General features: G+C 43.5%; 1 protein-coding gene across 1 annotated transcript; it reads left to right on the top strand.

The window, feature by feature from the left end:
• Positions 1-86,559: 86,559 nt before the first annotated feature.
• Positions 86,560-280,416, top strand: LOC126299103 (uncharacterized). Its single transcript, XM_049990776.1, has 5 exons — positions 86,560-86,837; positions 180,023-180,073; positions 257,174-257,404; positions 265,665-267,023; positions 277,913-280,416. The coding sequence occupies exons 1-5, from the start codon at positions 86,769-86,771 to the stop codon at positions 278,255-278,257; spliced, it is 2,055 nt and encodes a 684-aa protein (XP_049846733.1). The 5' UTR covers positions 86,560-86,768; the 3' UTR covers positions 278,258-280,416.
• Positions 280,417-288,358: the final 7,942 nt, after the last annotated feature.

Below are 288,358 nucleotides of genomic sequence, written 5' to 3'. Positions count from 1 at the left end.
AGATTACCATAAACCAAAATTAACATGTAGGATATAGAAATAAATCAACATCTGTATGCGCAGACTTATGCCAGTGCTCAGTTATAAATATGTGAAAAACTTCTTAATATTTACATTTATAATCGATGTTAACAAATTTACCTTCTTCAGAAATGCTTCTCTTGCAAATGGCGATCTGCATATTGTATCCCCTCTACTTCAGTCATCGTCACTTACTTTGCTGCCCAAATAGCAAAACTCAGCTCCTGCTGTTAGTGTCTCACTTCATAATCCAAATCCCTCCGTATTTTCCGATGTAACTCGCCTGCATTCCATTACACTTGTTTTACCTTTGTTAATGTTTGTCATGTAACCTCTTTTATAGGTGTTATTCATGTCATTCAGCTACTCTTCCAAGTCATTTGCGGTCTCTGACAGTACGACAATGTCGTCCGCTAACCCAACAGTTTTTATTTCTTCTTCTCAAAGTTTAAACCTCTTTCCAAATTTCTCCATGGTTTCCTACTCTGTTCGCTCAATTTATGGCACTGCCTTCTCCACGACTGCATCCCTTTCATGTCCTTCGACCCTCATGAGAGCAGTCTCTTTTCCTTCAAGCTGTAAGTATCCTTTTACCGCCTGTATTTCCCGCTGTCTTCAAAATTTCAAATAGCGTGTAGTTCAGTCCACATTGTTCAAAAACTTTCTGTAAATCTACAAATAATGTAAACGTAGGTTTGCTTTTCTTCAATCTATCTTCTAAGATAAGTCGTTGGGTCAGTGTGGAATCGATAGCAACGATGCCACGGAATAGTTTCTCAAGTTGGCACTACGAGAGACACAGACGACAGCGCCCTCTAGCCGGTGCCGTCGAGGTTTACGAGCTCCGCGACTGCTTCAGCCCATTTGACCAGGTGCAGCCAGCCAGGACACTTCGCTTTAGCATCGCACCTACGTACAAAGTTATGTAATCGCTTATCACCTTGTTTTTGCACCAGTAAATCACATTCTTGCAGTACCGACTTTTATTACCTTTCCCCGTTCCTACCCACGCGCCGCCTCCCAGGCGGGATACAGAAGTCAGTACTGCCTCGCGCTTTCGTACATACCTCCCGAACCCAAACTGATGTCCCCCGAGATTGGCTTCTACCAGCTTTCTCCATTCTTTCGTAAATAATTCGTGTCAGTGTTTTCAGCCATGAATTATAAAACTGACGTTTCGTTACGGTTCATAGCTTTCATCACCGCCTTCATTGTATTAGGAATTATTACATTCTTGTTGAAGTCTGAGGCTACTAGGTGGAATAGCTTTGTTATGTCTGGCACTTCCAAGGATCTCAGTAATTCTGAGGGAATGTTGTCTGCTGCAGGGGCCTTATTTCCACATAGGTATTTTAGTGCTCTGTCACATTCTTCTCGCTGTATCCTGTCTCCCTCCTCATCTTCGTGTACTTCCTCTTTTCTTTCTATAACATTAGATTCAAGTATGTATCACTTCTAAAGAGCCTCCATGTATTCTTTCCACATTGGAGCTTTCCGTTCTTCACTTAGTGCTGGCTTGCTATCTGAGTTCTTAATGTTCACATAGCTCCTTCTCTTTTCTCCAAAAGCCTCTTTCATTTTCCTGGGGCGGCATCTGTCTTCCCTCTTGTCATGCATGTTTCTACAGCATTACATTTCTCGTATAGCCACTCCTGCGTTGCTATTTTGAACTTTCTGTTAATCTCGTTTTTAGATATCTTTGTTCACTTTCTCCTGCTTCATTTGAAGTATTTTTTATACTTCCTGCTTTCACCAATCACATTAAATATATCATGTGTTATTCGAAGGTGTCTGCTGGGCCTTGTCTTTTTACGTATTTGATTCTCTGAGCCTTCACTGTTTCATCTGTCAAAGATACCAATTCATTTTCTGTTTCCTTTCCTCTGCTTCAATCGATCTACACCTAATGATATCCTTGACACTCTCAACACCTTCTGGTTATTCTATTTATCCAGGTACCTCCTTCATTTCTTACGTTTTTGCAATTTATTTAGTTCTATTCTGCTGTCTATAACCAATAAATTATGGTCAGAGTCCACTCCTGCCCATGGAATGGTCTTACAATTTAAAATCTGGTTTCGAAATCTTTATCATGCCGTTGTATAATCAATCTGAAACCATCCAGTGTTTGCAGGTCTCTTCCAAATATACAACCTTCTTCTGTTAGTCGTAATTCAAGTATTGGCAATAGTTAAATTATGCCCTGCGAAAGTTTACAAGTCACTTACTAAACTTTTTGATCTGCAACTTTGTTTCCACCGTTTTGCAATAGATGGCAGTAGCGGCAAGTGGTGGTGCAGATGGTAGGTCTTAAGTGCCACGCAATAAGCTTAGCCATCCGAAAAGATATCGCCATAAAAATATTAGGCGATTTGTGACTGCGTCTTGAAGTTATTCTTGATTGAATATGTCAACTTACGATCCCCATTCTCTTCATTTGCTGGACGTTTTAATTTTCTGCTTTAACATGAAATTTGCGGCTGAGGTTCATAAAATTCTGTGGTAAGTCCTATGGTGAAGCACCTATTAGTGAAAGAACGTTTCAACACTTCAAGAAAGGTGGTTTTAACGTCGGAGACCGGCATGGCGGTTGAAGAGAGGTTTTCGAAGCTATTGAAACCGACGGAAACAATGACAGGAGATCGTTATCGAAATCAGTTGATCCGTCTGAGCCGAGCACTGAAAGACGAACCGCCACAATACAGTGATAGGCTTGGGAAGATGATTTAGCAGCATAACAATGCTCGACGTCCGTCAAAACATACTTGGAAATGTTGAAATGAGAAGTGCTACCCCACCCACCGTATTCTCCAGACATTTCTCCCTCTGACTACCACTATTTTAGATCAACGGCACACGGCCTGGTTGACCAATACTTCCGGTCAAATGAACAAGTGAAAAATGCTCTCGATCCATGGATCACCACAAGACACCCAGTTCTTCCGCTGCGGGATTCCTATGCTGCTCGAAAAATGGGAGAAAGAAGTGGCCAGCGATGCCCAGTTCTTTGAATCGCAAATTTTTTGTAAGTTTTTCACAGTAAAGCCTCGAATTTCGAGAAGAAGCGGTGGAAGCAAAGTTGTAGACGTGATATCTTTGCTCTGCTGCCCTACATCACTTTCCTTGCGAGTTGTATTAGTGATTACTGTGAAATAACATCTAAACCCTATCCAAAGAATCGTCAGTCTTATCTGGCGCAACAGAATTACGTCTTATAACCAAATAGGTTGTGGAAAGTGACCTAACAGAGCGCATACAACATTCAGACCTATTCCATATAATTCTTTCGACGTGGTTAGACACCGAAAGACATCACTATGCAGCCTCTCTTACCCTTTCTTATTCCACAAGTTGTGCTATAGGAAAAATTTATAAGTGCTCGGGATATTTTTACGTATACAGCGAAATGCATCTGTAATTTTTGATGACAATCTTTTATTTGCCCTTTTTAGGACAAGTGAAAGTGGTTCAACACACCTGTACATTAAATATCCCTAGGGAAGCGTCCTGGGACCTTTGCTGTTCCTGATCTATATAAATGACCTGGGTGACAATCTGAGCAGTTCTCTTAGGTTGTTAGCAGATGATGCTGTAATTTACCGTCTAGTAAGGTCATCCGAAGACCAGTATCAGTTGCAAAGCGATTTAGAGAAGAATGCTGTATGGTGTGGCAGGTGGTAGTTGACGCTAAATGACGAAAAGTGTGAGGTGATCCGCATGGTTTCCAAAAGAAATCAGTTGGAATTCGATTACTCGATAAATAGCACAATTATCAAGGCTGTCATTTCAACTAAGTACCTGGGTGTCAAAATTACGAACAACTTCAGTTGGAACGACCACATAGATAATACTGTGGAGAAGGCGAGCCAAAGGTTGCGCTTCATTGGCAGGACACTTAGAAGATGCAACAAGTCCACTAAAGAGACAGCTTGCACTACACTCGTTCGTCCTCTGCTTGAATATTGCTGCGTGGTGTGGGATCCTTACCAGATGGTATTGACGGAGGACATCGAACAGGTGCAAAAAAGGGCAGCTCGTTTTGTATTATCACGTAATACGGGAGAGAGTGTGGCAGATATGATACTCGAGTTGGGATGGAAGTGATTAAAGCAAACACGTTTTTCGTCGCGGCGAGATCTATTTACGAAATTTTAGTCAGCAACTTTCTCTTCCGAATGCGAAAATATTTTGGTGAGCCCAACGTACATAGGTAGGAATGATCATCAAAATAAAATAAGAGAAATCAGAGCTCGAACAGAAAGGTTTAGGTGTTCGTTTTTCCCGCGCGCTGTTCGGGTGTGGAATGGTAGAGAGATAATATGACCGTGGTTCGAAGAACCCTCTGCCAACCACTTAAATGTGAATTGCAGAGTAGTCATGTAGATGTAGATTCACAATAAAAATCAAGCGATCCCCTAACACACAGTGGCTTACATTTAGTGGGAGAGTAATTTAAAAGGACAGGAAATGCACTCTTCGTCGAGGGACTGAGGTAATCGTTTGTGATAATGGAAATAGGTCTTATTCTCTTGCATCCATTTAAAATACATAAACCATGCTGTTCTATTCAAATGGTTCAAATGGCTCTGAGCACTATGGGACTTAACATCTATGGTCATCAGTCCCCTAGAACTTAGAACTACTTAAACCTAACTAACCTAAGGACATCACACAACACCCAGCCATCACGAGGCAGAGAAAATCCCTGACCCCGCCGGGAATCGAAAACGGGAACCCGGGCGTGGGAAGCGAGAACGCTACCGCACGACCACGAGATGCGGGCAGTTCTATGATTTACTGTTGAATATAGTGATGAAAACGACAGAATGGAGAGTAAGCTCTGCCTAGGGGTAAACTGCGATTCCATGAAACTCTTAAAAATTGCGAAAATCATTGTTATACCGAAATTCTCACAGCATATTCATATTCATTTTCATCGATATTCTAAGCTCCATGCACCGCATCGTTACAATAACGAGTAGAACTAGTACTACGAGAATCACCAACAACGCTGGTTACAGAAGCTCGTTACAATGACCAACAGAGAACATACGAAAAGGAAATCAAGCGTTTTCAAACGCAAGATTTGTTAATTTTAGTAGAAGCTGCATTGAGGCATTTCAGACAATAATCAGTTACAAGAAGGTTATCCACTACTGCGACGATCAGTGTTCATCTCACTGGTGGTAAACAATGTTCTTTAAAGTATCATTGACTGGTTTTCTGCGAATGGTCTCACCCTCAATTTTAAAAAGACACAACATTTTCAGTTTTGCGCATCCAGGGGTACTACACCAATGATAAGTGTAAAACATGCTGAGGAAATAATAAATAGGGTGGAAACTTGAAAACTCTTAGGTGCCCACACTGATGAGAATTTAATTTGGAAAAAGCACATTTTGGGACTCATATAACAACTTAGTTCAGCCACATTTGCGTTTAGAATCATTGCAGATAGACAAATAAGTAAGTTGACACATTTTCCATACTTCCATTCAATAATGCCATATTGATTAATGTTCTGGGGTACCTCATCTTTAAGAAAGAAAGTCTTCGCTGTTCGATAACGTGCTGTAGGAATAATATGTAGAGCTCACCCATGAGCATCTTGTAGACAACTGTTTAAGGAGCTGGGCATTCTGAGCACTGCTTCACAGTTTATTTATTCCCTCTTGAAGTTTGTTACAAAAAATCCATTGCAGTTCAAAAGAAACATTGATGTACATACTTACAGTACTAAAAGGAAAAAGACATTCATTACTCCACATTAAGGTTATCTTTAGCACAAAAAGGGGAGCACAAAGCTGCAACCAAAACTTATGATCACTTACCCGGTGATGTATAAAGTCTGACGGACAATAAAGTAGAATTTGAAAATGAACTGAAAAAAATTCTCTTTGACAAATCCTATTCCGTACAAGAATTTCTATTGCTGTAATGTGTAAAAGGTGGTGCATAGGAATTACTAACTCATATCTGCTTTTTCTTTTTTTAAACAATAATAATAAAATAGCCTCAGGCTGCAGCTATAGTTATGTAATTTGAACACACCCTACGTTCGGAACACCATGCAACTTTTGTCTCTTGTCCACCTGTGTACTGTCGTCCTGTACGTTGTTGCGAACGTACGGTGTGTTCACCTGTCTTCCGGTTGACAATCTGCTTTGATCTGAAAAATTAATGCGTAACCGTCATTAGATGTGTACCACAATGAAGATTACACGTGAAGTCTCGAAATCGATCATGAAATAAAATTTATGAAACCACAGCTGCATCTTTAGGCTATTTTCACACCATCAGCTATGTTGGATATTTGAGAGTTCTCAACAGTTATAGTACTGTCTTACCAGGATAAAAATTAGCATAGCAGATTCGTTAAAGGTACAATAATATGACGTACAAGTGACAAAATAAACCAAGTTACATGAAACGAACCGATGGACTCCTTTCATCTGTGCAAAATCGTACCGTGCAGCTTCTTCTTTCATTCTTTTTCTCGAATCCATGTTCTCCAGCTGGGTCAGAATTCGAAGATATACTGAAAAGTAATGCGTGCGAAATTTTTACGTGGAAACTCTTACAGCTTTTAAAATAAAACAAAACTTAGAGCATTTTACATCGTTATTCTTCATGTCTACATACTCGTATTTATTTTTTAACATACACTGGCGACGAACACATTTCTCCCAACGAGAGTGCACTTTGTCAATGCAGCCACTGTAGAATGTTTGACTTTCTTGATGCTGCTTGCACCACATCATCACTGTAGAGTGACATTCTTGAAGATGTTCTTTAAGTTTTGGAAACAGATGGAAATCGGACTGTATGAAACATGATCGACGACAGTGAACCCAAGGCGTCAGATTATTGTAGATGTCGCAGCTCCCGTGTGTGGTGTGGCATTGACAAGCCGAAGAAGAGGGCGCTCCATGTGTGGACGAACTCTCTGAATTCGAAACTCGATTATAGCTGGCTGTTTCTCACGAATCGGCGTTGCCTGTCGCTACAATTCAGAGCTCTCTAGCGGTAGAGGGCTGCAAAAAATGCAGACATGAAGAACAAAGATGTACAATATTAATAATGTTTGTTTTATCTAGAAAGGTTTTAGAGTTCCCACATAAAAATTTGGAGGCATTGCTTTCCAGCGGCCAAGAATTCGACTCGCGAGCCGTGCCCTTGTACGCCTCAACAACATGGATCACAAAAACAAATTTCCAGTACTATTTAGTTATTTTTGGCGCGCTGGAGACATAATATAAATTTTATCTAGTACAAACTGTTGGCATACGGACAGACGCGGACAATTTTACAGATTTTTCGCGCTCACATTCTTACGTGTCTGGACTTACTTGTATTTACTTTCATAAACTTTCATAAAAAAAACTCTCCTTCAAATTCTGAAGGTGGCAGGGGTAAAATACAGGGAGCGAAAGGCTATTTACAATTTGTACAGAAACCAGATGGCAGTCATAAGAGTCGAGGGGCATGAAAGGGAAGCAGTGGTCGGGAAGGGAGTGAGACAGGGTTGTAGTCTCTCTCCGATGTTATTCAATCTGTATATTGAGCAAGCAGTAAAGGAAACAAAAGAAAAATTCGGAGTAGGTATTAAAATCCATGGAGAAGAAATAAAAACTTTGAGGTTCGCCGATGACATCGTAATTCTGTCAGAGACAGCAAAGGACTTGGAAGAGCAGTTGAACGGAATGGATAGTGTCTTGAAAGGAGGATATAAAATGAACATCAACAAAAGCAAACCGAGGATAATGGAATGTAGTCGAATTAAGTCGGGTGATGCTGAAGTAATTAGATTAGGAAATGAGACACTTAAAGTAGTAAAGGAGTTTTGCTATTTGGGGAGCAAAATAACTGATGATGGTAGAAGTAGAAAGGATATAAAATGTTGACTGGCAATGGCAAGGAAAGCGTTTCTGAAAAAGAGAAATTTGTTAACATCAAGTATAGATTTAAGTGTCAGGAAGTCATTTCTGAAAGTATTTGTATGGAGTGTAGCCATGTATGGAAGTGAAACATGGACGATAAATAGTTTGGACAAGAAGAGAATAGAAGCTTTCGAAATGTGGTGGTACAGAAGAATGCTGAAGATTAAATGGGTAGATCGCATAACTAATGAGGAAGTATTGAATAGGATTGGGAAGAAGAGAAGTTTGTGGCACAGCTTGACCAGAAGAAGGGATCGGTTGGTAGGACATGTTCTGAGGCATCAAGGTATCACCAATTTAGTATTGGAGGGCACCGTGGAGGGTAAAAATCGTAGAGGGAGACGAAGAGATGAATACAGTAAGCAGATTCAGAAGGACGTAGGTTGCAGTAGGTACTGGGAGATGAAGAAGCTTGCACAGGATAGAGTAGCATGGAGAGCTGCATCAAACCAGTCTCAGGACTGAAAACCACAACACAACAACAAACGAAAATAGGTATTTCACACACATAGGTCAATCGAAAGATTGTAGCACCTTTGTAACCTCATTATGGAGAAGTGGAAACTCTTCCTGAGGAAAACAATGTAAATATCTTGCAAAATGGTAACGTAAAGGGATTTGTCTTTAAACAGGATTTACATTGCAGATCACACATTTACATCTGCACATGCACAGAGGCACTTCCAACTGAAACGGCAAACGGTCTCGAAAACAGCTCGAAGACATACGTAAGATTGGCAGTGTCGTCAAAACCTTCAGAAAACTATCCTTGTAATTCTTTCAAGGCCACAACGAATTCTTCAAATATCGCGTTTTCTTTAACGCCAGTGAAGTTAGGGAAATGAACATTGATTTCTGTCAGAATTTTTCCCTTCCACAATGCGTTTTTTTATTAAATGCGTCCACATCAAATGAGGAATTAGTTGTTTCTTACTTTGCAGTGTCTTACTGTAGGTAATGTGGAGTCAAGTTCACTTAGAATGCGAAGTCTGCAATTCCTTCCGGAAGTTCTAATTTTCTTTCCTGCACTCCTTTTTCCTTCATAAATTCAACAATAGAGGGTCTGAGTTCCAAAAATCGTTCCAGGAATGTCCCTTGACTAACCAACGTACTTTTCAGTATTATACAGAGTGGAGAAAAACCAAAATTACTAATGTTGTGTAGGTCGACAACGCATCATTTTTAGAGTAGGGAAACTTGGCGCCACGCGCTCCGATTAGCCGCAGGATTGCACTGTTGCCGGATCCTCTGGACAACCCAAGACCGCGAATGTTTTGCCTGCCGGAGATCGCGACGTATCCAAAGCGGCCCGTACACTCGGTTGTAGCACGCCAGCCATCCACTCTGGGGGCGAATCGTCCGGGGTCCCGACACATCCATTTTAGTTTCATGATAAGACGAACCAGGAACAAACCCATCAATAGCTGTTGGTTAACGTACAGAAAGTCTGTTACAAAGTGTGTCGGCCCTGAAAACGGCCTTTTTTGTAGCTAGGACATTGTTTACTCAAAGCAGGCGCTCGAACTGCCGACCCTCTGACGCGATTCAATCTTGGTAACATCAAACGGTGTTTTGCAGAACACTTTCCTAGATTACTGGCATTACCCTGATGTGAGTGGCGGCATGTTGAATGCGATCCATTAATTCCTCTTCGTTTCGAGGTGCTTCGCGTCGGGTGGGTGAACTAGAACCTTGAAGAATGCCCGCAGGTAAAAGTCCGGTGGCGTGAGGCCTTTTGATCGGAGGGTGGGGGGCATGTCTTACGAGCACCTCTCCCAATTACGCGGCCATCGAAGAGTTCATTTAAATATCCACGCACAACACGATTGTTAGGAGTGTGCGCCCCATTATGCTGCAACCACATGAGTAGCCGTATGTCCAGGGGAACATCTTACAGCAGGTTGGGTAGACTTTCTTGCAAAAAGTGAAGGTTATTTGCCCCGGTGAGTCAAGGAGATAGACAGACCGGCCCAATCAGATGATCACACACAATGCCTGCCCAAATGTTGAGCGAATATCGTTCCTGGTGTCCGTGGACATACGTGACATGAGGATTTCCCCTTGCCCAGTAATGAACGTTTCGAGTGCTGTAACACAATGGCGGGGAAGTCGGGATCTCATGCAACACGTCGCAGAAACCACCGGCAAAACCATAGTATGCCACCGGATTTAGGTTCAAAAAAATGGCTCTGAGCACTATGGGACTTAACATCTATGGTCATTAGTTCCCTAGAACTTAGAACTACTTAAACCTAACTAACCTAAGGACAGCCATCACGAGGCAGAGAAAATCCCTGACCCCCCGCCGGGAATCGAACCCGGGAACTCGGGCACGGGAAGCGAGAACGCTACTCCACGACCACGAGCTGCGGACCCGGATTTAGGTCTTGGACAGAGTGGAAACTAAATGGATGCTGGCTATCATCCCTCAAAACCTCCCAGACTAACCCATGAGTGACCCCCACGGCGTGTCCAACCACTCGAGTACTTGTCGTAGGTGCTTCCTCGAAGTGCTAGAGAACAGTCGCTTCAAATGCAGCATCCCGTCGTGTTCGAGGTCTTCCAGCATCGCCATGATATCTCGCTAACGAGCCTACTTCGCCAAGTCACCGGTGAGTTGCTGTAAACGTTTGCGGTTGTGGGTGGCGTCTTGCTGGTTACCGTTCCTCATACAACCGTCGAGCTTCATGCGCATTACCGTATCTCGTTGTTCTTCACATGAATACTATGCCGCCATGCTTACTGTATGACTAAACAGCAGGTTACGTTTGTGTGCTCCGAAGCGAATCTTAAGTGTGAATGCCTCTGAAGTGAGGTGGAAACAAACAACAAGGCCTATTCGACACGTGTATGTATCACAATGGGGCATTGGCGGGACGAGGGACGTTTGTATGTGTGAACCATCAACCACAGCGCTGTCTGTCAACCGACGAACGGCAACAGGGCAATCCCACGGCCAATCGGAGCGCTTGGCGTCAAGTTTCCGTTATTTAAAAATGATGCCTTGTCGACCTACACAACATTAGTAATTTTGGTTCCCACTGGCATCAGCTATCCAGGGTTAAAATATCGTGACACAATTTTTCTCCACCCTGTATATATATAGTCTCCATACTGTTGACTTAGTTCTATCAGAAACTGTTGAGAGTGGAATAAAGCGTGCGACTTCAGAAATATTACTGTTCATACCATCAGTTTCTTCACATGCACCATGCCTGCAAGTTTAGCAAAAAATGCTTCTTGATGTACAGAACAATGAATCCCGTCTAACGATTGTTGCAATGTTTTGCTCTTTCATTGTCAACTAAATTTTTAAATTCTTTCTGTATGGTATTGTAATGTCAATTCTTAGCATATTTGCACTATCCATCGATTATGTGACTGTGTAATAGATATTGAGAATGCTCAACCCTCTCTTGTGTCATTCCTATTCAGTTTTAAAGGCTTGTGCAACCACCCACTAGTGTCCAAGGAATAGAAAAGCAACTGGAATCACTCAACAGAGGAAAGTCCACTGGACCTGACGGGATACCAACTCGATTCTACACAGAGTACGCGAAAGAACTTACTCCCCTTCTAACAGCCGTGTACCGCAAATCTCTAGAGGAACGGAAGGTTCCAATTGATTGGAAAAGAACATAAGTAGTCCCAGTCTTCAAGAAGGGCCGTCGAGCAGAAGCGCAAAACTATAGATCTATATCTCTGACGTCGATCTGTTGTAGAATTTTAGAACATGTGTTTTGCTCGAGTATCATGTCGTTTTTGGAAGCCCAGAATCTACTCTCTAGGATTGAACATGGATTCCAGAAACAGAGATCGTGTGAGACCCAACTCGCTTTATTTGTTCATGAGACCCAGAAAATATGAGATACAGGCTCCCAAGTAGATGCTATTTTCCTTGACTTCCGGAAGGCGTTCGATACAGTTCCGCACTGTCGCCTGATAAACAAAGTAAGAGCCTACGGAATATCAGACCAACTGTGTGGCTGGATTGAAGAGTTTTTAGCAAACAGACACAGCATGTTGTTATCAATGGAGAGACGTCTACAGACGTTAAAGTAACCTCTGGCGTGCCACAGGGGAGTGTTGTGGGACCATTGCTTTTCACAATAAATATAAATGACCTAGTAGATAGTGTCGGAAGTCCCATGCGGCTTTTCGCGGATGATGATGCTGTAGTATACATAGAAGTTGCAGCATTAGAAAATTGTAGCGAAATGTAGGAAGATCTGCAGCGGATAGGCACTTGCTGCAAGGAGTGGCAACTGACCCTTAACATAGACAAATGTAATGTATTGCGAATACATAGATCTGGTTGACGGAGGAGATAGAGAAGATCCAAAGAAGAGCGGCGCGTTTCGTCACAGGGTTATTTGGTAACCGTGATAGCGTTACGGAGATGTTTAGCAAACTCAAGTGCCAGACTCTGCAAGAGAGGCGCTCTCCATAGCGGTGTAGCTTGCTCGCCAGGTTTGGAGAGGGTGCGTTTGTGGATGAGGTATCGAATATATTGCTTTCCCCTAGTTATACCTACCGAGGAGATCACGAATGTAAAATTAGAGACATTCGAGCGCGCACAGAGGCTTTCAGGCAGTCGTTCTTCCCGCGAACCATACGCGACTGGAACAGAAAAGGGAGGTAATGACAGTGGTACGTAAAGTGCCCTCCGCCACACACCGTTGGGTGGCTTGTGGAGTGTAGATGTAGACCTGTGAACGTCGTTCATATCACGAACAAACAGCAAAGGTAAACAGCGCTGACACCATTATTCAGCCAAACTGAAAGGAGTTGTGCTGACTGAAAAGTGTACAGTTCATGGCAAAACTGTGCTATGCAAAACCGGCGCCGAGGGAACTGTGATGCACCACGGGCCATAGATGACAGGGATGAACGATGATGGCTGCGGAGATGTGTAAGGCCGAACAGACGTTCATCTTTTCAACAACTGACCGCCCACATGAACCAAGGGGCTATCAACAGTATCTCCTCAACGAACGTTCAGCGAACGTTGCTGCCTACAGGCCTCCACAGCAGGCGCCTGGTTCATGCACTCATGCTGTGTCTTTTTAATCAGTGACAAAACCAAGAAGTTGCACGTCAGTATTGAAACTGAACGTCTTATGCAGTAGTTCCCAACAGGTGCTCCGCGGAAACCCAGGGGTCAGCGAGCTATGCCAGAGGGGTCCGCAAGATGCTATTAGAATAAGAAATATATTAAATATTTTTGTTTTGGCAGCTTCCTGCATGAGCAGAGCTTTAACGAACGCTAACTTCTGCGTCTAGCGTCTTCCTAGAGCCAACTGTCACTAGGACACTCTAGCGCATTAGCACGCAAGGACTACAAGAAACTTGGAGATAAGGCAATGAAAAAGATCCTTCCATTTGCACTAACATATCGGTGAGAGAAAGCATTTTCTTTCATGTGTTTCATGAAAAACAAATATAGGAATCGGCTCGATTTGCGGTCGGATTTCAGAGTGAAAGTTTCAAGTTTTGAACCTAATATTTCAGAAATAATGGACTCATAGGTCAGATTGAACTCATCTCATTAAGAACTGAAAATTAAAACTAACTGCATACTGATGGAGTACTCTGCTGTAACTGTAATTTTTTTCAAATAAATATTACTTTGTATGAAATTAATGTTTTCTAATTTTTCACACATGTCTACCCAATGTAATCTCAAGTGTAATACACTTGAAAGACCAATACACACAGTTTTAATTTTTTCCTGTCATTTTCAGTTCATATTCAATTTTTATTTTTAAAGGAGTTTGTTATACTAAACACCCGGATTTGAAGACAGACATTTTGAGCAATAATCAAAAATTTAACAATAACAATGATGGCTAAATTGAAAAAAGTTTTAAGCTCAATATTTTTTCAATAATAAATATGTCAATGTTTTTTCTAAGTACCAAAAATAGAAAACGTATAAAAAGACTCTTAATTTGGCTTTTTTGGGTACTTGATACTGTGATATGACAAGGTAGCAATCATGACCGATGAGGGTGTCCTCGAGAAAACTTTGTTGGGAACCCCTGGTCTAATGAGTGGCGCCAGGTGGCCTTTCCAGATGACTCGCGTTTTGTGCTCCTTGGGGCAGATGACCGTTGGCGTATACGGCGTGAAACGTCTGAGAGCAAACACCCTGCATCAACTGTCTGTAGGGTCTAGGCCGGAGGAGAGAGCGTTATGGTCTGGGGACTGTTTTCGTGGTATTGTCTGGGTGATCTCATTATTCGGAAACGCACAATGGATCAACGCAAGTATGCATCTATCCTTGAGGACCATGTCCACCCACACATGGATTTTGCTTCTCCTCAGCACGATGGCATCTACCAGCAGGACAATGCAACGTATCACACAGCTCACAGTGGACGTGCGTGGTTCGAAGAGCACCAGGATGAGTTTTCTGTACTTCCTTGGCTACCAAACTCCCCGGATTTAAACCCAATCGAGAATCTGAGGGACAACCTCGATGGCCTGTACGCGTAAAAAATCCTCAGTCGACAAACTCAGAGCATCTGGCGATGGCACTGGAGTCAGCGTGGGTCCACATCCCTGTCGGTACTTTCCAGAACCTCATTAACTCTCATCCTGCACTTTTTGCAGCTGTCGTGTTGCAGATGGTTGTTAGGCTTTCGACGGATGGTAACATTAATGACTGGACAGTGTAGAAATGGATGTATTCCGAAAAAAAAAACCATAAGGCTCATGTCAAAATGTCTAAGATTCGCGATTTAAAATACACAATGGACAAATATTAGTCATTAAGACAATATCGTGTAACATAGCCTCTGTCTCAGTTCGTGGAGGAAGAGCGCCCACACGTTCCTTCAGGTCTTCCACATCCAGATGAAGCCTTTCACTGATGACTAGATACCAAGTAACGGGGAAGTTTATTGCTAAGTTTATCCGCTGTTTAAATAGACGTTTTCTATGGAATTAAGATCGGGTGATTTAGAGGGCGTCGGTGTTCATCAAATCGGGAACGTATGTATGGAGTTATCTGAACACAGCTGTTGTCAGCTTGAAAGCCAAGAGTGTCCGCAGCATACTCATCATGAAAATGTAGAAGAAAGGGTAACACGTGGTCAGCAAGAAGGTTGTAACAATGGTTCATGTTCACTATAACCTCGATTAGTAGGCCCAAGTCATCTCACAAAACAGCCTAAGTCTGAACTACAACCTCCACCTACTGCGGGCTTAACGCCTCGTTGGGCTGACTGTACAGTTGACGCTCTGCGCCTTTTGAATAGAGACATCATTGAGACTCGTCAAACTACATTATACGCCTCCACCCCACTACTATTGAATACCCGTTTTGTTTGGCCATTGAAGACGTGCAGATCTACAAGGTGGCCACAAAGCCCCGTTATCGCCTATAATAACCAACATAAGACCATAAATTAAAAAAAAATAGCTTGAACAACAGTTTTAGAGGAGATTTTTTGAGATATAAAGCATTACTTATCCGAAGTGTCAGTCTGTACACTGTCATTATTATGGGAGAGGATAATACGCCGCTAGGTTCTGTGCGACATCTTTCGGAGCATTGCTTGTGTAATTTGAATGAACGTTTGTCTCACAAAATCATTCAGATGGTTAGCGTTATCGCAACGATTTTGTGAATTGATGCCGTTTATAAACCCCCTTTGCCTGAGCACAAAGAAGCCTGACTCCGCCACATGTGATATTCGCTATGGGAAGTAATGAAGGGTATCGTATCACAAAATCGTTACGATACCACTTACGTCCTGAAAGATACTGTGAGACGAAATTTCACTTAAGTTACACCATCAATGCTCCGAGAAATGTCGCATAGAATCTTGGCGGCGTATTGTCTTTTGCCATGAGAATGGCGGGGTACTGACTGATCCTTTGGACAACTAATGGTTCATATCTCAAGAAAATTCCTCTAAAGAAGGGTTTTTAATGTTATTTATTTAAGTTTATGGGTTTATGTTGACTGTTATAGTGGAAACGGAACTGTATGTGCCGCCGCAGATCTACACTATCCGGAGCGTTCCGAGACGATCAGTGTGCTCTTTTAAGGGGTGACTAGTATTCTTCCCAGAGAGCTGATAAAACTCTATAGTAAATTAAAGTAACTAGAAAAAAATAACGTTTGCGAACTGCGATAATAATCAGAATATTCACCGCAATAATCACTTTTCTTTTTGCGCTAACAATTGCTCCCTCACCGTGTAAATTTGGATATTTAATACCATTCAGCAGGGTAGAGTTGGGATGTATTTCAGTCAGTGCTTTGTGCCGGCAGGACCGACGTGCTGAGCAGAGGAAGGTAATGCGTTAATTGCCATCATTCAGAGATCAACTTGTATTAGTTTCTTGCCACCACCGCACTATTTCACTTATTTTCGTATGTATCTTGTTCTTTAAATATATGTTGAAGGCAAAATACAGTTTTTTAAAAGCTGCAGTGATTTGCACTTGTTCACTGAGTTTACGCATATATTGTAGTTATCTTGTATCCAATTGTTTTCATGCTGTTTTGTGACTCACGTTCGTCCGACTTTACTTTCCAAGCAAATATCCGACTCGGTCAACAGCATAGTGGAGGTGCTTTGTACTGGGTGTTTTACGACCTTTGAATGTTTAATGTTCTGTGAGCATGACTGTGACCAGGGTGCGTTAAGTGCAATGCTGTGTTAGTGTGTTGTGGGTCGGAATGACGCGGGAGGTGAGGCTGCTCTTGCGCTATTCCCCAAGACAGCGGACAGACGCAGCGGCCAACCAAATAATGCACTCATGGATGCTACATCGCAGGCATCGATTCAGTCCCACATATTAATATTTGACCACTACATTATGTCAACGATTCTTTAGAACAGTTTACAAAATAGGTACACCAGATAGACAATTCATGTAGACAGGCATTTACGTTATTACAGGTAATGTTTGACAAGGATGGGACAGGTAGGGTGCTCTGACCTTTCAGTAGGAAACATCCCGGCATCTGTCTGAAGCAGTTTAGGCACGGGAAACCTAAATCAGCGTGGCTGGATAGAGATTGGAAACTCCATCCTCCCAAATAAAGGGCCAGTCTGTTTAAGACAGCATAACCTCATTTGGTTTATTCGTAGAGTACAATACTGTTTCGCAAATACGTTATTTAGTAATGTAAAAGCTAGTGTTATACTGTTCATTGAAAGATTATATGTTTGAACTCCAACCGTAACTGATATACGTACACACATCTGACTAAAGTTGAATATAAAAACAAACTTGACCGATATTACAAACGCAAATCTGACTATGCTTGATTATTCAAGCACACGTGACTAACGTTGACTATACTAACTCAACGGACTAACAATGAACGTGCGGCTGACTATAATGAATATTTAAACGTAATAGAATTAATTTACTGTTGTTTAAACAAAAACCTACACATAGCTAACGTTTCTGACTGCATTAATGATAACGTTACCGTCTCCTCTATTGTTGTGCGTCGAACCAAGCTTCAAAAGTTATAGCAGCCCTGTGGAGTTAGCGGAAAATTGACTCTTACCTCTGAATTTGATCGGCTTCATACCAGGACACATGTAACCAACAAACATGCAATGGACTGCTGCAAGGTCCTGACCACATGGTTACCAAAAATTTCGCATTTTATAGTAAAAGCAATCTTTGCACTAATTCTCTGGACAGAGTGACGTAATATTCAGACAGAAGGTCAGTTTCAATAAAAAAAAAAAAAAAAGAATTTGAGCTGCAGACATGGAAGGCACGCGATGAACAAGTGAGAAACAAGTCTGCAATACAGTTCAATAAAATACAAGAGGAAAATACAAGCGCATTATTTCTATGTAGCAAAATTTATACTACAAATGACTTCAAACCCAAAGCACACATGTTCATCTGACCGCACCCCAGCAAGGAGAATGACACAACTCAAAGATGCAGTACATGAGGAACATCTACTTCAGGAATTCTATACAACTTATGTTAAAATAGTATAAGCTTCCGTTTACTTTCAAGTAAGTATTTTTGGCAGTAAATTCCATTATGTTCTATACAACCTGTAATATGGCCACATAGTTTTGTTCTCGTAGTCGGTTTGTACCAGGTATTGAGTTGGGTCACTGTTCAAATGGGCGGTATCTCACACACTGTTTATGGTTCAAATGGCTCTGAGCACTATGGGACTCAACTGCTGTGGTCATTAGTCCCCTAGAACTTAGAACTACTTAAACCTAACTAACCTAAGGACATCACACACATCCATGCCCGAGGCAGGATTCGAACCTGCGACCGTAGCAGTCGCATGTCACACACTGTTTACATCAGGACAAAGCACTCAGGACAAAGGGAAATCCCTTGCCTGAACTCATGAAGTCTGTATTCACTTAGATTGCGTATTTAAGAAAATTGAATTAAATACAGAAATTTCACTGTGTGGCGCCACACAGTTACGATCAGTTGCCACCTACACGGCGTATATAACAAGGAACCTATCGATGCTTCTACCTCAGGACTCACAAATAGTCCGTTCCATCCGCCAGTGGTTATGTAAGCCGCCACAGAGGGCACTATTACAAGGAACTACAGTACTTGCTGCATTCGCCGTACAGGTCGCACACGCAACGTTATTCCATCATTCACGGATGAACGCGTCTGCACAGCTTCATTCGGCCAGTTGTTACAGATCAAGAGCTGCGAGCTGTAGCAAATCACCACTTGCTGAGGAGTTATCTACAGTTGCCTCAGTGACAGCCCAGCAGCTATCAATGAGTGATCATCGGACAGTCCACACCGAGTGTCGAAGTGCTATAATTCTTCGAGTCTGAACTATAAACCGCCCTGACAGCAGTCCACACTGAACAGCTATTTGATTAATCAGCCAACATTCACCGAGCTACGTTAGATTACTATTTAGAAATTTTGCTTTAGTACCACACCTAGTCACGAATTAAAGATGAATATTTCTGTAACTTATTTTAATAAACGATTGTTACTTATTACTTAGGGTATTACCACACCTTATGTGCTTTTTAGTTTACTACTGCCGTGTGACGAGTCTAATTGCAACCACACAAACAAGCCACTTGAATACGGCAACTTTTTTTCTGTAGTAGGGGGTTCATTTCCTGCTTAGTTTTATCTTGGATGGCTCATTATCTATGAATACGACACAAATAACGCTATGATACGATCCTTCAGACTCTGTCCCATACTACGCACACTCACCACGAAGGCCTCATTTGCCCACAATAAAAACAAAAACATTTCGAAGCTGACTCAAAAAAAAAAAAAAAACACAACTTCAGATACCATATGAGAGCGCATTCTTGTCTCGTAAAAGACGTATGGATTCTGACCTCATTAATCACCACCTGATGAAATAACGGCATGAGAACTCACACAAAGAAACATGGAAAGGAACTTCAATCAATGTCTTGGCACGCTCACTTACGATGAATTGTATGTACAGTAACGCATACAATATTGCAACGTAAGATTTTAATTATCCAGTTCATGAATTAATTATGGAACTGATTCCAATAATTAAACTGAGAAAAGATAGGTAATAATCAAAGTGATAACATTAATTCTCGCTCTCTCATGCAAGCAACATACACAGAAGAGTCAAAGAACCTAGTACACCTGCCTAATATCGTGAAGGGCCCGGCGAGCACACAGATGTACCGCAACACGACATGGCATGGACTCGACTAATGTCTGAAGTAGTGCTGGAGGGAATTGACACAATGAATCCTGCAGGGCTATCCATAAATCCGTAAGGGTACGAAGGGGTGGAGCACGTTGCAAGGCATCCCAGATATGCTCATGTCTGGGGAGTTTGGTGGCCAGTGGAAATGTTTAAACTCAGAAGAGTGTTCCTGGAGCCACTCTGTAGCATTTCTGGACGTGTGGGGTGTCACATTGTCCTGCTGGAATTGTTCAAGTCCGTCGGAATGCACAATGGACATGAATAGATGCAAGTGATCAGATAGGATGCTTACGTACGTTTTACCTGTCAGAGACGTATCCAGACGTATCAGGGGTGCGACATCACTCCAAGTGCACACGCCCCACACCATTACAGAGCCTCCACCACTTTCAACAGTCCGCTGCTGACATGCAGCGTCCATGGATTCATGAAATTGTCTTTATACCCGTGTACGTCCATTCGCTCGGTACAATTTGAAACGAGAGTCGTGCAACCAGGCAACTCGTTTCCAGTCATCAACAGTCCAATCTCGGTGTTGACGGCCTCAGGTGAGGTGTAAAGCTTTGTGTCGTTCAGTCATTAAGGGTACACGAGTGCGCCTTCGGCTCCGAAAACCCATATCGATGATGTTTCGTTGAATGGTTCGCACGCCGACACTTGTTGATGGCCCAGTATTGAAATCTGCAGCAATTCGCGGAAGGGTTGCACTTCTGTCACGTTGAATGATTCTCTTCAGTTGTCGTTGGTCCCGTTCTTGTAGGATCTTTTTCCAGTCCCAGAGGTGCCGGAAATTTGATGTTTTACCGGATTACTGATATTTACTGTACACTCGTGAAATGTACGTACGGGAAAATCCACACTTCATCGCTATCTCGGAAATGCTGTGTTCCATCGCTCGTGCGCCGGCTATAACACCACGTTCAGACTCACTTAAATCTTGATAACCTACCATCGTAGCAACAGCAACTGATGTAACAAGTGCGCCAGACACTTGTTGTCATACATAGGCGTTGTCGACCAGAGCGCTGTATTCTGCCTATTTATATATCTCTGTATTTGAATACACGTGTCTATATTCTTTAGTGTATTACTACAGGTACTGCGACAGCGGCGGCATCGGCGAAGTTTACCACAGGTAGCGTCCAAGACAAAAGTGGTTCCATCAGTGTCGCAACGAGACTGTGTCAGCGGCCCTTAGTTCTACGTTTCCGCTCAGTTCTTTACCTGAGCCTAAGATATCCCACTTGTCAGAGTTCACAGGTTGTGCTCAGTTCGATAGTCGTTTATCTTAATGGACACAGCTAACGTGACGTCTTTGATTGATACAGGAGTCAGAGTACGCACGAGAAATGTGTTTAAGATTCAAGGAAAGATCTTTCACTGCACGAGTATGCCGAATACACAAGGATCGCTAGAAAGCAATGCTCCCCCTCCCCCCATTATTTTTTCATCAGTTGTTTATTGCCTAGAATGAAAATTACGCACCTGAAAGAAAGATGTTTTAGTTACACACCCTATTTTTTGTACGTAATCTCAACCTTTTAATGCTTCAGATGTTCTACATAAAGTTTAGTCCATTTAGGGATCTACAGACTTAAAAGTTCAGAAATATTTAGGTACAAAACAGCACCTAAGCCAAAATTAAGCATTTTAATTACACAAAATACACAGAAGGTTGTGGTGTCACCGCCAACACCACACTTGCTAGGTGGTAGCCTTTAAATCGGCCGCGGTCCGTTAGCATACGTCGGACCCGAATGTCGCCACTATCAGTGATTGCAGACCGAGCGCCGCCACACGGCAGGTCTAGAGAGACTTCCAAGCACTCGCCCCAGTTGTACAGCCGACTTTGCTAGCGATGGTTTACTGACAAATTACGCTCTCATTTGCCGAGACGATAGTTAGCATAGCCTTCAGCTACGTTATTTGCTACGACCTAGCAAGGCGCCATGATCAGTTTCTATTGATATTGTAAATCATGTACCGTCAAGAGCGACGTTCGTCATTAGTGGATTAAAGTTAAGTATTCCACCAGCTACGTCCGTCTTTCTCACTTCTAATTCCCTTGTCATGTTCCAGATCTCACGCCAGCCTGCGTGAGCTAAAACGCGTGCATTTCGACCTCCTGTAGTAACGGTGTTGGCTCTCCTGCCAACCACAACACAGGTAATTTTCTCTCCATCAAAAGTTGTAGGCTTACTATTCAAGATATTGCACATATGGAAAAAATTAAATGTTGAAAAATTTTAGTGAGGTACTTGACTTTGCATGTCATTGGCAAGTTCATTATAAACTGCTGAATAATTTCTTGTATCCAATCTTACACATTCTAAAAGGTGATGATCAGTCATTTTCTTTCCACACTTAGATTGTGTAAATGATCGTTGAAAACACTGCGTAACGTAGATAAGTTGATCAAAAAAACGATAAAACATGCGACGCCACTTTTATAATCATAGGGTAAGTTTTTACACTCACCAATTTCCGAAAGTTATCTTCATAGTATTCTGACTTTAAGGAAACGTCATTTTTAAATTGAATTATACCCTCTTCAGTTCCGTCTCACTACAAGAGAAGAGAGAACTCATTTTACTTGACATTTCTTCCACATTCACTTTTTGGGAAGGATGACCTATGAAAGCTAGAGTGGGTTCCATTGCCTTTAAATCTGAAAATCGGTTCCCAAACTCTATCTTCTTGGCTGTCAGGCTGGCCGTATACTTCTTTGCACCTTCTTGATCCAATAATATTAGTTGATCCGACAGTTCAAACCGTTTTTGAGGAAAATGTTTCACATTTGATTTCTGTAACTGTGCTATCCAAAGGCCAAATTTCTGCATGAAACTCTTTATAGGAGACACAACATTTATGGCTGTTTGGTTTTTCCCTTGGAGTTCTTTGTATAAATGATTTAGTTTAACCGTCATATCAGTGACAAATGTCAGATTCAACAACAAGCTCAAATCTGAGTAATCTTCCTCTCATTCAGACACAAAAGATATTATCGCTGGCAGAAGTTCTCTAACGTTCAATCTGCTTAGAACCATACCTCTACTCATTCATCCTATACATGTCTCCAGTCTATGTACTTCTTCTAATAGTACTCTAAAATTTTCTTCGCAGTAGAGACTGTGAACGAAATGAATTCGCAATTTTTGCGACATTACTCATAACATGTGCCATTTTCAAAATATATCGACAAAGCATTTGCTGATGCACAATACAATGATACTTAAAGTAAGGCGGGAAAAATTCGTCGTTCGCACACAAGGTAACAAATTCTTTGTGTCTGCCTATCATGCAAGGCGTTCTATCGGTAGTAACAGATACAAGTTTCTGAATTCCCAAATCATATTCAGAAGTTAAGAATCTGAGTGCATTGTAAAAAAATCTTCTCCTAGTGTAGTTTTAGTATCGTTCAAGGTCAAAACTGTAAGAAAATTTACCTCCACGCTGAAATACAGTTACGAAAATATCAAGCTTGCAAAAATGATAACTTCAGTTGAAGTGACTCTATCTATTGACTCGTCTAAGTGCTATGAGAAGCACAAGCAGGATTGCAAATCTGTTATCAGCCGACATTTTATATTTTCCTCCATTAAGTCCACTTTTATTGCCATAGTTGGTCTTGAAAGAGGCATGTGCCTGATGGCTGACATTACGTCTGACTCGTTTTTAAATGTGGAAAACAACGGCTAAGTAGCTGCCAGAAGGCACTCCTTAGCAATTGCACCAGCGTCAAATAGTTTTGTGTGTTTCATCAGTACTTCTGATACATGAAATGACGATGTGTTCGATGAAAGACTTTTTTGTACAGTATTTTATCCATTTTGGCTAGAGAACATCGCAGCTGTTTTCGTAAATTACACAGTAGAATATACTGCAACCAGCCACAAGTTTTTTGAGATGATTTTATTGTACCATTACTAGGTTCGGGTTTGAGCCCCTCAACAGATGGCTACCATCTGACTTCTTAGCAAGTTTTACATTTGTGTCCTAAAATATACTTTGTTATATTTTAGGACACAAATTAAAAATTTGCGAAGAAGTCAACGCTACCGTCTGACGATGGGCTCAGACTCGGAACTAGTAATATGTATCATAAAATCATGTCAAAAAGCTTGTGGCTGGTTGCAATATTTCCTACAGTGTAATTTTCTATACAGCTTTACAAAAACAACTGCTGTGATTGAAATTTACCTGTAATATTAGAAAGTTTCTTCCCGGTCAGCTCACTACTAACAGATATTTCCGATTCGAGGTCCTTATGAACTGTTCTAATATAACGTTCAATATTTCACTTTTTAGGTATAGCTAAAGTAGCATTACATATTATCAGACCCATACAACTATCTTTATGCGCCGGCCGGAGTGGCCGTGCGGTTCTAGGCGCTTCAGTCTGGAACCGCGCGACCGCTACGGTCGCAGGTTCGAATCCTGCCTCGGGCATGGATGTGTGTGATGTCCTTAGGTTAGTTAGGTTTAAGTAGTTCTAAGTTCTAGGGGACTGATGACCTCAGATATTAAGTCCCATAGTGCTCACAGCCATTTGAACCATCTTTATGCATTATAACAAAAAACTGTTCTCCCCCCTCACTATGGAAGTGGTGTGTTTTCCTGTGCTTAGCTCCACTAATTTATCACAAACACGTTATTGAGTGAGAATTATAGGCCAGCCGGGGTGGCCGAGCGGTTCTAGGCGCTACAGTCTGGAACCGTGCGACCGCTACGGTCGCAGGTTCGAATCCTGCCTCGCGCATAGATGAGTGTGACGTCCTTAGGTTAGTTAGGTTTCAGTAGTTCTAAGTTCTAGGGGACTGATGTCCTTAGAAGTTAAGTCCTATAGTGCTAAGAGCCATTTGAACCATTTTGAGAACTATAACTTGGTTCGTGGACTCCTTAGCTCTGCCGGCCGTGGTGGTCTCGCGGTTCTAGGCGCGCAGTCCGGAACCGTGCGACTGCTACGGTCGCAGGTTCGAATCCTGCCTTGGGCATGGATGTGTGTGGTGTCCTTAGGTTAGTTAGGTTTAAGTAGTTCTAAGTTCTAGGGGACTAATGACCACAGCAGTTGAGTCCCATAGTGCTCAGAGCCTTAGCTCTGATGGTAGCACTCGTCAGCGGCCGGGAAACTTCGCTTCATGGTAGTTTGGAGATTTTCGCCGGTGTTAAGTGCATTGTCACTGAGCTGAATTGTCGCTGTAGCGTGTATGATTGCGCTACTTTGATCGCGAGTGTTTCGAAAATGAGTGATGAGGTGGTTATTTGACATGTCAGTACAAACAGCAGTCTCAGTTTCGGTGACACAAGGCATTTAACAGATCACTACCTCCATCGTACAGGGCGCAGCTGTCCCTCTTCCTCCCTTTCTCCCACCCCCTCCCCTTCCCCCGCACCCGCACCGCACAACACACATCCCGCAGCGCGCAGCAAACCCTGAGCGCTCCTCCCGTCCACAGCAGTCACCGTTCACAACGCGCCAAGTTACAGTTCGTGCGTACTAACCTCACCACGCACTTGGAAAGACTGCTTGGGGTGAACATTAAAGACAATGAAATACGGATGGAGAGAAAAGAGGCGAAGACAGTGTTACACCGTCAGAAACACTCATTGTCAACAAACTGGTATTTTAGAAAAACAGGGCACCCTGTCGGTGCCAGTCTCCATCCTTATCATAAAGCCATTTCTTCGCTGTGATTATCACCCTCTCGTCGTTCTCAAAATATGTTCTAGGAATGTTGTCCTTCAGTGGCACAAACACGTAGAAGTCCTATGGAACTAGGTCAAGGCTGTAGGATGGATGGAGTAACACAGTCCAACTCTGTTTTGTGATGTGTTTGTTTGAGGCCGAGGGTTACTGTGTTGCATCAAATCACCCCTTGAGTTGTTACGGCACCGAAGTGGCTGGAAATGCTTCTTGAGTGTGGTTAATGTCTTCCCATATGCCTCTAAATTAACGGTATTTCCCCTTGGCATCATATCGATGAGAATCACACCGTCACAGTCTCAAAACACAATCATGATGATCTTGCCGGTAGAAGCAGTTGCTTCGATTTTTTTTCTTCTGTGAAGAGTGAGGATGACGCCATTCAACAGACTGATTTTTTGTTTTTCGCTCAAAACTGTGAACCCAAGTTTCATCAACTGCAACAACCCCGGACAAGAAGGAGTATCTTTCAGCTTCAACACGTTGGAACAAGTGAGAACCAATTTTTTTTTCAGTGAGGATTGTGCTCCAGCGTAAGACAGCGCGGAACACATCTTTCGCACATTTTACAATATCCCAGAGGGCGGGTTATTGCATCTACATTTGTTTTATTGATTGACGTCAGCGGCGCCAACTGTCAACTCGTAATGCGTCGATCTTCCTGAATGAGAATACAAGCGCGCTGCGACAAGTCAGGTATGATTGCCGTGGATGGTCTCCCCCTTCGCTGCAAATCATGGAGCTTCGCCGAACCACTTCTTATGTCCTCACCCTCTGTGCCCATCGATCAACGGCACTCCTGTCGACGCAGATGCTCCATAGATTTCACACAAACGTTTGTGAATATTCCCCATAGTTGCTTTCTGCCAGTGAGAAATTCAATAGCGATAAGCTGCTTGCAACGTACATCATTTAAGATGCCATTTAGAAAAATTACTGCAAACCACGTTATCTGTCGAAGGAAATGTAAACTTCGCGCGGGCACACTGGAAGCTTCAAAGAATTCATACCTCAAGCTCCGAATTCGCAGCACTGATGTCAGTCAAAAAGAAAAAAGTTGAGCATTACTTTCTGGACGACCCTCGAATATGCGATGTGCATTAAAATAAATACGAACACTAAAGTACGTCATAAAAATCTAATTTTACACTGTCACAGAGTTTCATACTGTAAATAATTTTACAAAACCGATTACCGCGATCACTACGCCCACTATACAGGCATTATTTCATTATGTAACACCACGCACGCTCTCAATTGACATTGGGACGATGCTTCAGTGTTTGCTTTTCATTTTGTGTACCACACCTTCCCCTGCACTTGCTCGAAAAACTGTGTTAGTATCAATCAGTTACTATTCATATACACACATCAAAAAAAGTTTTGCATCACCTCGGTTCCGAGAAATCCGGGACCTGTACAGCAAATTGGAATAGAGATCAACATAGACACCATTTCCGCCCTTTTTATTGCTCATTAAAACCGCACATTGCATATTGTACCACCATACAGCGAGACCTTCAGAGGTTGTGGTCCATATTACTGCACGAACCAGTACCTCTAATACCCAGTAGCACGTCCTCTTGCATTAATGCATGCCTGTATTCGTCGTGGCATACTATCCACAAGTTCATCAAGGCACTGTCGGTCCAGATTGTCCCACTCCTCAACGGCGATTCGGCGTAGATCCCTCAAAGTGGTTTGTGGGTCACATCGTCTATAAACAACCCTTTTCAATCTATCCAAGGCATGTTCGATAGGGTTAATGCCTGGAGAACATGCTGGCCACTCTAGTCGAGCGATGTCGTTATCCTGAAGGAAGTCATTCAGAAGATGCGCACGATGGGGGCGCGAATTGTTGTCAATGGAGACGAATGCCTCTCCAATGTTCTGCCGATATGGTTGCACTGTCGGTCGGACGATGGCATTCACGTATCGTATAGCCGTTATAGCGCCTTCCATAGCACCCAGCGGCGTACCTCGGCCCCACATAATGCCACCCCAAATCAGCAGGGAACCTCCACCTTGGTGCACTCGCTGGACAGTGTGTCTAAGGCGTTCGGCCTGATTGGGTTGCCTCCATACACCTCTCCAACGATTGTCTGGTTGAAGTAATATGCGACACTCATCGGTGAACAGAACATGATGCCAATCCTGAGCGGTCCATTCGGCATGTTGTTGGGCCCATCTGTACCGCGCTGCATGGTGTCGTGGTTACAAAGATGGACCTCGCCATGGACGTCGGGAGGGAAGCTGCGCATCATGCAGCCTATTGCGCACAGTTTGAGTCGTAACACGACGTCCTGTGGCTGCACGAAGAGAAGTATCCAACATGGTGGCGTTGCTCCAGGGTTCCACCGAGCCATAATCCGCAGGTAGCGGTCATCCACTGCAATAGTAGCGTTTGAGCGAGGCATGTCATCGACGGCTCCTGTCTCTCTGTATCTCCTCCATGTCTAAATAACATCGCTTTGGTTCACTCCTAGACGCCTGGACACTTCCCTTGTTGAGAGTCCTTCCTGGCACAAAGTAACAATGCGGACGTGATCGAACGGCGGTACTGACCGTCTAGGTATGGTTGAACTATAGACAACACAAGCCGTGTACCTCCTTCCTGTTGGAATGACTGGAATTGACCGGCTGTCTGACCCCCTCCGTCTGATAGGCGCTGCTCATGGATGGTTGTTTACATCTTTGGGAGGGTTTAGTGACATCTCTGAACAGTCTAGGGGCTGTGTCTGAAACACAATATCGACAGTCAACGTCTGTCTTCAGGAGTTTTGGGAATCGGGATGATGCAAAACTTTTTTTTGATGTGCGTAGCTTAGACGGCGCTGAGTTATCCCCTTTGTAATATCCGGCTATCGACGGCCCGCGAGTGTACGCAATGAACATAGATGACACAAATGTTAGGCGATTCAGACAATTTAAACGAGTTTTTGAGGAGCGAGGTGGCGCAGTTGCTCAGATACTGGGCTCGCGTGCAGGATTGGGGTTCAGATATCTGTCCTTTCGTCCAGATTTACTTTCTCCGTCGTTTCCTTAAATCGATAAAGGCAAATGCCAAAATGGTACTTTTGGAAAGGACTGTCCCTATTCCCTTCTCCATTTCGTGCTTGTATTCCGTGTTTACTAACGTGTCGTCGACGAGAACTGGACCTTTGTATTCCTTCCTCTAAAAGTGCTTTAATTGACAAAAAGACGTTCTAGCTGGATGGTATCATACACGTTTCCACGAATAATTTTTTTTTAAATGGTGCTTATTCAGAGGAGGAGGAGATAAGTGTTTAAAGTCCCGTCGACAACGAGGTCATTAGAGACGGAGCGCAAGCTCCGGTGAGGGAAGTATGGGGAAGGAAATCGGCCGTGCCCTTTCAAAGGAACCACCCCAGCATTTGCCTGAAGCGATTTAGGGAAATCACGGTGCTTATTCAGACATCAAGAAAGTTTTATCAGTCGGCTACGAACAGAGCCAACTTCGTTACAGATTTTTTTTTTTTTTTTCAGGAGAGAGATGTAAGCTTTCTTGTATATATTCCCAGCATCTCTAAAAAATATTTTGAAAAAAAAAATAGAGATGTATGTCTGTCCTTCTCGAGAGCACAGCGTGCGGTCGAGAATCGTTATGTAGAAGAAAAAGCATGACAAAATGGTTAAAATATCTCTGAGCTCTATGGGACTTAACATCTGTGGTCATCAGTCCCCTAGAACGTAGAACTACTTAAACCGAACTAACCTAAGGACACCACACACATCCAAACCCGAGGCAGGATTCGAGCCTGCGACGGCATTAGTTACTCGGTTCCGGACTGAGAAAGCATGACAAACATTACGTGGGCTGCATGAAATCGGGTGAAATCTCTCTGAAGGCAATCATACTTCGCGGGAGACATTAATTTCCAGGCATCTTTACGTGCACATTGTGCGCTCAGAATCGAAAAGAGTGACGTAACGAGTTAACGGCGTACTATAGATACTACCCAACCCTTGGGTGCTAAGCTTCGTCCGATTTTTCTTGTGATTCCCATTTCGCGACCAGTCGGACCTTAATAAAAGACTAGCCCTCTTATAATAGGCGATCAAAAAGTTTCCGTTTGAGGGCGTTGCTGCAGCGTATATTGAACGTAGCGCGACTCCGATGCGGGCATGTAAGCACGGTCCTGCACCCAAGGGATTAGTGTGGCATTCGTGTCTTTCCGACGTGAATGTAAATGCGGAATGTGAACAATGCCGACGTTATTATCGAAATGCGTCCAAACAGGACCAATGTGCTGCTATTCGTTTCTTGCCTGCTGAAGCACAAGCACCGGTTGACATACATCGGAGAATGGAGAATGTGTACGGGGTAGCATGTCTGTTGAAGAAACTGCGACAAGGAGTGCGGCTGCCTCATGATAACGCACGTCTCCGTATCACAAATGTCGTAGCACAAAAGTGGAGACAGTTCAAGTGGGAGACACTTGAGCACCCGCTTTATAGTGATGCCCTGTCCCCATGCGATTACCACGTCTTCGGTCCCTTAAAGAGGCCTTGAAAAGTCGCCAATTCCTGATGGTCGAGGATGTGCAGCAGACACTTCCGAACGTCTTCATGTGGGAGGACGCGGTGTCTTATCAAATGGGTATCTTCAAACTGGAGACTTGGTGGGATGATTGGCATGTGTACTTGTTCATTCAACTTTACCAAGTACAAATGCCAAGCAATTTATTATTTACCTTAATAGATAAAATAATAGAATAACTTTGGCAAAAAGGAATAATATTATAATACTGTCCAATATAATAATAGTAGAACCCAACATATTTACACTCAGTCATCCATTAACCCCTCCACAGAATATTGAAACGAAAAGTCAAATCTGCTGTCACTATAGTTTTCAACCACTCGCTAGCAGCTAGTACACAGCCCTCACCTAAAAAAAAAAAAGAAACAAAAAAAAACACACACACTCGTCGGCTATATCCCCCTCCCACTCTCACTCATACACACACACGGTATAAAAAGCATAAATAGAAGTTAGTCTCGAACATATACTTCGTTAGGTTGGCAACATATAGATAAAAATACGAAAGAGGATGAAACACGTAATGGAGTCGATGTATTTACGTTGTGAAAAACAGTGTCCGACGAAATAGTTGTATCGAGAGACAAAAGAACACCACAAAAAAGAGCGAGAAACATGGTGAACAGTGTGAGGAAGGCAAGAACACAAAGTTGTGACTACATGGCAGTGATAAAAGTGGTAGTGCGACCTCCAGACCAGATGTGAGGAAACGCAGATCAGCAAATCGTAAGTAATTACTTTTTTTACAAAAAATCACGAAGTGAACTGTTTAATAATCTAAAACTAACAAAACTGCATCTTTATAGATCCCACTCATGACGCCTTAGAACAGGAAAAGGCGAAATGCGTATGGGATAAATAAAAATAACTAACAGCAAGAAAATGCAGTTTTATTTACAAAACAAGTACACTCCTGGAAATTGAAATAAGAACACCGTGAATTCATTGTCCCAGGAAGGGGAAACTTTATTGACACATTCCTGGGGTCAGATACATCACATGATCACGCTGACAGAACCACAGGCACATAGACACAGGCAACAGAGCATGCACAATGTCGGCACTAGTACAGTGTATATCCACCTTTCGCAGCAATGCAGGATGCTATTCTACCATGGAGACGATCGTAGAGATGCTGGATGTAGTCCTGTGGAACGGCTTGCCATGCCATTTCCACCTGGCGCCTCAGTTGGACCAGAGTTCGTGCTGGACGTGCAGACCGCGTGAGACGACGCTTCATCCAGTCCCAAACATGCTCAATGGGGGACAGATCCGGAGATCTTGCTGGCCAGGGTAGTTGACTTACACCTTCTAGAGCACGTTGTGTGGCACAGGATACATGAGGACATGCATTGTCCTGTTGGAACAGCAAGTTCCCTTGCCGGTCTAGGAATGGTAGAACGATGGGTTCGATGACGGTTTGGATGTACCGTGCACTATTCAGTGTCCCCTCGACGATCACCAGAGGTGTACGGCCAGTGTAGGACATCGCTCCCCACACCATGATGCCGGGTGTTGGCCCTGTGTGCCTCGGTCGTATGCAGTCCTGATTGTGGCGCTCACCTGCACGGCGCCAAACACGCATACGACCATCATTGGCACCAAGGCAGAAGCGACTCTCATCGCTGAAGACGACACGTCTCCATTCGTCCCTCCATTCACGCCTGTCGCGACACCACTGGAGGCGGGCTGCACGATGTTGGGGCGTGAGCGGAAGACGGCCTAACGGTGAGCGGGACCGTAGCCCAGCTTCATGGAGACGGTTGCGAATGGTCCTCGCCGATACCCCAGGAGCAACAGTGTCCCTAATTTGCTGGGAAGTGGCGGTGCGGTCCCCTACGGCACTGCGTAGGATCCTACGGTCTTGGCGTGCATCCGTGCGTCGCTGCGGTCCGGTCCCAGGTCGACGGGCACGTGCACCTTCCGCCGACCACTGGCGACAACATCGATGTACTGTGGAGACCTCACGCCCCACGTGTTGAGCAATTCGGCGGTACGTCCACCCGGCCTCCCGCATGCCCACTATACGCCCTCGCTCAAAGTCCATCAACTGCACATACGGTTCACGTCCACGCTGTCGCGGCATGCTACCAGTGTTAAAGACTGCGATGGAGCTCCGTATGCCACGGTAAACTGGCTGACACTGACGGCGGCGGTGCACAAATGCTGCGCACCTAGCGCCATTCGACGGCCAACACCGCGGTTCCTGGTGTGTACGCTGTGCCGTGCGTGTGATCATTGCTTGTACAGCCCTCTCGCAGTGTCCGGAGCAAGTATGGTGGGTCTGACACACCGGTGTCAATGTGTTCTTTTTTCCATTTCCAGGAGTGTATTTATGTGTTTGCTGCGGAGGATGGCCACACAAACAAACTTGTGAAACTTGCCCAGTTGCTTCTTTTTCTAGCCGAAACGTGAGGCCGAGCACTATCGTGAAGTAGAACGGCCGGCCGTAGTGGCCGTGCGGTTCTAGGCGCTTCAGTCGGGAACTGCGCGACCGCTACGGTCGCAGGTTCGAATCCTGCCTCGGGCATGGATGTGTGTGATGTCCTTAGGTTAGTTAGGTTTAAGTAGTTCTAGGGGAATGATGATCTCAGCTGTTAAGTCCCATAGTGCTCAGAGCCATTTGAACCATTTGCAGTACAACGACGTCGTTAGAGAGCAGTCCCCGCATACGATTTTGACGAGCGTGCATAAGCTTTAATAATATATCACAATACCTCTCAGTATTAATTGTCATTCCTCTTGACAAAAAGAATAATGCCTTTCCGGTCCCAAAAACCGTGGCCATGATTTTCTGTGTTGAAGATTCTGGTTTTAATTTTCATGGCTTCGCCGGGAAGTTTGAATGCCACTAACTGGATTAATGTTTATTCTCTGGAGTGTAGCGCATAATCCACGTTTCATCACCGGACACAATGTGACTCAAGAACTCGTCACCATCCTTGTGATAGCACTCCGAAACGGACAAAGAATATGCCATTCGCTTTGTTATGTGTTCTGCCGTCAACATTTTCGACACCCATCTCGCACAAAATTTATGTAGCAATTTCTGTCAGTAACAACGTGAAAAACTACTGATCTTGAAACTTGTGGAAATTTCTGATCCAACTTGTCAATAGTGAAGCGCCTGTTTTGGTGCACTGCCTCAACATTTGTGTCAAATCTTCATTAATGACAGTAGGCCGTCCGGGTCGTTCTTCATCATGAACATTTGTCCTTCCTTCCTTCCTTAAACAGCCTACACAATATACACACATTTATATCAGTCATTACACCTGCACCATAAATTTAGACAAGCTGCTGCTGAATTTCGAACTGGTTTTTCAGTTAAGATCCGAATAACCGAATGCATTTCACAATCGGCGGGATTACTGATTGACATGGCGACAAACGTAGCAGCGTAACCGTACAACCAACACCAGCAGACACGTCAACCGTGATCGCGGCGTAATTCTTACTTTAAGAATGACCCTCGTACATTGTTTCCCCTGCTCCTCATATATTTTCAGAAGACAATGGCTTTCAGTTGAGTGAAGAACTGAAGTGTTCCTTTGTCGATCATTTAACTGAACTCAGTGATTTCTTTTTGAAGTGTTTTCCAGAAGAGGCTGATCAACAGAACTGGCTCAAAGATCCTTTAATTACAGAATCTCCGTCAACACTTACCACTGAAGAACAAGAGCAACTTATAGATTCTTTTTCAGACTCCACGTAGAAATGGAAGTACGTTTCCTCATCTCTGTTTGAGCTTTGGAACCTGGTGAAGCAAGCAAGAGTACCCACAAGTCGATCCCAAGGACCTATGAGTTTTGATACATTTTGCAACATTCTACGTACGTGAAGTAGGTTTTCCATCATTGGCACTTATCAACACGAATTACAGAGTGTGAATTATTGGGAAGAAGGAGATGCTATCGCTTGCGCCTGTGTCCCACATGTTGGGCGGGTTTGGCGTGGGTAAATCGGATTTGGCATGTTAATTTTAAGGGGTGACCAGATGCCCTTCCTGCCGCCACCCCATACCCCCGGGACGGAATTAGAATACCCCATCTGTCTGCATCTAGTGTAAATCATGGAAAAGTGCGGATGTGTTTCATATGTCTGTGAGTCATGTAACTGAGGCGGTACGTGGGGACCAGCCCGGTATTCACCTAGAGTGATGTGGAAAACCGCCTAAAAACCACGTCCAGGCTGGCTGGCACAGCGACTGTCGTCGTGAATCCGGCGGGCGGATTCGATCCGGGGCCGGCGCGTCAACCCGAGTCCAGGCGGCAGCGCATTAGCGCTCTCGGCTAACCTGGCGGGCCTGTGAAGAAAGAGATGCGAGTAGCAATAAATAATCTCGTGCCGAGAATTAAAGAACTGATCATGAAGAAGCAAGCTCCTTTCCAAGGATATCGTAGCAAAAATAAGACGTGAAAACATTAAAAGTTGATTAAAATGTGTTATGTCCACAGTTAATAGAGAAATAACTACTCTATTCATTTTTAGTACCTTATTTATTTTACTCCACACGTCGAGTTGAATGTCACGTGCGGAAAGAGCCGCAAGTGTTTATACAAGTATTTACAGCAAGGGAACCGTGGACCCAAAAAGTTTGAAAATCGCTGGCGTGGATTTCTTCGCCTATTTATGTACAAAGCTTTACGTTTATTTATATTGAGGGTCAACGGCAAATTCCTGCATCAGTGGTCGATCCTCTGCAGGCCTTACTTCATTTTGGCGCAGTTTTATGGCGTTCCAGCGTAACAGCATCGTCTGCGAATAAAATCACGGATCCACCAACATTTTAACGTAGATCATTAACATAAATTTCATGTAGTAGCGGTCTTATAACACTCCCTCGGGGTAATCTCGAAATAACCTTTACAGAAGAAAGGGGTCCCAGTTCGAGCCATGACCTTCATGTCTTTGTTTCTACTGTTTTGATGTAGCAGAAGAAAGGGAGGGGAAAGAAAGGTAAAAGTTTAATGTCACGAGTTGTTCTGGGCAAGTATGTGTAAGGAAATCGCTCATGGCATTTTTGAAGTTGCTATTTCGGCATAGGATTTTCAGTTTCAACAAGAAAGAGGAAAGCCTTAAGGTAAACGGATCCTGACTTCCCGTACTGCAGCGAACGACCGTCGCAGGTAGCAAGAGGAGAACCGCACCGGAAATGACCGCGGAAAAGCCCTAAACTGGAATGTCCTGTCAGGAATCCGAACCCTGCTCCTTCCAGGTACGAGTTGAGTGCCTTACTTCCTAGGATACCTCTCACGGTATCTGAAGATGAACATCATGGCAAGAATATGCATAATGGAGATAAACTGCCTATTGGCTTCTGTCTCGGGTTCTTCGGCCGACGTTCATCTAATGATTTTTCTGACGTTTCGCCAGCACGAGTGGCTGGCATTGTCAGAGCTTCACCCTCCATTGCCGGTGGTGAACTGGAGCCGAGCTCGCGGCCGCAGACTATATGTACCTGGCGCGCCAACGTCCGAGGGCTTCTCCGCGGTCATTTACGGTGCGGTTCTCCTCTTGCTACCTGCGACGGTCGTTCGCTGCAGTACGGGAAGCCAGGATCCGTTTACCTTAAGGCTTTCCTCTTTCTTGTTGAAAATGTTCGCGTGTTTTTGTATTTCTACAGCTTCTCTGAATAAGCGCAAGTGATAGTGCTTCTCTACAGCCAGAACTTCCGTGTCGGCGAATTTCAGTACGTGGTCGGACTCATTCAGTGCGTGCTCTGCCACGGCCGATTTCTCCACCTGCCCCAACCTGCAATGTCGCTTATGCTCTTTGATCCTGGTGTTAATTGATCGCCCAGTCATTCCGACATAAACTTTTCTGCATGTGCATGGTATACGGTATATTCCCGACATTACAAGTGGGTCTCTTTTCTCCTTCGCCGATCAAAGACACTCTTTGATCTTCCTTGTCGGTCTGAAAATCGTCTTTACGCCATGTTAGCGCAATATACGGCCGATTCTGTCCGTCACTCTGGGAATGTATGGCACGCGAAAAGTTTCAACAAGAAAGAGGAAAGCCTTAAGGTAAACGTATCCTGGCTTCCCGTACTGCAGCGAACGACCGTCGCAGGTAGCAAGAGGAGAACCGCACCGGAAGTGACCGCGGAGAAGCCCTCGGATTGGCGCGCCAGGTACATATAGTCTGCGGCCGCGAGCTCGACTCCAGATTGTATTTCCATATCCAAACACGAGAGTACTAAAGCAGTGCACAAGACTGACTGACGCAGTCGAATGAACTGTAAGATGCTTCATGACAATTTCTTCGTGATTGCTGCCTTTCGTGCACTTCACTCTTGTTAACGATTATTTTCCATGAGAGACGAACACAACCATCGCTCTATATGCTGTTGCTGTACACACACACACACACACACACACACACAGACGCGCGCTCATACAATCGCATCGACTGGGAAAGATTCAAAACACAAGTTATGGAAGAACTTACTAATACCCCGCTCCCGACAGAGGATACAGAACAAACTCTGAGTACTCTCTCTGACACGGTCCTGCAAGCAGCACAGGGCGCAACACCTGAACCACCTCCGCCCCCTCCCCACACACAGCGACTGCCACCCCAGCTGCTTGCCCAGATTAGGCACAAAAACGGGACCGCGAAGGAGTGGAAACTTACGCGATATCCGGACACCAGGAAGCTGCTTAATAGACTACAGAGAGAACTTAAGGTAGCGCTCCCTGAGCACAGAAACCAGCAATGGTCAAACCGCCTTACAGCTCTCAAAGTGCAGGATAACAGCCTCTGGCAAGCCACCAAGCACTTCACTAAAAGACGCGCAAGAATGCCGCCTCTGCACGGCGAGAGAGGACTAATGTTCAGCGCCCAAGACAAAGCCAACGCACTCGCCGACGTCTTCGAGAAACAGTTCACACCAGCAGAGGCGAAGGATCACGAACATGAAAGAATGGTCCGCAGACAACTAACCACATTTCTGGCAGCGGATGACGACGTCGATGACGATCCACCTGCCTTCTCCACGGAGGAGGTAGCAAAAGCCATCAAATCGTTGCCCAACAAGAAAGCCCCACGCCACGATCTCCTCACAAATGAACTGCTTAAGCACCTGCCCCAGCTAGCGATAGAAAAATTGACAGAAACATTCAACGAAATCACGCGATCCCCAAAATTCCCTAAACAGTGGAAACACGCGGAAGTGGTCGCGATCGCTAAGCCTGGAAAAGATCCCATCTTTCCCCAGCACCATCGCCCCATAAGCCTACTCCCAACACTGAGTAAGCTGTACGAGCGCCTCCTCCTAGTGCATATAGATAGGCACATAAGGAGAGAGAACATGCTCCCCAAATTCCAGTTCGGATTTCGCAACCAACACTCAGCACCCCAACAACTCATGCGAGTGGTCGAAGCCGCCACAGAAGCCTTTAACCGGAAAGGCTACTGTGGACTAGTGCTGCTAGGCGTAGCCAAGGCTTTCGACAGTGTGTGGCACACTGGACTACTGTACAAATTGTACACGTTAGGAGTCCCAGGCCATGTCGTTAGGCTCCTGAAGAGCTACCTAGCCAACCGCACATTTTGCGTCAAAGTGGACACTGCGAGGTCCTCAAAGCGCACCATCAGAGCTGGAGTACCACAGGGCTCGGTGTTAGGCCCAATACTATACAACCTGTACACAGCCGACACATCATCTGCCCCACAGACCCAGACAGCCCAATACGCCGACGACACGGCATTCTTCGCCGTAAGTACAAATAGGAGGATAGTGACGACAAGACTCCAAAATCTACTACAGCAGACGGAAGCCTGGGCCAGGAAATGGCGGATTACAATAAATGGGGAGAAGACACAAGCGATAATGCTTACCCAACGGAGAGGCAAACGCAATCCTGTCCACCGCCCACGACAAAACAGACAACTGCGACTACACAGACGCGACATCCCATGGAGGGCTACGGCCAAATACCTGGGAGTCACCCTTGACAAAAGACTGACATGGCGCGCACACATCGACGACATCAGACGGGAGGCCAGCGCCAGACTCAACGACATTTACCCCCTACTAAACACCGAAAGCAGCTTGGCGGCAACTACAGGAGTGAGGCTGTACTGTACGCTTGTCCGCCCTATCATCGAATATGCCTGCCCAGTCTGCGGCTATGCAGCCAAAACGCACCTGCAAAGGCTGCAGAGAGTCCAAAATCGGGCACTCAGACGGGCAATTCACCTCAGGACGCGCTTCCCCACTGCCGACATCCACGAGGCAACGGAAGTAAAGATGTTGAAAGATAGGTTCAGAGAACTCGCGGTAGCATTCTACCAAACCGCGAGCCACTCTGAAAACCAACTGTTAAACAACTTAGGAAATTAAAACACCGAGAATTTAAAATACAGGAGGCCTAAATGCATCCTCAATTAAAAAGCAAATTAAACATTAACACAAAATAGCGGTTCACAGAAATCAGCATAAAAAGCAAGGGTAAAACAAAACGTAAGGTGCATGTCACATGCAAAACTTTACTTACAAGCTTGGAGGAAATGTCAAAGGACAAAGAACCTCCACAACAAGACTACTCAACGTCCGAGTACGTCAAATATGCGTAGAGAGAGCTCGACTCCAGTTCACCACCGGCAATGGAGGCTGAAGCTTTGACAATGCCAGCCACTCGTGCTGGCGAAACGTCAGAAAAATCATTAGATGTACGTCGGCCGAAGAACCCGAGACAGAAGCCAATAGGCAGTTTGTCAACAAGTGGCCACGAAAGCCTTAACAATTTTGTATAATAGAGATACATAGAAATCAGCATAAAAAGCAAGGGTAAAACAAAACGTAAGGTGCATGTCACATGCAAAACTTTACTTACAAGCTTGGAGGAAATGTCAAAGGACAAAGAACCTCCACAACAAGACTACTCAACGTCCGAGTACGTCAAATATGCGTAGAGAGAGCTCGACTCCAGTTCACCACCGGCAATGGAGGCTGAAGCTTTGACAATGCCAGCCACTCGTGCTGGCGAAACGTCAGAAAAATCATTAGATGTACGTCGGCCGAAGAACCCGAGACAGAAGCCAATAGGCAGTTTGTCAACAAGTGGCCACGAAAGCCTTAACAATTTTGTATAATAGAGATACACGAATACCTGAAGATAACTGTGCAGAAACTTTGGTAGCGTGACGAGGGCGCGGGCAAGGGCAGTCACGGTAGACGGTGGCTGTCATTTTCTGGAGAGTGAGCTCGCGGTACACGGGAACCACCACCAGAACGAGAACCGCCGTTGCTCTGTTCTGCGGTGAGGCGGCTGAAACGTCGGCCGAAGGCACAGCTGCCATGTTCTGGTGGGTCGCACCGAATCCCTGGAAGCAAAAGACACTCAGACCATTTTAAGAAACGTTTTTATATCAGAAGAGATTTTCATGTCAACTGATTCTTCTGTCGCCTCCTAATAGAACAGCTTAATAGGTTTTTAAAGGACGTCGTATTCGCGCTTCATCGTAGAGATTGTTTATTGCAAAACTGCAATTTCGGCCAAGAGGCCATTATCAAGCGGTACTGCAAAAGATTTTTTTTCAACACACGACAAACTTTACAATCGTCCGACATGTAAACATTTTGCAAGAACATCGGAAATGAGAACAGCGAGAAACTTAAAATTAAAAATGATGATCACGAAGTACATGAAGTTAAGGAATTCTGCTACCTAGGCAGTAAGATAACGCAGCGTTGACGGAGAAAGGAGGATAAAAAAGTAGATTAACACAGGCAAAAAGGGCATTCCTGGCCAAGAGAAATCTACTAGTATCAAACGCAGGCCTTAATTTGAGGAAGAAATTACTAAGAATGTACGGTTAAAACACAGCATTGTATGGTAATGAGATATGGATTGTGGGGAAACGGATTTCCGGAGGAGAAGATAATCGAAGCATTTGCGATATGGTGCTACAGAAGAATGTTGAAAATTAGGTGGACTGACGAGGTAAGGTATGAGGAGCTTCTCCGCATAACTGACGAGGAATAGAATATATGGAAAACACCAACAAGAAAACGAAGGGAGAGGATGTTAGAACATGTGTTAAGACATCAGGGACTAACTTCCATGTTACTAGACGGACTGTAATGGGGAAAAACGGTAGACTGAGGGTAAAAACTGTAGAGGGTAAAAACTGTAGAGCGTAAAAACTGTAGAGGGTAGAAACTGCAGAGAAAGAGAGAGACTGGAATACATCCAGCAAATAATTGAGGACGTAAGCTGGAAATACTACTCTGAGATGAAAAGGTTGGCACAGGAGAGGAATTAGTGGCGGATCGCATCAAACCAATCAGAAGACTGATGACAGGGGAAAAAAAACACATTGGTTTATTGCGTACATTCAATGCTGCTGTATTCTTACAGTGAAAAGGCTCAGTTATGACGATGACTTGTATACATGTCGGAGGATTTTGAAGTTTGACATGTGTTGAAGCAAACTATCTTGCAGTATCACTTGATAATGGCCTTAAAGCCGAAGTTCCAATTGTGGATTAAATAATCTCTACAGTCAACGGTGAATACGATGTCATTTAACAGCTTCTATATGACTGTAAGCCCCAACCATGAGAAGTTAACTTCGTAAGTATAAATGAAAAGCGCAATATTATGGTGGTTCTACAGCATAAATTTATTTCATTAACCGGTTCTAGGCTTACAAGGCCATCGTCAGGCTTTACACACACACACACACACACACACACACACACACACACAGGCGCACACACGCACACACACACACACACACACACACACACACACACACACACACACACACTCTTTCTTTGCAGTTTAGAGTTAATATTTTCTGGTTTGTTCCCCTTACCGATTAACACTTTCACTTACGTTAAAGATAACATTATTCTGTGTTTGCACCTCACATTCGATGTGTAACAAATTTTCAATGTTGTTTTTCACCGGTACTCTGCCCTCTTGGACGACGATAGTCTGTTAAAGTCTGGTGCTGGCCTTGTAAGGCGGTTAACGAAGTAGACAAATGTTCTCTGTTACGTTGTGTTCCACGGCAACAGCAGACACCTAAAATTTCTTATAAGTTTGACATGTTAATATTTAATATTTTTATCACAGTATGTGGTCGCATTTGTCTTTGGCATGATTCCCGGTTTCACTCATACTGTGAACATCTTCAGATCTGTTAAAAAACGTACAAGACTGACCGGCCGAAGTGGCCGTGCTGTTCTAGGCTCTACAGTCAGGGACCGCGCGACCGCTACCGTCGCAGGTTCGAATCCTGCCTCGGGCATGGATGTGTGTGATGTCCTTAGGTTAGTTAGGTTTAAGTAGTTCTAAGTTCTAGGGGACTGATTACCTGAGATGCTAAGTCCCATAGTGCTCAGAGCCATTTGAACCATCCAACATAACTACCTCCTAAGATTTCGGTTCCCAAGGAACAATAGGCTACCATTCCTCCATACACATTCAAAGATCGCACAGAAAGTGTCCCCAGAAGAGATCCATTCCTCCTAAAGACGGAATGTGGATGCATCTCACACTGATATCCACCAGTAGGGGTCCGTATACTTTTGGCCACTAGTGTATATATAATTAGACTTCTTAACCCTATTTATCTTTATTGCACCGAAAGGATTTGGTCAACAGTGGAAATGCCAACGGTATGTGCTGTGTGTTTTGTTTGGAAACAAAATTGTTCCATGCACTCATAGTGTACACTATGGTGACTGAAGTCATGGGATACCCTCTAATATCGTGTCGGAGAAGGGGGAAAACGTATGGCAGAAGAAAAATAAATAGTTACAAAATGTAGCAATAGATGGAGCTGTAAGCATCATAATTTAATAGTGGTCGACTACAAATGACAAATGACTCATACAACAATGCGTAAGGTGTACGTTTGACGCTAAACAAACTGTACTACTCAGTGTGCATAGGTGTACAGGTGTGATACTGTTAATTACAAGCCATACCACACCGGATGGGAAAAATCGCTTTTTAATTGTCCTGAATCCAAAAACCGCATAAAAAGCATCACGTCGGTTTTTGCATCACGTCGGTTTTTCAGTTGTCCTTAGGTCAAAACTGCATAATAAGCACAATCACGTCGGTTTTCAATTGTCCTGAGGTCAATAACCGCGTAAGAGCACCAACCACAATCAAATTGGGTTATTAACTTCCGTGTGACTGGCGCAAAACATGTTCAGTATGCTGTCCACCGTTTTTTGTAACAAGTTGAAATCGAGAAACAGCAAGTTCCACAACTGATCGAAGTGTTTCCGTGATCACGTTCAGAATGTATTGCGCATGCGTGCCTTCAATGCAGTTAAGTTTGCAATGGGAACACTGAACGCAACATCTTTCAGATAGCTCCACATCCAGAAGTCACACAGATTAAGATAAGGTGATCAGGACAGACAGGCTGGAGGGAAATGGAGACTGATAATTCTAGCATTTCCGATATGGCTCTTCATAGCATATCTTGCATATAAATGATCCCATCCACACATCCACGCTGTTGGTGAGCAGGAATGACGTGGTTGCGCAAAAGACACTCATAGCGCTTACCAGTAACGGTACAGATAACAGGACCCGAAGCACCTGTCTCCTCGAAAAAATAGGGCCATATGATAAATGATGCCGTAAATCCGCACCACTCAGTGACCTTTTCAGGATGAATTGGTACTGGTTGATTTGCGTGTGGATTTTCTGTTGCCCATATTCGACAATGCTGAGTGCTGACATACCCTTTCAGATGGAAATGGGCTTCGTCTGTCCACAAAATTTTCTACGGCCGATCATTGTCTACTTCCATGTGAGCAAGAAATTCTAAAGCAAACGTCTCTCTTGCTGGCAGGTCAACAGGAAGCAACTCGTGCACATGGGTAATTTTGAATGGGTAGCAGATGTTTCGTAGGATTCACGGGTATGTCCAATGTTCGGGCAATTCTCCGTGCACTACACGTTTGTACACCACCACTCGTCTCCTCCTGCATTGCTGTGGCCACTGCTTCCATTGACGTCGAATCATTTCGTTTCCTTCCTCTACCAGGTTACACACCAAAGGAATCCGTCTTTTCGAATTTTCGAATCATTTTCTCAAGACCCACGGCAGTCATCGGACCAACGCCTTTTTTCAAACCCTTCCGAGTCCGGGACTTCTACAGAGCGAGGTGTGCTCAGTCATCATTCTTGTAATACATCTTTACAAGCAGAGCGCCATTCTGAATCGAGACAGTCATGGCAAACGTCGCAGACGCGATAGCAGGAAAAGCCCTGTACACGGCGTGTTTATACCAACTTCAATGGGTCGTGGTCCGCCCCCGGTAGCTGAGTGGTAAACCATCTCCAACGTGTGCCCTATGTCAACATGTGTGTTGCCCCTAAACTGGTACACGTCGCCCAGATCCTCCCAATGCCTTTATTCGTTGGCCGCCGCATCTAGTCAGCCTTTGGATATTTCGTGTCAGCAGGGGCACTTTTCAAAGTTCGGTAAAAGGTGGCCTCGGACTCGTCAACGTGCGGGCACGATCTTCTGCACTCTTTGTCCATACTATATTGCGGCACTGGCGGTGCCGGTCCCATCCTTAACACGCAATCTCTTAAATATCCTCAGACCAGCTTCTCTCGATCCACCGATCAATGTGGCACCTATTTCTCCATTATTGTACCATGTCGGCAATTGTTTCATAGAACTCATCTACGTTCGGGCCGATCTTCCAGTCACCCGTCCTCGCCGTACAAAAGACTATTAGCGTTTGTTTATGCTGTCCAACCCTTGCGATCCCACGGCGCTACAGCACCCACATATTAACTGGCGAACGGTTTGGGGATGTGTACATGCACACTTTTTACCGTCGTCTGTGTTTGCACTCTGGTATGTTTCAGTCTATGGCAAATTCCCGACTAATAGTCTACTTTATAGCATTGGAATGGCCACCTCCCCATTCTGCCCTGACAGTCAGCTCGAAGACACCGACGAGCACCGTCTTCCCTGCCCCCTAAACCGAAACGTTTGGCCCCTCATCCAACGAATAGTGGGCTTTTATCTCCGTGCCCCGCCAACGACGGTAACCCCAAACTTCTTGTTGTTACCCCAGACATTTCACTACCCTCTTGCTAAGCACCATACACTCATCTGGTTTCGAGGACAGGCTTTAGAATACCTCTTTCAGAGTGATCCGCATACAGTCCTCGACTTCTGGTACAAAGTTGTGACCGCACATAGCACTCTCACCCGAAGACCATCTTGCCGACAAACCTTTGCCGGTTATCTCCGCAGCGTCTTTCTTGACCCCCCTCAAAGTTGGGGTGTACCATGCCTACCCGCCACATGATGCAACACCCCTATCCACGTTCTCATGCATAAAAGAAGAAGACAGAATGTGTTATATTTTGTTGTATTTAATGTTTTTATAATATTTTGTTAAACGAACAATCATTTGTATATGTTTATATTTGTATATGCCAAGCACTTAAATGTGAATTGCAGAGTAGTCATGTAGATGTAGAAATTGTACCTCGACTAACTGTTGCATTGTGTATTTGTTCAATAAAAAAAAGTAGTCAGCACGACAGAATGTCAATCCTAAGGGCCCGGGTTCGATTTCCGGTTGGGTCGGAGATTTTCTCCGCTCAGGGACTGGGTGTTGTGTTGTCCTAATGATCATCATTTCATCTCCATCCACGCGCAAGTTGCCGAAGTGGCGTCAAATCGAAAGACTTGCACCAGGCGAACGGTCTACCCGACGGGAGGCCCTCGTCACACGACATTTCATTTCAATGGATCGTGCGTATGACAGGTGTTTCCATTTACGTATTCTGACAGATACAGCGCCATCTATTGATCAGTTTTCACACCATTTTTTTTTTCTTCTGCCGTACATTTTCCCCCTTCTCCGATGATATTCCGCTGCAATTTGACGTCATTCCGATGAGTGGTGTAATTGCTACAGCGTTATGAAAGTTTAACTTTAATTATGATCACCCTGTATTTCAGGGATGTTATCGTTCAGAAACCATTGTGTCACAGATGCTTCTTTAGGAAAGAGTGCAATGTCAAGCTGATACAGTCATCGTCTCTGAACTGTTTGTCTATAGTACACATTACCACATACTCTAAAACGTATTTATATCCTTCCGCATTTAGCGATTTCTTAAGCGGAAAAGCGGACCACAACCTCACCACGATAAACATCGCCAAACCGTAACACACTTACACCATAGTCCTCTGTTGGCACTATAAGGAATTCGTCAAACCCAAGTTACGGCAGAGGGTATGGCTTGGCTCTGAGCACTATGGGACTCAACTGCTGTGGTCATCAGTCCCCTAGAACTTAGAACTACTTAAACCTAACTAACCTAAGGACATCACACACACCCATGCCCGAGGCAGGATTCGAACCTGCGACCGTAGCAGTCGCACGATTCCGGACTGCGTGCCTAGAACCGCGAGACCACCGCGGCCGGCAGGGTATGGCTTGTTTCGTCTCTCCAAATCGTTCTATTGTCCATTGGAGTCGCTCTTTAAACCACTTCAAGTGTCCCTTGGTACCGACTACAGAAATGGGTGGATTATGAGCGGCTGCTCGACGATTGTACCCAATTCTTTTTAACGCCTTACGCTCAGTCATTCTACTAGCTGGACTGCTGGTAGCACTTTAGAAGTCAAGAATGATTCCTTCCACTGATTTCAGGTGATATTTTTACAACTACCCTCCGCAGTGCATAACGGTACACGAGTACATGAGGTACGCCTTGTCCTGCTTTAGCCGGCCGTGGTGGCCGAGCGGCTCTAGGCGCTACAGTCTGGAAGTGCGCCACCGCCACGGTCGCAGGTTCGAATCCTGCCTAGGGCATGGATGTGTGTGATGTTCTTAGGTTAGTTAGGTTTAAGTAGTTCTAAGATCTAGGGGACTGATGACCTCAGAAGTTAAGTCCCCTAGTGCTCAGATCCATTTGAACCATTTTTGTCCTGGTTTAGCTGAGGTTGTTCTTTGTGTTTCACTTTACAGTCACGTCAACAGCAATTGACCTGGGTAGACTTAGTAGGCTTCAAATGTGTCTGATGGATTTGTCGTTCAAGCGGCATGCAGTGAAGAGTCACGTTCGAAGTCACTGACCTCTCCTGAGCGACACATCCCGCTATTACAGCTTTTCTATTGACAACACAATACTCCCCGCCTCCTTTTATACTTGCGGGCTCGCCTCTCGTGACATATGGTGGTCGGTTTCCAGTTACACAGGGATATCTAGACGCATTTTATGAGATAGTGTAATTACACTGTAAAGCAGCCACTAGAAACCACGGATCCGTTACACCAAAATACTCGGAAAAAATATCTGAATAACCACCGAAACTGCCTCTCTTCTGTTCTGCTTAACGTTGTATACTGTGTGCAATAATTAGTACATCAAAAATCACGCTGGGGTCATAAGAACGTTTTCAGGACTGGGGATTTTACAACAGTTTAGAAATCATCATTCCAACAACACCAAAACATACTGATATGAAAATACCATTTGCCATCGTGTACACCACCGCGAGAAGCAACGTAAGGTTTTCTGTCCCTCTACTGTTCTTGCCCGGGTCACTCGCAAGCGACGGCAGGTGTCCTCGCGCATGATAGCGACCCGCAGCCTGCAGCGCTGGCAGGTAGCGCCCGCTGGCCCCCTCCCGTACACAGCGCACTCAGCGCTTTTTCCGTTGAGTATAATGCGCGACCTTCGTTGCGGCGCGTGCGGCGCCGACCGTTAGCGAACGTCATCACGGCTCTTCTGGCGCGCTCCGCCCACCGACAGCGAGGAGCCTGAGCGCCACAGATCGTCTCTATTCAAGGGAGCTACGAAAGTTTTTGGTGATAAAGCAGAAAGATAAGGAGAAGTACCCAGTGCTTCTCAACGGAGCGAAGAGCCAAACACAAGGGAAAAAAGAACTGTTCTAATTTGGCAGTATAGAGTGTAGGATTTTTTAAATTATTGTTTTCTCTTTTGTTTATTGAGAATTTCGTCAATACTGAGGTTCGTCTCCAATATAAAAGTACACTCGGAAATTATTACAATTAGTACTACGCAAGTGCTTCAGTCTCTCTTCAAAATGTTCTTCCAGGGACTTCGATCTTGTGTATCCTCTTCTCCTGTGCCGGATCTTCTCATTGTCGTCTGTACATTTTGGAGCCAGATACTCATCGATCGTTCTCTTCTTCTTCATCTTGGCAGGCCGCTGTGGCCGAGCGGTTCTAGGCGATTCAGTCTTCAACCGCGCTACTGCTACGGTCGCAGGTTCGCATCCTGCCTCCGGCATGGATGTGTGTGATGTCCTTAGGTTAATTAGGTTTAAGTTGTTCTAAGTCTAGGGGACTGATGACCTCAGATGATAAGTCCCATAGTGCTTAGAGCCATTTGAACCAATCTTCATCTTGCCTCAATTTTCCATCCCAGTATCAGTTTTGGTACGTTCGTTCCTTCCATTCTTCTTTGCCAACCTCACAAAAGCATAAAATACAATATTTGTGTCTAGAAGTTTCTGTATATACGTGACTGAGTAACCAAAGTATAATGTTAACTACTTCGCAAACAGTTCTTATGGATGGAAACGAATACGTAAAACACATTTAAAGGAACTCAAACTGAATATTAAGGAAGCAAAACAAGTAACTGAATATCTCCTCAGTGACAGGTGACTAGGACGTAGCTTAGAATTTCTTCCTTCTTTTTCGACTGCAAGTTTTGAAATTTCTTCATCAATATTGATATGTTTAGCCAGCCCATTTTTTATTGGCCAACTGCTAAATTAGGTAGTTGTGTTTGATTCATAGTAGACCCAAGATAATTCGTATTAACTTGATTTTGGAAACAAATAATTCTCTTACATAACGCTATCGAAACACACAATGTTAAGAAATACCTTAGCGCCAATATGCAGTTGTGTACAGTTTCGGAAAAAATATTCTTTGTCATGAAATTTGTGCAGGAATACCGCCTTCAGGAATATCGTAAAAATTGTCAACTGATTTTTGTATAATCGTGGAAAGCTTTGTTTCTGAAGCTTTAGTCAAATGACAAGGATCTGAAACAGCATCTGATACACGTTCCATGGTTTTTCAAGGTGTATCGATTACTTGTTGAAAGCTGTCAGTGCACTCTTAACATTGAGCTTTTCAGTTCACAGTGTTCCGTATAGTATAGCTTGAAAATGCGTGTTCGGAAACCTCTAGGTAGCGTCGCTTAGCTCTTCTACCTGCGGGAAAGGGGATTAGTGGACCCTTCCTCGACCCTTTCTGGGAGCAAATTTCACTGGGCGCAAATTTCAGTGGGTGCAGTTTTCAATACACCCATCCGAATGCCCTAAAAATATGGATATTGCTCGATCCGACCAGCCGGCCAAATGGAAAACCACAATGATGCCCCTTTCAAACCCTGTCCGGTGCTGATAATGCTGTCTCACACGAGTACGCAACACTTCCATGTCCTTCACAGCGATCACTCCACATCCAACGCTATTCACACCGGGCCTCGTAACAACACTAAACAAGAAAAACGCTAATGCACTCTGGTTATCGTTCTACCTGTCAAGGAGAATTGCAGCTCTAATCATTCACATGTCTGCCCCTGGTGCGTGCGTATACATATTTACATTGACGTCCGACCATGTATTCTAAGTGTTTTTTTATTATTATATTTTTTTATAAGGCATGATAATTTTCCAACGGTAGCAGAGAGTAAATATATGTCAGGAAGAGTGAAAGCCGTTTCATAATTATTTATATTTACATGTGATTCACCCGATTACTTGACAGATGTAGAGATGTTTTTGCTTGAGAATGATAGTAGCTATGTTATTGACGGTTACAGTAAAGCTGATTTACAAAGAAAATCACTACAACAAGGTGAAACACGGGGGAATTACAAGATTGGGGGTGTTGGATGTGGCAGTGCATTGTCAGGCAGTGTATTCACTCTTCATTACGGCATATCTTCCCCATCGATGACTTGGCGGAGGCCTTGGCTGTAGAAGTCTGCACTTCGGCTATTCGGGAAAAGCCCCACTTCGGAAATCATCTCGTCATGATTCTGGAAATGCCTGCCACGCAGTGGTTTCTTCATCTGAAGAAAGAGGATAAAGTCGACTGCGTCCCGTGCTCAGTGAGCTATGGCATTGTCGTGGAGCTAAAATACCACCTTTGGCAGTTTCTCGCGACGTTTCATCTTGACAGGCTCCTGTAATATCGTCAGTATCTTTCAGTAATACGCCCCTGTGACGGTTTGTCCCCTACGAGTATAATCTGTTAGCACCACACCATAGTAGTTCCCAGAAACGCTCATAAGTGCCTTGCTCGATGGTTGTTGGGTCGTAATCTTTTTGAGCGGTTGTGAACCCACACGTTTCCACTACTTGCTTTCCTCCTTTGTTCCGGGATTACAGTAACACATCCAGCACTCATCTATGGTGATGAAATTTAATGTCGTGTGGCTAGGGCCTCCCCTCGGGTAGACCAGAAGCCTGGTGGAAGTCTTTTGAGTTGAGGCAACTTCGGCAACTTGTGTGACAATGGCGATGAGATGATGATGATGAGTACAACACAACACCCAGTCCTTCAGCAGAGAAAATCTTCGTCCCAATCAGGAATCGAACCCGGGCCCCTTTCCACATCATTTCGTCGCGCTGACCACTTAGCTATCGGGGCGGACATCTATGGTGATAAGGCGGCTACAAAAACTATTTGGATTGCCTGACATAGCTGAAACATTTCCGCATTTGTTGCCATGCACTTGGACCAACTCAGTATGGATTGTTACAGCGTTGTTCCCCTTCAGGTTCACAAAACGAATTACAGCCCGATATTCCACTTTATTATTGGACTGAACTGTTCTGTGTTTGGTCCTCTAACGGACTCCTACGGCAATGAGGTGCGGAGATCCCAATAGAATGCTACGACCGCAGACATGCATCTGCAGGCAGACAAGATATTAATTACGTAACTTTATTTTTTCTAGATGATAAGAAGAATTTCAACAAATTATTACATACAGACTTCTTACGTAAGAAAATGAAACTATATTATATTACTACTAAATTTAAGAAATGGTGCATAATTTGTTGGACTTTTCCAGGAATATGTCTTACAGACTCATTAATGAGAATTCTGAGGATAGTAATAAAAACGAGAGCAGAACTAATTTTTGGACCCAAGAAGAACAATGTGGTTTCACATCTAGTAGATCAAGTATAGATTATTTTTTAGCAGTACGACCAACTTTGAATAAGTAGAGAGAATAAGAAAAAACAAACATAGGATTAATGTTCATTGAATTACAAAAGGCATAGGATACCATTCCAAGGAAATTGCTTCGGAAACCATTATATATGGCAGACATCTTAATTAAAGTAAGAGAAGAAATGTATAAAGATAATACACGGTCCATTCATATTAATGTGGCCACCTGTCCAGAAGCCTTAGTATCCACCTTTAGCAGCGCGGACGTGCAAAAAAAGAGCAGATGATGTTCTGCAAGAACATGGAGCCATGTCGACTGCAGTGCCTCGGCAAGCTACGCTAGGTTTCACGGTTGATGATCCGTGACACGAAAAGCCCGATCTACATTGTCCTACAGGTTTTCGGTTAAATTTAAATCCGGGGAGTTTGGTGGCCGCGGGAATACGGTAAACTTATCCCGGCGCTCATCGTACCACCCATACGAGCTGCGTGAAACGTTGCATTGTCCTGTTGGTAGATGCCATCGAGTCGAGGAAAAACAAACTGCATATAGGGATGGACATCGTTCCCAAGGTTAGGTGCATACTGGTGTCGATCCATTTTGCCCTTCAGAATGACAAGATCAGCCAGGAAACGCCACGAAAACATGCCAATAGCCATCTGTCCGATGGAGTGCAGAAAGTGATTCACGTAAAAGGCCACCCGTCGCCTCAGCAGACGTCCATTAGCGGCATTGACGTGCAAATTCCAGTCTTCGCCGCCGATGAACAGCAGTCAGCATGGGTGCGTGAATCAGACGCCTGTTGCGGAGGCCCATACACAGCAACGCTCGCTGAACGGTCTCTGAGGAGACACTATTGACAGCCTGTTGGTTCGTCTGGATAGTCAGTTATTAAACAGTTGCACGTCTGTTCGCTCGTGCACATATCCGCAGCCGTTGTTAATCCCTGTCATCTGCGGCACGTGATGCACCAAAACTGTCTCGGCGCCGGATTTGGATAGCGCCCTTTTGCCATGAACAATATAGTTCGCGCAATCGAAGTTGACACTCGGTGCAGTGGCTGATGGGAGCGACTGTAAATGGGAAATGCCTTTACTGCCACTTCCTTCAGCCACCGCGACGAGTGATAACTTTGTTTGCGCGTGTATTACGGCGGCACGCGAACAGCTTGCAGTCTTAGCCTTCTCGGGACGCTTCCACGCCTGGTTCGCAAGCTAACGACCATGCCGTTTTGGACGTCAGATAAATCACTCCATTTCCGCATTACGACAACGACTGCACTGTTTTTCTGTGTCGTTGATTGTAGGATTTGGTTTAGCAAGTATGTTGTTAATTTTGTGGTGGCATCCTTCTATAGCGTTGGTCGTTCGATAGCGCCGATAATAGCAACTCCCAATGTTGATAGGTTTTTCCTCATTTTCCAACCATCTATCTACAAAGTCTGGGGATATCTGGTGCCCGTGAATGTATCTCGAGCCAGCCACCACATTCATCTTGAGGGCGTACAAATACCAAGGCGGCATCTGTGCGAATTTGTTGTCTCACTTCTGCATTTTCTTCGTTCTCATGAGTAAGTCCTACATCTCGCGCTTTTCACCAGGGAGACTTTTTCATGTGGAAATAACATCTTCACACTTCAGCTGTAGGTAGTCCAGCTTCAATTGCAGGGATCGCTGCTGATTAGATATCTCCGGTCATGTTTGCAGGTTTCCATTCTGCAATATTTTTCACTACATTTCGGAAAAGATGGATGTATGACTCTTTTTTATGTTTGGCAACAATGTAAAGTAAACGGGATAGATTTTTGTATCATTATTTGTGCTCACAAAGTCTGCGTGAATGGTGTATAAAGAGGGGTCCAAAAAAATGTATCCACTGTTTAAAAGTCCATAACTGGCAAACTAACTGACGGAGTTGTCTCATCTTTGGTAGTGTAATCGTTTGTAGTTCCGGCAATCGCCACCCAAGCGTTGTACTGCGTTGTTTTGTTTTGTCAGGTGAAAGTCTCCAGGTAGTCAGTGTTTTGTTCTTAGTTCCACCTAGTTACTCGAGTAAACATGGCTGGCGCAAGGCTTACAGTTGATGAAAGGAAGACAGTTTTGAAGTGGTATTTTAAGTACGAAAACATTAATGAGGTTCAACGGGAATGGCGAAATGAGTATCAAACAGAGCCAACGACACGTTTAACGATACTTCGCATTCGAGACAAATTTGAAGCCGAAGGCTGTGTTAAAGATGTACACAAAAAAAAGATTCAAATGGCTCTGAGCACTATGAGACTTAACATCTGAGGTCATCAGTCCCCTAGAACTTAGAACGACTTAAACCTAACTAACCTAAGGACATCACACACATCCATGCCCGAGTCAGGATTCGAACCTGCGACCGTAGCAGTCGCGCGGTTCCGGACTGTAGCGCCTAGAACCGCTTGGCCATCGTGGCCGGCGATGTACACAAACAACGATCTGGACAACTTGTAACAGTAACAAGTCCAGCTAACTCACGCCGTGTGGTACAACAATTCACTCGCTCACCACACAAGTCTGTGAGACAGTGTGCCCGTGTAAATGGAGTGAGTCGCTCAAGTGTTCGGCGAATTTTGAAGACAGCAAAGGGGAAGAGCTACATCCCACGATTGCTACACGCAATGAACGAGGACGGCCCAGATCGTAGAATGGAGTACTGAGAGCGGTTTACTAACATGGTGCGCAACGATGCAGATTTTGCAAAGATGATTGTGTAGTCTGATGAGGCACAGTTCAAACTCAGTGGTACAATAAATCGCCACAATTGCATCTACTGGGCCGCCGTAAATCCGAATGTCCATGTAGACAAAGCAGTGAATTTGCCAGGAGTAAATGTGTGGTGTGGGTTGTCTTACCGGGGCTTAATTGAGCCATTCTTCTTTGACGGCACAGTTACCGGTGAGGTGTACCTTCAGAAGTTTCAGACATCTATTTTACCTACCATCTGAGACTTGTATGGAGACGGAAGAGTTTGCTTTCAACAAGATGGTGCCCTAGCCCACTACCAAAATCGTGTTCTACATCTACATCTACATCTACATCTACATCCATACTCCGCAAGCCACCTGACAGTGTGTGGCGGAGGGTACCCTGAGTACCTCTATCGGTTCTCCCTTCTATTCCAGTCTCGTATTGTACGTGGAAAGAAGGATTGTCGGTATGCTTCTGTGTGGGCTCTAATCTCTCTGATTTTATCCTCATGGTCTCTTCGCGAGATATACGTAGGAGGGAGCAATATACTGCTTGATTCTTCGGTGAAGGTATGTTCTCGAAACTTTAACAAAAGCCCGTACCGAGCTACTGAGCGTCGCTCCTGCAGAGTCTTTCACTGGAGTTTATCTATCATCTCCGTAACGCTTTCGCGATTACTAAATGATCCTGTAACGAAGCGCGCTGCTCACCGTTGGATCTTCTCTATCTCTTCTATCAACCCTATCTGGTGCGGATCCCACACTGGTGAGCAGTATTCAAGCAGTGGGCGCACAAGCGTAGTGTAACTTACTTCCTTTATTGTCGGATTGCATTTCCTTAGGATTCTTCCAATGAATCTCAGTCTGGCATCTGCTTTACCGACGATCAACTTTATATGTTCATTCCATTTTAAATCACTCCTAATGCGTACTCCCAGATAATTTATGGAATTAACTGCTTCCAGTTGCTGACCTGCTATTTTGTAGCTAAATGATAAGGGACCTATCTTTCTAGGGCGTATCTCGACCAAAATCTACCAGGAAGATGGATAGGCCCTAGAGATGCTGTGGAGTATCCACCACATTTCCCAGACCTAACTCCTCTGGACTTTAACCTGTGAGGAACACTAAAGGACGTCGTTTATCGACCAAAGCCACGCACATTGGATGAACTTCGAGAATCCATCGTACATACATGAACACGTTGCAGTCAGTAGTTCGTGCTGCAGTTCGGCGGCATGGTTTGTGTGTGGATGTTAATGGTGACCATTTCGAACACCTACAGTGATATCTTTAAGTTGGACTTAAAGCTACACTTTCACCAAAAATGAGACAACTCTGACAATTAGTTTGAAAGTTATGGACTTTTAAACAGTGGATACATTTTTTTGGTCCCGTCTGTATTTGCGAAAACTGTTTGCTACAGCACTTGAACGTACCATCCACAAAATGTATTGTTTACTTCTTAGAGCCTCTCTCCCTGCTCTTCCGCTAAAAACTATTATCCTTTCTCCTAATCTGTCGTCGATTAACAGAAAACTAGTAACTCTGCTTTAAGGTCAATTTCTTCTGTTGTCTGTGGATATCACTCATTTCGCTCTGGTTTTGCCCGCTGGTAGTATAAAGTTCTCTTCATTGCTTGCTGCTCTGTCATTTCAGTGACAAAATTATACCCTAGATTATGCAGGCAACTCAACTCTTCTGAATATATTTTGGAAACAGACGTCTCTTCCTATAGTGCCCTTTTCCTTGTCAGGTTCAAAGCCTCCCTTGCTTCCAACCGAACATCATCCGGAGCTCCTCATTGATGTTCGAGTGAAAAAAACACCTTCGAATCCTTGGTTTTAAGCATTCCTCAGCAGTGGTTTGTTTTCTCTGTGGAACAGCGCCACGTCACTCTCCCGTTACCTTCACTATTTAAGACTAACCTTCATGGCTTACTGCGAATGGTCGTTGAAACTTCCATATCTGAAATTTTGTGAGAGAAATACACAAGTCGCGCTATGTCAACTCTGCTATAGCTAGAGCGGTACTGAGGCTGTTTGTTCAGTCGGCTACTGTGGTAGAGGAGGTCTGTCGGGGCGCAGTTCCGCCGGGGAGCAGGTAGGTTAGAGTAATTATGACGGTGCGAGCGCAGGTTAAGCCGTGACACAAAGAGAGCAGGTACTTGACGTAGATTTCATAGATATCTGGTTAGGTGCAAATTTAATTGGGCACAGTTTTCATAGATTGTTCAGATGAGACAGTGGGCCCTATATTGGACTGCAGTGGGAAGGTGAGAACACGTATACTTGTCGTCAAGATTGTAGACGGCCACCAAAACGAAGGTTCGCTGTATTGTACAGCAGGCATGTCGTAACTCCATGACATCTGCGTCTGCCATCCGAGAACAAGTAATGGACTCCCTGGAACACAGCGGTGCTTCTCTCAGCGTCATGATGTGGGGAGCCATAGGACATAGCGTCAGGTCATGGCTTGAAATGATTGAGGGAACGGTACGTCACGTTCATATATGCGACCTCTCATGCGACAGGATTGTACTGCTATTTTTTAACAGTACAATGCTCGTCCACACATGTCACGTGTGTCTATGAACTGTCTGCATGATGATGAGATACTCCGACAGCCAGCAAGCTGCCCAAATCTGTCCCCGATAGAACATGTGTGGGACCAGCTGGGATGCCAGTTCCGTCACCATCTCAGTATCCAGGATAGCAAGGACCAGTTAAAGCGGTTGTGGGCCACCTGGCCTCAGGACGGGGTACAACAGCTTTATGTCACCCTTCCAACAGAATGTATTTTGTAATCAATGAAATAACATCACATACACTCTCAATCTGTGAAGTATCATTTCGTTTCCTTCTCCCTTCTGGATGCTTCACTGTTTCTGTCAGGCTGACAATACAGGGTAAATATTGATAAAGCCGTCAAACTGCAGGGACAGATTCCTGACTGGAAATGAAAAAAAAAGATCTTATGAACGTGTGTCCAGAAATGCATCGTTGCCACCGTAGAGGGCGCTGACGAACGAAAGTTGCTCTGCCCATGTACTGTGCTTTCCTCGTGTGTTGTAGGCCGTGTGATTGACGCTTACTGTAAGCAGCAGAATGGTCCGGTCAAGCAAATGGAAACGGTTGAGAGGTAGTACGGCTATTACAATTCAAGTACTCTGACAGACACGAACAAACACGTGTCCTTTCAGACAGGTGAGGATGCAGGGAGGGGTCGGACTGTGCGTGCACCAGATTTGGAGAACCGGGTTCTACAGGGTGTTGAGATGAACCCTAGTACAACCTCCAGGCAAGTCCCCCACCAATTTGATGTAAGCCAAACTATGATTTTGTGTATCCTGCATGACAGCCGCTACTATCCCTATCACGTGCAACGAGTGTAAGGATTATCTACTGCGAATTTCCATCTACGGGAAGGATTTTGTTAATAGCTTTTGCACCAGACCATCACAATTATGGGATTTGTGTCATCAGTCCTCCTTACCGACGAAGTAACCTTTACCAGAACTGGCATCATCAGTCTGCATAATCTTCATCTGTGGGTTACAGACACTACACGTCGTCAGAGGGACTTTCGTTCGTCAGAACCATCTACCGTGGCAACGATGCATTTCCTGACACATGTTCATAGGACCTATTTTTTCCACTTCCAGTCAGGAATTCGTCCATGCAGTTTGTCGGTTTTATTAACGTTCACCCTGTATAGAGGAGGACCAGCACCATTACCAATAGCCATTGTCGCTGCTCGATTTTCTCGAGGAGATAAATAAAACTTTGTGACTACACCACGTACCGTTCAGTTAGAAAAATCACCTGTACTTCGTCCTGGTCCTCTACTGGGTCAGTATTCTTTTTCCACCACATTTACATAGAGTAGATTCTGTAACTGAAGTGCAAGTATACAAGAAAAAAAATGGCTCTGAGCACTATGGGACTCAATTGCTGTTGTTATTAGTCCCCTAGAACTTAGAACTACTTAAACCTAACTAACCTAAGGACATCACACACATCAATGCCCGAGGCAGGATTCGAACCTGCGACCGTAGCAGTCGCACGGTTCCGGACTGCGCGCCTAGAACCGCGAGACCACCGCGGCCGGCAAGTATACAAGACATCCTTTTCGTAGCCGTAACTTCTTCATTAGACGAAAAAATTTCCTCTCAAAAAATTCTTTGGATTTGGGAATCACCGTAGGTTGCAGTCAAAGGTAAGTAGGGTGGCTCTACTATAGGCGAGTGTCTCAAACATTTGGAAAGGAATTTGATCATATTCCACCTAGTCCGTCCAGTATTGGCGTTTATAGTAGTGAACCTTCAGTATCGCCGACACAGCCCGCACGTTCGTGCACAAGTTCCTCTCGACAATGCGGGCGCTGCTGTAAATAGTTGATGACCCCAAGGAGAAAGAGTCACGTAGACGCACACTACAAAGCCTTTTGTTTTCTGCATTATTTTACAAAGTGGTGCATAAACTATGACGGCAACTATCTCTCTCCCCCTCAAACACACACACACACACACACACACACATATATATATATATATATATATATATATATATATATATATATATATAAACACGCGCACACACACACACACACACACACACACACACACACACACACACACACACATATTTTGTCTAGTATTTACTTCCTCTGTTCAATATACTTGCACTCCTGATCACGTGAAAAAATTCCACTTCCTCAAATTCCTCTATTCCATAACTTCAAACTACCATGCTCTTTAGTGTAACTTGAAAACAAGGCTAAGTTCAAAAATGTTCAAATGTGTGTGAATTTCTAAGGGACCAATCTGCTGAGGTCATCGGACCCTAGACTTACACACTACTTAAACTGACTTACGCTAAGAACAACACACACACCCATGCCCGAGGAAGGACTCGAACCTCCGGCGGGAGGAAAATTGTCACTGCTTTTCTCCTAGCGTCAGGAAATTCAGACGTTTCAGTATCCGTATCAGTCACAGCCAAGGACTCACTAAACATACGCCCATTCGGGACGTCCTCCTCCGTATCTTTATGGTACTCGGCGTAAAACGAGTACAATTTAATATTAGAAAGTCAACGTGGTCCCACACTCAGGAAATGCTCCATCGCCAGGAGTCGAACCATCTTACCTCTGAGTCGAGCTCTAGCGCCCCGGGGTGCACTAGCGACCTCGCCTACGGAGGAGGGTACAATTTAATACACAAAACACATTACCCAGTGAAAATCGTATTCATTCTCCTGGTTTTATACAACCTGTGTAACTGTAAACATTGTCACTGTTTTTAAACCTGCCATAAACGTGGTTAGAGTAACAAAGAAGAGCCAAAAATAGCAGACTGTCTGGTAAAACATTAAAATTTACTCTGATATAATTTAGGAAGCTGAGAAGACAGCTCTCAAGATAATAAATTTCATACCACTTCCGCCTATTCTTTGTACCAAAACGGTGAAGGTCGCTTACTAAAATGGACTCTGAACTCTAATCTGAACAAAACATGCACATGCACATGTCGATAGACGATCTCCTAGGTGGAAGAAGAAGCCATCTGTCGTCATACTGCGACCTGTCTGTAGACGAGAAAGGCTGGCTTCATCTCCTCCACAGTGGTGGGAAGGGAGATACGATATGGCTCAGTACGTCATTAGTCAATTACAGTTAAACTTTTTCTACTGAGTCACGAATGTAATTCAACAACAGGTTGAGTGCGTAGTGGGTAACTGTTAGTTGAGCCTTGTGATTATCTGCTGATATTTTCTCGACTACCACTTCCGTCAACTCGTTTCCCCAAGTGCTCACATGTCCTGAATGCCCTGAATGACCTCTGCTTGTTCAGACACTAAGGGTAGGGAGAGAGGTTCTGGGTAGTCTGGACTTGTTTATTGATGGGTAGGTGCAAAGCATAGTTTAAAGGTGAATAAGGTACTTCACATAACAAATCTGCCACGTCTCCTCCAGTGTCCTCAAGACCACATGTAACTCAGCATCAACTACTGCAGATACTATGTGATTAAAAATATCGAGACATATATTAGTGGACATTAATACGAGGCGTATCCGCTCTTCCCATTTATGACGGCTTGAACTCTTCTGGCGACGCATTCAGTGACGTATGGAGTAATGACAGTCCTCCTTTCTCATGAATTAAAACCAGAATGGGTGCTGATGTAGGCTGCTGGAGTCTGGAGCGAAGTCGACTTTCCAACTAAGCCCAAAGCTGTCCCATTTGACTCAGGTCGGGACTCAGTGTAGGCCAGTCCATTTGAGGATTGTTACTGTCCACAAAATATTGCCTCACAAATGCTACTTTTTGACGGTAGCACTGTCATACTGGTATAAACAATCGTCGTCTCCTAACTATTTCTCTACTGTACGTAGTACAGAATACTGTAAAATGGGGCCATATCCTTCCGCATTTAGCGTTTTCTTAAGCGCAATACGGGGATCACACCTCAATCACGAAAAGCACCCATTTACCGTAACGTCATGTCCTCTGTACCTCACTGTTAACACTACACGTGACGGCAGGTAACCTTCTCCCAGCATTCGCAGAATCCAATCCCTTCCATCGGTTTTCCACAAGGCATAAAGTGATTCATCACTCTAAATCACCCGTTTCCACGCATACACTGTCGAGTGACATTGCTCTTTATACCACCTCAAGTGTTGCTTAATACTGACTGCACAAATGTGTGGCTTATGAGGAGCTGCTCAACTATTTTAGCCCAATCTTTGTATGTCCCTAAGAACATTACTGCGATAGATGTATTGGTGGTAACACTCTGGAACTCACGAGTGATTCCTTCCACTGATTTCATATGTTTGTTTACAACCACCCGTCGCAATGCTCGACGGTCTGTGTCCGTCAGCACATGAGGTCGACCTGCTCCTGGTTTAGCTATGGCCATTCCATCACGTTTCCACTTTACAGTCACATCAGAAACAGTCGACTTGCGCAGCTTTAGAAGGGTGAAATATCCCCGACGGAGATGCTGCTGGGATGACATCAAATGAATAGCTCACGTTGGAAGTCACTGAGCTTTCCGGGCTGACCTATTTTGCTATTACTACCTCTCTACTGGAAACACAATCCTCGCCACGTCCTTTTATATTGGTGGATCGGCGTCTCGCGACTTTAGTGGCCAGTTCCGCATTACATAGGAGTGTGCGAATGCTCACGATCAAGTAATCTGTTTGTTTGATAAGATGATCCAAAGGACGCGTGCAGAGAAATTTATAGAGCAGCTCCGAGAATTTGCTTGCTTGGTTTCTTGCGTGGAAACGGCCATGTAGTTGTGACCCTATAACATTTAATAAAATGATTTCATTCTAATTCTGCTATAATGAGTAAGTTGACTCTACTTTTTCACCTTATGCAGTGAAAAATTCCCCCACAGCTCTAGTATAGACATATTTCTACTGACTGAGATGACACAGAGGTTTAGGCTCTGGACTCGTATTCGAGGTGAGTGGGGCCCAGTTCTCCACCCTGACATCCAGATTTAGGGTTCCCCAAATAGGCTGATGCTAATAACAAGATGATCTCGTTGAGAAGAACGCTGCCAATTTCGTTTCTCATGCTTGCACATCTTATGCTTGCGATCCGTTTCTAATCACCTAGTCGCCGAGCAGGCGTTAAATTCTCTTCCTCTTTCCGTCTTCCAATTTGCTTATTGTCAATATCTTAGACATTTTTATACTGTTCTTCTTCCATGAATGTTAGGGACACGTCAAAGCGATAGCCAAGACGATACCAAATAATATACGAGAATTCTTCTACGTTTAAAAATTGTAAATATCTTGAAAGAATGAAGTCCCAGGTGAGAAGTAATCGAGGCAAGAAGTCCAGAAAGTGACACGATATCAAGAGGAAAAACAGACATGTGTACAAATAACGATAAAAGTCTTTATTCGGCAGCTTCATACGGAAATTAGGCATTCTAGCAGCCGAGTAATTGGAGTTCTAACATCCTCGTGACATCGCATTGCCTACATAATTTCGGACCAGCACTTACGCACTCGAAAGTTTTATAATTAAACGAAAAAAATGGTCAATTACTCCTAAGATCAAACAAGAATAGTGCGCTTATAAGACATAAAATCACTGGTCCTGCACAAAACTTCCACAGAACTATTGTATGTATACCTGACGGGCAAGTAAAGCCCTCAAGCACGGAGAAAATCTACCGCGAGAGATTTGTCACTACGTTGAAAGCAGCAGAAAATACAAGGTAGTACCACCAAGCACGCTTTGGGACCATATGCCAGACTCTTAGAGCGCGCCATGACTGATTCCTGTAGACATGTTCAGGTTGTCTGAAGGTCTGGGCCGCCCATCGATTCATGCAGTAGTTGTCTGGGGTGCTTCCCTAGGTTACAGCCTGATACTGTTCTTCCTGTACCGCCTTCCTCGTGAGCGTCTCTGATTCCTGTTGCCCCTTATGTATCTCCCGTGACCTTATCATCACTGCCTGGAAAGTTATGAGCCATTGATATTCTGCGATCACATCACACACTGTATATACGAGAATTCTTCTACGTATAAAAATTGTAAATATCTCGAAAGAATAAAGTCCCAGGTGAGAAGTAATAGAGGCAAGAAGTCCAGAAAGTGACACGATATCGAGAGGAAAAACAGACACCCAACTCCAGTCCACTCCTAACAACAGATGTGGATTCATTCCCATCCCTCATCTCCACTTACTTTTTTCACATTCTCCGCTTACCCTAACGCGAGTGTTATCTCACCACTCTTTCTCCCACCTTACATACAACCACCATCTTGCTCCCAACGACCAAATTTATCTGTATTTTACATTGCAGATGCCTATAAACCATTCAGTATAAATAAGCATTGCTACTGTCAACACTAATACAACTACACTCCTGGAAATTGAAATACGAACACCGTGAATTCATTGTCCCAGGAAGGGGAAACTTTATTGACACATTCCTGGGGTCAGATACATCACATGATCACACTGACAGAACCACAGGCACACGCATACGACCATCATTGGCACCAAGGCAGAAGCGACTCTCATCGCTGAAGACGACACGTCTCCATTCGTCCCTCCATTCACGCCTGTCGCGACACCACTGGAGGCGGGCTGCACGATGTTGGGGCGTGAGCGGAAGACGGCCTAACGGTGTGCGGGATCGTAACCCAGCTTCATGGAGACGGTTGCGAATGGTCCTCGCCGATACCCCAGGAGCAACAGTGTCCCTAATTTGCTGGGAAGTGGCGGTGCGGTCCCCTACGGCACTGCGTAGGATCCTACGGTCTTGGCGTGCATCCGTGCGTCGCTGCGGTCCGGTCCCAGGTCGACGGGCACGTGCACCTTCCGCCGACCACTGGCGACAACATCGATGTACTGTGGAGACCTCACGCCCCACGTGTTGAGCAATACGGCGGTACGTCCACCCGGCCTCCCGCATGCCCACTATACGCCCTCGCTCAAAGTCCGTCAACTGCACATACGGTTCACGTCCACGCTGTCGCGGCATGCTACCAGTGTTAAAGACTGCGATGGAGCTCCGTATGCCACGGCAAACTGGCTGACACTGACGGCGGCGGTGCACAAATGCTGCGCAGCTAGCGCCATTCGACGGCCAACACAGTCGTTCCTGGTGTGTCCGCTGCGCTGTGCGTGTGATCATTGCTTGTACAGCCCTCTCGCAGTGTCCGGAGCAAGTATGGTGGGTCTGACACACCGGTGTCAATGTGTTCTTTTTTCCATTTCCAGGAGTGTACATTTTTTAACAATAGCATAACCCCCAGTCATACAAGTTTTATCTTCAGAAGACATCACCTTACCAACCTCAGTCATATCAGCCGCAGTCATATCAGCCTCCTCTACTGCTTCGTCATCAACCTCACCACATCAATCAGATCACACTGCAGTCATCAGGCTGCTGGGATGTGTTACAGGACTCATAATATCTACATTCATCTAGACAGCCGAACAGCTCTGAAATCGCTGATAGCCTTTGCAATGAGATCAAAAATCGTCGCCGAATGCCAGGAATCCCTTGTGAGGCTAAAGCAAAGTAACATGATAAATCTGCTGCGGGGCTCTGGTTACCCAGGTATTACTGCTAACTAACAAGCTAATGTGCTTGTCAGTACAGGGGCAACGACCCCGTTTGTTGGACCTGAACCTGTCCTATCTATAATTAAAGTGATGGTGAGAACAAACTAAATAGTCGGGCTAGATGGCAGTATGCAGAACTTTGAACAAGAACCAAAAGCAGAAACATGGCAAGATAGTGATGCCGAAACCATGTTTAAAAGAAGTTCTGTAATCGTGGACTTGAACAGGTGACAGATTAAACTCATGATAAACATAATGACTGGCCATGGGAACTTGTAGACTCATCTATACACGATGGAGTAGAAAAGCCCTAAAGTGCAGACTGTGTGGTGAGGGGTGTGAAACCACCCCACATTTGTCTTAGGCACAAAACATTGGGGCATTAATTCCTGAAGAGACCGTGTCTACCAAAGATCTACTAAAGGCGCTCTTACTACACTTCATAGGTGGTTGTTGGCCTTACTAGAACAGCAGGGAGAAATATCACAAGATGAACTTAATTTTGATATGGGCAATAGGGAGCTAAGTTCAATGTTGTTTTGTGTCCCTTACTAAATCAAATCTCATCATGACATCTAGCCATCACAAATTCTATTCCACGGAACAATCAACTTCTTCAAAAACTTAACTCTAAAAACATTCCTACAAATCAACTAGCATTGACACCCCATTTATCCCAAATTATAAAGGAAGTCCACACAAATCTGGTATAAATGAACCAATCTACAACACTTCCATCAGCCCCAAACCTATAATTCCTCTTGTTTTGATGTTTCTTTAGTGTTTGTGACCGAAGGGGAACAGCATTCTACAACTGAAGTTCCCAGACAACAAAAAACCATTGTATGTACAATAGCGCCCTTTAGAACATGAGTTGCACTACTTGGCTCAGCCTGACAGTCCATATGTGGGCCCTTGATGGGTGACGAATGTAAGATGCCATAAACAATGGAGATCGTAGGTGGTAGTTTGTGTAGGCCGCTCGAGCATGGACGTAGTCCATGAGGCCTTGGCCGACAGTAAGCGGTTAGGTTTTCAAGGCCATGGTCAGTGGTGAGACGTCAGGTGTTCGGATAGGGACATAGTCCTTGTAGATCATAGACAGTGGTGAGTGTAGAGAGCTCGAGGATGAACGTAGGCTATGTGGATCATAGACTGAGGTGTGCAGTGAATTGGACACTGCAATGAGAGATCCGTCGTTGGCTTTGCAGTGAAAATTTGAAACGAAGAACTGCTAAGCGCAGTCATTGTAAGCTAGAAGTGAAGAAGACTGGCTGCAGAAATGTCAGGTGGTGATCTAAATACTCGCCATCCCAGGTATATGACTCACAGATATGAGGAGGTACTGAGATGGCAGTGCTATTTGCCATGCGATGCTTATGCCTCTGACAACGAGGCTGATGCCACTAAGTGCCACCAGTCTGCTAGAGGTTTCATTGTAATCAGTCCAGCATTTGTCTGCAGATGCGAATGGTTTGTGTTCGGTCCCTAAAGGAAAGAGTCATATGCAGACAGGAGATGTTGCAAGATGCAGTACACGACTATATTGTTGGTGGCTGTGGCTTAGGCTATAGCATGGACCATAGCATCCCTTCTCCCCTAAGGGAGAGATGTCTTAGCCATCTCAAACAAAACATGGCTTCCAAAGAAAGGGGGTGCCGTAGTGTTGGGGAGGCAGTCGTTGAGCTTCTTGCACATTACAGCACAGGCACGAACAGTGTGAGTGTTAGCCAAAGGCAGGCAGCTCGGATGTGGCCATGGCGGAGGGGTCTGGCACCGACGACAAATGGTACGAGTGAGCCAGAAAAAGAGAGACGTTCGGTGTAGTCATCTGGGAAGGTCATCTGATCTCCGGAAGAAGTGAGGGAGACGTGACGTTGTCGTCGTTATGGAATGTCGATCTGGCCGTCGAGGGCAGCGACAGAGGCTGGTTCCAATGTGGACTGAATTTTCATCAAAGTTTCCAAGACTGCACAACTAGAGGCTGAGAGAAGTCAAGCTGGTATCCTGAGGAGGATTTGCAGACGAGGAACATCAAGAATCCGGCTGGGACAGTGGCCCTGTAACTGGTGACGTTGGAGCTGGCGTCTTGATAGGCATTAAGGACTGGTAGGGAGCCAAGGAGAGGTGCGGAAAATGACAAGGATTGTATGAACGAGCTCGGAAAATTGGAGAAAATTGCAGGAGGAGGCAGGACGAAGAACAATTCCTGTGCCATCAAAGGAGGTGTCTCGGGAACGGTTTTAAACGCAAGAACATGCCAAATTGGCATAGAGGAAAGTACTTCTAAATGATGAGTGTTTATAGGAACACGAAAAGTGTCGTAAATGGATGTAGGTCAGGGTAGCAAGGATTGTACCAGGATTGAGGATCTGTATGGTGCGACAGGTAGGAGTATCAGAGTAGGCGAGGAGAAAGGCACGCTGTTGAGCGTCGTCGTGAATCGCAGTGGCCCTGAATTACTCTTTCAGCCATCTGAGGAAGTGAGGCCATATCTCCAACTCTTTGCTGAATTTCTGAGATAGCAGGGGCTTCGTCGTTGCTGCGACGGCGAGAGCAGTGTCCAGGTTGGTTAACTTATGTAGGAGAAGCGGAGAAACTCAGAGTTGTGTTGTAGGTGCAGTAAGCAAAGCAGGAGTTGCGCTACTACTTCTGAGGGTTACAATGCCATGCTGAAATAAGTCAGAGGTGTTGAGCACACACATTTGGCGAGAAATAGGCACAGTTCGAAGGAGTGCATGGGCATGGACAGCTACATTGGTTGAGCACGAAAAGTACAAAAGTCTGACAGTTTGTATGCCAGTCACTCGTGGGATGTGGTCCCTAAGACAAATTGTTCTCGTTGCCCTGTTTAGTGTTCATGGCCGGAGAGGAGCAAAACGCTACAATTAAAGTTCTCAGGTAGCAAAGAACAGTTGCATGACTATTAAGATCAAATAACAAAATGCAGTAATACGATTTAGGGAAATGAGGTTCATTACTTCGTTCAGGCTACCAATGTGTGAGTGACACTTAGGTTGGCGACGAGTGTAGGGCGCTTGATGATGGACGTAATCTGCGAATGCCGTAGCGGTGACGATGCTAGGTTGCTCAAGAATGGATACAGTCTGTGGCGCTTTGATCGGCCATAAGGGGCAGGTGCTCAAGGAGAGATGTAGACCGTGGAAGTTATAGTCCGTATTGAGTGATAGGGTGCTCGAAGAGCGACATAGTCCGTAGATGCTGTGGTGAGAGTCTCTCCATCGGCTCGGCGTCGAAAACTCCGAACGAGGAACCGCTAGGCGCGGTCAGCATAAGACCCGACGTAAGAAGACTGGCTGCGGATTTCTCGGATGGCGACCTGAAAACTTGCCTGACCGAGGATATGGGTGGAGGAACGCGAGTCACAGATGCGAGGTAGTGCCGAGATGGCAGCGGCGTTTGTGGGCATGATTATGTCTCTGGCGGTAAGGCTGGTGGCACTGGGTACCGTTGTGGCTGCTGGAGGTCCGGTTGTAAACAACTCGGCTTGTGTCTGCAGATGAGGGTTGTGTTCAGTCTCTGGCTGAATTAGTTGTAGGTGGACAGGAACTGGGGCAACCCACGGTACACGACTGTAATGTTGGTGGCTGTGGCGACGGCGGTAGCTAACGCCCACAGCACATTGTCATTGTAAATCATCTTCTCTGCATCTGTCAGTAACATGGTTAGTATCATCCTCAAACAACATCACTGCCGCTTCTGTCAATTCATCAGACGAATAACTTGCAAATGTAAAGAGTTGTAAAGGAACTTTCTCCCACCTTGGCATATTTTCGCTCACTGCTATCCTTGAGCGAAATATTTCAGCTGCCTTCATCTCCATGACTTCCATAGTAACAAAACTACAAGGACAGCAGATTATTATTGATTACATAGCTTCAGATGGTTTTAGCAACAACTGAAAACTAATTTATCATGATTAGTGGCAGTAGATCAAGCTTTCTGGTGTTTCTTGTCTTTCAGAGTGCCTACGATACAGTTTTGCATACACGTCTTAATGGTGAGACATGGCCGGAAGTTTAAAATCTAGGCCGCAGTCAGAAACTGTAGAATTATGGACACACTGGGAATCATACAGCCAATAAGTTGCACGTCAAAAGTTTGTTGAAACCATTACCTAGGTTTCGACAAATATAAACTTGTCCTCCTCAGAAGAAGTAATAACACATGTCATATATTGCGTGAAAAGTGAAAATAAGTCACTAGACTTAGTCAACAATAAAATGATCCGTATAAATATTATGGCACAGTCATATGGCTTAGTCAGCAGTGAAAATGATCTATGTAAAATCTAAGGCAGACGTGCATCATACACACGAGTTGTATGTTTGTGTGTATGATGTACGTCTATCGTAGATTTTACGTGGCTCATTTTTACTGTTGACCGAGGCATATGGCTATGCCATAGCATTTATATTGTTCATTTTATTGTTAACTAAGCCAGATGACTTCGTTTCACTTTGCTCGTAATATGTGACACGTATTATTACTTCTTCTCAGGAAGCCAGATTTATATCCATCGAAACCTAAAGTAAAGCTTTGAATGGACTTCTGACGTACAACTGGCTGGCTGTATGATTCCCATTGTAAGTCCAGAAGTGATAATCACCTTTGAAGCCTCTTAAGGAAACGTGACGATGTCTGTTAACAACATATACAGTTGTGAGAAAATAAATTAGAGGCAAACACTGTATTAGAGAGAGAGAGTATCCCTGGAACAGATTTGAGTGTCACGTGACTGGCATGCTGTCAGGTCTTGTACAATACCGGCAGTGTCACGTGACTGGCATGCTGTCAGGTCTTGTACAATACTGGCAGTTGTCGCTTGCCGGGTGGGGAAGGTGCACCAATAACACCACCAAGTCGGATCGAACTCTGCGTTTCTGATACAATGCAATATCTGCCGTTTTCACATACCACAGTTAGAAGGTGTACGGAGAGTATCTTGATGCAGGGGAACAGTCGCCACCAGTGCCGACTGCCGTAGACAAAAACGTGTTGTTGGATTATCTACGAATGGAACAGGAAACGCTGAAGATTATAGCAGCGGCGGAGGTACCCTCCGCCATACTGTGTATGGTGGCTTGTGAAGCATAGATCTAGGTGTAGACGTAAATATAGATCTTGATACAGAAGAAGATGAAGAGGAAGGTTAGACTCATGCTCTGGCGGATGGCGATTCAAATTCCCGCGTGCCCATCCAAATCTGGTTTTGCACAGTTTCTCTCCATGACTTAAGCCAAATGCTGGGATGGTTCCACTGAAAGTGACACACTCAATTTCCTTCCCAATCATTCCCTAATCCGAGTTGTACGTCCACCTGTAATGACTTCATGATAAACAGTACATTAGACGCTAATCTTCCGTCGTACTTGGACTGATGAGTTGCGGTACTCGGCGTTACACGTCAAATTCTGTGCACGAATACGTCGATTTAGTCCGAATGCAAGCATACTAGTAATACTTTTGTTTGTATTCTATGAGGGTTGTCCAGAAAGTAAGTTCGATCGGTCGCGAAATGGAAACCACAGTGAAAACCAGAAACGTTTATTTGCAACAGTTAGGTACACCTTCCACCTACTTCTCTACTTAGTCGCCGCTCCAACTCCGAGTTTTGTCGTAGTGTTGTATCAACTTTCCAATATCCTCGTCATAGAAAGAAGCCGCCTGTGCTTTGAGCCAGTTACCGGAGCTGGCCTGCAGCTCGTTGTCTGTGGAAAAGCTTTGTCTTCATAGCCAGGGGTTCTTGTGAGCAGAGATGAGACACAGTGGGAGCTAATTACGGACTGTATAGTGGGTGATGAAACACTTCTCATCGGAAACGCTGCAGGAGCGTCTTCATTGCACCTGCGGCCGAGAATTGGCACGAAGAAGGAACTGCTCGACAGTTGTGTTATGTGGGCTGCATGACACAGGCGAAACCTCTAAGCATGCCCTCATACTTGGCGGAAGACGCTATTCCCTACGCATCCTTATGTGCTCATTTTTCACTCAGAACTAAAAAGAGAGAGGTGACACGATCGACGGGCATACTAGAGACACTGCCCAACACATTTGCGCGAAGCTTTACCGGATTTTCCCAGAGTTTTCCATTTCGCGACCGATCGGAACTTACTTTCTGGACAACTCTCGTATCACGAAATTTGCGCGTAGTTAATCCTTGAAGACTGCGTATCATTATACTTGAGTAGTTAAGCTACCTACAATATCGTCATGGACTTTGATACTTGCCTGAGTAATGAATAGATAAAGCAAGCGATTTACGTAACTTTGGTGTCTCTCTTGCCCACCGTGCGTGCAATGTCGATAGTCCAGTGCGATTTACAGACTTCATCCGAACCTTGATATTTTATAGGGAAACAGTTAAGTCTCTGTGATCTGATCCAACTACACGGAGGTATAGTGCACGTCACATAAACACCCTTTATACATGAAGTCTGTTTAAATGTAATTTTTATTGTGAAAGGATTTGATTTTTTTCTGTTTAGGGGGACAACTATGGGATATGGGAGTTTTCCATGAGGACGAATATTTGGAAAGCAACTCTGATTGTAACTGGTGAGCTATCATAATAATTAATAATCAACAAGAAACATGTGAACTAACATCAAACCAATAGTAAAATTATCCAGTTCCTAACTTGTGTGACAACCATGCTTAAATAAAATTGCAGGGGAAACCAGCACGAATGACTTCATAAGCAAGGACATGAAAACTGGGAGACCACGCAAAGAGAAGAAGAATCCTGTTTTGACTTAAGAATGATCAGACACAAAGCAGTGACCTAAAGAGACAGCCCATCCATAACCATTGAACCATAGAGATGAAAGAAACTGAGCTACGAAGTGACTGAAATCCACGTCAGAGCCTTCCAACTAAATGTAATAAATACCGCAACTAACATTATATATGAAATACTTTATGAAACTAGGATCCATTCTGTGATGTCATCCAGAGATCGCAGTGCCACATCAAAGTCGACAACGCGAATCGATATCGTAGACATTAGCGAGGGCTCATTGCAATCCGCAGAGACGTATGTGAGTCGCTCCAGAAGTTCATCCCTCCCTCTCAGCAATAGTAGTGCCCTCAGGCCGAGGTCAATATAGTGTTGAGCATACAAGAGCTCGTCCCTAATTCGAGACAACAGGTACGGCAGTCAACACCATCGTCTTGAACCAACGAGTATTAAAATTTCAGGTAAACTTGTAGTGTTGTTAATGTTGAGCATTGTACCTCAGGAGAACAGCTTGTTAATTAATGGATCAACTGATGCTTTGATAGTCGATAGCAGTTGTAAATTACCCAGTACTCATATGGCAGGGAAGTGTAACAAAGTTGCGTAAATCTGTTCTTTATTTATGTAATGAGGTAAACTAATTTTCCATGCGTTCTAGATTGATGAGCCTTCTCGCAGAGCAGTCAAAAAAATGGTTCAAATGGCTCTGAGCACTATGGGACTTAACAGTTGTGGGCATCAGTCCCCTAGAACTTAGAACTACTTAAACCTAACTAACCTAAGGACATCACACACATCAATGCCCGAGGCAGGATTCGAACCTGCGACCGTAGCAGTCGCACGGTTCCGGACTGCGCGCCTAGAACCGCGAGACCACCGCGGCCGGCGCAGAGCAGTCAAAGATCACACAAAAAGTGTGGCCGGACGAAAGTGGTTTCGCCTGGTCACAACATATTCCGTGTCGAATCGTTCCTGTACTCAGTAGGAAAGCCTTTTTTTGCAATACCTTTACTTTGTTCACATGTGGCGGACGAGCCACGCACAGGTTCTTAAGCCAGTATCAGGGAAACAACTCTAAATTCCGCAGTCAGTTTCAAGCAAATACACATCAAGACTGTGAGCTGAAGTTTCTGAAAGTGATAACTATGATTAAGCAGTTGTAAACTTTGCCTTATTTCTATATGAGACACATTACACAATATCATCAATCTCGTTATGTTGCAAGAAATTAATTTACATCAACATCATTATGCTCACAAATAGAAGAAAACAATACTTCTAAATAAACGCAGAAAGACTCTCAAATAACGAAACACCAGAACTGTTACTGATATGAACAGAGGGAGAACTGAGGTTCAGACATCACACGTGAAAATTAATGAAAAAACTCCACAACTGGAAATAAGGAACACTCTCATTCATGTAATGAAACTGATGAAGCGATTTCCTATCAACAGACAAGTATCTGCCCTCGCTATCCGAGATAGGAATCGTACCAAAGCGTGTTCCAAGAAACATGCATGCTTACCAGCTCGGTGACGGAGCACAGAGTGCCACCAAGAATACCAGCCAGAGGCGGTTGCCACAAAGACCTGTTTTCTGGAAGGCTGTAGGCGGGGACCTCATATCTAATAGTTTGGAGAAAAAAAAGCGGGAAATGCTCCGACTCGAAAATAAGCAACTTTGCCAGACTTCCCTGGAGAAAATTGTGAAGGTTCCACTACACTAACAGGAAGCACAAGAAAGTCTCTGTTACCGTAAACAGCAGATTTAAGTACATACACCCACATATTGACACTATTAGAGATTATTCTTCGATATGGAGTGGATGAAAAGGGGTTGTTAGTTATTCCACAAAATAATTGATGCATCAAACGTATTCTTTTTCCATGGGACTACAATACAGAGAAAACCATCAGCACCATATAAGCAAGGTTACCAAGCAAAGGCATGTGAGAAACAAAATGAAAGTAGACTTAGATAGCCCCCTTTCAAGAACCGTTAATATGTGAAGAACGATTGAAGCTGGAACGACATGTGGGAAACCATAGTTTAGCCACGTTTGGAATATAGCTAGGCGCTCTGGGACGTTCCCAAAATTGGTCCCGAAGTAAGAGAAAGATATCATTCAGAGAATAGTTGGTAATTTGTGACTAGTTTGTTTTATCGATGCAAGACAGACATGTAACTAGTCAACAAACTCCGACGGAGGATACAATACTTAAGACATCGTAATGTAGTGCCTAAATACAAAAGTACAGGAAGTTGATGTTTCAGATCTAAGTTACTTTTTAAAATGTAATTTGTGTATGAGTACGGCAATAACATTGGAATAATTCGAGTGTAGTGACAATTGTTCATTTGGCGTATCAGCAGGGAATAGAATAAGAAGGGAGGTAAATTATAGTGTACACATCGAAATGCTGCCACGCGTGGTCTTAGGTGCCTTGCCACGGTTCGCGTCGCTCCCCCCTCCCCCCTCCCCTCCCCCCCGTCGGATGAGGTCGAGCCCTACCTCGGGGATGGGTGTGTGTGTTGTCCTTAGCGTAAGTTAGTTTCAGTTAGATTAAGTAGTGTGTAAGCCTAGGGACCGATGACCTCGAAATGCTACTTTCGGAGTACAAATTCAGAGGGAGATTTAGCTACGAAAAACTAAACGAAGGCTGCGGTTTAACGTATCATCGAATTCGAATTTTTATGACAGCTATATACTATATGATCAAAACTATCCAGACACCAATTAGAGGATTCTAATACGAAGTGTGCGCCCATCCAACGTCTTTATAACGACTTGAACTGTGCTGGGGGCACTTTCAATGAGGAGGCTGAACAGCTGTGGAGGAATGAGAGTCCGTTCTTACTAAAGAGCCGAAACGAAGCAAGATAGTGATGTCGGACACTGGAGTCTGGAGCGAAGGAGACTTTCTGACCCATCCCAAAGTTATTCCGTTCAGGACGGACACTGGGCAGCCAGTCCATTTCAGGGATGTCATTGACGAAAAACCATTGCCTCGCAGATGCTGGAAAAACCATTGCCTCGCAGATGGTGCTTTATGACAGGGTGCATTTTCATGCTGTAACGAACAGTCGTTGTCTCCGGATTGTTCTTCTACTAAACGCCGCACACAATGCTGTGAAATGTTTTTACATCCTTCCGCTTTGAGAGTTTTCTTAAGCGCAATACGGGAACCACACCCTAACGACGAATAACATCCCCATACCGTAACATCGTTTCCTCCGTACTTCACTGTGGGCATTACACGTGATGGCAGGTGACGTTGTACAGGTGTTCGCCAAATCGAGCCCTTCCATGGGATTGACACTTTTATAGCGTGATTCGTCACTCCGAATCGCTCTTTTCCAATCATTCACCGTCTAGTGGAGTCGCCCTTTACACTACCTCGAGCGTCGCTTAGCAAAGGATGTGTGGCTTATGAGGAGCTGCGGGAAACTGTACCACATGCTTCTTAACTCCGTAGGCAGGCATTGTGCTAACTGGACTGCACTTTGAGTTGACCAGTGATTCTTTCACTGATTTCATGCCATTTTTTTTTATAACGACCCTTCGCAATGCTCGACGGTCCCAGTCCGTCAGCACATGAGGTCTGTCTGATCTAGGTTTAGCTGTCATGTCACAAACAGTCGAGTTGGGCAGGTTTAGAAGGGTTGAAATGTCCCTGACGGATTTGTTACTCAGGATACATGAATAGTTCACGTTCGAAGTCATTGAGCTTTCTCGACTGGTCCATTCCACTGTCACTGCTTCTCCACTGAACATACAGTACTTACAGCCTCCTTTTCTACTTTCTGATCCGTATCTCGTGACATCTTGTGGTCAATTATGCATTACGTAGGCATTATGTACGCCTAGAAGTCCCGACAACACTTACAATTTCCCTTTATAATGGTGACAGTTCATATAAGGATCTCTCAAGTACTGATTTAATTTTCTATAAAGGAAGCGGTATGGGTTGATCATACATTGCTTTTCTTGAGTAACTCTGACAGTTGGAAAGGGCATAACTTCAAATGTGAAAGTACCAATGTTCAGGGTGATGACTTCAGTAGTCATTTAATTAAGACCTCGGAATGGGAGTATAGCCAAACATAAACTCCCCGACTGCAGGAGAAGCAGACGCAGAATGCATTACCAACAGTGGAAGGAAGGAAAATGATCGTTTCTCACACCGACGTCTAATTTAGAAAACCATGGGAAACCTGTCGCCTTAGTTGGGCAGGGATTTGAAATCGTTCCTGCCGACTGCAAGTCCAGCTTCTCAACCACTGCACCATCGCGCCGTGTTGCGAACTCAAGACATGTCTATTCAGTTCGTCTCACTGTCTGCTCTCAGTAGTTGAGTCGTCAGTGCGACAGAATGTCATTCCTAAGGGCCCGGGATCGATTCCCGGATGGGTCGGAGATTTTCTCCGCTCAGGGACTGGGTGTTGTGTTGTCCTAACCATCATCATTTCCTCCCCATAGACGCACAAGTCGACGAAGTGGCGTCAAATCGAAAGACTTCTACCCAGGAACAGTCTACCCGACGGGAGGTCCTAGTCACACGACATTTACATTTAGTTTATCCCATTGAGTGCATGTTATGCGGCCGCAACATGCGTCCCTGTTCAGTCAGGATGCGCCCCATCGAAAATATCGCACAGAACCGTTACTCAAGGCTGCATGGAAGAAAAAAACGTCTTAGTTGCATGGCTGTCACGTACAGTGTCTCTTTTACTGTTATAGGACAGCAGATGTATACTTTAGCAATTTGCAGCATGTCCAGCAGTAGAACACCATTATGCACACTAAGCAGTATTACGCCTTGAGCCATGGTATGGTGTCGCGGCTGGTGCGATTCGTGATTCAACTTAGGATGCGTTGGTGAATGTTTCATCACATCCCTCAGTGGTGTACTGAGAATATTGCAATGAAAGAAGCAGCGTTATTTTGTACCATCATCCTAGTCTCATACTCCAGGTAGCTGATTCTCAGCTATATGGCGCGAACTGTCCAAGTGATCATCGGTCGACAGCTGGAATCCCAACATTGCGTAGCGTCCACGTCCTTCTGATCTTCTGCTGGGGTTGTTTGCTGATAGAGTTGGCCCTTGAGCGCGATAAACGTTCTACATCGACCGACTACGGACCTACATTCATGCAAAATGGGAGTTCCCTCTCCATGAGAAGATTCAGCAACGTTTCCAACCAAGCACCGTGCCTCAATGTGGAGAACTTCTATCAACCTTAATTCTTGCTTCCTACTGTGTACGAACTTAATTGATTGTCTGTTGTGAATAGCCTGTCTGGTAGATTTTATACCTTCGTTATCATTTTCGTTCTAATTGTCACAAAATTCAAACAGAGTTGTCGATTACAGAAGGAAAGTATGGAAGCTGTAATTCAGTGTCGCTGTGGTAAACTCATGGACGCAACGATCTAGTTGCTCTTATCCCACAATAACGGCTAGATATCAATGGTTCAACATTTTTTTCTCAACCATATCGAATTTTATCACACTGAAGCACCTTCTGCTTCTACGTAAATTGCAATCCACTCCCTCTAGCACAAGAAAAAACTATTGCGACAGTAAAATATAAATGTGGAGGTGGTTCAACAGTATTTTCTAATATGAAGACAAAGGCACACTGACAGAAACGAGAAGTGTGACAGTAAGAATCACCAGGCCAAAATTTATCAAACTTTATGAATCTGTTCATCACATAACGAGTTTTAAATTATGGAGCTCCCATTCAATTCGAAAGTGATGTCCGTCATTAACATCAGTATGAAATGACCACCACGAGTAAAAATACACTCATGTATTCGTTGGGCAAACAGCCTTCGAATGTCATCCTGAGGTATTTCTTGCCATGCTTGAGACACGTGCTGGGTTAAGGCACCTTCCCATTGCCCCTCACTCCTGCTCTAGGGTAAGAAAGCAGGAGACCAGTCAGGCTTGTCAAGGATCAATACATTCCTCAAGGCGTTTGTGCTGTGAACTGCATCGTGTGGACTTGCATTATCCTGCAGGAATATGCCATTCTGGTCATAAAAGGTATGACAATAGGGCTTGCTTCTCTTACCACGTACAGACAAGCATTTAGTTTTCATTCAATATCTACCAAATCCACGCTGTGATTCCCAGAGCTAGACGTTTATGGTTCTGAGAATCATTGCTTGCTGAAACAGTTCACCAAGTGGTCTATTGGTATGTCAGAATTGATCTGCTACCACAAACATAGCAAAACTCATCACTGAACACCATAGAGTGCCTCTCAGTGTTCCAGTTGAGTCTCGTTCTGCATCTTGCAAGTCAGTGTCATCTTGAGGTATACTATTCGTGATGAACGTCGAATAGAAACTCAGGATCCTCACTCAGCTTCCAGTAATCCATTGCCGACAGTTGATGTCGACACTCTGGTAGTAACCTTTGCCCGTATTTCAGCTGTTGCCATTTGTCTGTCCGTCATAGCCAATTGAACAATCCTGGCATGTTGTGGTGTAGTTCCTTAGGAAGTATCCGCGACTAACCTTGCCAAATTGTTGTCACGAGAAACAGAAGGAAGATTGACATTTAACGATGTCATTAGAGATGAAACATAAGTTTGGAATGTTTCAAGGATGGGGAAGAAAATCGGCTATGCCCTTTGAAAGGAACCACGCCTATATTTGCATGGAGCAATTTAGGGACATAATAGAGAACCTAAATCTTGATGGCCAAACTCAGATCATAGCTGTTGTCATCCTAAATGCAAGTCCAGTGTGCTAGTCATTGTGCTACTTCATTCGTATTGAGTCCATCTCATCACCATTCATTCTGCAGTCATTTCACTACAACCAGCTGTCTGTGAAAGCTCTGTTTGATGGTCCCATGTTCCTCATGCTAATGATTCGAACTTCCTCAAAGTCCAAAAGATGGTGATAAACGGCACATGCACATCCTCCTGACATGCTTTGTTGTGATCTTCCCCTGAAAATTGTAGCATTAGAAACATCCAATAGCAATCATGTATTCACATGTGTTCTTCATCTCTGGAATGGCTTTTTTCTGTACTGAAAATACGATCAGTGAGGGATGAATTTTTAATCAACGTATCCCACAGGCATGGACATACTGGAGCATTATGCCACATAGTAGAAATGGGTAAGAAGTTAATTTTTTTAAGCTCATACAAGTCACAGGTGACACCAAGAAGAAATGGTGGCATAGCCATGCAACAGAAAGAAACAGTCAACACTGCAAGTCAGTTATGTGCATGAACACACACAGCTACATCAACATCAATCGCCAAGCACAAATTACACTTGCAGCAAACCAAGAGATATGGACAGAGATGTATTCGTTAGTTCTTGTGATGTGAAGCAACAAATATTACCTCAGACACAATAATACATTTCAGAGATATGACAGTGCAGTTAAGAAACTGTAAAAAAACTGTTAAGCAAACACAGCAGAACGAGGACTGTTAACAACTAGCAAAGAAGTAGACACATCTGGTCACAATGAATTGAGCCTCATGTCTTTACTCCATGTCAGTCTCCATAGATACCTCAGTTCTCCAGCTCTGAACTCAGTTGGTCATTAGGATCGATGGCTTTCATACCAGCAGCACTCAATTCAGTGATTATTGTTATGTAGTGAAATCCGTGTGTTAGATGTTCCAGCACTTCTTGTGAACATGCTGTTTGCCATTCCCGAGATGGCACCATCCAAGAAACTAGGACCTGCCATTCGAGGGATTTTGTGTTGGTCGCTACCTACCTCGTTGCATATGGGGAGACTAAAGGTCTTTCAACACCAGCACATCTCACGCTGATTGTCACACTAACAGCATTGAGCATCGTTACTGCTGGGTGAGTGGGCTTTCCACTGCCTCTGTTCCAAATCATCGCTGCAAGCACTTTTGGGTGCCAGGGTTTACCTCTCTGGTGGGGCCAGGATCATCCAAGTAAAGGACTTCGTCATCTTCCAGAGCAGGATCCAGGACGCTCTAAACGGTGTGTGTGTGGGGGGGGGGGGGGGAGGGAGGTTGGGCACACTCTCTCGCCATGGCTTCCCTTGCACACTGCTAGATGGCAGCCCACAAGACTTCAGTCAAATTGCTTGAAAAGTGGCCTTGGTGACCAGCTGAATCAAACCGACAACAGGAGTAGCAGAATTCAACTACGTCACTGGCGCGAGGTGTCAGCCAAGGCTGACCACAAGCCACTGAACGGTAAATATGAACCAATAAATATTAAAACACTAACCATGTTTTATTAACGCCGAAAAATGCTGTACAGGTCCGCATCACCACCTGACAATGTCATCACTTGGCGAGCCTATAGGAGGTTCTCATCTTCAGTGCGTTAATCAGCTAACGTGTACAATAATCTTAAGCAAGAGGTGAAAGTATGAAAATAAGAATAGTTTCGGAGAGTGGCAAAGATGATCAAATGTCTCCAAGGTTTGTCTCGTTCTCTCAGAGCAATAAATATACTCTATTCGGTCATTCTTAAACATTAGACACTACTTTCTGAGACTGGTCACACCTAAAATCCTGGCCATAAGTTTCGAGAAGCCTCTGATGAATTTCACAGGATTTACAAATGTCTGTCTGGAAAAAAGTTATTCACTTCTAGCATTTCACACACGGCTCGGTTCCAGATCTTTCACTATCGCAATCATTTCACGAACTCCCAACATGCTGGAATAGCAGCAGGTCAGAAAGTTCTGTTAATCAGTACAACGAAAAACCAGTCCAGAATTGAAAATTTTACTTTTTTTATTCACTCGATGACTAGTTTCGGGCAGGGACCCATTTTCAAATCATCATAAGATAGTAAAAATATGGTATTTCTGAAGATGTGAAAACAATGTCAAAGATGTGCAACGAACAGCTACAACGCATACAGATGTTATTTCTATCTGTATGCGCTGTGACTGTTCGATGCACATTTTTGACATGGTTTTCACATCTTCGGAAATACCATTTTTGACTATGTTACGATGATTTGAAAATGGGTCTCGGCCCGAAACTAGTGATCGAGTGAATAAAAAAAGTCAAATTTGCAACTTCGGACGGGTTTATCGTTGCACTGACAATCATTTTAATTCCCCACGCGAATCTGCTGCGATACTGACTGCAATAAACAATTCCCTACTCATTATCGAAAGAGAAGTGCGAATGGCCGATTTCCATGAAACGCCTGTAGAGGTCTATGTGGAAAACGATGTTTACACTTTTGTGTCAGTTCTTGTCCAACACTGCACAGTTCGTAAGTATTACCAACAATAAAAATCAGTAGGGGGATGTAATAAGACAGGAAGGTTGAAGTTTAACGCCTCGATGACACCGAAATCACTAGAAAAATGCACTGGGCCTACCTCGATACTCCGCAATCCGCCATACGGCGCGTGGGGGAGGGTACCTTGTACCACTACTAGTCATTCTCTTTCGTGATCCACTCGTAAATAGAATGAGGGTAAAACGACTATCTATATGCCTCTGTATGAGCCCTAATTTTGTGGTCCTGATGCGCAATGTATGTTGCAGGCAGTAGAATCGTTCTGCAGTCAGCTTCAAATGCCGGTTCTCTGAATTTTCTCAACAGAACTTCGCTTTCTCTCCAGGGATTCCCATTTGAGTTCCCGAAGCTTCTTCGTGTCACTTGCGTGTTATTCCAACCTATCAGTAACAAATCTAGCAGCGCACCTCTGAATTGCTACGATGTCCTTCTCTAATCCGACCTGGTACGGATCCCAAAGAATACGTCACACTAGGGTCCTATATGCGATCTTCTTTGCAGAAACAACCACACGTACCTAGAGTTCTTCCAATAAACCGAAACCCACGATTCGTCTTCTCTACCACAGTCCTCACATGCTCGTTCCAATTCATACCGCTTTGAAACATTACCACCAGATATTTGAACGACAAAACTGTGTGAGGCAGGTTTGTTTTCCCTACTCATCCGCATTACCTTACATTTTACTACATTTTGTCTAAGTCATCTTGTGTCCTCCTAAAGTCATTTAACTTTGACACCTTACCGTACACAACAGCATCATCAGCAAAGAACCGCAGATTACTGCCCACCCTGTCCGCCAAAACATTTATGTGTATTGAAAATAGTAGCGGTTCCATCACACTTCCCTGGGGCGCTCCTGACGATACACTTGTCTCTGATGAACCTCGCCGTCGAGGACAACATACTGGGTTCTATAACTTAATTTGCATCGGATGTAAAAAGTCGGGGCATAGTGGGAGGGAGGAGGGGTAAGGGAGGGGGAGGGGTGGAAGATGCAGCTCAGTTGAGTTCCAGGAGAGGAAACTACTTCGGATTGGCGCAACCCGATCTAAGGAAACATAGGCAATGAAAATCAGGATTTAAGTTGGCAAGATAACATTACAGGAAGTTAACTTTTTTACTTTTTTCCTATCCTTCCTTCTTTCATTGTTTTCTGCTTTCTTTTCTCAATATGTTGGAAGATTTATTACAGGATGGATTGTAAACTTGGTTCTTTGGGCGACTTCATTTCATTGTGAAACTTTGTTTCTGTCTACGTCATGGAATTGCTATACATGGATTTGCTACGAGGGTGAGCTAAAAAGTAATACATGCGAATTTTTTATGTGAAAACTCTTAAAGCCTTTTAAATAAGATAAATGTTATTAACATTCTAAATCCTTATTCTTCATATCTACCTATTTGCAGCCGTCTGTCGTTAGAGGGCTCCGAATTATAGCGAGTAACATGGCGATGTGTAACATATCTGTATCGGTGCGTTAGAAACAGAGTGCTGTAATCGAATTTCGAACTGGAAGAGTTCGTCGATGCATGGAGCACCTTCTCCTTCAGCATGACAACGCCAGACCACACACGAGCGCAGCGACATCTGCAACAATCTGGCGTCTTGGGTTCACGGTAATCGATCATCCTCCATATAGTCCCGACTTGGCTCCATCCAACTTTCATCTGTTTCCAAAATTTAAAGAACGCCTTCGAGGACAGCGCTTTGATACTGAGAAAGCGGTGCAAGCAGAGGTGAGTTTGTGGCTCCGTCAACAAACTCAAACATTCTACAGTGACAGATCAACAAACTGATCTCTTGTTGGGAGAACTGTGTTCGTCGCCAGGGTGACTGTGTTGAGAATTAAGTATGTACACATTAAGAAGAAAGGTGTAGAATGTTAATAAAGGTTGTTTTACTTCAGAATCTTGAAGAGTTCTCACATAAAAAATTCGAAGGCTTTACTTTGCACGTATTTTTGCTCGCTGTATTTGCACGTTTATTAAAATGTTATTTAAAATTATTTTTCCAAAACATGATAATGTCGAGTTCTAGTTAAGTATGAAATTGTAAATCGTTGTAATCAATGTAATGGTGAGCTGTGTTGAGCTGTAGAATATAAGCACAACATGGAGTCTGGAGATCGAGAGCGGCTGAGTGTCATGTCGTGTGAGTGCCAGTGTGCTGTATCCTGGGCCGATGTTAAAATTGCTTTATCCGTGGTACACGTTTATATTTATGTATCATGTACAAAGAACTAACAACGGGACGTATTGCCTTGATTTTCATTGTGAACTGACATTCAAGACATTAATCTTAAAAGTACAATGGGCCAACCCGCGTGAATGCTGTGTGAATGCTGTGTGAGTACGGTACGTAGTGTGAAAGCATGGACTATACAGTGTACCGTGTCATGTTAAACTAGACATACGTAAGGTATCTAGTGCGAAACGCACGGACTGTGTATTGTAACGTTGACTGTCAAATTAAGCTAGAAATTCGTTAATATTGAGTGTACGATATTCCGATCGGCGCATGATTGCTGTGAGCATATGATGACTATTGTGAACAGTAAGGACTGTTTGGCGCATACTGCCCACTGTTAAATCAAAAATGCAATTATAGTAATGTACTTTGTAATTGTGAACTGTGGTTCCGAGTCGCGATCGAAAGGGAAACAGCAAATTCCAAACTGTGACTATCAACGGGTAATAAACGTCATTACGTCGTGATTCATCACGTGTAAATTGAATGAAGTATGTCATAATTGCGTCGCCGATTGCAAATACGCTAACTGAAGGTATTCTATAAACATCGAACGTTCCTGTTGCATCCACGAACGGGCAGCTACAATCAAAAGGATTAGCACCACGACGATAATTACTGGACTGCACGCTCTTTGAATATGGACCGACAGCACGGAAGAGGACGACGGACGATACGCCGACAGCACCAGTTAAGTGGAAAATGACTTTGTGCAGACTCATAAAAATTCAGCTCACGCGCACTATTACTGGAAAGTTTTTCATTTAAGTCATCAATTATGTTAAAGTTGTATTAGTTTTTTTATTGTCACTGTATTCCAAATAATTGAAATTCCACTTAACCGTTCAATAGCATTTTCCAGTTACTTTCAGAATTAAACATTAAAATCAGTTTCATTCATTAAAGAGATTGCTAGTACATTGTTACATTTTTTGCAAGTCCTGTCCGATACCAGCATCAGTATTGTAAATGAGTATTATTATTATTGATACTAAAGCCGATACTATTTTTTTGTTCTCTTTCATTCCATGTATGAATTTTGAGTTGTTTGCTAGTATTATTTTCTGCATTTGCATGTTGCCTTGTGTACTCAGACAATTTTCACTGATTGTCGTCGTATGTTAGAAAAATACGCGCGGTGTGTAGGGCCCGCCATTAAAGTAGCAGGCAGCAGCCAATCACAAATAACAAAACTGTCCCATTGGGAAGTAATCTGATAAGGGGAAGTTTTGAGTTTATTATCAGTACTCGCATGTTAGTGTTTTCTAAGCTTAGCCTGCGCATGCTGTAGGTATTATTAGTCACCTTAAACTGTATAAGTGTAGTATTCAATTAATCCTAGGATAAGTTAAATATTCTTGGTTTCAGTTACCTGCACCCTACGCACATGAGATATCGAGGAGGTGCCTAAGCTTTTATTGCAGGAGTACGGTTATTTCTAATTAGATTAATATTCGAACGAGGTCCTCTTTCGCCGTAGCTGGTTCTTCGTGGCAGGACTAAGTGATACGTCGCACAATCACGACGTTTCAGTTACTAATTGCGTGGTTACTGCATTTTCCTTATTGTGGGAATGAGTGTTGTTCATATGACCCTCTGGCCATCTAGGTTTGGATTTTCCGTGGATTGCCTGCCGGAGTGGCCGTGCGGTTCTAGGCGCTACAGTCTGGAACCGCGCGACCGCTACGGCCGCAGGTTCGAATCCTGCCTCGGGCATGGATGTGTGTGATGTCCTTAGGTTGGTTAGGTTTAATTAGTTCTAAGTTCTAGGCGACTGATGACCTCAGAAGTTAAGTCGCATAGTGCTCCGAGCAATTTTTTTCCGTGGATTCTCTAAAACTATTAATTCGAACTGTGAGATAGGTACTTCGGAAAACATTCTGGTGGCTTTCTTCCCCGTCCTTGTCCAGTCCGAACTTGTGTTCGATCTACTACGATCTACTCGTCAACTCGTTAAAGCCTAAGTTTCCTTCCCGTCTTCTGAAGTCAGGGGAAGGAGTAGTTAACTGCTTTGACGAAACGGAGACCGAAGAATTTTGATCAGAACAGTCAGTTTAGGTCTAGTGAGTGGAGCTGTTGCTTTGCATTTGTGGATAAGTGGATCCGACTTGCCGCAGGGCTTACAAAATGATGTGGATATCTCGTACAGACCCTACCTATCAAAATCAAAGGGGCGTATATTTTTCCGTGATAACAACCAGAAAGTACTCGGAATGAGGGAAACGCCAGCGGGTGCATGTTAGCCTGGACAGTGCGTCATGATGTTTAACTGTGAGAAGCCACGATATTTTGAAGGTAGTGGCAAATTTTAGGGCTATAAACGACAAATAAAATAAACCAAATTACGAGGGTGTGCTGAAAAGCAATAACTGCGAATTTTTTATGTGAAAGATCTTAGAACTTTTTGAATAAAACTAACGTTATTAACATTCTGCATTTTTATTCTTCATGTCCACACATTTGCAACCCTCTGCCGCTAAGGGGCTCCGAATGGTGGAGTGTAATATGGCGGTGTGTGACGTAACTATGCCGGTGCGAGAGAAACAAAGTGCTGTTATCGAGTTTCGAATACGAAGAGTTCGTCCACACATGGAGCTCCCTCTCCTTGGTATGACAATGCCAGGCCACACACGACAGCGGCGACATCTGTAACAATCCGACGCCTTTGCTTTACTGTCATCAATCGTCCTCCATGTCGTCCCCACTTGGTCCCGTCCGATTTTCAGCTGTTTCCGAACCTTAAAGAACACCTTCGAGGACTTCACTTTGATAGTGACGAAGCGGTACAAGCAGAGGTGAGATTGTGGCTCCGTCAACAAAGTCGAACATTCTACAGTCACGGCTTCAACAAACTGGTCTCTCGCTAGAAGAAGTATTCGTTATCAGGCTTTCTATGTTGAGCAATAAATACGCAGACGTGAAGAATAAAGATGTGGAATGTTAATAAGGTTTTTTATTTAAAAATGTTTAACAGTTTTTACATACGGAGGTACTACTTTTCAGCACGCCCTCTAATACTACAGTCATTATTACCATTGATATCTCGTTTAGTACGTTCCATGTCTCATCCGAATAATGGCACCAAAGTAATACAATAGAAGCAGCGCACGTCATTGTACAGATATTGAAACAGACGTTTACTATCGCAAAGGCAGATGGGTGTCAACTGCATTACGTGAAAGATTGACAAAGGAACAGGTCTGGGGATGATGACGTTTGTGGCCAAGTCTTCAATGAGCTGATTTTAACGCTTGGCTTCGCAGATCATTTTTTGTCACACTTTCTCCTAGATACGGTCTGACATACCGTTATATTTAAATAGCCATAATAATTACATTCAGCGGTTTCACTGAAACAATTTGGATTTTTACGTAAAAGGTTACAAAAGTATTCAAATAAATTTAAAGTTTATTTTTACGTGTGAGACGCATTTAAAGAGAAAAATGCACAAAATGAGCATAACATTACATGATAATGCTAATGCTATAAAAACTTAAACACCCTGAAATCTAAATTTTACTTTTTGCTGTATCTTTATTGATTATTATTACATGTAATAGTAAAAGCATAGTAAACTCCCAATACAAATTCAAAAAACTAAAAATTACGCTACTACTTTTTAGGTTTTTAGTTTCCTTCCCAGAAGTTTTTCTTTGCACTCGTTGCAAATTTTTGTCGAGTACTCAAGACCGATTGGCTTCTTATTTTTTGCGTCACTGTTGGTGCATATTTTGCGTTTCTCGATTCGATCTGCAAGGACTTCTGCTCTTGGTTCCGCCGGACGCTGATGGCCCCGCAGTTGAGCGCCCCACAAACCAAACACCATCATCTTGGTTCCGCTATACACAAACCACGGCAATTGGATGCAAGAAAAATGTTTTTGGTTCACATGAATCAGCTTCATACTGAACATCTGGATCATTCTCAGATGTTGGTTTGTTATTTTTACATTAGGCCCTTTCAGTACGATATTCTAACATTGTCAGTAATAAACAAATTCCTAATACTAAGAGGATCTGGATTATTACCTACTTGAGCTGATGGTCGCACTGTTGGCAAATTAATGATATTATGCTACCAAACATGAAACTGGTTAAGAGGAGGCTTCGACGAGCAGCCATATTTGTTTCACCAAATACATATCTAGCAAAACCTTTAACTTCTGTCTTTATCACTTGACCACTTGTTACACTTGAGGAATTCACAGGTTGCAAAACAAATTCGTCTTCACTTCCACACTCTTTCGATTCTGAATTATGATCGCTTTCAAATTCGTTGTCTCCATCTGATAGAAAATCACTTCATGAACTATCTTCCAACCACTTTAAAACAGCACCCTAAAGTCAGGGCTTGTAACACGAATAGTAGACGATGGCCTGGCCACTAAATCCGTATCAAAAGAGTCTCGGGTGCGGTCTCAGAGAGCGCTAGAACGAAAGAAGCAGTAATAGTATCGCTCCACATCACGCTGAAGTGACTACTGACAAAGGAAAACACGGCAGCGTCGAGACAGAACAACTAGACATCGCCGTAATCTCGTACCCCACGCGTACGATTCAGCAACGGAGTAACAATAAACGATAGCGGTCTGTGAGAGCGCACCTGGACGTTAAGGATTAATGTGTCTCCACCAGTGGTGATTCCATAGCTTATATTAAGGTTTTTCCTATTTTTTACCGTAATTACCAATTGGTATTTGAATACCATATACCAATATACGGCTGTCCAGTTCGTAATAGGGGAGATACGCGTACTTTCGACTGGAAACCGACGATCTTCATCTACGTCTACATCTAAATATACGTTTTGCAAACCACTCAGAAGTGTATGACAGAGAGTACCTCCTATTGTGCTATCTATTGAAGTTTCTTTCAGTTTCGCGTATGGAGTGCGGAAAGAATTATTAAATATCTCAGCTCGGGTTGTCTTCGCGGTCCCTAGTTTGCAGTGTATCCCTAGAGTCCTCACGTAATGTGGGTTCTTAAAAATTTGTAAGGAGTCTCTGGTGAGACAGTTTGCATCTATCGGTGACGATGATTGCAAGAAATTAAGAGGATTTAGGTGTTCCGTGCAGTGGAAGGATGTGGGGAGGTTTGGAGCTTAATGATGAGTGTGAAGTATGCTGGAAATACAAGACACGTGAAAGACTCCTACCAAAACGGAAGCTACCGCCAGTTTCGCGTAATGGGGGCGCCGGAATTGAGGACACAATAAGCGGCCGAGGCTCGGCAGCACGAAAACAGGGAGGATGACTAAGAGTTGGAGTTCAGTAACTGGGAAGGGCGCCTACCAGTGTGGCTGTGGAATGTTTTTGTGCCTGCGAGTGGGGAGGCAGGGTCCTCGAGCGCGCGCCTAGTTTGTTCGCGCGGCGCGAGAGCGCGCTGGCGCTGCCGGCTGCCACTGGCGCAGGGCGTCGTTTGGCATTCCGTCAGTTCGGCGCGCGGCCGCGATGTGACCGCAGTTGCCCCTGCTTGTGTTGTGTGAGCTGCTGCCCTGACTCGTGTAACTCGTGTGAAATGAAATTCAGTACAGAAAATACCTCCACCCTCAACATATTCACGGAAGGGGAGTTCTCCGAAAACAAGGTAACGCTCCACTAGAATAATTAATTGTAACTGAAATTCTCTGCGGGGATTTTCTTCAAATTTTGAAAATTTACAGCTACAGAAACTATTATTTTTACTAAGATATTTAATTTACTATTGTTTGGTTTCATTTGCCTACCATAGCGAAGTTTTTCAAGTACACAGCTCTTCATTGTTTTTGCTCTCTTCGAATTAAAAGTAATTCACGAATTTATCTGACTGCGTGGTTCGGTGGCTACAGTGCTCCTAATACCAGAAATAGGGGAATACATTTGTTTTATTCCTACAAGTCGTTTTATTCATAACAATCAGGGCGAGGAGAATTTTTCCCGGAAGGCTATGCAAATCGTACATTCGTGCAGACAAATGAAAGCTCCACAGTTTCATAGGTTTTGGCGTAACGTTTGACAGAAGTAGGTAAGTATCTTAATTTTCAGTACGCACTGGAATTGAACGTAGCTGGCGTACGTCTGAAATGCAATTTGTCATCGAACACTAGCCAAGTGGGCAGCGCTACTGCAGGATTGACTTGGCATCGAGGCGGAGCCGTCGAATGCCACAAAAGTGAGGAGAACTGGTTGAGCGGCTGGCTTTTGCATTCGTTAGACGCCTTGGGTCGGCTCGCCTTCCCCGGGCCAGCTGCCTTCGCTTCCCCCCCTCGTTCCCGCCACGGCTTTGAAAAAGCTGCTTCCAGCAGCCACAGGTTTGTGCTCTCGCTTTTTGGACGCGCCGCGCCTGTTCCGCCTCCCTGGCCCACACCTCTGGTGGCGCCCGCTCGCTGACTCCACTCAGCTTCTTTCCTCTGCCTTGTCACACACTTAAGTCAACTTATACGTACGCGTTCCGATTTATGACGGCAGTAAGGAAACCGAAATTTATTCTGTATTAACGCTGAAGTATCCTGTGGAGGATTTTGCGACCGCTAAACTTGCTCTCTAATTTTATGGCTTCATCGTTGTCTGTGCTACTCATTTCGGCATACTTGTGAGAGGATACTATTTAGAGTGTGATGTTCAGGTGGCTTTCCACAATCGTGGATGTGACTACTCGGGTAGTACCAACGTAATGTTTCACAATAATAGACCCCCAAATCTGTAGAGCTTGAACAGCGATTAATCGCGCTCCACATGTCGTAAATTATTAAGTGGCCTTCATTCACTTCATAGATTTAAGATCTGAACTCAGAGTGAAAAGTGGAATCGGCTCTGAATTATTATTTCTGTTTTTAGTTCAGTGAGTGTTAATCATCTGAAATATTATAGACTGATATAAAGTTTATTATGGGCGGTTACATATGTCAACAAATGGTATTGCAACATCGAATGAAAGAGAAAAGGCTAGGTATATTAGTTAAATGCTGTCTTTACCTAGAGACTCCGCCAGCCACCATATGGTGTGTGGCGGAGAGTAGGCTTGGTACCATTGCGATTTCCCTCCTTTCATACACGTCTACAACAATACCCTGCAAAGAGCCGTTAAGTGCATAGTAGAGGGTACGTCCCAGTTTTTATCGCTTTTACCGTTCAATTCACGAATGGAGCGCGAGAAGAATGACTGTTTAAATGCCTCTGTGCGTGCTGTAATTCTCTAATCTCGTCCTCACGGTACCCACGGGTTGCGATACGTAGAGGATTGTAATATATTCCTAGAGTTTTCATTTAAGCCTATTATTAAAATAATGTAAGTAGGCTTTCTCGTGTTGGTTAGCCTCTGTTTCGAGTGTCTGTTATTTAAATAACATCAGCATCTCTGACTCTCCCACGCGTCAGACAAACCTGTAGCCATTCGTGATGCCCTTACCTGTATTCTTCCAATGTCCCCTGCGAGTCCTATGTGGTATAGCTCACACACACTTCAGCTGTGTTCTTAGTTATAGACTGAATACGTTTCCCTGATATACTACGAATAAACCGAAGTCTTCTATCCGCTTTACCCTATGTGATCGTTCCACTTCGTCCCTGCAGTGACCCAGGTATTTGTATGCGTCAACAGAATCCAACTGCGACTCAGTGATATTAGTCATTTTCGTTTTGTGAAGTGCTCAGTTTTAGATTTATTAACATTTAAAGCAAGTTGCCAATCTTTGCATCACTTTGAAATCTGATCAAGAACTGACTTAATATTTGCGCAACTTCTTTCAGAGGTGTATGTAGTTATAGGTAACTGCATGATCTAGAAAATATCTTAGGTTACAATTATTTCCCGCAATGTCACGCACATAAAACATCAACGGAAACGGACGCAACACTCTCACCTGGGGCACGCCTTTAGTTATTTAATCTGTAGATGATTCTCAGAGATCTTGCTGCGTCCTACCTACCAAAAAATCCTCAATCCAGTCACAAATTTAAGTTTGATACCCCATACGATCGTCTTTGCGATAATAAGCATGGGTGTGGTACCGAGTCAAATAATTTCCTTGAAATCGAGAAATACTGAATCTGCCAGACAGTCTTGATTCACGGCTTGTGAGAAAAGTGCGAGTTGTTTAACATTATCAGTGTTTCACAATCTGTGCTCCTTCATTCGCAAATAGGTCTTGGAACGAACGATTATTTAAACTTCCGTATGAGCTCTAATTTATCTGATTTTCTCGTGGCTATTTCTCGAGAAATATGTGGGAGGAAGTAATACGCTGTTCTGCTCTTCCTAGAGTACACGCTTCCGAAACTCCAATAGCAAACACCTTGTAGCGTCTGCCACTAATATGTTGAGCGTCTCCGCAACGATCACGCGTCGATTAGTTTACAGACTTGTTACGGTTTGAATTCACTGTTGCTTTGTAAGGAACACAGCTCATCTGCCTCATACGAGAGTTTTTCTTATGTTTGTAAATCTTTCAGTTGAAAGTTTTACTGCAGGAACCCCTGTGCTGCTAACGCAGTGTAAGAAGTTTAACAGCTGGTGAAGCGCGTACCTAAATTGGTGTGGTCTTGTTTCATGACGTACATCGTCATTCCTTTGCTCGCTGATGTGACAGCACAGTAGAGTAATTGAGATCTGTGTACAGATGATCGTCTCAGATTGGACATACTTTAGGAAAGTTCAAGTTGTCAGGCCAGGAGGCTCGAAACCGAACACACCTGACGCATCGACTCATTTCATATCACCACGGGGTGCACACACTGACAGACAGATGCGTGTGCTCCTAATAAGAATACAGAGCGGCAAACAGTTATCTCGTCATAAATGATCAACTCAGTGCATAGCTCGCAAATAATATCGTCGCAAAGAAATATTTTAAAGGCTGGCTTTCTATTTTAACTCATTTAGGAGTCATCAATTTTCATTGTTTATAAGGAACAGAGGTACTGCGTGAACTCTAGATACTTTATGGGGACTGCGTTGGTGTTCAATTGATACGGATTAGGCAGCTTAATACTTAAGTCACACAGCTGTATGTTAGGCGTGTGGGAGTATAGAGTTTGCATGTACCATTCTCTGGCATTATGTAAAAAAAATCAGTCTGAAATAACTACACTAACGTAGCCAAAGTATTGTAAAATCATCCAAAATATACTATTCCGTTACCCGTACGAGCACGGTCTTCGTAATACGTTGTGGTTGTTGAATGAAATTGTAATTGATCGAGTTTAATTATTTTATTTCTGTGTACTCTATTCATTTAAGAAATCACCAGCTGTTTCAGAGGATACTTCGGGTGCGTTAAAATTTTACTCCCAGCAGTTTATTACTGATTGCGGAGACGTAAATTTCGTAGTCGACAAGGATTAAGTTTGAATTTCTTATTATCCACGAACAGGTGTTTTCCCAAGGGAGTTTCCTGTCTCTAACGTAACGAGAGGCTGCAAACTCACGTGCAGTGGCAGTAGCTTAACTGAGCACTGTCCGGAGTAAATGCAGTATGATAAAGATAAAGGCAGCGATGATGACTGTTTGAATTTCCGGAAAGGAAATAATCGAGACTAGTACCTCGTGTGCCAGTGTTAAAACTTAGCTGATTTACAAGGCGATCCAACATGCTAGTAACGAAACAGGCAAGAGGAATCCTTCGAGCGGCAGGTAAGAATGACCACATCAACGTTCGCAGCAACCAGCATGTAATGTTTCCACTCAGATATCAGAGTTAGTCAACGCAGGTGAAACGCAAATACCTACTGCGCAGAATTTCTCAGGCTGTGTCGTTATTTTGACATGAAAGAGCTCTTACTCGGCTTGGAATAGTCCTTTGTTTCCATTCATAAAGCTTTTCTGTGAAAACAGACGACAGAGCAGTAAAATGTGATTTTAATGTGCGTACCTCGTGGACTACTACTCGAAGCACTCTTTGTTTAACGTCAAGCAGTGGTTAGTAACGGTTTTTATGAAGAGGGTATGCAATCGTACTGACATTCCGTAGCCGGGCGAAAGAAGAAATAGCTCGCACGACAGTCGACGTGAAAAGGCGTGGATACACGTTAATAAATCTCCTGTAGTTGCCAGCAGAAAATGTCTCAATTATCACTGTTAAGACTACTTCAAATAGTCAAAATGGGTTCCAGCTACTGTACTCGGTTTATGAGCGATAACGGGGAAGACTGTTTCTCTCTATGCTGCGTTCTGTGCCAGCAATTGTAAAAGTATGTATGTTTCTGAAGGATGTTAAAATACTTTCTAACATTTTCAGAAACATCCATACTTTTTCTCTTGTGTCCGCTATGGCTGCAACCGCTAATGTAGTGACAGCACGTTGACATTTCGTAGACCCTGAAGGTATCTCATCGAAAAAGTAAGAGGTTTAATTAGGCGTCCTTACTAAAATTTTTGAAATAATTTCTTCCATTTGTCTCTTTTTACCAATGTTTCTTAGCACGGTGCTTTTTAGCAGCAAGCTGTCATCAGATGTAGTACAGTTGCTTACACATTACATTAATCAGAAGTGTGATGATTGTTTCCTGGGTATGTCAGTGAGGTTACGTACTGAAATTTAACCATCTTTTCTGAAAATTTGTCTGGCACGCTGAGCACAGTAATATACACACCTTCACCACTTACCACGTAAACACTCAGACGTTTACGTCACAAAGACCAGTGGAATGTAAACATCTGAATGTACACTACTGGCCATTAAAATTGCTACACCAAGAAGAAATGCAGATGATAAACGAGTATTCATTGGACAAATATATTATACTAGAACTGACATGTGATTACATTTTCACGCAATTTGGGTGAATAGATACTGAGAAATCAGTACCCAGAATTACCACCCTTGGCCGTAATAACGGCCTTGATACGCCTGGGCATTGAGTCAGACAGAGCTTGGATGGCGTGTACAGGTAAAGCTGCCCATACTGCTTCAACACGATACCACAGTTCATCAAGAGTAGTGACTGGCGTATTGTGACGAGCCAGTTGCTCGGCCACCATTGACCAGACGTTTTCAATTGGTGAGAGATCTGTATAATGTGCTGGCCAGTGCAGCAGTAGAACATTTTCTGTATGCAGAAAGGCCCGTACAGGACCTGCAACATGCGGTCGTGCATTATCCTGCTGAAATGTAGGGTTTCGCAGGGATCGAATAGAGGGTAGAGCCATGGGTCGTAACACATCTGAAATGTAACATCCACTGTTCAAAGTGCCGTCAATGCGAACAAGAGGTGACAGAGACGTGTAACCAACGGCACACCATACCATCACGCTGGGTGATACGCCAGTATGGCGATGACGAATACACGCTTCCATTGTGCGTTCACCGCGATGTCGCCAAACACGGATGCGACCATCATGATGCTGCAGACAGAACCTGGATGCATCCGAAAACATGTTATGCCATTCGTGCACCCACGTTCGTCGTTGAGTACACCATCGCAGGCGCTGCTGTCTGTGATGCAGCGTCAAGGATAACCGCAGCCATGGTATCAGAGATGATATTCCGTGCTGCTGCAAACGTCGTCGAACTGTTCGTGTAGATGGTTGCTGACTTGCAGACGTACCCATCTGTTGACTCAGGGATCGAGACGTGGCTGCACAATCCGTTAGTCATTCGGATAAGATGCCTGTCATCTCGACTGCTAGTGATACGAGGCAGTTTGGATCCAGCAAGGCGTTCCGTATTACCCTCCTGAACCCACCGATTCCATATTCTGCTAACAGTCATTGGATCTCGACCAACGCGAACAGCAATGTCGCGATACGATAAACCGCTATCGCTATAGGCTACAATCCGACCTTTATCAGAGTCGGAAACGTGATGGTACGCATTTCTTCTCCTTACACGAGGCATCACAACGACGTTTCACCAGGCAACGCCGGTCAACTGCTGCTTGTGTATGAGAAATCGGTTGGAAACTTTCCTCATGTCAGCATGTTGTAGGTCTCGCCACCGGCGCCAGCCTTGTGTGAATGCTCTGAAAAGCTAATAATTTGCATATCACAGCATCTTCTTCCTGTCGGTTAAATTTCGCGTCTGTAGCACTTCATCTTCGTGGTGTAGCAGTTTTAATGGCCAGTAGTGTAGAAGTTGTAAGTGACGTTTTGGTCATTACTGTGCTGAGTGTGCCAGACTAAATTCTACCAACATTTGTTAAATTTCGATATGTAACTTAACTGGCACTTCCAGGAAATAATCAACTTCATGCTTCAGATAAACATACGTCTCACTGTAATGCATCTAACAGCATGCTACAATAACGCGCCGTGCTAATAAATTAGTAAAAAGTGACTGAAACAGTAAAAAATATTCCACATATTTATAATACAGTCACCTATCTCAGTTACAAGCAACATGGCTAAATTTATGTGTATTAAAACATAACAAAACCAACACTTGTTTCATCTACGTGGCTAAACGGTGTATGAATATGAGCCATCTGAGTTTTCCGACTACTCTTTCGTTGGTATTTTATGGATAAACCACTCCGGATTTTGAATTAGACATTTTATTTGCTTCAGGACAGCATCAGGGAGACCCCAGCGTTGTTTCCAACGCTCAGATGATAGCAGCAGTCACAGATGGCTCTGCCGTGAAATGGTCCACTTTCGGAGCGTGCTATCTGCCTGCTGTCTCGTATTTCGGAGTCTCCAACCGTACATTTACATTCATACTGCGCTGCAAATGCATTCGTAGGCTGGAGGCAGCAGGGAGCCATCATTATCCCGCCCTTCGCCCTCATCCCGAGGCAGCACAACTCAGATTGTTACATGAGCAAGCAGCAGCGCTAATGAGCAGTTGGTCACGTACCACTTGTACGTTTCCCAGTAGTAAATTGTCACGGAACCGTTTCATGGTCTCGTTTTTATTGTCAGTGGTTATGGATTTTGAAGACGTCCATCAAATTATTTTCCCGAAATTATCAGGTTGTTGAAAATTAAATGAAATTAAGGACACCGAAACTTCTAAAGTGATCTAAAGAAGTATAAAATTCAATAAAGTAGTACCTCTCAGTGAGCTACATTGTTATAAGCTCGGTGCATTAAAACTATTCTTGGAGATAGGCCTAGCTTGAACGAATCCTTCAATTAAATTACTTCGGCTTCCGTGGCCACTTGACATACCACATGTTGGCTTTCGTCTCGGGATCTTCGGCTAGTGTTTAACGATTTATCTGACGTTTTGCCAACACGAGTGTCTGCCATGGAGCATGCAGCGATCGGTGGTGAAAGTTGTCAGCCACTCGTGCAGACGAAACGCCAGAAAAATCGTCAGCCAAACATCGACCGAAGACGCAGAGAAAAAAAGCCAACAGTAAATGCTTCATCAATTATTTTGCTGTGTTACCCCATGAACGTGGTCGCGGAAGTTCGGCACTGGGAGATGGAATCGTTAGAAAATTGTTACGAAATGTATAATTTTTCACGGATCAACGCCTGGTTCGAAGATTGCCAGCTGTATCTAGACATATATGTATTTCAGTGCTTTTAAATAGTAGAGATCATATATATACACTAGGTGATCACTATCACTCACTGCAATCAGTCTCAACCTTGAAGTACCTGAGTATATGCCGGAATAATTTAAGGTGTAACATTCACGGAAACTTAGCAGTGGAGAAGGCAGATATCAGACATGTTGAAAAAATCCGAAGAAAATATAATTAACGTACGAAATATGTTACTTACAAAACGCTCATTCGGCCAGTATTTGAATACTGTTCATCGGTCCGGTACCCTGAAATTAGATAAACGAAAAAAAATTAAGGGAATAGTTGCATGATTCGTCACCAAATTGCTTAGTGTGATAGAAATGCCCAACTGCATTGGGAGTCGGTGCAATACTCCTTCTGAGTCCTCTTGAAGCGATGATTTACTGTCGCACTAAGTAGTTGATATGTTCATGTCTGGAGAGTACAGTAACGCGAATTAACTCATAATTAGTGAACAAAGCACCATCATACGGCAGACTGCTCGTGTGATCATAAGTAGAAACTTAGATGTTCTGATACCCTTAACCCAAATTGTACTAAGACTCTTCGTAGGCATGGGGTTATATTCTTGGAACCTTTCTCTGCCATATGCAGTTGCCAATAACGGTTTACTTTTTCCTGAGCAGTACAGGTGGTGACGGTATCCTAAAATCTGTCGATCGATCACGCCAGCAAGCTACTTCGTTTTGATTCCAGTGAAACATGTCTGGCATTTCCTTGGCAAACATATAGTAACTATGACTAACACGAACCGTGACCGTACTAGAACCGAAAATTGCTTTACCTATTGAATGACATGTGGTCCTTCGGAAAGTATTCTACGCAAATGTGCAGCGGTGTTGGCTATTCGCTGTGAGGCACATCGTATTATAAGACAGCAGTCGATGCTGCGCGCTTAGAAAGTCTGCTACGTGAAGAACTTGTATTAGATCCCTGATGCTGTTAACAAACTTTCGTGAGGTCAATTGTGGAACTACATGCTGGAGTGGTGGCTCTGATTGTGCAACATAAACATTAATGGCTGGGAGAGCACAGTACTGAACCCTTGCCCCTCCGAGCTAACGCCCCATGACGTCTTTGGCAGATGACAGCGGTCGATCGATAGTGTGATCTAGTGTTGGTCGGTTAGACAATGTAACTGTTGAAGCCATGCTGGATTCAAAGCTGTTGCACTGAAATAAATTATCCTCGTCCTCTAAGTAAGAATTGTGGAGCACTTAATAAAGGATATTTTACTGTATGAAGAAGTGTTTTGTCCGATTCCATAGCTGTTCTGAGTAGTATATCCCTCGTTTAGACAATATGTAAGCGCACTCACCTTTATAACTCATCCTTGTCACACGATATTTCGTATCCCTGTTCGCATTAAGATGGAACTACACCAAGGTTCTCTGTCTTGATTTTGCTGCTGCTGCTGCTGCTGCTGCTGCTGCTGCTACGATGTACACACATTTTAATCACGGAGTGAAGAACAATAGCTGCATAATTTGGGTACTCTTTGTGCCACTAGGACAGCAAGGTTTGTTATAGTAAACTGATATATTACTTAGGTACAAATATCGTATACAGAAACCATGGTACCATTTTGAGGTAACGCGTAGAGTCGAAAACATTGAAAGAAGTTAAACTCCGCCCTAGGCTGATTATAACCAAAAACAGCAGAGAGTTAGTGCCTTTCGTGTTACTCCGAACCTAGTGCAAAAATTGTCTAACATGAATGAAACCTAGTCTCTCAACTTTATTTTCAATTGCTTTCCAAATATTTATCCTGTCCTACTTTAAGGGGTAATGCAGATTAAGCCTTTTAAAGCTCTCGTATGTGGTTGTTTCCCATTTATTAGGAAATTTACTTTTGAGTTCAGATGTGGACGTAATATGTAAGGCATCGTGTCTGTTTGCACGTTCACCAACAACATTCACACGTCTGTGTGTCAGGTAAATCATAGCGTGTGATTGCCGAGGTTGTTTTTTGAACATGGCCGTGGCAACGTTCTCAGTCTTGCTGAAAAAAAATCTGCCGTCTTTAATGACGTAGGTGCTGTGGATACCATAAATCCTATCTCGAAAATCGAGAAATCTTAAAGCACAATTTTTGATAAAATGTTTTAACTGTTTGCAAGAACGAATTAAGTTTTCCCTTCAGTCCTTCCATAAAATGTAGGCTATAGGAAATCCAACGCATGATGGTTACGATCAGAGGCCGACAGAGCTGACCTAAGTGAATCGTTGGACTTAATCGGCAACACAAAGGGGAAGCAAAGTTTGCTTAAACACGATTCTGTTCTTGTTTTACGAAAACAGCTTAGAATGTAGCTTTATATTAGATTTTCCTTTTCAGCTATAGTCAGTTTTAATCTAAATGTGTGCAGAGAAATTTCTAGTAAATTTTTCCTGCTCCACCATAAAGTGGAAGCCAGGGAAAAAATACTGGTACCTCATGTATTTTACCGTACTGTGCAGAAGACTGCAGAGTACAAATAGAGACGTTGAAATAGAGTATAAGCTGTCTCAGCTACTTGCACAGTCAGTCCGTAAAGTTTACGCGCCAGGACGCAAGAGTTTACTTATATGTTTATGGGCATGTTGTTTCGTCGCGTGTTTTAATTCCAGGAAGTTACGAGCGGTAAGGGCGCCTGTTAACCGTGCAGTTTCCATTTCAGTGACAGTGTCTCTCGTTGCTCAAACAACACTGAGGGTTAACGAGGCTCTTTTTTCCTAGGTCTTGTTAGGTTTTACTGTCCTAAACACAGAACGACAAACGCCTTCTACTTAAATAACCATGTCATGTCCGTTTGAAACTAGGAGTTGGAAACGACTAACTTCGCAGTGGTAGTTTCGAGGCTACAGGACTTTCGGGAGCATCAGGATACCGAAGCGTGCTATTGGAATGGAATTTCGCTCAGTTCGTAAGCGGGCTGGCTTACTTTTCTTATAGCACACAGCTTGACGTATGTTTTTTAACATATCAACACCTAAATGACTAATATACACTCCTGGAAATTGAAATAAGAACACCGTGAATTCATTGTCCCAGGAAGGGGAAACTTTATTGACACATACCTGGGGTCAGATACATCACATGATCACACTGACAGAACCACAGGCACATACACAGGCAACAGAGCATGCACAATGTCGGCACTAGTACAGTGTATATCCACCTTTAGCAGCAATGCAGGCTGCTATTCTCCCATGGAGGCGATCGTAGAGATGCTGGATGTAGTCCTGTGGAACGGCTTGCCATGCCATTTCCACCTGGCGCCTCAGTTGGACCAGCGTTCGTGCTGGACGTGCAGACCGCGTGAGACGACGCTTCATCCAGTCCGAAACATGCTCAATGGGGGACAGATCCGGAGATCTTGCTGTCCAGGGTAGTTGACTTACACCTTCTAGAGCACGTTGGGTGGCACGGGATACATGCGGACGTGCATTGTCCTGTTGGAACAGCAAGTTCCCTTGCCGGTCTAGAAATGGTAGAACGATGGGTTCGATGACGGTTTGGATGTACCGTGCACTATTCAGTGTCCCCTCGACGATCACCAGAGGCGTACGGCCAGTGTAGGAGATCGCTCCCCACACCATGATGCTGGGTGTTGGCCCTGTGTGCCTCGGTCATATGCAGTCCTGATTGTGGCGCTCACCTGCACGGCGCCAAACACGCATACGACCATCATTGGCACCAAGGCAGAAGCGACTCTCATCGCTGAAGACGCCACGTCTCCATTCGTCCCTCCATTCACGCCTGTCGCGACACCACTGGAGGCGGGCTGCACGATGTTGGGGCGTGAGCGGAAGACGGCCTAACGGTGTGCGGGACCGTAGCCCAGCTTCATGGAGACGGTTGCGAATGGTCCTCGCCGATACCCCAGGAGCAACAGTGTCCCTAATTTGCTGGGAAGTGGCGGTGCGGTCCCCTACGGCACTGCGTAGGATCCTACGGTCTTGGCGTGCATCTGTGCATCTGTGCATCTGTGCGTCGCTGCGGTCCGGTCCCAGGTCGACGGGCACGTGCACCTTCCACCGACCACTGGCGACAACATCGATGTACTGTGGAGACCTCACGCCCCACGTGTTGAGCACATCGGCGGTACGTCCACCCGGCCTCCCGCATGCCCACTATATGCCCTCGCTCAAAGTCCGTCAACTGCACATACGGTTCACGTCCACGCTGTCGTGGCATGCCACCAGTGTTAATGACTGCGATGGAGCTCCGTATGCCACGGCAGACTGGCTGACACTGACGGCGGCGGTGCACAAATGCTGCGCAGCTAGCGCCATTCGACGGCCAACACCGCGGTTCCTGGTGTGTCCGCTGTTCCGTGCGTGTGATCATTGCTTGTACAGCCCTCTCGCAGTGTCCGGAGCAAGTATGGTGGGTCTGACACACCGGTGTCAATGTGTTCTTTTTTTCCATTTCCAGGAGTGTATTTATGTATCGCTGTATATCGGTGACGCCTACGTGACACTGCACTACTGTCTCGGTGTGTGTGTGTGTGTGTGTGTGTGTGTGTGTGTGTGTGTGTGTGTGTGTGTGTGTGTGTGTGTGTGGAGGGGGGGGGGGGAAGCAAGGATGGTAAGGAGGGACTGATTGTTCGTCTTACGCCACCATCCGATTCGCGGTTCTCAGCAGCTTCTCTGTTCAGGATAACACTGCGGAAAGGCTTTGGGCTAAACTCTTTATAGATGCACACAGTAGCACTTAGCGAACAATTTCTGGTGAAGACATACTCCTCTTTGATTCAAATGGTTTAACTTAGGGCAGGGCGCCTCTGCGCCGTCACTCTAATACCAGCCACGATAGCAGATCACAATCAAGGTAAGAACGATGTGTTTTTGCTGGATCATTGTCTGCGATTCAAATCTTGACCATTACTTCAGGTTTTAAAGATACGGAATGCATCTCTCGCCAAATCTAAATACACATCAGCATTCCGCAAGCTACCATGCTGCAGGTGGCTGAGTATTCTTCTGGTACCACTATTCTTATCCCTTTCCAGTTACGTTCGCGAATGCTAGGTGGTAAGGGGAGGATTGTCGGTAAGCATCTGTATTGGCACTCATTTCTCTGACTGATCCGCTGTAATAATTTCTCGAGACGTATACAGTAAGAAGTAAAATGTTGCCAGACTTTTTCTCGGAATGTATCACCTTGAAAATTCGACATTAAACCTCTCGACGAAGCACGACGCCTAGCTTGTAGCGTCTGGCACGGGAATTTATTGAGAATCTCTTCGACACTCTCGCTGCGACTAAACGATTCCGCGCGGAAAGCGCCTCTTTATCGTTGAATCTTGTCTTTCATCTGTCAACCTAACCTGGTAAGCGGGCCAGACAGATGGGAAGTACTCGGGAATTGGTCTAACAATATTTTGTAAATCTCTTCTTTCGTGGCTGAACATTTCCTTAAGATTCTTCTATCACCCTGCCATCTGTTTTTCCTTAAATTTGTTGTAGGGCCATTCCACTGTCACTTCCATGGCTATTCCTAGGTAACTGACAGTTACTGTTTACATTGATTTGTCACCATTAGTGTGATCGTACAGTGGCGGATTTCTTCGTTTATTCATTTGGAATGTATTACGTTAACGTCCATGGTCACCTATCAAGCCGGCCGCGGTGGCCGAGCGGTTTTAGACGCTTCAGTCCGGAACCATGCGGCTGCTACGGTCGCAGGTTCGAATCCTGCCTCGGGCATGGATGTGTGTGATGTCCTTAGGTTAGTTAGGTTTAAGTAGTTCTAAGTTTAGGGGACTGATGACCTCAGCTGTTAAGTCCCATAGTGCTTAGAGCCATTTGAACCATTTTTTCACTCTAATCATCTATCCTCCTTCCTGCAATTAGCTAGTCTTCCGGCGTTGCTACCATCTTATAAACGTAATCATCTGCACACATCCTCATTGAACTAACTCTAGTGGGTGTCTCACTCCTGATTCATGAATACGATCGTGGTGAGCAGGCTATTGCAGCACCTACTTGCTTTCTTCTGCTGCAGCATCTTCTCAGACAATCCTTCACTTTCTTGCTCTTTCTCATGGTGCCAGCCAGCCTTTGATGTCGACCTGGCTATTCCCTACGTTCTGCCTTAATTTCTTGGACTGTTATTTCGTTCACTATCTTTCGGTTGAAGTAATTTGTGGTCCCCTTATGGGTTTCACCTTCATTTCTTAATATTTCCTATAATGTGGACTCACTTAGGAAGAACACCTTAAATAGCGCCTACTATATGCGGTGTTAAAGATCTGTGCACAATACCGGCGTAGGCTCTTGCTTGCGCTTCAAAGCCAACACGGTGGTCTGTCCGTCGTGGTGGGGTCGTTATGTGATCTTTCGGCCGATCCCCCTGACAAAACAGGGATCACACTGATGCAGCCTGAGCTGCAACCTCCCCACACAGGCCAAGGAGTAGATGACTGTCTGCCTGGGGCATCAGGACTAGCAGCAATGGCTGTCGTACTGGATGACTTGCTGCGTCTGGGTGGCGCCCGTGGAGAGAACCCTTGATGGGAGTAGGTAGCATCAGGGTGGACGTTCCGCACAAGAAGTGTATTAAATTGCAGCAGTCTCTTCAGAGAGGAAGCGAAACTTCAATGCTAACAGTTAAAGTCCAACTGATTTATCAACCCTGGCTACCACGTGGGAAACAATTTATTCCGTACTTAATGTTCTCGAACTTTCACTGCGGCTAAACCGTTATTTTTTTGTGTTGAAGGTAAATTTGGAGAAGTCAGAAAAGTGCGATATTGATCGGTAATGATTATATCCTCTTCCGCTTGACCATCTACACCTCTACTGGCGTATGAACGTCAGTGTGATATCCAGTGAACATTGTCCAACACAAGACGCTGAATAAGGTATAAGGAATCATCTTCAAAAATGGCTCTGAGCACTATGGGACTTAACATCTGTGGTCATCAGTCCCTTAGAACTAAGATCTACTTAAACCTAACTAACCTAAGGACATCACACAACACCCAGTCATCACGAGGCAGAGAAAATCCCTGACCCCGCCGGGAATCGAACCCGGGCGTGGGAATCGAGACGCTACCACATGACCACGAACTGCGGACGGAATCATCTTCCACAGAGACCTTACGCCCCAGACGAAGAGCTATGGATTGAAAGCCGCAAGGCGTACATATCGTACATTGTGTTCAACAAGGTTCCAAGGATAATAAGATCGATACAGTCGCCTTTATCCTAGCCTTTGAAGGGAATGTATTCCCAGAAAGGGAAACGTTACGTCCCACTGCACATGAGGCACTCCCGAAGCTTGTACTTTGACAATACGTCTTCCCGCTGCATGGCAAATCCAAAATGTGGTAACTGTGGACGGTTATACCACGAAGGTAGTACTTACGAACACCAACTTCGTGCGTAAATTGCACGGAATACTAGCTTGCACCTTCACCAGTTTGCCCGGTCCTCAAGGAAGAATATAAAATACAGGCATAAAAATCTATTGACTGCCTGTCATACAGATTCACGTGGAACACATGAACGCCTGTATGCTGATCATATGAACACCAACTATGCGAAAGTCACACCAGCTATGCCCTTTCCATAAGGTCACTTCTACCAACGGCCAGTGCGAGGGAAGACCAAAGACTTTGCACTAGCTGGCCAGCGTCGCCAAAGAACCCTACAACACTTAAAGTAACATCCTTTACAGACCAAGCTCATCACCTTTGAGACTTCGTGCTAACGCTTGCTATCTAATGAAAGGCAGTAAAAAGGAGTACAGAGTGTCTCCTCCCAGGGGACGTATGCCTCTTCATCCCAGGTGTTGGCCAAGCTTCGTAGTCTTCTGGGGTACCAATGATCAACAACCCTTCTGGATCTTGTACTTCCGGGCATATGCTTTTACATTCACTGGCGGTCAGCAACACCATTCCTTGCCAGGGACTAGCAATGTTTTTACAGCAGAGCTGATAACTGCTATGAGCTCTAAACTTCATTAAACTGACCTCCCTGGGCCACGTTTTAATATATAGTGATACAAAGACCAGTCTCCTGGCCATTGACTGATGTTACTCTTCTAACACTGTCGTCTCTGCTATCCATGATCTTATCGCTGAACTTAGTCATACTAACTGCTCAGTTGTCTTTCTCTGGGTCCCAAGTTATGTGGGTATCCCAGGGAATGAACTGGCTGATCGTTTGGCTAGAGGTGTGATTATTCACCCCCATTCTCTTTGGCTGTCACAGGTGCAGATTTGCGAGTGCAAATACGATCTCTGCTCACTCGAAGATTGAATGACATCTGCTTGTGTGCTTTCCCCTCTAATAAATTCCGCACTATCGTGGAGAATACTGCTGCATGGAGTTCCTCTTTCCGTTCCTCCCAGAATGAATTCACCGCGCTACGTTGCCTCTGAATTGGCCATACCAAGCTAGCCCATAGTTTCATTTTAGGTAACGAGCAACTCCCTCAGTGTGGTTCTGGAGCCTTAGAGACTGTAGCTCAGATCCTGGTGGAAGGCCCTCTTCTAGCCCTCCATGCTAAGCATGGCGTTCCGAATTCTTTGCTTCTGGTACTGAGAGCAGATAAGAGGAGGGTTGAATTGCTTTTCCGTGAAAGTGCTTTCTATTTTCAGATGTAAGGCTTTAAACTACATTCAGGGAAGGACAGGGCAGGGTGGGGTTTGGGCTGGGGCGTTCCCCAGATCCTCCTTCCTTAACCAGTTCACTCTTTCACCCCGTCTCTAATTCTCTTTTAATTGCTTTTAGATGCAGTTCGTCTGTTTTTCTGCCGTACCATATTTTCTGTTTGAGGTAGCACTCTGTTTTATACTGAGTGCCGTTCAACGTCTTGAGTACACTGGAGCAGGGGTGGGACGGCTGGGGGGAGGAGGAGGAGGAGGACTCCCATCGCATGCAGAGCCTCAGGGATGCCCATCTGTTGCCCTAACTATTCCACCCCTCCTGTTTTTATTATTGGTCCAACTGATGTGTACTACATTTTTAGTCTTCACACTTTTATTGTTCTGAATGTGCCGAATAGAAGACATTCTTCGTTCTGTAACTGATTTTGCCCTTCATCAGGTTGATGAGGCTTGGATGTAGGGTGTGATTTATCTCGCCAGTGGATGAGCCCTGGGACACCCCTCGTCTGTTCTTACGTACGTAGCGGCCCAATTCATACACTTCTCCGTAAATTATTTCTCACCTCTGGAATCAGTATTGCCATCAGTACGTCGGTCTCACCGCGCCTGTATACTTCCATCATCAGAACATATTCTTCGCGGATGTCACTAATTCCGGATGAACTACCACCGGATCGAGGACTGACGACCTTGCTATTCAGTCACTTAAACACCAACCAACGTTTATACGTAATATTTCGATCACCAAAAAGGATTTTCTTCAGGTGCTGCGAACTGTGCTGTTGTCCGCAGCTCGTGGTGGTGCGGTAGCGTTCTAGATTCCCGCGCCCGGGTTCCCGGGTTCGATTCCCGGCGGGGTCAGGGATTTTCTCTGCCTCGTGATGACTGGGTGTTGTGTGATGTCCTTAGGTTAGTTAGGTTTAACTAGTTCTAAGTTCTAGGGGACTGATGACCATAGATGTTAAGTCCCATAGTGCTCGGAGCCATTTGAACCATTTTGAACTGTGCTGTTCTGCATACTTACTGCGTGGTTGGATTCTAGACAGTGTGTAAACATAACAGAGCAGTCGAAACTCGTAGCACCTGAAGAAGATTGATTCGGTCGTCGAAATATTATGCGGAAATAATTATGCTGAACATGACAAAGTGAACCCTAAGCTATTATCTTTACTAAACGACGGTACGGAACTCTATCAAATGCATTCCTGAAGTCCAACAACACGGCATGAACCTGACAGGCCGCAAGTAAGCTCTCTGGGTATCACGGACGAACAGAACAAGCTAACTTTCGCAAGATGTCTGTCTGTGCGACCCATGTTGACATTTATAGATGAGATTTTCTCTCTCCAAAAACGTCTAAATAGAGTATAAAATATGTTCCGTAATTCTAAAACACTGAGTCAGCGATATAGGTCTCTAATTAGAAACATGTCCTACGACCTTTGTTGAAAACAGTAGTGGCTTATACATTTCTCCAATCGCATGGTTATATTTTGCTCCAGCGACCTAAAAGTACTGCCCCCAGAAGGCGGCAAGTTCTTCAGCATATGTTCTGTAGAATCTCACAGGTCTCTCGTACCGCTCAGTGCCTTTCCACTATTAAGCGGCTTTAGCTGCTTTTCCGTTGCTCCATCATTTACATAAATATCTACCATTTCGACATTCGTGCAGTGATTGAACATACGGACAATATTACGATCTTACGCCGTGAAACAGTTTCGGAAGACCGTGTCCAGTATTTCTGTCGTCGGTTATCCTTCGTTTCGGTAGCAGCCTGGTCACTGAGCGACTGAATAAGTGGGTGTGCTGAAAAGGAATATCTGAATTTTTATGATAAAATTCATATAGCTTTCTAAATAAATCAAACGTTATTAACATTCTACATGTTTATTCTTCATGTCTACACAATTGCAACTAGAGGACTCCGAACTGCAGCATGTAAAATGGCGGTGTATAACGTAACTGCATCGGTGCGTGAGAAACAGCGTGCTGTAATAGTTTCAAAGTAAGAGTTCATCTACTCATGGAGCTCCCTGTCCCTCAGCTAGACAACGGCAGACCACACATAAAGGCTGCGACACCTGCAATAATCAGACGCCTTGGGTTCATTGTCATTGATCATCCTCCATACAGTCCCGTATTGGCCCTAACTTATTTCCATGTTTCTAAAACTTAAAGAACACCATATAGAACTTCATTTTGATAGTGATGAAATGGTGCAAGCAGATGAGAGGTTGTGGCTCCGTCAACAAGTCAAACTACTGCAGTGACGGTATCATCAAACTTCTCTCTCGTTGGAAGGAATACGTTCGTCGCTAGGGTGACTATGTTGTTAAATAAATATGTTGATATAAAGAATAAAGATTTAAAATGTTAATAACGTTTGATTTATTAAAAATATTTTCAGAGTTTCCACGTAAATTCTGAGGCATTTCTTTTCTGCTCGCCCTCTATCACTTCAGGACTCTGACTTCATTCGAAACCAGTACCTCGTGGTCCCAGTCAGATCACTTGGCAGAAGTAAGCGTTGTACCTCGTACTTCTGTGTCAAACCTTAACAGCTTGCATAGGTCTTACAATAGCAGTATAAATTTTCCTTTCATTCGTCGACGCAAGACATACGTAAGCTAATGAACACAAAGGTGCAAGACCATACTAAAATTCAGCGGTGATACTTTTAATCTTCAAAACTGAACTGTAGATGTGCAAAGATTTATTCAGATTAGCTGACACAGCCATTGTAATGATATCATTCGCGGTTATCATCAAAGACATGAGCACACGCGAAAATTAGAGAAAATTACGTAATAACGTTAACACTTCAAAAGTTAACCTCATTTCGTATGATTGCCAGACAGTCATGCTTATCATGGCTAGTACGTGTGACACTGATAAAGTACATTGCCACCGTGGATGACGGGAGTGATCAAAGACTTGTTGAAAAGTTTATTTACACCAGTATTAAACTCCGTGTTCAAATAAATGACCTGTTCCTATCGGCAAAAGCCATCATCAGTACAATGTTCATAAGATACGCATCACTGAATGAAAGTAGTAATTATTTATCATGATCTGCGTATAAAAACTAAAATACAGAGTCTTACTTAAACTGAAATTGAGTAGTTTAGCTCGTAACGCCAATAAAAAGTAGTAGAACGTAACACAATTAGTCTGCTATTCTGCGGACAAGTAAAGGAAGTATCACTGTTTTTACGTTAGTCTGAGATACTACAAACTGCACCGGAGCAGCTACCTTTGTAAGTTAATTAGTGCTTTACAAGTAGATCAAAAATAAATCGTACTTTAACTAGTTACTACGTGTATGCTTGTAAATCAAAAACTGTTTTCTTAATGTTCCTAGAAAATTTAGTTGCTAAGGTGGTAGAAAGCATTCGTTTGCGTAAGTAAACAATACTGAAACCTTAAAGGTGATAAAAACGCCCCCTTCCGTGGTTTTTAGACTCAATAGCGTTACGCAGAGGGTACATGTGACAACCTGCTTCAATTACACATTTAGCCAGTACGGTAATGCGCATTTGCATAATTATCGTAAAGCAGTAGTGATTTGTGTCGGAAAGGAAAGTTTTCAACAGACTGTCTTAGTGAACTACATTTAGCAGCAGCAGCTGTGAATCCAGCGAAGTGCAAGTTTTCCACACATAGCATCCTTATTAGTAGGGATTCGGGTTGCTCGACACGAACAGGTGCCCGCTTATACCTTTTTCCGGATTTCGCGGTGAAAAGCTTCTCACTGTCTAACGAGGAGGGCATCCCACATCATAAGGACTCAGTTTAGACACAGTAGCATCTGACGCGACTGTAAGCAGCGTTTATTTCTTAGACGATGAAAAAATTGCGGTTTTAACTTTCATTTTAAACTTCGCAGGGGAGACTGCGAGTGCAATAATGTTATTTCATCACTTCTTTCTCAACTAGTGTCTTCATGCTGACTCTAATTTCTTGGAATGTTCCGAATTTTTGAAATGGTAGTTTAGGTAAGTTGTATCGTATTCATTCATGCAGGTTTTTAACTGCAAACAAGCGCTCCCTTCAATTTTACGGCAGCAGTCGATCCTTTATCTTCCGTAGCGGCCCGTCTCCCAAGGGGCTCACACGCTTTGACTGTAACGGATCGGGGGTGGGGTGGCTGTGTGAGGGTCTGCCTCCGTCGCATACAAACCTCTGCCTCTCCCGACTTGCCCCGCCTTCTTACTGTCTTCATTATTTGCCTCGCCTTAATTTTAATACTTTTTGCTGCCGGTTTAACTGATATTCGTTAGGTATTTAACTACTACTACTACTACGTACATTCATAACACAGATTACTGGCAGACAGCAACTAACGTAAGATCTCTCTCTTAACTTAGGGCCTGGCGACATCGCCGTTTACTACCATAATCTCAAATCAATCAACTAATTAGAACCGATCTGTTTCATGGATTTAAAGTTTGTCATCTGCATGACCTTTCGGAGCCTGTTCCTCTGTTCTTCAGGAGTGCCAGGGTGCTACCGTTATGTACAGTGATGGCTCTAAAACCGTGGATAGGACGGGATATGCCTTTAGCTGTCCCGAAGGTTACGAACATTCGTTGTCAGGAATGTGTACTATGTTCATGGCAGAACTGATCGCCATTGAGAGGTCCCTACGATAAATAAAACAAACTTCCCTCGACAGTATTTTAGTTCTTAGTGATTGTGAGCCGTCTCCAGGCTTACTGATAGATGTTATCCATGTCACCCTTTGTTATCGCCTATTCATGATCTTCTCTCTGATCTTCGTCACACTGCCTGTTCAGCTGTCTTTCTCTGGGTGCCAAGTCAGGTATCTTGGCGAATGAACTGCCTGACGTCCGCAGCTCGTGGTCTTGCGGTAGCATTCTCGCTTCCTGCGCACAGGGTCCCGGGTTCGATTCCCGGTGGCGGTCAGCGATTTTTCTCTGCCCCGTGATGACTGGGTGTTGTGCGTTCATCAGCTACTGTAAGCCAACGATTACCATGATCGAAAGTGTCGTTAATATCAACGCTAAAATTAAGTCTACATCCAACAAATACACAAGGTCCATCCACAAGAGCAGTAGAGGCAACAGATTTAACTGGTATGCGGTTCTTCTTATCACCAGATGTTGTAGCGAACTCAATGTTCTCGATCGTTTTATAGACTGTAGACCGCTGACGACGAATGTCAGTTGTCTACAGTTTTTAAAACGATCGAGAACATTGAGTTCGCTACATCATCTGGTGATAAGAAGAACCGCATACCAGTTAAATCAGTTGCCTCTACTGCTCTTGTGGATGGACCTTGTGTATTTGTTGGATGTAGACTTAATTTTAGCGTTGATATTAACGACACTTTCGATCATGGTAATGGTTGGCTTACAGTAGCTATTGTACGAGGTGGGTCTGGTACTCCATCTGTAACAGGACTAGACGCAAGTCGCCGAAGTGGCGTCTACTAAAAACAACTTGCGATACGGCGGCCGAACTTCCCCGCATGGGGCCTCCCATACGATCATTTCATTTCAACTGCCTGACCATTTCGCTAGAGGAGTGGATTTGCGGGTGCATATATGACCTTTTCTCACTTGGAGATGAAGCATCTGGGGGCTACTGTACACAGTCAAGGAGATTACTACCGCGTGGCGCTCCTCCTTATGTTCCTCTCGGAAGAAATCAACTTTCCTATGTCGTCTTCGCATTGATCGTAGCAGATTAACCCACAGCTTTATTTTATGTAATGCGCCACCTGTACATTGTGGTTGCTGAGCCTTAGAGACATGTTCTGGATTCTTTGCCTCATATCAGCGGACAACACACGGACAGTTGAGCTGCTTCATTTTCTCAGAGTTTTTATTCTCAGGTACGTTTTAACTACTCCCGGATGGGCGGCAGAATGGTTGGGATTAGCGTGTCCCTCACCGCACGCTGGGTCTGGCGGCCCTCGAACCCTGCCTTGATCGCCAACTGCCTTTTACTCTGCTTTAATTGCTTCTAGAAGAAGCGAGTCCTCTTTTCTGCTGCACTCCATTTTCTGTTTTATGGCTGGCACTCCGATAAATATGGGGTGCTGTTCCCCTCATTAGCCCTTAACAGATCGGCTGCGGGACGACAGTGGGAGGGACAGTCCCGTCGCATGCAGAGCCCTGTAAGACTCACCTGGCCCCACACGCTTGCTGACCTGATTAGTTCTCTCACTTTATTTTATTTTGCTGGGCCCAATTATTAATAATTGTTTTTAGCCCCCCTCACTTCTACTGTACGAATTTTCCGGCTTGGATGCAGTCTTTACTTTAACTGCGCCAACTCGATTGAGATAGTTGGCGTGGTGTCAGATATAGGTGGGCTTTTTCTCGCCAGAGATGAGCCCGAGGGAGTCTCGTTTGCGATCTGAGCTACGTACCGGTCCATACTATATACCGGGTGGCTATAACGAAACTTTGCCTATTTAACACGTTATAGCACGGAAACTAATGAATTCTACCAAACTTGATAGCATTAATGTCAAGGACATGGGTAAGAGAAATATTGTAGAATCAGTTCAGTAGAAACACTTTTAATGTGCTGCTACAGTACATCATACCATTGCATACCGGTACCATTACTGCTCCAAAGAGACTCAATTTGGCACCCATCAGTGCCCAGAAGACTCTGAAAGAGCAGGATTGCCTTCTGCATAGCTGAACGAAGTATGTCCGTAGGTATGCTGCCGAAATCTCTTTATATGCTGCGCTGCAGATCAGCCCATGTGTGAATGTTTCCCTGGTAAAGCATCTCCTCCAAGTAGAACCCCTGCGGGTCCGGGATTTAGAACAGGCCTGACGTATTCCTGACTGTCGTAAGAGGCGACTAAATGGAGTCTCTCACGTTTCGGCCTTTATGTGACGGTCCCCTGTAGGGTTTGACCTTCATTTTTCAAAATTTTCCAGTAGAGCGAGCCAATTGGGAAAGGGCGCCTTACATGGTGCATCGTGTCCATCGTGCATTGAGATCTTTAGCCCACTTTCTCGTCGTCGCATTGCAGTTCCGGCCATTCTCCATCTCTTGGGTGAGGACACCTTCCTGGGTACGTTTTCCACCATGCACTATGCAGTGTCACTTTGTGCCGACGATGGCCATGGACTCCTTTGTACCTCATATCCAGCACGGTAGCCAGTCCGTTGTAGTGGGGGCCGCCATTTACCCTGTTGGTAGTAGCCCCCTGACAACACAGGGATCGCTCTGCTGATGCCGAGGCCGTTAATTCCCCACGTATGCCAAGGAGTAGATGCCCGTCGCCCTGGGGCATCGGAGCTCCAGGCAATGGCCATACTGCCAGCTGGCCTTTGCTGAGGCTGGGTGGCGCCCGTGGGGAGGGCCCCTGGTCGGAGTGGATGGCATAAGGGCGGATGACACGCCATGAAGCGTAGTACGTCATCTCTTGCTGGTGGTCCGCCGCCAGTAGTCTCTAAGCGGGCACAGCCTAACTTCAGTCTGGCCACACCAGGGTTGGAACGCCAGGCTAAGAACAGCAGTGAAGCTTATTCGCCCAGTATATCGTATGTACAAGAGTCGATGGGGAATCCTTCATATCCATGAAGCTTCAGTTTTTTGTGGAGCATTTGGAGAACAAGTTTGGATAGCTTGTCCAAAATGACTCTAGGTCGGTCTTAATAAAAACAGCATCCTCTGCCCAGTCACGGGCATTACACGCTTTTGGTAAGTTGCGGGATGTTTCTGTTACCATCACACCTCATAAGAGCTTAAATATGGTCCACGGTATTATATTCCATGAGGACCTTCTTTAGCAGTTTGCTGGCCGTTGTGGCCGAGCGGTTCTAGGCGCTTCAGTCCGGCATCAGGGCGGATTCTAGGCGCTTCAGTCTTGAACCGCGCGACCGCTACGGTCGCAGGTTCGAATCCTGCCTCGGGCATGGGTGTGTGATGTCCTTAGGTTAGTTAGGTTTAAGTAGTTCTAAGTTCTAGGGGACTGATGACCGCAGATAAGTCCCATAGAGCTTAGTCATTTGAACCATTTTTTGAACCCTTCACTACCTTGGCTTCGTAAGCGGCCCATGTTAACCTTGGCCTTCAATCGCTTCTTAAGAACACTACTCCAGCCTCGGTCTGTCTCCTTCAGTTTCACGACCTTCGCATGGAACTTCGTGATAGTACATTTGTATACGCTGATGGCTCTCGGGGTCGGGTGTGCCTTCGTCATTGGCAGGCGTGTCTTTAGATATCGGCTACCGGCACACTGCTCAGTATTTACAGCCCAGTTCTTCGCCCTGTTTCAGGCCACAGAGTACATCCGGTGACAGACTTATCAATCGTGTCCTCTGGTCAGACTCACTCAGTGCCCTACAAAGTCTTTGTGCGCTGTACACCACCCATCCCTTAGTGCAGTGGGTCCAGGAAAACTGTCAGTTGTTCACTCTTGGTGGAGCCAGTGTGATGTTTGTGGGTCCCTGGTCATGTCGGTCTGCCAGGAAACGTGGCTGCTGACGCTGCTGCCAAGCCTGCAGTCCTCGCACCTCAGCCCGCTAGTTCCTACATTCCCTCTGATGATCTCTGTCAGGAGGTGCTGTCCCTTTGGCATGGCCAGTGCTTCTCCTTTCACGGGAATAAGCTCACGCTTATTAAGCCTCTCTCAGCGCCTTGGCCGACCTCGGCTGCGTATTGGGAACTGCCTTTCTAGCCACCGTCATTTGCTAAGTGGCGCTACCCCACCACTTTGTACATAGTGCGACCAAATTTTAACTGTCCGCCACTTCCTGGTGGACTGCCTTTTTTTTTTTTTTTTTACCATTTACGTTCCAGCTTGGCTTTACTGTCTGATTTATCAGCCGTTTCAGCGAATAACAAGCGGGCTGTCTACCGCCTTTTACTTTTTATCCACCGAAGCAATATGGCGAATGCTATTTCATTTTTAGTTTTGGACCTCCGTTTCTGTATGGTGTCTTTTTAGCCCTTTTTCCACATGCCTGTTTTAAGCTATATTCTCTTCTGTCAGTTGGGAATGACGTACAGTCGTTTAACTCCTCTCTGTGTTCATGTTCTATGGTTGCGACTTGGTCACGTATGATCAGTTAGTTTTTGTCCCTAAAGCGAAACAAAACAAAACTGTGTGTCAAACCTTGTCGTCGGTGCGGTGATTGCTACTTGATTGCAAGAGACTGTGACATGTGGCTTTTTAGTCATCATATTGAGACGGTGGCAGTGAAAATAAGTATATCTAACGCTATTGTAACATAAATTTGATTTTGTACTATTACTGGTACGACTGGTTTCGAAATGAAACCACTGGAGCAGTAAATGTAAATGTATTACATTCTAGGCCCGTTTTTGCTTGTTGCTCAGGACTATAATTTTAGGCATTAAGAGTTTATGAAAGTTTCGAAATGTGTGGTTGTGTCTAATAAAAAAAAAAGCGAAAATGCATTTACGATTAAGGTGTATCTCATGAAATCATAGGTCGTTGAAAACTGTCCCTGTGTCTCCAAAGTGAGACCACAATCTTAAAAAAACTAATTTAGTTTTCGCCAATTTATTCTCTTATTCGTTGCCTACTATGATAAGTCAATTTTGTGAAAAATTTTAATTTTCTTACATCGATGGATCTCAAAGGGTTAAACGATGCAGAATATACAATTAAAATTAAAAAGTACGCCTACCTTAAAGAGGATTCACTTTCAACTTAGGAAACGTGCAAACGAACCGATATATATTGCGCTAAGCATTTTATAATGTAGATGAGACACATTGGAAACGTAAAATGCCCTCCGCCGTACACCGTTGGGTGGCTTGCGGAGTATAAATGTAGATGTAGATTTGGTATCCAATCTATACAGAGATCATTAAAGAGAAATTTTCAGGAGTAACGGATTTGAAATTCCCTAGCGGGTGTCACGGTTTGTTCTCCACCGTTTCCCTAAAATATTTTAGACTAATGGCGCGACGCAGTCTGTAAAGATACCACAGTCGATTTACTATTCCATCTTTCTCCAACGCGAGCTCAGCTCGTACTTTTTCTGTTGACTTAGGCGAAAGGTGAACTAAGACTTAGTTCTTTCCTAACCTTAGTGAGGTCTCGTGCCATCATTTTCCGCAATGGCCTGTTAAGATCTTTACGGTGGACATACAGCAGTTAAACTGCTCTCCTCTTATGAACTCACAGCCTTCACAAGTGTATAGCCTAGCTCGTAAGTAAAGCGCCTTCCCTCGTGTACCTCAGAGTGAACATCTTTCTACTGATCATCGTAGCGTTGCATTGCTCCTCTGTATCTGGAAGGAAACGGATCGAATATAATCTACCCAAAATATTCACTGATACATCATGTAAATGTATCTAGTGTAAGATTCTAGAAGATAGCAGAATATCGATGAATCATATGTGAAGAGGTCGGGATGCCATAGTTGAAACGACCGTTCATAATCGCCTGACGACCACCACTCTTTGATGTTGCCTGTGAATGGTGATGTCGTATGCTCTGCAGCTGCATTCTCTTTTTGCGCTATTATGCAGAACTGTTGCGCTTAACAACGACAGCTAAACTGTTCCCAACAGCTGCATATAGTGAAGCAGTTTGTCACAGAAGACGACTATGAGAGAGTGTATTGTGCGTCTGCTGTAGATACTTATCAACTGTCGTACGGTGCGAACTAAATGTTTCATTTGCCATATCACGCTTGGTGATACAGACAGCATAAATATCGACATAAAACCGATCCAGACTGTATATAAGAAGTAGATTTTCTCATAATCAGTGGCACACGGTCATGCCATAGAACTTCTTCCCGCAGGCTACAGCGCTTCTTCCTTCGAAAACAGTGTCGTTGCGTTTTACCTTCTTCATCGTTTTAAGTTTTTTATAGCTTATGCCAGCAGCATCGAATGCTACTACTGTGATAAGTGCAATGTTTCCTTAATGACTTACATCCGTTCACTAATGAATGCTTAGGAGCAAAATAGATAACCAAAATTGTGGATCTGGCATTGCACACACATAATGTATTTTAACGTAGTGTGTTTACTCTAGTGTTTGGTTAGGTGACAAGTTACGTTCAATATTAACTTTCCGAACGTGCGAGTACGCAACGCTGGACAATATTTGTTTGCTGAATTCACTAGAAACCGTCGTGCAACATGAACAGCCTCTGTGAGTTAGAATGGTTCAAATGGCTCTGAGCACTATGGGACTTAACATCTCTGGTCATCAGTCTCCTAGAACTTAGAACTACTTAAACCTAACTAACCTAAGGACATCACAAACATCCATACCCGAGGCAGGATTCGAACCTGCGACCGCAGCAGTCCCGCGGTTCCAGGCGGAGCACCTAGAACCGCGAGACCACCGCGGCCGGCGTCAGCACTGTCTCACTAACGATCAGGGCGTCAAGTTATAATAATGCCAAGTGAGGGACAGAACTTACTTAAAGTCGCTTCCAAAGAGAAACGCTATTACATCATGATTAATTTAATACTGACTTCGCACGATATCCAGCACTATACTTCATTGAACATTGTCGGTCAGTTCATTGCCTGTGTGCTTAGGTGTCAGACTGGAAATACACAGAGGTTCGATCCCTGTTGGTCCGAGAAGTTTGCTTTCGCTCGGAAGCACAAAGTGATGTCTCTTGCACGTTTTCTGTTAAACCGAACTAGGTATTGGGACTAGTATGTGGAAGATAGAGGGATTAAAATACCCGTCTTGCCTCCAGAGCTGACGTTGTACGTGACTATTCTAAATTGCTTAAGAGAAACGTCTGTTTCTTCGAAAAGGACACGTTCGATACCCGTAGCGATACTTGTCCAATCCGAGTCTGTGCTCGAAGATCAACCGGACGGTAAAACCCTTCCTTCCTCTCACGGTCTCGCCTTATCTAATTACAAGAAAGTAGATCTTTTGTTTTCCAAGAAATCAACAGGACACGTCGTACTCCAGTACACGGAAAGGCCCACTGCCCTACGAAAGGATGAAAGCTGATGGGGAAACCTGGCTGCTAATTATTCATGGGGAAACACGCCGATAGCTACAGAAAATTGTTACTCACCAAGAAATAATCTGCAACAGCCGTCAGTGAGTTACAGGCTATAAATGATTTATTGTTGGATTTAGCTGGAAGGTTGTTAAAATGTCGTCTTTCCATTGACAGACGGGTTATTCAGTATAAAGGACCATCTCAGTTATGGGTAATAGAGGATCAAAAAAAAAAAAAAACACTGCAGAGATAGTTGGTGCAAGAGATCACCACACAATGACATGAATAACGGACAACGGATTTGAGACCCACTCGTCCCGAAAATGTTCTCATTGAGGATGGTTGACAGTATGGAAAAGTTCATACTAGGGTTCCACATACGGTTATTGCATTTTATGAGTTGAATTAAACGAAAATTATTTATGTGAAAAAATGATTGCAACAAGAACGTCTATAGAAAGTACAGAGCAGTTTTTTCGTCCTGAAAGAGCAAACGAAACCGGTTGCTGACCCTGTGTATTGTTAACCTGTGGGAACACATACCTGCACTCTCCCTCGACTGGCGTATTCACAATAGCAATGAGCGGAGCAACTGAAGGGCGTGAGATTTGAGCTTCTAAACACACTTCCTTCCGCAGTGTAACTGACAAATAGCCCTCTTCTAGTCAGTGTTCACATATCTGTGTACAAACTTTTCCAGGTTCGTACTTCGGTTCTGATACACTGCCAAACCAAAACGTTAAAACTGCTGTCCGTCGCGGGACTGAATGTCGCCTGTAACGTCGTGGGCACGGCTAGGTAAGTACATAGACGATGGGGAATCGCTGTAGCGACGATACTGATCGCAAATGGGCGAAAATGAACCTACGTAATTAACCAGCATTACGTAAGGCGTGATAGCTTCCTGATACAGCTCTTACATTGCTATTTGGGTAGAACAAATTCTAAATCATCGTGAGGCGATTCCTGGGTTAACAAATTAATAAAATTATATGGAAATGCCGTGTGGCTAACGCCTAAAGTCGTGTACACCATTCGCCTGTGGCAAGTCTTAAGAGTTGACGCCATTTCGGAGACCTGCATGTCGATGGGGATGAAATAAGGACAACACAAAACCCAGTCCTTGAGCGGAGGAAGTCTCCGACCCAGCAGGGGATCGAACCCGGGCCTTTAGGTATGACATTCAGGCGCACTGACCATTCAGCTACCAGGGGCGGACATAAAATTAAATAAGCGAATTTGACAAAGGGCAGATTGCTATTGCCCGGTGACCGGGTACAAATATCTCGGAAAAGGTGGAGCTGGTCGGCTGTTGGCGTGAACATCCATGGAAAGTTCTTAGACGGTGGAACCACGAGAAAGCGACAAGGCTTAGACGTCCATACCTCATCACAGAAGGTGGAGAACAGAGGTTAGTCTGCTCTGTAAAGTAGGATGAGGCGAGGAGGGGGCTGGAGGGGGGACGATCTGTGGCAGATTACATGAGAGAACGGAAATGTGATGCAACTACAGTTGTTTCGGAGCACGCCGTTCATCGCACATTGCTCAGCATTGCGTTCCGCAGCCGACGATTCCAACTTGTTTCCTAGTTGACCAAAGACTTTGTCAGTTAAGATTACAATGGGTTCAGTATCATAGAGACTGGACCGTGGATCAACGAAAACTTGTCGGCTGGTCGAGTGATTGTTTCTCGTTACATCTGGTCCGGTCGATGGTTGTGTCCGCTGGACACGTCGTCCAGTCGAACGGGTGCTCGAAACATGAACCGCACTACGGATGCACGCTGTGTGTATGTGTGTGTGTGTGTGGGGGGGGGGGGGCAGTATTATACTGTGAGAAACATTCTCCTAGGCTAAAATGGATCTGTGATACTAATCGAAGGCGTCATGATAGCTGATGACTACGTGAACATTACCGCGAACTATGAGCATTCTTTCATACTGATTCTCTCCTCCGGCGCCGATTGCATCTTCCAGCAGGATAACTCTTGGTACCTAGAAGTCAGAATCGTGCTGCGGTAGCTTGATAGTGAGCTCACGTTGATGTCTTGGCTACCAAATTCATGCGATTTGAAGCCAGTGGAGCACATGTGGGGCGCTTTTCAACTCTGCGGCCAGAAACACCGGGGAGTTAAGGACGTCTGCTGCCACGTACATCCAGGAACCTTAAAAGGACCTACCGAATCCACGTCGCGCACAATCGCTGCTGCATTGCGTTCCAAAAGTGGACCAACACGTTATTAAACAGCTGATAATTTTGCTTTGACTCGGCAGTATAATCACCTTTTGTTTTATTAGCGATGAAATTACACGACTCGCAAACTTTAGGACATTTTACGAGAACACGTAACTTTAAATGTAGCCACTAATTACAGAGTGAGGTACATGGCAGACATTACCTTAGACATGATACTTTCCTCATACAGCTCTTTCATTGCTATTTGGGCATGCTTTCTAAACTGGGGAATATTGAATACTGCATAACTTCAGTACCACCTAAATATATTAGTCTATATATAAACTGCGTCTTCTTCCTTCACGGGAGAGTGAATTATTTTGTTGTAAGAGTACTCAGATTCAATGAAAATTACATTGGCTTTCGCGGAGTCAGCGGAAGGCATTTGTACGTTAATAGGCAGCACTGCTAGCTTTTAGTAAAACTGGGCTGCGAATGCATAGCAAGTGATACAATGAAGGTACACACACAGTGGTATGAGACACACTGTGTGGTAATGTAGTAAATGCAGAAAATTGTAGTATAGGTTTTTATGTGAAATGATTGCACGAAATTTCTACCTTCATGCAGAACTGTAGCTAGGTCATGATGTACTGAAAATGGATGAGGAAGGTAATAGTTCAGTATGTTGTAAATAAAAGCTACCACTATTACTTAAATTCGTATGCCACACTTGCTGCACTACATCTGTGCTGTTAAAATTGCATTCGCACCACATTGCTGGTCGAAGTTAGCGTAGCAGCGTTTGGCTTAGAATACTCAATTACGTTAGGGGAAAATTTTTTGAACTTGGTGGACGTAATAGACTTGGGGCGGGGGGGAGGGGTAAAACAAAATAATTTTATTTTCTTCTAAATTTTGGTAATTTGTGGTAAGTTCCTATGGAACCAAACTGCTAAGGTCATCGGTCACTAGGCCTACACACTACTTAATCCAACTGAAACTAACTTAGGCTAAGGAAAAAACACACACACACACACACACACACACACAAAAGCACGCGCGCTCCCGCCCGAGGGAGGACTCGAAAATACAACGGGGAGGGGGGGGGGGGGGTCGGGGGGAGCCGCGCGAACCTTTGCAAGGCGCCCAAGACCGCACAGCTAGCCCGCGCGTCCCACAGATGTAGCAGTAATTAGTACCGGAGTTGTAGCACGTTAGTTTTAAATTACTAAACAAAGTGGCCATTTGTATGTACCACCGTGTTAGTATCCGCCAGTGTCCAAAGGTGTAGCATAACCAAAACAGGAGGTTATCCCCTTAAGGCGTGTGTTGGGTTAAAGAAGAGTGAAACTTAATCGAAAGTGATAGCGTATAGAATGATTAAAAATTGGTAATTTAGAATAAGTGGGTAGTAGAAGCCATTATTATTTAAAAATGGATAACAATTCGTTGCTCTCCCACAAGGACAAGTTATGGTTACTCAAGTTATCCTTAGCTTTCACACATGATTGACAGCGTCTTAGGATAATCAAATACCCTATTATACAGTCGGTTATGTCAGATCTCGCGTTTTACACGTTTCAAAAATTGTTTTGCGTTTCAGACTTCCTACTAACTTGTTGCAGACATCGTACACCAGATGTCTTGCGATTAAATTCTGCTTCGCCCCGGAATTACATTATTTCTTCTCAGATTATAGGTGCAGGCTTCAGAGAGATATGTAATAGTGTTTTCGTTGTTGAAACCACGCGCTTGTCCTTGAGCGAAGACTGGTGTTCTTGGGAGAGTGGGCAAGTCTAGGCTGGCAGCAGTATTGGTTACGGTGTTGCTGTGACTGCTGTGTTCAGAACTTGTTGCACTGGTCAAACTGACATCTTCAGATTGTTTACGAACATATCTACAGATTTCAGTTTGAAAGAAACTTGAGTCTGAGCTTACGGTCGCAGGTTCGAATCCTGCCTCGGGCATGGATGTGTGTGATGTCCTTAGATTGGTTAGGTTTAAGTAGTTCTAAGTCTAGGGGACTGATGACTTCAGATGTTAAGTCCCATAGTGCTTAGAGCCATTTGAATTTAAGTCTGAGCTTTCGTTGGACATCATAATACGAAGGCCAGGTTTTGCTGATTGATCATAAACTGTAAGGAAGGCTTTTACTAATTTTCAAGAGTGTATATCGTATAACCTTGAATTGCAGCACTGCATTTACTTAGCAGTTATCTCCTTAAGGACACACAAGAAATAAACCGAAGGCGCTCGCACAATCGTAGGAACTGTGGCTGCAGGAAATTGGAGACGTTCTCTGTCTGGAGGTTAGCTCCCATCATATTCACCGAAGTGATTTAAAACGATCATTACTCAGTACAGGACCAATTCCTTCTAAACACACGTTGTGGTAAGGCATAGTTCACTTTTATCTTTTACCAGTTTGCTAATACTTCTACTGACATAAAGGAGAATAAACGGTATAGTGCCGCCTGCCAGTTACAGTATAGGCTACTACTACTACACTAGAGCTTCCAATAGGGAAGGAGTTTGCGCTGGTACTTCCTGACTACGGAAAACTCAGATTTTTCATTTTGGAAAATATAGTCGGTTATGGCTACCTAGCTTTCTGCCATAAGTACACTGAAGCGCCAAACAAACTAGTATAGCCATGCGTATTCAAATACATAGATACGTAAACAGGCAGAATACGGCGCTGCGGTCGGCAACGCCTATATAAGACAGCAATGGTCTGGCATAGTTTTTAGATTGGTTACTGTTGCTACAATGGCAGATTATCAAGGTTTAAGAGATTTTGAACGTTGTGTTACAGTCAGCGCACGAGCGATGAAACATAGAATCTCCGAGGTAGCGATGAAGAGGGGATTTTCTCGTACGACGATTCCACGAGTGTACAGTGGATATCAGGAATCCGGTAAAACATCAAATCTCAGACATCGCTGCGGCCGAAAGAGGTCCTGCAAGAATGGGACCAACCCGACTGAAGAGAATCGTTCAACGTGACAGAAGTGCAACCCTTCCGCAAATTGCTGCAGATTTCAGTGCTGGGCCATCATAAAGTGTCAGTATGCGAACCATTAAATGAATCATCGATATGGGCTTTCGGAGCCGAACATCCACTCGTGCACCCCTGATGACTGCACGACACAAAGCTTTACGCTTCACTTGGGACCGTCAACACCGACATTGGACTGTTGACGATTGGAAACGTGCGTGGTCGGACGAGTATGGACATGTATGGACATGTACGGATATGGAGACAACCTTCTGAATCCAAGGACACTGCATGTCAATAGGGGACACTTAAAGGTGGAGAAGGCTCTGTAATACTGTGGGTCATGTGCACTTGGAGTGATTCGGGACCCCTAATAAGTCTCTATACGACTCTGCCACGTGATACGTACGTAAGCATCCTGTCCTATCACCTGCATCCATTCATGTCTATTGTGCATTCCGATGGACTTGAGCAATTCCAGTACGACTATGCGACACCCCACACATCTGGAATTGCTACAGAGTGGCTCCAGGAACATTCTTCTGGGTTTAAACACTTCCATTTGCCACCAAACTACCCAGACATGAACATTATTGAGCATATTTGGGATGCCTTGCAACGTGCTGTTCAAAAGAGATGTCCACATCCTCGTACTCTTACGGGTTTATGGACAGCGCTGCAGGATTCATGGTGTCAATTCCATCATCCAGCACTACTTCAGACATTAATCGAGTCCTTGGCACGTTGTGTTGCGGCACTACGCGTTATTTTCGCAGGTATATCAGTTTCTTTGGCTCTTCAGTGTATTTTCCTAGCAGTGAGAGTCCAACAAGGTAACAGAAAAGCCACTGCAGAGCTGGAAAAGTATAAGCACAAACTAGTGATGGGCTGAATGTTTTTACATATGGCGGTGTAATCATCCGGCTAAGACGTTAGAACAGAAGTTCAGTTCGAACACTGGCCCTGTAAGTCTGCCAGGAAGTTTGATGGTAATGCTGTCTAAAAATGCGAGAATTGTATGCGAATGTGCAACTATCGGGACCGAGTAAGGTAGCGCAGTGGTTAGCACACTGGACTCGCATTCGGGAGGACGACGGTCCAATCCCGCGTCCGGCCATCCTGATTTAGGTTTTCCGTGATTTCCCTAAATCGATCCAGGCAAATGCAGGAATGGTTCCTTTGAAAGGGCACGGCCGACTTCCTTCCCTGATCCGATGAGACCGATGACCTCGCTGTTTGGTCTCTTCCCCCAAACAACCCAACCCAATCCAACCCAGTAACTATCGGTGCGTCAAACTGCAGAAGTTTACCGTACTGTAATCAGTGCGGTTATATTCAGTCCGCGTGTGTGTCAGCCGATAATATAGCGTTTAAAGCCTGAATTACGAGCTGCTTTCACGCAGGGACTGGCACGGCCGGAAGGAACGATAAAATGAAGTTCAACATTTTCGTAACAAGATTCATTCTTCGTTCAACAGTCGTGGTGGTCTGCATCTGTGAGGCGGGTTTGACAAAGATGTAGATTTGAGCCTAGGCACGACATAAATGCTAGATAGCAACTACTCAAACCGCGAAAGTCATATTTTAAGTATAGACATCGGTTAATGAAATCGAAATTCTGACTTCACGCAGGCAACAAATGGTGCCCCCCCCCCCCCCCCAAAAAAAAAAAGTGCGCCCACTCAGCAGCGTAAGATGAGCATAATTAACTACCGAAAGCGTCACAGATGTGTCCAACGTACCGTCGACGGTGATGTCCCTAGAGCCGAGACACGGTCCCAATTTAGGAAATGATCAGCCTGGGAGTCGTCCTTACGCTTCACGCAGTGGCCATCCTGGTATTCGCTGTAAACTTTTTAGAGAAAAACGGAAAAACTTCAATCTGAATGGTAAGACAGGGTCTGAATGTCTTACTGAACGCGAATTATCAAGCTAGGTGAAGTGGTGGTAAGAAACGGTATTGATATTCGTCCTGTAATAGAGATTAAAGTTTTGTGTGATCTCCCCAAAATTTTTGAAGTGAATTTCGCGATTATACCATTAAAGGGTACTGCCGATTTCATTCCTGAATCCGAAATTGTGTTAGGTCCCAACAGAACTTGTCGTCGAAAGGGATTTAAACCGTACTTTCCTTCATTATTCATATTTAATTACATACCCAGTGTCGTTCTCGGACCAATGTAACCACCTCACAGCAGAAAGGGCATCGTTCTATCCTCTAACACTACCATTCCCAAATCCAGGTCAACATCCGGACCCCGTGAAGATACTGCATCAGGCCAGGAAAAAGAAGAAAGGAGGCGGCATTAACGTACAACGTGATGAGTACCAGCTGACTCACCCTGAAACAGGCGTGCTAATTGGTCTGATTCACAACACGTAATTTGTTTAGTAACTGCAACCTACCCGTTAATACTATGGTCTTACATTTCCTAATTCAGTTTTTTCTGAGGGTGCTGTGAGTAAAAGTAACCAAGTGATGTTTCAGATCATAGAAATGCTTCAGTTCTGATCTTTTTAAAGATTCTGGTTGCGTTGAACATTTCTGTCGGTGCATGCGTTGGAAGTGCTAAATGTTCGCCTAGAAGACCTGTTTCCGCCGAAATTTGTGTCTGAGTCAGCCGCAAAGGTTGAGAGCTGGAGTGAGCGCAGCAGCGATAGGTGAGGCAGCTTGTGCAACAGCCTGCTGCGGCTGTGGGGCAGACGGGGAAGCGAGCCGTGGCGGGGAAACCAGCTGCCGTAACCCGGACCACAATGGCATTACTTTCTGCACCTTTCGCGTCACACTGAGCCCAGCGGGAGCCGTCGCTGTTGGTAGAACGCTACTCCAACAATTACTACAGTACAGATCTACAGGAGGTAGACAAAAGTATGGAAACGCCGAAAACACATCATTTTACAGACTAGGAAACCCTTTGGCATTCATAACAGCCTACAGCCGTCGCGGAATTGATAAATACAGGACCTGAACGGTTTTCGAAGGAATCTTGCGAAGTTTGTCCTGCAAAATAGTTGCAGTTCAGGTAACGGTGATGGGGGTGGATAGCGACCACATACCCATCTCTCTAAAGTAGACAGCAAAGGCTCAGTAATATTAAGCTCTCGTGGCTGCGGTGGATAGTGGAGGTGCGAAAATTCATCCTCGTGCCCACAAAACCGGTCTTGAGCAATGTGCGCTGAGTAAACAGGGGACCTGACCTCTTGGAACACAGCAACACCATTGGGGTACAAACATTGTATCAGGGGATGGAGCTGGTAAGCCAAAATGGTCACATAATCCTTGGCAGTAATGCGACTTTGCAGAGTAGCCTTGGGGCCCATGGAATACCACGATATGTCTGCGCAAATCAAGGAACCCTCTCGGTGCTTCCCTCTTAGGACGTAGACTCGGTCAGAAGTTGGAAACAGCGTGAAACAGAGATCTGACCAAACTTCTTTCTTCCATTGTCCAAGTTTCATGTCTTCGGCTCCACATTCTCCTGTTACGGGCATTTGCACCACTGATGAGCTGTTTAGGAATTCTAGGTCGCGATACAGTTACGTCTATGGAGCTCCCTTCGTGTTCAGATGCCGACATCGTTCATGAGAACGACGTTCACTTTTGCATTCGCTTTTTCTTATGTCGACCCGATTTTTTTGTCGCAATCCTCTGCAATGACAGTATTTCACGATCGCCCAACACGTTTTCGTCCGCGTTCTGACTTACTGGATATGTTTTTACGCTGTCCCTGTATTCTATATAAGCCCTCGATATGGTTTCTATTAAACCCCCCCCCCCCCCCCCCACACACACACACACACACACACACACACACACACACACACACACACACACATCTCTTCTACGGACTCACCTTCGTTATGGAAACAATCACAATACGGGCACCAACAATTTGCCCATGCTCGAATTCACTTAGCGCACTCGCAGCTACGCAGAACACTGTTCTGACCACTGCTGACACTTGCAACGTCTTGAGTTAATGGACGGATTTGTTACTATGGAAGAGATGTGGGTCGACCAACAGACACCAGAAACTAAACAGCTATTAAAGCTGTGGGAATCGGTGGCCCTGTATCAAGAGACGAAGTCAACTTCACCTCACGGAGAAGATGGTTAGTGTTTATTCGGAAGAAAAAGGACGTATTTTCATGGTTTACCTTGAGAAGGAGAAAACGATAATTGGCGTAAACTATGTGTCTTCTAGACCAACTGCACTGAATATATCTGAAGAGATCCGAACTGCTAAAGAATGTCATCAGGACAAAGAAAAGTTCTTTGGCAATGTGAAACGAAGGAAGACACCCTTCTTAAGAGTTCGATCACCCAACATCTCTCGTGAGTATTCGGCACACATTCCAAAATCTGCAGCTGAGGGATGGAGTCTACACGCTGGATAATTTTTTGACAAAGAGTTGATTTAATGGGAGATCGCATCGTTATTGAAATTAAAACTGTTTCGTAATGCCAGTTTCACAACTCGAACTTTCTTTTGCAAGTAAAATTGTCGACAAGCTCAGAATGAAACTAAAGCACAAATTCTAAGCTGACCTGTATTCGCTGCAAAGTTCTTTGTAGAAATATTTCAGCGAGTTCCTTTTGAGTACAGGGAAGAGCATTCTCAGACCATCTAGTATATCGTACAGATGAAAGCGTTCTCATGATGTCCTACAACAGTCTGTCATGACTTTAAATATTTCCTTGCTTCTCAGCTAATTCCTATAAATGTGCAGTGTGAATGTACAGCATAAAAGATGTTTTTTTGCAAAACGTGTATTCAACTGGAATGCATATTGTTAAATCCCGTATAAATGTACCAGTGATGGCCCTAGACATATGGAGAACAAATAAACAGTGATGTTAGGTCAGTGGAATAGTAATCTGGCTACAATGAGCCATAAAGGGAAAAATCACGTATATACAACCAAAAAAATTGATTCGTTCCACATAGTTTCGATAAACTAGGAAGTGGCTTAACTTAAGAATAATTAACGAAACAAACTGGCTATATGAATAGCTTAAAATTATTACAAGTGAACATATTAATCACGGACATTTATCACGTTTCATGTGAAACAAATTTAACACGAAGTAATTTATTATACTGAGCTGCTGAAGTATCAAACTGTCTCTATTTGGCGACTCTGTGTAAACACACTCCCACGGAATTTGGCGATGAAACACAGATAGCGCATTAATATTCGTGTACTGTAACATTATTTATGTGCATTCTCTTCGTCTATAGTGTTCAGTATTCCATAGAAAAAAACATTTGGACTTGAACCAGATGAGAAATGGATCTTAGTTTTTAAAATCTGTAACATGGATTTAGAGATTTGACGAAACTACGTCCAACTAAACCAAACAGCAAGGGCTTTATTGGAATCCGTTATCTCCATTGAGAGTGCCTCATTCCCGTTTTAATTTCGCCTTTCAGGCTAGCATCTCCTCCTTACTGGCTGCTTAGTTTGCTCGTACAAAGAAAAATTCTAGCCTCACCTGAACTCATTATATAGGGCTATCAGTGGACCGACGACAATAAAAATATGGTACCTCGTTGGCATCAGTCATTCCATGTGAAGGTGATAATTCTATTCAGCTTATTTTTTCAAATAATTCTGCGAACAGTGGGCTAATAGACTTACACATGAAATCCAAACTATACAAACATGAAAACGCACACACGTTAAGAAAAGGTAGAAATCTATAAAGCTGGGCGGACGCATTTTGCCACACTCTCACGTTAACTTAGGCTCCGGTTGAAAGATGATGTTCCACGGTATCTACGGAAAACTAACGAAGAGAGGGAAACGTAAGGGAGGAAATAAAAGGGTCGGTTACTAAATTCGCAAATAAGAAGGTAGGCTTTACCTAGCCAATGGTTGCTGTCGGTGATGCTGGTCACACAGTGATGGATATAGGCGACGCAATTCTTCATCAATGAGTTTAAAGCGATCAGAATTTACCACTATTAGACATAACTTCCATTACTGAGAAGCGTGGACTTTAATGATACAAACCCTTAACGTAAAGTCTACTTTCCAAATTTATCATTGTGCGCGGTGCTATATTTCCGCTCTGCAACCACTAACATTAAACAGCATGAGACATTTTTCTTTTTGTGTCCGCCTTCATAGTTGAACTGAACATACGTATGACTGACTTGTGGAGGACCTGGGTTCAGTTCCCAGTACTGCCAGGAATATTTCCTTGATAGGACCGGAAAGAGATACACTCAGCCACATAGACTGGTTCAGTAGCTACTTGAATGAGAAGCAGCTATTCCAAAGTCTGGTTAGTTGACTGGCCGGGAAAGCAGTGTGCTGACCCCATGTCCCTCCGAACCTCATGCAAATGACTCCATATGGTTGAGACGATACGGCAGCCAGTCGGAATCGCGTGGTCCTCTGGGACTCTAAGGTTACTACCTGTAAAGTTTCTCTCCCTCCTTTAGTTATCTGTAGACACGGTGATAAACGATCATTCACCTGGCTATGGCGAAAAAAGCGCCTGTCAGCAATCTAAATTTCTACCTTCAACATTTGTGTTTCGCATATGTGTGTGTAGATCTGGTATAAAGCGGAAGTGTAATTATAAAAAGCAGCAGTCTTCCGGTGTACAATTAGACACCAGTTGTTCAGTGAGTCATAGGCACAGTAGGTACGCTACATCGTGAGGAACGAGTTTCAGATCGCAGTTTAACCATGCGGATTTGCATCTCCCGCGGTTTCTTTGAATCACTTCGGTTTCTTACCAGGGTGGCTCATCCAAAAATAAAATGATTGTATTTGTGCTCCCATTAAACTACAATTCACTTCGTATCTGATGACCTCATCATAGACGGGGCCATAGACCTGCAGCCCCTTTTCTTTTCAGGAATCATTTTAAAAATGAAATTTGGAAACGTTAAGAGTGAAATACTCTAACGTGGGCACAACAAAAGTACGCACATACTAATAACCGAAACTGTTCAAAAACCAATACCTTTGAATGATCTTTGCATTTGCTGTGTTACAACGCTAATATCCTGAAATATCGCCTCTAGCTTTGATAATGACCACATTTCGGTGAGGAACGAGTCAGTTTCTTCATATGCTATAGCCAGCTGCAGCCACTGATCGACAACATACTGTAGGGCTACCACAGTTTTGGGCTATTGATTGCTCCTTTTCATCCGCTGTTCCAAATGGTTAGATTTTGTGAGAGATAAAGAGCGGATGGTTTAGAATTGAGGTGCGACAGGGTATTCGATACGCGTGCAGCCCTGTGAAAATGGCTGTCGTTACCTTGGAAGACGGGTGTGTCCACAGCATACTCAAGAGGGTGCAGGGAAAAGGCAATATTTGGTAACCAAGAAATCTGAAAGAACTTTTATTCGCGATTACTTGAGTCAGTGGGCCCAAGTGATAAGAGAAGCATCGTCAGAATGTCACACTACTACATCCTGCTTCACCTACTCTCTCTCTCTCTCTCTCTCTCTCTCTCTCTCTCTCTCTCTCTCTCTCTCTCTCTACATCGAGGCTTTAACACTTAACTGAGCCGTCGGTGCGTTCGGTATCTTGTATCATTAGGAAAGAAAATAGCGACACATAGGATCACATGTTAGGGCCACTGAAGACGTGTCGCTGCAAGCAATGTCTTTTTGCGAGGTACTAGTCTCCAAACGTCCACTGCATCCAGTTCCCTTAACAACGTTTCCTCGGAAAATACCTTATTACATGTTTGCGACTAGTACTTAACTGCAGGCACGTTGGACATATTGCTTTGATACAACAATAAATCGGTTTACTTCATTCACGCTATGGTCATGTGCAGGTCTAATCGACCATTTCTTTCTTTTAAGGAGATTCCTAACGTTTTGTCCGGTGAACTTACCATGGACTATTGTCGGGCAAATGTAAAGTAGATGTTTAATAGGATCGTGTTTAGCTAGTATCAAGATAGTGATGACACCATCCCGACAGCACGCCGGAAACGCTTAGTTGGGAGGGCGCTCGTGCGAGGGAGTTAGTCTGAATTGTAAAAGATTCACGAGGAGATAACTTTGCGAACACGTAATGCACAACGTTTCGAAGAACCACCATCACGAGGGGAATGAATTTGACCTTCCTACGCAAGCGCCAATTTAACTTCGTTTTTTCCCCTAGCTGCGTTTGCCGCACAGCGAAAAGCAACGTGACGACCCGAGGTCTGCTGCCAAAAAATGTTAGCGCTCTCACGACTGCCTTCACTAGTGGAGCATTAGCTACAGTTCAGTTAAATCAACGGAAAATACAGAAGTGATTATAATTAATATTCCACTTTCAAAAAGTTGTACAAAACAACCGCTGCTCAGTGACATCAAATTCAAACGGAATACTATCGAAGCCGACAGCTGTGGGCTGAGTTGCACATCAAATCAACCGTACTGTGCAATGTTCATGACCGCCCGAGTTTAGAATTCAAAAGTTGTGGCACTGTTAGTTAAGACAATCCACGGCAACGTCGTACATTGGCTGGGGAAAACGGGTTTTAGTTGTCCTAAGACAAAAATTTCATAAAGAGCAACAATGACAACTTATGCATATACTTCTGTTAACAACCCCATTTACTCGTAAAATAGTCGTTAAATTTTGTTTCCATAACGTTTCCCCCACTTTAGACGAAATTACGTTCAGTTTGGACTTCAATCTGAGCAGCTGTTAGTGTCCTTACAGCGTTGTGAAACTGGAACTTGAGTTATAATCACCCTGCACATTCGGAAAATGTTTTCCCCCGTTGCATATCAGTTTACGTTAGACGTTCGGTAAACGGATTTCATGGATTATCGCTCCTGGCTAAATAAATCGCAAAAAAGTTCTGGTACATAAACTAGAATTTCCCATTTCGTTTTCTTCATAACAAACACACATGAACAAAGATGCTTTGAGTGTACTTACTATGTAGAGATGAACAGTCTAGCACAACACAAGAAGAGTGTGCGAGGGCATCAGACCAGCAGACAGAACAGAGTACTTAAAAATGGAGAGTGAGCAAACATTTTCTCTATATAGATTGGTTGGTTGCATAAGTTGGTTCGGAAACTTGACAACCACGAATTTGTTCATTATTAGATTTTCCATGTCAAGGCGACGAAACATTCTCATTAAAAAAAGTTTTGCTTTAAGCTTAAATTTGTAACTTCTCCCAGAGCACATGCTTGTGGTAAGTTTGAGTATTTGGATAGTAGCTAGACTATCTAGGTTTGAAGTCCTTTCCTTTAAAGAGGTACTTCTGCATACCGAGTGACCATACAGTACTTCTTTATGGTCAGGCGTACTCTAATTGGTTTCCAACGACTACAGTTTCAATAAAAGCATGTGATTTAGTAAATAATTTTTCACTTCTTTTCGAAAGCATTATGTAAGCAATGTTAAAACATTTATCTGCGATTTCGTATCGTTGTCGGCGGAACTATAACATCTGATACTCTAGAAGAGTGAAGCTCTAACGAAGTTTATAAGAATTACAACTTCAGTTACAAGGTGTGTGCTCTGACCGCACTTATCGGGTTTGGACGATGTCCTAAATTCGATAGTCGCTTGACTGTGCCGCCTTAGATAATTCCAGTACAGCCGTTCAGCAACACTAAACATTGAACAGCGTCTCATGTTTCCAATTCTCCAACATGCACAGTAAAACGTGGCAGCGTTTCATAACAGACGCAGTCTTCAAACTCAGCACTGTTATGTCTCGATCAGACAAAACTGACACACAACTACACTTCGTGCTGTTTCACAAAGAATAGCACAGTCTCTTTACTCACATTACTGAAGAGTTCCTAGCATTCCCTTTGAGTATATAGCGGATTTCATTTACGAAAGCTATCAAGACTGCAAATCTGGCAGAACAGACAGTTCAAACTATAACATTAAAACACTCCTAGCTACATAGTGTTTCAAGGAAATTGCCACGTAATTCGCAAGAAAGCGTACTATTTTACGATGAGTTTTCATATTGTATGGTACTGAGAGGAGAGATGTTTTGGGATTATTGGTTACAAAAAGCAATGCACGCAAGAACGCTCGCCCTCCTTGCTCCAAAATAAGCCCTTCACTACAATCGGCAGAGCCGTAGTTTTCCACCGGGCAATACAAAGGTTCCTTCCTAGATACATTTCAATATTCTATAATAGTAATTGCCCTTCAGTCCAGGCTTTAGGGCGATGAGTAACAGCTGCATGCAAATTTGAAGTGCGCCTACCGACAGCAATTTGTACTTATCGCAACTAGAACTTAGCTCCCACTGACAGCTTACTTCGTCGCAGTAGTATGATATAGACAATCCACTACTTCCCTCGTACGGATAGCCATGGGCAAAATTTCAGCGATACGTTCTGATAGAGATCGGACTCCACGTAGTCTGCTTAGTTGCTGTTGTGCGTTGCTCATGGTTTCACTTTTCACCTCCGACATTACCAATGGGCGTGCCTCGCTGCGAGCGCATTCAAAATGAGACATCGCCCTCAGAATTCCTGCAACAGCTGTAAGATCCCACGGCACGACGATAGTACCTAAGCTTAATAAACGTCTCTGCATCCTCAACAACAGACTGAACTAAGGAATGTTTCCTCTTGAAATGGTGCTTAACCGACAGCCTGAAAGCAGATTAAGAAGGAAAAGGGATATAGGAAATTACCGATTTCCATGTTTCCTCGTGTATTTGTGGTTCGCGGGCAATTTCTGCGTCATTACGCGCGTTGAAATTCAGAAATGTGTGGAATCGTCAGTACCGCGTGCCTGTCATGATTTTTCTTAAACACAAAGAAAATGGAAAAAAGTTCGTGTTGCCTACTGTTCTACCTAGTAGAACACAAGAAGCGATTTTTGTGTGTTAAAAACGCTCATTACGTTACACAATTAATTGCAGGTAACGGTTTGTTCCTGTAAATACCTGCCGTTCAGATTTTCTCGCTGGCTGTCGAACTACCGGTGGTGTTTCATCTGTGCTGCTTTTCTCATATAATTGTTGAGATGATAAAATAAAGGCCATGAAATTTATTGATAGGAACATTTTGCTTGGCTTTAAGTAAAGCTGGTATGCGCGGGCACACACTATTAACTCATGTCAGCTTCAGTCCGAGGACTGGTTTGGTGCAGCTCTGGACACAGGTATATCCTGTGAAAGTCACATCATCTCTGCATAAAACTTAAATATGAACCTGTGTACTGAACAGAAGCCTGGCAAGTCATCGAACGAGCTGGCGCAGTGTTTAGCGCACTGAACTCGCATTCGGGAGGAAGGCAGTTCAAATCCCCATCATGGTTCAGTTTTCTGTGATTTCGTTCAATTGCTCCATGAAAATGAAAGGATGGTTCCTTTAAAAAGGCATCCTTTCATTATCCGAGTTTGCGCTAAGTCTCTGTTGACCACGCTGTCGACACGACTTGTTTCTTACTGGCGATTCCTTGATTATGTCTCAATAGGTTCTACTAACGCATTCCTCGTTTTACCCCAGGTGAGTCACAAGTATTTTTTCTCCCCCACTGAATTCCTTACCATTTCAGTAGTGATTACGATCTACTCATGTAATCTTCGGCATTGTTCTGTAGCAATGAATTTTAAAATCTTGTATGTTCTTCTTACTACCGTTTATCATCCATCTTTTACTGCCGTGCAAGACTCCACACCAATTACTTTCAGAAATGACGTACTCACATGCAAATTTCAGTGTTAAAAAAATACTTTACCAAGAAATGCTTTCCTTGCTATTGCCAAGCTGCATTTTACATCTTTACTTAAGTAGCCATCAGTTATTTTACTGCCCAACTAACAAAACTCATCAACTTTTAGTGTCTCATTTCCTAATCTAATTCTTTCGGTATCGCCTAATTTAAATTCAACAACACTCAATTATCCTTGTTATACTGTCGTTGATACTCGTCTTACAACCACTTTCAAAAACATCCATTCCACTCAACTGATCTTTAAAGTCCTTTCCCGTCTCTGACAGAATTACAAAGGGCGACGTAAATTCCCGTTTGAGGGCGTTGCTGCAGTGTATATACAACGTATAAGCACCCACATGAAGCTGAGGGATTAGTTTGACATTCGTGCCTTTCCGACGTGCGTGCAGTAAATGCAGAAACGTGAACTGTAGTGACATTATTACCAAATGCTTCCAAACAGGACCAACGTTTTGTTCTTTCCTTGACTGCTGAAGGACAGAAACCGGTAGACAACCATCGGAAAATGAATTGCGTGTATGCCACTAACGTCTACGGCGTACAATTAAGGCAAAACGTTGGGGAAAGCTGTGACAAGGGATGCTGCTGCTAAATGACGACGCACGACCCCACATCGCAAACGACTTAACCCGGAAGTTAAGCCCACTCAAATGGGAGACCCTCGAGCACCTGCCCTATGTTCCTGATCTCTCCCCACGAGATTATCACGCCTTCGGTCATTTAATAAAGGCGTTGAAAGGTCGACGAGAACTGTCGGACGAGAATGTGCTGCAGGCAGTTACTTCTTCACGTAGCAGGACACAGCGTTTTACGAAATGTTTATCTTCAACGTGTTGTATCGGAAGGATGATTGCCTCAATGCTCATGGCCATTTTGCCTGATTTGTATAACGATTCTGGAATGTACGGCCTTGAACGGAAATTTTTTGTTCTCCCCCTTACACAATTTCATTGGCGAACTTCGATGTTTTTAGACCACCTCCTTGAAATTTAGTCCTCTTTCCAAATTTTTCTTAGGTTTATTTTACTGTTTGTTAAATACACCTTTAATTATTGTGACTGAAAGCTGTGCTGGCCTTCGATTGTGATAAAAATCTCGTGTGAAACGTAATGAACTATCTACCACGAAATGATCGCCATGGCATCCTACATGGGTCCGCACAACATTTTGTCTCATCCAAGCTTGTGCTCTTCGTAACGAAATTATGGCCCAGTGTTAATTTCTTTCTCCCCATATCTCCTTCCCTTGTTTGATATTTCCTACTGCTCTTGCCGGAAAGAAATGGAGTTAAGTCAACGGGATGTGACACGCAGAAACCGTGACTAAACGTTTCCCCGAAATTTTTTGTCGTCTGAACTCGGTGACTGTACCCAACAGACTCGTCCGTTTACCGCAAGGCTCGCTTGCGCTATCACATGTAACTTCCCTGAGAGCAATCTAAAAACCCGCTCCAGTGGTTTAGTGCCGATAACGTCGTGTTACTGCACTTTCCGAAATGTCCCGTTGTCTGCGAGTATCACTGAAGGCAACTTACCACAGGCTAAAAAAATTTTAACAGACCAGTAATTTATGTGGAAAATGTGGTCTGAGTATCGCCAAGAGACGTTAAAGCGTTGGCCTCGCATTCGGAAGGTGCGGGTTTTTAATGCCAGTCCCGTCATCCAAATGGAAGTTTCCTCATGGTTTTCGAAGGTCGCGCAATTCAGATGTCTTATTCATTTGAAGAAGGCACGCCCGATCGTCTTCCCTATCCTTGCGAAGCCAGAGCACGAGCCTACAAGAACCTAATCGTCGACGTAATGGAAAATGGAAGTTCTCCCTTTCTCCAGATCTCCATGGCTATTGGTGCAGCATAAATGCTTCGACCTCCGGTGAAGTGCGGTGCAAATTATTCCAAATAACGAGAATAGAAAGTTATTACTCGTTACCATGAAATCGATTTTCCTGATTTTATTAGCAACTAGAATATTTACTCCCATGATTCACCACAGTTCAGAGGTTACATTGATGGTAATCTTCCTCAGTATAGAAACAGTTTCTCGAGATTTGTCTTAGGATATAATTAAGTTCTTGGCCTTTCATATTTAAATAAAAGCAGCTTAAGTCATCGTCAGTGTTTAACAAATTTTACATAGACTTATTTCAAAATACCGCAAGAAATAAAATGTTTGTTTCTTCAGTTTTAAATGTTACCCGCATCTCATGCGAGATTTTAAGTGACTGAATAATAGGGTTACACGTTCCAACGACGATGCCATTAGAGATGAAGCCAAACTTCGAGATAAGGAAAGGAATCGGCGCTATTCTTTCAAAAGATACCAACCAGGCGTTAGCCTTAAGCGATTAAAGGGAACCACGGTACACTTAAATCTGGGTGGCTGCCCCTCGAGAATAAAAGTCCAGTGTTTTAGTTCTCTCTCTCTCTCTCTCTCTCTCTCTCTCTCTCCTCGCTCAGGGAGGCTGAGGTCGATGTATGGTTGAGATCATAATAACGTTACAGTAACAGAATTCAAATCAATTATACGTCTCATCTTACAATAAACAAAGACAGGTAGTACAGTAGTTCTGATACTGGAATCTTACTCGGGAGGAACAGTGTGCTGACCCAGTATAATCTATCTGATTGACACTTTCTCGTAGATTCCGAAAATAGTCCGGTGAATACTGGGATCGCTCCTTTGAAGTGACGAAGACACACTGTTTCCTTCATTCGTTTCCTAAGGAACTAATATTAGGTCTCGGTACTCGGTAGAACACGCTATCAACGAGAAATAGTCATGTCATTTTTTATGTTTGTTTTAAGCTGATACGCTGAGACTGTTAACAGTGAATACTGTTCCTAGGAATAGCCAACGTGCGGAGGCGGTTTCTACGAACTGCTATGGACCGCACAGGTAGGTTCAGGCTGTGGACCCGGACCGTCGTTCTCCCTACCTGCGTCCTCACCAGCCTAATGGAATTCCTTCCCCTTTCATTAAAATTTTTTCGTCTGCACATCTGAATCAGTGGATAGCATTATATCTTTCCAGCTGCGACCTCCAGTTGGAAGAATAATTATATGAATTTATTTAAATTTTCCGCCTCCGACAAATCAGCGTTAGTGTGAAAAATGGTCAGTTAGCAACGCTGTATATAATTCATTAGCGATATATCGAAAAAAAATTGAACAATCCGTTTAGTGTTAATTGATGAGCATACTGACAGTCCGTCTAACGACGGGACTTTGAACCACGATATTACCTCCGTTCTTAATGTTCGTACGGGTTTCCTTCCTCATTACTGTGTAAAGCGAACAGAAACGTTATAAACAGGAATGACTAAACATCATCGCACGTTTTACAAGCACTATCATACTATATTTTTTATCGTCCAATAAAATTCCCAACATCTTGCATCTCGAACTAATCTCTAAACGGTTAGCATCAGTGATATAGATTCTTGCGACAGAAGTAATACCAAAAAACCAGTTGGTAAAGTAACACACAATTTTAGATTTCAACACACGTGTATAAAAAGTAATGTCGCTCTTGGGTATTGAGCTATATCTCCTTTTCTGGTGAAGATGGGGAGGGGGCGACTGTCAGGTTACATTTAGCATTTAGTGTCTTTCGTGTCGCAAATATTAAAGATTAGTTCTACCTTTCAGTATCTGTGAAGAGTGAAGTGTCCTTCATGACCTTGTGCTTCCAGTGAAAAACATAACAAGCAACGTCTGAGCTTCTTTAAAAATGAAATGACTGTAGATAACTTGTGCTTCAGATATTTCCAAACGTCTCGAAGTAGTGGAAACACTTGTAATGATACACTGACAGTGTCTCACATATGTACGTAGAAGGCGGGGAAACAGTCAAGGGCTCGTAAATGATGATAAATATACAACGAAAATTCCACGGCTCCATTGTTACTAAGAGTACAGATTTCACTGAAATGTAGGAAAAGTAGCCTGAGCGACAGAACACGCGTAAAAACAGGTAGCTGTGTCTAAAGACCGAAAAATGATTCCAGCAATGTGATACTCCAGTGAACCCCGTGAGCAAGTGTCATCAGTTATTACGTAACACGGCAATGTACTTAAAGGATGGTAAATACACAAATCCGATCAGTCTTAAACAGTGGAGACCTGTGGCTATATGTGCAGCCAGACTGTGACTGGAAAGAACGTAGCTCTGACACTGAGTACAAACTAAAAATATTTTGTGCAATTTGCAGGAACCAAAACGCTTGAACTAAGGAACGAAAAGTTCGTCCCTTGGTGGTACCTAGTTTTGTTATCTCCTATTCCGATACGAAATTTTTCAATTTTTGTGCTGTAATTATAACATTTAATGTTTTGAAAATATTTAGTTATCTCAGCTGCTTTTCCCAACGACCGTGAGAACAGTGTCGCAAGTGATTCTACATCTAATTAAGCTAGTAACAGTGAGCTACGTTTAGTCTTTCTTAAAATAGTGACTGCCGATAGTTGCACACCGATTCGTGACATTAAAACCGGCCACCATTGTCGAAGAAGTACCAAGTTACAGAAATTAATGGCTAAATAAAGCGTGACGCAGCGAGTGAAAAATTATGAATTTCAATTAAAGTTCCAATATCAAAACGCTGTAAAACAAGAACTATTGCTCAGTATGACGTCAAATTTGAACGGAATATTATCGAAGAGGGAAACGTCAAGGAAGCAAAAATTTTTAGACAGCTCTGGAAGCATCATAACAAATGGGTTCGGCTACATTTCTGTGTATTGACAAGTCGTTGGGGATGGAAATGGGCTTCGTCTGTCCACAGAATGTTCCATGGAAATTCACTGTCCGCTTCCACGCGAGTAAGAAATTCTAGGGCAAACGTTTGGCTTACTAGCAGAGCATGAACCAATGCCTGAATATGTGATTTTGTGCTGGTGGCACTGCAGGATGTTCCGTAGAACTTCAGACACCGTGCTCACCGGAATGTCCAAAGTTCGCGCAATTCCCTGTGCACTTCACGTGTCAACACCACCGCTAGACTACTCTTGCAATGCTGTGGCCACATTTATACTGACGTCGGATCGCTTTACTCCTCCTGACACATTGCACTTCTAACGAATCTGTCTTTTCTAGCTTAGTAATCATTTTCTCCAGACCTTTTTTTCCATATCCGGAACTTATCCAGAGCTACTGGCGCAAAGTCACCGTTCTTGTAAAAGAGCTTTATCAGCAGTGCGTGATCCTTCCTTGAGACAGTCATGCCAAGTGTCTGAGAAACAATCTCGGGAACAGCCGTGTGTACCCCGCGTCTTTCATTTTGCATATTCTGCCGCTCATAGCCCCATGTAGTTTTAAAACTTTTGTTAATTTTTTTATCATAACGTTTAGCCCCTTCTTCGATAATATTATATTCAAATTTGACGTCAGTGTAAGCAGTGCCGGCCGAAGTGGCCGTGCGGTTCTAGGCGCTGCAGCCTGGAACCGCGAGACCGCTACGGTCGCAGGTTCGAATCCTACCTCGGGCATGGATGTGTGGATGTCCTCAGGTTAGTTAGGTTTAACTAGTTCTAAGTTCTAGCGGACTAATGACCTCAGAAGTTGAGTCCATTTGTGCTCAGAGCCATTTGAACCATCTAAGCAGTGATTCTTGTTTACAGCGTTTTGAAATTGGAGCGTCAATTACAACAATCCTGTATGTACACTATGCATGTCTCATGAGTGGTTTGATACAAGGAAGTCTTGGAATCTAGTGGTCAGCAAACGTTTCCGGAACTGATGGATAGGGCTGTTGTTCACAGCAAATAAATAAACTGCTTCTACACATAAGGTGAACGTGTTAATATACAATGCGTGACGGACGGTACTTCGTACCAATACAACTTTCGTCCGACTCAAATCGTGTATTGAGCGAGGGACAGCATGAGTCTGCCTCAGTACACACCCCAATCCCTCATCTTCTCATCCACTCAACGCTATCCAAAAGGAGGCAGCACAGTTATCAGTTTTCTGAATTCAGCTCGGATCTGAGTACTGTACAGCGACGCACAAACGCTCAAAAAGTGCATGATTAAGAACCTCCAAGAAAGTCTCGTACTTGTTGTGTTGCAGTATAAAACTTGTTCCATAAAACTGATGTTAAACACCTCGACCACCATTATCACAGGTCTATACAGTGATGTATCAACTACTCAAACCATTTTAGTTAGGTTCCAGAGGAATAAGCAAAATTTTACGCGGTTATGACAATCCCGAAAAACTAGCTTTAAGTGGCTGTGTACTTCTCTCTTCGAACTTTTTTCAAACCTTTGGGTTTTTGGTACGAAATCCGCTGTTGCCGAAACAGTTGGCAGAAAAAGCTTTTTGAATCCATGATGGTGTACAAAAGTAGCAAAACTTGGCCAAATTCGGTTGACGTTAACAACAAGAATTGTTGTGCTCTCCATACAAAAATACTGAGTATAGTCCACGAGACTGGCATGGTAACATGTGACAGTAATGTTACCTAGTTGCGTGAATAGTATTTAAAAGCGAACTTCCGCTGTGTATTGATCACGGAAGCTAAAGTATCAAAGAGAACTACTGCAAGCTCCTGTAGCACAATTAATCGGCTAAGAATAATGTAGTTGCGAGAGGTCTGTTCGTGGTTCCTTCGAATTGAAGTACACGTAACTTGTGGTGTGGAGACCGTGGTAACAGGTGCAGGCGCTCTCCAGCAGTGTTAGCTGAGCGACTGAACACGAGGCCCTTCAGGGCGGCCCTGACCGAGAGGCGGAGATCGCCACAGTGGCCTCTGTTGTCTCTGCACGAAGCATAAACAATAGTTGGCTCCACGTTTCCGTCCCTGTTTTTCCATAGTGTATTCGTCATCGACAGTGGTTCATTGGCTACATCGCAGGTGTAGTCAACAGGGTGAGCGTTCGAGAACTGGGATAAGAGTATTCAGGCGTCAGCGGGTTCTATCCTGGACAGAGAGACGGTCGTTTTCGTGTCTCTAGATGGTCTAGTAAGTGGTGCGCGCCCACCGTTAAAGACTAACGTCAGGTGCTGTGGTAGGGGAACAATCATATACACGTCACGATCGCTTCCATCATCGAATAAGGAAACAATGACGCGTGGTCGTAAATCCTTAGCTACCACTCATATCCTCCCACCATATCTAGTCGCGTATGTGTGCACGCCTTACGGCCCTTCAATTCCTCAGACTCAAGACTGTGGACCTAGTTGGCCGGCACCAGTTTTCCGGTCCCTCATCGGGAACAAATATCGTCTAACTATTAAGAGAGTCATACATCCAACAGGTCAGATTATAATTATTTGTGATAACTGTAATACATACGTAATATAACGAATGCTCCTCTAGTAAAAAGTGCTTCTGAGTCGATTTTGAGAAAACGTGGCTCAAAACGGGCTTTAGCATAACCAGCTAATGCAGCGTGCAATTTTTTAAATTCTAGTTTTCCCCGAGCACTTACTTCGCAACAACGAATCATGCGTCTCCAGAAAGGAACAGTAATAACGATCTTTGTTGTACATTCATGGCGAGGTATAGGAGACATAAGGATTCGTGACACAGTTGTGATTCTTGAGTTTCTCCCGGTGTATTTGATAATCAAAATATCCACGGGTGTACTGCCGGTCTACAGTGCCCAACGGGTACAATATTTCAGCGATTATCCATGTCGCCATCATCAGGTGATGAACCCAGTTCCCTCTTTGCAAAAAAAATAAATGGCTCTGAGCACTATGAGACTCAACTGCTGTGATCATTAGTCCCCTAGAACTTAGAACTACTTAAACATAACTAACCTAAGGACATCACACACATCCATGCCCGAGGAAGGATTCGAACCTGCGACCGTAGCAGTCGCACGGTTCCGGACTGCGCGCCTAGACCCTCTTTGCAACCATAGCGTACGGATCTCCGTGCCGGCACGTTCACCGGAGCTCAGTCCGTCAGTTCACCTGATGATGGCGACATGTATGATCGCCGAAATATTGTGCCCGTTGGAGACAGTAGACCGGCAGTACACCCGCGGATATTTTGACGTGACACAGTTGTCTGCCTCGCAATGTGTATTTCTGTAGCCAAGTTAAATACTGCCTAAACAGCATACATAATATTTTTAAAGGTGTCGCGGGCCGTATAGAAATACCGGATAGTGAAGGCTACATTAAAATTCTTTTCCTGGTACTGCACGAATTGATGGCACCGGTATTCACACTTAAAGCTGAAATACTTAAGTTTATAGTCAAAAATTAAATCTGACGTGACATTATTTTTAGGTGTTAACAAGGGGTTTTCTGATATGATTATTAAAGATTAAATGCTCACGTCGGAACGCGGCATTCCAAAAATTTGTTTGGAACGATAAAGAGAGGTCTGAAATCTTTGGAATCCGTTCAGTACTATACCGCAGCGCCACCCGTCTCACACAGACGTCAGCCCAACCGGCCCACCACAACTCTGCACGTAGTGCGTTCAAGTCGCTCTGAATCTTCATCTCACTGCAACGAATTGTTCCTTCGGTAAGGAACAGTACAAAAAAATGTTACTCTTAGTGTGTGTGTGTGTGTGTGTGTGTGTGTGTGTGTGTGTGTGTGTACCGATGTTGGACAATGGGGGCTAGAGCGAAGTACGTGTTCTAACTCGTCCCAAAGCTGGTGCATTTGGTTCAGTTCCAGACTCCTGGCAGGCCAGACTATTTCAGGACTATAATTGTTCACAAACCATTACCTAAAAGATGCTGCTTTGACAGGCCGCCTTTTCATGCTGATGCAGCCAGTCTCCGAACTGTGCCTTTACTGCACAAGGTACAGTATTGTAAAATATATTCATACCCTTCCGCATTTAGCATTTACTTAAGCACAATAAAAGAACCACATGCTAACGAAGCATATCAGCCCCGTACAGTATCTGGTGGGACTCTGCACTTCTGTTGGCACTACACGTCATGGCAGGTAACGCTCTGCAGACATTCACCAAACCGAACGTTTCCATCGGACTGCACAGGGTACAGCGTGAGGAATCACTGCGATTCACCTGTTTCGTCATCCACCTCAAGGATCGCTTACCACTGACTATAGATACGTGGTTTATGGGGAGCTGCTCAGCCATTATACCTCATTCTTTTTAACTCACTAAATATAGTAATTGTGCTTGTTTGGGCTGTTGGTAGCACTTTAGAATTATCGAGTGGTTGCTTCCAGTGATCCCATGAGATTTTCTACAACCACCCTCTGCAATGCTCTATCCCTATCCGTCATTACGTGAAGTTTGCCTAGTATCAGTTTTCTGTGGATGCTCCTTCGTGTTCCACTTCAATCAGTAGACGACTTACGTAAATTTAGAAGGGTTTAAATCTCCCTGATGCATTTGTTACCTAGGTGACATCCAATCAGTAGACCACGTTCGAAGTAACTACTCTCTTGTGACCTACCCATTATGCTGTTACTACTCCGCTAAAAGAACGCCCCTCCCTTCCTTTCATACTGGTGGGTCTGCCTCGCTAGTAGTGAGCCCGCTCAAAGTGGTCAGTCATCGTTAAGTTCTGAACTCGTACTGTACAAATGTGCTACTCAGTGATAAATATTGTTTCATGGTAGCCGTAGCGACTGTTCATGGCGAAACACTGTGAAAAATGTAAAACTTAATTAAGTCTATCTGCTGTATTTCAGCGTTTTTACTTTGCCAATGGTCTTTAGATAACCAGCCGAAGCTCTGATAATGCTATGCTTCAAAAGGTGCATTTATTAAGTAAGTACGCTATTGAAATAACAGTAAAGACTTCTTATTGTTCAATTCTCTAATACCTTAAATATTGAACGAGTTGTTTCCTAATCACTGCTGTAGGTAGGATTTATCTCGACGCAGATGAACAGTGAGAGATGCTGAGTCTGCTCCGACCTACGTACCGACCCGACCGATATACCCTTATTTATCCTGACTTATTTCTCAGCTCTGACAACGTTTTTCTTCAGTGCCGCTAACTTACCATTTATACGTACTATCATAATTAGGTTAAATTTCTGGCGAATGTCACTAACTCCTGACCGAGGTAATGGTGACCTCACTGTTTAGTCCCACAACCCCCCAACCAACCATCCTAATCATTGCCACTTATCCTCATTATATGGAACATAGTGTATAGCAGTTACATAACATGTTACGGTGCGTTAAACGAGCTTCCACCAGTGTATCACGGAAATGGTGATCCAGGAACTGGCTAGGGCAGAGGCATTCCGCGCATGCCAGTTGCGGCGTAGGCGGTGGTAGCAGGTAGCCTGTGGCTGGGCGGCGAGCCAGCGCCGTAATTGGTACGGAAAGTGAAACCTGGGCGGAGCTCAGCCGTGGCGCATTGTTTGCTCCCTGGCCAGCTTTCTTTTTGTTTCCCTTGCCAGCTCTTTACGGAGTCCGTTGCTAGCCGCTTCCTGCCGCGACTGTGCGCTCTAACTAGTTGTCCACCTCGCTCTAGTGAAATCCTTCCAGCGTTGTTCCTCCCCAGGCATCGGAGTGATGGGTTGTAGCTTTCCTATGAAGTATACTGAGTGGACAGGTCATGGGATAGCGATAGGCACATACAGATGGCGGTAGTATCGCGTGCACAAGCTGTGAAAGGGAATTGCAATGGCGGGGCTTTCATCCGCATGACGGGAATTGATACTTTGAACGCAGAATGGTAGATGGAGCTAGAAACATGTCGCATGTCGTTTCGGAAATCGTTAGGGAATTAAATATTCCGAGATTCACAGTCTCAATAGCGTGCCGAGAATACCAAATTTCAGGCATTACCTCTCACCACGTATAACTCGGCTGCCGACGGCCTTCACTTTATGCAAACGCAGCTGTTCTCGGTCGTTAAGTTGTCAGTGCTAATAAACGAGCAACACTGCGCGGAATAACTGCAGATATCATTGTGGAACGTACGATGAACGAATCCGTTACGACAGTGTGTCGAAATTAAGCGTTACAGGGCTATATAGTAGTATACGACCTTCGCGAGTGCCTTTGCCAGCAGCACATCGACTCTTCTGGGATCGCACCCGTATCGTTTGGACCCTAGACGACTGGAAAACGGTGGCCTGGTCTGATGAGTCCAGATTTGAGTTGTTAAGAGCTGATGTTAGGGTTAGACTGTGGCGCAGACCCCACGAAGCCGTGGACCCAGTTGTCAACAAGGGAGTGTACCAGCTGGTGATGGCTCCATGACACGGCCTCCGTTTACATGGAATGAGATAAATTCTATGGTCCAACTGAACCGGTCATTGACTGAACATGCTTATAGTCGGCTACTTGGAGACCATTTGCAGCTCTTTATGAATGTTGTTTCCAAACAACGCAGCGCGGAGTGGCCGAGCGGTCTAGGTCGCCATGTCATGGACTACGCGGCCCTTCGCGCCGGAGGTTCGAATCCTCCCTCAGGAGTGTGCGCGCGTGGTTCTTAGCATAAGTCAATTTAAGTAGTGTGTAAGTCTAGGAACCAATGACCTCAGGTGTTTGGTCCCTTAGAAAATCACACACATTTGAATGTTTTTCCTTACAGCGATGACATTTTTATGGATAACAATGCGCCATATCACCGGACCAGAATTGCTGGCAATTAGTTTGAAGAACGTTGTGGACATTTCGAACGAATGATGTGGCCACCAAGTTCGTCAGACATGTATACCATTGAACATTAATGGGACATAATAGAGAGGTCAATTCGTGCACAACGTTCTGCACCGGCAACGCATTAGCAATTATGGATGGCTGCAGAAGCAGCATGACTCAACATTGCTGCAGGGGACTTCAAACGACTTGAGTCTATGCCACGTAGTTGCTGCATACGCGGGGCAAAAGGAGGTCCGATAGGATATTAGGAGGTATCCTATGATTTTTGCTATTTAAGTAGCTCCTCAGGTATTACACTTAACCATGTCTTACAATTTTGTTTCAAGCAAATCTTCCTCAGTTTCTCCTTCAATTGTTTTTGTTCAACCAAAAAAGTTTCGCCTATTCAAACTATGCATCATAAGTAGTCGATTGTGTAAAGAAAATGAATTATACATATGTTCTCCAGAGATCGATAGGGTATCATGGCAGCACATTCAAATTACGCAACCGTTGGGAATGTTCTAACTGAACCTTACTGTTAATTCAGCCCAAATATCCTTGGTAGCAGAAAAGTGGCTTACTGCTATAGTTCTACAAATGTGGCCGATTGCATGCTTATTAATGACCGGGAGGAGCGAATAGGAATGTGGCAAAACAATAAGAAATAACAAAATACCACTTATTAAGAGTACGTTACAAAATGGTACTAAAATTTGGTACAGTTAGACGCGTTCTAAATCTAATACAATGAAGTCTAAATAACTTCGTTGTCTCTTGTCAGGCTGTGATATCAGTGTGACAGAATATAATATTTCACTCGCCTGGTTGTCCCAATACACAGTAAAAAGCGACTGCTAAGTCAAAATGTAATCTTGAAGGAACTTCACTGATCTTTGTGCAGGCGCGGAACTTTGACTGCTTGTTCGGAACAGAACTCCATGTCCAATGCACGTGTTTTGTGGCTGTTGGCGGCGGGATTTCCATGTCCGCCAGCACAAAGCGGTATCAGTGTAGTCCACAGTTCATAGAGCTTCCTTTAGCGCTTGACCACACAATCCACAATCCGCCTCGGTAATTCCGGCCGGGTAGGAGATTTTCTCCGCTCGGGGACTGGGTGTTTCCTTATATTCGTATCGTCGTTACTGACAACAAAATCACCTCAAACACTGTCGTATCGTCTTTCCTATATTGAGAGGGCTGCATGGGCGCGAACGGTGGTCGGCGGACGAGTACGATGCACAGATGGACATGGTGAAGAAGCAGAAAGTGATTAAAATTTTGAACGTCATCTTGGGAACAGACGCACGGAACTGAGGCGCCAGAAAAGGGGCTGTTACTGTGTGGCGGCATGCTTGTGATATTTGGTGCCTACCCTTTAAGCCTGGTGCATGACACTTCAAAAATATATGGTGTAATTCATCATATTCATTTTTCATTATTTATTTATTTATTTAATTATTTATCTATTTTTTGTCCGTTGGTTCTTCTGTAGGCACTAGATGCCCGCGGTAGAGGTTTGCAATTGGAAGGTCACATTTATGCGTTTCATTACACACAACCTTTCCCTGCCGCACATTGCTCATGGTCTTGCTCTCTCGCTGTAGGGTTAACAGCGAGATCATGTGTAGTGTGGGACAGGAAAGGTTGTGTGTAGCGAAAATCATAAATGTGAGCTTGCAATGGGAAACATGTACTGTGGGCATGTAGTACCTACAGAGGAACAAATGGACACGTAAAAAAAAAAAAAAAAAAAAAAGGGGGAAAGCACTGAGGACACTTAGTGCGAGGAGGCAAGACATGTTTAGTTAAAAAAATAATATAAACATTCAGTTGCAAAACATGAAAATGATTATGATAATAATGATTGCTCGAAGTTCTAGGCCACTTCTTAACCACAAGCAATGCTCCTCTTACCCAGAAAAGTATTTCGTCCCTTAATCGGTTTCGTAATTAACGCTCTTAAGTTAGCTATGGTAGACAGCTCAATTATTTCTGGGACAGTTTAAAAGGTTGCTTTTTTCCTGACTTACTATACCTTATTCGCGGACATTTCCGGCTGATTCTTGGTTTTTCTTTGTCTCCCGCTGGCCGCGGTGGCTGTGCGGTTCTAGGCGCTGCAGTCCGGAACCGCGGGACTGCTACGGTCTCAGGTTCGAATCCTGCCTCGGGCATGGATGTGTGTGATGTCCCTAGGTTAGTTAGATTTAAGTAGTTCTAAGTTCTAGGGGACTGATGACCTAAGATGGTAAGTCCCATAGTGCTCAGAGCCTTTGTCTCCCAAGTGCCCTTATTTGCTTTGCAGTCACCAAAGGTATTGAAAATCTGTCTTCGCAAATTCGAAAAAGGCACTTGTATTTATATTAATTACCAGTTTCGTTTTATTGATTTAAAATTCGTCAGTCAGCACTGAACACACCACCTTGAACTGTTTGTTGTAACTTCAACTCGTCCCCCTTTCCTCCTCCTCTTTACTCATTCTCCCCTGTACTCCCCTACTTTGCATTTGCTGATCACGGTCATTCATCTTCGGCGCCATCCTCCTCCCACCCCACCCCCACCCCCACACCCACGCCTCCTACCCTCACACCTACTCGCTATTTAAAGCAACTGCCACACTACTTTTTGGTCTATATCAAACGATCTTTCCGTGCAGATTTCAATGACGAATGCCTTAGTTGACAAAAGAACGGAGGCAACTGTTGCCGGCAAATAAGTTGGTGTCCATAATGGCCAGTAACACAATCAGTAATTTTTCAAAAATTCGAAAAGAAAAACACTATAGAAAGTAGGAAAGCAAAAACCCATTTTTGTCCCGATAAATACCAATAACACATTCGCAGCACTTGATTCACAAAGTTCAGCATCTCCTTTTTCACTGGACGTAGCGTGCTTCTCTGTTCCACTCAGCCACGATTACATTTGAGAATATCATACACAAAACTGTTTATTAATAACAGTAAAAAAAATCACCAGATACTAGATTATGGGGTCATTTCAACACATTTAGTTGTTTCGTGTTTCAGGGGAGTTAACGATACAATTAGGTATGCCTTTGTGTCTCGGTAAATGATTGGAAGGGCAACGAACCATAAGAACTGGTGTACAATGTTTAGGGTTTGAGTCGATTTATAGACTGTTTAAAGAAAACTACTCAGATTTTTTTACAAAATAGCATTTACATGATCAGAATCTGACTTTTACCAGTCACACCGAATTTCTACCTTCAGTTGCTGTTGGCCTGCTTCAATCGATTAAAGCTGAGCCCCTAGATCCTTGGACTCTGTGAAAAAGCTTCCGTCACCAACACGCAGTCTAGCTACCAATAACTCTTTTAATAAATTTGACTCAGTTGTGCAGTATCCACTTATTAATACTTTTCACTTTCACTCTGTCTTTAATGATTTGGGAACTATTGCATATAAAAAAACCGCCTACATATGTACACTCTTACCTGAATAATTTTGTAACCAACTTTCTACTATTTATGCGACAGATTTCACCTGCAACAGACCGAGCGAGGTGGCACAGTGATTAGACACTGGACTCGCATTCGGGAGCACGACGGTTCAATCCCACGTCCTGCCATCCTGATTTAGGTTTTCCGTGATTTCCCTGAATCGCTCCAGGCAAATGCCGGGATGGTTCCTTTCAAAGGGCACGGCCGACTTCCTTCCCCGTCCTTTCCTAATCCGATGAGACCGATGACCTCGCTGTCTGGTCTCCTTCCCTAAAACAACCCAACTTCACCTGCGAGAAAGTTTTTACAAATATTCTGCTGGAAAATAAACGAGCGAACTTACATATAAATTGTAACTTGTTTAAATACGTAAATAACGAATTTCACGATTCAATTCATATTAATTCAGCAATTGTTCGTTAAGCCCACCACAGGCGTTTTCTACTTGCGTTTGTAGCCCCTACTCCCCCAGAAAGACTCGTGACGGCATTGTAATCAGCTTGGTGTAGAAAGAGCCCTAAAGGTTAATCTTTCTCTTGGACATAATCAGTTGCAGGCTTTCCTCCGGGGAAACGCCTTCCCTTCTCTACAAAGAGTACCTTAGGGATCTCTAACTGATGCGGGGACCTAGTTCACTGAAATACGTGTCCAGAGCAGTAGGATGTTCGTGAACATCAAATAACAACTAATTAGGTTACTTCATTCAAAAAGCACAGTTACCATTTCAGAATCTCTTCAATTCGTCATTAGACGGCTTTCATGTTTTCATCAAAATACTTTATTCATTGCTTAACTGGTGAGTTGGTCTAAGATAAACAATTATTCACAGCTACAAACGTGTAATAAAATTGGTTGCACTAGTCTTGAGGTAGAATGCAAGTTACGTGAAATTGCCGTTTGGAGCATTTCACGTAAGGTGCAGTTTTAAGTTGGAACATTGAGATAAAAATACACAGACGGAAAAGGAAAGTTACACTAGCAGGCTCCAGTCTGATATTTACCAAACTTATCCATAACGGATATTGAATGATGACTCAAGTCCATTTTCATGAGTATGAGTCAGTGCCTCCACGAACACGCATATACTCCCGTATTTCTTGAGGCAATCATCAAAATAGCCCCCTCATGTTATCTTGAGGAATGCACGCGCTGCGTTAGTTTCTGAAGATAGCTGGCTGGAGACGAGTTATGAAAGTATTGTATGTGTTCACATCACACTCCAGACGTGCCCTACGGCTCATGAAGGGGCCGGGCAGGCCAGGGAAGATTCCGTATCTTCCTTAAGACGTTCCTGATGTGAAAAGTGTAGTTTATCATTTTGCCACATACTGGTGAGCATTCAACCTCTTTGGAATTATCAAATCAGTCCTATTAAGATAATCCCACAGCCAATAGCTCCCCAACAATGATAAAAGAAATTGGAGAGAGATTGTTCTAAAGAATCGTTGCTCGTTGTGACCATTCAGCAGATGGCCTACGAACAGACTGGCTTCGATCTTACCACCAAAAACACAAGAGACTCATCTGTAAACATCACAGAATGGCACGCAATGCCCAAGATTCGGGCTCTATATCATGCAAGTCTGTTGTCTGTGATACGTCAGTGGTAAACAAGACACAGAAACCCTGTGATCCCAACCCAGTGCACAGTAATGCTCCAAACAGTTCGTGGTAATATAAAGTAAGGTAACGTTCCGCGTTCTGGCCATAGACTTGTCAATCAGATCCAACTGACCGCCGTGTCGTCCTGACAATGGCATCATTGGGTGTGGTATGGAGGGGCACGTGTTTAATACACTGATCTCAGGTGGTTGTCGGCGATCTTGACTTTGGAACCACTACTAATCGGTCGAATAGCTCCTCATGTGGTCTCACGCGGTTGAGGTAACTCCGTGTTAGTCCTCCTACCAAAAAACCGCTTTAAGTGACTGGAATCTAGCCTGGGTCCCCCGTACGGCAGTCAGCCCCGTAGGTCGCTCAGCTACGCAATCGGACGATAGTTAATGCTGACATGCCCTAACTGCAGCTGTTTCGTCCGACTGTTTGTCGAAGCCAGTTGAATAACCCAAAGGATTTCTGGTGTAGTCCTTCTGGAAGAATCCATACCGATTCTCCTTGCCACACTGTTGTCCTGGGTCCATCTCGTTAACAGTCGGTCTGCAGTCACTGCACAACAGCCAACTGTCTGTCAGGATGATGCACCCTTGTGACAGTCATGTTTTCAAAGTCCGAAAGGTGACGATAGGCTGCACGTCCGTACCCTCTGGAAATTCTGAGTTGCGATATCGTCCTCAAAAGGTTCAATAACGTTAAATCCACCCAACAGCCATTATGTAGCCGCAACATTCTTCATTTATAGGAACGGCATTTTCCTGTACTGAAAGTTAGCATAAGGATTAAAATTCAAGCAACATATCTCACGGGCATGAAAGTATTATAGTGTACTGGGGTCACGAAAGTCGTGGGATTGCGATATGCATACACACAAATGACAGTAGTATAGAGTACACGGATTATAAAAGGGCAAAACATTGGCCGAGCCATCATTTGTACTCGGATGATTATATTGAAAATGTTTCCGACGTGATTATGGCTGCACGACGGGAATTAAGAATTCTAATGCGGAATGGCAGTTGCAGCTAGACGGAAGGAACGTTAAATTTCGGAAATAGTTAGGAAATTCAATTTTCCGAAACCCATAGTGTAAAGTATGCGTCAATAATACCAAATTTGAGGCAATACCTCTCACCACAGACAATGCACTCGCCGACGGCCTTCACTTAACGACCTACAGCAGCGGCGACTGCGATAAGTTGTCAGTGCTGACAGACAAGCAACACTGCGTGGAGTAACCTCAAATATCAATGTGGTACGTATGATGAACATATCCGTTAGGACAGTGCGGCGAAATGTGGTGTGAATGGGCTATGGCAGGAGACGGCCGACGCAAGTGCAGCGCCTCTCCTGGGCTCGTGACCATATCGGTTGGACCCTAGACGACTGGAAAACAGTGACCTGGTCAGATGAGCCCCAATTCCATTTGGTAAGAGCTGATAGTAGGGTTAGTGTGGCGCAGAACGCACGAACCCATGGACCCAGATTGTCAACAAGGGACTGCAAGCTGGTGAGGGCTTCATAATGATGTGAGCTGTGTTTACGTGAAAGGGTCTGGGTCCCTTGGTCAAACTGAACAGTCATTGATAAGGAAAGGCTATGTTCGGCTACTTTCAGACCATTTACAGCCATTCATGAACTTCGTATTACCAAACAACGATGGAATTTTTTGGATGACAATGCACAATATCATTGGGCCACAATTGTTCGCGACTGGCTTGAAGAAGGTTCTGGACAATTCGAACGATTGATTTGGCCACCCAGATTGCCCGCCATTAATCCCTTCGAACATTCATGGGACGGAATCGAGATGTAGTTCATGCACATAATCCTGCACCGGCAATACTTTCGCAATTATGGACAGCTATAGAGGCAGCATGACTTAGTATTTTTGGAGGCGACTTCCAAAGACCTGAGTTCATGCAACGTAGTTGTTGCACTACGCCGGGCAAAACATCTACACGATGTTTGGAGTTATCCCATGACTTTTGCATCCTCACAATTATTTGATAAGGTTCGGATGACGTTTTCATGTCACTTCTCATTTCCGTCAGCATATTCTTGATGGGAAACACTTCGGATTTAAATATGTTTGTTATATGCCACGGCATACTACAGTTACATTGTTTATTGGACTTCTCACCTAGTTTTTAAGGTGGCTGCTCTTTTTATTGAACTACTAGTGTACGCAGAACCATCAGTCCTTGAATTAGTGAAACTGTATCTTCTTATAAACTAACCAGTGACCCAAAAAACAGGTGCAGAACGCTATCTACGATACGGAAAACAGTTGGAGGAACTTACCTAATTCGTGTTACTTAATAAATAGCAAGTATTGTGTAAAAATAGAACATCAATGAGCATAAAAACACAAAAGTGTGATGCTAACAACTTACAGGCGAACAGTGTGCTATGGAGAGCGACGACAGTAATGTAACCAACATACATATTAAGATAACTTAGTCGGTTGAATGAGGTTGCCGTGCGAAGGATTCGAATATGCTTCTGTTGCCACGCAATACTAGCCGCATCGATATAACACGATGTATTATAATTTGTCCAAATTGAACAAAAACGCTTCACAGAATCAGACACATATCTCAGACCAGCGACCGACGTTAAGACTGACCTTTTATACTGAAATAATAATGCATAAGAACGTGGTACATACAGTTAAAAATAGGGGAAATTCTGACATATTAAATATCACAAATTGTAACGTCTGTAATAGTTAGTTGAGACAGAGGTAGCGCCTTGTAAGACATTATCACGAAATTGCGATAGACAAGGGATATGCCACTGCCTAAGGGCGGAAACCACATTATGAGGCTGTTTGACACCGATTTCTTGGGAATTTGTTTTAATGGGATGAATTAATGAGAATTTAATCAAATTTTGACATCACAGAAACTGTTCAAAGTATGAATTCAATGAATTTTTTTGAATTTCAGCCAAAAATAACAAAGTTACGCTGTGATGTCCGCTGAAGGTTGAGAGTATAGTTACCCTACAGCGTGCAGTGTAGCCATACCGATTTTCATCTGAAATCAAAAAGTTTTGATTTTACATTAGCAACTTATTTTCTAAGAATATGAACCTCAATGCAGGTGAAAATAATAAAAATTAAAAATTTTGCAGGCGTTGGAACAATTTATTTAGATTTTCACGATTTTTCTGTGATTATGCAAAGAAAAATACCCTTAAAATCATCTCAAAAGTTGTTTCATATAATTTGTAATTTTAGAAATAATCATACTATCAATTTTCGTAATGATTGGTTCTATACTTTTTGAGTTAGACTGCACGCAAATGTGAAGTGGTTTAAAGATAAACGCGTTTGAAAAATGAATTCTCCGAAACTAGAAATTCAAGGAAGTTAACAATAACGTAAAATGCTTACCGATTTATCTGCGATTCCAGCACCATATAGTAATCCTTCTTTCTCATTTGCTTCGTTTTGCGCTTGCAGCAGTGCTTTCCAAGTTTTCCGACCTTCCTTCGATTCCAATGAACTACGTCAATTCTACCGGCTCACAAGCTGGTTGTCCATTTGTTCGGCATAATTGAAGCTTTGCGTACCTACTGCAATTCCTGCCTCGTTCATGACCATCAGGAGGGATGAATTTCCTTCATTGAATAAGCCAGCTGCTAAATACGATGCCAGTTCAACGACTTTTAGTACGGAGTGCAAGTGTTTAGGAGCTAATCTCCAAATAGTGGAATTAAAACTTTCATTCTCATTTTGTGTGTGGCCACCTAAACATCTCTCCAGTAATTCATCCCTTGACAAATCTTCATATATTGGAAGAAGTACCTTCTGTACGTGGGGGTGCAATGGAGTCGGTTGCGATTCATGTTCCCTTCCAAGGGCTTTTCATTTCTGCCACTCGCACCAGCTGTCTTCTCCCTCTAGGCAATACTCGTGAAGGATTTTCATCCGTGGAAATCATATGATAGTATGTCACCATAATTCTTTTTTCATGTCTTGCACACTATCTATGTGTCTTCGAATCGCTAGCTCATTAGTACTGAGGCTTTTCAATAATGATTACGTGAGTTTACATTTTTCCATGAAGCTTTTTAGTTTTTAGAATGTTTAGGAGTCTACTTCCGATTCTCTTCTGGACGTGGCCTATACATTCGCTTTTTAAAACTTGATGATCATCGCCATAAAGATACTATGCTCATAAAATCTAAACGAATGGAAATTTTGCCTTGAAATTTTGACAGCGTGTTCTTGGATAGTTAAGCTAACGATTTATGCAATAAAAAAATACCGGATTGTTTGGTCCTCCTAATGTGGTTTCCCCCTTAATCGAATAATCAGTCATATGTCATTCAACATTCGAAAGACACGTGCAGCGAAAGTCGAATATACGAGGTAGTTAAAATTAAACTTTGGCTACTTGAGGGTCCCCTTGAAAAAGTGAGATTATAGGACAATAGACACATTTGTAGTCACATGACAAATAGAAATAACAAATGTCACTGAAAGAAACACAATTGCATTTCCACATGAGAGGCTTCAAACCGTGTGATACTGTTGGCCTCGCCGTTGGAAACGTTTGGCCAATGATTAGATTTTCGCCAAAAGTGTTATGGAGCAACAGAGTGAAAGACTTTCAGAAAACCATGAAACAAAATAAATTGAAGAGGACTGTGACTGAAAGCATAATACTTCGGATTAAACGAGAAAAGCAGGAGTCTGTAATCAGCTACAAGCCTACTGAATTCACAAAGACTAGAGACCTTTGGAATACCACGCCCATGGAAACCAGTTAAATTCCGCAGTTTATAGCAAGTTCAACATACGAAATTAGTGAAAAGTAGCCGTGGGATACGAAAAACACACAAATGATTTAATAGCAAAATGGTTCAAATGGCTCCGATCACTATGCGACTTAACTTCTGAGGGAATCAGTCGCCTAGAACTTAGAACTAATTAAACCTAACTAACCTACGGACATCACACACATCCATGCCCGAGGCAGGATTCGAACCTGCGTCCGTAGCGGTCGCTCGGTTCCAGACTGTAGCGCCTAGAACCGCACGGCCACTCCGCCCGGCATTTAATAGCAAACCAATCGCCTGTATGCTGATCGGCCCACTGCCCGGAAACTGGTGACTGAAGGCTACCGAACATCTGACAACTCAATCTGTCCTTCATATATCGATATTGGCTACAGACAAAACTCCAAAAAGTATTATCCAAGACACGTTCACGCGTTACTGAAATTACGTCATTATATAATGAAAAGTTAAAGGTGGCCGTTCAAGAGGCAACGTTAGTTTTTCTTTCGCCATACCTGAAAATACCCTGTCTGAAGTAACACTTCGATACTACTAGGCTAGAGGTGTTGTAATGAGGGTCGTAGTGGTGCGCGGAGAGCGCTGAATAATTCATGGCGGCAGGGCAGGGCAGGGCAGGTCCGCAAGCCCCGGACAATCATATTTGTCGGCGGCGCCGCGCGGCCTTGTGCCTCTGCGTTGGCGCTGCATACCGATGGTCGCGCGTCTTCGCATTCCTCCGCGGCCGCACGCTCGTGCCTGGACTCGCTGTCACATAACCCAATTCAGGTTCCTTCTCCATTTCACAACCCTCTTTCGGAGGTCATTGCTATGACTTAGAGTGCGCAGGAGCATTGGCTTCTTAGGACGGAATCCTAGGGTCTGGTCCTAATTTCACGTGTGTTGTAACATCATTCACTGGCAGCGACCGTGTATTCGTCCTACTGTGGACAAAAGTTTGATTTCTGTTTCCAGTAGCCAGGGGAGAGGGAGCTTTGTTCACAATGGCAGATATTTTCCAACAACTTCTGAAGGTCGTGGCAGGAAGCAACGACTCCCAGAAAAATCTCCCTTAGCGGAAGCACGTAACGGGGAATGAGAACGCCTGAACTCTGCTGCTGAGACGTAAACAAAAGTTTGTAGACGTGTCCCTCCATCTGAAAGTTAATGATTATTCATATTTCACGCCAGTCGTATGAGTTACGCCTGTAGCGCCACTAAGAGCATGCAAATCATATGCGCTTTAAAATCGCACTGTAACAGTCGTAAGCGTTAGTTCAGTTGCCTGTGAGATTTCTAGTGATGAGTTGATGCTAGTCAAGAATGTCTGTAAGGTGACAAAGACGCTATTCAGAATTACATTTTCACTCTGCAGAGGAGTGTCCGCTGTTACGAAACTTCCTGGCAGATTAAAACTGTGTGCCGGACTGAGACTCGAATTCGGGACCTTTGCCTTTCGCGAGCAAGTGATCTACCAACTGAGCTACCCAAGCACGGCTCTCGCCCCGTCCTCACAGCTTTAATTCCGCCAGTACCTCGCCTCCTACCTTCCAAACTTTACAGAAGCTCTCCTGCGAACCTTGCAGAACTAGCACTCCTGAAAGAAAGGATATTGCGGAGACATGGCTCGGTCCGGCACGCAGTTTTAATCTGCCAGGAAGTTTCATATCAGCGCACACTCCGCTGCAGAGTGAAAGTCTCATTCTGGAAACATCCCCCAGGCTGTGGCTAAGCCATGTCTCCGCAATATCCTATTTTCAGGGGTGCTAGTTCTGTAAGGTTCGCAGGAGAGCTTCTGTAAAGTTTGGAAGGTAGGAGGCGAGGTTCTGGCGGAATTAAAGCTGTGAGGACGGCGCGCGAGTCGTGCTTGGGTAGCTCAGTTGGTAGAGCACTTTCCCGCGAAAGGCAAAGGTCCCGAGTTCGAGTCTCGGTCCGGCACACAGTTTTAATCTGCCAGGGAGTTTCAAAGACACTATTATCAACAACTCAAGGAATTTGAACGAGGTCGTGTAATAGGGTTACGAGAAGCTGGATGTTCATTCTGCGATACTGCAGAAAGACTAGGCAGGAATGTAGCCACTGTATATGATTACTGGCACCGGTGATCACGAGAATCTAAGATCGCGAGAAGACCGGTTTCTGGACGACCACGTGGCACTACCTAGACAGAAGACCTTCGTGTTCGGCATATGGGTCTGGCGCATCGTACTGCATCTGCAGTAGCAATTTTAGCAGTGATTGGCAACACAGTGCTTCAACGACCTGTTACAAATCGGTTACCTCAAAGGCAGCTCCGAGCCAGACGCTCTGTAGCGTGCATTCCACGAACCTCAAACCACTGCCATCTGCGAAATCAGTGGTGTCAAGCGAGATCTCATTGGAGGGCAGGGTGGAAGTCTGTTGTGTTTTGTGATGAAAGTTGATTCTGCTCACTACGGTCTATGGCCGTGTGTCTTGAAATGACGCCACAGGCCCAGCTCAAATTGGGCATTTAGGCAGTGGTAGAAATGTGTTTTGGCAAGCTGTCAATAAAAGTAGCAAGCAGACGTGTTGACAGTTGCAGATTTTTTCCCCAAACGGCACTGCATTGTTATTGCCTAGCGTAAATGTGAAGACACTGTTGCAGCGAGGCAGTTAAGTGCAGATCACTAGTGTCACTTTTATATTGCAAGCAAAATAAACATTATTTAAAGTATTTCTTTGTTATTTAAAAATTTCAGAAAGGTCATTCAGTATGTAGCCGTGGACCTGCAACACCGGAAAACAAACGGTCACAAGATATGTGCATCCACGAGAATTTTAGACTTGGGACTCAACGCTATTAGTAAGGACTCTAACGCCATTTCAAATAAATTATAGGTATGGTGAGCTATTCACGAGCTCCGTATCCGCGCTGTTAATAACTTTGGGAACCAACCGATAGCCGTAGTGCGCTTTGCAGGCAAGACTGAATGCGCCTGCGTTCAAGTCATTGAACCTAATCGCACGCTGCGTACCCCTCTCCAGAAGGAAGGGACGACCACTTAACGCGCTTTGCTGGGCCTGCCGACGAGACGTGAGAGGAAAGCAAAGTGTGGGCAGACTTCCTTGGCTGGGGTCATGGCTGACCGGATCGGTAGCGCCATGTCTGAATCACGCCTGTATAGTTCGGCTGGAATGTGACGCTGTCCTAAAAATGTGGCACACTTGCCCACCATGCGCTACGCGTATCCGGCTCTGTATTCGTCGCCTCCATGCTGGTGGAATGGAGGGACATTGCTTTCTCGCACTCCCATATACGCCGCTGTTCCAGGAAAGTGACTAGAATTGCCATATCACTTTTCTTTTAATACCAGCGTTGTCCACAGGACGCAGTAAAAGGTGTAGTTATGCTAGTGAGAAGCACGTCAGATAATAGCCTTCCTGACATAAGCATATTCCGTCTGCTTTTATTGACGTGTTATTTCTTTACGCTGCTTCGTAAAGGCCCCACTTCCACTGTCCCCCTACTTCTATTCCAGTGTCTGAAGAGTCTTGTCGCAATCGACTTCTAATTCGCAGTAGGCGTATTACACACTGCCCCCTTTGCGAGCATCCCGTTTTTACATATGAAACTTCAATTTTCTTAAAACGCGTACGAGAGTTTTGTAACGGTTGTAGCATTATAGGTTTCAAAATTTACTCTAAAGGAATGGCTGTCCTCAACTTGGAGTTTGGTTTCAACACCACAATGCTTCACTAGGTATAGCCAAAATGGTGGTACGCCCTAGTCTTCCTCGTTCTGGTAAAGGACTTGTCCTACCAATAAAAGGTCTCAAGGGAGGGCTGTTCTAAAGTTTGACGTACTACGGGAATCACGGTGCAACTTCGCATTTTCACATTAGTAAGTCAATAAAAGCGATAATGGTCATGGGAGAGGAGCGTGGCAACTTAGGATTTGTAGCATGATATTCACCCACACTACTATCTAGATTTAAAAGAAATCTAGCGAATTAAAACTGAGATTAAAGGATAATAGGTATTACTAGCTAGATGTACTAATCAAGTCAAACTTTGTGCAACTACAGTCCGTATGAGCACTGCATGTATTCAGTGCGAAGGCGAAAGTAGCGTAATATCTTCTTTTAGTTTAGAGTTAACTGCTGACACCAACCAGAGGATACATCCATTGGTTAGATTACGGGCAGTTTTGAAGTGCGGCGCGATTCAAATAGTTTCACTCGCTTACGAGAGGCCGAGCAGTCCACGGCTGAAGTCTCACACGTTACGTTAGAACCAATACTCCAGCCATAATATTGGCAACAACAGATTTGATTTATATAAAAAAGTACAAGAGCCCTTAAACTGTCAACACCTTGTATACTTTCCTTGTTCACTACTTGTTTTCTTACTTCATCTCATCTGCCCCCTACGGGGGAGCACTGAAAAGTAATGCTTCCGAATTTTTTGGGTGAAACTCTTTAAAGTTTCACAAACGTTGTTAACAGTCTCAATCTTCATTCATGTCTACGTGTTTGCAGCCATCGGCCGCTAAAGGGCTCAGAATTGTAGCATGTAACATGGCGCCGCGTAACGTTACTATGTCGGTGCTTGAGAAACAGCGTGCTGTAATGGAGTTTTGAATCCGAAGAGTTCGTCCAAAAACGGAACACCTCTCCTTCCTCATGGGAACACCGGACAACACACGAGCGCTGCGACGTATGCAACAATCAGACGCCCTGGGTTCGTTGTCATCGATCATCCTCCACAAAGTCCAGACTTTGCCCTATCAGATTTTCATCTCCATTAATTAAAACTTCCGGACTGAATTGCCGTAGTCCACATATAAAACTACTACTCCTTCCTGACGTTTCGTTGCCGGCTGCGGGCAACATCATCTGAGGTGAGTTGCCGAGGTGAGTGGCCGGCAACGAAACGTCAGGAAGGAGTAGTAGTTTTATATGTGGACTACGGCAATTCAGCCCGGCAGTTTTAATTCATGAAGACGCCAGCCGTGAAAGCTTACATGCTATGATTAGACTTTCATCTGTTTCCTAAAATTAAAGAGCATCTTGGAGGACTTCACTTTGATAGTGATGAAGCGGTGTAAGCAGAGATGAGGTTGTGCTTCTGTCAACAAAGTCGAACATCCTACAGTGGCGGTTTCTCGTTGGGAGGAATATTTTCGTCGCCAGGTTGACTATGTTTAGAGATTAATATTTAGACATGGAGAATGAAGATTTAGAATATTAATGTTTCTTTTGTTTAAAAAGCTTTCCAAATTCTCACAAAAACCTCGGAGGCATTACTACTCAGTTCGCCCTCATATTATTTCTTCTCCAGACTTGATTACTTACGTTTAGCTGCCATACATTTGATGTTGCATACATGAATGTAGGGAGGAAATTGCTTAACACAAAGTTAGAAAGACTGAAAATTCTGAAGTATTAATTATTCATTACTATATTGTTATTAACAATAATAAAAATGACAATAATATAGTAATGAGTAATTGTTTCAGAATTTTCATTATTATTAGTACCTGTTAATACACACGTTGCAATGTTAACTGACGAAGGGCGTGGCGTCTGTTTAGATATGAGAGGGCCTAGAGGCACGTATGTTGCCCGGAGAAATAATTGAAGTTCTTTAACATGATGCGCAGCAACGAGTTTTTGAAACAGAGTGCAACGCGTTACTCGTTCGTACATGAAGTAAGGTCACGTTGATTCGAAGTCGGCAATCTCGAAGGCCGCGTCACTACTTTCCGCATTCCTCCAGAGATAAATTTTATAGCACACTTGGGTACTAGAACCTGTATTAGACTGAGGAACATTATCTTGATGAAAAGGACCTCATAGAAAACGGGTGCCATGGAGTACAAAATGTCTACTCCATGAAACATTATAGCATCAGTTCAGCTTCGTTGAAGATAAATTTTGAATTGAAGTCTGTAATAGTTACTTTGTTTCTAATATTTGACACTGTCGAAAATAACTAAATTTGTAAATAGATTTTTGCCGGGGCTGTTGAGGAAACGTTTAGCAGAAAGAAGCTGTGCAATCTTCTCATGGCTCACCTTGTTACCGAGGTGTTTTACAAAACCATTAAGCGCACGTACATTTCATTCCATGTAATTTATACAATTAACGTTCTCATTTGTTTCCGTCATACGAAACATTAGAAAGACATTTGTAAAGAGGCTCTGTAACGTTGTAAAATTGTGGGTAACGCGCAATGACGTCATAGGCAAGATTGTTTCAGTTGCCTTAATTAGCTATCGCACTTCGTCAGTGGTTGCTGATGCATGCTCATCCTGCTTACCTTCTTCAGTTATCGTAATGTGTAAGAGTTTTTTTTTTTACATCTTCGTTACACGATAGTGTCACGAATTACGTAAAGTCAAATGATTTTAGTCATCCGTGGCTAATTCTGTGATTCAGTTTTAACTAAAATGAAGTGAATGTCTCTCTTTCTTCTTTAAGTACGGAGCTTACACAATCTGTGCCAGCATTTTGTTTTTACTGAATTGTTTGCAGAATATGCATGTGTTATTTAAAGCTGCTACAATCAGACCGGCCTATGTTATATGATTTATTTACACTGTACTAAGTTTTTCCTGAAGTTGTGGCAAAATGCTTTAATTGACATTTTGTTGTTTAATTTTCTGAATGAAATTAAAACTGGAGTAGTTTACAGTTTAATATCATCGCTCAGTACATACAAACAGCTTCCAATCACTGTTAATGTTAATTTCCTGTCCATACTAATTCATAGTGGCGTTTACTCATGCCACGTGGTGGTCTTGTATTAATGGAATCTTACAGACTAAATGAGAAGCTGCAAAAAAACAAAAAAAAAAAAACAAAAAAAAATCGTGTCAGTATAGGGCTTTTACACTTCAGGGCCTAAAGCAAATTCAAAGGATATAGTAGCAGCAACAATAGACCGGAAAACACTATCAAGAATAATTGTATTGCTTTAGACATTTGCATGAAATAAAACAAAATTTGTTGTTGTGGCTGATAATTATTTATTTGTATCCTGCATCTCAAAAATTTCCACCAATGTCGGTCTGTAAAAATTTGCATGTGGTGCAGCACTGCAGGTAATCCGACAATGTATTTGGTTGTATAAAGTTACTTCCAACGAGTGAAGAAATTGCAGCACTGGCATTCGTGATGCTCCACAAACGACCTACTTGTGGTTAGGCGCGTGCCAACTGAGGCTTTCGCATGGCCGCCTTAAGCTGTACCGGCTGCTGCGCAAACCTCGTGGCTCTTACAAGTCTCTCTGAATGGGCTTCTGCAACATAATCTGAGATCTAATTTGTTTCTCCGGAAGAGCTACCTTCGAGCAGACTGTAAGGCGTCTGTATTTCCTCTTGGGCTTGGACGGAGCGCTCATTCGGAACTAGCAGTATCTGTTTCCCAAACAGAGAGACCAGTGTTGAATGGAAATTGGCACCATGTGCGGACGGCCGGTCCCACAGCAGGTCTCATTCAAATAAAGTTAGCCAGTCAGAATTTCCGCCTACATCCACAGAGTCACTTAAAAGACTGGGAGCTACTCTCAACATAAATCAGTGTACTGCGCATAAATGAAAGGAAGGTCTTAAATAGTAGACTGCATCACAAAAAAATGAAGCTCCCGGAAGGGGAAGAGAAAACAAACCGAAACTTCATGGGCTGTGTGTGTGTGTGTGTGTGTGTGTGTGTGTGTGTGTGTGTGTGTGTGGCGATATTTCAGTGGTTACGAGACGGAGTGAAATTTACGAAAAACTTGGTAGTATGAGACCACTTACCAGTTGACGTAGTTCGCCCTCTGGCCTGGTTGGGTTTGAAAGTGTGTCATAAAGCCGTTGCAGTCTTTCCTTGGGCAAGCTGGCCCACATATATTGGAACTTGCTCTTGATATCCTGGACACTGACACTGGGTCGTAGTTGACGTCAGAGCTGGTACCACACTCGTTCCATCGGTGGCCGTGGGAGAAACTCAACATCACACACACTTGCCATGTGTGGACGAGCATTGTCCTGTTGAAAAATTGCATTAGGATACGGTCGCATGAGAGGTAACATGACTCGGAATGTCCGTAACGTACCGTTGTACTATCAGAGATCCGTCAATCCAACCAGCCGTGACCTGAAGTCGTACCTGATGGCACCACTCACCATGACGCCAGAAATGACACCGTTGTGCCTCTCTGGATCATTGGAAGAATGGGACGTATCCCCAGGTCACTACCATACTTCGCGGATGTCATCTGAGGGAGTGCAGAATCGTGATATCTCTGAACACATCACTATGCCATTCCTTAGCAGTCCATGCTTGTCAGTCACGACACGGCAGTGTTAACGGCAATCTACATATGGGGGCGGTAATTTCATATTCTGGCTGCTGATAGCCTTCGGCCAATAGTGCAGGATGACATACAATATTCCAAGGAGGCCATACTTGTTCTTGGATGGCAGGTACAGATATGAATAGGTCACGATATGCCTGGTTCACAATAAGGCGATCGTCCCTTGCTGTGGTCAGATGTGGTCAACCGAAATAGTGAAGGTAGGTTTTGTCTGTCTCCTCGTTCCCATGCACTCAAACTGACCATTGCCATATCCAAACGTTCCACGAAACTGGATAATGAACGTTTCGACTAGCTGGACAACTCGAAAGCCACAATGAGGCTCCGTCAGGTGCTGATAACGCTGTCTCGATATAGTACGGGGCATCTCGGTCTACGTCAGGGATAACCCCACATATTACGTTGCTCACGCCTTTATATACCGTAACAAGTGTAGTACTAACACTAAAAACGAGCAACACGCCCCATCATGTGTTTTGGGTGCTTCATGTTGTCAGGCAGTGTGGTTGGAATTCACGAATGTCGGTCAGTCCCTGGAATCGTCAAAAATATCAGTTATCACAGGACATATGACCCAAGCGATTTAAAGTGGACGACGATATAAACTTGGCTGTGGGAAGGTATGTGCCTGGCTGAGACGGTTAGACAAGAAACCTAAAGAAGTGTTGTTCATCCACGATGGAGTTAACGTATGATAAAAACTGTAGCAGAAGTTTCCTTGAGTGTTTTTATGGGACCCTTAGTAAACTGGATTAACGGATAAAATCATCTCAAATTTCACGCTTTGTAGTGAGTTTACTGATAAGCTGCTCCTCCAGTAGGCAACACAACCTATGTTTTAGTTTCCACGGAACAAAACTGTGTACGAAGGAGCTAATGATCAAATACTTTGTTACATTATTGTAATTTGGCAACGTGTTTGCAAAAAATGAATGTAACTAAACAAAGGAAGAGAGAAAACTTTCATGGTGAGAGGGAAGAACAGTTCTTTAGTTAAAATGCGTAAGGATAGGGTCGTATGTCTGATATGCGATGCAACTTCAGTTATTCCTAAAAAGGGAAACACTGAACGCCATTTTACAACGGTTCACAAAGACCTTGACTCGGAAGCAGCAGTTGGTAGTGAGTTGAAGAGGAAAAAACTGTCTGATTTTGAAAGTAAATTAGTCACAGACACACGCTTCTGTCAAGAGATGCTATAAGAACTATGGAATTAATGGCGAAAAATATAAAAGTCAACTGATAGATTTGCAGTGCCACTGCAGTTGAACAAGTTAGAAAATGAAAACGATTAACCTCAAGTTATGATTTTCGTAAGATGTACTTAAATTTCGTTGTGGAAGTAAATTTGCTTAAAATTTTGACCTTGAAAGACGTCACATGTAATCATTTTTGCTGCGTATTCAAATCCTTCTGTTCCGAATATGATTCGCCAGTTCAGAAACTTGCGTCCATTACTACTGACTAAGCGCTTTTCTTGGCAGGCAGACACAAAGGAGTTGATACCTAGTGTGCGAATGACGAACCTCTGCCGCATTTCTTAAAATATCTTTGTATAGTGCACCAGAGAGTTGGAGTATTTTGAAAAAGACACACGTTGTATTTTCATAAAAACTGTGAATTCAATTTGCTCACAATCACCACGGAGAAGAAAGTTTAGAGTGCTATTACGAGAATTGCATAGTCAGTATGCAGACATGCTGTTGCACACAAAAGTTAAATGGCTGAGTAGAGGTATGGTTGTGAACAGATGTAGAGAACTTCTGCCATCTACAAAGTCTTTGATGTGAAAGTAAGGTAGGTTACTCACAACTGTATGATTTGAGGTGGTTGACATCTGTAACTGATATGACAGACCAAATAAGATAAACAATGAATTTCAAAGAAAAACAAAATCTTCTAAAGTCTTTTGTAATGTTTCATGCAAAGCCTTCACCTTTGGCTAGCACAATTACAGACATTGAGAAATACTTTCCTTCAATAGTCCCAACAATCTATTCAACAAATATAATTTGATCAAGGAGCGGCAAAGCAGTACACTGTCAATCTGGCAGCACTGAAGACAGAATTTGAAAACATATTTCCAGATTTCAAGGCAACTGAACCTGTTAGAGCTTTCATAGCTCAGCCTTTCCAAAACGTGGTTGTGGGAAATATTTAAAGTAAAATGAGTAATATTTTCTCTTGCAGTGAGAGTGAACTTAAAGAGGAAGTAATTAGATTTGAAAATAGCGTCTCCTTAAAGTCAGAATACAATGAAGATAAATTTTGGAAATTAGTAAGACCTACCCTAACATTGTAAAAGTAACAGCGAATGTTTCATCGTTTTTTGGATCCACTTACCTGTGAGGCAGCGTTTTAAACGATGAACGTAGTGAAATCCAAACTGACAGTTGGGTCTGACAAATTATTAATCAGTTAGAGCAACTTGCCAATGATATGCAAAGTCAGGTATCTCACTAACCTTTCAATCAACATTTATGATCGTGTGTTTTTTTCGTGTGTATATGTTGAAAATTTAATAGACTACAAATTTTGATGGAGAGAGAATTTTATCTACATTATGTAATTAAAATGTTCGATTTTTGGCTATGATTTGCGCTTAAACCTGTATGATTTTTTTTTTTTTTTAGTCAGGTCATCTCTAAGTAGACTAAATTGCATATAGTAGATCTTAAGCCTAAAAAGGTGGAGCACCCCTAGTTTAAACAAATGCAACTTTAGCAATCAAAATTCAGTTTTTAGACACTGATTTGTTCAATCGCAGACGATGACGATTCGGACCCTCTGATCAATAATCCGATGTTCTGAATTTCGCAGTGCCTACATGCTTGTTGATATATTTTTACGTCTGTTAACAAGGGTTCTGTAGAACACTAAATTCCGTAATTAATAAAGAACAACCTATGTTCTCACAAATTGCAGCACTGAACCGAAGGATGCACACTAAATAAAAATTGCACTGAGCAGGATTCAAAATATTCGTAAGTGAAGACGTAAACTGTGTTACCTGCTTTAATCTGTTTTTCTGTAGTTTGTCGGTACGATCAATTCTTTTACAGGCTGTAAACGAAAACTTAAATTTTTGGAACAAGTTCCAGATATCAAAACAAGGAATGACATGTAAACAGTTATCCGGACAGTCAGGACTTAAATCACGAAAATTTCACGTTATGTGAATTTACACATATAGGTAGGCATGCTGTCGAATATTAACACGTTCCACAAAATCTTCCAGGGCATTAAGAAGCATAAGGCTTCCACATTATGGGGCTGCAGAAAATTTTATTCAGATTTTTCTGTAGCCAGTATTTGACGCCTACCTCACCAGGTAGATAATAAGTACTCGTTGAGCCAGTCCTCGCCGGCTTGTGTATTAGCTAAATTCTGTGGGCAGAAGAATTAGTTCATGGCACAGGAATTCCAAACACACTTTATCAACACGTCACGGAAAGCTGAGAGAGGTTTCAGTCCCGTTTGGGTGTCTTTTAAAATTGCACTAAAATCCATTAAGAGTTAAGGCGTATGCAGAACAAAGACGATGCCATTTTGAGATAGTTCTTAATTTATTTGAGCTGATGACATTTGTAATAGATACTGTGAACTGATGACTACAAATGTCAGATGTTCCTTCGTAGAATGCCATTTCAGCAACTAAAAAAATAAAGCGTTTCTGGAAATGTTTTCGTGTCATTTACCCCTTGATTTGATATAGGAACATACTTCAAAATTCAAATAACTTCTGAAACCCCTTTTAGGGTTCAGTTAATTCCATTGAATTCATTAATTCGAACACAAACGTAACACTTCCTACACTTGTTTCACGCCATTAATTACAACATGTTAAGTTTAGTGTTAGGTCGTATCGAAGAAACAGAAGTTAACAAGTCGGTAGCTTTTTGTGATTTTAGTTTAGTATCTGGTTTTTCAATGTTGTTGGAAATAATATTTTGTCGGATGAATCTGTTCTGTCTTGTATACAGTGCCTCTCATCTGTCTGTCAAGCATATTCGCCACTTCATTGTCCCAGAAGTACTTCATCATTAAATTCTTTTTTCCGATAAAATAAACGCTTCATTCAGGACTAGCATCCGACACTGTCCGCAAGAGGTTTCGTAGAAGCAGCGTATCGCCGTTTCCTGCTGCGTACGAGATAATGCGTCACAAAGTCTTCTTTGTAAGTGGTGTTGCTCTGATTCATAAACAGTACATCTGAATGGAAGCGACGGCGCGATATAGGAAGCGCTAAAAAGGCTTCAGTCGGAAGTTGCGACCTTTTCACATATTGACGCCAACACAACCTCAGACGATTAAGTTTGTACAACGGAGACCTTTGTGCTATATGCTAAATAACTTGCCCTCTTCACTTTTTATTTCATGCTCGATTGCAAAGTTTTTTTTTTAATAAACATCCTTACTAGATAAACCTTACGAACTGTGAGAGAATACCCCGTTCCATTTCGGCTGACTCAATTACGAGCTTCTGGGGCTGATAACTTATAATACGGAAACAGGAACAAAATAGTACGAAGAACTACTACATCTCTCTCCTCAGCAGTTTAACTTAAACTCTCGGAAGACTTCGTCTGATTAAAGTTTCACAGCTTCATATCTAATAAAACGTGTCAGAGTAGGTAAAAATTAAACGAATAATAAACTATTGCACATGAACTCTAGTACCGTTTTTGATACATTTTGGCCTTTTTAATCAGATTTTTATACCTACTTTTTCTGTCCGTACGAGAACATCTAAACACTTTTCTTTCAAAACTCTGCAGCCTTAATGGCATTTTTATTGCATAAAATATGCCTTCCGCTGTGTAAACAAACTCCATTCTTGGGCACATGAGAAAATGTTCAAACGTCGGTATCTCTGCATTCACACTGGTCATCTTCCGAGTAGCCCCACTTAACCATGTTTACTGCGCATTTTGCAGCTGCTGTACTTAATCTATCGAGTGCTCTCCATGTACTGTACTGTACTGTACTGTAGCTGCCACCTTCGTTTTATTTCCTGTTTGGGTGCAGATTTGTATTGAGCACAGCCCAACAACCATGAAGGTACGTGGCGGGTCGCAGGTCGGCTTTGTAACGGTACTGTCAGTTGGCTGGAAATTCTTCCTTGACTTCAGACGAGTTGGAGTTCTTCGGTTGGTATACATAAAGTGCCGTGTGTCGGCTTGCTGTTCTTTTTCCCCCTCTCTTTCACAGGCTACTTTGCGTCTGATATTTCGTGGTGCTATTTCCGCAAGTGAGTAAATTTTGTGGACCGGCCTTAGACATGCGGTGACAGTACCGACTCTCATTTAAAGCGATGTCTACTTGATTGGAGTGGCAATACGCCTTCGATGCAGGTGCTGCTTACTATCCGGCTGCAGAACAATCCGACTGCTGTTGATCGGAGACCGTCAGCCTGCGATCCCCATGTTGATCCTGTCACTTTAAATATAATACTGTTTCTTGCATATATTTTTCGTTTTATCTCGGTGCAATGTTTAAGTGACAGATCTAGGTTGACTCAAAAGTATTTTGGGCTGGCTCAAACCCAACCCCCTTGATTCTCGTTCCAACTGTCTTGTGGCTTCTCTATTACGCAGATGAAATTGGCATACTCGAGTTTCTCCTGGATTAGTTCGCATATGATTTCCTCTCAGTGGTTCCACAAGATTTCCAAAGCCCCTGTCAGTTTTCTTTTAACCTCTTTCGATGTTCTTCCTTGAGCAGTGATGGCGATGTCTGCGTATATGAGTCTGTTAATTTCCGGCTGGTGTGCCTGGTCATTTGTGTATATATTGTACAGAATGGGGGGAAAACGATCCCTTGTGGTAATGCAATCTTCTAGTCTCTCCATCTACTTTCTTCCTTTGGAGGGTTACGTAGAGCCTTTGATTCTGCAGCATGCCTCTGAACGTAAGCTAGTCGAATGTCTTATTTCATAGAATTTTGAGAGGAGTCATTGGTGATTCACTGTGTACGGATATTTAAAAAGATATTATACTCGTATTTCAGATCTAAACAGCCTCTCCAGTTTATGCTTAAAATTCAACAGCTCGATTTGGTAATAAGTTTTTGTTTACTCCACTTTCATGTTGAATTTGAGATAAAGCGCTGTTAGTGTTGCTGAATAATATCGTGACGCTACAATGCACGTTATACTAAAGCAACAAAAAAAAATCTTATTGAATTTCTGTAACAGCAGACGATCGCGAAGCTAATTTGTAAAACAAAAACAAATTGGTTTGATCCTCCTCTTAGTCACTAATTGGTTAAATATGCAATGGTTTCATTGTCTGTATATTACAGAGTCCATACAGGGTACCTCAGGAGGTATGTTCAGTTCTCAAGGATATGACAGAATAATCATTCGAAACAAATTGTAGTAAATATGGGCTCTAAATTGCATATCTTAAGAGAGATGAGCACTTCAGCAGAAGGCATTTGTTTCACAGTATAGACGATGGAAAAACTGCTCATAGCTCTTACGGTATGCATTTTTAAAGCCTATGTTTACCAGTTTTTTTTTTTTTCTTCGAATGATCGTTTGTCATACCCCTGAACACTGCTCATTCCTCCTGGGACACCCTGTATTAAGAGTTTAGGATCATGACTACACACCAGCAGTGCGCACATTTCTTCCAGCTGTATACTTTAATAATGGAAGAATTAGTACACTTTATTACTTTCTAGCATTATGAAGTACTTCTTTTTATAATTTTTGAAAAGTGGGTTACTACAAATCTGGGCACACATCCGTTGCAGGTAGAACACGCTCGTCAGATGGACTATAAAACTACGTGTCAGAGGCACCTGAACGTTTCCTTGTCACTGGCTCATTTACCCTCTGCCCTCACCCCCGCGTCAATCTTCCATGAGGAACTTAAATTTGAAATAAAGCAATTTTCGTTGTGCTGCTGTTTGTGTTGAAAAAAAAATGCTGGTTGAAAGTAGCTGGTAGACGCTATTCCCTCTGCAAATAATGAAACAGTTTTGTCTGAAACAGAGTTAAAAGTTTGAATAGGCAAGATCAAACTGTCGTGTTGAGCAGCGGAATGGGGTCGCTTGTAACTTTTAATGGGTGACATATTCCTTATCTGGGAAAGCGAAACGACCTCGCGCTGTAGAGCATTGTACGTAATCTTATCAGAGCTCGTATATTGTTACGTACATTGCCTGCCACCTTAGTCTTGTTGTGCGAGTATCTCCGTTACGCCACAGAGTAGTAAGATTACCAGCGGGGGGTTCCATATACAACGAAAGCTGATATCTACTTTGTGATGTGGACTGAATGCTCGATATGCTAGTTTCCAGCTGCGTTAACGATTCAGTTGTTTCTCAAAATATTTCTAAAACTTATTTGCTTTCAGGAAGTAAGTTAAACAAATTATCAGACCAAAAGTCTTCGGTTGTTTGCAGATGACGTTGTCGTTTATCGACTAATAAAATCAGAAGATCAAAACAAACTGCAAAACGATTTAGGAGAAATATCAGAATGGTGCGAAAAGTGGCAGTTGACCTTAAATAACGAAAAGTGAGGTAATCCACACGAGTGCTGAAAGGAACTCGTTAAACTTCGGTTACACGATAAATCACTCTAATCCAAAAGCCATAAATTCAACTAAATACCTAGGAATTTCAATTACGAAAAACTTAAATTGGAAAGAACACACAGAAAATTTTGTGGGGAAGGCTAACCAAAGATTGCGTTTTATTGGCAGGACACTTAGAAAATCTAACAGACCTATAAGCAGACTGCCTACACTACGCTTGTCCGACCTCTTTTAGAATACTACTGCGGGGTGTGGGATCCTTACCAGATAGGACTGACGGAGTACATCGAAAAAGTTCAAAGAAAGGCAGCACGTTTTGTACACTCCTGGAAATGGAAAAAAGAACACATTGACACCGGTGTGTCAGACCCACCATACTTGCTCCGGACACTGCGAGAGGGCTGTACAAGCAATGATCACACGCACGGCACAGCGGACACACCTGGAACCGCGGTGTTGGCCGTCGAATGGCGCTAGCTGCGCAGCATTTGTGCACCGCCGCCGTCAGTGTCAGCCAGTTTGCCGTGGCATACGGAGCTCCATCGCAGTCTTTAACACTGGTAGCATGCCGCGACAGCGTGGACGTGAACCGTATGTGCAGTTGACGGACTTTGAGCGAGGGCGTATAGTGGGCATGCGGGAGGCCGGGGGGACGTACCGCCGAATTGGTCAACACCTGGGGCGTGAGGTCTCCACAGTACTTCGATGTTGTCGCCAGTGGTCGGCGGAAGGTGCACGTGCCCGTCGACCTGGGACCGGACCGCAGCGACGCACGGATGCACGCCAAGACCGTAGGAACCTACGCAGTGCCGTAGGGGACCGCACCGCCACTTCCCAGCAAATTAGGGACACTGTTGCTCCTGGGGTATCGGCGAGGACCATTCGCAACCGTCTCCATGAAGCTGGGCTACGGTTCCGCACACCGTTAGGCCGTCTTCCGCTCACGCCCCAACATCGTGCAGCCCGCCTCCAGTGGTGTCGCGACAGGCGTGAATGGAGGGACGAATGGAGACGTATCGTCTTCAGCGATGAGAGTCGCTTCTGCCTTGGTGCCAATGATGGTCGTATGCGTGTTTGGCGCCGTGCAGGTGAGCGCCACAATCAGGACTGCATACGACCGAGGCACACAGGGCCAACACCCGGCATCATGGTGTGGGGAGCGATCTCCTACACTGGCCGTACACCTCTGGTGATCGTCGAGGGGACACTGAATAGTGCACGGTACATCCAAACGGTCATCGAACCCATCGTTCTACCATTCCTAGACCGGCAAGGGAACTTGCTGTTCCAACAGGACAATGCACGTCCGCGTGTATCCCGTGCCACCCAACGTGCTCTAGAAGGTGTAAGTCAACTACCCTGGCCAGCAAGATCTCCGGATGTGTCCCCCATTGAGCATGTTTGGGACTGGATGAAGCGTCGTCTCACGCGGTCTGCACGTCCAGCACGAACGCTGGTCCAACTGAGGCGCCAGGTGGAAATGGCATGGCAAGCCGTTCCACAGGACTACATCCAGCATCTCTACGATCGTCTCCATTGGAGAATAGCAGCCTGCATTGCTGCGAAAGGTGGATGTACACTGTACTAGTGCCGACATTGTGCATGCTCTGTTGCCTGTGTCTATGTGCCTGTGGTTCTGTCAGTGTGATCATGTGATGTATCTGACCCCAGGAATGTGTCAATAAAGTTTCCCCTTCCTGGGACAATGAATTCACGGTGTTCTTATTTCAGTTTCCAGGAGTGTATTATCGCGAAATATGATAGTGTGTCACGGAAATGATACAGGATTTGGGGTGGACATCATTAAAAGAAAGGCGTTTTTCGTTGCGACGGAATCATCTCACGAAATTCCAATCACCAACTTTCTCCTCCGTATGCGAAAATATTTTGTTGACACCAACTTCCATAGGGAGGAACGATCACCACGATAAAATAAGGGAAATCAGAGCTCGTACGGAAATATATAGGTGTTCATTTTTTCCGCGCGCTACACGAGATTGGAATAATAGATAATTATGAAGGTGGTTCGATGAACGCTCTGCCAGGCACTTAAATGTGGTTTGCAGAGTATCGATGTAGATGTAGAAAATTGTCCGGACACCCTATGTAATGCATGATTTATCACTAGTTGTCACGAGAGGCCAAACTGTCAGTACAAAAAGAGGGTTGTGTTGTTGTTGGTCTAGAAGCAGTAACAACAGAATGGGTCCTTCAGGATAGCTCAGTGGCTTCGAACGTAGACAACTCATCGGATGTCACCTGAGCAACAAATTCATCGGGAACATTCATCCCTTCTAAAGCTGCCCAAGTCGACTGCTGATGTGATAATGACGTGGAAACACGTAGGAACAAACAACGAAACCTGGGCCAGGCAGACTTCATGTACTTAAGGACAGGGATCGCCCAGCATTTACGATCGGTAGTTGGAAAAAGAAATAGCATGAAATCAGCTGAAGATGTCACTCGTGAGTTCCAAAGTCCTACCAACGATCCAGCTAAGAAAGTGATTGTGCATAAGGAATTCGAAAGAACAGCGTACAATGGTTTAGCAGCTCCTAAGCACACATTTCTGAAAAGGATAAGCAACGCTTGAGATGGTGTAAAGAGCGACGCCAGTGGACACTGAATGACTGGAAACGAGGGATTTGGAGTGGTGAATCTTAGCATACCTTGTCAACCCGATGGAAGCGCCTGGGTTCGGAAAATGCCTATAGAAACGTTATCTGCCATCAAATGTAGTGCGAACAGTGAAGTACGGAATTGGTGTTCGGCTATGGGAGTGTTTACGTGGCTACAATGTGATTCCCTCATTGGGCTTAAACTCATATATGCAGAAGGCTGTGAAACATATTTTACACCACTGTGCACTCTGTACAGTAGTGGAACAGTTCAGCAACGATAGTATTAGCATGTTCATGCAGCTTGTCATAAGGCACCACATGTGAGGCAATGGTATGTGGACAGTAACATCACTGAAATGGAATAGCCTGTCCAGAGTCCCGATGCGAACCCAGTGGAACACTTTCAGAGGAGTTGTAACGTAGACTTTGCTACGCACTCCAGCGTCCAACATAACTACCTCCTCAGCTTATGACTCTAGAGGGGAGTGGGCTGCTATTCCTCCAAACATAGGCACCTCATTGAAAATGTTCCCCAGCAGAATTCAAGCCGTCTAAAAGAAGGCTACACACCATATATTAATTTCCACTAATTTGTGTCTTGATACTTCAGATCGGGTAGCACATTTCGTGTTACTGGTCTAAAGTATAGATGTGTAAATTTAAAATGCAAGACAGAATCTTTCCTTAACTAAAAAATTAATGCAGTGGAACCTGAAAGTCATTCTAAGGATTCTTTTTAAGAAATATTTTGAGCATAATACACAAAAGCTTGTATTGTAATCCCCAAAGCTTGCTCTTATGCTGCCAAATCCACAGTATACTTCCCTTCATCACATATACAGTATAAGAATTGGATTTAGTTACACTTAAACTACTAAATGATGTACAAAATTACTCAGAACAAATATAAACAAGGTATTTGTCAGGAACCCTTCATTGCGACGTCGCAAGTTCGGTCTTTACTAAGGCTCATTTGAAAGCGTTGTGTTAACAATTATGACATGAGAAATGCTAGCTGCTAATGACTTACCATGTGCATCAAGAGAGCGACAAAAAATGTCTGGGAAGTGCAGAGATCAATCTTCTATGGGATGCATGTATTAAACTTCACGAAATGGACATCGTCGACATTCAAGAAATATTCAAAGCAAACCATTAACTTGCACCATGAACACCGAATGAAAAATAGCGCCCCACAGTGATCACATAGGTTCGCACCATCAAAATCAAAGGCGAACTCCTTCGGAGTTGAAACAGTGAAAGACGTTCAGCTAGGAATCCACTCTAATGCATGTAGAATCATGTTGGTGTAACGGCGTGATGAGAACAGGAGGAATGTGATGACATGCAACCGAATGCGAAGGTCTGTCGTGGAGCGTGTCGCGAAACTGGCTATCCTGTAAGGCATAGCTGCAGATAGTGCTATAATAAGTTTTGTAGGCACGGAAAAAGCAAACATCCAGCGGCTGAATTTTCCCTGCGTTTCCAGGTGTTATGAATTACAATGTCAGTCTTTTTAGGAGGGATAGTTTGCTCTAAATCAGTATGCTTTTTGTACGCAGACCAGGAATCAAACAAATGAGTTATTTTGGCCAACTGTTAGTCAAAATCAGTGCTCATACCGTAGTTGTAGTTATCTTACGCCCATTATCCCACTTTTGCTTCTTGTGACGTGAATATTCCCTACTGCCCTTGTAAGATCACGCATACGAGGAAGAATCCTAGGGGGCAGAGGACCTCCAAATTCTCGCAGCACAATAAATAACTTTCCAGCCAATTTGCCATCCTGATTAATAGTCGGCATAATTATATACGAGTGCGTTAAGGCACTGATGTTAGTTGATCTTGATAAAACTCTCCTGGTACCTCTAATTTCCAGGGTTCCTTTCTTATGCATTTCCTCTCAAATCCCAATTGGTCACAGTTGAAAATGAATCCCTTACCGAACGATGGGATACGTTCATTTATCTCTTCTACAAATTTTCAGACTGATTCCGCAGTTTGCTGTGCATAGTCAAGTTGATGTTTCGATCGAAATTTCGTTATCTTGCGTCTTAAAATTCTGTAGTACTGTTTGAAGTTACGCAACATCCACTACTTCCCTTGAAATCATTGTAGTTTGTTGCGCAACATCCACTACTTCCCTTGAAATCATTGTAGTTTGTTGCACCAAATTTGATGTGTATATCGTAATAGATCGCTATCGTGCACGTCCTATAAACTGTATCGAGCCTCCTTAAAACTAGCAAATACCAGTTTTTTAGCAAGTGCGTCATGTCCTCCCTTGACTATCCGCAGTTTTTCTTCTGCACTACTTCGTAATTATGTTTAGTACCCGCTCCTTGTGCATCAAATGTCGTTTCATACGGTTCACTGGAAGCGGGATTTGTGACTCCCGTCTGACAAGGATGATGAACTACATGGCTCGACGCCTGTTTCCGTATCACTTTCAATTGTTAAGCGCTTATCGTCGTCATTGTATTCTTCATGTACATTGTGCGCACACTCGACCGTATAAGACACCACACGTTCCACTGAATCATCTTGCAGAGATTCCAATATTTGAACTGCCACTTGTTTATAGCTCTGCGGAATTCCTTGGGTTCGTTTCTGACGAAAATTCATCTTCGGCAGGTGTTGCAGATATAATGCAGTGTTTGCTTTGTTTGTTTGCCATTGCTCTGCTTTGTATCGTCACCACTAGCACTGTGTACTATTGTGAGTCACTCATCGACTAAGCAGTTCGTCTGGGCTCCTCAGCCTGATGCTGTGCTCCCCACTGGATACCTCCAGTCCCGCCCCTGTTGCCATTAGCAGCCCATATTTTGGTGGCATGGCAGACAATATGTGGAGGCGTCAAATGCCGGAACAGCGACCTCGCACTCAAGGGGTTCTTTGTTAGTAGCAAAGAAGATTCATAAGAAATAAAGCTTCTCGAAATCATTTTTGGAAGGACTCAAAAATGCAGAATATAAGCAAGAATGAACAAGAGACCTGGATAAATTTACCTGGCGAAGCGGTGCAGAAGTAGAACAGTGGATTTGTACTTTGGAGGACGGCTGCTTTCAAAAGTCAAAATATAGGGCCGATTTTCCTCTCCCTCTCCCCCTCCCCCATGAGACCGTCGCCGAAATCTAATCGTCTTTCTTTCGCATCAATTAACTAAAACTAACACCACATCGTTTTCAGTACAGGTAAGACAGTCTATAGCTATATAAATTATTTACATACATAAGGGTGTGATTTGTTGCAAGGTGACACATCAGGCACTTCCAAAAATTCAGACGAAGAATTCATCGGGACTGCACAGTTCTGCGGCGGACATCTCCCAGAATGCCCTACGTCCTACATCCCGTGTGTTTCTCTTTATGGATAGTTACGTTCAACTGGATAGGTGCGAGTTCCGGCTTGCTTAGCACAAAGAACGCAGCCACCGGTGGCGGACACCGTTAGGACTTAGCGATAAATTGTCCGGGTATGCGGGTAGCATACACAGCCTTCCTGCTGATTGTGCGGGTAGAAACCAATTGCCTTCATTCCGAGGACGTGGCTCCATCAGACATGGCAAGCAATTCGCAGCCAGTTAGCCAGTATTAGGGTCAATGCCGTGTCGGCCCCACGCACTGTAGGGGAAACAGCTCCAGCGACAGTATCTGGAGCAGTGGCTGCCAGCTCCTCATACCATGGTTGTGTGTGTAGTTCTTTTAAACGTTGTTAAGTTCTGTAGGACCCTCTTTACCTTCTTGCTTGCTTTACATTATTGTTTGTCATCTAAGGTTATTTTAAAAGTAACCTTTCTCGTGTCTATGCCCTTCTGTTATGAAAATGCACACAGAAACACTGTACATGTGTTTAGGGAACTATACTCCCAAGCTAAACTTTTGCACTTCGTTACGCACAGTCTATTATTCCCGAAGGAATATTGCATCGTACTTCGGAATGACACACTCTGCAATGTCGTATTTATCCGCCGACACTGGGCCATAAACTTTAATTTAAAATGTTTCCCTGTACGGGAGTACACATGGATGTAAGAGTGCAGATAGTACACACATGGTTGACGACATGTGACAGTTTGGTTCTGGCCGTGAGTCGTTCTCGGATAGCCTAATGCTAACGCGATCGCTCTCGATAAACGGGAAATCTGGTTTTGAGTCCCGCTCCGGCAAAATTTTTCATTGTCACTTCATTACACAGCTGATGGTTGTCCGTCCATACTCGCAACTGCGAATACATTTCATGCACAGTTTGTTTCTACTATGTGTATATCACCTACGTCACAGTTACTCAGACTGCACAGTCCTAAAACTGTAGCACATAACTGTCTTCCGATCTTCAGTAAGTCTACATTTACGTCTGCATCTGTATTCTGCAAACGGCTGTGAAATATCTGGCAAAAGACCACGAATTCGGATTTCACCCAATTCCAGTCAAAAGGGAAGCAGAGGATGCATTTCTGTTTAAATGCCTGTGTATGCGACGTTGTTAGACAAATCTTTCCTTGGCGGTCGCTGTGGAAACAATATACTTGTTGTGTGTTTCTAGATTCCTCATTAAATTCTAGTAAGATGAATCGCGCGGGATAATTGGTGTCTACCTTAAAGCAACTACCTATTCAGAGTTTTCAGCATATCCGTGAGAAATCTCATGACTGAAACAAATTTGTGTTGGCCTCCTTTGCGTACATCCAATATGTCGTATTAGTCGTTTTACGTGTGGGTCACACACACACACTTAAGTAGTATACTAGAATGGGTCGCAAAATTTTGTGATCTCCTTTGTAGATGACTGATGGCATTTTCAAAGTTTATTACCAACGAACCCAAGTCCACCATTAGCTTCATCTACGACTGAGTCCACGTGATCACTATATTTAATAGCACAACATCTGTTGCACACAGTTATTTGAGTTGACTAATTTTCATTGTGACTCATTGGTATTGTGGTCTTAAGATACTACTTGATTTCGTTTTGTGAAGTGCACAATTTTACATTATGAACGTTTGAACAAGTTGCCAGTTTTTGTACTACTTTGAAATCTTTTCAAGGTGCGATGGAATATTTGTTACTTCTTTCGGAAATCACTTCGTTACGGATAACTGAATCATCTGCAGGAAGTCTGAGGTCGCTATTAATGTTTTCCACCAAGACACTGATAAAAAATATAGATTCATGGATAATTACGTTCTTGAAACATCTCTGGCAACGGACTTGAATGTATTGCTACCTCAAAAGTATTCAGCTGTTACGTCACGTTATTCATAAACTTCAGGATTTCAATTTCGTATGACCTTGTCATTACGTTATCGTAACGTTGCTTCATTGCGGTGTTACATTTGAAGATTGCAAGTAAAGTAGACCAGGGGGAGGGCTACACCTTTAATAAAATTAGAGATACTGTTCATTCTTTGACTGAGTCTACTCATATCAGAAACCACTTATCGGAAACGGTCATGAGGTAGCCTTAAAAGATCTTCAATCAACAACGTACTTACGAGCTCCTCTGTTTGAAAACAAGCAAATAACGAATTGGCGTTCGTAGCACTACCTCGAGAAAGTATGGAACGTATGATGTCGCAAGATGTAGTGTCTGGAAAATTGAAAGAATGGACGGAAAAACATACAAAGAAAGTGTCATCTCAGCTGGAAGAAATTTATCACCATGGATTGGAAACGGGTTCGTTCAAGTAAGGGGACTGGCACAGCTCCCTCATTAGCAATTTTTCCACATTAGAATTACAAGGGATGGTTTTCAATCGAGTGAGAGGTGGTCGACTGACAAGCATCCGTGAGCTTCCTCGTGAACTGCGCGGTTCACAGAACAGTGTGGAGAGTATTGGAGCAGCTTACGTTCAGTGTGTGCAAGTAATGGGGCCAAATCATTCTGAACCTGGACTTCAGTTCTGTCAATAGATTATGTTGTAGTTCATGTACTGGAAGTTTTGCAGTCACTTCGAGCAATTGCTTCAGTGATTGTTACAAGGTGTAATTTGTCAGTTAACATTTAATTCCTTACCCTGTAGCATATCCCAGGTAGATGCTATTTTCCTAGGCTTCCGGAAGGCGTTCGATACAGTTCCGCACTGTCGCCTGATAAACAAAGTAAGAGCCTACGGAATATCAGACCAGCTGTGTGGCTGGATTGAAGAGTTTTTAGCAAACAGAACACAGCATATTGTTATCAATGGAGAGACGTCTACAGACGTTAAAGTAACCTCTGGTGTGCCACAGAGGAGTGTTATGGGACCATTGCTTTTCACAATATAAATATAAATGACCTAGAAGATAGTGTCGGAAGTTCCATTCGGCTTTTCGCGGATGATGCTGTAGTATACAGAGAAGTTGCAGCATTAGAAAATTGTAGCGAAATGCAGGAAGATCTGCAGCGGATAGGCACTTGGTGTAGGGAGTGGCAACTGACCCTTAACATAGACAAAAGTAATGTATTGCGAATACATAGAAAGAAGAATCCTTTATTGTATGATTATATGATAGCGGAACAAACACTGGTAGCGGTTACTTCTGTAAAATATCCTGGAGTATGCGTGCGGAACGATTTGAAATGGAATGATCATATAAAATTAATTGTTGGTAAGGCGAGTACCAGGTTGAGATTCATTGGGAGAGTCCTTAGAAAATGTAGTCCATCAACAAAGGAGGTGGCTTACAAAACACTCGTTCGACCTATACTTGAGTCTTGCTCATCAATGTGGGATCCGTACCAGATCGGGTTGACGGAGGAGATAGAAAAGATCCAAAGAAGAGCGGCGCTTTTCGTCACAGGCTTATTTGGTAACCGTGATAGCGTTACGGAGATGTTTAGCAAACTCAAGTGGAAGAATTTGCAAGAGAGGCGCTCTGCATCGCGGTGTAGCTTGCTCGCCAGGTTTCGAGAGGGTGCGTTTCTAAATGAGGTATCGAATATATTGCTTCCCCCTACTTATACCTCCCGTGGAGATCAAGAATGTAAAATTAGAATGATTCGAGCGCGCACGGAGGCTTTAAGACAGTCGTTCTTCCCGAGAACCATACGCGACTGGAACAGAAAAGGGAGGTAATGACAGTGGCATGTAAAGTGCCCTCCGCCACACACCGTTGGGTGGCTTGCGGAGTATGAATGTAGATGTAGATGTACTCCGTTACTCGGTTAAGAATCCTGTAACATTTGGATATTAAAGCTTTGGAACTCCCTGTACAGTTATGGAAAAACAGAGAAGAATGAAAATCACTGTCAATCTCATCGGAGCATAGCGTTGGAAGAGGAATACAAACCAACGCGTTTAGGAACTCGAACGCTTAAGTGCTGGAGGAATTTTAGTGAGAAAGGTTTTAACAGCAGAGATGGTCAGCTGGTTGTAGAATAACTACAATAATCGGACAAGAACTAAGGCTTCATAAATGAGCAGATCAAGGAGTGTAGAAATAAATGAGATCATCATGTCACAAGAATGAATGAATGAAAATAAAATAAAATGAAACACACACACAAACACACACAAACACACACAAACACACACAAACACACACAAACACACACAAACACACACAAACACACACAAACACACACAAACACAAAAACACACACAAACACACACAAACACACACAAACACACACACACACACACACAAACACACACACACACACAAACACACACACACACACACACACAAACACACAAACACACAAAAACACACACACACACACACACACACAAAAACACACACACACACACACACACACAAAAACACACACACACACACACACAAACGAACCAACCGGATGCAGTGAACAAGAGGATGTTGCTTCAAGAAGGAACAATTATATGTCCAATAACGAAGTAGATCGTTTGATGGTCACTAGTATTCGCAAATAATTGTCGTTATTGCTTTTCTTTACTTTAGGAAATGAATTCAACACAGTCCACTTGGGTCTTGTAATTCATGTCGTTCCCTGCTAATGAGAATTTTTTTCCTGTTTCAGATCAAACTACCGGAGAAAGAGACGGAGCCCACCAAAGCAAGGAACCAAAGGGTGAGTGTCAACTCCTAATATTTAACTTAGTTATTTAAACGGTTACAGTTTAGACTTAGTGTTCTTAGAATTTATGCTAAATACGAAAACGATATTTCTCATTTCGATTTCGTCTTAAAAAAAAATATCGGTCATCACGTTTCCGTGTGTGTGTGTGTGTGTGTGTGTGTGTGTGTGTGTGTGTGTGTAATTTCTCAGACTTCATATACATGTGTCATAGTAATAAAATACCGACAGCAATAAAACAGAACAGAACAAATGGCTCTCTCGTTGGGGACAGATGTGTGCGTAAATTTCATGAAGTCCGCTAATCTTACTAAGCTCTCGTCCCTGCAATTTTGACACTGATTTAGAGAGGATCCTAAAATTCACCGTGCGCTTTTTGGATTCCTTCTTCACCACAAGCATAGCTTTCACAAACTCATCAGCTATGGAGCATAGTTTGCTCAAGAACGTTTGAGGCCGGTTCCGGGAAATTTTGCTCACGAAGTGACCAAACGATATTGAATTACTTTCCAAGGCTTTTGTTTCGTTTGTCAAAAAGATGCAAGGCGTTAGTCATCTTTCGACAAAAAAGGACAAAGAACGTCGAGTGAGACTAATAGCCGTGACGGTCGGCCGAGGTGGCTATTTCCGCTGAGGGTGTTTACGTAGGGCTGTGGCGCTCGTGACAATGAGCGGTTCCTTTGGCTCGGCTGGCGCTTTCTGTGTAAGGCAAGCTTTCGCAATTAGGAGCCGGCCGTCGCCCGCCTGACGTCAGCGCACTGTGTGTTTGCCTCGCCAGAAAGACGACCCGCCACAGTAGGCGGGTTGCGCAACGACGGCGCCGTACTCGCGTGCCTCGCTTAATACCGGCCTGCTCGCCCCTCTCCGTAATTTGGGCGGCGGCCTTGCTGCGCGCACGCCATGCCCGACAATGCTGCCGCACACTCTGCCGACTAGTGAAATCTAAGAAGGAACTGCAAAGAACTTTCCTTGTTGCGGATTGTGGTCATTAAATGTTCGTCTTTGACTAGGCCATAGGAAAGCATTACGCCACAACTGGCGTAAGATAACGGGGTACTATCGTCTTAAAGGACAGCAGTAAGGGACGGAGATAGGGGTTTGTGTCGTTCATGACGGAGGGTCAGAAGACGGAATGCGTAACCTTAGGATGAATAGCGGTGGGTAAGGAAATCTGCAGTGTCTTTCTCAAAATAATCGACCAGGTATTTTCCTTCAGTGATTTAGATAAACAACGAAAAACCTGAATCTGTATAGTCAGATGGAGAATTGAAGTCAGATCCTCCCGAGTGCAGTTCACTGTACAACCTGTTACGTCTTTTGTATTCATGCGATGTGTGATTAAAATGCAACGGAATTTTTTTCGTTTCACGGGCTTTATACATAAGATTTTCCAAATATTTTTATCTTGTTGATACACGTATTCCTGATGTATGATTGCATTTTCAGTTATTTGGAATATTTAATTTATTAAGTCAAAAAGCTTATACGTGTTTTAGAGTGCTCGGCGAATTTTTACTTACGTAAAAATGGGTAAAAGAATTTGCATTACATTTTGCTTCAGAAATCGAATAAAATGCAACACTGCATTCGAAATGATGTGTGGCTTTTGGCGAATCTGCTGTGATTAAGACAGTTTACGAGTGGTATAAACGTTTCAAAGAGGACAGAGACGACGACGGAGGTTGAACTTCGACCAGAAACGTCGCGTACAAATCGCTCACGAACAATCAGAACTGTAGCAAAACCAGTCAAAATTGCACCACGCTAATGCTCCCTTTCTCATCTCAATGCCTGCTCGTGAATTTTTGGCAAAAGCAAAACCGTTACATTGCCTGAGCCACCTTATTCGCCGGACGTGGCCCTTTGTCACTTCTAATGCCAAGACTGAAGAGAATCACGAAAGAAAGTCATTTTGCCACCACTGATGAGAGAGAAACGATCACTGAAGGAACTGAACGCCATTACGATTAGTGAGTTCCATAAGTGCTTCCAAGAATGGAGAAACGCTGACAGATGTGTATTGTATCTGGTGGCGGGGATTACTTTCGAGGGGTCAAAGTTGAGGTTGATAAGGATTCTTTAAGAAAAACAAATATTACTATTACTTTTTGATCACACCTCGTATTAACTAATTTGTCCAAATAACCATAAAATTTCGTCATATCAGTGCCGCTCAAAGAAAGCTATGTCTTCCTCCACAATTCAGTGCGAAATAGAATTTATAGTTTAATGATATCGATGTAGACTGAACAGCTGAACTGTATTCAAAAGTTACTGTAGAGTGATGTGGGAGAAACTGAACAGAGAAATCAGGTCCAAACAGCTGTCAAGTTACCAGATAGTAAGTCTAGCATAACTGACACGTCCACGAACATGTTTATAAAAAGGTGTTTCCTCAGCTCGCTAAAAACGTGGTGGTGGTGTGGTAGAGATATCACTTAGCTGCTCTCTGCTAACACAGTCTCTGTAAAAAAAAGTGGTATACTCTCAAGGGAAGACGCCAGCCAAAGCTGCACTGTAACCCCCGCAATCAAAGATGAAACGTCTGATACTTGTTGTTGAAGACGATCCAGACCACACAGCCGTATGTATAACACATCCCATGCCGGTGTGACCCCTCGCATGTGAGACTGTCTGGAATATTACCGTGAAATGTGCTAGGACAATACCAATATTACAATCTGTATCGTGATCCAAGAGCTGTGTAATAAGTTAGTCTAAGTAAGGATATCCATGAACATGAACAGGGATAACTAATGCGATTTAATCGACACTTGGAATAGCTCAGTCCATTATTTCGCTAGTTATCGCATCAGGCACATCTCGTAAACACTACAGGAATATGGATTTTACGGCGTAGCGGAGTGAACCTGTAAAAAACACACGTAAGATAGAGTAGCAAACACTCGAACTCTTCTATAAATAGGAGCGTGACACAAACAATATCTGACATTTAAAACTAAGCAGAGAAAGTACACTAAACCACAGCGCGCAGCACTTGATGGAAACGAAGCTCTTCATGGAAAATGTTTGGCATAGTAACGGAGGCACCCGACACCTCGAAACCAGAAAGTAAAATATACCATCATTAACTCTAACAAAATCTCAAAAATAACGTCCAGTCGTTGATTGTACTCTAGACTGTCGAATTACAGCCCCAGAACGATAAAGCAGTAACGCCAAGGTCTTTCTGAAAGCAAGGAACGTTAATTGAAGCACTTCGCGAGGCAATTTCTTGTCAGCGAGCCACTCATGTGTACTAACACACAAGTGTAGAACCCTTCCTAGTGCTGACATTTCCTGGAACATCAAAACTGTGTACCGGACAGAGACTCTAACTCGGGACCTTTATCTTTTGCGGGCAAGTACTCTACCATCTGAGCAATCCAAGCACGACTCACAACCCAGCCTCACAGCTTCTATTCTGCCAGTACCTAGTCTCCTACCTTCCAAACCTCACAGTAGTGCTCTTTGTACCATAGTCCTAGTCAAATCGTGACAATGAACGAATCGATTCCCAGCACCATAACTTCAACGCGAGGTGAGATTAGGTTTCTGTAGACGGAATATTCGAGGTCTTGGGACATTTAAAGCAGACGCTAGTGAATGACTGAAGATTGCGCGCAGTGTTCTAAAGAGATGGTCAATCTTTGGTAGCATTGATATAATCATAGACATGTTTGCCAGATTTTTTTTTTTTAGTTAGCACAAGTTCGTACAAAAAGCAATACATACCTTGCTTGATCAAATTTTCATTCGTCACGTACAATGAGCATTATGTTGTCGCATGGTTGACCACGTGAGCTGATGTCAACATACGATTAGTACGTTATTGTTCAGAGCAAATAGGAGAAGTAATAAATATATACGACAAATTACATTTGTGTCTTCTATTTTTTAGTAAAATTTAAATACCATCTTATGAGAGAACATTCAGCTTTCCGTGGGTGAAAAGTATATTATTTTGCCTACGAGCATTATATCTTCCTCACCGTCGTTTGGTATTTCCACTGAGGAATTGCCTTCGTTACTTTCCCTTTAAAGAAAAGGCGAGTCCTAACTATTTCTACTTATATAATCTTGCATACTAAACTGAATTCCCTTATGGCCATATTCACGGTTACAGCATATACTTAGATTTGCTTAGCACACTGGACTCGCATTCGGGAGGACGACGGTTCAATCCCGTCTCCAGCCATCCTGATTTAGGTTTTCCGTGATTTCCCTAAATCGTTTCAGGCAAATGCCGGGATGGTTCCTATGAAAGGGCACGGCCGATTTCCTTTCCAATCCTTCCCTAACCCGAGCTTGCGCTCCGTCTCTAATGACCTCGTTGTCGACGAGACGTTAAACACTAGTCACCACAACCACCACTTATATTTGCGGCACTTGATGTGCAGCAGAAAAATTAGCTTAAAACGGGACGGACAGGCAGCCGGTAAGAAATTTTCTCATTGCTGACATTAGTAAATAAATCATTTCATCAGAGGTGAAAAAAAAAGAATCGCCGGCTTTCGTGAGAAAGGGACAGTGTTTTTGGAACAATGAAATCTGAGAGCTGAGAATCTCTGTGTAAAAGTGTGCTGTGAGTGGAGTAGTGGTACCAGTGGTGATACTACAAACAACTGAGCTCAAAGATCTACTTCTGGTAATGTTGATGACGTAGGTGCCTGTATGTCAGTCAGAATGCTACGGTGGATCAGGTAAACATTCGAATAAATCGGAGCAAAGCGACTCCTGTCAAAGAAGTCAGCGAACACTTGTGTGTGCGGGACTCAAAATCCTATAGATAACGGGCTGTATGGAAATAACTGCTTTTTGACCGACGGATCACGATTTCTGCCTAACATAAAGAATGGAAGTTGGGGTGGCAGCGACGAATCTCAGAAAATGCCTCTCGTAACCGAAGGGGAAGTACTAAACGCGTTGCGACAGCGTTGTGGTCAGCATGTTTTCATGGTATTTCCTATAACATTAAGATGTGAGGCTTTGCTCTTCATGTAGTCTTTCCTGAGAACGGAATTTTGCAGCAAGACGTTGTCTCCTGTCGCATGGCTAAAAGTGTCATCGAATGTCTGCAACAAAGCGTTCAACGTTTCAAAACTACTTCCCTGGCCCCAAAATTCCCAGCTTCTGAACTGAACCGAACATCTGTACGGACTTCCAGAATTCCTGCACAAACTCGCAAGTGCTTTTAAACTGCTATAGGACCACTCTAACACGTACCAGATATTCTATTTAGCCCGAGACATACTATCAAGAGAGAATAATAAAAAATGGCTAGTGTGTTAAAATGCTGCTTTTGTTAAAGCGGAGACTCATTCAACCCCACCTCCATCCGGATTTTTTGTGCTTCCTCCCCTCAAGTCACCCTCACCCTCTTCCTCCCCTCTCCACCCGCCCCCTCCTCTGCCCCCCCCCCCCCCCCCCCCCCAATGGCAAAGCAAGAATGAATAGAACCGGGATGATTCCTTGATTACTATGATCTGTTTTTCTTTCCTTACTGTAGCCCAGCTGAAGTCTTCACTCTGTAATGAAACAACTTTCAGCGGACTTAAGTTTGCAAAATGTATCTGGTGTGTACGAAATGCATCAAATTAACTGTCATGGATCTTGAATAGTTATGAGCGTTACGTGTGGGGCAGTTATTCTCCTTGATTAGATTTCGTAAAGCTTGTTTTGTGGTAGATCTAGTAGTAAAGTTTTGCAGCACATTACGCAATCGATACATCTGGTTATTAGAATATATTTTAGATGTTGATGGATCACATACATTGTAATATGTCTGCTATATAGCCACACGTTTGATATCACATTCTGAGAATGCCGAACTGCCTTTATGCAAGTGTTAAATTCACATTTACGATACTACTTTGCCTCTGCTTGGAGTTTTGGGGCTAAAGAAAAGTAACTGTATTGTATACATCACAGTAACTGCTATTGCTCTTAAAAATTAATCACGAGAGTATAAAGCATAAATAAAAATTGTTGTCGAACGTTGGTTATACAATATAGCGTCATCCTGCTAATGACGTAGCGCAAATATGATACCAAGCGCAGGACAGGAAAGAAATCTCTAGGAAATGAAATAACCGTTTATTATACGAACGTATATCAGAGTTATAACCATAACAGCCACTGTCTGTCAGACAATACATGTTCTAGAAATGTGTAGCGAGGTGTTCGAATCGGGGATTATAAATATGCAAATTCAAAAAAGTTCCTGTGCTATTTTGCATAGGAATACGAGAAACTAGGCACTTGGGGGTTCTTCGGAGGCTCCTAACATTCGAGTGCTGACATTAAAGGAATCAGCAAATATCTCTCTGGATGACAGGATGGGGACTTGCAGATTGCTTATCCGGAATAGGTTCGCGCTGTCTGCAGAAGTATGTAGTGGACCAATCGACAGACTAGTCAGTCCAAATGTTTCCTGGAAAAAACTTTCAGCAAGAGGTTACCACGGTTTGCCTCTTGCATGTTGCTTGCGTCACTTCGTTAGATGCCTTCGCGTTTCTCTTTGCCAGAGTTTTACAACGGGACAGCGATGTTGCGAGAGCCGAAATACACGTGAAGCCGATTGTCCCGAGTACTTTTATTATCGCTGCGCTAGAACGCAATTCCTATTGCGTACGGATTGAATCTTACCTTTCGTGAAACCGCAGTATAGTTTCTGAGTCACCTCGAAAGACCATCGTTTAATTCATCGTTTGACTCCGATTTTCAAGCGAAATATTTTTTTTTTTTTAATGCAGCTTCATACTACTATTCTTAACTGTTACGGTGTCTTGAATCTTACTAAACCGCATTCTTAAAGGAATTACGTAACACGCTTACGTCATTAAGCGCTTTCAAAATGTATGTATAGCCAAAATTGGTGTCTCGACACAATTTCATCTCTGAAGAGGCTGCATAAAGCTGTAAAATATAGAAAAGCATGACAGTGTGAGTGAATGTTATTAATGATTTTTCATCTTGTGTTACTTTTTTTAGTCAGTTAACGAAGAATTTTGATGCGTTCTGTGCTAAAAAGCATGGCGTCATACTAGTGATTTAGACCATTTAGACCAGACGGGTTTCGCAGTCAGTTAGGGTAAAATCATCAGACCTGACACAGCTTAAAACTTCTTATTCTCGTTTTCATCTGTTCGCGTGCTATGGTTTGCTGGATAGCGTACATAAGTAGCTGATAATTAGTTTTTCGTGTAAGCTGCAAGTACTATTGCATGAAGACTTGTAGTAGTAGTAGTAGTAGTAGTAGTAGTAGTAGTAGTAGTAAGTTAGTGAACACAACCTCCTTGGGAAGGAGGATAGTCCGTTTTTGACACTGTGAAAGAAATCTACGCTGCACTTCAGTAACCTTTCACTTTAATAAGGGTTTGGTGTTACTTGACTCGACGGTTATTCAATATATTCAGACATGATTACCAGTTTGTGGTAGATCATATTACGTACGTGTAATATTCATTCTCATATTCCCAGAGTTCACAATATTTCCTAAAAAAATTATATGCAACGAAAAACAGTGTCGCTGGTACTCGAGCAAAGGTGAACTGACCATTTATAGTTCCTGTGACAAATAGTTTTAAAAAAATCCTTGGAGTCTCATTTAGTCCAGAGTAAAAGCTGTCAAACTGGAAAATATGCGCTGACGTTCCAAGCTTCGTTTTGGATATGCTTTTTTTCCCGAATATCGTGACGTTTACGTAATAAATTTTAAATTAATGGTAGTAAGTAAGAGCAAACAAATCGTTGAGAACGTTGTTATTCAGTCTTGAAAGAATTCTGAGAAATTCTTTCTTATTATTAAATGTTTACGGCCTCTAAGATTAATGAAGAAAGACGCTGTATCCAGACCCATAATAGTGTTATAACTGAAGATTATTGAACTATAGACAACGTTATTCACACAAGCCTTCTGGGTAAATTAATAGAACCAGTGTTATAGCTATTGTAAAACGATTTTCCTGTTCGGTTATTTATTTGCATAAGTGCACTAAAGACTTACTGGAAAGTAACGTGACCATTTTTTCCATTCAGGAATGTATAGAGATGTTCCACTGCTGTTGTTAAATCTTTCGAATTCATTGCAGACGAAATGAACAAATCGTTCCTAACTGATCTTAAGCAACTCCTACTTGGCACCGTATGTGACTGTTCGCAGCAAGCCACATTCATGGAGCACTTAGTCCCGAAAACATGCCATAATTTCGTATCTTAAAGGAAAAATTTTATGTTGAATAGCTTTTACCTAAAATTAGAATTATTTCGTTGGATTTCTTGTTTGCAAACATTTCGGCGTGTACGCCTTGAAAATGGCAGTAATGTCATCTTAAAGCTAAGAAGAAAAGGCCATGATGGAAGGGTGATCAAAATAAAGATTAATTTGATCGGGCTGAGAGTCGAGGTCTGTTACTGTTTTTCTGTGAAGTGTAATGGCATGGTTTGTTAACTATAGCCGCGACCAGTGGAAGAGGATATCCTACATCAGTTTGCGATGGCGAAACGCTTGCATAGTGTGACGGCCAAAAGAAAACTGCAGAAACACTATTACATGTATGCCGAACAGACTGTTGTATGATAGTGCCAGAAACCCACTCCAGCTAATCTAGTCACTAATTATCTATTACAGCACCTGCGGCCAGGATTAAACACGAGTCAAACGACTTCTCTGAATAAGCATGATGCAGTTAGTGATCGTAAGGAAATGTGTACATCCCAGTGAAAAAGATCGCAACGGCTGCAGAAACAGTACCAGTAAATTTTGAATAGTTGAATTATCTGAGAAATAACTTCATTTAAGTCGGGGCTTCAATTGTACTTAAACTGCCTCTATCTCTCAATCGTTTAACAGCTTGCTCAGGAGAGCATGAGCTGTGACCTTTAAGGTCACCTTTTCTTTCTTTGAATTTTTTGTTACTTGCCATACATTATAACGCTTCGTGTCTTTTGACTAACGTGAAGGAAATATCAAAATATTAAATTGGTGTCGTAATCACATTTGCATTTTATTTAGACGTAATGTCAGTAAAAACTATTCCGAATGAGTTAACGCGCTTGCAGGTCTGTAATTGAATAAGTTAAGTTGAACATAAAGTAAAACTTTCGCAGTATGAGCTGAAATTCTTGTGCATGTCCTAGGAAAATAGAAAAGAGCCCCAGGACTGCACAAGTTCCAGAGTACAGCGAACAGTCAGGAGTATTTCTAGCGCACCTACAGTATGAAGATAAGCAATTGTACATTAGATTTCGTGGCTGTTTAGAGCAACAGCGTGATTATACATAATTTACAATAGAAGCAGTATTAGTTACGCAATGCTCAGTCAATTTCTAAAAACTTTATTGGTAACTACTAGACTGAGATAATATGGTGGTGTTGGTGAGAACTGCCATTTCTGTAGTTTAGTGAAAGCGCTGCGTTTCAATGTTAATTTTTTAAACACTTCAGTATCTCGACCAGCTATTCTGTTTCAAAATTATAATAAACTTTAAATTTGGTTGTTGTTGTGGTCTTCGGTCCAGAGACTGGTTTGATGCAGCTCTTCATACTACTCGTTCATGTGCAAGCCTCTTAATCTCCGAATAACTACTACAACCTACATCCTTCTGAATGTGCTTAGTGTATTCATCTCTTGGTCTCCCTCTACGATCTTTAGCATCCACGCTTCCCTCCAATACTAAATTGCTGCTCCCTTGAAACCTCAGAACGTGTTCTACCAACCGATCCCTTCTTCTAGTCAAGTTCTGCCACAATTTCCTTTTCTCCCCAATTCTAATCAGTACCCCCTCATTAGTTACGTGACCTCCCCCGTCTGATTTTTAGCATTAGTCTGTGGCACTACATTTCGAAAGTTTCTATTCTCTTCCTGTCTACACTGTTTATCGCCCATGTTTCAATTCCATACATGGCTACACTCCATACAAGTATTTTCAGAAAAAACTTCCTAACATTTCAATCTATACTCGATGCTTACAAATTTCTCTTCTTCAGAAACGCTTTCCTTGCCATAGCCAGTCTACATTTTATATCCTCTCTACTTTGGCCATCAAACAGCAAAACTAATCTACTTTAAGTGCCTCATTTCCTGCCGGCCGTTGTGGCCCAGCGGTTCTAGGCGCTTCAGTCCGGAACCGCGCTGCTGCTACGGTAACAGATTCGAATCCTACCTCGCGCGTGGATGTGTGTGATGTCCTTAGGTTAGTTAGGTTTAAGTAGTTCTAAGTCTAGGGGACTGATGGCCTCAGATGTTAAGTCCCAAAGTGCTCAGAGCCATTTGAACCTCATTTCCTAATATAATTCCCTCGGCGTAACCTAATTTAATTAGACTACATTCCATTATTATCGCTTTTCTTTTGTTGATGTTCATCTTATATCCTTCTTTCAAGACACCGTCCACTCCGTTCAGTTGCTCTTCGAGGCCCTTTGCTGTCTCTGACAGAATTACAATGTCGTCGGCAAATCTCAAAGCTTTTACTTCTTCTCCATGGATTTTAATTCATACTCCAAATTTGTCTTGAGTTTCCTGTACTGTTCGCTCAATGTACAGATTGAATAACACTGTGGATAGGCTACATCCCTCTCTCACTCCCTACTGAACCACTGCTTCCCTTTCATGCGCCTCGACTGTTTAGTAGGTACGATCTGCAAATTCTGAGAGACTAATTTGTCCAGTGTTTGTCTAATAGTATTCAAGAAAGCATATGGAGTCCATTAGTTCTGGATTTTCCGCGCTCTGGCCATAGGCAGGGCAATCGGTCCCGACCAGCCGTCAAGTCATCCTCTGCCTATGGCATCATTATATGGGGTATGGAGGGGTAAGTAGTCAGCATACCGTCCTCCAGGTCGTTCTCGGGTTTCTTGACCTTGGAACAGCTGCTACTTGGTCAAGTAGCTCCTCAGTTGGCCTCATTAGGCTGAGTGCACCCCGTTTCACTTCTCCCACCAAAGAAAAATCCCTGGAAATGCCGTGAATCGAACCTGGGTCCCCCGCATGGCAGTCACCCACGCTGGCAACTCAGCTTCTAATGTTGAAGTACCAAAAGTTACAGGGAGCCACAGGCTGCAACATTAACGCCATACGGAATGTTAAAGTCTCATGTTTCTACAGAAGGTAAAATTGGTCAAAAGTAGCAGGAAGGTTCCTGTAATTATGTGTCTGGAGACACACATGTTGAGATACGCGCCAAACTGACTTCATTCCCATCCGTCTGTTACGTAGAGGTACACACTAAAGACACTGCTGCATGTGGTTATCACACATCCCCACAGTGAATCACACTCCTTCAAATACACCTGGCTATATTCTAATTGAGTAACATGCATTTATCGCAGTGTTCTGTAACGTTTGCACATCACCGATGGGCTGCGCATAAAACGATACCTTCAGATTTCTCCACAGCCAAAGTTAAAACGGACTCTGGCCCAGTGAAGGAGACTATACAACCAGACTTCCTCGACCAATCCATCGCATATGAAACGTTGCGGCAAGGTGCTGACTCACGATGTGTAGAAAATGGGGTGGTGACTACTCGCGTATAATCTACAGCTGTCCCTCTGAAATGGCAACAGCGCAGGTAATACGCACCACCTGTGAATGTGTTTGCTACAGTTTACGGCCCTACACTCTGCCAACCTCCTGAAGATCAGTGGCGAAGGGTGCTACGCGTGCCATTATAGTTTCTCCTTCTCTGCTGTCCATTTGCTAATCGCGCATGGGATGAACGACTGTAAACAGCCCTCCCTAGCGGCTCGAAGATGTCTTGTTTTACAATCGTAATTTATTTCTCGAGGAGTAACAAATAGAATTAGTAAGTTCCTCTACTGCTCTCTGAATGGGCGATCTTGCGTTTTAATAGGAATCTGCAGTGTCATATTCAGAATTTGGAGCATCCTCCACTAGAGTTGTTGGGGCATCTCCGTGGCACTCCTGCGCTTGCTAAAATAAGAAATGTGTTGCACGCTTTTGTATCTCCCCTATCCCATCGGGTATGCATAACATACTGAAGAGCGGTATGAGGTGGTCGTAGGGATGTTCTGTAAGCTAATTCATTCTTAAATATAATTTCCTCAAGATTACTAGGTTCACTGTGTCCGGCAACCGCTATTAATAAAACTAGTCTTCCGCTGACGATCTATATTAAATCGCTCACGACACACTCTTAGGCGTAAGACGGTTTCTAGTGACTGGTCGCCAATCGTGTATTCAATCAATAACGGATATTATGCCTAGTATCAGAGTGAACAAATACTCAAACGGTGAAAAGTAAGTGTGAGCTGTTGCTAGTGACATACTATTTAAGAAAAAGTATCCATTATCTATTAGTGGACATTCATATGGGGTATGTCCATCCTTCGCCTTTATAAAGGCTTGAATTCTGCTGGGGACACTATCAATGAGGTGTCTGAATGTCTGTGGAGGAATGGCAGTCCATCCCTCAAGGGCTGAAACTCGTGAGCTCCAAAGTGCCACTAGCGGTCCACATAGCTTGATGAATGTGTGTAGGGAGTTAAAAGAATGGGGTGCAATGGTCGAACAACTCAGAACGACGGCATTGGACCGAGGATGACTGGGAACGAGTGATAAGTGATGAATCGTAGTATGCCCTGTGACAATGCAATGAAAGGTTTTGGATCTGATGAACGACTGGAAAATGTTTACCTATCATGAGTAGTCCCAACAGTGAAGTGGTGGTGGTGGTGGTGGTGGTGGTGGTGGTGGTGGTGGTGGTGGTGGTGGTGGTGGTGGTGGTGGTACGGCATGGGTGTGTTCATCGTGATTACAGCACTAGAGAAAACTATAAATGTGGACGGATATGAACACAGTGTACGGCGTACAGAAGAGGAACAACTCGGAAAAGATGATTGATTGTATTAGCATGACAATGAATCCTGTCATAAAACGGCATCTGTGAGGCAACGATTTGTGGATAGTAACGTTTCTGAAATGGACTGGGCTGCGCAAAGACTCGTCCTAAACTCAATGAAAGGGCTTTGGAATGACATATAAATTATTATTCTCTGCAGACCCCAGCGTTCTAAATCACTACCTTCGCTTTTGGTGAAGAATGGTCTATTCCACCAGACATTGACATCTCACTGAATATGTCCTCAGCAGAACTGAAGCCGTCTTAAAGATGAAGGGTGGACACATCCCGTACAATGTCCACTAATAGCTGTTTGGATACTATTGATCACTTATCTACAAAGTTCAGAATGTAGGAGAGATATAGTGGCGGGAGTACAGCCATCAAGGTGGGTCGTGAGTCGTGGCTCGTTTCAGAAAGACAAGGTTCTGGGTCCAGAGTCCTGGCCTGGCAGAGTATTTGTCCGGCAGCAAGTTCCAAACCTGCCCTCACTTCGCTACCGGTGCACGATTCTTACTGATAAATTGGATTTTTTTTTAAAAAGAGCACTAATTTTTGTGCTCCAATTCGTTATTTGCTCTTCCAGATAACAGTCGAAAGGAGTGACAATGAAACTAGTTGCTGAAAGCTGCTGGCTGTGTAAAAAAAAAGACGAAGACTGTCATCTGCCGGCAAGTTCAATGCCAGCGTTATTAAAAAAATAACTGAACGAAGTTCATAGACATAAAAAGAACTACCTCTGTAAATGTGCCTTTTAACCTTAAGAGACCTCGTCATTAGCAGAGTACTTCTCACATTTCCCAGACTGCATAAGGACTCGGTAGGATGGAGTTAGTCCCCCTCATATTCTTGAGATAAGCGGCTCAAAAACGTGGTATGGAGTGCATACAGACGGTTGCTGGCTCAGTACTAGGTCACTGGCTCTGGAGTGGGAGGGTGGAGGCGCAGTAAAGCAGTGAGCTGTAGCCGACCGGTTTTCTTTCGACAGCAGTTTACACACCGGCACCCAATGTTCTCTTGCACCGCCATGGCGCTCGTACGGCTTTCGGTTTCCTCCGGATCCTCAACTTGAATTACGGCTTCAGTAAATCTCTTCTGGCTTCCTATTCGTGTTGGCAACCGTATAAGTTGTGCTTACTGCCACGTTCCACGGAGTTCCAATGCATCGAGAAAAGAATGTCCTCAATACTTAAGCTGTCCGTCGTATGAAATATCGTTGCTGCTTAACTCTATTAAGCTCTGTCGTGGCAGAAATTAAGCCATACAAGTGTTTTCCCTCCCATATCTGACATATTTATACTGACTGCATCTAAGTACAAGTATTTACACATATTTTAATGTTTCTAAGAAAGCTAAACAGATGCGACTTCTCTTAATTGTAATAACTAAGAAGTATTGTAATAGTTTTCATGTAAAATTTGAATACACCGACGATGTCGAGGTCTCAAGTCTGTTGAACAAAGATGAACGCAGATATTTGATAGGTATTATATTAACGTAAGCACTCGCCTGGTGTGGTTTAGAAAATGTAGAAAGACAAAATGTTTTGTCTAGCCGCTCACACGCGTCTTCCTTCTTTAGAGAGACCACTAAATTGCTGCAAAAACGGAACGTCTGTTTGCTCTAATTAGCAAATTAATAGTTTCTGCATTTAAAATGCTGTGGGCTTTAAAGAAGGCTAGTTTCTATATAAAATTTAGTTTTGCGAATAATTCAGCCTTGTATTCGTATCTGCTCAACCTGGCCTATCTTCCAGTTGTAGAGCATAAAATTTCCCCCTTTATTAGTTAACTTAGGAATCCTAGATTTACTTGACCCAGAATGGAAATATTTTTCTCGTTGTGACTCATAGCTTGTATTCCGGTTTCTAGCATTAACTGTTCTGTTGCTACACGCAATATTTAGACGACTGGCCTACTTACCATCCATAGATGTTGCGCGTGGGTGTTTTTTCTAAACTCGCTGGCTGGACCTAAAAAAGATTTTCTTAAGGCATTGTGGGTGTCGCACTCGCATGTCGAACAGAGTTAGTTCCGGCGCCGCCTCTATGCTTTGACGCAGTTTTGTGTATTTTAACATAATGCTGTCATTTCATTTAATGGATGTTCCATTCGATGTTTTCGAGCTTTAATTCATTAGGTAGCCGGCGAGGTATTATGGAATTTAGTACCGGTTTTCAAGCCTTCTTTAAATTGAATTCTTCGTCCCGAAACCCTAACTTTATTTGGCTCGTTAAATACGCTGTTCTTGCACCACTATATGAAGCTTTAGGTATCTCATCTCACGGTAATAGTTCGGGCAGTGCTCAGCGATAGCTGATTTACGTGATGCTTTGTCAGCTGCATCGCTGATCTCTCTCGCTTCTCCCCTAATGACTTGTCTCGTGTACAAGATGCCGCTTTGGCACATAATGAAGTGTTCAACTAGGTTTATAGGGGCAAGATAGTCTTTAACACCAAAAAGTAGAAAAATTATCTTTGGTGGTCGGAACTGAGTGCACTGGATGCCATATTTAAGTAGAATGCTACCAATTTTTTCTTAAATTGGGCCAGGACAGGGCAGCTAAGCAACCTTTTTCACCTTCTCGCAACATCTCTTCCGAGGGCGTAGCTTTCCGAAGCGTCACCAGTTAGATTTATCAACATGAGTAATCATTTTACTTCAGTGTAAAAGTGCTTTTTTGTAGCAAATATCTATTGTAATCGACCTTATTATACAATAATCAGAGTATCATTAAAAAGTAAAGCAAAGCAGTCGATGGTTATTTCAACAACTCACTGTTCAGCAAGTTACGGGCCTGTTGGAGGTGTACACTTACTTACTCAGATATATGAACTGAGCTATCTAGGGGGGGGGGGGGGGGGGGGTTAAAGGTGGACTTATAAGTTTACTTGTATTCCGAAACATGGTCACGGTTCAAACTGGCTCTTCTCAATAAAAAAATGTCTATTGTTAAAGAAGTGATGACAAAGTGCCGATCAAGGACTCGCCCCAGTCTCTCACTTAGCAATCTAGACACAAAGAAATAAATAAAAAATAAATAAATAAATCAAGGAAAAAAACAAGTCGGAGTAAAAGTTCACACAGATTTAAACGGTATAGCTGACGGACTCGAACCTAACGGTCTTACCGGCAACAACCATGCTCGTACGGGTCTACCATGCACATGCACTGCAGAAACGTCCACTACAGCACATGCACACAAGTTTGTCCGCAGATAAAACAAAGTGGTCATTATTTTGAGAGCAGTTGTCCTCAGCAGCTCCTGGGCAAAGATTAAACTTAGTCTATTTCGTCTCTGATTATACTTACTCCTTTCTTACTGATTACATGGCACAAATTCGCAGTAAGACTGAGTCTTGGTTGAAGCGAAGGAAGGGCCCAAATTTGTTAGCGCAGAATGACTACTCACTCATTTTATGAACGTCATGTTTTGGTGCATTATAATCTATGAAGATTAACAAGCTACTGACGTATAAATTAACCGCAGTGTCCCATAAATTACACCATACTGCATCGATTTTGTTCAGTTTCCGAATTTCTCCAATAAAAACTACATTTTCCACATCACAGGTAAACACGTGTCTTGAAACCATTAAAGGATTTTCGGTGTTTCACTATTTGTTGCCTCTTTGCAGTTAAGTGTTAAATCGGCATTACACGAATTTGATCCCTTCTTCGTATTTAGTAAGAAAAAGGCCGTAATTCGGTGGAAATAGAGAAAAGAAACAGCTGTATAAATGTCAAGAACATAGCTGGGAAGCAAGTAGTTAAGAAAGAAGGAAAACCAGAAAGGTGGAAGAAATACATAGAGGGTATGTACAAGGGAAACGAACTTCAGTGTGATGTTGTAGAAGAGGAAGTAGTTGAAGATGACTGACTGGAAGATTCCATATTGCGAGAATAATTTGGCAGATCATTAGACGACCTAAGTTGAAGCGAGGCCCCTGGAGTAGACGGCGTTCTCACAGAATTATTGAGACCCTTGGAAGAGCCAGCCATGATAAAATTATTTAATCGGCCGTGCAGGATACGAGACGGGCGGTATACCTTCAGACTTAAAGGAGAGTGTAATAATTCAAATTTCTAAGCAAGGCGGAGCCGACAGGTGTGAATACTACCGAACCATCCGTTTAAGAAGTCATACTTGCAAAATATTGACACGAATTATTTACGGAAGACGTGAGGAAGATCAGCTTGGATTCCGGAGAAATGTGAGAACATGCGAGACAGTATTTACCCTACGAATTACCTTAGAAGACTGGTTGAAGAAAGGCAACCCTACGTTTATTGTATTTGTAGATTTAGATAGTTTTTGACAATGTAGAGTGGAGTATACTCGTAGATAAAAATACAGGGATAAAATACATCGAGAATAAGATTGTTTAGAACTAGGTACAGGAACCAGACTGCAGTTAGGAGAGTAAAGGACATGAAAGGGAAACCGTGTTTGCGAAGGAAGTAAGACGGGTTATTTCCACTTCCTGAAAATATGCAGTCTTTACATTGATCATGGTGTAAAGGAAATCGGGGGTAATGGACTGTAGTAGAACTAAATCAGGCTGTTCTGGAGGTATAGATTAAGAAACTGAAGGTAGTAATGAGTTTTGATAATTAAGAAGTTAAGTAACTGATCATGGCCGAAGTAGAGGATATAAGACGAAAACTGCCAGTAGCAAGAAAATAATTTCTGAAAAAGATTAATTTATTAATATCAAATATAGATTTAAGTGTTTGGGAGTATTTCCTCAAGGCGCTTGTCAGGAGTGTAGCCTTCTATGGAAGTGAAACGTGAACGATTAGCAGTACAGATAGGAAGAGAAAAGAAGCATTTGAAATGAGGTACGACAGAAGAACGCTGAAGATTAGATGGGCACATCGAATAAAAATTGAGGGGGTACAGAATCGGCCTGAGGAAAAAAGAATTTCATGGCTCGTGCTCGGGACATCATGAGGTTTCGTGGAATTGTCGATATGGTAATGGAAGAAAGTTTTGGGGTAAAAATTGTAGGAGGAGATAGGCATTGAATACAATAAGCCGGCTGAAACGGATGTAGGATTTTGTATTTAGGCTGGGATGAATAGGCCTATGCAGTATAGACTAGCTTGGAGATCTGCATTAAACCAGCCTTCGGACTGATGACCACTACATGCTTTTCCACACTTCGAAATCTAGAAAAGTTGTTGTTTCTTGGCCTTGAACAGAGAGAATGCCATCAGTTTTGTGTCAACTACATTTTTTCTATAGAATGGGGAATATTCAAAAAATGATGTCCTTAAGAGAGACAGCTGAATGCACAAAGTATATTTTGGTTGGGACCAGTTTGCGGGCCTTCAGGTTCAAACGCACCTACTTGCAAGAGGTGCACCGTTGCAGAGGCTCGATTGCTTCTTTGCAAAGGCCACGGCCAAAGCCGTCAATGTCAGTAGCCACGCCGCTACAATGCTACGCGTCAATTAACCTCGAAGTGAACGGGACGCAGTCTGCTGCGGCGCCGGGCACGGCTGGTACGTCAAGGAAGGCCGCTGGCCGACAAACGTGGTCGACCGTGGCAGGAAGGAGGCGCGCCATCAACTTGCAAAACAGGAAAGCCGGCCGGAAGTGCGTCTCAAGGCGGAATGCAAATTCCGGAGCAGAGCCCCAGGCTGTGTACCAAGTCAGAATGGCCGGCCTCCGTAGTCTCGGGGTAGCGCTGCTGCATCGCAAGGCGGAGATCACGGGTTCGTGTCGCATCTCAGGTGTATTTTTGGTGAGGGGTTCCTTTGTGCATGCTACATGTAGATATCGGTGTCACACCAATAACTACATACACTACCTGATAAAAAAAGTGAAACACCCAGAAGGAAAAGAGGAAACAAAATGAAAATTCGACGTTGCGTGGGTATGCGAAATTACTGCAAGAATTATAAAATCAAGTCAAATTTACAAAGAACTTGGCAGTATGAGCCCACTTACCATTATGATATTGCACTCCATGGACGTTGCCTGGATGCCGGCACTGGCTACATTTGCAAGGCTGTCTTAAAGCTAAGGCCGTTATATGCTCTCCTGAGACAAGATGGCCAGCAACTGATAAATCTAGTCGTTAATATCTGGGATGCTAGTACTGGAAAGTCCGAGCTGGTTCATACATATTCTGTCGAGGACAGATTTGGGAATTCTGTTGTCCGCAGGTGTACCTCAAAATCACGCTGGCAGTTCATAGACACACGTGCCATGTATGGTCCTGTTGAAAAATGACGCCACGATACTGTCGCATGTGAGGTAACACAAGAGGTCACAAGTTGTTCATAACGGACCGTTGTGCCGTCGGTTCCTTAAACCCCTATCAGCCGTGACGTAGTCATGCCCAATGGTTCTCCACACCTTGACGCCAAGACTAACATTGGAAGAATAAGATCTCCCCCAAAGTCGACTTCACACTCGATGACTGTCATCCGAGATAATGCTGAACAAAGATCCATCGTTGAACATACTGTGCCGGCCGAAGTGGCCGAGCGATTCTAGGCGCTACAGCCTGGAACCGCGCGACCGCTACGGTCGCAGGTTCGTATCCTGCCTCGGGCATGGATATGTGTGATGCCCTTAGGTTAGTTAGGTTTAAGTAGTTATCAGTTCTAGGGGACTGATGACCACAGATGTTAAGTCCCATAGTGCTCAGAGCCATTTTTGAACCAACATACTGTGACGCTGCTCGTCAGCAGTCCATACTTCCCAGCCATGCCACCCACCACTCCAGACGCGGCTGTTGGCATTGTGGTATTGACAGGAGACCACGCATGGGCCGGTAATTCCCTAGTGCAGTTGCTGCTGGACTCCGAACCATCAGTCGGGGTGACAGTGTGTTGCAGGGAGTTGATTATTTGTGCTCGAATGGCAAGCACATATGTGAAAGGATTGTGATGTACTTGGTGCACAATACAGCTGTCCGCGCTTGTGGTGGTCAGACGTAGTCTAAAAATGGCTTTGAGCACTATGGGACTCAACTGCTGTGGTCATCAGTCCCCTAGAACTTAGAACTACTTAAACCTAACTAACCTAAGGACATCACACACATCCATGCCCGAGGCAGGATTCGAGCCTGAGTCTGTAGAGGTCGCTCGGCTCCAGAGTGTAAAGCCCAGAACCGCACGGACACTCCGGTCGGCAAAATTGCAGTCAGTAACCAAAACAAAAGCAAATTCGTTAAGTGTCTCAGTCGCCCGCTCATTGAGTCTTCCTTTGCGACTAGTCTGTTGCTGCAAAAAAAAAAAAAAAATCTATCAATTGCGCGCTGATACCACTGCAACCTCAAAAATAGGTGAACATTTGGATTTGATTTTATAAAAGTATTCAGTTCTAATAATAGTTCAGCAATATGTAGCAAGTAGTCTAAAATTTATTTTATATATTTTTTCGAATAGTTTTTGCCTTTAAGCAAACATTGTACTTGTCGATTACTTAAGATGCATTTGTGCGAAACGAATGAAAGAATAACATAGACTTTGTATCAAATTTTCATGTAGGTTTCAGTGTTCATGTGTAGCTAGTTAGCTTTTTAAAAGCTGTCGTTAGGAATAGTTAGTAATAGTATTAAATTCTTAGTCGAATGGAAGCTCTCCATTCCTAGAACACTATCGCATCTTTCTGTCACACTTGGTGAATATGAAGGACGCCAATTAGCCCCGCGGTTTTTATTCAATGTTACAGTGACAGTCTGCTACGCTTTACACTCTTCCCCCGTCAGCTGGATGAGCTACATCTCAAGTGAAAGGAATACTCAGGTATTACTTGCGGAAGGCTTCCTATGCAGCTCTGCACTGTCGCCCAGTGAATAAAATAAGGGTTCACGGAATAGAGGATCGACTGAAAATTATGCAACGATACAGCCTCCCATTTCCACGGATACGAATTTTGTTCCGCACAATCTTGTACTTTTATTTGAAACTGCAGAGAAATCTGTATAATATTTATAGAAAGAAAAGTAGCGTCTAGTCTGTACTGCTCCCTGTAGGGAAAACTGTTAACTTCATAATAATACGTAAAAATGATTCTGAATTGCATTATTAATTTTTGTATCATGTAGCTGAGTACTGATTTGTCACGACGTGCATTCTTTGGTAATTTACATGAGGGTACAGAACTTTATTGTATAATTTGGCAGGCGCGTGACGCAAGGACGAATCAATAAATACATAAATGTGAAAAAGCCCATACAGCCGAGATGTCACCATCGGAAATACCAGATGTTGAGTATGAACGGAATGAAAGGAGAAAAATCGGAATAATCGGCTAAACATCGAAAGACAGGTCAGTGACGTGAGCGTGGGAGACGGCCCAACACCCGGCAGAAATGTTATCAGGTGATATATGCTTTAAAATGACCTCTAAGAAACAATTATTCAACTGCACCCTCATCATTATCGCTAGATGACAAATTTCTCAGAGATTGTCGAGATAACTCTCATTGAGTTCAAAAGCTGTTACTGGTTTCAGCCATTTATATTGCTTTCTTAAGGATCAGTCTAATTATTGTGGAAGATACTTATTAATGGTTAAGAGATATTGTGTGAAAGCAATGAAACAATGAATCGGAGAGTATACTAATTATTTGATTTATTTTTTTTATGTATCGCTGTTTCACTATCGTATTGATTTGCAAGTAATGGAGGCACGTGTAACTAAAATGTCAGCACCATCCATCCTGTAGTCTACAGTAATTTCAAAAGTTATTGAGATAGTAGTCTGTATTGGTAAACTCTGTCGTAAGTCTCACTGCTATTTCGTTGTTTTTGATGATTACAGTACTTGAGTACAGTACTCATAGTAGCGAAATAATCTCCTTTGGATTTGATTGTCAGACTGCTAAGTCATTTTAAAAAATCATATAGATCCGCAGTACAGATTTGTATCCCCGCATTTATTTTTAAATATATTGGTTGTGACGGCAGTGGGGCAGTGGAGACAACGTTCATTACGTTCTAAGTGCCAAATTTTCACACAAGGTGTTTACAGAGCTATTGTGTTCTCGGTACTGTTGCATGTCTCATGATTTGTCCAGAGTATAGTATAGTATCGTATCGTGGAGAAAAGTTCCAAAAACTGATAGATGGCGAACGATCTGTGTGCCAAGCGCTGCTTCACGCTGGACTTTAAAAGTGCCATGCGTCGAGGTCTCCTCCATTTAGTTTATGCATAGTTTGTGGGATAAGCAGAGCGCATTTAAGCTCCTGTTTGCATCAGTAAAGCAGCTTCTTCAATGACAGGAAATAATTTGGGTTTCAAAAATATCTGGAGAAGTGACAAAAAGTCTGTAAAAGTTACGAAACAGAGACAAGAGTTCCTCAGTAGGGCAAGGGCTCTACAGTAAACTTCGCAACATCTGATCCAAAGAAAGTAGTTGTGTAAGAAACAGGAGTTAATACTGAGAAGTTTATTAATTTAATTTTGTTAATTTCTTACAAAAAATTTAAAAGATAAGAGAAGCGGTTTTTGTTGACTGCAGTTATGCTAGTTAAAACACTACTGCTGAATTTTTCTTCTCGTTTTATCACAAACAAAACTCGAGGCCTCAGTATTAATGGCACTTCGAACAAAAACTTTCTTACCAGCACTCAGAACTAGAACTGTCAGAGCATGTGCTTCGCCAAGTGCCGCAGTGACAAGGAATACCATTCAATCCATGATAAGAAGATCGCAGAACCTCGAACACATTCTGTAAATGGACGTTCGTGCCACCATTTTGACCTTCATCGACCTTCAAAGACTTCGCTGTTACACATAATTGGATTCGTCTCGATAGCCGCTATCAGAAAGTACCAAACTACAGCATCCCATTAAAAAAAAAAAAACAAAAAAAACGAAGTTGACCTTCATATCTCTGAAGCGACCCCACCTAACAGCAAAAAACCAACGTCATATTATGGCCTTCATTGTCCCATACAACATTTGTCCCACAAACTTTTCAGCTACTGTCATACTTTAGGAATTACTCTAGGTGTCAATAGTTAGTGACTCACTCTCTATAATGGAGATTAATTTCCCTGTGCTGAAGACACACATTAGCCACCATACAGTCACACCAGCGGCTGCATTCTTCGATGTTTCTAGTACAGTATTCTCGTCGTACTCATCCTCTGGTCATTTGAACATCAAATTCTAACAGTGTGAAATGTTTTTCTATACGATTTTTGACAAACTTTTTCGTTCTCAGCTTTCATATTAATCATGTGACTTGCTCCTAGTTGTCTCGTAAGTAAAGTGCTTCATATTTTATTAAAGCAGACTAAATGTAGCGTCCCTCATTGCGTAATTAGATTTAAAGTCCAGAATCAGACTGACTTCATTCTAATGATCTCTTTTGACAATGCGAAGCTGATTTGCTTCAGATAGGTCGAAGCGATGAAGCTACGAAAAATGCTTAGCATATTTACGAGTTGTTGAAAGTCTAAATGTAGTTCACACACTTGCTGAAGAATGTACTTCACGTTAATTTCTGCTGAGTTGCATGGATAAAAGTTGATAAAGCTTTAAGCAGTCTGCGTAAACTTAGCCTCAAGCTAACTTTCACAAAACTCTTAATCACTCGTACTAGTCTGGCATGCCATTTAGGTTAGCCATCCTTAACGTGGTGTCATTTGTGGCCCCGAAGGTTGGCCCTATCCATCGATGAACGGAACGTTGAAAAATTCGTGGGCCCGGTTTCATAATAGTGGCGTCCCAAACCGATACGTTGCAGAGGAGCGCCCACGCACATTTGTACTCACTATACCATATAAGTTTTAGTCAGAACATCGTAAGCGCGCGTTAACAGAGTGGATCTCCCACTATCACCCGATAACGATCCGGGTACAATGAAATCGAGCTGGAAAGAAATGTTCCTGCTCAAGTGACAGATGATGCGCAATAAATGTCTCAAGAGTCAAAGCGCTGTTAATTTTGAAATATACCTGATACCTACTGCGACAGAATATTTACGGCGACTTTGTGAAGAGGCGCAGCCGGCGCAGGGCCGCTCATCTGTTAGGGGCGATAGCATCGCAGTCCTGTGCGCCCTCCTAGACAAACGGCCGCAGTCACAGCGCCCGCCATTGTCCCGGCCGCCACCTCGTCCACAATACCGCTCCTAATCACACAACACGGCCGAGCCACCTATGCCTCAATTAGTGGCCAGCGAGAAGTGTAACTGAGAAAAACTTGACTTCGATGTTTCCCCTGATTTCTTGTGGGTCTATACCTGATTCATCTGTACTGAGTTACTGTGAAAAGCGTGGGAAGTCTAAATTACTCTCCTTCACGTGTTGACGCAGGTATTTTGTCAGTCAAATGGCAGGTAGCTTCACTTGCAACATTTTGGCTACGCGTAATAAGTGCAGTGCAAAACAGTGGGCTAAATATTTGTCTACGAAGTAAGATAGTAGCATTACTGTCCAATGGTTCCGTGCAAAAAAGATGTCGGACTAAAGGCTAGACACACTGCCTTGTGACCGTCTTGAAAATGAATTTTATAAAAATATATTTTCCTGCTTCATCTCTCACATATAGTCATAAGGAGTTTAAATTTCTTAGCAAGTCAGGTCTACCCAAACAGAAAGACAAAATATACTGAAATACTGGGAAACTAAATTACAAAATAAAATTTCTGTTCACAACGATAGGCACTGAAATACTTCACCTACTAACTCGTTAAGTAAAACTGAACAGGCAACTCTCCCAGTGAGCTCAATTGTAGAGTACGAAAGCGCGTATAGTGGAGTATACTAGTAGTTTGATTTTTATGCTCGGAGTACTTCACTGTATTAAAAAAAAATCTGGTGACTTACTAAGGAATCCAAACAGGTTGACGTGTGCGACCTGAGGCGGAAGAACGTAATAAAAAGGGTCGTAAAATATAAGCGGCCCCGAAAGGCCCCGGCCGGCCCGTCGGTACCAACCGACCACCGTGTAATCCTCTGCCAATGGTGTCATTGGATACGATATAGAGGACAAGTATGAGTACGCTTCTCTCCTCGCCTTTGTTAGTTTTCATGACCTGTAGCCTCTAACACTCTGTCAAATAGCACCCCAGATGGTATCAAGAGGCTGAGTGCTCCCTGTTCCAGTCCTCCTACAAAGTACAAAGGCAAAAAAAAGGTTCAAATGACTCTGAGCACTATGGACTTAACATCTGAGCTCATCAGTCCCCTAGACTTAGGACTACTTGAACCTAACTAACCTCACATATCCATGTCTGAGGCAGGATTCGAACCTGCGACTGTAGCAGTCGCGCAGTTTCGGACTGAATCGCCTAGAACCGCTCGGCCACCGCGGCCGGCAAAGGAAAAACCTCTAACAGTTTTCTACACTTTGCCACCATCTCAAAATATTGTTTGTTTTAAAGTTTCGACGGTGATGGATAAAATAGGCAATGTCCGATAGCTTGCCTACTCTAACCACTATTACGTTTGTAATTCAACAGTTACTCTTTTCAAACTGTAGTTAAATGTATATTTGATAACGTTTTCATTGATTTCTTTCTCTGTGACAGAGAGACATAAGCAAATAAAAATTCGATAAATCACATACACCATGTGACGAGATACGTCCTGAGCGCAGTTGGTGTATGGGTTTAAGAGGCAATTACCAAGTGATCTGTATCTCGTTCGAAGTCCATACGAACGACTTTGCGTCAGAAAGTGCACCTGTCGTAAAAGGACACACTGGCAGACGAAGTGTAAGTGAAGATAGTCTTCTTAATGGCAGTTCTCTATGGAACCGCCGCAAATGTCATAGTACTATAAATCCGGTAGCGGGTGTCATAAACTGAGAACAGGGGTGTGCTGAAATTAAGTAGATTCAATACCTGCATAACAATCCTGTTCAAAAAATGGTTCAAATGGCTTTGAGCACTATGGGACTTAACTTCTAAGGTCATCAGTCCCCTAAAACGTAGAACTACTTAAACCTAACTAACCTAAGGACATCACACACATTCATGCCCAAGGCAGGATTCGAACCTGCGACTGTAGCGGTCGCGCGGCTCCAGACTGTAGCGCCTAGAACCGCTCGGGAACTAAGTTCACATTCCTCCACTTCTAGCAACGATGCCAGAAGTGAAATGGGCATTACAGGAGAACGTTGTATCAGGTCATCTACAGGATTGGCTGAGACAGGGACTGTCAAATGGAGATCTGAAGTGTTACACACCGGGCGCACGTAACGTGCATCGCCTAAGGAGAGGGATGGGGTGGGAGGGAGGAGGAAGAGTGGGAAAAGAAACAGGTTCGTTGATATGGTGGAAATACAATGTATTTGAATTCAGGGCTATTGTAAGGATGTTCCTCTCCATAGCTGCTGAGCGTTCGGCGTTTTATCGCCGCGTGGGGGACCGTGAAGAGGTATCCTGTAGTGCAGAGGGTTTTTACTATTTTTTACTGGAATAGGACTCAATCAGCCTCGTAAAGACCACTGATTTACGTCACGTAGTAGTGTGGCTGATACAGAAAGCTGACGTTAACAAGGAGAGCAATATACAAACCACATAAACCTCCAATGGTCCCTAGCCGGTAGAGGATTAAACAGCGGTCAGTCGGCGTCCCGCGTCCACCTGGACTTGGAGTCTAGTGGGTACAATAAAGTTTAACCATATCTCCCTCCGATAACTCGGTGCAGACAAGACACGGTCTTACCAGATTACCTGAAAATTATTTTAAAGTGATGTGGTTCCCTGATTTTGAAACTGTAATTTAAACTGTCATAAAATGAACTGTGCATGAACGTGATGAATTACTGTGTGTTAGCAAAGGAATTACAAATAATTACCAATGGCTTTAGCCAAGAAATATGGAAGACACAGATTGCTACCCGTAGAAAAGGATCAGTGAAGACGAAGCGCTGCGGTCTCATGATTGGACCACCTCAGAAACGAAGAAATAAGAAAAATGATAGAATTGGAAGGGACATAATAGCTGTGGACAGGCAGAGGTAACTATGGTATGGCCATTTACAAAGAGTAGTTGACAATATCCAGATAAAGACGATGTGAAGGTGGATCCGAGAAGGAAATAGGAAACTAGGTCTCCTGCCTAGGAGATGGATGGCAGATGTGAAGGAACACTTCAGACACCAGGAGTGTCAAAGGAGAGTCCCACAGTCACCAAACTCAGCAGCATTACTCTTAAACTTGAGGAAATTAAAAAAGAATGCCAATGATGTGAAAATTACCACGCATGCAGAGTAGCACATAAAATGGAAGTGCATGGTCTTAACGGTATTTGGACATTGTCAACAGTACAAGAACAGGTAAAAGTTCACAGTTCCGAATCTTGTGGAACACGCAATACCAACTAAAGCAAGATAATGTATCATCGTACATCTATCTGCAAGGAATAATCATTCTGAGCCATTCAATCATTAGCTGAATGAGGTGCAGTTGCTGCTGTTCAATTCCGGACGGGGATCATTTAGTTTATTATGTAAACTACGTAAATTGGTGTTCCATTACTAACCCTTAATATTGTACAGTCATGTGATGTAGAGTTCTGTGCGAAACCTTATTAGAGTGAATAAATGTCATCCATTAGACACGTCAACAGTGTTAAAGATGGACATATGTAATTATAATTTTTAATACAAGTAATTAAATGCTTAGCTTCATTCTGTGCTCTCTGTACTTAGTCATTGACTTAGTGATTTTTCACTCTGTTGATCATACTTACGATCTCTGCAATTGATTGCCAGCTCAAAGTTCCGTTGACCTGAAATGTGATCACATCTTAAGAGGGATTCTAAGGTAATGCCAAATTATGGAAGTGTATTAAAATCCATAGCTTAAAATAAATGTATGATTCGGAGCCTATGTGTGGCAATAAATTTCTGTCTTCAGGTTTGTGTGCCTCTCATTGTGCAGAAGGAAATGATTCTTTTCTCACGAGCGGTTCTATTGAGCCTAAACGCACATCTGCTGTAAGTACGCGAATATACTTTAGGCGAAAGCATAGTCCAGATTCTAGTGAATGTTTTCTAAGTACAGAAGTACCTCCAAAATTTACAGTAGCGTGTTCTTCTTACGCTGCAGTGTATACGGTCCAATAAATGAAAAGATTTTAAAATTGTTTTCGTGTCTGAAAATTACGCATTTCACATAGGCTAACGTAATTTAATATTTCATGGAGAATGTGATAAGACTCTTCAGAAGCAATCCTAAAAGTCCGTTTTGCTTCCTAATTGCAGGATGATTATTCATTCTGTTTCATACTAATAAAATCTATAGACTATACTTCTACACAAGAGAATCAAATAACTCATTGGAAGAGAATTAATCATGGGATTCTGTTTGAGCCACAGTAAAGTGTCCCAGTATCTAATGTGGTACTGCCCATGTCAGTTACCTTTACTGAGCTTTATTTTTGGGGTCCCTTGCGATCCATTCCGTCGTAGATACTCCAAACAGACCTACAAAAATTTTGCAGAATTCCTTATGAACATTTACATTAAATTTTAAATAGGATCCAGGCTCCGAGCAAATCTTCGTTTGTAAGCTATTTCCAGTAACATGCCAAGAAGGGATTTTTTATTCGCAGCACGTGCTATAGGTAAAATGTAACTGGTAACTCGTAGCGTACTTTCCTAGCACGTTAAAATGTCACGTGTGTTTTAGGTTGGAATAAATTTGGGGTGTCGATCACATTAGTCTCATTAGTCCCTCAGGACCAAATGGCTCTGAGCACTATGGGACTCAACATCTTAGGTCATAAGTCCCCTAAAACTTACAATTACTTAAACCTAACTAACCTAAGGACATCACAAACATCCATGCCCGAGGCAGGATTCGAACCTGCGACCGTAGGAGTCCCGCGGTTCCGGACTGCAGCGCCAGAACCGCACGGTCACCACGACCGGCTTCCTAAGGACCCTTTATTACAAAACACAAGTTATATTTCGTTTACATTTCGAACCGAAAAGTTTCAGAATACTTTTTTTTTCTTAGACACAAATTCGAAATAAACAGCAATAGCTGTTCCGTGGTGAGTAAATCATTTGAATAGCTACAGCAAGATAAGTAAAAGGCTGTGAAGAATCTTTGTATATTCTCTGCCAGCTGCAAACCTAACATGCTAATTCAGCCCCCCGTCGACGCCAAATGTGGCAGCTACGAGTCGAAACACTGGAAGAGGCCTAAGCCTAGCGGAGGAACAAAAAATAAGGCGTCAGTACTACACGACAAAAAAACCACGAGGTAGTGGGGGGGCTATAAACTTCCACCTCATTTGCTGCTCTGCCATGTGTTTCCATTGTTTGTCTCTTTAGTGCGCAGCCAACTGCTACGCTTACGACTTTGCTCAAGATACCACTGATATTATACTGTTCAGTCTAAGGTGGAGTGTGTAGCTTGGCAACAGTCTGTTACGGTTAATCCAGCTCACGCTATGGATTACAGTAATACACGGTAGTACGTAAAACACATCCATGTTATCCAAAGTCACACGGAACGAACACGTGGCATCATGGTTCGTAGCACCATTAGATACAGTGAACGATTCCGAATTGCATATAACTCCTTCAAATGGAGACAAAAACGTCAGGGAGGGTGGCACCCTTGTATAAACAGTCTCCCTCCCCTCCCCCCCCCCCCCCCCCCAAAAAAAAGAATTCACGAATAGTGGGGCAGTGCCTTGTTTGCAGCATGTAGACCATTGCATGATTTTCCTAGGACTACTCTGACAGCTGACATTTGTAGGGATAACGTGTTGTAACGGTATGTACATACTTTGAGTTGCGTATTGCACTGGGCTTCGTGATAGATAATACCTGTCCACACACGGCTGGGCTCGAAGATGACTACCTGACCACTACCTGACCACTACCTGTGAATTAAGTGACGTGTGTCGTGTGGCTACACTTCGATTACAATAACTTTGTGATTGACGATGAAACGAGTCAAGTGTCGATGTCACCCACCGACCAGCCGATTTTAGTTGTTTTTCTAAAGGCATGCGCTCGCTGCGTTGCGCTTGGTGTTGGCACGTGGATAGTTCGCTCTGTCTAAATAACACATGACGGCTTTTTTCGAACAATTGTTGCCCTGAAAACACCGCCAAAGAGCAGAGGGCGCTGACCTATCGGGTTGTATTAGATTGGATAATGGTGATGACCCTGTCCAAAAAATTAGAGATGATGTATACAGTATTTCTGTGAGAGGGTATCTCACATACCATACCGACAATATGCATGCAGTAAACGTATTTTCAAGAAATGCTGAAGAGTACCAACAATTTTCTTGAGACCGAGAAGCTTATTTCCATGAATCCCTATAATTTTAGAAAGCATCGTTAGTGAGAAGAGCAGCTAGCCGTATTTTTTTTCACATGATACACAGCAAACTGTGGAAGGAGGTCCACAGGCAGATTAAATATTTCTGTATTTCCGGAAAGCGTTACACACGGTGCTATGTTAAGGGCTGTTGAAGAACGAACGAGCATATACACACATCAAAAAAAAGTTTTGCATCACCTCGGTTCGGAGAGTTCCGGAACCAGTACAGAAAACTGGAACAGAGATCAATGTTGTTGTTGCGGTCTTCAGTCCTGAGACTGGTTTGATGCACCTCTCCATGCTATTCTATCTTTTGCAAGCTTCTTCATCTCCCAGAACCCACTGCAACCTACATCTTTATGAATCTGCTTAGTGTATTCATATCTTGGTCTCCCTCTACGATTTTTACCCTCCACGTTGCCCTCTAATACTAAATTGGTGATCCCTTGATGCCTCAGAACATGTCCTACCAATCGATCCCTTCTTCTGGGCAAGTTGTGCCACAAACTTCTCTTCTCCCCAATCCTATTCAATACTTCCTCATTAGTTATGTGATCTACCCATCTAATCTTCAGCATTCTTCTGTAGCACCACATTTCGAAAGCTTCTATTCTCTTCTTGTCCAAACTAGTTATCGTCCATGTTTCACTTCCATACATGGCTACACTCCATACAAATACTTTCAGAAATGACTTCTAGACACTTAAATCTATACTCCATGTTAACAAATTTCTCTTCTTCAGAAACGCTTTCCTTGCCATTGCCAGTCTAAATTTTATATCCTCTCTACTTGGACCATCATCAGTTATTTTGCTCCCCAAATAGCAAAACTCCTTTACTACTTTAAGTGTCTCATTTCCTAATCTAATTCCCTCAGCATCACCCGACTTTTTTCGACTACATTCCATTATCCTCGTTTTGCTTTTGTTGTTCATCTTATATCCTCCTTTCAAGACACTGTCCATTCCGTTCAACTGCTCTTCTAAGACCTTTGCTGTCTATGACAGAATTGCGATGTCATCGGCGAACCTCAACATTTTTATTTCTTCTCCATGGATTTTAACACCTACTCCGAATTTTTCTTTTGTTTCCTTCACTGCTTGCTCAATATACAGATTGAATAACATCGGGGAGAGACTGCAACCCTGTCTCACTCCCTTCCCAACCACTGCTTCCCTTTAATGTCCCTCGACTCATCTGGTTTCTGTACAAATTGTAAATAGCCTTTCGCTCCCTGTATTTTACCCATACCACCTTCAGAATTTGAAAGAGAGTATTCCAGTCAACATTGTCAAAAGCTTTCTGTAAGTCAAGTAATGCTAGAAACGTAGGTTTGCCCTTCCTTAATCTAGCTTCTAAAATAAGACGTAGGGACAGTATTGCCTCACGTGTTCCAACATTTCTACGGAATCCAAGCTGATCTTCCCAGAGGTCGGCCTCTACCAGTTTTTCCATTCATCTATAAATAATTCATGTTAGTATTTTGCAGCCATGGCTTCTTAAACTGATAGTTTGAGAGGTAAGTGATTCATGAAAGGTATAGATTGTTAGTCTGGGCCATTCTTTTGTAGGGATTATTGAAAGTGAGATTGCGTTGCGCTAAAAATATTGTGTGTCAGTTTAAGCACAGACATTTATAATTTTTCTAAGGGGACGTTTCAGTCCTACATTGATTTCTGTGGTTATTTCTCGCCTAGTGTAGCTTGTCTGTTAGTATCGACAACTTCGCGCAAACTCCGCACCTTACGGTCGGCCACTGTGTTAACTGTGATAGGTAATGCCTGAAATTTTTTATTCTCAACACACTCTTTACACTGGATGTCGGAATATTGAATTCTCTAAATATTTCCGAAATAGGACTTCCCATTTGTCTAACTCCAACTACCATATCGAGTTCAAAGTATGTTAATTCCCGATGTGCGCCCACAATCACGTTCGAAAAAAATTTCACGTGAAACGCCTGTGTACATATGCTAGCTCCGCCAATGCACTGCCCTTTATACCTTGTGTAAGCAATAATACAGTCATTTGTATATATGCATATAGTTATCCCATTAATTTTGTCACCTCAGTGTATCGTATATCTAATTATTACCCTCTTTGCCCCCCCCCCCCCCCAACCCCCAACTCATTTCCTATATTTTCCAGTCAACTTGGCGCATCTCAAACATTTTCATAATAGGTGGGTTGATACAGGGCTGCAATTATTGACACTGGAGTAGTGAGAATTTTAACCCTGTCCGGCAGCTCAAATCAAGGCTGGCGACTCTGATTTACATTGATTTCAAAGTCTATCTGTGTAGAGAATTAATGCATTACATGTTTCCCATTAAATTCGGAGAGCAGTATGTCGCGTAATCTGTCTGCCACTTCGCGCATAGCAGAGAGAGGGTGGTTTCAGACCACCGGCTGGAGTGTGTCCCGGTGCGACGCCACAGCAGCAGACGAAAGTAACGTGTCAAGAGAAGCTAGTCATCACCAGCTACTTCATTTTCGCAGCTGGGTGTCTTACGGAGATGATTTAAAATGTTACTAACCTTTACATCTCTTATAGCGTGGTAATTCTTTGTGCTGTAATGATTTTAGTAGAACCGAGATATAGACGGATTCTCCCACTGAGCCACAGCGTAGTAGCTGCCTTTTCACTCCGGCTTCTTATCCCTTGGAGCCCCAGCGGTTTCTGCCTCAAACCACCATTTTATTAGTTTTATTTTTAAGAACCAGTGTCTTTAGCATGAAATTATCGATGCAAAGGCTTTCGTAGCGTCAGTGGTTTCATGCTAAGGCAGTGGTACTTAAAAACAAAATAAATAAAATTGTGGTTTGAGGGAGGAACGACTGGGTCTCAAAGACAAAATGTGTAAGCTTGAAGAAATGAACTGTCACCACATGGGATGTGTAACAGAAAAATCATTTGGAAGTCTGATAACGTTAGTCTCATGTTGCTCTATTAAATGTCGTGATAAAAGTTCTGTACCAGTAATAATAATTTTCTGGCTATAGTTTTCGGAAATACTTAGTTTTCGTTGTTATATTTTAGTTGAGACAGGCTCATTATTGAAGTAACATGTGGCATATACACTTCATGGTGTCACTTGACGCAGCTGGATCAATTCACTTCTAAGCAGTTTATTTTTATGGAAACTTACACTCAGTCTTTACTGCTGTAACTAACTTAGAACAAAAATTTCATCTTGTGACTAGGCGTAATCTCCTTCGTATGTTTTATGCATGCACATCATCCAAGATTTACATATACACGACTTTCATCTTCATCTATATCATTCTCTTTCCCCACCAACGTTTCATTCATGTCAAAAACACGTCGCATAAGATTTAACATGCGCACGTCAGACACTGGATAAAAGACTGAATTTTATTCATTGGCGACTGGTGGTGTTACCTAAGGTTGCCCAACAGTTTTACAGATATACCGTAATCGTTTAGACAACACTTTCAGCTCAACTACCTAAAACAAAACAAAGTCTAAACTTCTACACTGAAGAGACAGCGAAACTGGTACACCTGCCTAATATTGCGTAGAGCCCCCGCCAGCACGCAGAAGTGCCGCAACACGACGTGGCACGGAATCGACTAATGTCTGAAGTAGTGCTGGAGCAAACTGACACCATGAATCTTGCAGGGCTGTCCATAAATCAGTAAGAGTACGAGGGGTGGAGATCTCTCCTGAACAGCACGTTGCAAGGCATCCCAGACATGCTCAATAATTTTCATGTCTGGGGAGTTTGGTGGCCAGCGGAAGTGTTTAAACTCGGAAGAGCGTTCCTAGAGCGACTCTGTAGCAATTCTGGACATCGGGGGTGTCGCATTGTCCTGCTGGAATTGCCCAAGCCCTCGGAATGCACAATGGACACGAATGGATACAGGTGTTGACACGTACGTGTCACCTGCTAGAGCCGTATCTAGACGTGTCAGGGGTCCCATATCACGCCAGATGCACACGTCGCACACAATTACAGAGAATCCACCAGCTTGAACAGTCCTCTGCTGACATGCAGGGTCTATGGATTCATGAGGTTGTCCCTTTGCCCGTACACTTCATCCGCTCGATACAACTTGAAACGAGACTCGTCCATCGAGGCAAGACGTTTCGTCACCCACAGTTCAACGTCTGTGTTGAGGGGCACATGACAGGCGTAACGTTTTGCGTCGTGCAGTCGTCAAGGGTACACGAGAGGGCCTTCGGCTCCTAAAACCCATATCGATGATATTTCTTTGAATGGTTCGCACGCTTACACTTGTTACTGGCCTAGCATTGAAATGTGCAGCAATTTGCGGAAGGGTTGCACTTCTGTTACGTTGAACGATTCCCTTCAGTCGTCGTTGGTCCCGTTCTTGCGGGATCTTTTCCGACCACAGCGATGTCAGAGATTTGATGTTTTGCCAGATTGCTGATATGCACGGTACTTTCGTGAAATGGTCTTACGGGAAAATCCCCATTTCGTCGCTACATCTGAGGTGCTGTGTCCCATCGCTCGTGCGCCGTCTGTAACACCACATTCAATCTCACTTAAATCTTCATAACCTGCCATAGTGGCAGCAGTAACCGACCTGACAACTGCACCAGACACTTGTTTTCTTATATCGACATTGCCGACCGCAGGGCCGTAATCTGCCTGTTTACATATATCTGTATTTGAATACGCATGCTTATACCAGTTTATTTGGGGAAACCCAGGAATAACTAGGGGAAACGTCATGTGGTGCGACGATACCATCAAGCAATTCAGGAGCCATTCTGGCGGATGAGTCGGATCGCGTGGTCTTCACATCCTCATTGAATGGTTTCCTGTAGTGGCACACGAAGCGCTCGATGTAGCGTGCCCGAAGTAGAGACTACAAACGGACTGAACGGATTGTGGCATAAGATGATCTTATTCGGAATTCTCACCACAAACGTTTCTGACAACAGTACTGTTAAGCAAGTCTTGTAACTGTAGTAAGCCGGTGAACGAATACGTTCAAATCGTGGCTTGAATGTACCAAGTGATTGTCTAACACACATCATTAGTTGCCAGCCCCTTTACGTTCGGTGTTCCCACATATCTTCAGAAAGACGTATGCTAACAAAATTTTAAGTAAACAATGGTTGTTGTACTTAGACTGGATAGTGACGTCGATTCCGCTGAGGAAAATATTGACGTTATGCAGGTAGAGAAGTTGCGAAATCCTGGTAACTCAAGATAGGCGGTGCTCCCACTACGTCACATGGTCACGCCACTATAGGCAAAACTGCCTTTATAAGCAAGGGGCCGCACAGCCACATCGTTCACCGGCTGAATCATCGACACGTAGTATTAAAACATGGTTACCTGCCACTTGATTGCACCTCGGTACTTCGTAGTACCATTCGTTCACCATAAAGTTTGCTCGCCCACGCCAACCCAGCTCATTCAGGTTAAGCCCTAAAAATCTATGCATAATCGTAAACAGGGGAATATAGTTTGAATATCAGAAGTCACTGAAATTAAGTAAAGGTTTAACCACACACCAGAATTTTCGTGTTTCTATGGAATATGGCTTCAGATAGAAATGCAACTTAAAAAAATGAAAGTAAGAAGTTGCACTCATTAAGTCTATCGTTCGTAGTGTATGTGGTGTAACTGCGACAGTATGTAGTGAACATAGACTCCACATGGATCATGTTCTGCAAGACAATCGCTGGACATCTGGACAAAACTGATTAGCTCGCAATCTTGGCAATGATTAACGTGCTATGGTGACATTTCACACCTTTGGTACCGGATCCGAAATACGGGAATTTTAACCGTGGTCTCCAGAACATAGACGAAAAGCAACATAAATCATTGGATGTATATCTGGCGTTAACCACACGACAGTATCCAACAATGTCGAGAATAAAATTGTTCGGAGAGCTTAGTTACCTAAGGGTGGATGTTAGTCATTGTTTCAAAAGTTTACAAGTGAGTGTCTGTTCACTGTTGTACATCTATGGCTATCCATGCTTACTGTAAATCACCAACATGGGGATTGACAAGAGTGAATGGAGGAAAGTACTCTCCACATATGAAACCCAGGTTGTTTATGGATGACTGATACCGCACTTTCGCCCACAGTGAAATGACAACTTGTACAGTAACAAGTATGTCCTGACAACTCACTAGATTGACCTTTATTTCCCTCGCCTTTTTCCTATATCGTCAAGGTGTCGGCTTGTTAAGATTTGGATTTGGCTTTGGCAAATATGTCAGTGCTTTAATTAACTTTCAGTAGTGGTTAGGTATTGGAGACTTGAGATTACTCAAAAATGTTGGCAGTTGCTTCGTTCTAGAATATTTTCTTCGACAAACGATCAAGGTACGTAAAACACACTGGCAGTAAAATAAACTTGGTTACGAACTGCATCAGTCGGCACGGTGCCCACGTCTTTTGAGGAAGTACATTCTGTGCCGAGAGACGCTTAGCGAGGTATGGCTAGTAAACCGTTAGCACTTTCTAACATTGACACGTTTGCTAATCCTTTATGTGCATAACATATCATTTAGTTAAGAGATGTGTTCAGCACAATGGAGAGGAAATCTGTTTATATGGAGAACCTTTGGAACACTCGAGGCCTCCTAACTCTTAGTAAACTAGTAGTTAAGTCTGTCAGGAATGTAGCGTCAAGTGCTCGGCGTTCCACTCGTTTACATAACAAGAGCAGCGCATCTCTAGGCTGCCTTGTTCCTCGGTTTAAGGACGGCTTTCTGTATGTGCTCTTGGATTTCATCAGCATGTAGGCAGAAAAGAAAAGGAAAAAGGCAGCTTCGGTTATGATGTAATATCCGTTTAACGCCAAGTGTACAGGTCCACGCAAATACAAAAAACTAAGACTCCAATATACACACTTAGACCAGCCGTGATTGAAGTTGACAAGGTTCACAGTAAAGCAAATATCAAAACGTGCTTAGTCTGCAAATTTTTTATAAAAGCACAAACTGCGCAATAAGGTACATATATTGTTACTTCCGTGTCATCGCTAATTTGATACATGGAGTGCTCGTACTTACTACAGGTGTATGTTAATAAAACCTTGCCCTACAGAGAGAATTAAAAATCGAATCATCTGATCAAAATTGATTCATATGTTAGAGTTTTTGTTTATGAGTGGTATGTTCCAAGAAACATTTCGTTTACTGACCTGTAATACCCATAAGCAATGCTCAATGCCAAATTTCACACATTTTCCGCCTTTCCAAGCTTGACGATTACCACCATAGGTCATATCTTATTGTGTGCTCCGCTGGGTGTAAGTTATTTTTGGTTTGTAATTATAAAATTTATAGAACCTCGGTTACTGATAACTGTTGACGTGTTTTTGGTTTAAAGTTTTTTGTGCTGCGTTACTACCTGATTTCTCGTACAAAAAATATAATCGTATGTAGCTTGTAAGAAAGGTCAAGTAAAGATCGTTTTCTCTCCTTACACTGATTAGGAAAAACATTACGACCGTTGCCCACAGCGAGACTGAATGCCGCTTTGTGGTGTGGAGTACTTGACGTGGTTAAGAGAAGTGTATAAGTGAAACAGTGACGAAAGGAGAACCTTGATAGCGACGACACGGGCCGCATATGGGAAACACTACTTACTTAGTGACTTCGACAAACGCAGATTATTATGAGCCGGTGCCTGGAAGCGAGCGTCTCGCAAACGGCGAAGCTGGTTGGCTGTTGGCGTGCCACTGTCGTGATCATAAATAGATAATGGTCGGATGGCGAAACAATGTGCCGGCCGGAGTGGCCGAGCGGTTCTAGGCGCTACAATCTGGAACCGCACGACCCCTACGGTCGCAGGTTCGAATCCTGCCTCGGGCATGGATGTGTGTGATGTCCTTAGGTTAGTGAGGTTTAAGTAGTTATAAGTTCTAGGGGACTGGTGACGTCATATGTTAAGTCCCATAGTGCTCAGAGCCATTTGAACCATTTTGCAGGCACAAATGGTTTTAATTTTGAACCTACGTCAGTTATCCTCAAGCCACGTAATGGTGTGTGACTTCCCGTACCACTGATCTCGGCCCCCCCCTCCCCCCACTCAGCCCTCCCCTCCCCCCCCCCCCAAGTCCCCGCCCCCATTCATTGTTCCACTCACGAATTCAGCGTCCGTCGTCTCTCTCTCTCTCTCTCTCTCTCTCTCTCTCTCTCTCTCTCTCTCTCTCTCTGTCTGTGTGTGTGTGTGTGTGTGTGTGTGTGTGTGTGTGTGGAGAGAGATCTGATTGATGATAAATACTCTAGAATCGATCGAACAAGCGCTTTTTAAACCACTTCCTTCATGGATGAGTAAAATCTTCTTAAGATACTTCCTACGAATTTGTCTGATATCTGCTTTTTCTATCGTGCGATGATTAAATTTCAGGTTGCTCTGGATAGTTACTCATAAATATTTTACAGCAGATACCATTTCCAGCAAGTTTTCATCAATAGTGTAATTGGACAGTAGTGGATTGCTTTTCTTGTGTATGCGCAATATGTTTCATTTACTCGTATTTACGTTTAAGATCAACTGCCTCAGCCTGCACCGTACATCAATCCTCAGTAGATCATTTTGAAAATAGATTCCACCATTCAACGTACATTACTGGACAAAGGTCTCCTTACCAGGCGACACCCTGCGTATTCCCATTATGACCCAACATCATCAATAAAGATTCCAGTGGGCACTGGATCACTGAAACGAGACCTTGGGTGTATAGAAAAGTATTCCTTGGTTGGCTGAATATCGTTTCTTGTCACACCAGACTCGTGCTGACGATCCACAGTTCCATAAATTGTAGAAACCTGACAGAGTAAGAAAACATTAATACCTTAAACCACCGAACAGCGATGGTAAAGTTGCCTTTGAAATCACTACGGAGTCACCAAGTTGCAGAGTAATATCGTCATAATTTGTATATAAGCTGAGGTGACAAGGACGGGATAGCGATGTGCAGATATACAGGTGGCGGTAGTGTCACGTAGGCAAGGCAGAAAAAAGATCAGCGCATTGTGAAGAGATTTCTGACGTGATTGTGGCCGCACGGCGGGAACTGACAACTTCGAACGTGGAGAAGTAGTTGGAGCTAGACGCATATCGGAAATCATTAGGGAATTCACTATTCAGAGATTCATAGTGTTAAGAGTGTGACGAGAATACCAGATTTCAGTCATCACCTCTCACCATGGACAACGCAGTGGCCGACGGCTTTCACTTATCGACCGAGAGCAGCGGCGTTTGTCTAGAGTTATCAGTGCTAACAGACAAGTAGCGCTGCGTGAAATAACCGTGGAAATTGTGGGACGAACGACAAACGTATCCGTTAGGACAGTGCGACGAAATTTGGCGTTACTTGAGCTATAGCAGCATTCGATCGACAAGAGTGCTTTTACTAACAGCACGACATCGCCTGCAGCACCTCTCCTGGGCTTGTGACCATATTGGTCGACCCTAGACGACTGGAAAACCGCGGCCTGGTCAGATGAGTACCGATTTCAGTTATCAAGAGTTTATAGTGCTAGTGTGGCGTAGACTCCAGGAAGCCATGAACCCAAGTTGTCAACAAGGCACTGTGCAAGCTGGTAGTGGCTCCATAATGTTGTGGGCTACGTTTACATGGAATGGAGTGGGTCCTCTGGTCCAACTGCACCGATAATTCACAGCAATTGGTTATGTCGGTTACTTGTAGACTATTTTCAACTGTTCGTGGACTTGGTATTCGCAACCAACGATGGAGTTCTTATGGATGACAATGCGCCATTTCACCGGGCCGCATATGTTCGCAATTGATTTGAAGAACATTATGGACATTTCTAATGCATGATTCGGTCACTCAGATCACCAGAAATGGATACAATCGAACATTCGTGTGACAAAGATTAGAGGTCAGTTCGTGCACAACATCCTGTTTCAACGACACTTTCGCAGTTTTGGACGTCTGTAGAGGCAGCATAGTCCAATATTTCTGCAGGGCTTTCAGCGACTAGAGTCCATTCTACAGTGTGTTGCAGCACTGCACTGAGCAAAAGGAAGTACGACTCGATATTAGGAGGTATCCCATGACCCTCGTCACCTCAGTGTATCGGGAGTGCAGCCACAGAAACTACGCTGTTCTAGTATTTCGGCACACACCTTTGGCCAACTTGAAAGTGAGCCAACGGACAGAAGCTACAGTACTCTTCCCGTCATTTCCAACCACATGGAAGCGCCAGAGACGTCAATAAGCAGCACGGAGTACTCATAAAGTGAATCTGTGACAGTGTAGATCTATACTGCGATATCGATGTATCACTCTGATGATGGCTATAAGGGATACTGCCGAAGTATAACAAAGAGAAATATAGATTCTGAGGCTGAAAAATTTTACGGACCAGTTATTCGGACGTTATAACATCAAGATGCTCAGTGACACCGCTATTTGGTTATTTGAGGAGCTAGATAGAGGGCCAAATAAAAGTTTGCAAAATCAGTTACAGTTTATCCCGGATGACGAAGTTGTCTCACTTGATAATGTAACGAAAATACCGTAAAGCACTCTTTTTTTGTACATATGTTGCGAAAATAATTGTAACGAAGTCTTTATTGCTGTTAAAGAAAATGTTTAACACGTAGAGTGTCAGATGGTCTGTGCAGTATATCTGGCCTTAACGTCTGCGATCTTACTTCAGTGGTAGAACAAAGATTTTCGTGACTGATTTCGGTCCATGCGCAGGGACGTGTGCTGTCCCTGCCACGTGATTTCCCAGTTAGTGCATCCCGAAAGCGGAAATGTGATGTGCAGCGACCTGATATTGGGAAAGAGGGTTACGGTGGCCAGACTGGGCTGGAGAGAGGCGGGTTGCGGCTAACTGTACCCGCGTCACGCACTCTGACCCACTGACACGGGCGCATTGCTAACCTGCCAGACGCCTCGCCTCGCCCGCTTCCTCGCCGCCGCTGCGGCTGCGTCATAGCTGCCCCTCGACCAGCTGCTCCTCCCGCGCAACGCCACTCTCAGCTGCTCCCAAGCTCGAGCCGGTTTGCATAAACTTCACTCACGGTGAAACGTGTAATGCCGTGACGAAATCATTAAAAGTGATAGACCGTACTGATATAAATGAAGTATAAGGGGTGATCAAAAAGTTTCCGTTCGGTCCAGAATCAGTATGCCAATCCGGCAAAATCGCCCGTTAGCACTGAGGCAATCATTCCACCAATGCACCTGGCTAAAGATGTTTGATAAAACACAAAGTCCTGCCGCGTTGAGTATGGCTCAAATGGTTCAAATAGCTCTGAGCACTATGGGACTTAACTTCTGAGGTCATCAGTCCCCTAGAACTTCGAACTACTTAAACCTAACCAACCTAAGGACATCACACACATCCATGCCCGAGGCAGGGTTCGAACCTGCGACCGTAGCAGTTGCGCGGTTCCGGACTGAAGCGCTTAGAACCGCTTGGCCACCGCGGCCGGCCCCGAAGCAGGATTCGAACCTGCGACCGCAGCGGTCGCGCAGTTCCACACTATAGCGCCTAGAACCGCTGGGCCACTCCTGCCGGCTGCGTGAAGCAGTCCGTAACTGTCTACTGTACATCTTTGTCTGACGAGAATCATCGACTCTTAAGGGACGCCGGCCGCGGTGGTCTCGCGGTTCTAGGCGCGCAGTCCGGAACCGTGCGACTGCTACCGTCGCAGGTTCGAATCCTGCCTTGGGCATGGATGTGTGTGATGTCCTTAGGTTAGTTAGGTTTAAGTAGTTCTAAGTTCTAGGGGACGAATGACCACAGCAGTTGAGTCCCATAGTGCTCAGAGCCATTTGACCCATTTTTTGTGGCATCATTGTTTGCGATAACGTCGCAACTTTGACCGTAATCGTCTGGTGCCAACTAATTCAAATCAAATTATGAGTATTGAAAAACACGGTCTGTATCGCTGCTCAGCATCTTGTCAAATCTGTCGGAAAAAAATTTATCGTGTGTAAACAATCAAACATCAAACGTCACTTGCAGATTTTCCTTTTTTTTCCTTTTTTTCTTTTGGTAAACTGAAGTGGTTATAGCTGTTGAATATCTGACACTGACTGTATTGTTAAAACTATTTTCCGTGCCTCTGAATCTATACATATTCGCAAGTGAGGAACTGATTCAGATATACTTCTGTTGGGTCCGAACGAGAACGCTACTATAGAGCAAGCATTTCAGATGTAGGGTCACTCCATCTCCGATAACCATCCTTAGGACTTTGCACGTGTCGTCGTGTCAAGGGTGCGCTACGAGTACCTCAGGTCGATGAAAACTGCAGTTACGAGAGTAAACTGCAGTGGACGTTATCGTGCCGTTGGCATGTGAAACATATTATTGCCAACAGTAACAGCTAATGGATGGACCACAGCGCAGCAAGTAACTCCCCATTTCGTCTTTGGTAAACAATAATCAATCAGTCGTACCATCCAGAACCACCACCTCACTATGGGCTGTAGAAGTTATCTCCTGCCCCATCCCCTACCCCCTCACACACACCTGTTCGAAAGTTTCCCCTTCAATAGGGCACTATTCAAGCAGATGGCGTTGGTGTTTGCGTGTGGGTGATATTCGCATGCAAGGGAATGAATCGCCGATGTGTGCTGTCGGAGCGCCCTAAATGTCATCCACACTTTCAGAAAGACAATGCCCCACCTAATCGCTCTGGAATTTCAACAGAACAGATGCTACCGAGTGCAAATTGCACTCAGCTGCGGCCAATCTCCGTGAGCTGAGCTGAATTCTGGGTAGCTCTAAATTGTTCCCCAGATTTCGTCCTTTGAAATCCATGCACCTTTGCAGCCGTCAGTACAGCGGAAGGGGTTTCTACTCCGTACTATTTAGTCTCCATTTCTTAGGGCTTTCGTGGAGAGTATGTCGTACCATTGTTAGTCATTCTGTCCTTGTTTCGCCAGTGAAGCTAGGCAAATAAAATTTTTTATCTCTCGTCTTAATCTCACTGTTCGTACACGAAATAAATGTGGGGGAAGTTGAATAGTTGCACGGTATTCATCATAAACCGCAACAGTGTTAAGCGAGGACGTCGCTTCTCTTCAAAATATTCTCCGTTTGTAAGTAGGATGTTTAGGTTCTTATATTGGTAACGCCTCCGCCACGTAGCGATCTGTATGAAAATCACTGGCTGTGCAGTGTGCAGTCTGTGGCTACTTTGCATTGTTGTTCGCCATTGTAGTATTGGTCAGTTGGCTGTTAACAGCGCTGCGCAGTTGGAGGTGAGCCGCCAGCAGTGGTGGATGTGGGGGGAGAGATGGCGGAGTTTTGAAATTCGTAAAAGTGGATGTCATGAACTGCTATATATGACTATTAAGGTAAATACATTGTTTCTTCTCTATTAAAATCTTTCATTTGCTAACTATGCCTATCAGTAGTTAGTGCCTTCTGTAGTTTCAATTTTTTGTTGCAGTAGTTAGAGTAACGAAGATTTTTGTGAGTTAAGTGATTTGTGAAACGTATAGGTTAATTTAGTCAGGGCAATTCTCTTGTAGGGATTATTGAAAGTCAGACTGCGTTGCGCCAAAAATATTGTCAGTTTAAGCACAGTTACGTATAATTTTTCTAAGGGGACGTTTCACGTTTCAGTTCCCCGAGCATCTCGTTTTGGGTGTGCCTCCCAGTTACAACCAAATAAGAGAGCATCAATGAATCCGCTCTGTCCTTGCTCTTTTAACTACTTGATAAGCACTCTAAACACAGGAGTAGCACCTTACATTTTTTTTCATATAGTCTTGTATGTATTTCACCGAGCGAGGTGGCGCAGTGGCTAGCATACTGGACTCGCATTCGGGAGAACGACGGTTCAATCCCGCGTCCGGCCATCCTGATTTAGGTTTTCCGTGATTTCCCTAAATCGATCCAGGCAAATGCCGGGATGGTTCCTTTGAAAGGGCACGGCCGACTTCCTTCCCCGTCCTTCACTAATCCGATGAGACGGATGACCTCGCTGTCTGGTCTCCTCCCCCATACAACCCAACCAACCCTTGTGTGTAGTGTCCTTAATTTCTTCCATCCGTCACCACTACTGCTAATTACACGCTTTCCACCAGTTTTAAATGGCTGTGGTATTATAGTAAGATATGAAAGCGATGTAACCAACTGCAGAAACTTGACAACATTCTTGAGGTCGTAAACTGTATTCTTTCCCTCTTCAGAATGCGCTAAACGCAAATAATTCAAGAGATGATTGTTTTTTGAAATAATCGAACGTAATTGTCTAGAAGCATAGCTGTCTTTGAATAATAAATACTACGAAATTTAGATGCTAATTTTCGAATGAACGCACAGAGGGAGAAACAAGATTTAATAATAGGTAGGTGGTAGTTTTTCATGGGAACCCGTGGTGTTTCTTCGTATGTTGTTGAGCAAGTCACACACGTTTACCACTTCCACAACTAATTTGCTGCGGGATATCCTTCTCAAGGACGTTATCTACATTGTATCTTCCACCTAATGTGCTTTCCTCTCGTTTCCAGCTGAACTGCATTCTTCCAGTGGTTAAGACGTTCACTGAAATTATCTGTTCTCAGGAGTAGAGGTGAGCGACCTGGGTTGAAAGAAATCTGGTGCAGATAATAAATTCATTTAAGTGTCAACGCCTCTGATGTTAGTCGTTGTCTACCGCAACAGAATGCAGTCGGCGACCTCTAACGTGACTCATAGAACCACTTTCTCTGGGAACATTAAAATGTAATTTGCTCCTAATTACTTGATCGGTTCAACAAAAACACATCGCTAGGTGGAATTCTTAACATTCAAGCACACGTTTGAACTGCCGCATCGTCAAGACTGCCTTACTACTAGACTTAAAAGCGAATGGTTTCTAGGTTAATGATCTAGTTCCTTATTTCTAATATTGGGCTGTGACACTGGCAGGAAACGACGTCAAAGACTAAGGTTAAGCTTATCCCGTACCGTTGGACACACAGCATCGCAGAGCCAAACCTGCATCCTAATATCAAAGAAGTCTTTCCATACAGTCTGTCGAGAGTGGGCGAAGTAAATCTACATGTTGGGATTCACAAAACAGATTGCAGGACGGAAGAGGTGTATACTTCCACCAACAAAAATAATTCAGGTAGGAATTTTCGATAAATTAAATGAATTTGGATAGTGATTAAAAGCCGGCTCGTCGGCATTGAAGTCATTAGATGTACTTGGTCAGCTGAGAGAGGAAGATAGTTGGAATCGTCGGTAGCCATGTAGATTTTTTCCTTACTCCATTGAAACGGTTTCAGGTGACAGGTATTTAACTCCGTTTCTTAGCTATACCAGGCCCAGCTTGAGCTACTGACTCGAAGACCAGGGTTAAAATCTAAAACGAAAATTCTTTGAAAAAGAGCCGTGTTGGAAAATGGTAATTACTTTAAATTTACAACTAGCCCTGTTCCAAGAGCCACATCGTACTTGACTAACTTTCGAATCATTTCACTGTTACTGGATTCCTTACGATTATTTACTGTGTAACTGTGATCGTTTATTCCACTTAACTTCCACGCCAAAGAACATAACATTAATCGAAGTTGGATGATCGGTTTCAGACAAAACAAATACATTAATACTAGAGCTGCTCTGACTTCGCACGGATAATACTGAGTATCTTTAGTTTGGCGACTTGTCTGGCGTAGCGGTAATAAATTGTGTATACAAAGCTTCATTGTGAATCGGTCTGTCTTAATGAATCCTGTGACGAAACCCCTCTCAGTAACTCCTGAGATTAGCCTTCATGTACAGACACAGAAACGCTATGCGAAACATTATTCATATAGAAGATGTAGTACTTCTCCAAGATTTTTTAGGAAATTCGAAAAGTATATTCGTTCCTGGTAGTCTCTTTCGTACGAAGAGTGAATTTTCGTTTCTGTTAAGGGTCATTTCCTTAATAAAAGCAGGTCCTCTGCAGTTTACCATAGCAATTGACACGCGAGCTACGATAAAATAGTTCTCGAAAACAAATAGATCACACAAACATGAAACTCCACAGGAGCATGGTGACAATCACGTAGCTGCCTAACAAGTGTGATGATAAATGAGATTATTAAATCGATGTATTTAGTTCTCCAGTGTTTTTCGTATTCGCCACCAGTTACGATGTACTTGTACGTACAGTACACCCTTTCAAGAAAGGTGCGTAAAACATAAATTTAACGAGAGTGGTACGCTTCAGAATATTATTCTTAAATAATTTGTTTTGGCACCCTGATACACTTCGTGACAATTAATGAAGATTTGATCATGATATGCTGAACTTCAGATACAGACTTCTTGCTAGTAAACTCTAATTTTTCTGGCGGATTTCTTCAACGGATAATATACAGTTCATTATTTCTCTATAACAGGTACGTAAATCTGTGACTCTAAGGTATGAACTGTAACGGACAGCAGCTGTCCATTGATAATGAATTCTGATGAGAAGTCTGGACGTATTCTCAAGCTCTGCTTTGTTATTCGCAGCAACTTACTCCCAAATTTTTGGAGATGTAAAATGCTGCTTTTTTAAGTCGTGTCCTCAGTTTTCAGGTTTCTTTTCCGAGCGCAAAATTTCGTGACGCGTTATGATTCGTTGGGGTTGATTCGGGGAAGGGGACCAAATAGCGAAATCGTCGGACCCATCGAGTCACAGAAGGATGGGGCTTTCAAAGGAACCATTCGAGCATTTGCCTGAAGCGATTCAAGGATATCACTGAAAATCTGTATCACCATGGCTGGACGCGGGTTTCAATCGTCCTCCCGAATGAGAGTCCAGTGTGGAACCACTGAGCCACCACGTTCGGCGGTGACTTGTTACAATGCAGCTGAGTAATTGTAATTGCGTGTGGCGTCTAGAACAACATGTCCTATGACTGCACTGATGTACCGCTGGAGTCAGATAAGCAGCTGCTTCACCTGAACGGAAGGTGCTTTGAACTTGGCGCCCAAACTTTATAGCTATGAAGGGGTCATAGCAGCCCACATATTATAGGTTGCTGTCGACTCAACAGTCGGGGTAGTGTTGGGTTGCTTCCCGAGAAACAAGAATACCCAGGGAAAACAGGAGGAAAACTTTTTGGGACGAATGTTAGAGGCTGCATTAAATTTCTTTAAGTAAGTAATTTTTCTGTGTTCAGCTGTTTTTATTTGAAAAATCTCATTGTCTGATTAGGGATTAGCCAGTTTCAGCCCTCTGGGCATTATCTACATCTGTACTCCGCAAGCTGCCTTGCGGTGTGTGGCGGAAAGTATTGGTTGTACCACCGTCACTTCCCCCTTTCCTGTTCCAGTTGCGAACGGTTCTTTGAAAGGAAAGAGATTGCCGGTAAGACACGGTGTGGACTCTATTCTCTTTTTTTTCCTTCTTGGACTTTACGCGAGATACACGTATGAGGAAGCGATACATTTTTTGTTTCTTCTAGGGACGTATACTCTCTGAATTTTAACATCACAACACACCGTGATGCAAAACGCCTCTCACAGTAGCAGACGCTGCATTTGGTTGATCATCTCCGTGATGCTTTTGTGATTAATAAATGAAACTGCAATAAAACGCACTACTCTTCTTTTGGATCTTATCTATTTCCTCTTTCAACCGTATCTGGTATGGATCCCATACTGACAGGCAATGTTAAAGTATTCGTTGAACAAGGGTTTTATAAGGTGCCTCTTTTGTCCTCAGTATTTTTACAGTGAATCTGTCTGGCATTTGCTTTTCGTGCGATTAGTTTCATGTGGTCGTTCCACTTCTGATCGTTCTGTATGCACTCATAGAGATATTTTATAAAAGCGTGTGCTTCCATCGGTACTTTTGCAATTCAGTAATAATACAATGATAGGTCTTTGTCTATGTATAAGCTATACATTTGTTTATGTTGAGGGTCAATTGTCAATTCCTGCACTAGGCGTCGATCCTTTGCAAGTTTTCTTTAAGAAAAATGGCTCTGAGCACTATGGGACTTAACATCTGTGGTCATCAGTCCCCTAGAACTGATAACTACTTAAACATAACTAACCTAACGGCATCACACACATCCATGCCCGAGGCAGGATTCGAACCTGCGACCGTAGCGGTCACGCGGTTCCACACTATAGCGCCTAGAGCCGCTCGGCCACTCCGGCCAGCCAAGTTTTCTGCATTTCACTACAATTTTCTAGCATCGCGGCTTCTTTGTACGCAATAGCAAGGCGTATGACACAGTTCCCCACAGTCGTTTAATAAACGAAGTAAGAGCATACGGACTATCAGATCAATTGTGTGATTGGATTGAGGAGTTCCTAGATAACAGAACGCAGCATGTCATTCTCAATGGAGAGAAGTCTTCCGAAGTAAGAGTGATTTCAGGTGTGCCGCAGGGGAGTGTCATAGGACCGTTGCTATTCACAGTATACATGAATGACCTGGTGGATGACATCCGAAGTTCACTAAGGCTTTTTGCAGATGATGCTGTAGTGTATCGAGAGGTTGCAACAATGGAAAATTGTACTGAAATGCAGGAGGATCTGCAGCGAATTGACGCATGGTGCACGGAATGGCAATTGAATCTCAATGTATACAAGTGTAATGTGATGCGAATACATAGAAAGATAGGTCCCTTATCATTTAGCTATAAAATAGGTCAGCAACTGGAAGCAGTTAATTCCATAAATTATCTGGGAGTACGCATTAGGAGTGATTTAAAATGGAATGATCATATAAAGTTGATTGTCGGTAAAGCAGATGCCAGACTGAGATTCATTGGAAGAATCCTAAGGAAATGCAATCCGACAACAAAGAAAGTAGGTTACAGTACGCTTGTTCGCCCAATGCTTGAATACTGCTCAGCAGTGTGGGATCCGCACCAGGTAGGGTTGATAGAAGAGATAGAGAAGATCCAACGGAGAGCAGCGCGCTTCGTTACAGGATCATTTAGTAATTGCGAAAGCGCTACGGAGATGATAGATAAACTCCAGTGGAAGACTCTGCAGGAGAGACGCTCAGTAGCTCGGTACGGGCTTTTGTTAAAGTTTCGAGAACATACCTTCACCGAAGAGTCAAGCAGTATATTGCTCCCTCCTACGTATATCTCGCGAAGAGACCATGAGGATAAAATCAGAGAGATTAGAGCCCACACAGAAGCATACCGACAATCCTTCTTTCCACGTACAATACGAGACTGGAATAGAAGGGAGAACCGATAGAGGTACTCAGGGTACCCTCCGCCACACACCGTCAGGTGGCTTGCGGAGTATGGATGTAGATGTAGAATCGCGAAAAGCCTCGTGCAACTTCCGATGTTGTCTTCTATGTGATTCATATATAGTTGAAAGTAATGGACCTGGGGTACGCCAGAAGTTACTTCTACGTCGGAAGATTTTTCTTCGTTGAAAACAATGTGGTGTGTTCTATTTGCAAGAAACTCGTCAGTCCAGTCACTCAGTTGGTCCGATACTCCGCACGCCCGTATTTTGTTCATTTCGCAGCAGTGCTTAATTATATCAAACTCCTTGCTGAAGTCAAGCAAGACCACTCAATTTAAGTTTCGTGCTTTTATGTAGATGAGATGGATACAGCTGACAATGTAATTTTTGATTGATGTTGCTTGATAAGTAATACCCAAGAGACTGAAAACGGGCCGGCCGGGGTGGCCGAACGGTTCTGGGCGCTACAGTCTGGAACCGCGCGACAGCTGCGGTCGCAGGTCTGAATCCTGCTTCGGGCATGGATGTGTGTGACGTCCTTAGGTTAGTTAGATTTAAGTAGTTCTAAGTTCTAGGGGACTGATGACCTCAGCAGTTAAGTCCCATAGTGCTGAGAGCCAATTGAACCATTTCTGAACTGAAAACGGCTAATCGGCAACAACGTTAGTTCCAAACAGGAAACAGCCAGACTCAGAAAAATGACGTCCTTCAACAAAACATCTTAAAGCAGTTCCTGTAGTTCCTTTTTCGTTAATGTTTCTACACTGAATACATTCAATTCCTGAACTGCAGATTCTGAGAAGTCATCTATTCACCCTACTCACTGGACCCGAAAAGACTGCTACCCACAAATTTCTTTGCATCGGTGGATAAGTGGGTTTCAGAAGCGCAGAATTCTGTGAATATTACCGTTGAAAGAGATTAGAATGTGAACATTGCTTTCCTTAAGTTTAGAGTACACGAAAGTGGCCAAAAGCGTCTGGGAGCAGTTCAGTCTATTCAGCGCTACGTCTCATAAGTACAGTTTTTAAACTGTAGTTGAAGAGAGATTCTAAACAAACAATTAACTCGAACACCTGCTGAGAAAACGAACTCGCATTAATCTAGACTTATTTCGGGTAACCATGGGAATTCTGTTGACACAAAAACAAAATCTGAGGCCGTAAAAAAATCAATCTAATTGTGCGCTTTGCTGTGGCCAGCCAACATACGGTTGTGGGTTTAGTGCTTGGTGCTGTCCTACCGTAATGCAAAATTCACTTGATACTCGGATGATCTGATGTTCCCCAGTCGCATCATGCGTCTATTTTTATCCTACAAAATGACTTATGCGTGCATTTCCACTGGCTTCCAGATATACACTGCGCCATCCGTTCAGTTCTTGGTTTCTTATGATTGTTCACGAAAATCTGTCAAGCGGATAACTTATCTCCCTAGTCGTGGTCGCCTATGAGGTGGCACTAAACTGCACACTCACACCCAACATAACTGTAAGGACCATTGTACGGAGAGAGAGAGAGAGAGAGAGAGAGAGAGAGAGAGAGAGAGAGAGAGAGAACCCTTTCTGCCAGGCGGCTGAACCCACCCCGAGGGAGATCCCAGCCAACAATGCCATACGACGTTTAATTTAATAATGTGTGGAGAATTTGGAAGCTGAACGGCAATATTCCTGATAATCATTGATCCTACGAATATTGCCGGTTAGGGTCACTGCAAACAAGAGCCGTGCTGGTCGATCGAAGGAGCGGGAAGGATGTAGGACGCGTGGTATTGGAAGGTGATCTCAGTAGCACTAACCATACGACGGAGGAATTGGCAGTGTCCATCTGAGGAAGCATGTCAGTATTTTCTGCATAAATGACTACGAAGAATAAAACAAAGTAGAATGGCGGACGCGGTGTTCGGTTAACGCTTCCCTATCAGTGAGCCCCATTCTTGCGCCTATTATGATTGTGGATAGGTTTAGAGTAACCTGTACTTGAAGTCTTTCATGAAACTGGATGTCCATCGAACTGACAGGGAGAGGTCAGCATACTAACTAGGTGGGAGGAAGGTAGTGACACACATCCCCGTAGATGCGGAGGCAGGATGCGTTGCGGTTTTCCACGGTGCAAGTCAGCAGCAGTCATTTGTGAAAAAGGCCTGCTTTCCAAGTGACGTGTAACGTGATCATGCCAAATAAGGTTGTGGGTTTAGTAACGTCTTTGCTTGGTGCTGGTGCCGATGCTATTCACACTAACCAACTACACGATGATGTTTTGAACTAGCATCTAGTACGGAGAGTGGAAACGGTTGCAGTGGCTCAGGACTCTGATAATGTGGAGGAGGTAAAATTTGAAAATTAGTTTTTTTTATAATTTGACTCGGGTAAGCAGCCGCCATTAGGAACTTAGTCAGAATTTCATGGGAATATTTATCAGCATAAAGGTGACTGGGACTGTAGACTACCCATCTGACTAGGACAATAATGTTCCGAGACTCCGGCGTCATTCCAGAGAATACTAACTAATAAAACTATGAGTAATGAATGTTCCCAGTTTCACGCAGCCGTCACTAATCTAAAGAAACTGCACACTCTGCAGTTAATTGAAAAGAAAACGATCTCACTTTCACTTCATTTAGTTAGTAAGTGAAAGCGAAGTACTGAGAAAAAATTAAATAAGTCCTCTAAAAAAAGTTACAGGCATTGCGCATAGTAATATTAAACTTTGCTTCTAAGCAACTGCTTGGTGAACTTAAGTCGCCTTAGCTTGACGCAACCATAAATATGTCAGCCAAAATGGATGCAAAACGAAGACTGAAGTAGACATTTTATGATTTTTTTTCGGCATTGCAACAGCTGTCTGACTAATCGTTCGACGTATTCACATGTTCTTTCGGGTACTACATTCCCTGAAACTCGAAGCTCGGTGACGTCTCCGAAATTTGGTTCAAAACCTGAAACGATTTATTGAAAAAAATCGAATAAAATGATTCTTCCCCACTTACTGCCCTTCCCCCGTCACTCAGAAAAAGTGGGGCAAAATATTTCTTCTCACTTATATCTTAAATTAATACTTGATTGGCAATAAAAAAGACATGTGTAACTACACCATAACAGGGTTACACGGAAACTAAAGCAGTGGCACAGGATGAAGTTGCGAGAAACGCTATATTTCGAAGAGTTCAAAAATACTCTTGAAGTGATTTTTAAAGGAATCCCACTTTCAGGGTGTTGATGAAATAACTGACTGCATCAACGCAGTGACTTAAAGTATAAAACACACCTGGTAAGGCCACATCTGTCCAGACTAGACCGCACCACAAAGGAAGAGAGAGCAATAAAATTAATCCTTTAATCCTGATCACATTCTAACTCCAAATAAAATTCCGATTAAAATGACTCCTAACTGAGACCAGTCGATTAATTAAGTTCACCAAACTTAATGAATTTATACCACTAAATTAATTTTCCCAATTCCACAGAAACAATCAAGGTGTTGTCTACATAGAAGACTATCGGTTTGAGGGGCGGGGCAAATTTAACATTCCTCGTTTAGTAGACACAGAAACGCCAAAGACAGCGAAATCTAGCTTCGTTTTCTGGGCGTTATTTCGAATCTTCGATAAAGCCACGCGGTGGCGGAGGCACACAGTTTCCCACGTTCTGAGAATTAGCGCCAGTTCAGGTCACCCAACTTGACGGCCGAAACTCGGTCACTCCGGGCGGTCGAGACAGCAAGAACGATCAGTTACTTCGCAGCCCAATTTCACATTTCTTATCCTAATTCCCTCAACATAGTTCGACTTGTTTATATTACATGCGATTACGTTCGTTTTACTTTTTGTATTCATCTCGTAACGCCTCATTTCGGTGTAAATGAAAAAGTCTTTGTTAACTGTCTCATCATACGGTACAAAGGTGTAAAACTGATGCAGGCTTGCCAGTGTCATTGATCATTTATTTTCGAGCTTCAGTTAACGTTGAGAGAGAGAACGTACCCATTCCTGAACTTCATATCACAGCAAACCTAAGCGATTAGGCAATAAAAACGGTGAACACACTGACTCGTGTTGTTAAAATTAAGAAGAAAAAGGTTTGTGTTGTTGTGTATGATAGAGGGCTAGCAGGAGAAGATACGAAAAAGTATGCCAACTGGTTAATTTCTTCCACACCAGAGCCGAGGAGGAACACGGGGCCAACGCAGAGCAGCAAAAGCTTATTACCGCCGTCTCACTGTATTGGTCAGTAGGAGCATCTCGGCAGGTTATTTGCGGCCGCAGACCGACAGCGCAGTCAGTAACAAGGAGCGCGCCATGGGAACCGGCGTACAGTGGGACTGCAGCCGGCCGAATCATCTATAAATTACGGCCGCGGTGGCGTCGGCGCCGGCTGGGAACCGGTCTGCTGAGGCATTGTCCGGCGAAACTCTCCGCCATCTTGTGGATTATCAAAGCGGGAAGGGCCCGAGGTCACTGTCAGTCCTCGCCGTCTCGCTGACAACGGACTTAAAAAACATGTTGCGGTTACGAATGCTAATAAGCCGTGATCTCTTCAAATAGCTTTAACATCTACATCGAAAGTATGCTCCAGCCTGTTTGAACACCAAATTGCTTTCCCGCGCTTGGTCTAGTTGGAAATGATATATTCTTGCTTAACTCCGTTCAGAGAACAAGCTCATCGAACCATTTATGTGGGGGAAGGGACTCGCGCTTTACTTTAGAGCGTGAATCGGAGTTTCTCTCTAACTCGAAGTATTGCAACGGTTCAGCCACATTAAATAACAGAAAAAAAATCTTGACTAACGGAATTAGGTACGCTCAGAAAGTTTGTACTCACTAAGAAGCAAAACGTCACATTAGAAAACAAAATTGTTGAACTAAAATCGTCATCCGTACACGTCTTGCCACGTTAAATAAACCAAGAAATAAAACGTTAGATACACCTATCGATATAGAGGTTTGACACTCGTGACAAAAATGACTAATGTATCAATAGAAAACAAATAAAAAAACTATGTAAAATGTTTCCGTCATGTCTGACAGTTTGTTTCTATGTGTCATAAATGAGTTTCAGCAACATTTTGACTCTTCTGTATTAAGTCAACACACCGAGCTATCGTTTATGAATACGCAACGACTGGAAATCAGTAGTAGCGTATGCATACGATAAAGACGACGTCAACGCAGAGTTTACTGTAATCATATACCAGTTACATTGCTCTTTGAGTTTTATTGGGTAAATCGCAATGAGCTCATTTCGGCAAAGCAGGAAAAAGCGTAAAATAAACAAACCAGAGATACTAAGTAACACATTCATACTAATAGAATAAATACAGTACAACGAACCTATTAAAAAATCACAAATTATAAACTACTAGAAATTAGCACGTAAAGATAAAAATACAACGTAATAATCTCAACATAAATCAGAAGAAATTTCAGGTAAAATACATAAACAGAATCAAACTTAAGAAAACAAACAAAACATACCCGAATTTCCACGCATTACTTCTTGTGGTGACTATGTAAACAATTGATACCGCTCATTCACTGTCATCCTAGCTGTCAAGGGAGAAAAACACGCAAAACTGACTAATCTATATCTAAAAATCACATACCACAAAATCTATAGCGAACGTCCAAACTAACCTCTAAATACAAATTCCAATAAAGAGAGCATGTGACATCATAGATACTACACGTAAGGTAAAATACTTTTATGATCATAGTTACGGTTTTCAATATTAAGACGATCACTTATTAACGTATTTACGGAACACCTGTTGATGGAGACATGCCGAAATGAGCTTACTGTGATTTACGCAATAAAACTCATATAAAGATGTGAAACTCGTATATCATAACCGCAATCATGTCAATACAATATATATTTTGCACTGTGGGCCCCAATAACAAAAAATATCAATTCAGAAGAATTGTTTGAAAACCACAATGCTTCACCAGCCATTGTTCTGTTGGAAGTAGAGCATGCAGTTGCCTTCTTCCGATACTTGAAATATCTTGCCACCACAACAGCATGAGGTAACAATACTACAAATAAAAAGGTACACGGTTGAACACTCTCCATCCTACGATATTCGACTCGTAGCTATCGACCCGCAGAACTCGTCATGAAGATTTACACTTAGTGCATCGTTGGCGTATCACTTCTAAGTTGAGATTACAATGTTTGTACATACCTTGTATTGGCACATCAAAAGTCCGTTGCAACTATTGCAGCTGATATGATCGTTATAAGAACGGATTTCAATAGCATTGAAAAACGTAGTCTGTATCTGACATGAAACTTTTATTATCTTACAAAGTAGTACTTCGAAGTTGGCTAAAATCATAACATGAATTCGAAGTCCCGAATGAACCCAAATCTAAATTTGTGTAGAACAATGTACCAGCTATACGTGATTCAGACTGTAGGAATATAGCGTTCGCCAAGGTCCAACAGTGGTCTATATTGAAATACCGGAAGGATCTCGTTAGACAGAGGTTAATCAATGAAGAGCCGTCATACTAAATGGAAACGTGAGAGTACAGTGCGCCTCGTCGATGTTTAAATATTTAATATTAGCATAGGAGTTCGGGCGGGTTGGAGTAACAAGTCTTCAGACAAAGATTGCAGAAGTTGCGTTTGAAGCGTGTAGCGTTAATGAAAAATTCAAGTTTCGTTCTATGGTTACCGGATATTAACGTGATTTCTGTTATTTATGTAAAGTGTGACGTATGTTTACACACACAAGGGTTATTACGTTGCAGAGCTAATAGGTAGCAAGACAAAGTTCGTCGATTTAGTGGACTAAGCCGTGTTTGATTGTGAATAAACTGTGTTCCCGAGGAAACCGTAGTCATAAAAAATATAAACTTATTTAATTTTGATGGTCGAGAAGCTTCTTAAATTTTCTAAAAGATTCCACAGTTGGTTCGATTCTTGTCCCTGTAAATTATCTTTTCTTTAGTGCAGTATGTGCTATTAAGCAAAGTGACGCACAGGAACGGTAGGCCCTAATTCAGGAGCAGCCCACAATCAGTTCTGGTCTACTGTCATTTAAATATTGTATCGTTCCTAACCTTGCATGTAAATGCGGTCTTAAGCCATTGACTTGTTCTCCCGTGCCCAAATAACACGTTGTCGGTATGTCGTTCAGCAGCTGTAACATACAGCCAGGCACTGTACAGCGGTGACCAACATACTTTGTAACCAAGTTAGCCAAGCCACTCTGTGCAACATACCGTTCGCATATGAAGCGAGCGATACGGAGGCGACGGCATGTGCCTTCGACTCTGGTGTCGCTGTCATAGCAGTAGTCTCTAAACTCAACCCAAAGATTTTCCCAAGAGATGTATCGTCTTAGAGATTGCCACAAGTTCCCTGAACATATGTTACACTTCATATTCTATATATATACGTAACATAATTATGAAATGCATCAATTGCACTGAAAATGATAGATCACACTGTAGGATCAGTTTCCGAATGGCCGATCTGAATAGGACCCACCACACTCTGTAACGGTATTCCGTACAGTAATAGGGAAACGTACAGGTATTACAACAGTAGAATTTCGAAAATTAACACTGACTTTCGAATTGTAGTCCTGAATTTGGCAAAATTGTCCCTTCAAATAGTTACAGTTCACGCATTAACACTAAATGAACTTTCGAAGCCTCGAAAGCCTCCTCTTTCCTGGAGTCCTCCATAGGTCGTTAACGACCCACGCAGGAAAGCTTTAAGTATCGCCGGTAGGCCATTTAGTGAACACGGTCAACGAACACAGGTGTGCGACAGTTAATGGTAGGTCTTTGACTGAAAGGTCGGTGCCTCCTTCCGCCGTTCGATTACTGCCCTGCAGTAAGTCACTGAACTCTAAATGGAATGACTCATCGCTCTAGTGTCCAGTTTGTAATCTCCCAAAACGTGTGGGTTCAAAGCGTACGAGGTGACGCACTTCTTAGACATCGGATTAGAATTTAACTGGAACAGCAGAATCCCGCATCCGACCATCATCTCCCTATATCAGTCACAGCGAATTACATTTCCTTTGAAAATGAAAGTGCTATCTTCTTTGTCTTATCGGAGCTTCCTTCTTTTCATGATATTGTCTACAGGATGATAAACTCGAATCTTTCGGATTCTCGTGTGCATTAAACGTATTTTCTACTCTCATTATGTTCAAATAACAGTATCGCCACCATGAAGGTCCTAGTTGATAGGTTCTACCAAAGAGTGAGAGAGTTTACTGTTCAGGCAGTATGATGATTCTTTTGGCACTTTTCTGCATATAAGAATCTGGTATGAGATGTGCATCCCTAACTGTGCTATAAAAAAAGAAGACACTGTTGTCCACGAATTACATCATCCTTCAATCTTTTTCTAAAGATCTACTGCTGATTTTCTAGAAGTGTTTCGTAATTAATACAGCTCGCACCCAAGTAATATGAAATCAATTACGTAGAACGCCGTGTGTGTGTGTGTGTGTGTGTGTGTGTGTGTGTGTGTGTGTGTGTGTAGCCTCACAGGCTAACCACTTCTAGAGCAGTTTTTACGCGTACTTCTCATATAAGGGATTTTTCCTAAAGCGAGAAAAGAGTACAAAAAATGGCTCTGAGCAATATGGGACTTAACTGCTGTGGTCATCAGTCCCCTAGAACTTAGAACTAATGAAACCTAACCAACCTCAGAACAACACACACATCCATGCCCGAGGCAGGATTCGAACCTGTGACCGTAGCGGTCGCGCGGTTCCAGACTGTAGCGCTAGAACCGCTCTGCCACTCCGGCCGGCAGAAAAGAGTACACGCTGCATCAGTTTATAAAATACAACAGAAATGGGCTGCAGAGCTGCTTTCATATACCACTCGAACTGCAATAGTATTCTGGAAGGAACTCGAATTTAAAACAAAATGATTAGGCCCCCTATGTTTGGATCAAGCAATCCTGAAGAATCCCGAATGAGCCGTTACACACTTTGAAAGCAAAACAAGGATAGCAGGCAACAAAGTGCTGCCACAAATAGTCAAATTTCTTACGAATTTTGTCTTGTGACATATCTTTAAACAGATTAATTCTGAAGTATAACTACGAAGACTATTTCCATGCTCTTCCAAGCCGGCCGGTGTGGCCGAGCGGTTCTAGGGTCTTCAGTCTGGAACCGCGCGACCGCTACGGTCGCAGGTTCGAATCCTGCCTCGGGCATGGACGTGTGTGATGTGCTTAGGTTAGTTAGGTTTAAGTAGTTCTAAGTTTTAGGGGACTGATGATCTTAGCTGTTAAATCCCATAGTGCTCAGAGCCATTTGAACCCTTTTTTTTGTCCTCCAAACAAAAGGATGAAAATAGCCCCTTCTTATGAGAGCAGACGACGAAAGAGGGGATTTCTCTCCGCTTGCTATACCTAGTGTTGCTCATCTTCACGCCGGCGTTCGCTGACGTTCAACTCGACTGGGACAATTTTACTGTAGTAGCAGTAGGAATCTCTAAAATTTAGTATGTGTGTTGAACATGCGGAAGTGATGCAAACGATTGCATTAAATTTACGACCCAATAGACCTGCAGAGTTTAGTGTTTCATTGTGATGGATCTACGTCGGCTAGATTGTCACCTTCAGTCCATATGCGAAAGTTACATAATATTTTTATTTTATAATAATGTTGGTTATCTTATTTTCACATATACAGATTTTGTATTTAAGGCCATATACTACCAGTGGTCACTGTCACTCTGTATTCTATTACAGCGTCGTGTAGATTTATGACCCTTACGCTATAAGCGGTTTTGTGGTTTGCTACTGTTATTCGCCCTTTCTTGTAATTTTTATAATTTGACGTTTTACCGTCAGTTCTGACGGTATGACAGCTTCGACAGTTAGACAAAGAGGCTACACGGTCACAGTTGCTATGGTGTGTTGATGTTGTCATTTTAGGCTGCATGTTTGATCATTATAATCGTTGTGCCTGTAGGTTTGCGTCTATGCGTTATCTATAGTTAGTAATTGAATAAAATGTTGTGTGAAATTTTTACATTTTATATTTGTTAATTTAAAATATCGTCAGGGTCTTGAATTAAGAGTATACAGATGTCTAGCTCTTAAAGTACTTTCATTATTAGATCTTTAGATAGCATTCGTTCTGCGTTTTGGTTATCCTGTGCTGTCTATATTTCAAACCGAAGTTGCACCCTGTCTGTCCTACGTAAAATGCAGTCCAATCCTGACATTAGATTCTGTATATGCCTGGTTTAGCGTATATTTGTATTATTATTATTATTATTATTATTATTATTATTATTATTATTATATTTTTTTTCCTGAGTGAAGTTCATGGTGGATACTGTTGTTGGTTCTATATGCGATCTGGATACTTGGGTTCTACTTTGTCTGGTATCGTGCCTAAATATTTTACATGTATGTATGTTGGTGTAACCTTTTCTCGTGTTTAAATAGATAATTTAATGTCCTTGCGAATTTTTGGTTGTGTAGGTGTGGTTTTTCTTCTGTGTATCTGCATTGCTACGCATTGTTGTGATATACATCGTAATATACAGACTTCTTTCTGTATGGCAGCTTGGAAGTATGAGTGCTTGGGTGCCTTTGGGTAGCATGAATTAGCATTTATAATGCTGTCAGTTATTGTGTGCTTTCTGTAAATTTCGAAACTGTGTGAATTATTGATAATGATTTGAGGTCTTGGAAATGAATTTTCTCTTTCCTGTTTCTATGGTGAAGTGCATTTTAGGAAGTGGCTTATTTACTGCCTGATGGATATGTTGGATGTCAATCTATAAGGGCAAGTGTCATCCACGTATCGTTTTTTTAGTAGTTTAAGAATGTAGACGGGCTATTTTCAGATAACCATAAAGCAGAACAAATGATGTTAGCAATGAAATTTCATATATGTTATCTAAAGGTCTAATAATCAAAAATCCTGACGATATTTTAAATTAACAAACAGATTTAAAACATAAAAATTTCATACAAAATTTTATTGAATACCTAACCAAAGATAACGGATAGAGGCAGACGACAACCTACATACACACCGATTAAAAAGATCATACATGCAGCCCAAAATGATATAAACTTACCATAGGAACTATAACGCATAGCATGTTTGACCAACTGTTGATACTGTCAATCTGCCAAATCTGACGGTTAAACGTCAAATTATAGAAAGTACGGGAAAGGGCGATTAACAGCAGCAAACCACAAAACTTCTTATGACATAAGTCTTAAAGCTACACCTCGCGGTTACAGAATATAGTGACAGTGACCACTGATGATACATGGACGTAAGTACAAAATTTGTATGTGTATCTAAAAATACGATAACAACATTATAATAAAACAAAACAAAAGTATTATGTAACTTTCGCAGATACGAAGCTGGCAATTGAACATAATGGCTCATTCACAATAGGAAACACTGAACACCTATAGCAGCAATTCGGATTTCATTACATAATGCCTGTAAGAGGAAGCGTTAAACATAGCCATAAAAGCTGCTGCGGTGCTTCTACATAGTCAAATCGCGGTATGGTAAAATTTTAAGTGCAGTCGAAATAAGAGGCACCTACGAAATAGCGTTTAGCCCTTCCTTCCACTCTAAAAGTGCGTTTGAATCCATCCTTTGCAAACCACTATGAAACGCAAGAGAGAGGATACATACAATGGTGCCACATGTTATCTTTCCGTTCCAATCGTGCATGAAGCGAGGGAAGAATGAATGAATGCTTAAAAGCTACTGTGCTTGCTGTTATCAGACTTCGTCTTCACACGAAGGAAGCTGAAGAGTAGATACTTAATACAGTTTTTTAAATGTTGTAAGTAGGCTTTTGCGGGATAGTTCGCAAATGTCTGTCTCTTCCAACGCAGGTTTTTCAACATTTCCGCAACGTTCTCCTGCGAGAAACATCAACTGACCATTCGTGCCACCCTTTGTGTACATTTATTACACGCTGTTAGTCCAATCTGATATGGGTCGGCCGGCCGGTGTGGCCGTGCGGTTCTAGGCGCTTCAGTCTGGAACCGCGTGACCGCTACGGTATTACGTTCGAATCCTGCCTCGGGCATGGATGTGTGTGATGTCCTTAGGTTAGTTAGGTTTAAGTAGTTCTAAGTTCTAGGCGACTGATGACCTCAGAAGTCGCATAGTGCTCAGAGCCATTTGAACCATTTGATATGGGTCCCACACATGCGAGCAGTCTCCTAAGAAAGAACGCACAAGTGATTCGTGAATGTAGATTGACTGTATTTCCCCACATTCCACCAATGAACTGTAGTCTGCCTCCTGCCTTACGTACGACTGAGCCTTGTGACCCTGGTGTTTGTAAAAGTGTACTGATTCCAATTGTGACTCACTGATGTTGTAGTCACAGGATGCTACTTTCTGTATTTTGCGTTAATCACGACTGCATCGACGCTCCGTTGAATGCACTCCTCGAGGCGCCGAAAGCTTGTGGTAGGTATCCCAGTCTGACCCGTCACTGCCGCCCATATTTCACAGACCGGTCAGAACGGGGTGTGCACCTCTCGCCTCGTAGCGTCCCAAATGCGCAGTATAGGATTGTACTCTGGTGACCAGGGACACTTCAGTTGCGTGACCCGATGTGTTGCTAAAACGTTTCTAACAAGTGGGGACGAAGGGATAATGTCCTGGTGAAGTTATAGGTTCTTTGAGATGAGAGGTGTTGAAGGTGAACCAACGGACGCAAACAAATAGAGATCAGGTTTCTAAACCGTTCGCTGGCTAGACTCAGCAAGAGCCTCACTTCATCGCCTGCAAAAGTCTCCTTTAAAATAAATCTTCTTCCTAACCAGGGGGAATACAAACGCTTAAGACTCGTCAGTCGTGTCCTCAGTTTCTCGAGCTATTCGTCGGTGTTCTGACTGCACGCTAATGTCTCTGACCCGTGGCGTTCGGTGAGTAGAGGTGCAAGTTTGGATCAGTGGAGTCTGTACCCCATTACGAGTCATTGTATGGTCGGTCGTCGTCGTCGACGACGTCCAGCATGGAGCCAGCGAGTTGCTTGTTGCACTGTGATAAATCGCACTGTGTTCCATCTTTCCACCGCTATAGTCGGCAGTGACCCTTGTCACCAATTTGTAGTTACCCACAGCAGATGACTGTAATTGCTGCAATTATTGTTTTTAATTTCCGAATCGAGGTAATCACGGTATACTCTTTACAAGCGGAAGGTCCAGTGCGTGCATGACCTAGGTGAAAGCTTCCCCTGTGTCGGGCACCCGTGATCAAATGCACTGATGACGCACATTTTGTTCATCTTGAGCTCAATCGGCTTGCCGCTGGTCGGGACAAGGTTTGACTACGTCACGTTACACGCCTAACTGTTAAAATCACCACTCCGCCAGGGAGCCTGCTGACATGCTGTTCGTCGGAAGTGCTTCAGGTGCAACAAAGTCGATACCCCAGGCGAGAGGGCAAGAGTGTTACGCCGATGGTATACCACACAAGTGGCGAACGTGGCTTATTGGTTCAAATGGCTCTGAGCACTATGGGACTTAACATCCATCGTCGCCGCGCAGGATTAGCCGAGCGGTCTCAGGCGCATGGACTGTGAGGCGGGTCCCGGCGGAGGTCCGAGTCCTCCCTCGGGCGCGCGCGCGCGCGCGCGTGTGTGTGTGTGTGTGTGTGTGTGTGTGTGTGTGTGTGTGTGTGTGTGTGTGTGTGTTTGTCCTTAGGATAATTTAGGTTAATTATTGTTTAAGCTTAGGGACTGATAACCTTAGCAGTTAAGTCTCATAAGATTTCAAGAATATTTAATTTAAAGAATAATTCTAGCTAGCTTCCGTAGACTAAGCTACTCACGTTTTACTGACATTTTCGCGAAAAGAGGGCGGTGGGGAAACATAACGTTCACAACGGATTACCTTATAGAATTCAGTGCCTTGGTAACATATTGGTTACGAAAAGTTAATGGTTGGTTTCTCCTTTGCAGCCATTTCGCGATCAAAGTGCAGCAGGGACACACAGCTGCATAGTCAGTGCATTATATCGTAGCCAATGTATTGATTTCTTGTCTACGTGTCGCTGCTGTACTCATTGGATCTAATGACTGTGTCTCCGTAATCTGTCATGAATTTCAGTAAACTACACTCCTGGAAATTGAAATAAGAACACCGTGAATTCATTGTCCCAGGAAGGGGAAACCCTATTGACACATTCCTGGGGTCAGATACATCACATGATCACACTGACAGAACCACAGGCACATAGACACAGGCAACAGAGCATGCACAATGTCGGCACTAGTACAGTGTATATCCACCTTTCGCAGCAATGCAGGCTGCTATTCTCCCATGGAGACGATCGTAGAGATGCTGGATGTAGTCCTGTGGAACGGCTTGCCATGCCATTTCCACCAGGCGCCTCAGTTGGACCAGCGTTCGTGCTGGACGTGCAGACCGCGTGAGACGACGCTTCATCCAGTCCCAAACATGCTCAATGGGGGGACAGATCCGGAGATCTTGCTGGCCAGGGTAGTTGACTTACACCTTCTAGAGCACGTTGGGTGGCACGGGATACATGCGGACGTGCATTGTCCTGTTGGAACAGCAAGTTCCATTGCCGGTCTAGGAATCGTAGAACGACGGGTTCGATGACGGTTTGGATGTACCGTGCACTATTCAGTGTCCCCTCGACGATCACCAGAGGTGTACGGCCAGTGTAGGAGATCGCTCCCCACACCATGATGCCGGGTGTTGGCCCTGTGTGCCTCGGTCGTATGCAGTCCTGATTGTGGCGCTCACCTGCACGGCGCCAAACACGCATACGACCATCATTGGCACCAAGGCAGAAGCGACTCTCATCGCTGAAGACGACACGTCTCCATTCGTCCCTCCATTCACGCCTGTCGCGACACCACTGGAGTCGGGCTGCACGATGTTGGGGCGTGAGCGGAAGACGGCCTAACGGTGTGCGGGACCGTAGCCCAGCTTCATGGAGATGGTTGCGAATGGTCCTCGCCGATACCCCAGGAGCAACAGTGTCCCTAATTTGCTGGGAAGTGGCGGTGCGGTCCCCTACGGCACTGCGTAGTATCCTACGGTCTTGGCGTGCATCCGTGCGTCGCTGCGGTCCGGCCCCAGGTCGACGGGCACGTGCACCTTCCGCCGACCACTGGCGACAACATCGATGTACTGTGGAGACCTCACGCCTCACGTGTTGAGCAATTCGGCGGTACGTCCACCCGGCCTCCCCCATGCCCACTATACGCCCTCGCTCAAAGTCCGTCAACTGCACATACGGTTCACGTCCACGCTGTCGCGGCATGCTACCAGTGTTAAAGACTGCGATGGAGCTCCGTATGCCACGGCAAACTGGCTGACACTGACGGCGGCGGTGCACAAATGCTGCGCAGCTAGCGCCATTCGACGGCCAACACCGCGGTTCCTGGTGTGTCCGCTGTGCCGTGCGTGTGATCATTGCTTGTACAGCCCTCTCGCAGTGTCCGGAGCAAGTATGGTGGGTCTGACACACCGGTGTCAATGTGTTCTTTTTTCCATTTCCAGGAGTGTAATATGTGAGAAAGCTAATAATATCTCTAACTTCCCAGTGTTCTTTTTGTGTAACACATTAAAACACGAGACTTTGGTTTTGAATGCTCGGCATAGTGTTCGTAAATGATTAAGCTATACTGTCATGCTAGAAATCGTATTGTGCATCAAAACAGTCATGATGAAAAATTGTTAAACGGTTCTTCAGCAGTAAACTTCAAATGAAAAAAAAATCCTCCTAGCTTTGTTGATATTATCCATGGATACGAGCCATGGGAGAAGAAACCTATGGAAGCGCTGCAAGGCACTGGAATACGCGCGCACTTCTTCCGTGTCGAAACAGTTCCACAGCGCATCGGGAAAAATAATTTTTTTGCTAACAGATTGCGATCTGCAATTCACTATAAACAGACGTTCGGTTTCTAGTCACATGCTAATGGTTCAATCCGTTGTACCTTTTTGTGGCGGAGAAATGTGCATTAACAAACAGTGACAACGGGCTTGTATAAGTGTAAAACTTGGAACAGAAAAGTTGCATTGTTGCATTCGCGTCACCTAGGAAGAACTTCGGCAGTCCATCAGTTGCCTATTGGAGTTTTCTGAGGTGTGATTAGGGAACCAGCGCACCATTTGAATAGATGGGCTGGGGGAAACCGTCTTCAAATGACTCTTAGATAAACAGCCATTATCTTCAGTATCTTCTGCAATGGATTTTCCCCACTAGCCTCATTGAGACAATTCATTTGTCTCAGCGGAAGGTAGAGTACGCGTTGGCAGTGTGCGTGATGCAGGCGGACCATTTGTGTTTCCGGTTGGCGGCAGTTGAGATCAGATAAGCTACAGCAGCAGCAGCAGCAGCAGCAGCCAGTATCCGGTAGAACACATGTCGCCCCCGCGCGGCGGGCAGCTGCTGTGGACGGCCTTCCTGGCAGTCGCTCACTCCATCAGATACACGCTGCAGGCTGCACTCCCAGAGGCAGGACAAGGTCGTCGCCAAGTCGCGTGGAGCGATCGAGTGCTGCAGCCAATTCCAGACAAATCAAACCGCGTGAGAAAGGCGTTGCTGAAATGACACGCATGCTCACGCAAGTAGGAAGAAATTGACTGCAAATACTGAGAACGATGGAAGTGTGAAGGTGAAATACATGTAATTAAACTTCGTGTCGTTGATCGGGGCTGCAGGTAACTCATTCGTGTGATCAGTTAGGAAAAGAGTGTCTCAAACTGCAATTAAATAGTCTCCACTCTCTTGAAGCATAATCTGTTTAGATGCTTACCGGTTTCATCAGATGTACCTGTTGAGTGGTATGCAGCAAACCAGTGCACTACATAACATTACATATTCTGTATGTGCTAACAAATTTTACCACCTCCGGTGGTTGATTAACGACCCTCAAATCAGTATGGTTCAAAGTGTTCAAATGGCTCTGAGCACTATGGGACCTAGCATCTATGGTCAGCAGTTCCCTAGAACTTAGAACTACTTAAACCTAAGTAACCTAAGGACGTCACACAACACAGTCATCACGCGGCAGAGAAAATCCCTGACCCCGCCGGTAATCGAACCCGGGAACCCAGGCGTGGGCAAATCAGTATAAAATCGGTATAATGATGTTGTCTAAATTACGTATTTAAGAAAATCAATTGTGTTCCCACTTCGTTCTGCTAATTTATGGTATAAACAAACTGCCTGCACCATCAGATTATCCTTCAGTACGTAAGTGAGACATCACGGCATACACATCTCGTGTCAGACATAAACATTTTTACGTTATACACATTCTTAATATTAATGTAAGACTCGTTAATCTCATAACCGGGAGACGTTACAAAATTTGTTAGCACGCACATAATATGTAAAGGAATTATTGCACCATTTTATTGTATTTCCCTGTGAACAGGTAGATGTGATAAGGTTAGAAGTCGATCATGGTATAATTAAGTAAGCGTTTCATTGCAGCGAGAGGTAATTGTTTTCACAACTGCTGAAAAATAAATTACTCATAGCTACAATCACAGCTGAAATTCTCTTACACTCCCTTGGAAATCTACCTATGAAGAATTGATATAACAACTGCACCTAAACACTAACATTTAACTACGGATGGTGATTTCTTGTTGGTCAAATAGCCCTTGCTACAGCGGAGAAGATCGGATCTTTAATTTTAACAACCACGATCCACGCGGTGTTCTAATTCACCAGGTACGGACTAAGTTCATTTTCGAAAATGAATTAAGATATTTAACGGTATCCATCTTGTATTGAGTATAAAGTTAGCGCTGCTGCTTTTTGTATAAAATTTAAGTTAGATACAAATCGGAATTCTGCTTAGGACAGTTGATAACCATTAAGCTGCGGGACAGAAACCGCGCCGCTGCTTCCTCCTCCCTCCTCCCTCCCTCCCTCCCCGCCGGTGTTGGTGCAGTCTTCAGAGTTTACAAACGTAGCTTCCAGAACATTATTTGCTGGTAAACATCAAAGAACTTATCAAAATTCCGTTGTAACACTCGTCCTAAACACTGCCACGTTGTGCAGCAAGAAGCGCGAAACCCTCTCCCTGAGAAACCAACAGTCTATAATTATATCTGGTTTTGTAACAGTAGGCCTAGTCCAGTGGTGGTCTAGTCACTCTCTTGAATGGAGGTCCTGGATTCTGATCCCGGGATCGATATCTGGTTTCTGTGAGGTAGGAAACCCGAAGCTGTATTCACGCAAATTGTGGAGATAAACCGCCGACGTGGTGGCTGAGAATTGTTCGATGATAGTAGTGCCACAGTATTTACCCAAATGCGCCAGTACATACCGTTCATCAGACCTTCCCAACCCACGCACTTCATCGGACACATTACATGATACAGAAATCTTTTCCAGTCCACTAGCATCTCCACGGTTCCGTGGCACCGTGGTGTTTCTCTCTCGACCACGCTGGACAACGCCCAGCATTTATCACTATGACGTATGCCTTGCGTGCAGGTGTTGTGGCGAGAAAAGTTTACTCCCTACCTGCCGAAACGTGGTACTAGGCAAAGGCGATGATACAGTGTTCCCTTGGTTTGGAGTGGGGTAAAGACACTTTCTCATTCCGTTTTCAGCCCAATACGAACCTCTAAACTGGTTTTTTGTGTCTATCACTTTTGAGTTGTGGGCGCTCTATCGCTTCTATTTCGCGACGGATTCGCTAACAGTTGATAAGAGTGCCTCGTGTTCACTTCTGTTGCGAGTGCAGACGTACAGTGGAATGCAAATGGTGATTCATCGGGAGGTCTATGAGGGAAGAAGTAGCAATTGGTAAATAACTAGTTGTTAAAGTGACCTTATCTATTTAGCTATAATTGCTAAACAAAGCAATATGTCATACAGTGCCGGCTTGTGTGGCCGAGCGGTTCTAGGCGCTACAGTCTGGAACCGCGCGACCACTACGGTCGCAGGTTCGAATCCTGCCTCGGACATGGATGTGTGTGATGCCCTTAGGTTAGTTAGGTTTAAGTAGTTCTAAGATCTAGGGACTGATGACCTTAGAAGTCCCATAGTGCTCAGAGCCATTTTTTTGTCACACAGTCAGCTTATTTCGACAACTGTGGTCAATTTAAAGTGATCAGTATGTACGAATAACTCAGGAAAAGAACATTTAAAGTCCAGATTACATGTACATATTTACATGGAACTATCAGTTACATATTCTGAAATGATTCCAGCCAAATATAGGAAAATGATTTTATTGATCACTTGGTTCACGCTGCGGACCCAATTTCGAAGCAATGAGAAACATTTGCATCTCTCAGAAAATTTCCCAAATCTTCTAGGTCTTCACTAAGCGTGTGTGTTGTAACAACTAAATCTCAAAATACACATCGTTTGAAAAAAGTTTCAGATGAAAAGATATTTCCAGAAGAGCTATCTGTCTATGCTAATACTGGTCACCCCCCTAACCCACCCCGTCCCCCCGCCCCCCTCAAAGGGAGAAGTAGTCTCTATTTTCAGGATGGAACCCCCTATTTGTTGCGGATTCGGATTCTATGCCAAAAAATATCTAGTTTATCCGAATCAGTTCTTCTATATACGTGGTAAATGGTGCTGTAATCGGTGCGAGAGTACGGCGGTTAGACGGAAGAACACGCTGAAACCAGTCACCCACAGCACATACCTGATGTGATAGTATAATAACATCAGTCATGTGCTCTCCTTGTCGGTTAGCATTCCTCATTTTCACGTGGTATCCTAAATTCCTTTCCAGGAATGGGGCACACACATATTAAGTCCCTTGGGAGTTGTAGTGCACCAGTTCAGTTTATTTAAAATTAGTATTTATGTGAGAGGGCCAAAAGACACAACTACCGGTATAATCCTAAAATATACTTCAAAAACATTTAGAAAAAATGCTTTTCGAGGACAAAAAGAACTGAGGTTTTGTAGTTTAAAGTCGACACGACCGAGCGAGACGGAAACACGCAGGATGATACCCTCTGAAATCGCCGTCCGGCCAGAGAAATTCAAGCTCACCGTGGTTTCCCTAACTCCCTCAAACCAAATGTTGGAATGATTTCTTTCAAAAGGACACGGTTTGTTTCTTTCCTCACTTTCCTTGTATCCGAGCATGTGCTACATCTCTTGTGATCTTGACGTAGAAGGCTCGTTAAACCCTAATGGTCCTTCCTTCCTTCCTTTCTACAGTTGACACGTTCCAATCTTAGCTGACACTCAAAGGAAGCTGCCAAGTAAGCTGAGAGGCAAATAACAAGCATTAAGCTGTATAACAAGAACAAAATAATAGAAACCAATATGAACTAATTTAGGCGTAGCTTATTATACATCCAATAAGAATGTGTAAAGCAATGTCACAAGCATATATAAGATGCAGTTAAATTAAACGAGACAGATGGGAAAAATAAATTGTTTATTATTTCAAAACTGTTAATACAATCACTCCACTGTGACAGAAGACTGTTCATAACGTCATGGGAAAAATGAAACTTCCTGGCAGATTAAAACTGTGTGCCGGACCGAGACTCTAACTCGGGACCTTTGCCTTTCGCGGGCGAGTGCTCCACCATCTGAGCTACCCAAGCACGACTCACGACCCGTCCTCACCGCTTCAATTCTGCCAGTACCTCAACTCCTACTTTCCAAACTTTACAGAAGCTCTCCTGCGAACCTTGCAGGAGACGAGATACTGGCAGAATTGAAGCTGTGAGTACGGGTCGTGAGTCGTGCTTGGGTGGTTCAGATGGCAGAGCACTTGCCGCGAAAGACAAAGGTCCCGAGTTCGAGTCTCGGTCCGGCACACAGTTTTAATCTGCCAGGAAGTTTCATATCAGCGCACACTCCGCTGCAGAGTAAAAATCTTATTCTGGAATCATGGGGAAATGTTTGCGATTGCTTGTTGAACCATGAGTGTACCCAGGCGTGTACCTCTTCGTGGGATGCAAATTTGCCACGAATGTCTTTCTTCAGGGCTCCATAAATGTGGAAACCGCATGGGGAAGAGATTGGGACTCTGTGTACGATATGAAACTTTCCCATTGAAACTTCTGCACCGGTTCCACATCTTCTCTAGACTGTTTAGAATACGCTATAGAAGTTTTACTGGGAAGCCCTCACACAGCCTGATACAGCCCCGATTCCATATCTGTGGGGCCTTGAAGAAAGACATTTGTGGCCGTCGATTACCTTCGGACGAATACGTGCAAGCCTGGGTACACTCTTAGTTCCGTAGACAACCGCAAACATTTTCCCATGAAGGCACTGACTGTCTTGTATCACAGTGGGATAAATGTATTAAGTTGTGACGATTACTTTCGAAATAATAAACAGTTCACTTTTCCATCTGTCTCGTTTTCATTGGACTGCTCCTTATACATACTGGCAGACAATAACCAAGTTCGGAACAATACCTAGCTTTTTATTTTTTTTTTAATGATTCATAGAAACCAAATACGTTAAACTCTTTCAAGGCGAGATCATTCAAATAGTGTTACAGCTAGATGTTCCTTTCCTCAAAGTTTCCGTATCGTAGCGCTGCTTCACACTCGCAGCTGCAGCCTGAATCGAAGTGCTCTCGGTGATGCTGCCGCATGAGACAAAGGGACGTATTGTCCTGGGATTTAATTGGGAACGTTCATTGTCGTATTAATTATGCTCTCTGCTACACAAAAGAAAATCATTCTAAACAAGGGTAGCCAGTCTCGCTTTGATCCACGAGACAGGGTTAAACTTTCCATTACTCCAGTGTCCATCATGAGAGGCCTTTAGCAATCTAGCTACTCTCAGAAATATTCCCAGGTCCGACCACTGGACTGGAATAGGTACGCTATTTAGAGTGCCTACATGGCCTCGAACTGACATCTAGCAGCTTGCGCCAATAACACCCACACAACAAAACTGAAATAAGTTAGTGTCTTTTGTGACACTTCTTCCTTTATTCACACTATCAAATTTCCACAGAAACGGTCGAATCTCTTTGCTTCAATCAAACGTCACCATGTCTGTTTTGCTCAGTGAAGCACCAACCGTCGAGCTAGCTTCTGGCTCCACTATCTGATGCAACGGCTGTGCCTATCGGGCGCATGCATGTTCACTCACAGCCAAAAGTCGCTTAGAATTGCCTAAGCAGAAATCCACGCCGGCTCACGGGAACGCATTTTAGGTTGTTGTAGAGTTGAAGTACTGGAAGGACATCGTTTGCTACTCAGAATCATCAACATTTGAGTCCAGAAAGAAGTTATGCAACAGTCCCTCCGCCTGTAAAGGGCACACAACACCTGTGCCGTGAGGGCTGTCGGCTGGCTCCAAACCGCTTAACGAAATGCTTGGACATTCAGGCTTTGCAGCGGAACCGAACCAGGAGCAGAATGCAGGCATTTGTATTGGCCATTTTCTGTCCTCGCTTCCAGCGCTTCCGTAACTTGCTGCTTCCTGACACAATTTTAACAAGTTCCTCTGCAATGGGTGTTGGAAACACCCGACCTTAAGCCGGCCTCGTGCGTCCGGACCACTACCCGTTTAGGAGGATTAGGAAAATACCCGTCGATTACCTCCAGGGCGGAGCAAACTCTTTTCCGTAGTGTAAACGATCCACAGGAAGGAATGAACAGATGCAGTCCGAAAATACTTTTAAACGGTATTAAGTTCAATTCAACTGTAAAAAACGCTGTGTGGAACTGATTTACGTTGGGGTTCCTGAATTAGTAAACGTTTTAAACATTGTAGCAGGGGCCCGTGTACTGATTGAGGAGCGAGCAACCTACGACATTTGCATGCAGCGGTTGCGCCGGCCTTCACTGGCGTGTGCGCGCGTACCGTACTAAGGCGGGCTCTGATCTGCTTGCTGCTACTGCTACCCACTGCTTCTTTTCTACTCGTTTGGACTTCTGTACCGACGACAGAGTCTCAAAATAAGTTAAAAGAAACGGAGGGCGTATTGAAACAAAACGGAGATGAAATATTAATGTGAAATTCCAGAATCGACTCTACATAGAGGAAAACACCCTGTAAAATTTAACTTATTTCTTGGAATCTTAAATAGTAAGGGTAACTGGAATGTATTGGCTAAAAGTTATCAATGCATACAATTCTAGAATTTGTATGCAATTATTTTGTATGAAAATAATAATGAAAAATAAAAATTTGAATAACTGAATCAAATAAGCAAGCTTGCATGCGATTTACATAAACAACTGACGTACTTCCCAACGCATTGTAGTGACGTAGATACTATACCACAAGTAACCTAAAGTATTCATTCTTAAGACGGTCTACCTTTTACAGCGAATTATGTCTCCACATCGGAGTTACATGGACCTAAAATATTCCTGTGGCAAATGTGATAACTTACTTTGAAGGGAAGCCTCCAACTTCTGCGACTGTCAGTTGAAAATGAACGCTCCATGAATTTGCGCACTTCCCCAGATAGTGGCTAAAGATGTGCTCAAAACATAGAGCGTCTCCCCCCCCCCCCCCCCTCACCATAATCCAACAAAAGCATGGAACCACGCCACGCTATACACACACATTAGTCACATACAATTACCATAGACAAAAAAGTAACTTCGACCTTTAAGAAGGAAAGATGCCATTGTGCGCGAAGGACAGAAAAAAAATTTCCAATTAGGCTGCTGAATCTGCGCTCCGGAGTCTCCCAGCAAAGAATGCCATAAGAATTAGTTTTTTCTCTTTTTTTTTTACCGAATTTTGCTCTCTCAGCTTAGGAAATTTCGTTGCGAATGACGTGTTTCGGTAGCAGCCGAATAGGCTCGCAAACAAAATTCCACAGGAACAAGAACAAGTTGTTGCAAGAGCTCTTCTCGAAATGACATTACTCCAAGAAATTCTATAAATTTTTGTGAAAGCTATAAAAAACATCCTAGACAACACACAATGCCGGACGAATTCACCAGCCAGTTATTTAGCGAGGGAGTTTGATGGATCTTCTCATTTACACGTCCACGATTCGTATGAGATAAGAGGCACAAGTTTCTTGGTCATTTCGTTTGTGTGGTTTTTCGGGTCAGCGCAGTTGTAGAATGGGTATCTTTCTTGTTACTTTTGCCAAGAAATTACTGTTAATTTCTCCGACAGACGATGAAATACAGCATTGCACTTACAGGTTTACTGCTTGAATACGATTACCTTATTTCATTGCATGCTATTTTAAGACTTTAACTAACAATTGGCAAGAGCCCGTGTTTGTACAGCTTACTGCTTTTGTGGTAGAGTAATGGTTCGCCTCAATAGAATACGATTTCCAATGTGGTTCCGGACTTCGATTCTGTATAAAGGAGCTGCACGGATGGTAAGTTCTTACACATCACGAAAAGAGCTGCACGGATGGTAAGTTCTTACACATCACGAAAAGAGTATAACATGTGAAAACTGAATTGCCAAATACTTCAAGAAAACTGTTGCAGCATTTTTCTTGGCCGTGTTATGTGATTGTTTCCTTTGCCCTGCCTGCTATACTGGCATAAGGGCTGGAGTCTTACCCATGAGAACAGGTGCTTTTATGCATTCCCAAAGGGCACTGACAAGGAAGAGCACCTTCCACATGGGTTGTTCTGTCTGCTAGTGCAACCAGAAAGTGACCAATGTAACTGCGTGCATTCAACTTCCGCTCATGACGACGACGACCTGCTGAAAGGCTTGAAAGTTAATAAAATTCCACGAGTTTCTTGAATTACGCGAAGTCGACTGCAAGCCACTTTGGTATAGGAGGCACGTTATGGGCCATCTGAGTGGGGATGTTCCCAAAACTGTTAAATATTTCTGAAGCCAGAAGTAAACGATCCTTAGAGAGCCAGGAAGTTAGTTTTTCAATACGAAAATCCGACAAAAAAGCATTCTCGTGCAGGAGCGTGAAATTCCAAACAGGTCGTGTTTCATATCTTTCGAAAAGCGTTGTTAGAGTGCATGTGCTAGGTGGTAGTAGTAGGATGCCTCTGAACAGAGCATGAAGCCATTAGCTAGTTGCAGTTGGGATTTAAAGAAAGAGACAAGACCTTATGATATTAACTTGCAGTTCTAAGTTAAATTTATTTTCGACGGGGCTTAGAAAAACTTTAATCTTGTTAGTTGCTTGAATTCTTCTCCTCAGAGTATCTACAGCACTAAGAACTGCATGCATAAAATGTCATCTGGCGTTTGTATTACGGAGATATGTATGTGTATTAACTGTGTGTCTGATAAAATTTCCCTTTTAGCAGCTAAAGATAATCTTCTGTCCGTTGACCGCGGAGGCCTCAGACTCTTCTCTCATTTCACAATAAGTGATATTCTTTACGGAATCCCATCCAGTGAAACTTGTTGAAGAATCAAAGTAACTACTAACTCGTAAGGAATAGCGTGGCTGGCCATGAGAAATACGTGATATGGACAGAAAGGGCAGGAAGCAAAAAATTATTAAATCAGCATCGACCAGTGAACGGTACAAGCAGCTTGCAACGCGATTATGGCGGATGCAGTAGGCACGTTGAGACTCCCGTGGCGCGATCTGTTACTCCTCGGATTTTATTCAAAACTGGTTCTAAAGCAATGGGAGCCAGTTCAGGTCTAATAAGGATGATATCAACTTCCGAACTATTTATTAAGCAATACTGTTGCGAACAAGCATCGTCTAAGGCTAGCAACAAAATGAACGAGCATCTCATGTCCGAACGGTCTTGGAGAGCGTATGGCCGTGGTTTTTATGGCTGCGGGGACCCCTCAGTGGTGTGTGTACTCGGAGAGAAATGTTGTTCCTGCAGCTAACCTCAAGAGGAGCGGCGGTGACAGCAGTTGTGACGATTACTGCGGCTAATTTTCCGGAGGGTCGAGATACACCTCTCGCTTGGGTTGAGTAACCTGATGTGGAAGCAGAACAATGACCCGCCCGAGAAACGGGAAAACCGTATCCTTCCGCAACTACGTGTCTGCGGTTCAGGTTCGAAGGCAACTGTTTCGAATCTTATTGATTTACGCCAGCTTGTGGCTTTCTTAATTCAACTTACTGGCAGTTGAAAAAATTATAATGCCTTCATGACTCGGTACCCAGGCAACACACAGATGGGTCCAGATGGCTTAGGAAAATTGATGACAATGTGTAAATTTGCAGATTAAGTGAAGTGACTTAATTAATTAGGCAGTTTGCCTGTGTTCATCCGTTGGAATCGCAGTATAATTTACTTAACAATTCTAATTAATACTCTCTCTCTCTCTCTCTCTCTCTCTCTCTCTCTCTAATTGTGTGTGTGTGTGTGTGTGTGTGTGTGTGTGTGTGTGTGTTCCATCGTGGGAAACTCTCAGGTTTATACCATACTTGGGTCAGTTAGCAGCGGTTGTGGAGCACTAGGTCCATGCAGCGCTTCGCCATCAGAAGCGATTGCACCTGCTCTGTGTCAGGTGTTGTAACAGCTCGGTTTCAAATATTCTAATCGTTAACACTGGTTTTTGAGACGTCTATCTCAAAACACACTGACGGAATTTGTTGCGAAAAAAAATGCTGCGCCACAACAGATAGTAAGTTATTGCGCTGCAAATTAGCTTCCTGAGTTCTCTGCAGTGGCAGCGAGTGATACTCTCGACACGTAACCTTGTTAGCGCGCAAGCATCTTCCATACAATAGTGCAGTCTCCAGTAACATGTGACCATCTGTCAAAAGCCTGCATAACTACCTTTTTAGCATGGATTGCTGCGAGACGTTCAGAAAGTGTCAGTGAGATTCTGGAAAGTAGCGACAGGGATGTAGTAATCATGCCGCCTTCAGTGTCGTGGACCCCTGCACTAGGTTTCTCGGTTAAGGATCCGTGGCACGAACATCTCGATTGACGTAGCCCCACAGATTTTCGATTAGTTTAAATGCGGGTAGCCTGCTGGCCAAGGGAGTAAGATGCACTCAGCCTAGTGCTTTTAGAGCAACGCATGTACACTGCGAGCTGTGCGAGACGTTGTATTGTCCTGCTAGTAGATTCTGTTGTGCCAAAAGGAAAACCAAAGTGCATGTTGGTGGTGAACATGCTCCCCAAGGATAGAGGCATACTTGCGTTGATCTACTGTACCTTCCAGAATGACATCAGCCTGAGAATTCCCTCCAGTCCTGACCCTTACGACGATTGTTTCCGGGTATTTGCTTTAGGACGTTGCACGCTGCACACGGCAACGGCCATCTGTCCTGTAAACGTGATTCACCTGAAAAGACTATCTGTAGTCACTCAGTGGCTTCCAATTGCAGTACTGGCATGCAAATTGCAGCCTTTGTCACCGATGGACAACAATCGGCATTGGTGCATGAACCAGGTGCTTGCTGCGCTCGTTGAGGAGACAATATCGTTGGCCCCCTTGGTTCATCTGCGCGCTCAGTTGCTCGAAAGCGGCACGTCTTTTCGCTCGTACACATCGCAGCCGTCGTTCACCCCTTTCTTCTATGGACCTTGGTGAACTACAGTTCCCTCTGTGCCGGTTTAGGAAAGCGCCATTTTGCCATGCACGGTATACTCTAACCACGGCTGCACGCTAACAGTTTCGAAACTTAACCGTTTCCACCTTTGGCCGAAAGCCTGTGATCATGCCCTTTTGGACGTCGGATAAATCGCTCCGTTTCAGCATTACAACGGCTGCACTGTTTTCCACATCCCCCAGACACGCTTTATATACCCTATACTGCTAGTGCTGCCACCTGCCGTCCGTGAGTGGTTATTGCAGTTCACGTCGAACATAGGCGTCGGTCGTGTTAATGTGAGTAGATGGTGTATTTGCTGATGGGGTGTTGACTATAAAGTGTTGTTTACTGTACTAAAGATTCGTGTTTTGACGTAAGGTCGATGTGTTTCAGGGAGATGCGGCGTGCTGCGCGGAGACGCGTCGCGAACTGTCGCTGGCGCGGCTGGCACTGAGCACGCAAGAGTCCCGCTGGCGCCAGCTGCTCAGCGCCGAGGCGAGGCTGCGCCGGAGACAGCTCAACTCCGTGCTCGCCGCCCTACTGGGGCTGGAGCGGCGGCTGCGCTCAGAGCAGGCCAGCATCCGCGCGCAGCTCGCCGCCAGGGACAACCTCATCCGACAACAGGCACGTACTGCTCATTACCTCTCCATTATTTGCCACTTAATGCCGGTGGCGTAACTAGGGTTCTATGGTGTCTGCCTGAATTACATGTAACTTCGCTAGTAGCAGTCTACATAAATTTCCACTTTAAATAGCTCTGATCTAAGATACCATCTCTGAAAAGTGATTAAAGCCAGAAGAAAGAATTATTCCGCCATCTAACTGCCCTCCGGCATGGTTAGACACGCTTAGATAACGCAAAGGAAATTATCTTGGCATCTAAAATCATCTGTTGATTGCGACCAAGTTATGTAACGTCATAGAACATAATTTCGATGACGAAACAGCTGCTGCCCTGGAGCTCTCGAGACGAGCTTACCTTCAGAGATCTGAAAATACGACGCGCTATCAATAAGTAATGCAACACATCTTTTTCTCGATCAATGTGTGGTAAAAAAAAAGTAGGATCTATTCTGGGACATCGTGGAATATTCCCGCGTCAGCCCCTACAGTTTCATGAAGTTTCGATAAGTGGAAGCGCTACACATGACTTCAAAATGGCGGCTATAAAGAAGGTGCGTTCCAAGCAGAGAGCTGTCACTGAGTTTCTTTTGGTGGAAAACAAAAGAATCGCAGATACTGATAGGCGCTAGGAGGATGCCTTTGGAGACCTTACAGTGAACAAAAGCACCGTGAGTCTTTAGGCGAGGAGTCTGTCATCGCAAAAAGGTCGCACAAACCTGTCCTATATCCCGCGTGTTGGACGGCCACACACACACACACACACACACACACACACACACACACACACACACACACACCACTGACTCATATAGTGTTGGAACGTGCGAACACGCACACTCGAGGTGATAGACGAATGAAAAACGCCTCGCTCCTCAAATGGACGTCTGTTGGTAGTGCTGTCACTCATCTACCAGCTGGTGTACTCGAAGGTGCGTACCTGCCGGGTTGCTCGCTGCCTAGCAGAAAACCATAAAGAGCAAAGAGTTTGGCCCAATGGAAGATGCACTCCGCGGGAAGCAGAACGTGGATGGGGAGGTCATCGATGCATAAAGACTCCGACGTCGACCTGTAAAATGGTACAATATAGGCCTTCCTAGTAAGGTGGCGTAAGGCAGTCGCATCGAATGGACTTTGTTAAAAAAATATGGTTTTGTTGAGAAAAAAGGAGGGGGAATAATTTAACTTCTTGGAATCTTGAATAAAACCAACCTACTTCCAGGAAAAGAATATTGCGTTAGTTACTGAACGTACCTTATAATTTACTAATGCAGCGAGTGCATGTTTCTGAATAGTCGTTACGAGCAAAAATGATGCAGAGTAAAACACTAATCTAATTAGTTACGAAAGTATTTCGCTTAGTTGCTTACGAATAGGTATACACGCAAGGCCGTGAAGCAGCTCACCTCTGTTACCTCGCGAATTTGCACTTTAACTGACTACATGAAGAATATGGAACTGAAGTAAAGGTATCAGATTTGGACTATTGTTGTACTTCAAGCAAACAAATTACGTGAAACACATTCTGTCCTCAGTACACCCAGAAAGAGTAGTTTTTCAAAAAACATTTGAAAATCATGTAAAACGCACAACCTATTTGGCAACTGAAATACCAGCTCGCCAAAACCGGTCACATGGAAGATACCATATTAAATGATAGGAATCTGTCTAATATTCATCGTAGCAACTGCCACTGTGCTATTCATCCGGTAATATTGCTTAAGCTACTGCACAGTTCTGATACAGCTCTCAGAGTCGTAAAATAATTAGAAAAAATACTTGGTGTTCAGGAGTCGGCGTACAGAAAATATTATTGTAGGGTCTCAGTACAACTTCGTGAATACAAACAATAAGCTAATTCTATTTTTCGCGCTCCATCTTTCTCAGTGTAAATGCAGTACGGCCTCAAAGGCATACCATATCATAAACGATCAAAGCACAACTTCACTCCAAAGCAGCCTAAACGGAATAGGTGAAGCGGAACGCCTTGTTCTCCTGCCAAATTAACAAGTTACGTGCGGTGACCACGCCATAACTACACATTTGCCGAACCAACTCTCGCTTCCAAGAGCTCAGCCACATACTTTCGTGTAGCCGAATCAGCTGTCAATATGCGAAAGTCAGTGTGCCACAGATATGAGTAAAGATTGCTTGCGAGACGAAGCCACGTAAAAACAGAATGTACGGAAGATGGCAACTACAATGGAAGCATTCCAGGGTCTTGCGGCCCATTGCGTGCCCTCATCGCTACTGCCCTAAGGGGCACGGTTTTGTGACAGGCAGGACAAACGAGCAATGCAAAAATGGAATAAAGAGGGTGAAGAAAGAAAGAAGTAGAATTAGTGAACGAAAATGAAGGATCAGAGCATTAGAATGGAAAAGGGGGCGGAGATTGCGGAAACCAATGATGAGAGTCTTAGTGGACTGTGTTGAGCAACTGCTCCGTATGACGTGCCACTAGTACGGATACGCTCTTTTGTTGTTTTCAACCACTAGATGGACCACTTCCCTTACGCCAAGTGAGCCAAAGTGACGAAAGGATAAAGTGCGCTTTTCTTTTCTTACGGTTTTGCATTGACAGACAATGGAAGGAATCGCGTTATTTTTCCAAGTAATGCTACTTTGAACAGCGTGTTGCACCGTGTTTTGGTGTGCAGCACACAGAAAAGAACGGCATCTCTTTTACTTAACTGTAAAGTCGTGTGATGGGCAAGGAGTGGAGGGGATGCAAAGTCGAAGTTTGCCCTGGGCGCCACTTAACCTAGTTAAGCCGCTGCTTCGTGGATAACGTGTATCAGTAAGCGGAGATAAAAAATATCGGAATTTTTTCCGAAGGTTTGTATTGTATTACCTTGGTTTCGTGCAGTCCGTTTCTAACACAATTACTACTAACGTGAAACAGGCAACAAAATTCTTCATTCAAACGTTGTGCTAATGTTCCACCATTTTTCCTTCAGCACTTAAATTTCAGTGCCTTCTGGGAACATAAATCCACTCTTACATTACTTAAACTCCGCAGCTATAAGAAGTCCCTCGATTTGAGATTGTAAGATGGATGCGCTAAATATCCTCACCCGAAATACTGCGACAGTACTTCACATTTTGGCGACGGGCGTTATCGTGGAGATAACAGCATGAAACTGAACTGCAGTTACTAATGGTAAGAGCTCAGAAATAAAAATCTGCGAGCGCTACCCACTTGTCACTAGAATACAAACCTCTGCCTGTTGTGCAACATTCCATTAACATTTTGGTCACTGGGCGCAACGGGAACACCATAACATAGAAACACCGCGTTAATGTATTCGTGATGACATTTGTTAACTAAGGGTCACCTGATCATGGCAGGAGTTGCAGGAAGTAGACTTCGTAAAGGGAAGTAGATATCACAATGCTAAACGTTTATTCAAATTCAAAACCAACATATAATCGTATTGTAATGTCACTCTTCAAAAACAAAAATAATTAATATGAAATACTGAAGGTAATAATGCCGGACTCTGACATCGCGAGATGGCGACAGGGACAGTATCGGGCCATCCTCTACCACTAAAATTGCCAAATACAGATTAACATTACGATCCCGTGAAGACCCAGGATAAGGCAAGGAAGCAGAGGAAAACAGATGGATGATAAATGGCAAAATTGTAGGCGGGAGGGAATTCGAAGAAAGGGTGAAATACAAGGGAATGGACAGGAGCTCTTGATAACTAATAGTCACATGCTTCAGCATTATTCCGTGTACATTCAAGAGAAGCAAATCATTTTTTGGAAGGGACTTTGCAGGAAAAACAGTATCCTCTTCTATATTGCGACATATTTCGGATACATCATAAAATACGCCACCGATCGAAGAAGTGAAAAAAAGTTTTCTTAAGATTTCATCTTCTCTTAAAACATAACCATTTAAATGCCGCAGCCGACTGGCTCATACATAGAATTCTGCAATTGTTGGCATCGCAGGTGATACATGCGGAAAATCATCACACGTCTATCATCATGGTTTAATCGTACTTCGCTCCCCCAGGGGGTCCCGGCACTTGCAGTGCCATTTCCATTCCTGTGGTAGCAAGTCTATCCTGTTTCTTCCCCTCTGCATTGTAACTGGATGGTCTTAGTGTTCAAAATGATTAACCAAATCCAAATATGATCGGCACTAATTTGTTCTATCCTCAGACACTTTCTACAACTTTTCACTTCTCGCTACGCAGTTTCCGCTGTTGGGTTGGATATACGATTCCTCTTCCAAATCTTAAGTGTGGATCGTGCAGGAAAGGTCGCCCAATGTGGTGTACATCCCACTTTATGTGCTTTTCTATATTTAAATCATTAATTTATACCACAGGTGACGATACCATTGTGAGTGGGGAGGAGAGGGTGTCGTAAAGTATCTGCACGGCGGTGGCCTGCCTGCCCTGCCCCTGTAGGTGCGTAACCTGGAAACTCCTCGCATATACGAAGGAGAATGTGCCCTTCGTGGCTAGGGCACGGGGTTTCCAAGCGATGGTTAATCAGCCTGGATGATGTTGCTGTGGGTGTGTGGCGTCTTACCCTTCACACTCCCACGAGATAACGACAGTATGGTACTCCAGTGAAACTATAGCAGTTTCTTCCACTACCCAACTGAGCTGCAACATCTCTTAAGCATTTTCCTAGCTTTTTGCACTGCCCTCCAGGAAACTTAATTCCCAGCATTGTGTGAACCCTATCCTCCAGGACTACAACGGTTATTATAAGGATAAGGCTATAATCGAGCATCGGATGGAGTTTGCATGTATGGTCTACAGTGAACATGCCACTTCACACAACTTTGGAGGATGTGGCTATTCATGTGAAGAAATCTCTCTATTTTACCGTTAATAATGTGCACAGTTAGTAATCCCCACTCCCTTGGGATTCTCCCACCTCCCCCCTCCAGTTGGAAAACAGTTCTTTGTACGAACTTCAGAAATCGCCCCACCCATTAAAGATCACAGATGGGCTACCTGACTGCCTAAGCAGACATCCATCAATGTAGCGCCCCAGTGCCTTTAAACAGATCTGCCCCTGGGTTCATCACTGGATAAAACGGCAGAAACAGGAATGCTGGGAATTATACGTTACTAGGCCGATGATTCTGTGGACACCAGTCCCCCCACGTGTGGACTGGTATCCAATGTCCGATAGATGTCACTTCACCAACTAAAGTGATCGTGCTGGTCACACCTTAGTACACTTCGCTGCATCAGTAACACTAGCTGGAGTGCAGACCACTCTACCTCTTTGCGACTTTATAAAGCTCTGATCCTATCCCGCCTTGATATGGTGTATGGCACAGCATTGCCTTCAGCATTGTGGATGATAGATCTGATGCACCACTGTGCGATCCAATTTGCGATAGGTTCCTTGTGTACTAGCTCTTTGATCAGCCTACTCGAATAGGCTGGGGTCCCTCCATTACAGATAAGGTGCCAACAACTGCTGCTCAACTATGCGATACACATTCACTGCTTCCCTGAGTATCTGAACTACCGTGTCCTTGTTGTTGGTATGATACCCACCTTCCACAACAGAACCCCAGGTTTTGAGTCACGATCGCATTTATCATACAGCGTGTCTCGTCTGAACTTCCACTTCTCCCACTGTCGCCTCTTGTCAGGGAACAATAGAGAGCACCCTCAGGATGTGTACCTCGGCATCGGATCTGTCTCGACCTATTCTTTCAACCAAAAGGCTGTGTTGACACCATGGTTTCTCGCCATCTGTTCCTGGCTGTCCTTCATTTCTGGGTTACAAAGTGGTATACACTGACGGCTCTATGGACGACAGACGAACTGGTTTTGCCGACACGTGAAAGGTACAGTGAACTAATTTCCCTGTTGAGCGGATGCAGTGCTTTCACTGTAGAATTGTTGGACATCATGTGAGTCCTCAGTCACTTTCGTTCTTGATTCTTGCACTGGCGGTACGTTCTTAATCGGCCGTCCCACCCAAAGTAGTCTTCTAGCTATCGTCTGTTGCTACACTCGACACCCAATGGTTGTCACCATCCAGTACTCCTGTCTGACTTTCATCAAGCTGGATAGTCGGTCGTCTTTGTCTGGACCACAGGTCACATTAGAATCGTAGAGAACAAACGACCTGACCATTTAGCCACGTAAGCTACCAGGATGTCAATTTAGGAGGTTGGGGTTCTGGTACCAGACCTTTCGTCAGTTTGAGGCTTGGAACACGAATTGCTGTGCCCTGTTTTCTCTATACTACTAGCAGGAAGGTGGACCACGACCACTGGTAGTATTCCCTTCGTGATTTTTCACAGAAAATCTACAATTTCATTGAGTTCGCATTGGCCATAAAAAGCTCGGCTACAGTCAAGTCATGCGACATGAGGCACCACCCCACTGTCGGTTTGGCGTCTGTCTGATGGTGGCCCACATCGTACTGGTCTGCCCCAATTTGATCATCTTACAGCGAAACCTTCAACTTGCTGACACACTGCCTCTAGTGGACGATGCCACACCAGCTGTTAGTTTTACGTTTTCCCCATGTTTAAACTCCTCTCTGTGAGGTAGGGCGCATTGCCCTCGTCATCCTTTTGAGGTTCCCAGTCACCTGCTCCAACCCAGGGGACCCATGGTTGCCGTTGCCCAGCGGCCCGGCCTGCTGCTGCTCTTCCCACCTCTAATTCTTCTGATTCTTTTACGTCTGTAGTATGTTACTGTCATCTCTCTTGAGATTGCATTAACTTTTGCATTCTAGATTTTCTTGTGATAATGGAGAGTGAGGAAACACTGGTCGAATACAGAGGATGCGTCTCACATTACATGACATGTCCCAGGGGCCTCCAGCTGCTTTCTGCGTGGAGCAATTCACCCACCTACACATTCGCCGCTTTCTCACTACTTCTAGCTTCTGTCTAGTGGATTTATTGATACTCTGTTACTATTGGGTTCTTCAGGCTTTGACTGTGTCCTTACTATCGGAGACTTTCTCCAGCTTGACGCTTATGGGCAGGAGAGACTGATGACGTCATAGTTTGGGCCCTTTAACCCTGTCTGCACTGCAATCACAACTTTTAATGCATTCTCCATATACTTTTGTAAAGACAGACAATGGCGATAAATTAGCGAGTAGTTTGCGTTTATCGTTTTGTAGTGTGGTTTATTCTATATTTCGCTAAAGAAAACTACAAGATTTGTTGATTCGGTATGAGTCAGCCCTGTCCATTGTCCGTAATTACAGAAGCTATTTTCGAATCCATGGAAATGTATCCCTTGCAATATTTTTTTTACAAGACTAGATCCTTGACTTTAGATTGGCGTTCCTGCGTCTTCCAGTATTTCTAACAGAACAGACGAAGTGATTAGAAATATACTCTGTAATATTGTCTCTGCAATCTGAAAGTAAACAGACAATTCATCTGAATAAGTAATTATTTGATGAATAATTTATTGGAAATACTATGCGGATAAAATGTCAAAGATTAGGATCTCGTCGGGTTAATCTGTTTGCACGTATCACGAATTGAAAATGTGAAACTATGGGAAGAATTACTGAAGTAACAGTGTAATCTATCTTCGACTAGGAACAGTGTTAGCAGAGATACATGAACCTCTGAACAGCCTTATTCTCTGTCCAGAATACATACATCCCACATGAAAAACATCTTTCCATCCTTTCTGAATGACCAATCAGACTGCATCCTTCTGATCAGCATCCTTGACTCTAAATCACGGTACTTTACAGTTTATCTTCTACGGTAGTAAGTTGATAACTTATTACTATGACGTTTTAGCAGCTGATGTGTTAAATCCGGACGATAGATAAGATATATGTTGAAAGAAATAAGTTTCAACAGTCTCCATTGCAAGATTTTAACTCAGAGACAGACAAATTCCAGTTGTACATAAATACTTTCCATTAAGACTTGATTGCGAGTATAATGAAACGTACAGTTTCAGTAAAGGGTCACTCCACGTGTTTGGCTATGACAGCACCGTACCATAGAGGATATGTATACTTCCCTTCATACAGAGTGGCTAGGAAGAACTGTTTGAGATGGTACTTCACACTTTATACTTGTCAGTAGCAAAAGTACGGATTCATGACACATCTGGGCAGAGTAAGAAGCAATTTAGTATTGTACAGTTGATTGTTTACTCAAAACTAATGGTTCGAACAGCGGGAGGTTTTGTGAATTGAACTTCATTTGTCAGTACTACCTATGCCTATTGATACAGTAATTCCATAAGTTATGAGAATAACTGTGTTTTCTTTCTTACAGGCGCTAGAGATTGCAAGGCTACGTAGAGCAGCGAGGAGAACAAAGACGTTATCTTTACCCATCGAAAATTCCAACTCGCCTGGCTCCGCCTTAGCCACTGAAGAATCTCCGAAATGGAATGGACACCACGATTCACTGGAGTCCCTATCTTCAAAAACGTCGGAAAGTGACACTGCTGTTTCTCTTAAACCGGCTGAGTCTACTAACAGCATTCTGAAAGAAGAACGCGACGAGAGTTGCCAGACGGAGGAGCACGATCACAGCTACCTCGGGCGGCACGAGGATTTCGCGGACAGAGATCTGTACAAGGTGTACAATCACAATCCTGTCCTGGAATGTGTCAATCAAATACTACTACGTGACCAGGACGAAGGAGACGCTCACGAATACAAATTCTCTAACAGGGATAAGCTGAACGAAAAGGAAAGGAGGGTGAAATTCACGTACACGTGCTCCAGCATCGAAGAAGAACAAGAGGACCAGGAGGAACACGATGGCGTTATGGAAAACGCGAATGAAAAGTCTCAGGCACCGGTAGGAGCTGCAACGCTAGATAATCTGACAGAGAAGAAAAATGAGGAGGAATTCGATATTGTGAAGGAGGTAGAGAAAGTAGCTGCATTGCACAAGAAGGCTACCGAACTGAAGCTCGAACAGATGAGGTGGGCAATAAAGGAGAAGACACCGTCGCCCCCTACAAAAGCTCAGCATCTGGAAGAAAAAGCCTGTTTGATGATGTCGAGTCAAGGTCTCACTTTGGTCAGGAATGTGGAACTGGAAGAGGTGGACAAAAACGAAGCTCGCCACGTCGATGAGAAGTCCGTCGAAACGCCTAAGAAGGAAGTTGGTAAGTCTGTTCTGAAGGAAGAAAATACAAAAGTAGCAATCGATTGCCCGGCGGCAGACAGTGGACGGAAAGAGGTCGAGAAGCTGAGCTGTGTCGATCAGAAGACGGGCTCGAGCAGCGTGAAGGAGAGCAAGGCGACGTCGGCGCTGGCCAAGAGACCTATTCCCCCGGCGCTGCCTCCGAAACCGCCACAGCTGGGCAGTCTCTTGCTGATGCGGCGCCAGGGCAAGCTGGGGCCGGCGCGCGTCGGGATGTCGCAGGGATACGGCCAGGACTACTACGCGCCTCGCCAGCTGCAGCTGCAGCGCCAGCGCCAGATCCTGAGCAACGGCAGCCTGGCCGTGGCGCGCGCGCACGACGACGCGGCGGCAGCGCCTGGCGCGGCGCGGCCTGCGCGACAGCTCGCGCCGGACGACGTCTCGGCCATCAGAGTCGGCTGCTCCGTCTCCTCGCTCATCACAGGCTCCGCCGGCGGCAGCATCGTCACCGAGCTCACTCGCGGACAAGCCCAGGTAACTGCTGCTCATTTTGAGCCATATGATCAATATGTAAATCACTCAGCCCATCGTAATTAAAGAACGTTCAACATCGCAGCGCTTCGGCAATCGTTGGTTAATATATTAAAAAATTAAAAACCCGCCTCGATTGCGAAAAAAGCACCTAATGTTTACTCAGGTTTCGGCGTAGATAACTACACCTTCCTCAGAACAATAAAACCCACAAGTGCCTAAGAAGACCTTTGTCAATGATTAAATGAATACCATAGCTATACAGTTATAAAAGAAAAGGAAAACACAAACAGTACATATTTACAAAGTCAAAACCCCTACTTAATAGTGTACGCTCCACCTCACACCAGCCTATGTTCGATGGGCCATGACTCGCCATAAACCGCAGCCATAAATGGTCGCTCACTTACAAGCACGACCCGCTACCTATGCACGTGCGCAACACAAGTGAAGTTACTGAATGCGCATGCGCATACGAATACGAGAAAGTTTATACATGGGTCAGGGCGCGGTTGGTCAAGCTGTTCATCTTTCTTTTTATCCTCATTTTCCATTTACGATGAAGGTGATTTTAGCCCGTTGAACACCAAGTTTTATTCCTATATCTTTATTACCACGACGTCTTTAGATTACGTCCGTTCATCTCCCCCCCCCCCCCCCCGGCCCCTGGGCTAACTACTGGCTTTAGGTATAGTTTTTAAGAGTTGTCATAGGTAGATTCATATATGTTTCTTTCCTAGCATAAGCAACCGCGTGCTGTTATTTTTAGGTTTCATCTCCTACTTAGCTCGTCACTTCCATTTTTTGATATACGTTTATCCACTGTTGGGAATATATGGGCTATTTACCCCTGACCCATGCATAAACTTTCTCGTATTCGTATGCGAATGCGCATTCAGTGACTTCACTTGTCTTGCGCATGTGCATAGGTACCGGGTATTGCTCGTAAGTGAGTGACCATTTGTAGCTGCGGTTTATGGCGGGTCATGGCCCATCGAACATAGGCCGATGTGAGTTGGAGCGTACACTATTAAGTTAAGTAGTGGTTTTGACTTTGTACATATGTACTGTCTGTGTTTTCCTTTTCTTTTTCGTTTTCGTTTATAACTGTATAGCTATGGTGCTCTTTTAATCATTGACAAAGGTCTTCTTAGGCACTTGTGGGTTTTATTGTTGTTCTTAAGAAGGTGTAGTTATCTGCGCCGAAACCTGGGTAAGCACTAGGTGCTTTTTTTCGCAATCGAGGCGGGTTTTTTGTTTCTTAATACATCGTAATTAACGACTTCTTCTAGTCCCTTTATCATTCTATGTAGTTCTGCTGTACTGTTCTGTGGATATTAAAAATCAGTGTTCCAAAAAGAAAAGTCCTATTTCAAAAGATTAAAATTGAAAATAAACTTACTAAGACATACAGGCATTTTCCCCCACAGTTGATGATTGATATGCTTTATCATGTGGATTTAAAAAAAGAATTCTCTTGCAACTGAAAGTTACAAGAGAATTACACATATGAGCGGTGTCGAGCGTGTCAGACAGAACAGACAACACTTGCGATGAAGCAGCTACTACATACACATCAATAATTTGGAGGAATGGAATGGAATGGAATGGAATGGAATGGAATGGAAAGGAAACGCGATGGGAAAAATAGGGCATTGCGACAGTGCAACGGCGAACGTTCAAAATTTGTGCCGGACCGGGACTCCAACCCGAATGCTCCGCTTCTCTAGAACGGCTGCCTTAACCGTCTCGGCCATCTGGACGCGCTTTCCATCAGACCCAAATTCCTAACTTCCTGCTGGCCACAGCGCAACGACTCCCGTCTATTCACGCCCTGCCCGCATATTTTCGATTCCCCTAGGAGTTCGGACGCACGTATAAGACAGAAAAGACACCACTCATATCTATATGTGCGCGACTGTTGCTGGATGAAAATTTTTTAGTGCGGATGCACAAGCAACGTTCGTACTCCTACAATAATCAGAAATCTAAGAGCAGAGGGTTTATGGGCCGAGGCCGTTGAAGTGCGACGAGCGATAAATTGGGAATGCCCAGATGGCCGAGGCGGTCAAGGCAGCCAGCCGATCTAGAGAAGCGCAGCATCTGGTTTCGAGGCCCGGTCCAGCACAAATTTTCAGCTCCCGCCGTTGCATTGCTGCGATGCCCTGTGCGGCTGGAAGTCATTATTTCCTTCCTAACTCTTCCCCATCCCGTTTCCATTAATTTCACCCCAGTTATCGATTTGATTTGTGTCTAAACACGTTTCGCCTATTCATCCGAGGTGTTTCCAGCTGTCACGATAAAAAGAAAGTGAACTCCACATATTTTGATAGTTCGCTAGTGACTCTTCGCAGCTGAATTAAGTATATTGTATTTAGAGATACATGGTGATGTTTTTTACAATTAGATTAATTTTATGTGCATTTCTTTCTGTAACAAATGCACATAGTACAGGTTTCTTCCAACTGATACCACATTCAAAAACATCTCTGCACATAGCTTATACTACAGTACGTTGAACATTTTGTTGCTCACACGATTCAGTACTAAGAGATCACGACAGCTGTAGAGAATGAGAGAAGTGGGGTGTTCAGGTGGGGTTGGAGGAAGAGTGGGTGGTTTCTGGTTGGTGTGGTTTCCAGTAGGGGTATCCCTGGTGGCTACCTAGCTAGCTTGTTTGGTATAACACACCAACGAAAGGAGTTCTCCGATCTGTTTAAGCAGGCGCCATTTAGTTATAACTATGCGGTCTGATTTTAAAGTTAATCTCTGCACCTTCTACTGCTCAAAGCACTGCACGATGTCACAATCTGTTTAAAGACACTGTTTCTTTATGTAGGGGGAAAGCTTCAGGTTTCCCGTGTGGTCTAAACTACTAATCAGGAAGGAAAGAACGAACGAGTCAACTGCACCATGGAGATCCATACTGGCAACCAAATGAAGGGGCAGCTTAATGTATACAGTGTGATACCGAAGGTTGTGGGCAAATTTGAGCTGATGGAGTCGAAATGTTATTACTTTGTAATGTGAACTTCTGGTGTTAAAAGTAATTTTGAGCCACTGAAAGCTTTGGAATGTCTGGAACAAAATGGACAATTAATACATACACCCTTCAGCTGAGCAAAGATAATTTACTATTTCTGTGCACCCAAAACTACTGGTCATTAAGCCCTGATGTCCGTGACACCAGTTAAACACAAACTAACTCTACTCGCTAGGACATTTTCAGGGTATGAAGACGTTCGTGCGGTGCATGATGGATCAGTAGGGCGCACCAGAATTTTCAATGCCGATATTGTGTGCCGGTCATTTTGAACACCTATAATGCACAACATTGTTGAGTGAGTAGTACATTATCTTCACTGATATGGAGGTGCGTCTTCGTTAATTGTCGTAGTTGTTCGGGAAGTTCCAAAACTGTCATTTGCTCAGGATTACTTCAAAGACCAAAAGTTCCTATTCCGAAGTCTTTGACTTTCGACTCTGTCAATCCCTTAACCCTTATGAATTATCCTGTTTACAAATATAATGAATCACCCTATTTAAAAATATAATCCACTAAAATGGAGCACACTTAACCATATCCAAACTTCGGCCAACAAGCACAACGATACATGTGGAGATACCACATCCAATAGTAGTGTAAATTCTCAGCACACTCAGATGGTAATAAATTCCTGAAACACGTCGCATTGCGCATGAAAAAAGACAATTGGTGCAGTACTTTATTTAAATTATCTGCTACACTGCGGAAGGGTTATCAAAAACTTCGGTCATCATCATCATCTTCTTTGCAGTCGGAAGACTAACCGGATGCAGCCCTTTACACTTTTCAAGCGTATGTTGTGTCCAACACACACACACACACACACACACACACACACACACACACACACACACACACACACACACACTTAAATCTGCTTACTGTATTACAGCCTTGTTCTCCTGCTAAAATTTTTAGCCACTGTACTCAGTTTCATTAACAAAGCTGCACTCCCTTAACGCCTCAGAGTGTGTGCGTCAACAGATACCTTATTTTAGTCGTGTTGTCATAAATTTTTCTCCCCATTTCGATTCCGAATCACCGTACGAAGCTAAAATACGGGCAAATACATTCAGCTTCGGGACATTTAAATACATATATTCGATGTTGGTAAATTTCTCTCTTTCAGGAACTTTGTTATTGCTATTGCCCGTCTGCATTTTATATCCTCTCTATTTCGGTCATCGCCAGTTATTTTGATGCCCGATCAGCAAAAGTCGTCTACTTCTCGTTTCTCATATCCTAATCTAATTACCTCAGTATCGCATGGTTTAATTTAGATTACATTTCATGGCCGTTGTTTTACTTTTGATAATGTCTGTCTTATAACCTCCTTTGAAAACAGTACTCACTGTACTCAACTGTTCTTCGCTGTCCCACACATAATGACGATGTCATCAGTAAACATGAAACTTTTAATTTTTTCTCCCTCTACTTTCTTCCTAAATATCGTTTGCTTAATGTAGAGGTTGAATAGCATTGGTTCTGAACTACCATTTCCCTTCCGTGTCCTTCATCTCTTCCAAATGCAGTAAATTTTTTGTACAAACTGCAGATAAACCGGTTTCCCCGTCACTCCTTAATCCTTAGTTTCGTCTATGTTCTTGGAAATGTGGTCCGTCTATGCAATTAAATGAGTCTGTTTTGTATTATACGCGTTTCGCTTCTTTCTGTTTGTAAGGCGCCTGCAGTGTCCTGTAATAAATGGTTCTGAGCACTGTGGCACTTAATATCTGAGGTCATCATTCCCCTACAACTTAGAACTGCTTAAACCTAACTAACCTAAGGACATCACACACATCCATGACCGAGGCAGGATTTGAACCTGCGACTGTAGCGGTCGCGCGGTTCCAGACTGAAGCGCCTAGAACTGCTCGGCCACATCGGCCGGCTGACCTATAATACATAGGTTTTTTTGTATATAACTGCATTATACAGTGATTCCGTGTATGTTAATATAATAGTGTTTTGTTAGTCTTGCTGTTGCGTAAGAAACAAATTTTGGAGCTCAAGTTTCGTAACTCTGAGCTAATATTTCGTTCTGCTTATGGTTTTGTGATATTTCATGTGTATCGCCCTGAAGTTGCATTACGTTGTCCTGTATACGCCAAGATATCAGATTTTTGCCGTTTTCGTACACATTTCAGCTGAAAACATTTTCAATGTGTGATAATTATGCGAGTACGCTGCATATAGTGTAGCAAATTGTTAGTGTGTTTTCGTTCGCCTTTTTGTTTTTTTTATGTTGTTCGGTGTTAGTTGTGCGTACGTGTGTGTTAGTGTGGAGTGAGGCCTGCTTCAATATAAGGAGAGAATTTTGAGTGAAGGGAATACCAATGAAAGATTTAAGTGTTTGTGGTGGGAGGATCACAGGCACTTAAATTAAAAAAAAAATTCTTCCAGTTGCAATTGTTTCCACTCAGTTCTCACCTTCTCACGGAACAGGCTCGACGACAGAGGCGCACGCACACCCACCCACGCACACCCACCCACCCACGCACACACAAGAAACTAATATAACTTTCACTAATATCACACTACATACAAACATAAACGGAAGGCGAATGAAAAAAAAAACAAATGTGTACGAAAACGCCTATAATCTAACATCGTGGTGTATACAGGTCAACAGAGTACACTGTAGAACGACACATATGGAAATCTCAAAAAAATCATTAGTAGAACCAAATAACATCTAGAGCAAAAGTTCTATACGATTGATTCTGAGATAACAGCATGAAAAAGAACTGTGACATTGTAATATGTGTAATCAGTAGATAAACCAGTTTTTATATACATAAAAAGTGCTCAGACCACTGAAAATGCCTCACAGATAAAAAAAGTGACATGGGTATGGCATAAAATAACTTTTCATTTAGTTGCATAGACAGAGCTCATCTCCAAGAATATAGATCACCTTTCACTTCCCTATTTTATCCTTGCCACGTTCAAACTTTCAAAGACAGTAGTAAACACACAGAAAATGCAATGTACTTCATTGTAAGGTTAAATATACTGAGAGGAAGTGGACAAAACATAGAAAAACGAGACACAGAACACTAAAAGCCTAATAAGGAGATGGCATGCCGTTCGCGTTCTAAACAGCTTCCAGTCGTCTCGAAATAGATAAATACAGGTTCTGTCTCGTTTTCAAGGGAATCTTACACCCATCTTTCCAAAGTAGATCATAAAGTCTCACTGATATTTAGGCCTGGCAACAGTGGTGGACACGGAAGATGCGACAATTCATTCTCCTACTCACAAGATCAGTCCTGGCCGATGTGAGCTGTTTGAACGGGGACCCTGTCGTCTTGGAACACTAGGTTGGCATTGAGAACAAATACTGTTCAGTGGGATGCATTTCCTCTGATCAGCCACATTGGTCGCATAATCCTTGGCAATAATTAGGCCTTGCACATTACCCAAGGGGCCCACAGGAGGCCACGATGTTGTTGTTGTGGTCTTCAGTCCAGAGACTGGTTTGATGCAGCTCTCCATGCTACTCTATCCTGTGCGAGCTGCTTCATCTCCCAGTACCTACTGCAACCTACATCCTTCTGAATATGTTTAGTGTACTGATCTCTTGGTCTTCCTCTACGATTTTTACCCTCCACACTGCCCTCCAATACTAAATTGGTGATCACTTGTAGCCTCAGAATATGTCCTACCAACCGATCCCTTCTTCTAGTCAAGTTATGCCACAAATTTCTCTTCTCCCCAATTCTATTCAATACCACCTCATTAGTTATGTGATCTAACCATCTAATTTTCAGCAGTCTTCTGTAGCACCACATTCTCTTCTTGCCCAAACTATTTATTGCCCATGTTTCACTTCCATACATGGCTACACTCCATACAAGTACTTTCAGAAACTACTTCCTGACACTTAAATCTATATTCGATGTTAACAAATTTCTCTTCTTCATAAACGCTTTCCTTGCCATTGCCAGTCTATATTTTATATCCTCTCTACTTCGACCATCATCAGTTATTTTGCTCAGCAAATAGCAAAACTCATTTACTACCTTAACCGTCTCATTTTTTAATCTAATTCCCGCACCATCACCCCATTTAATTAGACTACACTCCATTATCCTCGTTTTGCTTTTGTTGATGTTCATCGTATACTCTCCTTTAAAGACACTATCCATTCCATTCAACTGCTCTTTCCAATCCTTTGCTCTCTCTGACAGAATTACAGTGTAATCGGCGAACCTCAAAGTTTTAATTTCTTCTCCATGGATTTTAATTCCTACTCCACATTTTTCTTTTGTTTCCCTTACTGCTTGCTCAATATACAGATTGAATAGCCGTCCGCGGTGGTCTCGCGGTTCTAGGCGCGCAGTCCGGAACCGTGCGACTGCTACGGTCGCAGATTCGAATCCTGCCTCGGGCATGGATGTGTGTGATGTCCTTAGGTTAGTTAGGTTTAAATAGTTCTAAGTTCTAGGGGACTAATGACCACAGCAGTTGAGTCCCATAGTGCTCAGAGCCACAGATTGAATAACATCGGGGAGAGGCTACAACCCTGTCTCACTCCCTTCCCAACCACTGCTTCCCTTTCATGCCCCTCGACTCTTATAACTGCCATCTGGTTTCTTTACAGATTGTATACAACCTTTCGCTCCCTGTATTTTACCCCTGCCACCTTCAGAATTTGAAAGAGAGTATTCCAGTCAACATTGTCAAAAGCTTTCTCTAAGTCTACAAATGCTAGAAATGTAGGTTTGCCTTTCCTTAATCTATTCTCTAAGATACGTCGTAGGGTTAGTATTGCCTCACGTGTTCAAACATTTCTACGGAATCCAAGCTGATCTTCCCCGACGTTGGCCTCTACCAGTTTTTCCATTCATCTATAAATAATTCGTGTTAGTATTTTGCAGTCGTGGCTTCTTAAACTGATAGTTCGCTAATTTTCACATCTGTCAACACAAGCTTTCATTGGGATTGGAAGACCACGATATGTTTGCTCAACTCTCTGAACCCTCGGAGTGTGGGACGCAATCTCGGCTAGGAGTTGGAAACGGTATGAAACAAGACTCGTCCGACCAAATGACATTCTTCAATTACTCAATAGGCCAGATTTTATGGATTCGGCACAACGTTTCCTGATAGTGGCATTTGCATTACTGATAAGTGGTTTTGGAATTCCAGCTCCCCGGCAATTCAGTGCTTATGGAGCTGCTTTAGAATTGTCTGGGCTTGCGTGAGTGCGACATTTGGGTCTGTAGCGACTTTCGCAGTTCTCGTTATTACTTTCCACCACATTTCTCTTCAATGACGCCCTGTCACGATCACTCAGCACACACTGTCTTCAGCGTTGCGACTTGGCTGATAATGTTTTTCCGCTTTCCCTGCATGTGGTATAAATCTTACATACGTTGCCTTTTGAAATGCCAAACACTTGAGCTACCGTGGTCACGGAAGCCTTCACCATACGAGCTCAAGTTCCAATTTACTTTGCTCCGATATAAAGCACTCAAAACCACACAGAATACTGTTCTGACCACGACTGGCTCTTTCAACGCATTGAGGAAATTGGACAGGGGCCGTTTGTGGCCGAATACAATAGCGTACCTGTAGTTTCCACTAGCATCTGCTTTTATGTTCAGACATGCATTTCTAGAGGTGTTCCCATATTTTTGTCCAACCCTTAAACTTCTAATGTACCGATAGTGATGAATTTCGCTTCGAAGAATTCTAGAACCATAGGTTACGTGCATGTGATTTATTAGTTGCTTAAGTTCCAGTGAAAAGTGTTCCAATAAATACATGGGCTGGATATCAAATAGTGGGAATACGGTTGTAGTTCGTACCAGACTGTGACAGACGTTCACCTTATTACACGCCCTCTGTATAATCGCCCTGAATGTCGATCATCTTCCCCCATAGAGATGAAGTGGGTCGAACACTGTCAGCGCATCCATCTGTGTCGATGTATCGGAATGACTGCCCGATGGCACGGATGTAGTCTTCTCTCTTGTTGTAGCGGTTCCTTCATTTTGGCGAACAGGTCGTTCAAAAAAAATGGTTCAAATGGTTCAAATGGATCTGAGCACTATGGGACATAACTTCTGAGGTTATCAGTCACCTAGAACTTAGAACTACTCAAACCTAACTAACCTAAGGACATCACACAAATCCATGCCCGAGGCAGGATTCGAACCTGCGACCGTAGCGGTCGCGTGGTTGCAGACTGAAGCGCCTAGAACCACTCGGCCACAGCGGCCGGCGAACAGGTCGTAATTGCACAGACTCATATCGGGTAAAAGGGGTGGATGTTTCAGTATGTCCCACCCCCACGCACGAGGTTCGTCGTGTGCCATCGTCCATTGTCAAGATGCGTGATGGATTGCACTGCCAGAAGGAAACATTGTTGTGCGATCTGACCACGTGCCACTTCAATATTGAACTAGCTGTTTGAAACGTCCCCATAGAAAAAATTAGTGAATTACTGTTGTGGTTGGCAGGAGAGCCAACACATTGTAACTGAAGGAGGCCGAAATGCACGCGTTTTTGCTCACGCAGGCTGACGTGAGGTGTGGAACATGACAAGGGAATTAGAATTGAGAAAAACGGACGTAGCTGGTGGAATACTTAACTTTAATCCATTAATGACGAACGTCGCTCTTGACGATACATGGTTTACAATATCAATAGTACTGATAATGGTGCCTTGCTAGGTCGTAGCAAATAACGTAGCTGAAGGCTATGCTAACTATCGTCTCGGCAAATGAGAGCGTAGAAGTCAGTGAAGCATCGCTAGCAAAGTCGGCTGTACAACTGGGGCGAGTACTAGGAAGTCTCTCTAGACCTGCCGTGTGGCGGCACTCGGTCTGCAATCACTGATAGTGGCGACACGCGGGTCCGACGTATACTACCGGACCGCTGCCGATTTAAAGGCTACCACCTAGCAAGTGTGGTGTCTGGCGGTGACACCACAATTACTGTGCTGATAAACCTCTTACATTATTTGATTTTCAAACTGAACGTACTCAGACATACCTCTCTTTAAGTATTCTGATCATCTCTAAACTGACACACAATATTTTTAGCGCAACGCAATCTGACTTTCAATAATCCCTACAAAAGAATGGCCCTACAATAACTTATGCCTTTCATGAATCACTTACCTCACAAAAATCTTCGGTATTAGTACTACTGCAATACAGCGAGCGCCATTACTGCCAGCTAAATAAAAGATTCAAACTACTGAAGGCACTAGCTACAGATAGACATAGTTAGCAAATGAAAGATTTTGATAAAGAACAGACAGTGTATATACCTTAATAGTGTTCAAAAGTCATATCAGTTCATGACATCCAGTCTTACAAATTTACTCTCTCTGATGGATATCCGCCCTCAAAACTCCGCCATATCACTCCCCACATCCACCACTGCTGGCGGCTCACCTCCAACTGCGCAACGCTACGCGCTGTTAACAGCCAACTGCCCAACACAATAGCAAATTCCAACAATGCCACCCAGCCACAGACTGCACACAGCACAGCCAGTGATTTTCATACAGAGCGCTACGTGGCGGTGGCGCTACCAATATAAGAACCTAAACAGCCTACTTACATGTTTCCTATACATATTGTCAGGGCGCTTGAACTGCCCTCCCGCTCTTTGACACAGCAGCTGACTCTCACAGCGGTCGCCGCCCACTGCACTGCTTCAGCTGACTTTCTGCTATCAGTTACAGAGAGCGGGCAGACCGTGTGACGCCCATCCATCACGTGACGGCCGTGTCACCACTACTTTTTATCCAGCCTAAGTGCAAATTTTCTCCGGAGAAAGCTTACACTGTCCGCCAAGTATGTGATCGGTTTGTGTGTGCCGGCAGGAGCAGGCGATGGTGGGTGACGACTCGCTGCTGCGGAGCAACTTCGAGGAGTTCCGGCTGGAGGAGGTGGACGTGGACGTGGGCCGCGCAGACGGAGACGGCGCCGAGGAGGCCCGCGCGCCGCCCTCGCCGTCGCCGGTGCAGCTGCAGCAGCAGCGCGACTCCTACGAGAGCTTCCTGGAGGCGACCGGGCTCAGCCAGAAGGCCATCCTCACGCCCAGCCGGCTGCTCTCCAACCACCGCAGCGTGCTCAAGCCCAAGGACGTGAAGCACCGCAGCCGCGTGCTGCGCGGCGACCGCAACTCGGCGCCGCTCGTGCGCTACTGGGTCGAGCCCTTCCTCTGAACTCCCACCGGCCTCCGCGGGCGAGAGAGCTCTCTCCTGTCCCCGCACTTAGGGCCCACTGAGTCAACGGTCTTCCCGAGTTCTGTGCTGTTTCAGCTAGTCCAAAACTGCTACCCGTAGCTCCTCCTGCAGATAGGTAGGCACTGCCACTCATTCTGTAGCATCATTCTCTATCACTCTCCACCCTCCTTCAGCTAAACGAAGGGAAGCTTACAACTTGCACGTTCTTTCATGGAAATGCTGTTGCATTAGGTCGCAGATTGAATCAAAACAGTCATACGCTCAAGTTTCAATAACTACTATTTCCGCCCTCCCGTTTCTGAACATTTTACTACTCAAAGAAATCTTTACGTACTGATGAGCAAATATGTCTGTGAATACACACTAAAAGCCGGTCGTTCCACATCCTAAACAATGTTGCGAATTTTCTTGCGGTGTTGCCGCTTTGAAGTTTACGGACAGTAGAGGTTATTAAAACTGACGAGAGACATCTCCTCGCAACATTCTGGAGCGTGTCCTTCTTACTGTCGCTGCTTTTTCACACATTATCATCGTAATATATTTGCAGTTGCCTTTGTTGCGTACATAACAATATTTCAATACCTTATATCTGTTACGCAGCTATTGCACGTTTTGTGATGAAATTAAAATGACTCTGAACCCTCCTCAGTTTTCTGGGAAAAAGAATTTGAGACACTAGCTACCATAGTAGCAAAGATTATTTATGACAAAATGTGGTTGTAGCAAGTGCTCTCCCTCAGTTATGATCGCTTGTCCCTCTTACGGACCTCAGACTTTTCACTTGCCACTGCTGAAATTAACGAGGCTCACTTTACTGTAATCTCCTTTTCTCGTATATTTTGCAAAAACGTCACTGTTCCTCTGTGCAGATACCTGATTAACGGTTTTTAATACCGACCAGTATTGGTGCGGTGCAAATATATCGTAGAAAAGTGTTTTTTTTAACAAGATAAGTATATTTTTGGCTTTGATTTGATTTTTAAAACGAAATTCCAAACAGGCTGGTTGATGTATTTATCGCCACCTAAAAAAAAAACCGGACGCCTATGTTGACTATTATAGTATCCAGACACACACACACATTGATTATTCTTTATTATTGGACCAGCTACTAAGCTTTAAATCGGCTGGAATGCAACAGTTGCTAAAACATCCCCGTGCATTGGACGACTCAGCTTGGCTGCAGCTTTGCGTATCTATCTTCAGAAACTAATCTAATAGTCACCATACTGTCTGTCTAGTCAAGTAACGGTAAAATCTGTGGGGCTAAACCCGTGAACGTGTTCCTGGCCTCACTGTACCGTTTCGTTCGCTGCGGTACTAGAAGGTGGAGGGTGACGAGCCCGTCGCCCCGGCCGCGTTTTACCCACCCGAGAAAGCTTCCCCGTGATCAGTTTGGTAACAGTCTGGGACCACCCTGGAGAGACTGGAAAACTGCCCGCTTCTACCCGGGATAGAAGCTGGGACCTCCAGGACTGTAGTGCAACACTCTACCCGCTAGACCATTACGGTCGCTCGTACTCGAGTAGAAGTATATTTCCTGATTTTCAAGCTGAGGACACAATAGGTGCTGAAAGTTCTGAAAGCATAATTACGGGCAAGATAATTTACTACTGCTATGTAACGAACCACTACCGTGTGCTATTTAATGAATGTGAACAAACTATATAGTGCGTGTGAAAAAACACTCTTATTGACATCATTCTAAACTTAAATCTAAATATTTCTATTGACTCTAGCATCAGTAAAACTATTCTTGGGACTGAAAGTTCTGTCGGGTAAATCTGTTGATCACCCGTAGGTGATAATCTTAGAAATGATGTGCAACGAAAATTACTATTTTTGCCTGCTCTATAAGTAGAGTTTTACATAATGTACGTTCTTCGGAATTTATTAATGCTACATTGTATGAACATGTAACTAATAATTAGTCAGTCAATATCGTTTTGTAAATATGTATGATAATCAGTTCGTTGATACATTGTATGTAAGAGAATTATTTTTGTGTGTTCTGTTAAAAAGAATTTAGTGTGAAAACTGTTATCCAAAGAGAATATCTACCTGAATCACTGTTACACAAAGAAGTGAGTTAGTGGTCGCACCTTCAGAAGCAATATGCCATCACAGTTGTTTTTTCACGACAGATAGTAATTGACCTGTCACATTGATGAAAATATATAAATAAAGACTACGTCCAAAACACATTTGATTTTAGTTATTCCTACTGCCTCGTCTAATTTACACGAATGATTTGTGTACCACGTGTAACTATGGATAAGAAAGTCTAGTTGTCTAAAAGACTGTCAATATATGAATTTATAAAAATTAGAAATATGCAACCTACATAGTTTGACTTGACTATTAATAAACGTGACACTTCTGCAGTGAATAGCGCGGATACACGTTCAAGTCTGACAACTTCAGTGTACTCTGCTCCTGACCAGTCAATAAAGAGGTTTAGAGATTTCTTAATAATGGTAAGGAAATAACTGTCATAAATTCGTCGATTGTGTCAGTCATCTGCGTAAAATATAGTCAGTAATCATTTGTACTGAGAACATAACTTCACGCAAATTGTGTATTGGGATTGATTATTAAATTTTTCGGAAATTTAAGCCGAAGGAAGTTGAACAGTATACTGCATAGCTCTTCCTTCAAAGGATATTGAAGTCTAAACGAATGGTTCACCACAAGTTTTTCATGAACACAAGTTGCTCATCACACGCAAATTTAACGCTTTTCGAGAGTCGTATTCCTAGAAGTCAGATAGCTGAGTTATACACTTTGATACGAACATCAGTTGCAAATCATTAAAGTAAAAATCTGAGAAATTAGAAAGGTATGTGGAGATACATTTTCTGTATTTTGATAAGAATGAAATAACTACACGGCATATTACACAGTTAAATATCAACTGCTAAGCACAGCACAGACAGTGGCAGTCTTGTCAAAGAATCTTATTTTCATCCATGGGGTTTCCATTGATATTTGTAAAAAATTAACTATTAATACCACATATAAAAGCAAAATTAGAAAGAAGGCAGCTGCTGTATGAATTCACAAAACTAGAAAAATAGTTCTGTTGCACTAACAAAACTCCACAAAGTAAACCTCAAAAACGAAACGCATTTTTTGTAATCTTTAAGATGTAAGTGATACAAATTACAGTGAGCAACGATGTCCAAAACAGATGCACATGAAATATGTTAGGCCCAGAGGAGACAGTTATCGAAAGTATTTAAAAAGCACATGGGAGTGGACATGTCTGGACGACCGGAAGAAATTAATGCAGAGTTACGAAACAAAAGTTCCCCTAAGAGTCTTTCTGTTCTTGTGATACTAGTACACTAAGTTAATAAACCATCGTTATCGATTATCCATGTACTAAGTTTACACAATCTTACTCAACTCTGTTCATCCAACGTGAACACACAAGCATTATGCTGAAGTACAGTTCATTGAATTAGGTTAGTTTATGAAAATTCATAAATAAACTGCAGTCTGCCTTCGGCATACCAATGAAGCGGAACCTGTCACTTCAACTATGACAATCTTAACGATCGTGCGGTTTCGTATCACAGCAAATTTTTACTTCCAAGAATCTGAGTGAGGCGACGGATTCTAGCTGAGCTAAGTTCTGCATCTGCACGTGAGCATTTAATGGATTGTAAAGTTTTAATCTTTTTTTTTCCGAGAGAGTTGCGAGTTCGCACAATACTGAAATACTGTAAAAGTCCAATTGGACAGTTTTGCTGGTTCGAAGATAATACGTGTCATTCTAAAATTTTGACGTTACATCCGATATTATTTTACGTAGTTATTTGTATGTTGATGACTATCTTTCTCGTGAAAAATGTTTGCATTCTACCTGTGGAATCCCCAAACCAAGTCTACTCATCCATATTGCGTGAAAGTATTTTATTTTAATAGGTATATGAACGGTAGTTTTCTGAATGTTAAATCAAACGCCTTTCAGTCGTCTAATTTGAAAGCTGTTATCTTATTGGGCTACCAGTTTCGGCGATGTATCAGGCCATCTTCAGGCCTCCTAACTGACGTGTAGGAAGATTTCAACCTAGATTCCGGTCAAAATAGGGGCCAGCATTCAAAGACTGATACCTGTAGTTTTCTGCTTGATACAGCGATCACTTCAAACTTCTACCGACTCTGAGTGATCGCTGTATAAACAAGAAATCTATAGATGTCAGTCTTTGAATGCTGGCCATTATTTTGAACGAAACCGAGGTTGGAATCTTCGTACACGTCGGTCAGGGGGCCTGAAGATGGAATAATATATCGTCGAAAATGGTAGCCCAATAAAATAACAGCTTTGAAACTAGACGACTGAAAGTTGTTTGATTTGATATTCTGTACTGAACAGCAGAGTCCTACAGTAATCCCTGAAAAGATGGACATGCAGAGTAGTTTTCTGGAGTTGTTGCTGCTTGCCTTGACGCAGCAGCAGAGCAGCGCTCCATTAGTATTGCGCCCAACCAAAACCCTGTAATACTGTGTGGCACCACGTCGTCTTTCCGTACGGGACGGTGTTCTGCGTACAGCATCACCGTGACAGTATCCGTGTTTCGGAGCTCTGAGGACGACGAACGTTGCCCGATTGCATTCTTCGTCCTTACACAGCCCTAGATTCTGACTTGGTGTAGGATGGCAAGTGTACACGCCGCACAACCGTCCCTGGTTTGCGTTACCGCTTTGGCAGCAGCTGTTTCATGTCTGAAGTGTTAATACTGGTGAATACATTTAGACTCCATGTCCAGAGGCGCTGGAGCCATTGTTGCTGCCAGAAGTGGCAGCTCTGTACTACCCTTCACATCCCCCATACCTTTCAAAATCGGCTACAAATCTCTACATCCTACAACTGCATCTCCATCCACACTTCGCAAGCCAGATAGTGGTGTGTACTGGAAGGTACTGTGTACCACTGTCACTTTCCCTTTCCTGTTCCAGACGCAAATCGTTCGTAAGAAGAATGATTGCCGGTAAGGTCCCGCGAGCTATACTTACAAGCAAATTATAAAGTTTTTTATTCTTCTAGTAAAGTATACTCTCCAAACCTTAACAGCAGACAACACCGTGAAGCAAAAAGTCTCTCTTACAGCGTCCGCCATTGGAGTTCGTTGATCGTCTCTGTGATGCTTTCGTGTTTACTAAATGAACCTGTAACGAAACGCGCTGCTCTTCTTAGGACCGTCTCTATTTCCTCAGTCCTATCTGGTACGGATACCATACCGATGAGCAATATTAAAGAATGGTCGAACGAGTGTTTGTTGGTCTAAATTTCCTGAGGACTCTTTCAATGCATCTACCATCTGCCTTCCCGCAATTAATTTTGTGTTATCATTCCACTTCAAATCGCACCGCATGCACACTACTAGATACGATATGCAAGTAACTGCTTCCAGTACAATCGTGTAACACCTACATTAACGGGTCTTTATATTTATTCAGAGTACATCACACTTCTTTATATTGGTCGATTGCCACTGCATGCACCATGCCTCAATCCTCTGCAGTTCTTCCTGCATTTAGCTACAATTTTCTACCGTCGCGACTGCTTTGTATACAACAGCATCATCTGCGAAAAGCCTCGTAGAACTTCCGACGTTACCTACGTGCAAATTATTGCATATTTCAAAGGTAATGGTCCTATAAAGCTGCCCAGGGGCACTTCCGAAGTTACTTTCGGTCTGGAGACTTTTCTCCATACAGAATTCTGCCTGCTAGAAACGCTTCGTTCCTATCACACAGGTGGTCATTCCTCCATCCTACTATTTTGGACACGAATAGTAAGTAAATTTTAGTTATTGCCATCCTTCATCGTGTTCTTTCATGCCAACAGTGTAAATAGGACACTTTGTGGCTAATACATATATGAAGTACATTCCGACATGTCCTGCGTTTACAATAAAGTGTTTCGTAACTTTACACTCTATTTAGTGCACAATCTTCTCTGTTTGTTCAGGTACTCAGTTATAAGTAATCAGGTTATAATGAAACGAATAACTGCTCAGATAACTGAAACGAATCTGTTTATGTGACAGGTCACGTACTTGTTACAATTTCGGTCGTCAAACTGATCATCGTTGTAATCGTGTCTTTATCAGGTGTAGCTTCAAGAACCGTGTATGTCAAGTGGCCGTGTTGAGAATTACGAATTCAGTAGCAGAATTTGATCCCGTTTACAAAATATAGTGATTAGATTGACGGCTAGGTGTGTGTGTGTGTGTGTGTGTGTGTGTGTGTGTGTGTGTGTGTGTGTCCTGTCCCAAGGCAGCGTGAAGTGCCTTCAAATAAGTTTCGGTGGATTTTCAATAGACTCTGAATTTTACAGCGGAACCGGTTTTCTTAGAATGACTGTCATAATCGAGGAGCTCGTTAAATCGGCAAAAGGCAAAGGTTTAGAAATGACGTATAGAATGGAGCAGGTAGCAAGACACCAACAGACCACAGTAATATATCAACAGTCTGTTAAGAAAAACTAACCTCGCTGGTTTCTCTTGAGTGAATGAGGCCCAGATAAGAAACCCGATTCTAAGAGACTTACCTGGTGATGTTGAATTCTCAACAGAGTTAATGCCACAAACCATACATAAATTTGTTCCCTAAAATCATTTTTCACCTTAAGCTGTTTGTAGCTCTCATGGAATATTTCATCGAACCCTATATTTTTGAAACTAATAACCGTATGAAATGAATTTCCGCTGTTTCCTCATGATGTCCAAAACAAAAAGACTCACAAAGTCTATTTAATTATTTCCGCATTTGGAACAGCTTCAGAAAACTACAGTTCACATAACTACTAAAATAATATGCTTTCACGCAATACGTCTGGGTAGACTTGGTTTGGGGGTTTCACAGGTAGAATGGAAACATTTTACGAGAACGATAGTTGTCAGCATTCAAATAACTACGTCAAATAATGTCAGACGTAACCTCAAAGTTTTAGAACGATACGTGTTATCTTTGAGAGAGTAAAACTGTCCAATTGGACATTCACAAAATTTGAGTGTTGTGTGAAGTAGCAAAACTCTCTCGGAAAAGGGGTTAAAACTTTAGTCCAGTAAACCCTCACGTACAAATGCAGAACTTAGCTCAGCTGAAATCCGTCACCTCAGTCTGATTCCTGGAAGTAAAAATCGCTGTAATACGAAAGCGCATGATCGTATAGTTGAAATGAGTTACAGGTTTCGCCTCATTGGTGTGCTGAATGTAGACTGCAGTTTGTTTATGAATTTTCATAAACTAACAATTCAACGAAATGTGCTTCAGCATAATGATTTTGTGTGTTCATGTCAGATGAACATAGTCGAGTAAGAAGGTGAGAAATGAACATATACATAGTCTGTACTGGTGGTATCAGATTAATATGGTGTACTGTCACAAGAACTGTGAAAATTTCGCAGGGAAACTTCTGTTTCATAATGCTGCACTAATTTGTTCCGGTCATCCAGATGTGTCTACTCCCACATATAAAAACTGCACGTTTTAGTTATTTTAGATTACTGTGCTGATAGTTTGTGGTATTCCAGACGTCCGCCTTAATACTAACCTGGCTGAAAAGAGCCCATTTCCTGACTTAAAGCGCCGTGACGTGGCTGTTCTCCTCCGGGGCCGATACGTGTCTCTTCTATTGCTTGTCGCTCCTGAGAACTTCCATGCGTTGAGTCTTACCCTCCTAAATCTACTGCTTACATATCAACAAGAGTCATGGGTTCTCCACCAACACGAACAGCAATATCGCGGAACGTTGAATTGCGGTCTCAGTATACTACGATCATGTAGCTGTCAAATTCCGACACAGGTTGCTAGCCGTTTCTCCTCTGTACACGAGGCATAGCACGATCTTCTCACAACCGACCATATACAGGGTGTTACAAAAAGGTACGGACAAACTTTCAGGAAACATACCTCACATACAAAGAAAGAAAATATGTTATGTGGATATGTATCCGAAAACGCTTACTTTCCATGTTAGAGCTCATATTATTACTTCTCTTCAAATCACATTAATCATGGAATGGAAACGCACAGGAACAGAACGTACCCGCGTGACTTCAAACACTTTGTTACAGGAAATGTTCAAAATGTCCTCCGTTAGCTAGGATACATGCATCCACCCTCCGTCGCATGGAATCGCTGATGCAGCCCTGGACAATGGCGTATTGTATCACAGTCGTCCACAATACGAGCACGAAGAATCTCTACATTTGGTACAGAGGTTGGTACAAAAGAGCTTTCAAATGCCCCCATAAATGAAAGTCAAGAGGGTCGAGGTAAGGAGAGCGTGGAGGCCATGGAATTGGCCGCCTCTACCAATCCACCGGTCACCGAATCTGTTGTTGAGAAGCGTACGCATACTTCGACTGAAATGTGTAGGAGCTCCATCGTGCATGAACCACATGTTGTGTCGTACTTGTAAAGGCACATGTTGTAGCAGCACAGGTAGAGAATCCCGTATGAAATTATGATAACGTGCTCCATTGAGCGTAGGTGGAAGAACATGGGGCCAATCGAGACATCACCAACACTGCCTGCCCAAACGTTCACAGAAATTCTGTGTTGATGACGTGATTGCACAACTGCGTGCGGATTCTCGTCAGCCCACACATGTTGGTTGTGAAAATTTACGATTTGATCACGTTGGTATCCGTAAAGAGAGCCGGCCGCGGTGGTCTCGCGGTTCTAGGCGCTCAGTCCGGAACCGCGCTACTGCTACGGTCGCAGGTTCGAATCCTGCCTCGGGCATGGATGTGTGTGATGTCCTTAGGTTAGTTAGGTTTAATTAGTTCTAAGTTCTAGGCAACTGATGACCACAGATGTTAAGTCGCATAGTGCTCAGAGCCATTTGAACCATTTGACCCGTAAAGAGAACATTTGCACTGAAATGAGGATTGACACATCGTTGGATGAACCATTCGTAGAAGTGTACCCGTGGAGGCCAATCAGCTGCTGATAGTGCCTTCACACTCTGTACGTGGTACGGAAACAACCGGTTCTCCAGTAGCACTCTCCATACAGTGACGTGGTCAACGTTACCTTGTACAGCAACAACTTCTCTGTCGCTGACATTAGGGATAAGTTTATCGTCAACTGCACGAAGAGTTGCCTCGTCCATTGCAGGTGTCCTCGTCGTTCTAGGTCTTCCCCAGTCGCGAGTCATAGGCTGGAATGTTCCGTGCTCCCTAAGACGCCGATCAATTCCTTCGAACGTCTTCCTGTCGGGACACTTTCGTTCTGGAAATCTGTCTCGATACAAACGTACCGCGCCACGGCTATTTCCACGTGCTAATCCATACATCAAATGAGCATCTGCCAACTCCGCATTTGTAAACATCGCACTGACTGCAAAACCACGTTCGTGATGAACACTAACCTGTTGATGCTACGTACTGATGTTCTTGATGCTAGTACTGTAAAGCAATGAGTCGCACGTCAACACAAGCACCGAAGTCAACATTACCTTCCTTCAATTGGGCCAACTGGTGGTGAATCGAGGAACTACATACTGACGAAACTAAAATGAGCTCTAACATGGAAATCAAGCGTTTCCGAACACATGTCCACATAACATCTTTTCTTTATTTGTATGTGAGGAATGTTTCCTGAAAGTTTGGGCGTACCTTTTTGTAACACCCTGTATAACATATATCTGAATGAGAAACTCGGTACGTAAACTTTTTCTTCTTCACTGAACGTTGCCTTAAACTTCGCAGTAACACTTATGACACTATTTTTCAACATAGTCGGTACTTTATTTGTAAAGGCCTCCGTGATAATATTCATAACTACCGGTTGAGACCGTTGCTGTATTCAAATCAGTCACGCGTAATCTGTTACAAGTATATAAATACAGGACGCGCCCATACCATCACCAATGCTTACCTTATTATTGACGTTGATAATTATGTCAATGTTTTATGGTAGGTACGGCCGGTTTACATGGCCGTTAACCACGTTAATATTTTTTTTTGTTCTTACGTATTACTAGGTCAGTTGTAAATTTAATTTCAGCCAACTGAGTTTAGTTTCTCATCACCACTGTTTTTCTGTTTTTCTGTTTGT

The sequence above is a fragment of the Schistocerca gregaria genome, chromosome X (genome assembly GCF_023897955.1).
Source record: "Schistocerca gregaria isolate iqSchGreg1 chromosome X, iqSchGreg1.2, whole genome shotgun sequence".
Classification (NCBI taxonomy): Eukaryota; Metazoa; Arthropoda; class Insecta; order Orthoptera; family Acrididae; genus Schistocerca; species Schistocerca gregaria.
This window is presented reverse-complemented; position numbering and strand designations above follow the sequence as displayed.

Excerpts from the sequence above, each read along its gene's own strand:
- LOC126299103 (XM_049990776.1), top strand. The coding sequence starts at position 86,769 with ATGAAATTCAGTACAGAAAATACCTCCACCCTCAACATATTCACGGAA. Across the intron at positions 257,405-265,664 it reads ACAACCTCATCCGACAACAG|GCGCTAGAGATTGCAAGGCT; the intron begins GCACGTACTGCT and ends TCTTTCTTACAG. Across the intron at positions 267,024-277,912 it reads TCACTCGCGGACAAGCCCAG|GAGCAGGCGATGGTGGGTGA; the intron begins GTAACTGCTGCT and ends GTGTGCCGGCAG.